Here is a 268,220-nt window from a genome sequence, read left to right as displayed (position 1 = left end):
GACTTTCTTTTTCCACATGAATGTAATGTATTCCTCAAAGCTTTCCATTGTTTTCTTGTATTTTCCGTCAGATTCAGCCCTTTTTTTCCAGTTCCTGAGAGGGTTTATATTCTTGCATGACACAAGTGCATTAATTACACTAAATAACAGCCTTTGCTGAGCAGATTTGCATGGCATAAAAACAGTGAAGTAAATAAAGAATTTATGAGAAATGGGTGAAAATAGAAAAATTTACATAGCTGATAAAATGATGTGCAAACACAGGTGATTGCCTAAGAATAATATTTTGTGACCAAATATGAATAAATGAATGATTTTAGGAACCTGTATCAGGAGCTCTGGGTCTGAGATCTGGATTTGTTTATTGGAATCCCCAGCGAGTTGTTATGTTGTCTGACAGGTACATGTACAAACTCTCTGAACCATGGGAGAATCCTAGATTGTGTTGAAGATTTTCCTATCTCACTGCTTTAACCAGTGGCACAAACACCCCTAATGAATGCAAATTGAGCTTTTTTGTGTGTTCATGCCTTTCAAATCCTCAGAGAGTTCTCCAGCTTCCTCTGAAACTGACACCTTTTTCTTTTTTTGTACATGTGAGCGGCTTCATGTCAGTTCTGGTCACTGAGTCAGTGAAGTGATCTCTCCTGAGAGGTATTTTTGTGCCAAGTAAAACTGGACACAGAACTCACCCTTTGGCAAAGTGGCCTTTTATTTAATTCTTTCCAGTAGTTTTAAGAGCTCATTCAAATTTATTCTCCTCTTTCCTCAGCTGTTAAATAAATTCAACTGATTAATTAAACAGGCAAAAACTGGAATTAATAAGCAAATTAAATCATTTAATTGCCTGTCTTCTCCACATTTTCTCCCTATCAAAGAAGCAAAAACAAGGGACAAAAACAGAGACAAAAGGAAATAGCCTGCCTTTGTTCCCCCCTTTGGTTATACATTGATTTTGAAAATCACACTTTATTATAAACATTGTCCCAGAGAGAGCTACAGAAACAGACCTATTTCCATTACTTATGGCTCTTTGAGAATCACAACCTGGAAAGAAATGCAATTAGAGACGCATATATGTGTAGCCGGTCCTGACTCCCTGACCTGCCACCAGCCCTCTGCGTTGTGTGAATTATCCACGGAAACCAGGGAATTTCAGCCCAAACACTTGGCGTATTTATTCTGTACAGAATAACAGGATGCAGCATATGAGAAACCGTGTAAATGCAGCCGACCTGAGACTCCTTCCTCCACAGCAGCCGGAAGCAGACTGAGGCAGAGCACACAATACATATAAAATAAAAAAAGAAAAACAATTGTACAAGGCATAAAAGAAAATACACAATGGAGACAACATACCTGTACAGAATAACAGGATGCAGCATATGAGAAACCGTGTAAATGCAGCCGACCTGAGACTCCTGCCCGTGACAAGAAACCCCGTATGAGTTTAACATGAAAACGAAACCGCAACCGAGGCTAACACACGTGACGTCGGCTAGCTAACACTCATACTGCTGCATATGACTTACGGCTCGTCAAAATCAATTCGTTCTTCACTAGTTACAAACAGACAAATAACACCTGAACATCATAACAAAGCAACCTCTTTGCATTCGGTCTCAAAAGAAACTTTAAATCGCTAAGTTTACAAGCACTAGTGCCGGCTTACCTTCCTCCACAGCAGCCGGAAGCAGACTGAGGGAGGAAGTGCTGCACCCACAATGACATCCCGAACGTAAATTAAAACAACGAAACCCCAAATTAGTTTTTTTTCTTTCCAAAAGAAAATAGAAAGGTAATGCTTCCAAACAGTAAACCAAATAAAAACAATAATAACAAAAATCTTAAAACGAATGAAGGATTTTCGGTGGAATGTTTTACATTTCTTTTTCCTTCACGTTACATTCACCCCTCCAAACTGACACCAAAATCCTGATTCTTAACCACACAGGGTAAACAACGCTGTAGGACGTCCATTTATGACAAGCATGGGTAATCACAAAGAAAATCATCTTTACATTCGGCTGAACAAGCCACCTGGACACCAGGTCTAGAAAAATGAGAGGGTGATCAAACCTCAATCTCTCATGGAACGGATGGTGCCTTTTACACCAAACCACCCAGCTTACTCACGCCCTCTGTCACACATGTAAATTCACATATACATCATATGGTGCCATATTCAACTAATCAAAATGAGCGATGTTTACTTCATTAAAACAGTGTGAGAAGAGACTGGGATTTCTTACTAAGTGAACCGGTAAACCCCCTGATGCTAAATGACTTCTGAGTCATGGCCTCTACTAAACGGTCCACCTTTTTGACAACCCTCCCAACGCGGGTCCGTACTACACCCGGCGCATCTGTTTGTGAGCAGTGCCGACTGACTTGCCCCTGATCTCCATCACCCAAAGGTACTGAAGCTGCGACAACTACTGAATCATGGTCTGCTTCAGCTGCAGGTGACACAACTAAACAGCTGGAGTCTGCCGAACCATCAGCCTCAGCACCTGGCGCATGTATGCTCATCAGTTCATTATTCATGTCGACTGATCCACTACTGTCGCTTTCAGTTTCATCCGCTGATGAACAGGTGAGATCTCCAATATGAGACTGATCCTCCAGACTGTCAGAGCCGCACAAAGTCTCATTTATGTCTTTGTTGCCAGATTCAACAGGTAGGAAACTGATATCCAAGATGAGGTTACGATGCACAACTTTTGTGTTTCCCCTGGCATCCTCCAACTTGTATATGTGTGTCTGAGGTTGTTTGTCAATCACTGTGTACATTGTCGACTCCCATCTGTCAGCAAGTTTCCTTTTGCCCCTTTCACCCTTGTTGGCAAGGAGAACCCTGTCTCCTTCGTTCAGCTCGAATCCTTTGACTTTCCTATTGTAGCACCTAGCGTGTTTGTTTTGCTCTTTCGTTGCATGTTCTTGAGCAATGCTTGCTGCCACTTTAAGGTGCGACACGAGTTCTTTGCTGTAGTTGCCATAATCAACCACCACTGGATCATGCAGCACCTGCTGAAACATGACATCAACAGGTAGTCTCGGGACACGGCCAAACATAAGGTGAAAAGGAGCATAGCCAGTTGTCTCATGCACTGTTGCATTATATGCAAATGTCAAAGTTTGTATTTGTTGAGGCCATTTGGCTTTTTCTCTGAGTGGCAGTGAACGGAGCATATTCCCCAGGGTCCTGTTAAATCTTTCAGTCCCCCCGTTCCCCATAGGATGGTACGCAGTGGTGTGCGATTTGGAGACTCCAGACAGTTTAAGCAGCTCAGATATCAGTTCACTCTCAAAGTTGGCTCCTTGATCCGTGTGAATGCGCTGTGGAAACCCATACACACAGAAGACATGATCCCACAACTTTCTGGCGACCTGCTTCGCGGTTTGGTTTGCACATGGGAAGGCGTGGGCCAGCTTTGTAAAGTGGTCCGTCAGGACAAGGACATCCACTGAACGCTGCCTGCGGTCTTCCGCACTCCAAAAATCCAGACACACCAGCTCCATGGGCGCAGATGTTTTAATGCTCTCAAGCGGGGCCCTGGCGGAAGGTTCTGGGGTCTTGGCCACTATACATCTTTGGCAACACTTAACATAACTTTTGATCTGTCGTTCCATTTTTGGCCAAAAGAACCGTTGCCTTGCTAAGTGTGTTGTTCTTTCCTGCCCTTGATGCCCTGCTAGGTCATGCACACCCTGCAGAGCCTTCTCCACCAAACCACATGGCACAACAAGCTGATGCCTCTTTTGTTTGTTTAAAGTGTCTTTACTCAACCTGTAAAGGACCCCATCAAGGACTTTGAACCTTTCCCAGTGCTTTATGAGGGCAAGAGCCCCCAAATCCATCCCGTCCCTTTCTCTCCTGGAAGGTTTTCTTTTCCGAGCCAGAAAGGTCAGCACTTGAGAAATGCTCAGATCTTGTTCTTGGTGTCGTCTAAGTTCATCTAAGGGGATGATGGGCCCTGAGTCCAGTTTGGTTATCCCGATTTGTTGGACTATCTGGACTAACTGAGTTGCCCTCGACTCCACAGCTGTACTCCACTGATTGTGCACATCACAGAGAGCTTTTGTTACTGCATGGTCTGGGAGATTGGTCGGGCGAGTTTGAGTCAGCTCTTCCACACCATGACACTGAACTTTCAAACGGAACAGATCCTGGACTCCATTCTCACCAACCCCTTCAGACTCAGCTAGCAAACGTTCGTAACACTCCGTGATGAGTCTGTGCCCCACTGTTTTAGCAAAGGGGTCTCTGCTCAGGGTGTCTGCCACAATGTTCTTGCTACCTGCGATGTGCTTTAGGTCGAAAGTGTAAGGAGCAAGCTTGGCAACCCAACGTTGTTCACAGGCGTCAAGCTTGGGCTTGGTCATGATGTACGTTAGTGGATTGTTATCCGTCCATACTGTGAAGGGGTTGCCCTTCAACCAATGGCTGAACTTCTCGCACACGCTCCATTTTAGCGCCAAAAACTCGAGCCTGTGAGCGGGATATCTCTTCTGAGAGCCACTCAGGGTCTTACTTGCGAAGGCTATGGGTCGTGCTTTGCTCTCACCAGCTGGTATCTGTGATAACACAGCGCCAAGACCATCCAAAGAAGCGTCGATCGATAAAATGAGTGGGCGTGTGAAATCAGGGTGAGCAAGGACCACACAGTTCAGCAAGCCCTCTTTTAGCTTGTCCAAAGCAACACCACATTCCTCAGTCCAATCATCAGGCCTTAACTTCCTGTAAGTTCCTGCTTTAGTTTTCATTTTCCCTTTTCTTTTCTGTCCAGCAGTAAGAGCGAAGAGCGGCTTAGCGACGGACGAGCAATTTGGGAGGAAGTGTTGGTAATAAAAGACCATTCCCAAAAAAGATTTAATACGTCGCACTGAGGGTGTGCACCCGTCGTCCTCCATGAGGTCAGACTTTGACATTTTGGAGATGACTTCCACCTTGGACTGGTCAACAGCTACTCCATCACCGTTAATGACATGACCCAAGAACTTTACAGACACCTGCATGAGGTGGCACTTTTTGGGACTCAGCTTGAGGTTATGTTCCCGCAGCCGCTGGAAAACAACCCTCAACCTCTCCAAAGCTTCCTCTTCAGTAGGCGCAAAGACAAGTAGGTCATCCAAATAGCACAGGAGACTGCTGAAGTTGAGGTCTCCAAATATGCTCAACATCATGCGCATGAAAGAGGCTGGGCTGTTGCAGAGTCCTTGTGGCATCCTGTTGTATTCATGCAGCCCCAATGGTGTGGTAAAGGCTGTGTACTTTTTGTCCTCTTCAGCCATGGGGATGTTGTAGAAACCGGATGTTAGGTCCATTGTGCTGAAGTAGGTGTTCCCTCCCAGAGCAGCTAGACAGTCAGACTGGTGTGGAAGTGGGTGGGCGTCCTTGAGTGTTCTGGCATTCAACCACCGAAAATCGGTGCAAATCCTCAGACTGCCATCTCTCTTCCACACCATTACCAGCGGAGACGCGTACTCACTCACAGACTTGCGTATTATCCCCTGCTCCTCCATCTCTGTCAACACCTGCCGTAACTTATGGTAATGAGCAGGGGCTACTCTTCGATAAGGAAGACGGAAGGGGCGGTCGTCGGTAAGTCGAATACGGTGGACAAAGCCCTTCACCTCTCCGCAGTCCAGCGCATGCTTGGAGAAAATGTCATTGTACTGCTCAAGAAGCTGGACCAGTTTTTCCTTCCCTTCAGGCCCAGCACGGCAAGAGTGAATATCAAGGTCACAAAGACCGACATCCTGCAGTCTCTGTTCAAGATCCGACAGGCTGGAACGCTCAGTGTTTTCCTCTGCAGCCATTCCATCCGTCTTTGCGGTGCCCTGGAAGATCTCCACATCTTCCATGGCCACGCAGGGTGAAACATCAGCTAATTTGCAGTTCTTTTTCAATGTGATGGGTTTGTCAGACAGATTGGTAATCTTCATGGGCACCCACCTGTCACCCCACAGAGGTGTGACTACACGACCAACCAGGATGTTTCGTGGCATGGACTTAGATGAGGTAGGTTCAACAATAACCGCACTCCCAGGTGACATGGGGGAGTTACTGGGCAGCCTTCCCCAAACGAGGTGTTCTTGTCTGGCGAGAAGAGTGACTGCTTGTCTAAGCTTTACTGTCCCGATCTTGTTTGGCATTTCCTCACCCCTCCAACGCGATGTGTTTGCCATGAGATCCAAAAACTGCTCACACTCGGGGGATGCCACAGAGCTGCAAGAGGAGATGAGACGCCAGTAATCCTCGCTACCTTTTAGCTGATGCATGAGGAACTTTATCACATTCGTACCAATTATGAGGTCATCCCTCTGTCCTGCCACAACAAGCACTGGAACAATGCAGCTCTGTCCGTAAACCTTAAGCTCCACCTCATACATGCATTTGGGCTTTGTGAGTTTTCCACCACATCCCACAAGAACAATGTCCTGCTCTAAAGGCTTGGGCTTAGGTAATGCGTGTTCCTTGAGCATCTTTTTCTCCGCTTCCTCACTGAAAGTACATGCCATAGAGCCTGAGTCTAACATTCCACGCATTTGAAACTTTTGATTTACACAAACAGGGGCATAAAACAGGTCATCATAAGGCTCTAACCTTTGTGTATTCTGCAGGACTACCCTAGCGCCAGGTGGTGCTGCCCCACATGCACTTGCATAACATTGTTCAGGCTCGCTATCCATATTGAGGGTTTGCACATCACCCACACATCCCCTCCCCAAATGTGGGTTACTTAGTTTAAATGTTGCTGCTCTGCGGGACGGGATGTGGCTTGTGGGGTGTGTCTCGGATCCTTGCTATTGCAGTTTCTTTTGATGTGGCCAGGTTCGAAACAGGACAAGCACAAACGTTCCTGTCTACAGTGTGCGAGGGTCGAATGCTCTACAGACTGACAAACCTTACAAAGCTTTCTCTGGGGTTGGTTGGGAAAAGGTTTCCTGAATGTTGCTTGATTGTTCTGGGTGAGTGTACGGTCAAGCAAATTAATGAGGGTTTTCATGCAGTTATCATCTGGCTGGGAGATGGAGTGAACACTGGCCTCAGCTTGGGCAGGAGGTTCGACCGGACAGTGGAGCGGGACAGATTCCTCTGAAGCGGGTATTTGGACATGAGATGTCATGCGCCTTACTAAATTGGGAGGATTTGGTTTGTTGGACTGGCGCTCCCTCATCTCGAGCTGGTAGCGATCAACATGCCTTTGTATTTCACCAGCCGTCCACTGATCCGGTGCCTTAAAGCGCAATACTGCGGCGAGGGCGGGATCCGGGCAGTGCTTAACAAACATCATCGTTACTTCCCTTCCAGGGTCGTCTATATGTCGCCCTTGTCTACTCAGACCCTCCTCAGCCGCATCGATTGCCTTGTTGAGACGAAACCAGTATTCCACAGGATTCTCCCCACCCAAAGGCACAGTGCCATAAAAGTCTGCGAGAGGCATAGTGGAGCAAGTTGTCTCACTGAAGTGTTGCTTTAGTATGTCTGTGATGACTTTTGGGTTCTCATGAGGCTTCAATGTTGGGTTGCTACGAAGCGTCACCTTCACAATATCTCTAGCTTTACCCATTAGTTTGGTTAACATTTCCTGGTGTTGCTCTCCAAGCAGTACACCTCTCTTCCTCAGATATGTGTCCATAAGCTCCTCCCACTCGTACACTGAGAGCTTGTCTGACCCATCTCCTCTAAAACTAGGAGGTTCTTTCACATCAGTTTGCATGACCAGTCGTATGCCAGTTAAGTTAGGTAAGCTATCAGTGAGTGGCTGGCCTGCACCCGAGTCCTGGATCTGTGCACCTTTACTCGCCTCTGATTTGCTCTCCTCTTTTAACTGAGCTGATATCACTTGGCCCACTTGTTGAGCTATGTGTGTGATAAGGTGATTTAAAGCTGGGTCACTAACATCTGGGATGGCTGATAATTTGTCAGCGGGGTTGTGAGAAAGGGATGTTTGGTTTGGTAACCGAGTTGAACTAAAGGCTGGTGAGCCCACATTCTCAGAACCCCTAACAGGTGTATCACAGAGCCTCTTCAAAAACCTACCCCTGCCTATACCAAGAACATAATCTGTAGGTGGGACACCATCATCATCATCAACTTTTGTTACATTATAAGTTGCCATTTTTCCTCTTTTATGCACAAATATCAGAAAATGAAAATCCACTTATAGAAAAAACAATAAATTATGACTGAATTATCTCTTCAACAGTCCATTAAAGTAAGCCACAGGAGAGAAAGAAAATAATTTTTTTTTTTTTTTTTTTTATAGGCCAAAGTAGTCTTTGTTCTTTCTCTCTCTCTTTTTTTTTTTTTGAAAAATCAAGTACAAAAAAAACAAATCACTGTCCTTTAAAACGTAACTTAAATACCACTTGTCAAAGTGAGCTTTGAGTTGTTGGGCAGCAATCCCCGGTGATCAAACAGGCGTTGATTCGCGATGGATCCGGGTCACGGCACCAATGTAGCCGGTCCTGACTCCCTGACCTGCCACCAGCCCTCTGCGTTGTGTGAATTATCCACGGAAACCAGGGAATTTCAGCCCAAACACTTGGCGTATTTATTCTGTACAGAATAACAGGATGCAGCATATGAGAAACCGTGTAAATGCAGCCGACCTGAGACTCCTTCCTCCACAGCAGCCGGAAGCAGACTGAGGCAGAGCACACAATACATATAAAATAAAAAAAGAAAAACAATTGTACAAGGCATAAAAGAAAATACACAATGGAGACAACATACCTGTACAGAATAACAGGATGCAGCATATGAGAAACCGTGTAAATGCAGCCGACCTGAGACTCCTGCCCGTGACAAGAAACCCCGTATGAGTTTAACATGAAAACGAAACCGCAACCGAGGCTAACACACGTGACGTCGGCTAGCTAACACTCATACTGCTGCATATGACTTACGGCTCGTCAAAATCAATTCGTTCTTCACTAGTTACAAACAGACAAATAACACCTGAACATCATAACAAAGCAACCTCTTTGCATTCGGTCTCAAAAGAAACTTTAAATCGCTAAGTTTACAAGCACTAGTGCCGGCTTACCTTCCTCCACAGCAGCCGGAAGCAGACTGAGGGAGGAAGTGCTGCACCCACAATGACATCCCGAACGTAAATTAAAACAACGAAACCCCAAATTAGTTTTTTTTCTTTCCAAAAGAAAATAGAAAGGTAATGCTTCCAAACAGTAAACCAAATAAAAACAATAATAACAAAAATCTTAAAACGAATGAAGGATTTTCGGTGGAATGTTTTACATTTCTTTTTCCTTCACGTTACATTTGTACAGTACTAGCCAAAAGTTTGGACACTCATACTCATTTAAAGTCACTGGGTAGGTGTGTCCAAACTTTTGGCTGTTACTGAACATTCAACTAAATTTAATCAAATCAAATCAAAACAAATTTTATTTATATAGCACCTTTTCATGCACATCGCAACACAAAGTGCTGTACATAATAAAAACAAATCATGCATATTAAATACAAGATTTAAAAGGCTTCACATCAAAATTATAATAAAAGAAGCACACCTCATAATTGTACACACACACAGTCAAACACAAGCTTACACACATACAAACCAAGCTTCATACACACTTGCCCCGCCCACCCATACCCTGTTTTGTACAAAGATGAACTCCTATCGCTAATAACTGTCTCTGAACTTGCTCTGTCACTGAAATGCAGTGATTTGGAAATTTCATAAACCCATGTTTTATTCTCATTCATTCATTTTCTAAACCGCTTATTCCAGTTTAGGGCTACAGGGAAGCTGGATCCTATCCCAGCAATTCCCACGCGAGAGGCAGCATACACCCTGGACAGGATGTCTGTCCATCAATGGGCTAACAGAGAATGACTACGGAGAATTTTGAGTGACCCATTGACCTAACATGCATGTCTTTGGATGGTCTTTCTCAGTAGAATGTAAACAATAAATCAGAAGATGAAACTGAGCCATTTTTTACTATTTCATGGAAAGTATCGACTCATTTTCAATTTGATGGCAGCAGCACCTCTTAAACATTTCGGAACAGAGGAAACAAAAAGCTGGAAAAGTAATTGACACAAATCAAAAACAATTAGGAAAACGTTTGACAACTAATTAGGTTAACTAACAACAGGTCACTTACATGACTGGGTATGAAAGAAGCAACTATTTCTATATATATAAAATTTCACAGTAGCAGAGCCTTAGATGGGTAGAGATTCACCAATCTGTGACATACTGTCACAACGGTGGAGAGGAAGTAGATCAGAGGTGGACTTACAAGGCAGGAGGCAGACGTATACAATTATCCAGGTTTAATCCAAAGAACTGGGTTAACAGACACAGAATAAAGCAAGAAGAAACAACAACAAGGGGTATATATACTGAGGATAACTAACAGGGAACAGGTGAAACAAACGAGATAATTAAACCAGATGAGCTAAATCAGGAAGCAACAAGTACAGAACAAAGGGTGGGGCTCTACAAAATTAGACAAAATTTATACCATCTCCATGTGCTTGTCTTAAACAGTTTAAAGGGTTTGATATAATTCACTTTTCTATACCTCAGCTGTCACAAACTTTACCTAATATTACTGACTGCTGTGATAAAATTAATGCCTCGTGTAGTCTTTACCATATGTCTTATTGTTGTTCACTAGTTTACATTTTATTGTAATACAATGCCAAAAATACTTACTATAGATCTACAACCCTCACCCTATAGCCACATTTGATCCTATACAAGAATACAAGCATCTTTCTATTAATCAGCTAAAAGTTTATTTGTTTTACCTTTTCTGACAGTTTTTTTTTACATTTTTAAAAAGGGTACAGCAAAGTACTAGCAAAGTGGACCTAATAAATAAATAAATATGCCATATAAGCAACAAAGACTTAAGATTATGTGGCTCCATGCTCCTAATAAACTATCAGATAACCTGACGTCTGCTACAAATCTTAGTTCTTTTATCTATCTATCTATCTATCTATCTATCTATCTATCTATCTATCTATCTATCTATCTATCTATCTATCTATCTATCTATCTATCTATCTATCTATCTATCTATCTATCTATCTATCTATCTATCTATCTATCTATCTATCTGCATTTCTGAAACTTCCCTCTCTTCTTCATGATCTTCTTCAGGCCTGTTACACCAGGTTACTGTGATAAGTTGTTTGAAACTGAAGCTGTGTTTGTGACATGTTCCTTATAAAGAAACAAAGAACTAAAAGCATTTAAACACTTGATTGTAGGCCAATTCCTTCCCAGGACCACATCTCTGATGAACAGCCTGGGATGGATCTTTTTGAGTTTCATTTGTTGCAGAAGCAAAACCATGAAATCATACTATAAAAGCAGTAAACAAATGCAGTACTCCACCAAAGTCGTGTAACTCTAAAAGCGATCTGGATTCTAAGCAAACATTTATTGGTTGAGCTCTACCTTTCCACTACGTTTCATGGAGTTCAGCTCTGGAGTTTGACACACAGTCAGCATTACTTACAAAGATGAAACTGAGGTCATGAATTGAGCTGAAATGATCTTTTGTAAAATAGCACCAAATGCATCATAAAACCAAAGCAGACGAGCGCACTGAAGGGTGAGAGTTGCAGGTATTTGGTCATAAATAAATCTACCAATTATCCAGATGCCACTGCAGAGGTCACCAGCCTATTATGACAAGCAAAAGGAAGCAACCATGCATGCTTAATAAAACATTGAGGAAATCTAGACTCATCATCTTATACTTTCACCTTGAATGTCACAATTTCACACTACTGTCACTTTCTATTTTTTTAATCCTTCTTTGATTACATATACATCCACTCGCTCAGACTGCAGGCCTGTATACAACATGGTGGAATTAGGTTTGCGGAATAACATTGCTTTTCTGTGTTATTAGATTATTTTCTTTTTTCAGAACAAACATGCAAAATTAATTTTATTGCAAATGATAAATAGATATCACAATTTCAACAGTTTAGTCTGAGTGACCTTGAGAAAAATAATATATTTGGTTGTATTTGGAAAAACACTAGACATTTATAAATGATGCTACACACCGTGAATTAAATCCCAGTTACAAGTCTAGAAAGCGCTCATGTCACTTGCTCTAAAAAATGGTTTTCTCATGGGCAATTGCTTTAAAAGCTTAAGCTTGCTTCTGTGCCCAGAAAACCATCAGAGTAATAAGATCAAAGTCAAGAGAAACTCGGTGCGACACACCATCAAATCTGTTGCAAAATCTTTATATTTCCCCTACTGAGCGCATCACTGCTGAACTTTATACAAGTTATGACTGTCATCTGAATAAAAAGAGGTTCAGTTTAATTTCAGCAAAGATGTTTTAACTGTGCTCGTGTTGTATTGGAAAGATTGAGTGAAGCCTTTTTTTTTATTTATTTTTCTTTTAGAAAGCTTTGAGAACAGCCGATGAGGCAACAGATGGATTATTATTGCAATGTCCAAGCAGGAAAAACCTCTTTTTTTAGTTGTTCCTCCAGGGAGAGTTTCTTCATTTAGATCCATAGAAGAACACTTCCTCCAGGAAGCCCAGCCTTCGGTTCACCTTGTGTATCCCAAGGGGACGGTGCTGTCGCTGGAAAGCTGAAATATCATGCCAGCTCTGCCATCCTTCCCACTTAGTCTCAAAAACAGACAGGTACTGCACCAGTGGGAAATAGGATCGATAGATGTGATGGATGGAGCTGGGTGTCTTTAGGAGCAGGGCAGGAGGATGGAAGGGTGGGGGAGAGAGGTAATGAGAGCTCCTGTGAGCGATAGGAAGGTTTCTGCCTTGTGAGGCTGGGTATGTGGCCCTCTTTTCTTTCAAACTGAGCTGTCAGTTTGGTCTAATGAGACTTAGGGAGGCTTAAGTCTCTGGGAGGGAGCTGGTGATGTGAGATGCTGCTTCTCAGCACCTGTCTGTCTGATGGTCCTGCAACCTCCAGTCATACAGAACAAAGAACACAACACTTAGTGAAGCACCTGAGTGGAGTTAACTTCTTCGAATGCTGTTCCATTGTTTTGTCATAATATCATCTCAAGGTTCAAAACACTACAGATATTTAAAGCTGCACTCAAACATATTTTCATACCAATAGTCCCTCATGTTAAGTGTAATGAGTTGGGAGTCACTCATTGTAACAAACCTAGAGTGAACACTAGACTCCTTTTGTGTCATGGACATCAACAGGACTGCAAATAAATGCAAATTATCAGAAATGTTGAATAAATAAACAAATGTTTACTTTAACTTATTTTGTTGGGACAGATCTACAGCACTGCCCATTTCTCATGCGACTTATTGCACATTATGATTGGAATCATAAGTTTTAGCAAAGTCCTCCCAGAGACAAAAGTACCACTCTTTGAAATAACCATCTATGTGAATCGTCAAAATGATATAAAACTGCATGTAAATCACCAGTAAAATCTAATTAAAAAAAAAAAAAAAACGGACCAAGAGAAGCATCAGACTCCTGCAATATGTGTCATACTGTGGTTATTACTAAATGCTCAATGTCCTGGGCTAATCCTCATTAGTCTCGTGGTACCCTCCTCTCCCATGTTTACTGACTGTAAAGGTTTAAAGGCAAAATTCATTTTAACTTTACCATCTATGTTCTGACCAAATATTTCATGTAAGAAGATGGCACCCAGTAATGTAATAGTATGTATGCCTGTATGCTGGCAAGTACCAGCAGAAGAGAATACTCTGCTTTATATTCAGATATCATCTAAATGGGTCATAGTTTACAAAATGAACCTTTAGTTTAATTTATCAACAATTACAAATTGTGATAAAATCATTCATAAGAAGGCAGATTCGAGGCCGTTTCAGTCAGTCTATGATTAGCACATTACATCTGATCATTAAAGTTAAATCTCTGAACTGCGACTGGAAATGCTCCTAATTTTGATTAGTGATTTTGTTCAGCTTTATTCAGCATGACAGGACTCCCCCCATGATTCACAATTCTGCAATTAGCAGGTCTCTCCCTTGCAAAGTTTATGGTGAATATTTGAGGAATCATATTTAAATCTTACTAGTATTTTATGTAAATGTAACTTATTAAAACAACTAAATATTTTTGGTGCCTGCTGTCAAGAATTCACCTCACATGAGAACTGTACGCAAATATCAGCAGCTGAGAAAGAGGATCTGGAAAATCATCACTTCACAGGAATTATTTTTCTCTACGCTTTTAAACACCGGCATATGTCATTAGTCCTCGCAAAAAAACACAACTATATCTCCTCCTGACCTTGGTGACCTGGTATTAATGTTATTAAAATGTTATCTTTTCTCAAGGATTAGTGTGATGATCCTGTTTTTGACATCTGACTCGGCTTATGGTGTCTGTATTCATTCCAGCTGAAAGGGGTCACAGCATGTGTCGTGCTGATCTGACTTTGGAGCTTTAGGTGTCTTAATATTTACAACATTCCTGTCATGTTTGAGTGAAAGCACTAGTTCACTCTGTTATTACCCTAGTCTTTGGTTTTAGTGATAGAAACTCACAGACGTGGGTCTGTTTTATTATTGTTATTCTGTTTGTTTACCTATTTTACAATGATCTATATCATTCATGCATTTTTTTGTATAACCCCTTTCCTGGCCCCTTACCCTAACCTTCACTAGTATAAATAGATGGCTAACTCAGAACATTTATTCCAAACAAAGCAGATTCCTAGATATAAACATAACCCTAAAATCAGCCCTTAAACAGGTTCTGGACTTGTGCAGTTTTCAGCTTGACCACAACAGTGAGTCTTTATGGATTTGTTGTCATTTTAAAGTCCTTACCAGGAACTGAAAACACATAATTCAGCATGCCTGACAAGAACTCAACATGTCATTTATCGTGATATGGCATTAAAACTAACAACATTTTAATAAATGTGTCAAGAGTAGCTATATGGGTCTCTTTTAATTTTCCCATTCTTTACTGCACTAACACAACAAGAGCTGCCCAAGGACATTAGTGTCATTTGGAATTTAAAATGGAAACAGGGTAAAAAAAAAGAAAAAAAAGAAGAAGAAGAAGAAATGGAGACTGACAGAGAATCCAGATCGCAGAGAGAGAGCATCCTTGTAAGAGAGGATGTAGCCTATAGCTATAAAAGATGCAGGATGTGACACACATTTGAGAATAGATGCCTCTTGGAATATGCAGCGCTCTTTTAACAACATGAAGTATTTATTAAATCTTTTGCTTTTTCACTGAAACTATTGCATCTGTGTTTTTTTTTTCACATTAAACAGCTAAACATTTGGAATTACAGCCTCCTACAACTCCTAAAAAAATAAGAAAATGTCAAAGATATGTTAGAAAATGGACTAAGAGTAAAACTTGTAAAAAACTATTGGAAGGGAAGCTGATTAATCAGATACAGATGACATCCCCTGGCTTCTCCTTTCCTTGTTTTTTGGCCAATTCATGCATTCACGTCCTCCTCTAGAATTAAATACTGCAATAGTTTATTTGATACACTGACAAACTTTAATAATCTCTATTGTTTATGATCAAATAACCATACATTAATCACATTTCAACTGACCTGAAAGGACAGCATAGTCAACACATTACAAGTAATACGGTGCCTGAGAACAACCTTAGAAATTCCCTTGCTGTACTATGGTCCTACAAAATAAGACAGGACACAAACTATGTTTAATCTGTCATTTTATAACTTTATTCTGTCAGGTAAGTGACATTCATAGATGAACTTTACTGTGTTTACACTGACTTTAGTATCATACAGTATGAGATATAAAAAAAAACTAATTATCCTATGATCCAATAACTTGTAGAGTTGCTTTTAGGAGCAATAACCTGAAATAACTGTATTCTAGATTTTGACTCTTCTTTTTTTAGATTTCTTTGTGTGTCACATGCTGTTGCTCATTTGTATCTATATTTACCTGATTTTAAGATGAATTAAGTTGATGAACAGACTACTTTCTGTTGCACATGCCTGTAAGTGATGAATGTTGAACAGAGTTGTGCAGGAGTGTGTATGTTTTATTTAATCTTTTAAGAATTTCTACATATAAATTGCTTCATTTAAATGTGGTAACAGCTCATTGATTCAATAACCAAAGCTTTTTAGGAGCTCATAACTACAGAAAACTGAAAATCTTTAAAACGACCTCAGTTCCCCTCTATCCAAATATCCGCAGTGGCATGAAAAACACATTTGTCTTCACACCTAGCTGCCCTTGTCCAGTCTGGAACGCAGAGTTACATTATGAATTAAGGCCACAGAGTTTCAAGGGCAAAACAAGAATAAAAAGCAGACTAACACTGAGAGTGGATATCTGTGTAGTTTATTAATACACAGCTGTCAGATTAATATGTGCAACTGGCAGAGAGACAGTGGAGGAAGCAGCCTGATCCTGCTCTGCAGCTGATCCACTGCACAGCCACGGGGTCACTTTGTGGCGTCTCCCCAGGAGGTTTCCAAATGCAGCCTTTCCTCCTGCAATGTAGGATATGAACTTCAAGAGCCCTTTGAAAACTCCCATTGGAATCTGTTTCTGTGACCCTGCGGTCACAAACATGGTGGGAGCAGCTACAGCTGAACTCCACCTCGGTGTGAATTATTAACATATATTTACTCTTCATTTCTGATCTCATAGTTTTTATTTTTTTTTATCTTTTTCTTTCTCTTGTTTATTTTGTTACATATACTTAACATTAAATCCATCAGAATCCATGTCTGACACGGTCATTTTCTATGAGAAAAAGGAAGATTGAAGCCCTGTTTTGTTTTGTGGCAAATTTAGTAATACTAAACAAATCAACCAAACCTATCAGGATGAATGAGCTGTCAGTTTAAGTGAACATCATGTTCCTGGTGATAAGCAAACTCTAGGAAAAGAGCATGAACAGCCTCCTCGGGAGTCTTAGCTGTAGTGGCCTCTCTTTGTTTTTGTTGCCATGGCACTGGCTCATCCATTCCCCACATCTCTCCCAGGCGTTTCACAGTCCGGTTAGTGTTACTATTACCACACCCTCCCTCTCCTCCATACATCCCTGTACAGCCTCCAGCACACCAGACTGCCACATCAGCACTGTGTGCCATCTGCAGGCACAGGAGTCAGAGCAAACCCACCGGGTTTATCTGTCGCTAAGCAGAAAGACAGGTGAGGTGGCGAGGTGAAAAATAACCTTCTGGCTGGGGGGAGGACCCCATGATTAAAAAGAAATAAATTGAAAAAGAATGGTGTATTGTTCTTCTTCTTTTGATGGGTGCTCTCATTTCAGTCGCCTGCTTGCAGCAATGTGTAACATTTGTGACAAAACAATCAGGATAGCTATAATAGCTGATTTTGAGACTGTGACCTCTGATACTGATACTCTGGAAATAATAGAAAAGGCACATACTTCAATTTTCAATCTTTCCTTTCTGTTCATGTTATGATAAGAGCATAACATCAGAGGTTTAGCAGCACCTGTAATCTATAGAGTAGCTGGCTATTGTAAGGCTACAGCTTTAGCTTTTCATAAAGAATCTTGTCCTCTGCTTCCATCCATCAGCGATGTGGCTGACTGCCTCTGTATAAGCAATTACCACTCCAATTGGGTTTAATGACACTGAGAGGGAGGTGCAGATCTACAGCTTGGGGAGCTGCAATGTGCTATTTATAACTCTTTTGAGCAGACACCTGACGCTGCTCCATCAAAGATGTAGGCCTCCAGTGAGAGCACCTCGATCCTGTTTGCCAGCCAGCTATTGGCTCACATGTTTCACTACCACACCATGACCTACTTCTGTAGCTGGTGGACCTGGATGTGCATAAAAGCAGCATATTCAATGATAATATTATTATTTTTTATCAACGCCATTAAAACAAGAAAGATTTATTTATTTCCTCCTATAATTTGGTCAAAATGAGAGTAAGGAAGGACGTTTGCCTGTACTGCATTCTGCTAATTATTTCCCTGTTAAGGAAATTCCCAAAATCCTAATGAGTCATCCATCTTTGTCTGTAACAGCTCGCCCCAGCATGGTGGCACCTGACAGCTTCAGTATGAGTATCCACAGACTGATTGATATCTCCATTGGCAATCCCACTCAGCGACAATGAAAATGAATGACGGCACATAGAGCGTCTCTCAGATTCTTCATGCTACATTAACCACTGCCAGCAGAGTTTTTGCCAGAAGCACAACTCCACTTCCTCTCCAAGCAGCTGTCCCACTGGATGCAGTTTGGCAGCTACAGTGTCTTTAACATGACCACTCGTGACATGACCGTTAAAGTGCAAGCCACTCTGGCACTTTTATTTTAGTGACTACACTTGGTGGAGTATGTTGCAATGAATCAGCCAGTCTAAACAGAGTTGTGTCATCACACACCTCTTTGTTTTCTGTGGGACTTGAAAGCCTCCAGAAATGCGTCAAATGAGGGACCTTAAGGTGGAGACCTCATTTTACATCAAAATTATATTCTTAATTACAATAGTAATAATTGGCTTATAAATACATTTGTATATATAAGCCATATATATACAATTTTTGTATTTATAATATCATAAATTAAATGTTATTTCTCATATTGAAAAAACTGTATTTAAATTTATAGTATATGAAATACCTTTGAGAATATGAATGGGGTCTTTTATACAAATGCATAAAAAATTACTTTTCAACATGTTATTTTTTCTCAAGGTAATCACTGCTGTGTACAAAATATGCTTGCTGGCCTGTTATTAATATGGTCTGGTGGCTGTTAAAGTAAATATTTCTAATCAGCTGGTCATGCAGCAGAAACTCCTTGCATTCATGTGTGAGGACATGGTCAACAGGATCAGTTGAAGTTCAGATTATTGAAGGCGATTTGAAAGATGTTGAATTTAAAGCACTTGTTGCCAAACAGGCTGGTTTAAGTATTTTAGACACTGTTAAACTTGTTAAATTCTTCTGATCCCCATTAATCTTTCCAGTTTTGGCACAGTAATGCAAGAATAAATATGAAAAGAGTTTGGAGGGTTAATAGTAGGCCCATCTGCACCAAATAGTTCTTGGAACTCTGAAGGTTATAGAGACTGACCAGATAGGAATGATGAGGTGAAACAGCAGCCAGCTGTCAGCTAAGTCAAAACCATGTTGTAATTCTTATGTCACGTGGCATCTTAGTGGGACCAGGGCATCACTGCCCATCCATTTCTCTGCATTTTGTTTCGTTTTCGTTTGTTTTTTTTTTGTTTTTTTTGCAGGCTCTGGTGCTTCATTGTTATTCTAAACAACCAATCACTATAAACCTGTGGACCAATCACTGCACATTTATGTCATCCTCTCATGCAGGGAAAGCTTCTTTTCCAAGGTATAAAAAAAAACACACACACACACACACACACACCTACAGTTCTCGTGGTGTGAACACAAAACAAGTTGGAGTACGTCCAGTTGTAAAATGTGAATGCTCCAGCACACTGAAAGTAGCTAATGGGTTGCTGATGGATGGTGGAAGTCAGAGAAGCGTGTCCAGACTGGTTTGAGTGGTTAGAAAAACAACAGTGAATCAACTAACTACTTGTTGAACCTAAGTATGTTGAGGATATTTTGAGCATAAAACACTTTGCACCTCAGAGCCATGGCAACAAAAGGCAATAGCACATGCCACATTTTCCTGCTTGGAACAGCAAAATCGAGGCTACAACGAGTTTAACAAAAGTGGACACTGGAGGTTCCATGGCTCCTGGTCTGATAAAATCAGTCTGATCAGACCTGGCAGGTGATTCTTTTGGATAATGTAAAGGTATAAATTAATCCTGCCTTGTTTTGGTTCAGGTGGTTTAATAACTTGAGGTGTCAGATAGTTTACGTCACAGAACATTTTGGGAAATTCTGTGAAGAGACCATTTAAAAGATGATGAGCACCTCCACAGATAATGTTTAGCGGCTTAATGGGATCTAAACACTGACACATCTCCCTGTCAAAATCAGAAGCAAACTTCAACCAATCAGATGAACCAAATGGAACCACTCAGAACCAATCAGTGAATAGGCCTTGCCATTTGCCATCGTAGTCAAACTTGAATCCAGCTGAAGCCAGACTGGACTGATCGCTCCAAAACGTTTGTGTTTAAGCCACAAACGGATCTCTCTTCTGGGGTCTATTGCCTCAGTAGGTATAGAAGGTTGTCCAATTGGAAGATAGGTGGTTCAAATCCTGCTACCCAAGTCAATCTGCCGTTGTTTCCTTAAGCATAACACTTTTCCTCCTTGCCTCCAGTGTTGGTATTACTGGTGTATGCATAAAGATTTTATTGTATTCTTTATTTACCTGCCTAAAGACTACGGATGCAAATACAGATACTTTTTTACTATAATTCAGCATGTTTACAACTGTTGCTAAAGATACTAATTGATATTGATTGTCTCTATCAAATAAACTAATAAAAAAATAAACATACAAAAATGTATAAAGGCTTTGTGGTCGAAGAGGCCATTGGTGCTGATTGGCTGCCACATTTGCAACGGTTTCACTCTTAAGCACTACGTAAATCAAATCCATATCTTAAAATATTGAATCTCATAAAGATTGCATTACCTCCTTTCTTGCACATACCAATACTTTAAACTCAAATGTCCTCACATTCATCCAATTTAAAGTGATCTTGAAGGTACTGCCCACACATCTTCAGCAACTGTGTCATGCCATCACTTTAACATGGACCAGAATCTCTGAGTTTTTTCAGCACCCCATAAAATCAATACCATGATACATTAATTCAGTTCTGCAGGACAATCTAACCTCTTATTAGTGAGGTATAACTGATTAAGTGGTCAGTAAGTGTTTTTAATATTGCAGTGTGAATTAAAACTCTCATAAAAATGTTTCATTTGCAGCCATTTCCCAGAGACGTGGAGTAATTTACCTCTATCCAGTTTTGGATAGGGTACTCCGTCAACAATGTGATCCTTTATATATAAATGTAATGTGCTTATGAAAAAAATAGAATAAGTATAAAAAGGGGATGATAATAGCAACATGCCCCATAGAAACGGATTTTTTCGTAAATGAACCACAGACTAAATATCACACGCAAATTAAAACGTGAGTCATGATATTAAAATCACAACAGATGGCAGATTTTTCAGTATGCTCAGAGGACTGTTATTTGTCTTTTACACCTCCACTTCACACACTCATATTTCTCATGCCAATTACACTTTTCACCCACCCACTTTAGCTGGAATCTAATACACGGAAGTCACACAGCTCTCTAAAATAAGTCCACAGTTTTCCACCTAAATCCATTCACCTTTAGCACAGTAGCATGAGACACGCGATTTGAAGGGGGGAGCTGTTCTGTGAAATACCAGAGCAGTGATGCAGTGGCATTCAGCCAGAAAGATGAGTGCAGCTCCGGGAGGGTTCTTACGGTAAATCTTGTTGGCCCAGCTAACAGGAAAAGGCGGGGGTGTGTGTATCTGATTGGTCTTTATGAAATTGCGTTGGGGGGAAAAAGAAGGGAAGTGACTGTTTACGAATGTCATGCTGGTCCTGCCACACTTGTGAGAGATAATATTGCAGAACTCCAAGAACACCCGACACTCACAAGTGGAAGATAATGTAAGGTGACTTTTACAAATGTGAAGAGGTGGCCTTTTCGGAATGCATTTCATCAAGTGGTGCCAGGGCTGTGCTGATCGCCCAGGCTACTAGTGCATGGCAAATGTAATTTTTTATTTCTATCTGGAGGCCAAATGGTTTTGCCAGTAATCAAACTAGATATTTATTACATAGATGATGAGTCTTCTCTGATGCCAAAAGGGATTGTCAGCGATATGCTGTGAGTTGCTGTGAACAAATTACAAATATGCTCAGACTAAATTTAAGAAGCATTAAATGATTATCTGTGGCTGTCGGTCCCACATGGTGGTCCTAGATTTAACCATTAAATCCCACAAATTGACTTGTTTTTAGATTAAAAACCAAGAACAACAATAATACATCCACTTTTAGAAATTAGATTTAAATGAACAACAGGCCAACATGTCAATTTACACAAGTATGGCCTTATGATTTCTTTATAAGTGGTTGAAGGTATTTAGCATGTTGTGTTCTGTATTGTTACTTACTAAAAAGAAAAAAAAAAGCCCTCTTAAAAAACTTGCCTCTAACGTGGCCACTCCTCCTTTCGGCTTCGTGCTCCTTCCTTGTTGTACACTCAAAGAATAGCAGCAACTAATGCACCTACCCTTTAACCTGTATTCCTGCAGAGCTCTGAGAGAGTGAGGCTGATGCCCCCGGACAAAGCTCCAGATGGAACAAACCTCCATACAGCCCAGGAGAAAAAAAAAAAAAAAGAAGCTTATTCTTCCACTGGAAGAACATGACTACACATAAGTGTGCTTACTTTTTTTTCCAGCTGAGTGAACCATTTTCCATCTCCTCTGGGAGTTGGTCATTCTGGTGAGTGTGCAGTCTGGAGTTTACTGAGTCGAGACTGAAATTAGTTTTAACATAAACAGGGAGGAAAATCTGCTAAAATTGGTGATAAAGGATTTGATTTGATTGACATTAATGCTTAGTATGTTCCTTCCAGCTCCTTTCTCAGGATATTAAGCCTCAGTAGATTAGTCCTGAAGCAGGAGCCGTACACTCGCTGACCTGTTAACGCTGCTGAAGGTCAGTGTACCTCTGGTGGCAACTGCTTTTGTTTCAGCACACTCTCCCTGGAGCAGGTATGATATATGGCTTATCCTATCTCCGTTGGCAACTCATGGACTATATTTTGTATCTGTTTTTGTCCATCAAGGCAGTTTGTCTTCTATTCTCCCCATAATATTGATAGGCATTCTGTTGACTTAAAGCTTTATAAATATATAAATACACAATTAATTTAAAAATAAACAAAAAAACATTTGATTCACCTCTTATTTTAATCCTAACTAAAGAACATAATAATCAATCTGATTCCTTACAACAGTAACTAACAGACATTTTGATAGTAAATGACTAAATTGAAGTGACTGGCAGCTGAAATGAACCATTTAAATGTCACGTCTGTTGTAGACAGGCAGAAAATTTCAGTAGATGTTCTTTTTATGTTCAGGAAGTGCACACTCACCATGAATTCTGTCAATCCACGCCAAGATTAGCCTAATTCTAATGCTTACACCAGGAAGAAAATCAGAAGTCTGTCAGAAAAAAAAATAAAAAATAAAATTCAGCGCTATTTTCATCCGATCAAGTGGCTAATTTCTCCTCACAATTCAAACACTGGATGGTTTTTCCCTTTTTTGCAGTTTTTTCACTTGAAAAATAAAAATGTATGACTTTTTGCTAAAAAAAAATCATGAAATAGTTTTAATCTATGTCACACTGTGATCACACATTAAAACTGGACAAATTAAGGACGTCCACAGTTGCCCAACATAAATTAAAACTAGAAAGCAGTAAGCTTATGTGGCAGTATGTAAAGAAGTCTTCAGCAGAACTACTTTGAGCAAATCATGCTTCAGGTGCTAAATACAGCAGTGAAATGTAACATGATAAATATAATTTATATGATGGATGAATCTTTCATGCAAACTCACAGCGCTCCACTTTACATGTAAACGTTCTTCATCTCTTCATCTGCGTGGACAATTGATCAACATGCCACGGTTCCATTCTGTCAGGATTTGCTGCTTTTTGTAAACATTTTAATTATGTTAATAATGAAGCTTTATGAAGGCCTGACTTTGGGCACGGGGTTATTATGATGGGCATTACTCACTGATTTCCCAAATTATCCAAACCAAACAATTTATCACTTAATTTAGGAGTAATCAGCAGATTAATCCATTAACTGCTGTTTTGCATAAACTGGATACAAATGAGCTCCACATCAGCTAGCATCAAAACTGTTGTTGCTTACACGTTCATTCATTAGTAACAATGATCTCATATAATAACAGCCATGAAGGTCACTTTCCTGTATTGAATACTTCCAATCCTTAATTAAATTATCCTGACTCTCTGTACACTTTATATTTTCACTGGAGAGGTATTGTTAACGTTAATTAGGAATACATATTTGTGGTACTGGAATTTACAATGAAGTAAAGGAAACTATTATATTAAATAAATAACTAACACAAGAGTTGAGTGGTTACCTCAACCAGGAATTAACAACAAACTAACTACCTATAAACAATTAGTTTAATAAACAAAAACAATTAAGTTTTTTTATTAGTTTACAATAAACAGATACTAATAAGTTTACAAATTTTAGTGAACCTATATTATATATCAGGTTTACTAAATATTAGTAAACCTGATTGTTTTTTAGAACCACAATAGATAACAAATGCATCACCAAATAACATGTCAAATATCATGAATATATACATTATGGTTATACATTGAAATGCATGGATAAACATTAAAAAAAAACAGAATTAGTATGGAGTCTAGGGGGGTTTCTTGGGAAATAAAGAAGTCATTTGGGTCAAACTGAAGGAGACAGAAAAACCAATTTTTGTGACAGACTAAATGTGTATGAGGAAATATGCTACTTTATATTTGAAACTACACTATATATGGAAATATTTTGTAGCCTGAAATAATTACAAGGGTTCAGACTACAAGGTAAGTCTCAGATCAAACTGAAAAGATCAGTCTGCATTGTTGAAATCATATTAGATTGCAATACCTGTAAACGCTGGTTAGAGGTTGCAGATATTAGACAGACGTGCTTCCTGCTGCGTCTGACCCTCTGTGACATCATCATCAATTTGTTAATGCAAATGCATAAATTTGTTTTTCGCTACGTGAGAAAATGAAGGTTATGTGACAAAAGACTGTGTGAAAAAAGGTCAATTATGCATTAGTCTGCATCCCTGTCTGTCACATTACACTTAACAGAGCTGTCTGATTTAGTCATCTGGCAAACACACCACCACCGCTGTTAAGTGCAGTCTGATCAGAGAGATAGTATTAGGATTAGTATTAGGTGACAATGTTCAGAAATTTAACTAATGCATATCAGCAACTTTAAGTTACACTTTCAGCTTGATATTTAGGCTGAAAACTTTCAGCTTTCATCCTAATTGATCCATCTCAAAGCATAATTCAAATTAGTGTCATTTATTTATTACTGTGATATTAGATGATAACTGAGACAGAAAGTGTAGATATATCCACCAGATAGCAGGGACCATAAGTCAAAGAACATAAAGCCTGCAAAACCATTTAATCCTCCTGACTGACAAATGGGGATACATTTGATGAACTTTGCTCTGCTTCTTGGCCTGTTGGATGTAGCCACTGTGATGGCATCCATTGGTTTGGGGGCACATGTAGTGTAGCCTCAGGTTCCGCACTTTGGCTCTTGTAAGCTTGGTATTGTCAAAGTAGAAGTTATATGTTGGTCATTGGATGGATTGCAGGGTGAGACCCTCTTTTTTATTTGTTTTACTTAAATCTTTTGGCTCTAAAGGAAGGTGATGCATAATAATAGTAGTAATTGAGGACTGAATTATAACTATTTCAGTACTAGGTCACACTTCATGCTGCATGCTTCATCAGAGAATACAACATGACTGAGGAAGCATTAGTAAACACTTAAGTAGCAGGTTATACCTTATTTATACCTCATTTGAATTCTTAAGAAATAAAATTTGGTTTAAGAATAACTCAAAATTCCAGTTTCTTGTTTGGTGTTTCCTCCACATGCTGGTGGGCAAAACCCTTGTTGATAAGGTAAAATTTGTTGCATATCATTCTACATCTGTGTGAATGTAGAAAGAAAGAAATGAACTTCTTAACTAATTTCTTTCATAGTATTCACACACCACACAGCTACTCAGTGTGAAGTAGGTGGGAAATCTGAAATTGTTGAATTTTAGAAGTTACAAACTATGTCAGAATCAGACACCGTATGACAACCCAGCTACCTTTTCATCTGCAACATCCTGATACCTTAAGACTGCAGTCATGAAAAGCAGGTAGGCTTCAGAGCATCATGGCAGGATAGGCTCGAATCTTCTGTTTAGACCCATCTGTGTGTTTCTGCTCTGTTAGCTATGAGACAACAGATCACAGCTGGTTCAGTCACATAACTTCATGTCTTCCTGCTGCTGATCTCACTGAAGTGAACGGCATCAAGACTACTAGGGAAATGAACTGGAAAGATGTAATGTGTGCAATATGTGCACACATTAAGCTTTGAGATGCCCGTGGCTCAGTGCCGCCTGAAAGTGAGAAGAGGAAAAGAAACGGAAAGAAAGAAAGAGTGAGAGAGAGAGAGAGAGAGAGAGAGAGAGAGAGAGAGAGAGAGAGAGAGAGAGAGAGAGAGAGAGAGAGAGAGAGAAACGGTGTTGGGGAAGAGACCTGAGAGGAAGCAGGTGCAAGGGAAGAAAACATAACAGAAAGTGGTTAAAAGCAATGAAAAGGAAAAATGGCTGACAGACTTTATTTAGTTCCATCATGCTCTGTCAAGGGTTTTCTTGCAACTGGTACACAGACTTGAGGGGTTGAGAGCAGACTTGCTTCTGGCTGATAGGACTGCAGTGAAAAGCAGATGGAGGATTAAAGCTGGCCTAATTGTCTCTACCTGGCAAACACACCCCCAGTTGGCTGAAAGGGAATCCTCAGGGCTTTCTTGTCCTTAGCACAGCCCATTGCCTGTATGACTGATGTGCCCATCTCTGACCTGTACCTCTTCCAGATGTCAGCCAATATCAGCTGATTTTTTACTTTCATTATTTAATTCAATCATGGAACCGGCAATAATACAAATATTCATTCTGATATCTCAAAGGAGCACTAAAACAAACAAATTCAATAAAAATCTTTTTATATTTGAAATGAATTTTTCTGTCATTTTTTGTTTGGAGGGGCTTTAGCAGCTGAATTATACATTTTTTGTTTTATTAGAATCCGTCTTTTTCTGTCCTATTGTACTGTATTTATTGGCTGCCTGGAAAGCAGGCTGAGACATTGAGAGTGACAGCAGGTCCCCTCAGGCACAACTGCCAGACCACATCAGCATATCAACTCACTGTTGCTTAAGCTGCATAGGGCTTTTCTTGACACGACTTCTTGGCTTGAATCCCATGCCTCGTTTATTGCAGGACTGCTGTTTGTCTCAGAGTTAGATAAGAATATTGATCGCACTCTCACTTCTCTACATCAGCTAAGAAGAAGTTAGCTCAGTTAAGCTTATTTGTTGGAGCAAGGGTGGGTATCAAACACCCTGAGGTTTGCCTGTCTGGTGTCCAAATGTAGGGCTTTCCTCCTCTTCAAGCCCGTCTGGGCTTCTGTTTCCTTTTATCCCTCTCTTGTTCTGTCTGTGCATAAAAGGGAAAACTATTATAAAAAAAGAAAAACAAAACCCCTTATGAAACATATGGTGCTCCAATTTTGCAACAGACACCTCCTGCTCTTTTTCCCGTATGGTGATTTGCCCCAGGGTTTAAAAATGGTAACAGTACTGCCCTGTAAAATTGCTGAAGGCATCGATTTAGAGGTGCTTAGGAAAAAGGGGGACTGCGTGGTGTTTTACCCTGTGGACATACAGGTTTCATGGAGAAAATAGCCTTGAGGAAGGATTTGAAGCCACTTTTCATTCAGTCTCAGATAAAGGCATCTGTGGCCTGACAAGACAGCCAATTTTTTTTTTTTTTTTTTTACATTATCCCAGAAAGCAATATCTAAACACAAAGCTGGTTTTAAAAGATTTATTTTATTGAATTAATAAGCGGCTGGCTGTTGCTCCAGTGTTGCTCCAGTGTGGACAGACCTGGAGATAACATTGCGCTTGTAAGCTCATAGACTGATGCACAATGGACCATTTCACTAAAGGCCAAACCATAAAGAAGCACTCCATGTGGATGATGACAGACAAGAAGAAGAGAGGCGGGGAGGAACGAAAAAGCTGCAAGCGTCACTCTGCGACCCACTTGTAGCCCTGGAGTCCACGTGCTGCTGCATTCTCCAGTGAGACAGCACTTTGACAAAACTGTACTAAAAAACAACTACAGAATGACCTACTTATAAGAACCATTAATAACCAAGTTAACGCTGTTATTCTCCATGAGGATGGATTTAATCAAGTCTTAGGAAGAGCTCCAGCTGTATAAAGTGCTGTGAATGACAGAAGTGAATGCACATGGGAAGATCAGTTGCATAAAATGGCCAATGTGTCTGTGTGATACTGACAAGTTGACTGGGATTACTGGGGCCCATAACTGCTCGTCCATCAGCTATACAGTGGATAACTAATGGCACAACTGTGGGCTACAACACAAGTGGGTCACCAGCTATTCATAAATCTTTTTCTTAAGTTTACAGTATGTGAGAAGTCCTTCATATGTCTTTAGTAGCAACTTGAATGGACCTCAGCTATTAAACTGTGTCTTATTAAGCTTTACCTTAGTCCATTATCCAGCTTTACATTATGGGTATGATGCCCATCTTCCTTAATTATCTCCCTCACTCTTTAGTCTACTAGGTCATAATTTCTGTGGTTTTGTTAATTAATCCACTGTGCTACACTATGGAAGCGTAGAACTGTCACCCAAATAAAATAAATTGGGACCTTGTCACATTACAACACGATAGTTTTATTTTAAAAACATGAAACTTATTACGTTATAACGCCCACCGTTGTAGCTGAAACATGCAATTGTTTTCCATGGAGGCACAAGTTAACTTATGAATTTAGCATAAACCACTTGTTATGTATATTGCTCACCATGTAGGCCAATAATTGAGCCATAAGGATAATAATAATAATAATAATGGATTAGATTTATATAGCGCTTTTTCAAGGCACCCAAAGCGCTTTACATTGTGTGAATCCATTATTCATCCACTCCTCACTCATACCTGGTGATGGTAAGCTACGTGCGTAGCCACAGCTGCCCTGGGGCAAGCTGACGGAAACGTGGCTGCCAGTCTGCGCCTACGGCCTCTCCGACCATCACCGAACATTCATCCACACATTCATACACCAGCGATGCCAACACTGGAGGCAAGGAGGGTTAAGTGTCTTGCCCAAGGACACAACGACAGATGACTGCGGGAGCGGGAATCGAACCGCCGACCTTCCGATCATTGGACGACCTGCTCTACCGCCTGAGCCACTGCCGCAGACAGCGCCTTGTGGACGACTGTGTCCCCCAAGAGAGAGTTATGTGTTGCTGACTACATAAGCTTAACATGATTTACCAAAGGCTGGTGAGTCATTTTCCCCTTAACCCAACCTTGTGACATTTGGGCAACAAATTAGGCCAAAATGCCAGTGGGTGTTTGGATATCCACTGTCAGCCCATCATTAACCTACAGGGCACAAGCAGACCTATTAGCAGGGACAAAGATGCTCACATCACAGTGCTGTTAATACGGCTAGAAGCTCATTTTAACCTTATGCTCATATATTCTATTCTTAGAACATGGTCTTTGCACAGCAGCACAATTCATTAAAGCGCTGAGCTGTAGCTCTTGTCCTGTTCTACCACTGACTGTTGGCATCATCAGTAAGAACATCAGTGGACTTAGATCAGCTTTGACAACCTGACAATAGGCTGCTAATCTCTATATGTGGGCTGCATGAAAGAAAGGTTTCTGAGGTTGTTCTCACTGAGCTGTGCTTGACGCGAGCTAAAGCCTCCGGTTTGTTCGAGGTCCTCTCTGTGATGACACGCTGTGTATGGAAAGGGAGATGAAATGGATTTGTCAATCATAAGTGTCCCCTGAGGATGAATGGCAAACAGTTAATAAAACATAACTCACATTCATCACAGACACAGCCCAAAAACATTTTTTAAAATAAATAAATAAAGATTCCTGATGCTTAACTCTTGTAAATTAAATGATGAGGATCACATGGTGAATATGAATATAGCATCATGTAACAGGAATCAATACAGCTCTGCCCTCTAAAATGAGATTTTTTGCTGTGCATTTGTGATCATCAACAAGGGAGACTAAACGTTGAGTTTAATCAATAAAGATTGACTTTAAAGAAAGACTTAGATCATTTAATTAATCTTGATACTCTCAGTGGAGAGGCCTAAGTGTCAGATATCAGATCACTTGATGTTAATCAATTTAGAAGTAGAAGAGAGCCATTTTAGACTGCACCATATGTATTTAAGGCTTTTTCTTGTGAAGTAAAAGCTTAAGGTTGCATCTGCAGTTCAATTAACTTCTAACATGTACACCAAATACATTTTTACACCAGAAAGAAAACCCACCTAAAATATGCATTACATATATCTAAAGTTAAAATGATTTAAACACACTTTTTAAATATAGTCATGTGAAAGGATGACATTTCCAGGTCTTCTTACAGAGGCAAGGAATGCTGTGAAGACATAATGTACCATTGACTGTGAGCGTTGGGTGCACAGCTCAGACTACATCAGACTGTGCTGGGCATCAGACCAGAAGGGGTCACTCTGTCACCATCACTGTTTTGTTGTTGCTACCCTCTTTGTGTCGCCTGAAATAACAACCACCATACAAACAGTGAGTGAGCTTGAATTCATGCTCATGATTCATACAAGAACAAATTGGATTTGGTGTATTGAGCATGTTTAACATTCATATTTAACATTTTTGGTTGCTGTCTTCTGTCAAGTCTGTTCAAAGTATGTGAATTAATTTAGATTGAAATGACAGCTGAGTCTTTTATTCAAACATCTGTCCAGGTATTTAGCTGACAAATTGTATGGTGCAGATCTTTATTAACAATGCTGTCAAAACTTGAACATTATGTTTTTCCAGGTCTTTTTAATAAGTGTTTTTCTTTTTTTTGTCTTCCTCTGATCTTTTTCCTCACATGCACACATACACATTGTCTCTCATGCACAAAAGCACTCACTCACTGATATTCCAATCATTTCTCTTCCGATTGCTCTGCACTTGGCTGCACCTGCTCCAGCGTCCTCTCTCCTTCATCCTACCTGGGGGGAAGGTGAGTGACGAGGCTTGGGCATAGAGGAGAGTTCTGATTTGTATTAATTTGCAGCCAATCTCTAGGGAGAGAGAGCAGTCGAAAGAGGGAGAGAGGAAAAAGAGAGAGAGAGAGAGAGAGACCCATACCCTCCTCCCTCTTCTGCCATCACAACTGCTACAGCTATACAGAAACAGGAACCATCCAATCAGTCCAACTCTCCCCAAAGGCTTGTCCAATCAGCCCAAGACCTAACACAGAAATTAATCACTTCACCATCTTTGACAATTGATGGCACCAAGCCGTGCATGGAGCTTTTAAAGGAAATGCATGTGGAGAGGCCACATGCAAGACCTTTTCACCTCTCAATCTCACCCACACACTCCCCCCGCCTTACACACAACATTTAACCATTTGGATGTTGTAAATGGTTCTGTTAGAAGAAAAAAAAAAATTCAGTCTATCACAAAGGAAAATTGAATAGTTTAGCTGTAGTCAGTGTTTTGATTGCTTGTGATAAAATAGCAGTTAATTTAATAATTACTAAAGACAGGGCAACAACAACATCATTGCATTGATCTGGAAGATCTACTATTTACTCAGCTGGCTAGATGTGAAACAAAATGAGAGTAAATATTGGTATTAGGAATCAGTAAGCCAGTGAACTCAGCATAGAAGCGAGCTAACATCAAACAGCATATCAGGGCTCTGAACTTTTCCTCTACTACAGCAGAGTCAATCTGAATTGGGACATAACCAGACATTTAAATAAATTTTGTGTTTGAAACACCCTGTAACCACGTCCTTTATATTTGGACAAATGATTCCAAAATAGTTCAGTTAATTTATGGATTTATTATGGGTTAATGGAAAAACATTTTATTTACAAACATTTTTAAAAACAAACATTTAAAACATTTACACACATTTACAACATTTTAAGCTCTAATTATCGGTGGACTCCAACGGCTAGTTTAAAAAGCAGAAATCTGAAGCTTAATTCATTATTTAGTCATAACTTGCGCTGCCAGGGTCAGTTTGAATGTGGCCACCGGATCCAGTGGGTTTTCCAGTGGGTGGCAATCTTTGCTATTAAACTGGCTTAGCATATTACTTGTTACTGGATTGTACACAAGTTGTGGCCTCCTTACATCCCACTCCTGACATCTCATTTTATCAGAAAAGGCTTATCATTTGCCAGAACTCAGGCAACATGTATGTAGGACCAATATAAGTTATAAATGCGTATACAAAAGACCTTAAATGGCACAGTTAACAGATTCCTGTTAGCCGTGCAGGTTATCTAACAGGTTTATTGTGAGCTCCAAAAAGATACTTATTTTGGACCTATGTCCATTCTGCATTAATACAGACAAGCGTAACCATTGTGGGCAATTCAGATTGAGCCAATATGAAACCAACGGACAATCCAGTATAGCCTTATTTTTCAACCTGTGTATTGTCAGTGAATACAGACTATTGGCTTCCCAATAGTTCCTAATCTGTTTGAGGTAGCTGATGTTGATATCAGCCAGAAAAAGTGCTAAATTAACTACAAACACAAACAGTGTAGATAGCATAGACAACAAGCTGTTGTCATGGCCAAAAACCTCATAATTAATTAAAAGTGTGAAAGTTTTTTTTTTTTTCTTTCTTTTTCAATCTTGGCAGGTGGTCAATAAGAGGTAAAACACGCTGAGATTTCTCTTTTTAAATCAATACTTTTGAATTGCCATTCAAGCCCCATAAGATCTTCAAAGAGACTTTGATCACAGTGTGGTCTTTCCAACAGGGACACAAGATAAAGGGTAGAGTTACTAACTCAACACCCCTCCACCTATATACACATTCACACAAGTCATCAATGACCATTCCATACATTATTGCAATACCACATGTTGCCCCGCTAAGGAGTGAACGCAACTGTGTTTGGGAACAGCTTAAAGGGTAATTGCACATGGTGTGCAGGGTGTCCACAGACAGCCCAACAGGCACCAAATGGGAGGGGGGTTAAGGGATGTGGTTAGTTGGATGACTGATCAGAGCTTTGAGGGTACTTCTGATCTCCTATTTATCTCCACTATACCCCTTTGGCATTTGAGTTCTTGAGTTAGGATGTTGACTTGCACCAAGTCTTTCTGATGCTCTTTGGTGCCCTGCCCTCAATCAGTCATTTATTTCATGTAACAACACCTTCAGCTCAGTGCAGAGTGCAGTTTGCTCTTAACATAACTCCCTTAATTAAGGGTGACATGGTCTATGAAATAGGTACTAGACTTAGATGAAAGCTTGATGAGTTGCAGAAGCTAAATCTGTCCTTGTCAGGGATTAGCCTTCTGACAGCAAAACTCAGTTACACCCTCTCAGGATCAACACGGGAATGGATCCACATGGAGATGTCTGCATCCATAATCCATTGGCATGCTGTTGATCAGCTTTTTCTGACCTACATGCATACAAAGTCTACAACCTGCATTAATTTTACTCAGACTGTGAAATGCATGTGCCCTTGTACCCACTGACTGACAGTGTGATTATACCCGTTGTCTTGGTGTGGGTGGACAGCAGGCATTTTAATTCCCAACTTAAGTATCTGTCTCTGCCTTCTATCTTCCTCCCAAAATTGGATTTAGGATAAATATATTCCCCTTAAAAGTTAAATAGAGAGGAGAGGCTTTTGAAGTAAGCCAATATTCAGTTTTATCAGTTGCTATTAAACTTGAGCATGCTCTGATAAAAATGCTGATCAAAACTATGGCTTCAAAATAACCATAATTTAGATAGATCTTGCTCTAATTTTACGTGGTTCTTTTACTTGTTTTGCATAAATCCATTGTAATTTGAATTGTATGCCATTATTACTTATAAATGCAAATACAATTGTCCAAATATGCAGATAAATACATACACATAGATAAGAAAACATGAAATAAAACAAAAGCACCTCATGATGCTGATCTGATATATTTGCAGCATAAAATATTAGTTTGATGTTTTTTCTGCATTAGATAAGGTGGTGCAGGAAAGTCAGCTTTGTGATGCAAAGCAGCTTTTGTAGTTCCTTATGTATCTGCACTTATTGTACTCTACATCACAGGCATCTTCAGACTGGAGGAGCTGTTTCACAGTTCTTAGGACTACTGCTGGCAGAAATATGCTGATTTTAGTTAATAGAAAAATTAATACAGTTCATTGTAGTTGTTAAAATTAGTTTTTTTAGAACCACGTACATTAAGTTTAGCCTTAAACATGCACATTTAATTTCCAACCATTAATGAGCAGCAGAAAAGTAACAAACAGTAAAGCTGTTTAGATTCTTTGGTCTAAAACCATTTACAGTTGACATGTCAGCTATGATGTAATAAAGTAATGTCTACTAAAATGCAGAAACACTATATAACACAAGCATATTCAAATATTTTTAATACCTCCCCACCAACATAACAGGGTCACTACATTGAGGTTAATAATTTTCACTGCTGTCAAAACAACAACAACATAAACATGTTGTGTTCAGCAGTATAACCTATTTGCAGCTTATTGATGGAGCCTTAACATTAAAGTCAGACCTCTTTATTAAGCCATTTAGTACTGACGATGTTCAGGAGAATTTATGAACAATTTGGTCTGGTCTTTTTCTGCAGTAACTGTCAACACAGGCACCCTCCCCCCACACACACCCAGCAAGAGATTTTACGCTAGAGAAATAACCTTACAACTGGAAATGGGAAGGGTGTCCAGGAGAGTGTCCACCAAATAGCGCAGGGGAGGTAAGAATGGGATGCAAAAGGTGCACTGGTGAAGAGAATGTTATGGGCATTTGCATCCTCAGACTAATTTTAGAATGAACCAACATGTCCAGAACAGAACTTTTGACTTTTGTTTTTTCTAACAAGTCTACATCAATTTAGCTTTTGTAAGCAGATCGACCAAGAGGGTTAGCAAAAAGCGACACAAAAATGTCGTAAGGCAGCCCTGGATTTTTGCCAAAAAATAGACATTAGCCCCAAGCCCCATTACGTAACCACTGACCCACTGACCATTCCTACAGTAAACAGACCCCGAAGTTAAATGTGTTTTTTATGTGTCATTGCCTACAACAAGCCTCTACACACTGTCAGTGTGCATCTCATTCTGCTGGTGGGTGGGAGGGGGGCAGCTCTGTCTCAAAAAATTATTTGGAGTGTTGATAGAGTTTATCACTCTCCAAAGTGACCCCCCCATGCACAAGTGACATGTCCTGCAACCTTTAGCTGTGGAGCAGATGCTACTGTTTGGGTCACAGCTAGATGTAACCACCTCTACACACCTGCTACATGCTTCATGTGCTGCTGCAACCTTGATGAAGATACAATCTTTAGAACACTTTATCTGTTTAATCTGAAAATACATTTTAGACATCTAAGTAATGGATTTTAGGTTTAAGTTTAATCACAATGAAAACTTTCAGATAAATCTGAACAGATTGTATTTGCGTGGACCAGTCAGGTCAAAGCTGTGCTTTCATGAATCTGCTTCTATGTTTAGTGGCCATGCTACTGAATGATTTTGGGGCTCATGTGTGAGAAAACATACCCCTCTAATTCATTTAAATGAAGCGTGTCTGTCCAGAGAGTGGGAGTACTAATTACAGAGCTCTGTCAGAAATGTTGAGCCACACCTTTTGTCTCCTCTATAACTCATTGTTGTCAGCAGACTCATTCACAACCACCTACCCACAGCTAGATGAATTGGGAGATGTCCATTTGTTCATGGTTAGTGACCTGTTATGTTGATACGCCAGAACCTTCCTGACCTAAATAAGAAGTGACATAAAGGTGAGTGCACCATGCAGGAATGTACCATCAAAGCTAAGGCCCTCTACTTTGAGTGCTTTTTGCAATTCTCCAAACAACTCAGTCATTTTCATTTTCTCCATTATTCTATCTTTGCTGTTTTGTCTTTCCTTACTTCTGAATAAGAAATGACATAAAGGTGAATGCACTGTACCTGTGGGCCTCCTTTGACATTTGTGCTATTATAACAGGCAGACCATGAAAAAAAGCACAAAAAAATTATGCAACAGTACATGTTTGGTGTAACCACTGATATAACTGTGGTAGATGACATTACCAGCTACAAGAGCAGAGACTAGCTGTGATGCTGGCATTCTAACTATGAGTCTTTTTATGTGTGTGTATAAGAGAGACAATGAGTAAGAGATTTTGGCATCTCATTAGCATTGCAGTCATAAAGGAAGTTACAGGTGTGTAGTGTGGTGGTGTGTGGTTTCCACTCAGTAGCAAGGAGTGGGAGGAGTGAAGCTGAGGTTTAGGGAGCTGCAGCAGGTGACACAGACTGAAAATAGCTGCAGGTTGTTGGTAATCACCCTGTCTGTCTTTCTCTGCAGTAGTGTGTTAAGGACCTAGTAGCCAGCTGGACTCTCATGGCACCATTAACACTTTATGTCTTAGTCCTATGGGTTGTTTAAAAGGTTATTCTAGTGTTGTTGGACTTGGGTATTTTGAGCAATCAGTATCTTTCCTGCAGTTGCTCAGAGCACTCAATTTGGAGAGTGCTACTAAGCTAACACTGCTCACTGCTAAGCTAACAGCTGCTCAATTAATTTTCTCCATTTAAAACATAGCAAGAGTAAGTCCTGGGAAAACCACTTCCTAACTTCCTGTACTTTTTTGAAAGGCAGACCAGTCATAACATCCAATTTGAGCACATAACCAACACTAGTGAGACTTTATATTAGTAATAAAGCTCAGTGGTGATGGCCAATGTATTGTAGTGTTCTGAGCTAACATACCTGTTAAGGCTCATGGGTATGTATGTTTAACAGGAATAGACCTTTGATTGTTGTTAGCAGTTAAGTTCAAGTGGTGTTATCAAATTATTTTTATCTACTGTTAAGTTCATGTTCAATTTTGCTCATAGTTCTGTTTACATGTTGGCAACTTGACTCTGGGAGACTCCACATAGAGAGACTCCTCCCTCTGTTCTGTGTGTTTTCAAAATAAATGACTGATAAACTATAATACCTGATTGCTGTTTGAGCTGCTTATTACACTGCTGTCAGAAATGTGATGCAGTCAGCTTTTGACCTGGGGAGCAAGGCCTTGTATTCACAGTGGCCCAGCATTGTCCTACAGGGAGGCTTCCTCTACTGCTGCTGGAAATTGCCAGGGGGCCAGCAGAGGTGGTTTACTGGGTGCAATTACCCTAGAGACATCAGGCAGTGGTCCTCCATCTGGACTGCCTAGCACCCTACCAACCACTGGCTCCATCTGTGGGGCAGACGGTGGTTGACACCTAGGCAGAGTCACCCGATCTCCTTCAGCTGCAGGTGAGAGCCTTTCACGTCCAGGTAGACAACAGCGGTGCCCCCTGAGTTCATGTATTGCTGGGGGCAGCTAGGTGGGGACTGTGTAGTGTTCTGAACTAACATAGCTGCAAAAGCTCATGGGTATGCATGCTTAACAGGAAAAGTGCTGTGATTGTTAAGTTCAAGTAATGTTATCAAATTACTTTTATCCATTTTTAAGTTCATGTCAAGTTTTGCTCGTAGTTCTGGATTCATGTTGGTACCTTAACTCTGGGAGATTGTACGGAGGTTCCCCCTCTGCTGTTCTGTGTGTGTGTGTTAAAAAAAAAACTGTTAAGCTATAATATCTGATTACTGTCTGAACTGCCCATTACAGTATGCATGCATTGCAATGATGCATAGATGGATGTAACATCGCCCTGATCCAACACCAACACAAGAGTGAGCACAGCAGCACTCATGTTGGCCTTAAAAGGAAGGCATGCAGTGATTCAGCCTTGTAGAATTCATTTTTTTTTCATACAAAATGTGTTTAATAGTAATGAATGCTTTTTGCATGTGACACAGAGACTAGACAACTGGGCTCTCAGTAGTTTATCATTATAACTTCTATATAAGCTTGCATATATAAAACATTCTGACTATCTGGAAAAACATAGACAGTCCAAAAAACCTTAAAGTGATTCGCTCTGTTAGCACAAACTGAGCTCTACCCCCTTTTTAAATTGACGGTTTGACTGTATATTTATGCACTGATTAGACTTTGCTTCATTATTACAAAACCCATAGTATATTAAACTCTGAATAGTTCTAAGTATTTAGCTAATCCTCATGCATTTTGCATTTGATTTATACATAGAATATTTCTTATAATTAGAGTAATCTAAGAGCTAAATGGCTGTGATGAGTGCTGTGGAAAGTGTTCATGTGGCTGTTTATATGTCGGATATTTGTATATCATCAGATCTATCTTATATCACTTTTGCATACAGAAGAAAAAAAAAACAAACAAAAAAACAAGATAGTGATGGCTAAATTAAACTTTGAGATCAGAGTTCACAAACCAGTGAATGATTCACAGTGGCTGCATATATCTTTTGTATGGATATACTTTAATCAGCAGTAGCGGTAAGATGCATATTCATCAGCATCTTCAGGGAGAAAAAAATCTGTCTAAGAACGTAACATCAAAGACAGACTATGTTGCTTGCATGCTTTTAGCAGTTCACCAAACACGATTCTTTCTCCACTGTCTCCATTATTAATTCTCTGCCGTTTTGTCTTTGTTGATTCAAGAACACACAAGACCTGAGGTCACTGGGTTTGTGCAGACATCAGCTGATTTTGTGCTTTGCTGTGCAGAGAGGAGGATCCACTGGAGAGAGAAAGACAATGTGTGTGAGAGAGAGAGAGAAAAAAACAGTAAGGCGTAGAGAAAGCAAAGTCATCCACCTAAAACTCTGATCTGGCTCAGAGCCCGAATTCTTCAATATATCTGTTGTCTTTGATTGGATGTCCTCTCCCTCGCCTCTCCTCTCTGCCGTCTCCATCAGGCGTTTTCTGGGATTTGGCTTGGGAGGAAAAGTGCCTGTGATGTCTGATCACAGCACAACATCGACTGCTCTCTACAACTGTCTTTATGAGTTACTCTCTTTCCTCTGGCCCGGTGCTGAGCCCGAGTCTGGAGACGTAATGGGAACTTCTGAAAGCGTTATAAATGGGCCTCCTGCCTGCTATTTCTAACCTCGTTATATCATATTACTGTAACTATGTTATTATGTCAACTCGTTGTTCTCCGTCATGAACAGAAATAGATGAGAAGATCAATGCTGCTCTTGTTTTAGTGTTAGATAGTATTTACTGTTTGACCAAACCATCCTTCAGAATCTGACAGATGTCCCTTCTCCCAAAGATCTTTAACATTGATTAACTAATTAAATTACTCAAATAAAGGTCAGGGTATTAGCAATAGCAAAATGGATTTTCAGTATTTTCCTATTCATCTTTATTCTACATAGTTTCTATTAGAAAATTTCCACACTTCACAAGTTTATCATCCCTACTGTGGCTCTGAATTGGGAAAAGAAGTCTATAAACACTGGAAAAGTACATTCAAGCATCTTGTTTATCTTCCAGCACATCTCACAGTTTATCTCACTGCTTCTACAGGTGACAGGAGGGAAGTGCATGTGCCACTCATATACTGTAAATGATTTCACAATTGAGCAAATGCCTTTCTCAAATCTTTCCTTTTGTAAGCTGAAAAATCCCCTTAAGGGGGAATAAGTGGGTGGGATGGCAAAACATGCAGCACTTTCAACCATAGGGCATAAGTTTGACACCCAGACACAGCAACTGTCACTTTTTCCACTGCTGGATTGTGTTCAGTCAACAATACAACACTTTACAGGAGGAATTTTTCACACTTTCTAGTTGGGATTAGAAATCAAGGTTCAGTTTTAGTCATAGTCAATGCAAACCCAGTTATGGGGGCCCTTATTGTATAGTTATATATATGCATACTGTTTTTTTATGTAAGTAGTTTTAACTCAGTCAGACTCAAGTAAGCTGTTTTCTAGCCATGAAACGCAAGATTAAGGTCTGCCAGATAGTTTGTAACTGCAATTAAAGTTGCCTCAAGAATAGGGGGTCCTTGATCCATTTCCTCATTTAATTTAAAAGTTTTTTAATTAAAATTTTATTTATATAGCACTTTTCATACACATAGTTACACAAAGTGCTGCGTCGTGTTAAATAACCTCCCTCTAAACTTCAGCAAAACTAAGGAGATGATAGTGGACTTCAGGAGACAGCGTGCAGACCAGCAGCCCCCCATATACATCAACAACGCTGAGGTGGAGCAGGTCAGCAGCTTCAAGTTCCTCGGCGTACACATCACAGAAGATTTGTTCTGGACAATACATATATACACTGTGGTAAAAAGGCCCGACAAAGACTCTACTTGCTCAGGAAGTTGAGGGAGTTTGGTATAAATACCAGCATTATCACAAACTTCTACAGGTGCACCATCGAGAGCCTGCTGACGGGTTGCATCACAGTGTGTTATGGGAACTGCACCGCTCAGAGCCGAAAAGCACTGCAGAGGGTGGTGCAAGCAACCAAGGACATCACCGGCAGCAGTCTCCCCTCCATCCAGGACATTTATCACAGTAGGTGTCTGCGTAAGGTATGCAGCATCACTAAGGACTACACTCATCCAGCACTAGGATGTTTCCGTTTGTTACCCTCTGGTAGACGATACAGGAGCCTGCCAGCATGCACAAAAAGACTCAAAGACAGTTACTACCCCCAAGCTGTTAGACTACTGAACTCACAATAATACTGCAAACTACTTGCTACCTATTACTGTGCAGCCATACTATGTGCAATACGAAATTCACTTGAAGCATTATTACAACCCTTGAAATATTCTACTTACATCTTCTTTTAAATCCTACCCGCACCTTTGTATTTTATATATTAATATATTTTATTATACTACTTGTTTATATTGTTTACTTATTTCTCTTGTATTTATTTATCTTTTAATAAGTACTATTATTGCATGCTATTAGTACTTGATTATCTTTGCGAGTCAAACGGTTCCCCTCACCTCAAGCATTTCATTGCATTGTTGACCCTGTGTCGAAACTGCACATGACAAATAAACAATCTTGAAATCTTGAAATCTTGAAATCTTGAAGTCTTGAAAATCTTGAAATCTTGAAAAGTGCTGTACATAATAAAAACAAATCATGCATATTAAAAACAAAATTTAAAAGCCTTCACACATCAAAAATGAATGCATGGAACAAAGAATAAAAAGGCACAATCGTACACAAACTCACACTCGTACAAACCGAGTGCATGCACACTCCCCTCCACCAGCCCATACCCCAATCTGTACAAACATGAACTCCCATCTATAATAACAGTTTCTAAAATAGTTAAAATAAAAACATCTAGACATATAGATGTATATCTTCTGTGACAGATTGTGTGGTATCCATGTTAGTGATGTATACAGTAAACTTTCTCAAGTGGGCTGAAAGTTAATGAACCCATCTCCACTAAGCTCATTTCTGTCTCCTTGGTTTTCTAAAGAGGTGGTTACAAATATGCATAACAGACTTTTTTTATTTATTTGTTTCTTGCTTTAGGTTAGCCTAAATCTGTTCATTTCTTTCTATTTTCCACATTTGTGTATAACACTTACTGTTTGTAAATATGCAACCCTCTTAATTTTTTTCTTTTTAAATTGTGTGACAGGTCCTTTTTGCAATAATTAAGCGCTGGACTGTTATCATGGATTGAGAATAAAGCAGCTCAAATATTATGTTTTGTTCAAAATATTTATTCTCTTGTAATTTTACATGCTTTTTGAGACTTACGGGTTTTTCTGGGAAAAAAAACTGACAATTCAATCCTTGCAGGTAATTTAACTGGGCATTTTACAGTGACCCTTTGTAGGTGGGGCCCAAGGTGATTGCTAACCACTTGCTGATAGTAAAATCAGCCTCTGTGGTTGGAGTTAGAAAATAATAAGGGTTAGGGCTAATGCACCCCTTCAAGAAATAAACCTAAAGATGCACTTTTCCACTTCTTGTCTGTTTAAGGTTTAGGTCAAAAAAACATAACTAGATAAGGATTAGAAATCAAAATTACTTAGAATGAAAATCTATTTGTTTCATCTTAAAAGATGCCATATTGACACTTCATATGCAGTTGCTCATGTGGCCTCTAAGGGTTAAATATTATTTTAATGCAAGTCAAAAGCTGTTACTTTCAGTTTGAACTGTTATTTTAATAACATACAATTCAGGAAAAACAGGGTATTAATTAGCTCTATGTCCTTGATTCTGATATGAAATGTATTTCAGAGACTAAACTAATATTTATTTACTCTGTTTATCATTTATTATTGCTCATAGAGAACTAAAATGTTAAGTTCCAAGCTGCCTTTAGTTCTGCCTTGATCTGAGTGGTTTGAGCACACTGAAAGTTTCTCTGCTGAAATCAGATCAGTTACACTGAAATGCAGTAGCCTAATTCTCTTAACTTCAAATGCAGCAAAGCTCCCATGAAAAACCTCCAGCTAACAGATAGCAAGATACAGACTGTTGTTAATCAGCCAACCAAAATTAAACCAGGATTATAGTTGTATAGGTTACACTGTGATTTTCTTAATTCAACAATTTGGATAAAGGCCCAAATATGAGAAGTCATGTCGACACCCACTACTCAGAAGTGATGTTAAGCCTGCAGAAGAATTTGCTAATAGGTCTACATGGAAGGGCTCAGACTCAGTGAAAAGCTGCCTGCAAAGACTGAGAAAGTCAAGACAACTTGTAACTAGGACTGTATTTAATCAGCAGCAGGCTTTTACACAAAGACAATAAGCAGTTCATTAGAGTCACTGCTGAGCTGATGGTTTGAGAAGGAAAACAGTCAAACACCCAGGCAACCGAACATGAACAAAAAGACTTCTGTTTGTTGGTACCATGTATGGATATAGACGGATAGATTGATAGATAGGCATGGGAGGCTTTAAATTTGAATTGTAAATAGTGGTTCATTTTTTTTGCTGATGACCCTTCACCAGCGAAATAACTCATAAAGGCCTGGAGAACGTTTTGCAGCTTTAGGAATTAACAACATGCATGTGTGCCAGGCTGTATTGATTTGTGTGGTGCTGCTGGCCACACATGCCTCTCTGAACAGAAAGAAGACAAAGGATTCAGACAGAATGGCCAATCAAACTGTACAGACTGGCTACCGGGTACATTTCACGCCTCCGTCGCCGTGGAAACTCAGCATCAGTTGAGCTTAGGGGGTGACGAACAGACCTCACTTTGGAGGAGAGAGTTCGTTTGTGCCCTGGCAGTAGGGTAGGAAGAAAAAAAGAGACATTTTCCTCTCTCCCTGACCAAAAAACAAAAAAAGAAACACTCCCACTGCGGTAATTCTGCAACTGACAGCTCTCTCTGGCTTGGTAGCAGTGTGAAAGGCTACTTAAAATAATCACGAATAGTCTGGATCTGAAGATTATTTGTGTGTCTCAGTGTGTTTGCTTTTAATGAGAGATGCCATTCACACCTTTCAATTGCTATTCATTTCTGCTATCGCTCACATCGCCCCTACACAATGTGCAGCCTTTGTGTGCTGAATTACAGCTATTGTGCGTGCAAACTTTCCGCCGCCTGTATCGTGATCTCTCATCACTTTGTGCACACAGAGAAATTCGTTTCAGCTATTTTATTAAAGCACAAGTACACATTGCCATTACCTGGCCTTTTTTTGTACAGCAGAGTGAAATACATGAGTATTTAGTGGTGCCATAAATATGTTAACACAATGCTGACACATGGCGACATTGTGAGCTCCTGATTAAAAACACACAGTTTTGCTGCCACTGAGCAACACTGATGTTTCAGTTGCTGGACAAACAACTTGATGCATATTCTCTCATTATGACAACACTGAACAAATTTTTCCCAACTTCCTCTGGATGCCAAAATTTAAAGCCAAACTCATACTGCCAGGGTGAATTAGGATTTTGGTGGTGAAGCCACTTGGGAACGAGTTCTAGTGAGATGCCCGTGCAGGGCAGGCTCCCAGGTCTACTGAAGCACCAGATGGTGGTTCATTAGATCCTATGTGTTGTGTGCTTGGTGTGAAGCGTAGGAGGAACAGGGCGGATGTTTGCTCCCGTCAACAGCCAGACGTAAAGTCTGGTCTCATCCCTATATAATGCTCCCAGTCCTCGGAGTGCCAGAGCGTCTGGCAAGCAGAGTGGTGCTGGAGTGAAGTGTGCTAGAAGGAGACGTTGTCTTTTGTTTTATGATTTCTTTAACAGTACTTTCTAACTTAATGATGAATTTAAGTGCTAATTTAAGCACTTTGTGTGTTTATGAGTGCAGAGAAATTACACTGCAATGCAACCACAACAAACTGCAGCTTCACAAGTAATTGAAAACGCAGTAGTATTTGGTCTTTTTTTCTTTAATCATTATATGTTTATGATTATGCTTTACATACACATTTGAAATGAATAAAAACTTTCGGTTTCTGGAGCTGGTTTCAGCATCCTCCAAGCTGCTTATTATTCCATCCGATGATCCTTAATAGCACGAGTAGTGAAGAAGAGTTTTCAGATCAAGAAGCAGCGATTCACGGTTTTTACTACAACCACAGCCAAGTGTGTGTGTTGACGCTGCAGACAGCAAATATTATTAGATTACTGAAGTGTTTTCCAGCTAAACCAAAACAAATATCATGCATTTAATTTATTGATTAGTTATTAAAAGAACATAATCTGCAGAGGAGGCAGAACATTTATTGTGTGTGAAATAAGATGCAGCTACATATCTGAGATCTGACCCCTTGCTGCCTTTGTTTATTTAATTTCTTTTTAAATAAACTGATTTGCTTATTTATTTGCTTTTACTCACTCCTATTCATGTATTTATTCTTTATATTAATCATTTATTATTTATAATTTTTTACAAATTTATTTTATATTTAATTATATTTTCTTTTATTCTAGTATTTTCCTTTTTTCCCCCAGATTTGTATTGACTTTGTTTTTCTATAGTTGTAAATAAATCCAGGTATTAAAGGGTTAAAATTTGATTTCAAATTCCAAAAGGAGCTTGAGGAAGCTGTGTTTCAATGCTGTGTTTAGATGATTAAATGTTCCTGGAAGTTGAATATCATCTACAGGAATCTTTACCATGGGACACATGCTATGTGCTGTAGTACTGACATGAATAAATCCAAAAATGCACACTTTAGCTAAATCTAGACTAAAAGAAGATAAGCTTCGGCAGTATTATGAATATCATTTTGGCTTTTAGCCTGCCAGGCCTTTTTATGTCTGTCTTTGGCCCACCATGACACAAACAACTTATCGTTGTGGGTGGTGTGACAAAAACCCTACTGCACTTCTTCCAGATGTTTCTGTGGTTTGGGCTCCTCCAGCTGCTCAGAGGCACATAAGCTGCCACAAAGCCTGCACTTGCATTAATACCACGCTTTCTCCTTCCCTTGGCCCATTGACTTTGTCACCTGGTGTGCTGATAGAGGTTGATGATTACAGGCTGAATGAGAAAGGGCACAATTACAGTAACCGCAAGCTGGAGAAAAACAGGTGCAACCAGAAGAAAAAGAAAAAAAAAAAAACAACTTTTTCTCTCAGTGAGGGAAGTATATTCAGGTTAGATGCCTTTTCTCAAAGAAACGCAGGGGAAGGGAGGCATAACAAGCTACCACATTGTCTGTACTCTCATATCAGCATGGCTACGCCACTCAGTATTCTTATATTAAGTGTGCGCTGTATGTTGTTCTCTTGTTTTTATGTTTTCTTTGTTTGTATTGTGCATGATGCACATTATGTTTCTTATATGTGGAAGAGCAGCTTGTGCATTAGCTCCAGCTAATGGGGATCTGAATAAAGGAATAAAGAAATAAAGAAGGCAGATTGGAACCTTTGCTTTGTTGATAAACTGAACCTGAATCCAAGCCCCACTTAACCCAGTGACTCATGGCAGGGCCGCTGCTCCATAGGAAGAAAGATGATTCCACCACATTAATGCAGAACAAAGAAATGTACAAATAATAACAGAACAAATGACCTTTCAGTACTGCTATGTCTGCATTCTATACCAACATTGTGAGTCAAAGAACACCGCAAATTAACAGAAATAATGTTAAATGTTTGTGCCTATAAATCAAAAGTATTGGATGTGAAACATTAATGAGGTGAGAGTAAGAGAAGGTTTTTCTTTTTATGTTTGTTTGTTTGTTTTACCAGTGTGGGTCTAAGCCATCACACCTTACTGACCTTTACCATGCCGTGTAATGAAACAAAACCACCATAAATATAGTTTAAATCAATCAAAAACACCTTTGCATAAGTACCTTCTAAAAAGCAAAGTGATGTGCATCAGAGGACTGAATTAATAACACAGAGGAAAACCACTCCAGCTGGATGAGGCCATGGTTTTGCACTTATGTTATTGCACACATAGTTTACTCAGGTGACATGCTGAGCTGTGGTCAAGTATTACATCACACCAGGGAACAGAGACACATATGTTGTGAGTAAGTAATTAAATAACATGCAGCAGTACATATGAGGGTTGGAGCTGTTGTAATCCTTAAATTAAAGGTCATTTATCTTGAAATGGCTTTGTCATGCAAATGCATTTATCTTCCTTATGCTTAAATTATTGACGAGGTCAGAGAGCAAGCTTAACAAGTCCACTGATGTCCGATTTAAGCAGAGCTTTTCATAAATGTCCTTGTTGTGCAGATTTGGGACCTTAAATAAGATATAAAATTGTATTCTTGCATCATTATTTCATTGCATTTACCAGATTAATTATGAGCTTAGAATTAAAGATAATTTAAAATGTGTTAAGCAGTTTGACATTTTTATTACAGCTTTGATTACAAACTTAAGTGAATGGGATTCCAATCAATAAGTCTATGACTACATGCTATTTTCAAGGCAAATTTCAGCTGAGTAATCCACGTCAAGCTGATCCCTCATTACCATTCAGTTTGCTACTGGAGCTTTGTTCCCACATCATAAACCGAGCTGTCACTGGCAGTGAAGGAAGTGAACATTAATTTGTACTTATTGAACCGGTTAATGAACTATTCAGGAGAATACCAACATTCAGTGTTTGCTTCATTGCTCCCTGTGAGCATAAAGTCCTGCTATTAAGCAGACTAATTAAAATCACAAATCAAAATCTTCTGGTTTGTGTGTCTTATTAGGGCTCAGAGATGAATGTTTATTCCTTTTGCTGACATGCAGAAGAACGAGGTATAAAAGTCACCGTCTGGCATGTGAAACAGGAGTCTAATTCTTGATCAGCCGCATGGACTGGGATAATAATGGTATAAGGTAAAAGACTTGATATAATCCTTATCATAAGATCATTTTTGACTTTATAGATAGCAGGGCCACTATTTAGTTGCAATGGCCCATTGCCTTGACCCAGACAGAAATATATCACCATAAAAATTATCACTGTTTCAACAAGGTTTCACATTCATTGTTCCCAGAGGACAAAAATAAAAATGAATTGGTTCCAATTGTAATAATGCCTTTACTCCATTGACACCAAAAGGCAAAATATTTTCTAGTTCTGTCCACATCGTCAGCTATTATGATGAGTGGTTAGGTAAGTGATTGGACCTAATTACAGGGAGACATATTTGTAAAAAAGTGTAATAAACTGAAACACTGCAGGTGCAGGAAATCCAACAGAAAACAAACATAAAATCCAGCCTAAACAGACATGGCAAACAGCTGTAAGTTGTGTCTGAACATAAACAAAGAATCTGACAAGGAACAATGAAAATCAAGAAGTTTAAACTGGGGAGGGTCATAACATAAGTGGATGCCGAAGACTAATGAGAAACAGAAAACAGTAACATACTAAACTAAAACAAGATCGGGATTACTAAGGAAAACTAAAGCAACAGCCTCCTTTAAATAAAAACACAGCATAAGAAGAATTAATCGATTTTCCTTAACCTGTTTATATTCAGTGTTGCAGGGCAGCTGGAGTCGTTTTCACTTGTCATAGGATTAAAGTTGGGATAACATACTGGACAGACCAATCCATCACAGGGATAACATAGAAAAAAATTTACTATGCATGCTCACATTTACTTCTACAGTCAAATAAAATCACTAATAACCCAAGATGTGTGTTTTTGAATGGCAGGGAGAAATAAGAGAACCCACAAGGAAGCCCTGCAGGCAGAGGGAGAGCATGCAAAATGCACACAGAACGACCTCCAACAAGAAGGATCTTCCATCCTGCGAGGAAACAGTCAGAACAGTGAGTGACTCAAAAGAATGAAAACTTAGTTAAAACTAATTTAGTAATTCTCTAAAAAAATTACCACAAGTTCAGAAAAGAAAAATGAGTTTTAACCAATTTTAAAAGAAGCTACCGCATTTGCCTGAGTGATGACTCCAGACAGGGATAACAGGCATTGATGGTCCTGAAAAGCCCTTTTAATGGATTTGGGGAGTTTTAAGAAGCATTGGTGGGGCCTCATCAGAGGATTATAAACTCACCGGTGGCCATAAGAGAAGTTGTGTTAGCACATCTCTTGAAGCCTTTTCTATTGTCTGAGATAAGAATCAGCTTTATTGGCATGACTTTATCACACTGAATACCTTAGATTAAATTCCAGTCTTCACCCAGTACATACGAACATGCAGTGTTAAAGAAAAAAGAAAAGAAGAAAAGAAAAGATGGATATGTGTTCTGAGTATATGTTGATTGTTTTGTCTAATCTTCATATATTTTTAAATGTATGAAAGGGGGAAATATCAGATCTCCCAGTGATATAGTGAATGATCTCTTCTTCTACAGTTTTTCTTTTCTTTTTTTTATTTCTTTTTTTTTTTTTTTGGTAACAATCCTTCAAGTGGAAAAAATAGGATTGAAAAAACTGGACATGCGTTATGGTGTGAGGCTGTCAGATGTTTAGTTTTATCTGAATAGTTTGGGCTGAGGCTGTTATTGATTCCCAAAGACTGGACTGATGTTGCCTACATCTACACTATATTGTTGCAAATTAGTCCCAGTCATGTGCAAATGATTTCAAATGTTCACCAGAATAGGTGAGAGACAGATTTTTATCTGTCCCCGCCTGCAGATGATGACAGGTCTGTTCTTATAAGCCACACTGTGACCCAGTGCGTGTTTTATTTCACAGTTTGTGTGACGGCAAACACATTTTAGTGGCATTTTCAAGGAGTTAAACAAGGCAGTCTCTAACACATCTTGTATTTGACCTTAAATGTCCCTGTAAGTCCTTCCTATAAACATAGGATCGATTACCTCTCCTATTAAGCTTTTACCTCTGATGACAGGTCACAGGGGTTGTTTGTTATCCAGAAGGATACACCCCCATCCTATTCACCCCCAAAGACATCAATATTCCCATGACCCTCAGAAACAACCCCTCCACTCAGCTACATGGACTTGGCTAGACTAATGAAACTTTGCATAATCAATGTCCTGAATTAATGGGTGAAAAAAAAGGGAAAGTTCAGACAGAGATGTAGATCTAACCTCCCTCTAACCACCACCCACTCACCCACCTGCCCAGCTCCTTGAATACCTCCTCACAGCAGCAGCTGTTTACATTGAAAGCAGCCGATAGAGAATCGATAGCAGAGCTCGCTGTTGCTCCAGGGGCTGAAAGGACAGCAGACAAGGACATCTTGGCAAATATAGATAATTCAGCAGCCCTGTGTTATCTATTTGTTCCTGTCTTTTTATCTAATTTGCCAGTGAAGCAGCACATGCAGGGAAGACATGGGCCTTCCTTCTGCTCTCACAACACATCAGTTTGATGTGAGATTTGAAGCTATTCTGCCAGCAATGACCTTTCTGTAAAATTCTTTATATATATATTTATATATATATATATATATATATATATATATATATATATATATATATATATATATATATATATATATATATATATATATATATATATATATTCATTTCTACCTTTTCTGATTTCTTTTGAGACCAGATGGACAAAAAATAAATAAAAAAAGGCTTATAAGACGTTGCTCTTCACTAGGTTCAGCTAAGAGGGTGGTTACCTGTGACTTGACTGGCAGATAACCACAACCCGAAGGGATTTGGGAGGAAGATGGGAGGGGGAGAGCTGGCTGTTTGGAGGTTTGCAAGATTTTTACTGTCTTTTCTCCCATCTCTTTTCCTTTCTTTTGTGCTGTGTGTGAGTTGTAGCTCCCCAGTGACAGAGAGGGAATTTCAAAGAGGAGGCAGAGGAGAGATGAGCTGCACAGATAAATAGTCCAGGTGAGACAGCTAATCCTGCCGTTACGCCTCGCAGGCACACAACACAATTGAGATTTGGGTAACTGTCTGGCAAGACCAAAGGTTAGCCTTTTCAGTTTTTCTTCTTTTTTATTTCATCATCCACAATATTTCATGCCTGAGTGGCGGTCAATACTCTGTTCATGAAACTTTCTGGCAAAAAAGGCCAAAAAAGAAAGAAAAAAAAAAAAAGTATCATAGCATTGAGCCAGGGATTGCACACCCACAGTCTTATGAATAATGCATAGAAAGAATCACATGAATGAAAAATTCCCAGCAGTCAAGAGTTTTTACATTTCTATGCCAAAATCAAATCAATTGTTTGTGAGGAAGCTGATAGCTGAGGCTGATGCTGATATCTGATATTGGACACCGCAGGCTGGGCTGTACATGGAGTCGATAAAAGCACCCACTCTGCCCCCCTTGTGCAGTGCCAGCTGTGCTTACGGCACACTGAACCCTATTCTGGGTAACACGATCACGATGAGGGTGGAACTCACAGCAGGGGAGCATCTGTTGTGGGACTGTGGAAGCTGGACAACTGCGCTCCAGTCACTTGCTATTATGAGTGATGAGCAGCAAATCTGTGGATGACCATCACTTTAGAAAGGAAGAGAAAATGCCAGCATTTATTCCTTTAACTGCTGACACCATCAAGTATTAGAGATCAATATGTTTTGGGAATGGGGGCTCTTATCATCTGGTTGGTGATTTCACCACCCTGTTGAGTTAAGTCTAACTTTACAGTTCGTCAGCATGTTTTGCAATGGCTAATGAAATTCCAGCTTGTCACTGTTATTAGATTGGGTCAATGGTGCAGCATGTTCTTCATCTTTCACTGTCCAGCAGAATTTCTCCAGATTTCCCTGATGCCAAAGTCACTTAGCATTGCTTGTCAAAGTCCACGCCGCACCCTGGACTTCTCCTTCATCTGAAACAGGAAACACTTTCGCTCTGAGCCGGTGTGAGCTCCCATCTGTTGTCCTGGCACCACATGCATACATGTAGATTAACTACCTCACATCACTGCATGCTGCTCCTTGCCAAACGAAGAGCACATGCAACCCACATACACAACCGTCCTTGCATCTTTGTTGGCAGTTCTGATATGGAGAATAAACGCTATTTTCCAGGAAGTGATTGGATTCAGTGGCCTTTTTCTTGAAACTTCATCAACAGTAGTGTTGCAAAAATTCAATTAATTCAAAAATGTAAACGGCAGCTGGTTCTAACTCCCTCACAGGTGAAGTCATTGGAGATAAACATCAAATTTATACAAGAAGGACATGACCAGAACAGCAGCTCTACCCACAATTCATTGCAGCTGCATAGCCACCAGCCCCGAGAGAGCAAGATAGATTGGGCCACACTTCAGCAGCTGGGCTGGAGGTTTACGCAGGATGTAGCAAACAAAATTTAATTGTTTTTCTCTCTGCACTCAAAAAGGCTTTACGATTAATTATTCAGCAAGTCCTTTACTGTTGTCCCTGCAGTGAAGCAACATCTGTCATTTATTTAAAGCCCATCAACTCAAAGGGAATCAAGTCCTAAACACATTATGGTTTCATGTTTCAATTGGAAAGTCTTTGCACACCTGGTGTTTACAAAACTGAGGATTAGAAAAGGTGTGATAGAAAAAGTTGTTTTCCTCATTCTCTCCTGCAGGAACTAAAATTTACCATCCAAAATTAGCTCTTAGGGTGGAGAGCAAGCACCAGGGTTGCAAACTTCCCTGTGTGAGTTTTCCTGGATGGTTCTGAGCTGTGGAGGAGGGAAAATCAGATTTCATACTTTCAAGACCTACTTAAGTTATTCAGTTAAATACCTGAATTAAGACTGAAGATAGCTGGTGTTACTAGTGTGTTAGAAAGTTATCTTTTAATTGTCAGTGAGCAGAGGGGAGAAAGATAAGGGTGTGCAGTAACACAATATATCCTCTACTCAGGCGCAAGCTGTCATTTTGCATTTTTACCTCTTATCTGCAGATAAAAACAAACCTGAAGAAAACATTAGCTTAGAATAGCATCAAAATGGTAGACATGGAAACGGGTAAAAGGGTAGTGTTTACTGCGGCATTCAAACAGAGCTCCTTGAACTCTCAGACTTGGAGTCATGAAGTTTGTGCAACTCAAGTTCTGAATACAAGAAGAGGACGCTTACATGACTTTCCTCTGTGATCATGGGAAACAACCGGTGCCATCTTTTAGTTCTAGTCTCATAAAATAAAGAAAAAATATATGGCTCATGTTTTTCAGTGTTTTGTGAAAATATATTTCTATATGGAGATTATTTTAAATCCTTTTTATAGGAAATTCTTAGTAATCATTTGCAGTACATATAAACAAAAGTTGTGAGGACACCTTTGTTTAATTTCTTTTCACTGAATGTATTTAGTAGATTTATCTCATATGCACTACAGGTACCATGTTTGCACAGTAAAGCTGGAGATATTCTGTGATGCAGTTAAGCAAAAAGATCTCCCAAATCCTTCAAATTCAACATCTAACACCATTGGCTGGTAAGAGTCCCAAACTGGGTCACATGATGCAGATATAAATTTGACATCACTACATTTGGTTGTGAGTAATGACAGAAGAGACATTTCAAAAAACACAAAAAAGCTGTTATTTTTACAACTACATTTATTTAAAAAAAAAAAAAAAAAGATAAAACAAACCAAGAAAAAAAGCTAACAACATCCCACCAGGGATGAGACAGTTAATGGGGAGAGAGACATTTTTAAAAGCATACAAACCAGCGAACTGTTAATCTAGCAGCATCCAAATGTTGGAATCTCCAAAATCATCATTTATATATTTAAATATATAGTTTTTATTATGTTTTTGTTTTCTTTTGCCCTGGCAAGCTACACACTTTACAACGTACACAGAGCTTTATCTCTCCTTTAGTGCAGAAAAACAAATACCCTTAATAAAATAAACAACTTTAGGTTAAATAAGCTTAAATAACAGTGTTAAATACAAGACACTTCTGTGGCAGTTATGTACAGAAATAAACACATTTGGCGTTGTAAGTGTGGTTCACTGGCGCTTGCTCTAATGCTCTAAAAACCACTGCATAAGAACTCATTTTGCTGTGTTAAACTTCACACACGCGCACATGCACACATTCACACATTCACACACACAATTTTTATATCAGTGAGCCACAAACAAGCCAAGTGTTTATCAAAAAAAAGAACCGAAAGCAAACAAACAATCCATTTACAACCAGTTTTAGGCACGGTCTCCTCCAGCTTTATAAATACATGTAAAATACAACTGCTTCTCGAAAGGAGCTCTTTACCTTTGTGCTAACTCTTGTTCTTTACTCTTTTTTTTTTCAAACACAGTTATGTAACTACCACTTGGTTATTGCTAGGACATTGTGACAGTGAATGGAAACTACTGACAAAACGTGTGAAGGGAAAAGCACCTTTAAACATTGAAATTACTGCCATGTGACCCTATGTTACAACACAGAGAAAAAGAAAACGTGAAGATTGTTAAGAACCAAATCTCAAAGCATCAAACCTTAAAACGTTTGTGACTTTGGGAACCAGACATCCAGAGAGAAGAACAGGTCTCAGCTGAGCTACATTCATTCCCCTCTCTTTACCGTATGTTTTCAAGACCGCCACATGTGGATTCCTCTTGGTGCAAGCAGACAGTAAGTACCACTTCATTATGTCCAGTACATTCCTCCCCTCCCCCTCTATTTCTCCTTTGTCCGTGAAAGCCGGCACAGAAACAGCTGTGTGACAGTGTGCGCAGTATGATACAGTACAGCTGAATATACAGTACAGTAGACTGACGTGACTTACGTAGGTAGATTAAATGTTGACTACAGTAAATGAGCTTTACATTCCACTACTGTAAGAAGATCCCAGGGACTTCAGAGGGGGCCCCCGGGGTTGCCTTTCTCAATTCCTCTCCAGCACTGGAGATGAGGTTTCCCAAGAGCCTTGTTCTCCAGGATGAAGAGGCCGTTAATGTCAAAAACAGCCCTGCACTTTAGACGGAGAATGATCCCAAAACGAAGGTCCAGATCAGGCTTCAAGTCTCTTGCTCAGGGCAGCACAGCAGTCTCCTAAACATGGGGCATTTTAAAGGAGTCTTTATTACTCTTGGGGCTGGTAATGGTTTGTTTTATAGTCTGTTTATTTATAGATCATCTTGGAGGTTTAAACAGGAGTTGAGTGGATGCCCTCGGAGGGATAAAGGCCTTCTTTGCTTGGTTTCCCTCCGTTTCTACAGGCCTCCCTCTCAGGGTTTCTTGTCAATGGTGTGAAAGAACCACTCTGTGAACTTCCTGAGCTGAGCTGCTGCCGTCTGGCTCTCCTCCTGCAGCCGCATGTTGTCCTGTCTCAGGTGTTGCACCTCCTCCTGTAACATCGCCTTATCCTCTTTCTCCTGAACACAAAAGAACACACGCAACCAAAACAGGGACATGAGGCAAAAAGATAAATGGATACAAAAGAAGTTGATAAAAGCCCTGTTTTCTAGAGAACATCCATCTTTCGTCAGCGTGGTGTAAATGGGAGGCATTAAAATGGCAAAGCAACGTTTCCTCTGATAAAAGTGCACTTCCTCTCTCGTTTTGAGCGCATTAGTGGAGGTGGGGAAGCGCAGGACTGGGATACAATAAGGAAAGGAAGCAGGATATCGAATTAAGTGAATGAGTTAGTATTACGCAGACCTCAGGGCACCCATTACTCATTGTCAGGCTGTGTGACACAGACATGCACGGTTTGCTTGTGTGGAAAAGGAAAGCACAAAGGTGCCAAAAATATAATTGAGAAATTAGCCATATACGTGAACTTGCCTTTCTGAGGTCATGCTGCAGCTGCCTGAGGATCACCTCCAGCTGGTTGACTTTGCCAGTTAGCGTGGATGGGGAGCTGCTGTTGGTTTACACACAGAAACAATGAAGGTAAAAACAAAAATCAAACAAAATGACAATCTTTCCCCTGTGCACACATGCTTTTAATTTACATTTACTGCTATTTTCCAAAACAAAGCTACAAATATCATTATAAATTATACACTTCATGTATTGTTCTGGATCTTAAAACTGTGCCGCACACAATGCGAAAACTGCAAAACATACTGTTCATCACAGGAACCCATAACAGATGTAGGCAGCAGGTGTTGCCTGTAATCCAGTGTAGCCTGATGGGTCACTGATATCCCTTTTGGAGCAAATCGGATCTGGTTCTTAAACTGGTTTTGTTGAGGATTGCTGCAACCCAACCCGCCAGTGTTTGTACGCAACTTTAATGTTGCATGCTGCTGCACTGCTGTTGCATAATATATAGTATAAACTGAAATCAACTTTTGCTTTAGAAAAGCAAACATGTCGTTTTCTTCCTGACCAATTTATTTGTCACATTGTTTTAGAGTTCAATGAAGCAGAGTAATAAAGTGCTTTCTGACTTTAAAATGTGTCTGAACTGTAGCTTATATAACAGCAAATACACACACAATTTGAGCAATTTCTTAAACCTTTCCTGAAAAATTTGCTTTGCCTAAAGGAAATATAAAAAAAAACAAAAAAAAAAAAACACTTTCTTTCATAATTTCTACTAATAATGTTCACTTCACCGTAACAACAGATCCAAAGCTCTTTGCACCAGCTGCGCCTGGTAAGAACCGCTAAGCTCAGACTGTTATAAGAGGAATGGCTTTTTAGCCAACAATAAATCTTCACTTTCTCCAGGAGTTTTGCTGCTTGTGTGTTTGTGTTGTAAGTGAAGCCTACTCTGCTTCCAGCGCTGCTCCCTCCGCCTCCACCACCCGTCTGGTCAGCTCTCTTGAGATCTGCAGAGCCTCGGCCCGCTGCATGTCCGTCATTGTGCAGAAAGAAGCCACGCGCTGGTCTTGAGACAGAACAGGTGACGCAGCAGGTTATAATCTGCTTTTGACATAATTTTGTCAACATGCTACTAAAATAGAGCAGAATAACACAATCGCATGCAAGCGTTCCTGACAGGAAGGGCGATTCATTCATGGGCTGTATGAATGAATGACTCTGGTTTGATGTCACCAAAGGCAGTCCTCCCATACTGAGAGATGTATAATCAGACAATAGGTAACAAGGCGGTAACAGAACGTTGCTAGAAATTACAGATATAGGCAGCCCCTTGGGTGTTGCTCCATCGCCCTCAACCCTTTGCGTTTCCTCTGACAGCTGTTTGGCTTATAATGGGCTGGATCCCAGTGAGCTGTAAGACACCAGTCATGCTTGTTTTACCATATCAGGCCCTTAAGCTTCATCAAAGCTGCATGGAAAACCCAAACTTGGCATGTCACGCTTTGGGACTGCTCAGTTTTAAGCCCTTATGCTCTTTTCTTTGGAAGCCACTCCTTCTCAAGCCCTTGGTCTGAGACTAAAGATAGGAGGATCTGCATATTCATTGAAAAGATTAAGCAAGCTCCTCCATTAATTTAGTCCCCAAGTGAAAGCTAATCCACTCTAAGACAAAAGCTGGTCGAGCCAGGAGCTGGTGGTTGTTCAGGGGAAGAAGGAAAGGGAAACCAGGCTTTTATTTACATATGAATGAACATCTTCCTCATATTCTATGACTGCACACAGACAGATTAAAGACTTTGTCGAAAGCAGCAACGGGGCAGAAAAGCAGCTTGTCATTTCTGCATGTCCAGATTTAGTGGACAACCTGATGAAAGTCAAAGAAAACAGATTACCATGAAGAGAAGGCAAAAAAAAGCATATTTGTAGGGGTATATTAAAATATATTAGATTGTTTCAAAGAGACCATTAAGTAATTACCAAAGCTTGTTTATAATCGTATCTGTTTTTACTTTTAAGAGCCAACACATGGTTTTGGACATTTTATTATTTTTATTTGAATGCTGCAAGCCGGTGCAATTGTTTGTTTTTTTTTACCATAAGTAGTGAAAATGAGCAACCTCTCAATATCCACACAGTCAAGGTTATGAATGCTTTACATTTCAGCCAAGCTCCTTCTCCCCCTGCCTCCAAACAGAGCTGGTTAAACATACATGGCACAATGGCTGCCTGGAGCCACTTTCTGCTCGGCAACAGGACTCCAGTTTACACAGGCTGCCGTGACAACTGCCTTGCTGCTGTCAGTCAGACTCTCTATCATCTCTGATGATTCTTCTCTTGTTAAATGATGGACTCCAGGCTTTGCAGCAGGAAATAAAAAGAAAAAAAACTCAGAGTTGACCAGTGAATAATCACAAGCCACGATCTCCGCTCACTGGTGGAGGTCGGATAGAGTTCAAGTGGAAGAACATTGCATGGCACGTTAGTGTTTCCATGGTAGATGGGAAATGCACTGACATGATGGTGGTTAAATAAGCACTCAAAGTAGGAAAAAATAAATGAAAAATGATGATGCCGCCCATGACATGGCTTAGATGTGCTTATTAACCGTGAAAAGACTTTCAGCTTTGACAGAGCTCTTGTTATCTAAGATGACAGCTTAATCTAAGTCCTAATAATTTCATGTAAATGCTTCATTCCTGAAAAACCCACAAAAAAAAAAAAAAAAAAAAAAAAAAAGAAACTTTGCATTTATTCGACAGACCAAAAGAGGAGCCCAAAGAAACAACCCAAAATTTAACAGTAAAAGCCGCAGCTGTGAAGAATTCTGCCTGAGTGCTGACTTGGGTTTTATGGTGTGAAAATTGGCTCCATCTCTGTACTGAGAAATGACAGCTCATTTTTCCAGATCACAGTGCTTGATGGGAACTACGAAGGGGCTGAGAGCAGAGGTGCAAAAAGCAGAGGGATTCCCAAAAGTCACCTCCAGCAGCACTTAAGAGACAGCGGTAGAAACAGAAACACAGCTCACACAAACCTACGCATGCAAGCGAGCGAGCACTTGCAGATTACAGACACACAAACATGTACGCGCTAAGCATCCGAAGGGTGGGGTTGGGGGGTGGGGGGTGGACGTGTACTGGTGGTGGTTACAAGGTGCCAGCAGCTTTAGCCAAGCTGGTTACCTTCGAAGGCTCGTGCTGCATCAACCAGGTGAGACCAATCCAAGCCCGATGCAGTGTCTGGGAGGGGCATGAGGCCTGGGTCGCTGAACTTGGACCTGTCCGCCAAGGAGCCGTCAGAGAACCAAAACTCACCTGCAGAGACAGGCAGGCAATCCGATCAGTGTCTGAGCCCGGCCTGAGTTTAATTTGGTTTAGGGCTAGTCTTTGAGACGCCCGCTGGTGTTGATCAGACAGGAGGAGTTGGGGAGGAATGGAGGGGCATAGAAGGGGAAAAGCAGGGAGTTCATTTAAACTATTTATTGCTGTTAAAAAGATTGGAATTCAACTAACTTCAGCCATGTACATCAAAACACCTCGCTTTATCAGTCTAGACTCAGTAAAACAATTCCAGCTCCCATCTGGATGACTCTCACAAATTCGCCTACGGGCTGCAAACAATCACACTTTTAAACGAAAAGTTTTGTATCTATGTGACAGCATGATAGGCTCAAGTCACATTAAACCAACTTCTCTGTGAATCACTTTGACTGTCGGGCGATAAATGACTTGTCTAAGTGAATGTCCTTATGTTTCAATCAATATCTCCTTTTCCTTCCCTCCCACCCTTACTCCCTCTCTGCCCTAAAGACGTAAAATGCAATAAATAAGCTCCATTTCTGCAGAGGCATTTAGAAAAACATAAGCGGGGAAGCAGAGAAGAGACTGAGAGAGCTTGAGGTGACGCTGACATTCTCCTTTCAATTTACCAAGCTTCTTGGAGTTTGAGTGATTCACTGTTTACCAAATTGGGCTGTTTCAGTAGGGGAAAAAAGAGAGAGCTCGTGTTCTCAACTATCCTTCAAAACAATCGGGAATCCATCAAGTTGACAGCAAGAAGAGGCTGGAGAGAAAAACCATCTTTCCAAAGCCCATTTTCTATTTAACGAGAGCAGCAGGAGACAGGTGAGGAACGGTATGGAAATGAGACAAGGAAGGACAGAGAGGGTAGGCGGGCAGGGAGTGATGAGTGAATGAAACATTATGCATGACAGACACAGTGACAACCCAGGTGAAAAACTGGCATGTTTACGTCAGTGATCTTAAAGACCTGCTGAAGCGCAGGCAGGGCATATCACACTTCTCATTTACTAGTGTATATTCCAGGGAAGCTGGTTGAACAGTGAAAAGGAAAAACTAGCCAGCAGTGACAGGTGTCTACTTAATGCAGACGGAGTGGCAGATAGCTTGCAAGTAGCATGCAGCCTCACCCGTTTCCAATTAGCTGGCTATATTGAGAAGTGTAGCTGAAGTGTGTTTAGCTGTACTAATGAAATCAGTAGGGCACAAGTGGCTCTTCAAGCAAGCAACTACATCCTGGCTCTTAACTGGTGCCAGAGAAGATGAATGATAATCCAGGAGGATCGTGCTGAGAAACTGTATATCAGCCGTCCATCACGTCAATGCATTCTGATCAGACATAGTTTTTGTTCTCAGTGTTTACTGTAATGTATCTGTGAGGGTTTCTTTTTTACTGCCTGTACTCACTCCTTAGATTAGACGCTCCTTGATTGTGGATCATGCGAGGAGGCAGCGTGCTGTGGTAAGGCGGGGTGGTGCTGAACAGGATGTCGTTGGGCATGGCTTGATCCAGCATGGAGCTGTGCGAACTGGTATACGATGAGGCTTTGCGGTTACTGCACACGCTCTCGTCCGAAAGTGTTCGGTACAGGGAGCGTCTTGGTGACAAAGTGCCCACTGCTGACACCTGAGAGAGAAGAAGAGCAATTCGTCACAGCAAAATCATCACAAAGAATATGATAATGATGAATGATCTTCACGTTCTCTGTCTGTAGTGTCCCATTGCTTTGCCTTTTCCTGGGCACTAAAGATTTACATGAACAGGCAGTTTGGTGGATAAGAAGGGAACATCAGCAAGCAATGTCAGGAATTAATTACAGTTTCTGCTCTCAGGAAAAATGCAAATGATTGAGAACAGCTGGAGAGTGTCTGACAGAGTGGGAAAAACAGGGGACAGGGCTGGTGGAGGTGGTGACAGGGGTTACTCCCCTGTGGCAAGTCATGGTCAAATCTCAATGTTAGAGGCCACAGACAGCAGAGAAGTGTTAGTGTCTCAAAAGTGGTTGGAGAAGAAAAATGTGAGACGACAGACAAGTGAGATATTTTTACATTTGATGTGAAGCAATCAGGCTCATTCAAGCACAGAAACAGAGGATACCAAACAATTTCTTAAAATGGCTTGATCCTTGGAGGTATGCCAACAATGCACGTCTCTATTTATAGAAATGCAGGACACAAAGGTGCATTAATATCATGGACCCATCCTCCCTGTGTGGTTTAGGACTTTAGCTAAATCAGATTTATGGATTGTTGAGGTTTTGCATTTTCCATTCTTTGAAAAAGCTAATTGACTGGTTGTGAAAAATGTCCGTAAGGTCAACTAACTGGTTCAGATTAGTGCTTTCAGACAATAACTGGCAGGGAGAGAACTTTTCTTCAACATCCTGAAAAACAGGCAGATGACTGATATGGAGGACCGGACTTTAACTGAGGTCACGTCTGTCCCAGCTGGTTCTCACTTTAGTAGGTCACTTTAAAGGGTTTCAAAACAGGACTTGCTTTGTGGCCCAGGAAGTACTGGCTTAGCAGGAAAACCCCACACACCTGTTTGGAAAATAATTTTTACCACTTTGAACTGCTCTTAGGTTAAATAAAAAGAGTAATGCTTACTGCTCTTTGAATTTCAGTCCCCCTGTCAGCCCCCTTTTTCAACCAAAGCAGTTCCAGTGACGGCTCAGGGCTGGTACTAGATCCAGTTCCAGGTTGGTTCTAGTTAAGAACTAATTTCAGTTTCTACAGTCAGAGAACCACCACAGAACAACCTCATTACGCTCTTTAAACAGCTTCTCTAACATGAATAATAATAATAATAATAATAATAATAATAATAATAATAATAATAATAATAATGATAATAATAATAAATTTTAGCACATATCAAGTCACTCAAGAACACTGTAAAAGGAAAGAAACAATAAAAAACTCAGATACAGGGATAAAAACATGGAACAATGTAACATACTGTAAACTGTCGTAGTATCAGGGAAGTTTTTAAATGCTGAACGCTCTCTGTAACGCCAACCAGGTGTTAGCAGGATATATATGGGCTGTTTTGTGCAGGACATTTCTGCAGACTTTATTAAAGAATCTGACAATTAGGACTTGAAACACTTAGCTTGTGTTCCTACTCTGCTGCTTCTACTTTATTGTTCTCTCTAAGCTGATTAAATGCTAGACTGGCTCTGGGTTTTTTAACACAGTGGTCTCAATGTTTAGCTGGTCTTTTGGCCCCCATAACCCAGCGCCCAGTCCTCGACGTGAGCAGCCCCTTGCTCCAGTCCAGCAAAAAGTTGCTTCCAGTGTAGCACCTGTTTTTTGGTGTCAGAGTTGGTGGTCAAAACAATAAAAAACTATTCTAATGATGCTACAAACCAGCACTGGATCAGGTCCCCACCTTTGAGTTTGCAAAGAAGAACCAAACAAATGTAACCAGGATGAGCCAGTTGATCTTGTCTCTTTCACCGAGTGATATGAAGAAAAAGCCCCTAGGCAAGCTGTGTATTCATGCCCGAGTTTGGCTGAGAGTAAACATAGTGTGTGGGCTTCAAAAACAACCATTTTGACAAACTGAATAGGGATTTGCATTATGCTCAATTAGATACTTGACCTGATTCTGCCATATTGATCTTCGCATGGTTGTTTATTTGCATGTTTTATGTGTGGGGGCTAACCTTTACTGCTGTTCAATGCATGGCATAAAAAAAGTGTTAAATGAATCAATAAATGTGGCCTGTGCTGTAGCCACATGGATAGATTTTGCATTCCTTCCAATACTGTTGTTAGGAGTGGTAAAATGATTACAGGTCAGCCATCAAGCTCATTTACAGACCAAGTCACTGCACACGTCACAATGAACAATCGCAAACACTTCAGAGCCCAGAAAATTAGCACTGTCACGAAAGGATAACCTCTGTTCACAAAGAAGAATTACACAGGATACCAGGGCAAAGATACTTGTGTTTCGTGACCGTTGCCAGAGTTTTGACAGGGGATCTCCTGTTTAAACACACAAAACCTCAAAGACCAATCCCATCCATCATCGTCCCATTTAGCTTACATAAATACAGCGGGGGTGACATCAAAAGTGGCCACAAATGATACTCGGAGCAGCTGCGCAGATGAGTAAATTTCTGCCTTTGGCTTCTCAGCTGTAACCAAAACTAGACTGGTATCCCCACAAGCCAACACCCAGCCATCTCAGTTTCAAAGACAAATCCTCCACAAATCCCACGGTGAGAATTTAACAAACATCAAGTCTGTCTTTAAAAAAAAAAGCATATACTGCTTTCTTTAACTTAACACGATTGTATCTCATTGCAAGTTTTCCAACCCAGCTTTACGAGATTAGACACCATAAGGTTCCCTCTCATCAAAACCGCTTTAAACAGAATTTTCTGCTCTCTTACATAAAGTAAAAATAGCACAGTACTGGAGCTACAATAAAAGGAGTTGCTGTAAATGAAACCATTTCCAAAGGGGCTTAATGTTTTGCAGAAAGCCATCTATTCATTACATCTACAGCAACGAACCAGGGACTCGGAGCACATCCCTGCACTGCTTAGCTGAACCTGCTGGGAAACACTGCTGAGAAAAATTTATTGATGAAACCTACAAGATTATCAGTTATTCTTGTGTGTCTAAATCCACCTCAGCTGGAGACTGACTCGACTTGATTTGTGCTGTTGGGTCTTTGAATTCATTGTACAACAGCACCATTCTTATCAGCCGTGCCATCACTGACGCTTCCACATAGATTTTTCCTGACGTGCCTGACTTTCCTCCTTACAGCGCACATGAAACAAAGACAGCAACAAGCTCTGGAGCCCTTTGACGTGCCACTTGGGAGGATGTGTTGGACAGCCACCTATTCAGATCCTTTTTTTCCCCTTTCCCACAGGAGGTTCAAACGAGGAATGTTGTGGGAGAATAAGCTGTGAACGGCCTTTCCTTTACGTCAGCCACACAATGGTCTGTCTTGTCTGTGAAAGGGGCGTCCAAGCGGACATTGTGGTTGGCAAGGAAAGTCTCGGTGCACCTGCTCACCCTCACAAAGACTGGCATCGGGTGACTGCCGGAAGGGGCATTAACCTTTACTGTATCCACTGTTAATCACTTAGAAGATTAAATAATGTGAATGGGAAATTAATCAACATTGTTTCCAACACTGTCATTATCGTAATTTGATTCTTTTATGTGCCAGCTGATGATTGAAAACATGCAGTCCTAGAGAAGCTGCTCCTGGAAAAAGAATAGCATGTGTTCTTTGGGATCATGTGTGTGTACGTTTAGAGTGCCAGGCATTGTGCCCTCTTTGATGCATCTCTCCCAAAGATTGTTTCCCCATGCAGTGTATTATCAGATCGCAGAGCGCGACTACAACAAAGACCCTGCTGCTCTCTGAATCACACAATCAGAAACGGGTACCTTTGTACAGGTTACTGAGCTTTCCTTCTCTGCGGGAAACAAAAAGCAATCAAATGAAGGTGTGTTCTGCTCTCATTTCTGACAATAGCAAACGCTGCTTAGTTCTCTTGTAAGTGCCGCCTTTTACTGTAGTGTAAGCCAAGGGAACAACAATAAGACAAACAAATCAGTGCACTGAGCTGATTCATGTGAGAGGCAGGGCTTGGTTGTGCCAGAGGACATTACTGGCTTCTCTTGGGGAGTGAAGTGCATTTGTACTAGAATTGAGCAGCATCCAAAAATAACCCATTTGTACATCTCCAGGGTCCTTCTCTGGTAGATAATGGATGGGGGATGGTGAAGAGAAGAAGAGATGCAATTAATAGACTCTACAGGACCCAGGAACATCAAACATCAATGTGCTCTATACAACTTCCTGTCTTTAATCCATGACATCCCAATTGAGTAAACTTTGGCCTCTTTATAAATCAAATCAAGCAAACACGGTGTCAGCCATAGAGGACACAAGCGGTCTTGTGTCAGCAGAGATGAGACCTATCAGCTGTGGAGTAAATAAGCAGTGCCAGCTGATAGGAAGCAGATGTTTTTCCTGTTTTTACTTGAGCACCAGTAAGAGCTTATCTGCACTTGTTTTGGCCTTGTATCTTCTACATCTATTAGTCAACATGAAGAAATGCCCTTAGGGTTTGACAGAGATTCATAAAATCTAATGTCACAACAGCATCATTTATGACATTACAGTTTTAGTAGGTTTCTCATACATTTCGAAACACATGAGTCATCAAACAGTCAGTCCTCAACCACAGTGACCTCACCTTCCGATTCCTGTCTTCTCCTGGAGGGCTGTTGGCCAGCATCATTTTACGGTACTCTTCTTTTGAAAGTCGCTGCAGTGATTTTCCGTCTCGCTCAGCAGCCTGAAGCCGGCAGGCTGCTTCCTGCGCATACAGCTGCCTGTAGATGACAGAGGGAACAGAAGAACACAGCTCATCACTAAGGTCACTGGAACCATGTCTTGCGAAGAAGGCCTTGGGGCCATCGCTGCTTGGGTTCAAAGGTGGCCCCAGCTACTTTAGGGATATTTGCAGAATAGCACATAAGGTCCATGTGGATGATCCGTCTTAGCATGCTGACATCAGGAGCCTTTCCGATCTGTGCTAGTCAGGTAAATGTGGGGCAGCAGGGATGGAAAGGAAAATAGGAGGGAGGTTTGCTTCCAATGCCACCTTGTCCCATATCACCATACTGAAGAGACTGCCACGAGTGCAGCCAAGTACAGAGAGAGATAAAAAAAACAAGGGCTTTGGAAAGAGATTACCATAGACCAAAAGGAGTGGTCACACAACAACAGAGGAAGACATGAGAGCTGTTCGACAGGGATTGGAGAAGGACCCACAAGAGGTGACACATTTTCTTGGCACTGGTTGTCAGAAGGGTTTGTTTGGAAACATTTAAACAAGTCTGAGGGTGTTGAGTGCTTGAGGAGGGAGGGCAGAGGGCATGGAGGATGTGACTGACCTGGCTGGTGGAGTTGTGTGGCTGTGAGACCTCTGCTATAAGTGAGCAGCGTGTGCGTGACACACTGAGTGCTATTGGCAGGGTGTTAGATGGCCGCAGGGAGACTGGTTAGACGGCTAGACGACGGGACAGCCTGGCTGTGATGGTTACCTAGAGACACTATTGCCAAGAGCTGCGCTGTTTTAAGCTTTTGGCGTCATGGCAACCAAACCCATATATCGCACATATATCGCAAAAACAATAACAACCTGTTAATTCTATAAGCAGAATCCAGTTGCAATATACTCTTTGTTTCATGCTAAAATCTGCACATTATCTTAATTTCACTCACATTAATGTGTGCATTTATGTGCACATTTTATTTTGCTAAAATGTCCTTGTTCTTTTACATTCATAGGGACAGAGTTGGGTTGGACACTATTCTGTTGGAGATACAAGACAAACATCACAGCTGCTGATACATAGCTGGTTGCCCTCCACTTTCAAGGATGTGTCACATGACAGAAACTGCACTTTGAGACTTGCTGTGAGAGAGGAGAGGAAGGTGTTGGTTTAGGACAAAAGGGGGTGGGGCAGTGCGTGGGGAAGCAAGCTGGGTCAGATCAGGGCCACAGGGGTTTACTTTTACTGTGTACCTGGAACGCTCAGACAGCATTTTGAGAAGGAAGGCTAACAAGCTCTCCGCTCCTCTGAAACAAAAAGGAAAGCAAGAGAGAAAGAGCCGGGGGTTAGAAGCATCGTTAAACATCCTGCATCAGATACAGTGTTACAGCAAACGAAAATATTCTTTAAAAAGAAGGAAGAGAAACTTCATTACGTTAGAACAATATCTGTGAGTAATATTAGGCCATTTATCATGAGGCGCTGTTATGTAAGATGAAATAAAACGGTAGGAATATAAAAACAAACAATGGGGAGGGTAACTGAATTACACAGCTTTTTCATAAGTTGGTAGAAGATGACTTCAGTGCATGCGATCAATCACACGGCAAAATTCACAGCCTAAATAAAATTACTTGGAAACTATAGCTGGGGGTTTCTTCCGGGGCAAATCTAACACTCACTCCTCTAATACATGTCTGTGTGTTTGCTCGCTAACACCCTCAAACAAGTACATATATACACACATACACTTCTCTACAACAAGCCATTTCATCATCAGACAGACACTGTCAGTCATCAATGCTCATATAACGTCTAAGGAGAGTACACTTTCCCAGCTTTGCTGAACAACTGAATACATTCCTCCTCCTGGGCGACATTTCTAGAAGCTACTTTGTGGAATGTGTGACAGCGGTCTGTTGCTACGTGGATCGTTCCCTGCTCCCAGCAGAGATGCTGATCTGTCAAAGGCTCAGCCTAGCAATCCACAGGGACCTGACTTCAGAGGGACGATCAATAACGACATGTGGCATGTGTCAAGTGTATTATGTCAGCAGCTTCATTGAGCTTATTTATTTTGTGGCTGTCTGCTTCAATCAAGACCAGTTTATGCACTCTGGGTGGGCTAGGCAGCAGGTCTAAGAGAAATCAAGTCTACAGCAAGAGCAATGTTCACACCTGGTAATACCTGTGTCTTGGCTGAAGTGGTTGCAGGTGGTCAAGTTTCAGGGCCGCTCATCTCTCTTTTTGTTATAAGGCATTTCCACAGGCTTTTTGAGTAACCACATGCTCTCACCTCTAAGCTCTTTATGCAAATAAACATAAGGTATGAAGTCCATTGGTAGTTGTATACAGACAAGAAGTGTAGATTTTCATCTTCCAGAGTAACAGCCTTCTATTACAGAGTTCCCAATTTTAATAGTCTTAGGAGCTATTGGGCTAACCAATGTGTAACACTTTGCAGATTATTTGAAATGCATGTTTTATTTAAAATGAATGAAGCCAATGCTGATCAGACCATTTTTTTTATTAAAGAGGGATAGGGATGATAGTTTGCAGTAAACATAAAATGAATAATGAGAGCTGGAACCAAACTGAGCTAAATCTGTTATGCTTTTGTGTAATTGTGCTCATTTGGTGATGATCTCATTCATGCTCTGTCTTGCTTTCTTCTGTCACACACACTCACCCACACTCTGAAATGTTGGGAGGTCCCTCATTGCTGTGGGCATCATCATCACCATCATCATCAGCCGCCTTCATGCCCTCTGGGAGTTTGCAACTGGACTGTGTGCGTGCCTGTCCACAGGCCTCCGAGGTGGGCCCTGGCCCTGGCTCTGGCCCTGAGCTGCTGGTCTGGGGGATGGTGTACACCTTGGAGGAGTCAGCAGACATACAGTACCTGGCACCGCGGGCTAGAGGACTGCCAGAGTGGTGTGACCCACTGATCAAACAGCAAAAAATAAAGCATAATGTAACTCAAAGGTGAGAAAATAATGAGTGAGAATTAAAAGAAGAGACACAAAAAGAGAAAATTATAATAAAAACATAAACAAGTGTTAGCAACGAAAAAACATGAGTGGCTATGAACAACCCAACCAGGTCAGATGCTTGGAATAAACCTAATCAGATGATTTTATTTCTTTCCTAGTTAAAATGGTTAATGAATGGCGAGAGCTGCAGTTGGCTGATGCAGGATGACATAATTTCCTCTTCATACATGCATTCAAGCTTGTTCCTCTAACCTACTTTGGAGGTGACTCAGTTCCAGCCTATCATGCTAGTATTGTTACTGAACTTTGTCCTTTCAATATTTAGTAAAATATCAAATGACAAACCACATTTATGGGTCAATACAACCACAAAGAGGCATTTCCCCCACTTAGTTAGTGGTCTTCAGGTTGGCAGACATCTGCTGCTGTGACCCTTGTTGATTTATGCTTCTCCAAGCATAACAAACAAACAAGCTACCATGTAAGTTGGCAGCTGCTTTTAATTTTGATACTAGAGTAAACTGACCCTTAAAATGATGATCAAATGATTGAAGGAATGCTTCATTTGTTGGGAAAAAACATAATTTCATCAAAGCTTTAATAATAGCAACACTGCTTCTATTTATTTTTTCACAGTCAGATAATTACGTCTACCTATAATGAACGTGAAACTAAGGAATTATCTTTCTGATGATTATGTACATGATGATGAGATCACTTTTAAAAATAATATAAAGGAGTTATGCATCAGACGATGAATGGTGCTTGCCTATAGATCCCTTCATTAATGTAATCATTAATAATAAAGATGGACAGTTTGGGTTTCATGCCTCCAGCCTACTTAGGATTCACCCGTTAGCTGCTTAAATCCAAAGCCCACAAAGATGTCGGGTTTTGGTGTTAAAATAATGTAGAACTTTTAGCTTTTTCCCTAAAATACATTAGACTGCTTTAGCTGGAAGCACTACACTCGTGTTCCATATTCATGACCATCTGGGCCACACCCTGCTGAATGTGCTCCTGCTGCTCCGCTGTTTGTTCAGATGACTCCCTGGTGTCAAAGACCATTACATAAAAGGTGGGAAACTTCACAGTAGTCAAGGTGATGCCATTGGCTCTCTCCTCACTTCTGAGTGACATCAGTGGGGTGGTCAGATCTGATGCCTTTCAAACAGGTCAATGCTTTGAACAGATTGTGTAACATAATCCGGTGTGGCATAAACAAATAGATACCCATTCTATTCTATAAAGACACGCTGTGAATGGCTGCAAGGCTCAACCCTGTCTGACATTCCTTCTCTTTTCCCATATGGGCTGCAGTCTGGTGAAGAGAACTTGTAGTACAGTCCCCCCTGTGATACAGCCGATCGCTTCAGTACAGCTGGATGAGCTGGGCGGTGGGTCAGACAGCGATCACGGCTCAGTAAACAGGCGCAGACCTTCCTTTTGTGCACTTGTTTGTCTCTGTGTGTTTGGCAGGACAGATAATGGATTGAATAGGTTGGCAGTGGTGGTGTGTGAATGTGCACCCATGTATTCCAGCACAGTGGATTTTGCTGCTAGTCATGTAGCACAAAAAGGGTGTGAATTTCCAAAGCAGGCAAATAAGTTCAGTGACCCAACAAGAATTAAGCCTCAACAGTTCAAACTATTTACCCACAGAGACTAAACAAAAACAGATCACCACATTGAAAGCAAGTGTTGAGCTTCTAAAAACACCTAATTAACATCATTCCTCTCAAGTACATGCATCCAAAATATCCCATAACTGTAAAAGTTATGGAAGCAACAGCTACTGGCTTAAATTCCACTCCCTACAGCTTCCATTTGTTAGATGTGATCCAAAGTCATAACCCCAAAATGCAGAAAATCATTACACGTTTGCTTGCTTAAATATCTGGAAATTATACATTTTTGCCATCATTCGGATAAAAATTCTTTTGCTTGTACTGCACCTTGAGTGAGATGAAATCTCGCTGAGGTCCCCGATGCTGCCCTCCGTCACGTGACTAGACATAATAGCCGAAGCAAAGCCCTGCTGTAAGTAGAGTTTTCCATGATCCTCCTCTGAAGCCCCGTCCTCATGGTGCTCAGACATCCAGGGGTGTCCAGGCTCCCCCACACGACCCTGCAGCAACACCCGGGCCCCAGGGGGCACACAGGGATTAGTGTCTATGCCGCTGTCTGTGGATGCCCCTTTGATGTAAGTGAGCCCCAGCATCTCCGGGTCCATCAAGTCTCCAGAGCCAAAGTGCTTATCGTCGCTGTTGCTGGAGGCGTTGCTCGAAAGAGTGTTGCTACTTGAGTGGCTTGAGTTTTTATCGCCAGCCTGGTACAAAGAGAGAGAGAGAGAGGGGGGTATTAAATCAAATTAGGTTAAATGGCAGCTGCACATAATTCTTACGGTTATTTTAACATGCCTGGGTAACGGGTTTACCCACTGGGCACCACCACATGTTCATATGTCCCTGGCTGAGGCAGCAGCTTGTCTTTGGGAGGCTTGTTATACATTTGGTTATCTTATGGTAATATGTAGGAAGGAATAAAAGCACAATATACTGCATTGAAGGATGCAGCATACTTTGTATGCAATCTCTTATATTGTGCAAGTTATTTGGAGAAATCTATATCATCTGGTCCCTAAATCAGTTTAAAAATCAACCATTTTCCCCAGGTCTGATAAGACAGATGGAATATTCACTATCAAGTGGTAAAATGTTCAGGCCAACTTGAGCTCAGTGTGTTAACATGTACATCAGCAGCCTTAAAGGCTGTTAACTGGAAAACAGATGCCTAGTGAGGGGGCTTTATAGAAAAGCTTAATCATAAAAAATAAACCATGAATTACATAGAATTGAGCTGACATGCTTTCTTTATTATGCTATACTTAACATTGCTAAATCATGGATGCAACTTAAATCACATCACATCAAAAACAGTTGGAAAAACAAGCCCTGTGCATTAGGGACACACAGTGCCAAGAGAAGGGTTTAATTTTTTATCCACAGGCCTGGGTTAATGCGACGATGGCTTAAAGCACTAACTGAAAGAAATTGTTGGGTATATTTACCAGCCTCCAGTATAAAAAGATGGAAAGCCATAAGAGCATGGAATATTAAGAAAGGCGACATGAAAAGGCTAAATGTGCTTAGTGAAATCTGCCTAAGAAGAGTGTGAGAAAACCAGAAAACATTCATGAGATGCCCATTAGTGTGCTGATGATGGGAATGTGACGACATGATCATTCCAGCTAAACATGCCAGTTGATTGCTGAAAAGCCCATAAACAAGGACAATCCAGCCTCACTTCAAGAGGCAACACCGATAAGGGGTAAAGCAGCTCTGACAGTGCAGAGCTGGGCAGAGAAAATGGGAGCCTGCATCAAACTCAGCATTTTCAAATATTGAGGCCTTGCAAAAAAGCTGAGCAATAAATTTTAAACGCTCATTTAATGTTGCAGACAACTTCTGGCAAGGGGAACCACAGTGGAGCAGACTTTTACCCTGGACAGCTTGTTTGGAGAATCTTTTCCTCCTTCTCTTTGCTTCAGAGGATTCAGGATCTTGGTGGAGGGAATGTGCCATTTGGCCTCTGTGGAGAACCAGAAGAACAAACAGCAGACAACATGAATCATGAAAGCCCTGGCTTACTCCCTCTTTAATACATTATATGCTCCAGACCTTACATACACTTGAGTCATGACTGTATGAATGAAAGTACATCAGACTCACCTGCAGATCTGGCTCTCTCCAGCGTGGGCTCTCTCTCCCTGCGGATCTCTCCATCTCCTCCCTGGATGTCCCCTGCCCGCTCATGCAGGATAGGGGATGGACAGCTGGAGGAAAAATGAGCAGGAGCAAAAAAAAAAGACTGTAAATTATTTTCTGTGTATAAAGTGAGCTCTGTATTCAAGTAAAAGAGAGGCTTGAATAGCTCTACCACAGATGTACAGCAATTAGCTCAAGACCCTTTAAGGTCAAATCACTTGAGCTTTTAATAGAATAAAGAAGCTGCCAGACAACGCTGGCAAGAGACCTCTTTTCATTCGGCTCGACATGCCAAGCACTCTGTTGCCACTGACAATAGAGTAAAAGGAGCAAATTTTTCAATGCAGATCTTAATTAAACCTTGAAGAGCTAATAGGGGTTACAAGGGATGAACAGAGTCCACAGTGTCTTGTTATCTTTAACAAAGACTCTAAGAGACGATCAATCAGCTAGACTGTTGTTCTGCATTCAAGCAGTTCTGACAGGGCTCGGTGGTCCTCAAGAGTTCAGTGCACTTTTGAGGCCTCTGACAGGAAAGCAGCAGCAGGGAGCTACGCCTCATGTCAAGCTCTGTAACCATCTATACACAGACATGAGCCTCTGATGGATTCAGCTCAGTCTGACACATTTTGCCTGTGTCTAAAGGCTGTGCTGTCCTGCCATCTGTTCTACATCTGGACATTTTTAGAAATGTTTTAGACAAAGTTAAATAGAAGAGGAAAATGTGATCCCCAAAAAAGAAAGTGCGATAATGACATTTGTGTGGACAGAAACTACAAAGCCTTGTCCTCTTGGCCTGCAAAAAATTTTAGTCTACCACAAAAAAACTCTTTCCAATGGGTTTCTCCAAAATGGTCTTGTAGTTTGTTAAAGTGGTGCTTTAACCACAACAAAAGAGGAAAAGATAGAACATAGTAATGATACTTAAATGTTCATCATTTTGAAATTTTGTTGGTTAAGATAAGTAAAATCTCAAAAAAAAGAGAAAAAAAAAAAGATGTACTTGGTTAAATTTTTTTCAACAGCAATAAAACAGCAATTTATATTTAAGATAGTCTTCATTTCCCCTAAGAAAATATTAAAATAAAGCTGTGAAATAACTGAATGGAAACTATACATTAGTGGAAAAATAAACTTTTTTTGTGGGTGTAATTTTATTGTTTTGTTAGTTTACTTCCTGTGAAAAAGAAAAAAACATGTGACGAGAAGAATTAAAGTGCTCTGATGATCTGGTCATTTCATGCAGAAAAATAGCATTTGGTAAAAACTGCCAAGTCTGAGAAGCTGTGCTGGGAGTGATTGTAGCTGCATTCATTACTTCAAAATCCATACAATACTGGAGGGACTGCTGAGAGAAAGAAAATTTTTCAAAAACAAACACATTTGTCGGTCCAGTACCCGTCATATCCAGGCTGCTGGGTCCAGTTGCTGCTGCCGCACGGCCCTGGATCACTGGAGGAGGACTGGTTACTGGGGGAGCTGCGGTAGTGTGGGTCTCCCTTGTTACATGAGGTGAGCTGAGGATTCTCCATGTCTTGCATCATCCTGCAGAAATAGAGGAGCAGAACATGCACAAATGCTCAAAGGTGCTAAAAAATTGCAGTGATTGCTAAGCTGATTTTGCATCTGTGATGATAGTTTTGTTAAACCACCAGTTAACCAAAATTTATTTAACAATGATAAACAGGTCAAAGTCCATTGTTGCTTAAGTGAATTCAATGTTTAGTTTAGTTTTCTGTAATAATTTCAATACTAATCTATTGTACTTGCAGAAATTAGTCACTGTCGCTAAATGAGATTTTCCCCTTAAGACAGTGACATTTCTGAAACTTGAAAAACTTATTACCCACACACTAAAATCATTATTATTTTGTCTCATGGCAGTAAATAGTCCCTTTGCCTGTGAGCACCGAGGATAATTTCTACAGAAAATGCAAGAGCTGCCAGTGAGGGAGTGGGTTTCATGTTCTTCGAAGACAAACACAAAAAGAGATTAGCTATGGTAATAAGCTGCAGTTGATAATCCAGATGGTGATACCCTGTGTGCATGCATCGAAAAGCAAGACTGAGATTCTGCTGCTTAAAAACTACTCACACATGGCTCGTTAATGAAGTTCAACCACTATCCTGACTTAACATAACATCCTCAAAAGGGGATGTTTTTTTTGTTTACTTGGAGAGGAAATATAGATGGACAATGGTCTGGGTTGACAAATAACCACTGGATGCACATTATGCCTGCTGTCCAGGGGCCTCCCTTTTAAGCAACACACCAAATTAGATTAAATTAGTGGACAAAAAAATGACTGCAATAACACAGGCAGGATGCCTCGTTTCTTGTTGGATATTCAATATCTCTCATATGTAGTTCTTTCTTGCTTCCATATTTGTTTATGTAATGGGTTTGGGTCTCTATTAACTTGATTTCCCAGGTGACATACACAATTTAAACACAAACTAGTCTTGCCACAAGGGCAAAGAAGCATCTCAAGGCTTAGAATGTTGAGATGGATCTTATGAAAATAATCGTGTTAAGGCAAATGTCTAAACATAAACGGATACATGGAAAGCCAGAAAAGAATTCTTCATTTAGCCCCAAAGAGAAATTATAGTTCTTTCAGAGGATGGCAAATTTGTTCTGCTTTGTCATCAGCCTTTTTTGTGTAGACCTCTAAGCTGTCAGAAACTAAATCGCAGCACACATCATCAAACACGTTGGCTAGATCGCTACATTTCCTCTGCTCAGCCGGACCCAGGCACTTTAATGTAAAACAGCCGCGGCTGCTTTTTGTTCTCCTTTCTCTTCCTCCCATGACATGAAAAGTTCTAAGAGGGGGGATCGAATGCAATAAGTCTCTCTGCACTGGAATAGCATTTGAAGGTGCACAGGGGTCGGCCTCATTTGGCTGCACAGATGCATGCTTTATGACGCAGATTCTAGATTCAGCCAAATGTCTGGCTGAGATGACTCTTTATCTGAGTTGTAAAGATTCAAATGTGCCGTACGGATCACTGGTCCTCCCTCCAAAAGCCTTCTTAGATAACCTCGACTATTTTAGTGAGACCACCTGTCAGTGATGCGTTTGGTTTGTTAAGCTTTCGTTCATAATGCATTCATAATTTAGAGTGGAAGGAGCTGCCTATTTCAAACATTTATCCACAATTTTAGACCCTGTGGTACATATTTTCCCCTTCATTTGCTCACAGTTTTTCTCTTCTAATCTAAACAGTCTTCTCACGATAATAATATTAAATTTTGAGTGTGTATTTAAAAGAAAAACAACACAATTTCTCCAATTAGTAAAACTATGCAAACATATGACCACATAATTGATGTTGATTTATGTTTGTATAATATCTGACTGTATTATAAACCCCTCTTGTCTTCCTTTCGACTCCTTCATCCCCCCTCCTTCAATAACACTCCCTCTGGGGTGCTACATATCATGGTCCAGGGAAGAGCCCTGTCTTTGTCTCTGCAGTAATTGGATGTGATGAGCTGAGCTGTGTCAGTATCCCCATCACCTCCTCCTCGGCAGGGTGCAGGAAGAGGGAGGGTGCGGGAAGTAGGAGGGACACAAAGAGAGTGAGAAAAAGATGCAAGGGTGAGTGGAGCGCTCCCACTGCCTGAGACTCTGATTAGGTAGAGGAGGCTGCCATTATTATCCCAGTATAGTCAGAACAGGCAACACCAGGGGGGGTCGGTGTGACACACTGGAAAGGTTATCATGACTGTAGGGGTTTCATTAGAATGAACAAATCACTGCTTTACATGGCTCAATGGAGATGTCCAGAGGAGACACAGCTTAGGACAGGAACAAAGTCTGAGTGCAGCCTTATCATCTAAAGGGAGATGAAAGTGAGGCTATGAATTCATTTGACTAAAACGCTCCGTTTATATGTATGCAAATAACCGAACACAATAACAGCGCCTCAAAGTGTTCCCGCGGCTCTTTTCTAAATGAGAAAAGCTGAGAGTTCAAAGATTTTATCGGAAAGGGTTGGCACTTTTGAGGGTCATGTTTGATCACAAGTTTTAGAAAAAAGTCTTTGCTCTCCAGAAATGTCTTAAAAGCATCATTTTGTTGGTTCAAGATGGTGGCGCATGCAAACGCAGCAGCTTGTCTCTCCCTTTTATACTTGTCTCACATTAAATCCATCGTTTCACCTGTTCTGGATAAACATGTGAATAGACATGTTTTCCTATCAGGCCAAGCTATCCACAGAGGAGGCGAAAGCAACTGCCCTTCATACTACCTTGACACACCTTACGAACACAAACAGTAATGTTAGAATGTTATTTGTGGACTTTAGCTCTCCTTTTAACACTACCACACCACCACATACCAACACAACTGGTCAACAAACTACATAACTTAGATTTGGGTTCCTCGCTGTGCTCATGGGTCTTGGACCTTCTCACCAGTCGCTCTCAGTAAGTCTGAATTGGGAGGCGCACCTCTTCGACCATCCTGAACACAGGAATCCCACAAGGCTGCATTCTGAGTCCAGTACTGTTCACCCTTTTTCCACCCACGACCAATAGGGTGATCAAATTAGCAGATGATACAACAATTGTTGGGCTTATCACTGATAACGAAACAACTTACAGGCTTGAGGTGGCACATCTAGTAGAGTGGAGAGTATAAATTCCTCTCCCACTTTGTCTACCCATCTAACATGGACCTTCGACACCTCAAGCCTGGTCAAGAAAGCCTGGCAAAGATGGTTTTTTCTAAGGAAACTAAAATGAGCACAGCTCCCCCAGAAACTGCTGCTCAGCGTCGTCATTAAGAGCATCTTCACAAACAACATCACAGTGTCATAAAGAGGCTGCACAGCAGCTGAGCAGATGGTCCTCCACTGTGTGGTGAAGACAGCACAGCATGTGGTTGGTTTGAAGCTCCCACACCTGGAGGATGTGTATAACTCAGGAGACATTGTTTACATGTCACCAAGGTTTTTAAATAGTTGAGGTTCATATACATTTTTAAAGCTTAATTTATCTGACTCTTACAGATGTAATTTTTATAATTCTTATGGTGAAGAGTTGCCAGTCTTAAATTTCATTGTACTTGTATAATGACAAAGTTGATTGATTTACAAGCTTTAACAATCACATTAATATCTCTGATTTATCTTTACATGAAAGTTTTTTTTTAACATTTACATTATGTTTACTATCACTTCCAGTGCAGTCTTACAATTAGGTCCATAAACATTCAAACAGTGACACAACATGTTTTATTTTAGCTGTTTACCAAAACATATCCAAGTTACACTTATCCTTTTAAAACCAGAGTCCCCCAATTGGGGTACTTTGAGAACAGATGGTGCCTAACTGTGCCAAAATGGCCATTTGGAGACCTCGCCTGAACTATCGCTACTAAAAGCTCTCTAATTTTGTTCTGCTTTACTTTATGAGAGCTGGTCTTTGCAGAAATAATGTTCACATATTGGATTGTGATTTGATTGAGTTTTAGAGCTACAGCTGCATCGTTCCAAAGGGATATTCATATTTATCCTGAAAAGATATTTTTTTTTTTTTAGGCCTGAAACTTTTCTCATTTGTGCTGTGTCATGTTTATTTTTTATTTACCAGAAACACATACACTCATATTTACACATATTACCAAATCTCATTGCTGTTCCCTTGACTATGACTCCAAAGGTAAACAGACCTTGTGGTTGTATATATATAATTATTTTATTGTGGGGATTCAATTTTTGAGAAGAGGCCTAAAAATAGGCACAGTGTTAAGGTTAAAACATAAATAAAGGCTTAATGTGCAGAGATCCAGATGTAATTTGAGTTTATTTACACGGAAAGGGGACTCAGGACATTCCACTCAAAAGCTATCTCTTGAACAGGTGTGAGCTATTCCTTATTTGGTCAAAAGGTCTGGAATTTTGGAATTTCATTTGGGAATCTGCTGCTGTGAACCCACAGCATGCAGTCAAAGGAGCGCTCTGTTGAAGTGAAACAGGCCATTCTTAGGCTGCAAAAACAGAACAAATCCATCAGAGTGTTTGCTGGAACATTAGAGGCGGCCAAATCAACAAATCGTAAAGAGGCCCGGATGTCCTACAGACACCAACAGTGGTGGATAAAAGAGCCTCTTCACAACATCCAGCCAAGTGAACGCTTAACAAAAGATATTCACAACAATGTGCACAACAATGTTCAAACCATTCATGAGCCCAAAGAATAAAAGGACCAAAAAAAAAAAAACACATCTTAAATAGCTGAACCAGTTCTGGAGCAGCACCACTTAGACTAAACCAGAATGGTATGAAGAAAATGGTTTGGAGAAGGCTCATTATCCAACGCATACCTCATCATTAAAACATACTGGGATAGTGTACTGGCATGGACATGCGTTGCTTATAAAGGCACTGAGTCACGAGTGTTATTGATAAGAGGACATGAGAAGCCAGGGAGCTCTGAAGTGTAGTCAGACAAGCAGCAAGGTTGAACTAAGGTTCAGATTACCGATGGATACAAAAGCAAAGGCAACCTAGAAGTTTTTGGAGATAAAGAAATGGACTTCTCTGAAATGGATGATTCAGTTGCCTGATCACAACCCAATTATTCTGTGTTTCACTTCCTGAAAACACAACTAAAACCAGAAAGAACCACAAAATAACAGCAACTGAACACAGCCGTAGTAATGACCAGACAAAAAAATGACCTCAAAAAGGAGGAAATTAAGACTTTGGTTAAAGTCAGTTAGATCCAGACCAGATTCAATACCTGCAAAAGATTTTCCACAAAGATGCAGATTTTATTCACGGGCACTCTTCAGCTGCAAAAAGTGTACTGCATTTTAAAGGCTGCGCTTTAAATTCATATTTATTATGTAACTGCATATGACTGCATTTCTGTACAATGGTGAAGCAATAAAAAGACTTACTGGAAAGTGCTGTCTGGCAAATGTAGAGATAGTTTGTACTGTGCTCAAAATCTTCTGTGGAATTAGTTCAGCTCTCTTGATTATTTATTTATGCAAATCAAACATGTGAGTCAAATAAACCATGTTTATAATGTAAATAGTTTTTGGTGGTCTAGCATCATTTTTCATACAGCAAATTTTTCCTGTTCCTAATCATGTAATCAGGAGTCAATATCTTTACCAGCACATTTCCAGAGTTTCGTTTAGCCAATAACATGTACCAGTCTATACAGAAGAAATTACCTGGAACCATCTGGGAGCTTCCTATCAAACGAGGTGCTTCGTGGAATAGCTGCCTGGTGCTGCTGGAGGATCTGCTGGCACTGCAGGCGATCGGGAACCTGAGTGGGCGAACTTCGGGACAGAGGGGCTCCAGCAGCTGTGGGCACTCTGTGCCAGGTGGTGTTTCTCCTGAAGGGCGTCTTGTACTCGCAGGGCGTACCCTCGCTGTCGACCTTGTACTCTACCATTGGTATTCGGTAAAGCTCAGAGCAGCCTCTGAGAAGGAGAAAGCAAAGGTTAAAGGTCAGTGAGTTTCTTGGGTAGTATACGTTAAGACAAGATTAAATATGTCATATTGGCCCCTAACCTGAGAAAAATCCTTAGTGTAAAGAAAGCCTGTAGCTTAATCATGGACCAAAGCATTTTGACATGATATAATCCATTATTAAACAACATCAGAGTATTTCGTGCTTATGACCAGAGCAGTGTGACTTTATAAATATTTAATGCAAAAATTACAATTTCTATCAATAATGCAAAGAACAGGTAAATCTTAAACGCTTTTTTTCCATTCACTATAATACGATTTTGTTAGATAATAATAAATCCATATTATAACATCATGTAATTTTTGTAACTGAATATAATATTTTTGCATTTTACTTTATAATTATTTTTATACAATCAAATGAAATTAATTGCTCGTATTTTGTGGTATTACCCCTCCAGGAAAACACTCATCTGATGTCAGAAGCATTTAGCCGGAAGCAGACATGGAGTGTGTGGTAACACACATGCCTGCATGCTAACAATAATAAATGTCAAAGATGGGTAAACGCTGTGCAAATAGAGGCCTTATGGGCATACCAAAGATACTAAGAAAAAGAGCAAAGCGTTTAGAATATTTCGATAACGGCTGAAAATCTCAAGCACTCCAGCAGATACAAGTCTCCCCTGAGTGGCTCCATACAGGAGGCTTTTCGTCCCTCAATCTCTGTCCTATTACTGCTACCAACACTGAAGATCTTTGCAAAGGACAAGGCCTGCGTTGCCATTTCATGCAACATTAATCTTTGGGGCTGGGCAGAGGCATGGTGTGTATGCTTGAGAGAGCAGGGGGAGTAACTGGGTGGTGGGTCCAGGTTAAACAGCCTGCGCACTCTGCTAGCTCTCCAAAACTATCTCAAGCATGACCCTAATGATTACACTGCCCTCCCCCTCCAAAGTCCATTTTCCAGGATCCACTGGAGGATGGAAAGCTCTGTATACTTTGCTGTGGTCATACATGTACACACAGTGGGGCTTGAGGAGGGTGGTCTGTTTGATTGTAAAGGCTGTGGCGAAGGGGGCGAGTAATCCCTCTCAGGGGGACTCTTTCATCAAACTAGGCCATAGGTGGCTGGTCTGTTTATACCCTCCCACCGAAGCTATGGATGTTGTAGGATTCAACTAGAAGATTATCCTTCACTTCCCCCTCCGGCATATCTCACATCTGGTCAGTCATAGCTGAGCTGGCCTTATCAATGACAAAAAGACCATATCCTCTGCTTCCTGCGGTTTACAATCGTTATTGCCTGTGTAATGAGTTTGTTGCATGAATCATCTGGTTTGATGGACAGAACAGTGAGCGTGATTACAGCACCTGGAGATCAGAGATGTCTACAATGGAAAAAGGAATATAATTTATAGGATTGAGCTGCTGTTTGTGTACAGAGAGTGATGATTCAACCGGTACACTGCTTATCCTATTACTTTCATTATGTCACCTGAGGTCATTCATTCACTTTTTGTTGAGGATGCTAACAAGGGTGTTTAATCCTCTAGACTGCTGGTCAATTGTTTCCAAACAAGGCTGCTAATCCACTCATTACTTTGATTAACTGTGTGTGTGTGGTCAAGCTTGGTTGCCACACGTCATTACTTTCTGCAAAGGCTAAGCCTAGGTAACAGCTTGTCAACAGCAAAGGTCTCAGTCGCTGTATCTTGCTGTGCTTTTTGCACCAGAAGGACCAGGAAGTGACAGGATGAATTTCTCTGATGCACTTCATATTCTCTATCAGCAGCACTACAAGCTCAGCTAGAAGCAGCAATATTATTTGTGCTGACCTGATGTCAGAGGAATGTGTGTGTTTGTAATGTATAGGGGGCTCTCCCTCTCAGTGTATAAATCATAGCGAAGCAGCAGGAAATGGCTGTTTGGTCAACAGTTAAAGTCAAGCTGGAGGCTAGTGGTGGACGAGATGGTGTTAGACATACCCAGCCAGCCATAAGGAGTGGAGGAAGCAAGAGACTGGTGAGAAATAATACAGTCTGTTTCCTCTTGAGTCCAGCAAGAACTGCTGCGACACAGTGGTCAACATAAGCTGGTAGAGCAAAGTCAACTACGACAAGGAATGGCATTTTAAAAAAAGAAAGACGGGCTGCTGAGGCTGACATAATAGGTCCCCCCACCAACTGGATCCTTTCCCAATTATATCTGAGCATGACAACAGGCACTTGGACCTTCGTCAGAGATCTGTCACTCCAGTGACAAGCAAGTGACTTAGACACAAGCTAATCCATCTCACAGTCAGAGTCCATGTCACAGAGGTCAGAACCTAGACCAGCCACTGTAAGACCACTTACAATGAATTCATTAAACAAGGCCTCACGAAAAGTGCAGTTCAAAAAAAAAAAAAAAAGAAACAAACAAAGGAAAAAAGAGAACAGTTGTCCATGATGTCTTTGCAAATTAATCTGTAGGGGAAAAAACTGTTTCTGTGAAGGATGTGGGGGGATTAACCAGAGCAATATGCGATGCAGGTTCTCTGGGTTTTGGTTTACCAGCATCATCTTTAGCAGGGTGTTGGCATGGGAAGTGAGAAATCCGGCTTTACTTCAGTCCAGAGGAAAATCCGCAATGACAAGTCTGATGACACTTCAAAAGAAAGGTCACAAACGACCACTTCAATGTCACTGGCAATTCTCATTATCAGTAGGGTTCTGGTGCAGGTTGAATGCAATTAAAATTCAGGTTACCCACCATGTCAAACATCAATCTATATGAATGAAATGTAAAATACACAACATGTTAATAAAAAACAGGCTGGGACACTGAGAACGCTTCCAAGGAGAGTCAAAATCCTGTCCATGCTGTGATTGCCTATGTTTGTTACTGTGTGTGTGTGTGTGCGTGTGTGTCTTGTAATAATAATCCATTTCAGTCCATATTGCAGTGATCATTTTGTTTATACTTACATCTCTAATGACCACATACCAAAACATACAATCTCTGCCATGTTCTGTACATCGCATCCCTGTTTCAAAGAGCTAAATTTTGTCATCTTTTTCTCATTAGCTTGATTCCGAGGCTAACATGCTGAACTTGTTTAAAGCTTTTCAGAGTGATGATGGGAAAGCCTCTGGTACTGCACCAAGCTAAAACCACATCCTGCTCCCAGTTTAAATAAATACGGTGCAAGGTAAGACTAATATTAGAGCCATATCTCTTCTGGCTGAAGACTGAGCGTGGCAAAACTGTTTAGGGCATTAACGGCTTTGGGAGGCTTGCCAGCATAGAGAGCTAAACAGGGAACTTGTTTTTCCATCTAAAAATTTCAACTAACATGATCTCAGCCACATCGGTCTCCAATGAAAGTGGAGGAATCACTAAATTAGGAGGCTTTAACAATATGCTGAGGGTCAAAAAGATTAAAAAAAAATAAAAAAAGGAAGCTCCTGCATGAGCTTATGAAAACACGTTCCCCTGTCATGGTAGCGGCGTGGAGCCAGGGTACTTTGTCTGGAGGTTATGAGAATCTTGTCCATTGTTGCCTGACTAACCCCCCGTCTCTCTGGCCTCAGGGGACTGACTGCGGCCTTCAGGGCCCAGATGAATTCCTTTCCTTTGAGATAACAGAGGAGAAACTGGAGCACTTATTGTTGACTGCACCACTATAGCAACTCAAAGACGCAGCAGCAGCAAAAAGACTGGAGGGCACTCGAGATTCTTCCCCTGACCTTTCACCTCTTGATTTATTTAGAGTCTATAGAGGAAATTCACAGATCCCATGATGGAGTACTGCGGTTCTCATGAGATGATTGTGAAAAAGTGAGATAAAGAAATCTCAAAGCAAGACCAGTTTGGTCTTGATAATACCTCCTAATCTGCCAGATGTCTCTGCCTAAGTAAAAGTAATATGTGGGTCAGTCTATTGCGCATCATACCACTCATTGCAGACATAAATCGTCATATACACTGTATACTTTTAGGTGTGAACTCATTCTCTAATGCGCATCCACACTATCTATCAGAGGTGTAGGTCAAACCAAGCCAGTTGTCTTCAACTGGCACAGAAAGCTTGTACTTTTACCTTTACCAAACCCTCTATCCTGTAACCACAGCTTCCAGGGAGCTGGACAGTCATTTGTGGACACTAAACTGGTTTTGGATGATATTTGTTTTGTCTGTTTTCTCCTTCCCCAAACTGCAATTACGATTGTATCATCGTGTATCATTGCTGGTTGTGGTAAGAGGATTAGATGCCGGTTCTGCCAGTGAGGCTGTTCTGTGAGATTCATAGACAAGGCATGTTAGCCTACCATCTGCAAGAGCAAAGATGTTACCTCTTTGTTGCCAGGGGAGCGCATGAAGTTGACAGATGAACACATGCTTACAATGAACTCTTTGACATGATAACAAAGACACACATAAAACTGGTTAAGCTTATGTCCATTCAGAATATTTAGCAATAAACTAAAAATGACTCCATCATTTAAAGTCAATTTTACGTTTAAAAGCTCCAGTTGACGATTTCAGAAAAGCACAAAAATATGCCAGTTTTTTTAAATGTAATTATTAGCTTAGTACATCTGCATTAACTGTGGGTTTACATCAAGCGTTTGTTTGTGCACGTTCTGAAGCTACTCTGCTGTGGATTTCTATGGCGAAGTGGAACCAGCATTTTCTGGCATGCAAATCTGTCAGGCTGAAGCAGAAGTAAAACAAAGATGTCGAAAAATGTGAATGTGAAAGAGTGGCGGATGCGATTTCACAGCATTGTCTCTCTCAGACAAAACAAGCAGATGTGCTTTCAGAACATGCATTTTACACAGGCCCTCATTTCCTCTAATCACAAAGATTCGTTTGAAATATCCTTCTTTCTTTTTGGTACAGGAGCAATGAACTATCCCCATGGGTCTGTGTCCCTAAAAAGGCAAAATACTCTTATTTAAATTGCTGAATAAACACTACACAAGGTTAGGGGGGAAAAAAAGCAATCCACAAATGTGAGCTGTGAAACAATGGCAACAAGAGATGAGCCATTAATCAAAAAGCTCATCTCATTATCATTAGTGAGAAACGCTGACTGTCCACGTCTGTGACTAACAGTTCTGCTGAAGCTTTCTCTCACGAAGACACTTCCCTCTCAAGAGAAATCAGATAGGAACAACGTCAACAAGCAGGATGTACTGTAAGCATTTCTTTACGCTAATCACCTTAAACATGAGAACAAATGTCAGGCTGGTTTTTCCAGCTAAAACTACGAGGAACTACTTTTTTATTTTTTAAAGGGGCTTCTGCTTCTTTTTCACTTCGCACAGTGTAATTCTAAAGCGAAAGAAAGACTCTGCATGTTTTGTTAGTCTCTTCTGTCTGAGATGTTTTAGAAATGATAAAACTAAGTGAGACTTTTACCTTCGAGGTGTTCCGTCTTCATGAGGCTGGATTATAACCACTTTGACTGTAACAGATGTGCGCAGCAGGTCAATCATCTGCTCGTGAGTAAGAGTGGCGACAGCCACCTTGCAGATCTCCACCAGCCGGCTGCCCTGTCTTAGCCCTGCCTTCCAGGCAAAGCCAAAGGGCTCGACATCGGCCACGATGCCTTCAAAGTTGACATGAAAGCCGAGCTGCCCAAGGCTGTTCCTGCGCAGGGTAATCTCTGTTGTTTCACAACCTCTCGTGGCGATCTGGAATCAGAATAAAAAAAGATGCATTTGCCACCTAAAACAAAAGGTACATCAAGTTTCTTGTGGCTGCACTGAACCAGGCATTGGACTGGGAGGGGTGCGTATGACATATTGAAAGTAGTCTAGAGTCCCATGATATTCTACATGTAAAAAATTCATGCATAACAAATAACTTATGGTGCATCAGAATTAAAGTAAAAACTCTGCCCTAAGTGCTAAAGTATGTTTGATTGACTAATTTAAAGAACCTTTTAAAGTCCAGTTAATAAGAGAAACCATTAGGGAGCTTACTGAGCAAAAGGGCTGCCGAGAGTCGGCTTAAAAAACATCATGCACTACACAAAAATACACACGTCTCTGTGGACAGAAACGACAGTATCTCTCTGGATGCTACAGTGGTACATGCTGCTAGAATGAAAACCTAATTAGCCTCTGAGACATCCATTACTCCAAGAAGCTGAGTCTATGAGTTCATGTCTAGTAAGAGCTCTGGAACATATTTCAAAACAAACACATTATGTAATTTAGTTTAATATTAAAATTTACTGTAATTTTGTAGATTGTAGTCAGAGACTTGACACTTTTTTTTTTGTTCATGGATAATCTAAGTCTTACTTCACGCCTGAATGACTTAAAGTTGGTTATTGTTCAATCATGCACTTGCGTGTGAGTTAAGTTGTTCACTTTTCTCAGAGGTGGCCTAGAATTAACCTTTGCTTTAATGCATTTAAGGTCAGACAAAGTTCAGGCAACCTGCTTTCTTGGGCTGGATTATTCTGAAAAATGAAATATGTATTTATAGCTAGAGCATCAAGAGAGAAGAGGAATTGTGTGCTGGTGGAATTTAAAGACCTAGCTTAGACATCTGCTGTGCAAACGCATGGCAGTCTCATACATTTTCCTGCAAATACCTTTGTAACAACTGACTTGAGGAAATAAAAACAAAAACAAACAAAAACCAAAAACAAACAAAGAACTTTCACAGAACCCAATGAGCTGTAATCAACCATCAGATTAGTTTTGGTTCAGTTAGGGGTGACTGCATCCATTTGCTTTAGAGTGGCAGTTGGCTGCAGTGACACATTAACACAGAATATAGATTGCAAACACTCCCTCAGACCTCACCGTATAGAAATCCCTGATGTGTCAGAAGAAACCCAAGACTACTATAACATCTTTGTAGTAAGACAAACCCCCAACTCATCCACAGTCAAAAACCTGTAGAGAAGCTCAATGATGCAAACTAAACAACTATTCTGCAGTAAACTTTGAGAGTAATGTGCTGAAGTTCTCGGCAGGATATGCGAGATCCTGAGGATATTAAAAGATATTTTGACAAGCAGTGTGAGCATATAAATGTGTGTCCATCTGATCAAAGTGTTTCTATGCCAAACTAAATTGTCACTAATGGCTGGTGACATACAACTATGACAGTGCCAAAGACAAACAAACATCATCAAAGTGAAACGTGTTGTCATGTAACATTGGCTCTGATCCCCACTGAGATGGTCTGACAGACCTAGCTCTGACAGTGATGACACCATCTGCAGGAGCATATTTCAGAAGTATGACAAAACCTTTACACTCCACTGGTCTTCAAAACCAGAAGAATCCATCTGGATGGGTCGATCAAATGCCACCCTCTTCCCCTGGGCTGCATATTTCTGTTTCTAATATTTATTAATGTCTAAATTTATGACAGCAGCTTCTAATGTGATAAAGGATGCTTTTGTCAAATGAGGCAAGATCTAGGAAGACATGCATGTGACACATGGCCTCAAAATAGTGTAAATACCAATTACTGCGCTCTTTGATAGAATCTTATTTTACTCGTAGTTGTTTCTTTTTTAACATAAAAAAACAAAAATTACCTTATTTAGTTTTGTTAAGAATTTAGCTTCTTCCACCTCCTCAGTCACTTAAACCTAGACTCTTAATTGCTTTCATTGGTAGCTGCACTGACGCGTAAAGCACATAAAGGGACACACACAACAGAAGCTGCCAACTTTGTTCAGGAAACAAAACAAAACAGCGTATATCGGCTACCACGCCAGGAGGACTTGTCTAATAAAAGGTGAACATGTGGCCACCAAGCTCTGCAGCACCCTGGAGGGCAGGACGTTTCCACAAAGCTTTTAGTTGTGCTCTCACACTGGGCTCCACTGTGTGTTATAGTGGGCAATCTGTTCGCTCTGGTTCGCATTACATCACAAGTCAGGCAGCCTGTAAATCCTCCCAGTGAAACATGATTCGAGTCGACCTCTGAGACATTTACAGACACCTTTGGGACGTAGTCTGCACCGTCAGCTCATACCCAAATGTGCCAACTGCTGCTGCTCCAGTGTCTGCTTTGTTTTTGTTTTTTTTTTCCTCGTCTTAAACTTACTCAGAGCTTCTATTGCAAAATCTTCCACACAGCTCCAGTGGGAAGTAAACGTGAGGGGAGATTAGCATAACAACTAAGGAAGTGATGTCTTTTGACTTATCACTAATGCCAATATATAATGCTTCATCCTTTTCTATGAAGAGTTGAGCTGACACTAAATGGCATCGCTGTGCTGTCAAGATTAATTAGGGAAAAAACTACTTTAGAGTCTTGTGAAGATTTCTTCCTCTATTTTGGACATGGTTGAGATATGCAGTACATTTAAGCATGTTTACTTGTTCTTGTTTTCATTTAAAAGCCTCTCTGAGCTTGCAAGTTCATTGCAAAAGGTGAAAATAAAATTATCTCCATCTTTTGAGATCCTTTGAAGATTATGACTGAAGTTAAGGTTTTAATTAAGGAATGGGCCGTTGCCCCCATGTTGTTGGCTGAATCACTGATTTTTCTTTTGGGAGTTTGGTGGAAATGTTGAGACTCTTGACAAGGATGCCAAAAAGGAACTTTAAGGGAGGAGATCATATGAGCTGGAAATAATAGTTTAGATTTTCAAATTTTACCACCACATTAGTGAAATAGACAATAGTTTGTCTGAATAGAGTGCCAGTAATCAAGTCATAGAGTCTAGAATAGAAAAAAAAACAAACACAATGAAGCAATTCAAGGAGCACAAATAATCACACACAAAGTTTGCATCCTTGCTAGAAAGGCAGAAGTCCCTTTTTTAGTAACATGAAGTTATTAAAAAGTTTAGAGTTTAACTTAAGAAAAATATATTATTAAAAATATAAATATGGAAATGAGAGGTCTGTGTGGGATGTGCAGTAAATTGAGGCCAAGTGTCCTCTATTCTTAGTCCATGAGACCCAAAAATCTTTTTGTTACCACATCTCCCCATAAAAACTGGGTTGGTGTCCTGTTTAAACTGCCTCCCCCTACACCTGCACCCAGATATGCTCCAATTCAACAATGGTAGGGGGAAAAAAAAAAGAAAATCACATCAACGCTAATCTTTCATTCCATTAAATGAGCCGTCTGCTGCAGAGGATGATTGCGGCTTTAGTTTCTTTTTGATGAAAATGGTGCAGTATCTCATAATGCTTTATCCTCATCGACTTCTGAACTGAACAGCAGACTGTACACCTCTGAGGATTCTGAGCAACCAACCAAAATAAGTTATAAACAGGAATTCTTTAACCCTCTCTGAAGTCTGATGAGCCTGATGTTAAAGGACCAGTTTTCTTACAACGTTGAACCAGCAGAAGCTCGGTTTAGAGTTGCAGCATGTGACACTTGATGGGACAGACCTGGGTTTAACAAGAAGCAATTCTACTCAACTAACAATGAAAATAAAGCAACAAGCTCTGTGGTGAGCTACAATGGCAAGAGCAATATTTGGAAAATGCACAGTTTCACCACAGAGAGACCACAATTATTACAAAGGAAAACCGCAGAAAGTAAAGGCAGTCATTTCTCATCATATGCCATGAAGCTGGAGAGTAAATCAGAGATTTACAGAACTATTCTGATGACAGACTACTTCTTCATGTTTAAATGAGAGAAAGTCTAGTGTACGCTGTCTAATAGGTATTTAAATGTGACTACCATGCCAACCACTGTGTCACCATAGCAATGCAGAGCAAAGAGACCAAAGCAAACGCTCTTGTCATTTTCAAAAGCAGCAGAATTGACACAGTACAGAAAAACAGTCAAATACAACAAACTGTGTGTTTAAATGTTTTCAAAGCGTCTCTGTGATTTGTCCTGGATCACTCGGTTTCCTGTGCTCATGTGCTACTCTTCACTTGGATTTGTTGCAGTCTCTCTCTCTCTCTCTCTCTCTCTCTCTCTCTCTCTCTCTCTCTCTCTCTCTCTCTCTCTCTCTCTCTCTCTCTCTCTCTCTCTCTCTCTCTCTCTCTCTATATATATATATATATATATATATATATATATATATATATATATATATATATATATATATATATATATATATATATATATATATATATATATATATATATAGAGAGAGAGAGAGAGAGAGAGAGAGAGAGAGAGAGAGAAAGAGAGAGAGAGAGAAAAAAACAAAGGATCAAATGCACATGCAAAATGATTTACTTGCAATGTTTTAAAATGGAGCTTTTTTTTTCTCAGAGATGTCTTTATGTTATGCTTTGAGACTTATCCTGAAGACAAGGGATTAGCCGCTGCAATATAAGGTCTGTTACAACTATTGTCTTATCCAGCAGTCATTAAGACCTCTAGGATGACTGGGATTATTATTGTTACAGATGAGTCTTTAAGGGTCTTACCTCTAGTCTTTGCACCATCTCCCGGATATCTTCTCCGCAGCTGTCGTGGGCAGACAGCATGATACACTCCCCGCGCTCATAGAAAATCTTAATGCTCATAATCCCTGAGGTCCATCCGATGACATCACGACACGAGCAGTTGAACACCACGTTTTTTGACTCCTCCTCAATGAGCACGATGAACTCATTGGAAATGCCAAGCAAGCAGTCCACGTCCATTGACTGGCCAAAGTCCCGGGCACAGACACTCCAGGTGATGGCTCCCACACTTAACAGATGTGCGTCCTTTCTGGGTTTAACTTTCTCTTTCTTCTTGGCCCCAAGGGTGATGAAGCTGAATTTCACAGCTGAGTCTATCGTCGCTGTGCTAACAAAGTTCTCAGCTAGGTCCTTTAGATACTCCTGCCGCGTGCGAGTCGCCATGGCTCGGAACTTCTCTGACTTGTGAGCGGCGTTCTCCCCGTTGATGACCTTGGCGAGCAGGAAGTCCCTGAAAACTGCTGACTTTGGGAAAGTTACAGACTTGGGAATAGGGGGGCCAAACGGAGGCACGTCTTTAGATCTGGATACAGCCACACTGAGGGGGAAAAGGGAGAGGATCAATATATCAATACATCAATACAGGATGACAGCTTAAAAAGCTAAAAGTAGTGAATAAGTATTGAACTGTATGATAATCAGCCATTTATGTGTTAAATTATACAGCTTTCACGAAAATGACTTCTGATGAGACAGGGAGGAGCTCAGACTAATCTTGCTCTGTTCAACAAATGCTATGTTATTAGCAAGAGCCGTTTTGATTTAAGCACTTGAGGACAGAGCTGTAAGTCATAATTTCAAGGTGTCTCTGAAGTTAATAACTGTATCATCACTGGAAAGATAAAGAGTCCCATGATTCTTGCATATTACTATGAAGCCATGACAGAAACCACACAAGGAACCCAGCAAGCTTTCATTATTACTTTTTTAAATGCAGAGTTAAAAGTTCATGTGGAGCCATTTGAAATGAAGACATTAACGCAAAGCACATCATATGATAAAACACACTCCCCCTTATTGTCAGGAGAACAATAGCTTGCTTCTTATTGCAGGGTTTGACTCAGTACAGTGCTCCTTTCCTTTTCTTCTTTACTTCTTTTCTTCACTAAACTAAGTACATAGGCTTGAGTGAGCCTTGCAGGCGAGGTGCAAGCTTGTTCCATTTACCTGTAGCAGACGTTATCAGTGCAGGGGTTGTGGACTTTGACGATGACAAACACATGTTGGAAATGAGAGCGGATGTGTTTTGGAGTGAAAGGAAGGGCCCCGGGCTCCTGGAATACTATGGTGACGATGTCGTTGCCAATATGTCTCTTCCTTAATAACTATAAAAAAAAAGAAGGAGATGTCGAATGAAATTCAAGACAAGGCGAAGAAAGTAAGAAAGTTCAGGATTGAGAAATGCATAAATTGTTCGAGATTAAGGCTGGAATGGGAGCATGTAATTTTTTTTAACAAATGTCCTTGCAGCCAAGTAGATAAGAGTGAGAGGGGTAGTTAAACTGACTCAGCAGTTCTACAACAATGTCTCAAACATAGCACACGAGCATCAGCTATAACATTTCTTATCATACTGTTCCATATTAAATCAAGTAAGGTGTAGAGTCAAAATCTATATATGCAGTGACTTGCACAAGGGCACTCTTATTTAAAAATTGCAGTTACCACTGTGGTTCATGTCCCTATAAACTGCCTGCTAACCTGAGGTTCATTAAAGCAGTCGACATCCAAAACTAAACTTAAAATCTCTGTTTTCATTAGCAGACAAATTAATAACTATTATCCAAGTTTATTTTTGTGTGGTTTGTATGTCATTTTAAACAGGTCTGGGTTTTTTTTGTAAGTTTGTTTATATATATATATATATATATGCTTCTGCTCATCTATATTTATATATACAGTATTACATGCTTGAAAGAATCGTTGCTCCATGTTTGGTCACTGAAAAGTGAAACAGATAAAAAAGTCTTTTGAGGTTACAAAGATATAAACATCTAAACTAGTTCAGTTTTTTTTTTTTTTTACGGTGTGGAGGAGACATATTCTTCTAAACCCTATTTATACAACTTGTGTTGTTTGATTGTGTTGATACTTAACCTTATTATTCTGTCTGGAACAGGATAGCCAGTGAGGGTCAAAAGAGTAAAAAAAAAAAAGCCGGATTAGAGGGTAGAGGTGAATTGAAAAGGATGAAGGGATGAGAGGAGCCAGCAGGAAGATTATCACCAAGGGATTAAATTAAACTACCCACTTCATGAAATACAATTGGAGGAAAATAGAAAGATTCTCTACCCGCACCTCCCTTACTCTAAAGCTGCCAATCACAGGTTTAAGATGCGCTTGATAAATTGGGTTCTGGTGTGTTTTGTTGCACATCATCCTTTGCTCCAACCCATCACTTTCACTTCCTTTACTACATTCAGAGTTAATGCCTCTGCCGCGTTGTATCCTCAGGTTTTATTTTATGGGCTCAAAAAACACTTTCAGTATTTACTTTAAGTATTGTAGAGACTGACAAGTCAAACCTCTGTAATTTCTATTTTATTGAGCCATTGCTTGCCCATCAGCTACTACATCCATTTAATTCCACTTGTTCACACAGACAGAAACAGAGGCCCATATAATACCACACCAGGTCTAGCCCCAGGGGATGCATTGATTAAAATCCTTCTATGGGGCACAATCACCATGGCAATGCTCTTGCCTCTAACTGATAGGTCATTATCGTGGCAAAATGAGTCTCTGGGGAAGACTAGCAGCAGTCAGGATTGGAGACATCGTAAAAGGAAGCTGCTCAGGGAATTGTCTACCCATTAGGTAGCAAGTCACCACGCAGAAAAGCAAACATGATGGTCTGTTGCTGAGACAAAGAGTGTGGTTTACCTGCTGTCGGTTGTTGGGCGTGTAGGGGAGCATCGTGGACACATGAAACATCAGTTCGTAGTCCTTGTAGGTAGTGTAAAGAGAATGTGTACCGGTGGAGTCAGCTGCAAGAGACAACGGGGCAGTTAAGGTCTTGGGCTTGATTACAAAAGGCCCGCATTTATATATAATCCGATGGATTAATCAAATAGAAATCCAGATTAGGGAAACACAGGTTTATAGAAAGAACGTTTTAGAGGGCCAAAAAGTAATATGAAACATGAGAGAGTGTCTGCACTCTGCAGGATTGGAGGTGTGTGAGCTTGCAGTTTTGTGAAAGTTTAGTTTGGTGTGTGCTTTGTCTTACTCTTGTTATCCAGCTGAGCTCTGTATTTGGTGAAGCCTTTGAGGCGCACCCTCTGACCAAGCAGATCCAAGAACTCATCAAGCGCTGGTCCAGCACTTTCATTGTTGTACATCTCCTCTTCTGTGCTTTGGCCTGCCTTGCAGTAGAGAACTCCCACCTTGTGCTGGAAGCTTAGCTGGAATGGGGAACATGCATAGATACTCAGTAAGTAAGTATCATTTCCTGTTGCAGAGCTGTACCACACACCACATTAATGCATACTGTACATTACACACTCAGAGTCTGCTAGCGCCTACTTTCCATCATGTCACAGCTAATGTGAGGGCCTTCATAACCGTTCAAGGAGAGAGCTGAAATCCCCTTTTGTGAAACAGGGCTGTGAACTCTCAGGATGCCTGAGCAGAGCATAAATCAAGCCAAGCTATTAGCTGCTACTTAAGAGCAGCTGCAGAGCAAAAAGAGGAGTGAATTAGAAACATACAGACTAATAATGTTGGTTTATTGGTAAAGAAGCTGAAGCAATAGAATTCTAATTTGAAGACTGAGTAGTGCAGTGTATCTTTTTCTGTACTCAGGCATCTTTGTTTGGCATTGAGGAATATTCAGAAACAGAACAGCCAGCTGAACCTCAGCGGTTCTCATTGCACAGAGATGACAGGTTTGACATGAACTGTTTCTCTGAACAGACAGGAAGAAATAAAACATCTGGAGTGATTCTTCATGCATACAGAGAGTGAGAGCCCTCTTCACAAACATGAATCTTTAATGGATTACAGATACCTGATGTAAGCTTAGGAAAAAAATAAATAAATAAAAAAATTAAACCAGGGGTGAAAAAATGCATGGAAAAAAAGCCCTTTAAGTTTGGCACCTGTTGCTTAATAACTACAGCTGGACCATACAGGGGTAATGTGTCAATTTGCAAGAAGAAAAAGGTTCCCCTAAATGTAAAAGCGAATGAATGAGCAATAAACTGAAACAAATTGGAGCTGTCCTTTTCCCCATTACAGGTTATCAGTTCTCTGTGTGCTTCTGACACTGTTGTCATGGTGACTTCTCCATCAGGCAGCCTACTCTGCTCTGAAGCTCCTGTGGTGATGGAAAGCTATTATACCATCAAGCCCAATGGAAATGGCATGATGTACAATGATGTGGTCATCTATTTTTTATCCAGAATAATATGAGCTCACTTAACCTCCTGCTTCTCTTAACAAGCTGGCCAGTGGCTAGGGCAATTACATTGTCCTTTGGTGTAAAATGTCACTGCTTGGAAAGTGCAAACACTTATATGTATATGTATATGTATTTATTTTTTTCTTTTCTTCTTCCTTTTATAAAAGGGAAAGTTTTTTTTTTTTTACCTTTATCAAGTTTTCACTGTCATCTCAGACAAAGTTACCCTCCGTTGTGGAGGCAAAAAGCACAAGCAGTAGACATAATGAGTGGAGAGAGAAATGAGGACAAGATTTTCTCTGGAGAGCCCCAAGAAGCACCTGAGGGATACAGTAGAGTCCTCACACAACATGCAACACCCACGTGATATCTTTTTGAACTGCAGTCTCATGATGCAGCAAAACTGTGTATAACTGGATCGTAAAACCTGAACACAGTCCTCAAAAACCCTTTCAGACAGATCTGTGTCAGAGTATCACACTTCATAGCTTTTCTCGTTTATTTCACTGTGATGGAAAATGGGTTTGAAATGGTTGTCAAACCACATATTCAGGAGGAACAATGCAGGTTCCAACCAGGCCATGGAGCAGTGGATTAGCTCTTTACACTTGACCCTGAATTGCTCAGGGGGGCTTGGGAGTCTGACTATTCAGTATGCATGTGTTTCGTTTGCGTCTTGGATCATGAGCTCCAGTATGCACTGAGGTGCACTACAGCAGTGTGTGAAGCGACAGAGATAAGATTTGGTGCCTCTTACACTGAGGTCATTGCTCTCTTTTGGAAAACAATGGATTCCCTGCTACAGGTTGTCAGTACCTGCCTCAAGCTAAAAAGTTTAAGTATCTCAATCCTGTCAGGAAGCGAGGGGAAAATGGGCCGTGACATGAACAGGCAGACTGGTGCTACATCAGCAACAACTCAGGCGTAGTATCAGACCACAGTGCTGTGGAGAAAGCTGAGATGGAAGGTGAGACTTTTGATTCCCCATGCAATCTACATTCCAATGCACACCTACAGTCAGAGATTTAGATCATGGCCATAAAAATGAAATTTTGAATGTAAATGGCTAAGCTGGATTCAACCAAGAAACCTCAGCTGGAAGGAGGTTTTAGGGGGTAGAACAAGTATACTAGAGGGATTACATGTCTCATTTGGCCTGGAAGAGTCATAGGATCCCCAAAGAGTAAATGGAAGTGTCACTAGGGAGGGATGTCTGGAATAACCTACTTAAAGTCTTACCACTTTGACCCATACACTGAAGGATGGATGAACTAGATGGAAGTTGGAATACAATGTTTAAGCTAAGTAGGAATTCAGGGAGAGTGGCCATTTATATGTGTAAAAAGTCTATTTTATCCACCTCAACAACAGTCTCAGTAGGTGGAAGATTACCTCACTGAACTCATGGAAATAATCATTTACAATGGAGTTATACTTTATTATACAAGAGTTGAACGGCGTCACTCAGGAGTGATTCGTGGACCTCTAAAGGGTTTCCCTTTTGACTTTTTAATCAAGTATATGTATCTACATTTTATGTTTCCATTAAAGAACAGTTTGCTATTCTTCTGATTTAAGCCCTTAAATGTAAGCAACAGATGCATATTCAATATCAATGACTTTCAAAGTGAAAAATTATGATTTGTGATGTTTTTTCCAGTTCATCTGCAAGCAGTCAATTCTGTCATTGTGATCTATTGCGATCTAAAATACAATAACACATGCTCCCTTCTCTTTTAACGTCCAGGGCCATTACAGCTGAGTCCACAACCTCGCTTTCAGGGTTTTTTCCTTCTGCACTTCAGATCATGAACATACTGTGAATGACGCCTCACTCCGGGATACTCTCACCAACTCTGCTTTCTGTCTGCAGCACTACAGGCCTTTTAACACCCAGCCACGCTCGAGCACAAAAGATGACCTAATGTCTATTAAACAGTTTGTGTATACATGAGAAAAAAGCTTTCTTCACATTTGAAAAAAATATAGACAAAATATCTAAATAAATAAATAAAACAGGTCAGGCACGATTATTATATTGCAGCTCCAGCTTGGCTGGTTTAGCTTTCTTGCATAAACACATCAGGCAGACAGTCCAAGTCCAGCTTGGTAAAAAAAAAGCAGATTAAGGGGAGCCTAATGTATCAAACATTTGCACAGCAAGCATAACATTAATGATGTAAACAGGAGTGTACAAAAATACTTATGTTCATATATAAAACCAGCCTCCACTGGACATTTGGTTTTGAGGTCTGTGAGGAGGAGAACCAGTTGGAAGCGCTTTAAGCCTCACTTAGCCTGGACTCTCCACCTCTGAAAGTAGTTTTTTTTCCAATTACATTTTATTGCTTTCTTTTCCCCTCCTACTGTAAGTTTAGATTTCAGTCCTGCCTTTTAAAACAACTGCAGACAGTGTTTTTATTGCAAAAGCCTGCAGAGTTGTATGGCAGGTGTTTGATCTCATGTATGAGCTCTTCAGCATCTCCTATTGGCACTTACAAAGTTTCTTTTTGCCACAACTGGACACTTAAGCATGCAAACTTGAATGCATTAAACTTTGTACAGAGAGGACACTCCATTGCTCTTCTCCAAGTGTGTAACCAAATCTTATTACACAAAGAAGAACATGGTTGACACTTTCTATTATAAGAGCCTTTCCCTTGTCAGCTGGAAGGATATGTGCATGCTAACGAATGTAATTAGACTAATAAGCAGCCAATTCTCTTATCGTAAAACAAGCAGTTCACCACTGGCTAATCCTTCCACTCCCCTCACCATCTTGCAATTTCATTAGATGAGAAATTAAAAACCTTGAGATCACACAGTGAATCTATCAGACACCTGTGAATGAGGAGAGCCTCTCTCGCTATTAGCAATTCTGTTCTAACAGAGATAATGCAAGATGACACCGGCCGACTTCAAGGGAGAATACCAAATCACCTGCTCTCTCCGATAAAGTAAGCCGTTATAAGCAAGTCACTTCAGTTAGAGTCCTAACAGCAAAACAAACAACTCAAATATTAGATTTTAATGGCTACACAGAGAGAATTTTTCATTAATTTCATTAAGTGAGATATTGTCAGCGTCACAGCCCAACACAAATATATGTTAAAGCTTTATTCTTTATTCAGATCTCCATTAGCTGCCACTAAGGTGGCAGCTACTCTTCCTGGGGTCTGCACACTACAAAGTGTTACAAAATAATAAACATACCACATATAGTATAGTAAACATCAGTTATATGCGATCCAACAAGTCAAATTAAAAATATATGCATGGTAAAAACCAGATGAAACTATCACCTAAAATAGATACTAAAGGTTTCTGCTAGCTGACCATCCTTCGTTCTTCTTATTCTACAGCTGCTGTAAATGGCAAATATTGTTGCAGAAACGCCTTAAATAACAAATGTGCACAGTATTGATTTGGCTAAAAATCAATGTGGAAGCAATAAGCAATGGCTGGACCTTCCTTGCAAGAATAATGAGACATTTTGAGTTAGATAAGAAGACACTATAATCATGCTTTCTAATTAATTAGGATGCAGAACCAGCATATCTTTGTTTAATTCCACCTAAATGGAACAACCTAGTTCAGTAGCAAAAATTAAATGCGTTATGGGCGGGTTTTGACTTGCTGTCCTGCTGCACCATCTTCCTGGATTTCACATTTCTGCATAGTGATGATAAAAACCTTCATCGAACAACTATTCCTTTAAAACTTCATCCTAGCATCAAGGCACTTGGCCACAAATCAGTCTGATCAGCAGAAGTCTATAGTAGCGCTCAAGATCTTGAGTACAACATGATACTGGTGTACTCACGCCTTGCTCATCCAGTTTCAGGAGTTGCTCTGGAACTTTGGGAGAGTTGAGGGCCAGCCTCAGACACTGGATATTCAGCTCAGGGATGACATATTCAAGCACTTCCTTAAGCGGCAGGCCGCGGGCTGTTCCATGTCTTGCTGTGGATGGAATGGCATCCTCCAGGATGGCTCCTCGGAGCGTTGTCAGCTAAGAGGAAAGACGGATAAATAAAGATTAATTCAGTCAAGCCTTCGTCCTGTAGTGAGTCATATACAGTCCTATTTGTGCAGTATGTACGTATGTTACTTTGCCTCTGGACCACTTTGGAAACTCAAATCCTAAATAATTAACAGGAGCTAACTGAGCATCATATGTTAAGTGTTTTTCACTTTTAAACCATTAATGCGCTTGTAAAACAAACTCTGTAAACCCGTGTTGTTGTTTGGAACTTTAAAGAGACACATTTGCACCCATAAATCCCATTTCCATCCATCCAGCCCGTGGACATAAGTGTCCACAGTCGATGGCTGTCCAACAGAGAGGCTTTCTGAAAAGCAGATTAGTTAACAGACTTAGTCAAAAAAGGAGAGCAAGAGCGGGAGTGGGACGGAGAGGCAAAGAGGACACTGAGACTAAATGATAAGAGTAAACGCATATAGAGGCTCCAGCTGTTGGGAAGCTAAAACTGTCTGCATGCAATGTTCAGGGCTACAATGACCCAGATACATTGTTCTATCATGGGAGTGGTGCTTTATACCAAGAATGGTGCTAGATATCAGTGACATTTCCCTGCCTGACGCATCTGTTGCACCTGAATTATTCAGTGAATGAGACCAACCAGCATCAATCAAGGAAAGCTTTGAGTACACCAGGGACACTCAGACTACGCATCTCAGTCAGTTTTTTTGGATTAATGATGTTGAGAGTGCATATGTGTGAGCATGTGTGAGGGAATAAGCAAGAGAAGACGATCACACCAACTCTGAAAGATGGGTCAGTGTTTGCATGACTGGCCAGAATCACTGAACACGTTATGGTGCTAGGCGCAGATTTCCTTCTACTGCTTGACTGAGCCCTAAGCTAAATGACCTTAACATGTCTTGTCAAATAAAATATGAGAAATCTGAAGTGTTCTTGCTGGTTAAAAAAAAAATGTGACAAGTCATAAAGAATTTAGCTACCATAACTATCATAAATCCAAAGTATAGGGAGTTAAGTGCTGCAAACATGCACCCGTAAAAATTAAACTCTTGTGATCATTTCTTGTGTAAAAATCTTGTGTAAAAAGGGCCATTGTTACCTGACTTGTCCTGAAAGTGATCCGATAGTTGTACTGCATGCCGTCTTTCTCCCTTCCATCGTCCAGCCTTTCCCTGCGGATGCTCACTGCCACAGGTCCCAGATTGTCATCTACCCCAAAATAGTTTTGATGCTCTGAAAGTGGGGCAAGAAAGATCTGAGTCACATACATTATAAGGCCCATGTTTAATGTTGGCAAAAATGAATAAAACAGGAAAATTATTACTATACAGAGATATTAAACAAATCTATAGCCTTGTTTACACATAAATCGAACGCATGCCTTCACATCAGGACAATATCAATTTATTTTTATTGAGCCCATATATTTACTTTATCACGGAAAATGCTTTGCAGATTGATGGTGGCCAAGCTGTGACGCTGATGACCGAGCAGTGAGTAGATGCAAAAAGCGATTCCCTCGGATTAGAACCTGAGAGCTTGGGCTTATGACTGCAGCACTGGGATTTAAAAAGTAAAGAAACTATTTAAAAAATAAAAAATAAAAACATTGTCTTGTTTCATAATAATTTTTCATTAAAGAAGAAGTTAATGATGCATTGATTAAAAGTGTGGCATGTTTCTGGAGTGATAGTTATTATCTCCACACATGGAGAAATGAATAATGCTGACAAAAGAACCTGGCAATTTTTATTATTCTTTTAGTAGAAAATGATTTAGTTTCCAAGCTAAATTCAAACCAAGGACAAAGTTATTTCATGGTAATTACCTTTAAATAGAAGTCCAGCAGGAGGTTGTTTTTGTGCCCTCATGCTGAGCATAACTTAATTTTTGGGGGTTTGTTTTGAGATGTTGATGATTGCACCCTACCTCTCAATTAAAATCAGCTGGAATAAGCTCCAGTTCCCCTGGGAGCTGATGGACGGGATAATTATATCAACTTACTAATTAGTGTGAGCTGTTAATAAAAAATAAAATTCGTATAAATTATAAATTGAGTAACAGGCAGGGTCAGAAGATCATGGATGGTACATCCATTAGTTAAGCAGCAGGTTATGTGAACATATCAGACAGATATCACATCTAGTTTACTGTCTAATGTGCACAATCCCTGAAAAATGACTTCTGAGTCATTTTAAAAAACTGGTGGTACTCCCAGGTGACATTCAAGGAGGTCAGACAAATTTTGACCCTTCAACTACACAGTGTGCATTACAATGAGAAGATGAGATGGGCTCTGTGCCCCTTGAAGGGCAAATACTTTTTAATTTGTCTATGCCTGATGATCTTTTCCTTTTGCAACACCCTCAGGTCCAGATGTCAATTTGCAAAGTAAATTTATAATAATTTAATGGGCAGATTGCCATGAAATCTACTAATTATATTTGAGTCTTCTGAGAAATTGAAAATTTTCTCAGCCTTTCTAGTAAGGCTACTTTTGTTCAGTCTTTCCAGGAGTTTGAATTTATATTATACAATGAAAAGCGTGTATTAACACCTGTGTGTGTGTGTGCTGGAGTGAGTGTTTAGAACACTGGCAAAAGCAAAGCTCTGCACACACTTTTCAGTGCCTTGAGCAAACACTCAGTAATCCAGACTAAAGCCAAGGAGAAAGACCTGGATTCAACAGACAACAAAACTCAAAGCTCAGCGGGGAGCTACAGCAAAGTCATCCACAAAGAGATTTCAGCTCAAGTTTAGATTTTTTATTCATATCATGAAGTACATACAGTGGAAATAAACTTCTCTTCTTCTTACCGTGGCATCAACATTTTTTTTTACCTGTTTTGTTTTACATGCATGTGTGTGCATGTGTGAGAGAAAAAAATAATGATCAGGTGTGTGTTTTTAAAATTATGTCATATAATTGGGTGTGTAAAAGTGTTTTTAATGTGCCAAAATTCTTTTTATGTAAAGCACATTGTGCTACTTTTTGCATGAAAGGTGCTTTATAAATAAAGTTTGATTTGTTTAGGTCAAGAACCAGCCAAAGCTGGGTTTATTAAAGGACACATAGCTTAGATGATTGAAGGGAAATCCTTTGTGAGCCATAAGGTCAAATAGTGGCAGAAGGGCGGTATAGTGTATGCATGAGCGAGGGGGGGGGGGGGGGGGGGGGGGGGGGGCACATGGGATCAAAAGAACAGCCCAGTGAAAGAGACAGTATTGACTGCTTAGGAAATCTTTTTGTCAACAAATTTCTTCATCATGTCACAGCAGCTCATCACATGTCGCTGATGATTTGCAAAAGGTTGCAAAATGCTAACTTCAACACTGATGTTGTATAAAGGCCATTTCTTGACCTCCTGACACTAAACAGTCCAGAGATGCTTCTAAAATCTTTCAAATCCCACACTGCATGCTCAAACTTTTGACATTTTAATGCTCTATATTTCTCTCAATTTGAGGTCATGTCTCCACAAGACACATGTTTTACTTCACCCTGCATATCTCCATGTCCACCCACATACAATATGTGACCCTGATCTGCATATAGCACGGCTCGGTCCTTTAGTTAAAAAAACAAAACAAACAAAAAAAAAACAAAAAAAACGCTGCTTCCATTAGGACAGCCTGGGGAGAAACACTCGCTGGAGGAAGAGGAGCTGTGGGCAGTCAATAAGATCAATGTTGGGCCCAGGTTGATAAAAGCTTGCCGTAAAGTGGTGACCCGTGGCCGTGTTTGTGTGAGTGCATGTTTGTGGTAAAGTGCAAGTGATGACAGGCTTGTCTATTCAATAAAACACCTCAAGAAAAAAGGGCAAGGGCTACATCCACATACTACAAATAAGGGATCTTCTAGAAAAGCAGTAACATCAGAGTCAAATCCAATAGCAAAGCAGGGGAATATTAGCTGTGTTACCTCAAACAATGCTTCTTTAAGAGCTGCATCTGTTTTAGGATGATGAATGATAATGATTATCTGAGTAAAATAACGAGTAAAGCTACATTCTGTCACACCAAACAGATCATCTTTCTGAAGAAACAGACATCTGAGTGTAAAAGGTGAAGCAGCTGTTTTCTGGGGGAGGCTTAAGGAGGAGTAATTCAATCTGCTGAGAGCAGCAAGCGCAGACAGTGGGAAGAAAGAGATACGTAAAATGCGGTGATAGGTCTGGGTCAGAATGGTATTTCCAGCGTCAGTTACATAGGTGTTTTAATGAGGAAAGCTGGGACCTTGGCGTAGCTCTGCTGACCCTTAAAGCTTCATACGAGGAGTCCTCACACCCCTTCAGCCCCCAAGGGGAACAGCTGCAGCACACCCTTTTGCTCACCTCTTTCTTCTCACATGACTAATCATAGTTTCTCTGCAGGGGTCAGGGTAATATCCCACGGAGGACATGGCCGCTTCTCTGCCAAGACAGCATAACACACACCCTCACACCCAATACAAGTGTGCTATTGTTCTAGACCTCATTTCATATGGGGTTAAAAAACATAACTGGTCCATCAAGATATCTGGCCCACTGGGCTCAGGCTGTTTCATTTGGGAAGTCTAAAACAGCCTTGTTTCGAGGAAATGGATTTGGTCTGGACAGTTTAATCATCCAACACACTCACTCAAATCCCTTTGTATCATCACTGTTGGAAATCTGTAAGCTTGAAAAATAATGATTTATCATAAGCACTGCTTACCTCTCCCATAGAAGTATTTGTGGTAGTAGTATGCTCCAAGATCAATGTGCTCAATGATGTAGCGTTTGACCTTCTCCCTGTGGATTGGCTGGTTTTCACGAGGCACCTCCAGTACAGAAACTCCTGCATTTGTACAGTGTGAACTCAGAGACGACTCAAAGGAGCAGCTCTCTGACATGCCGCTGTAGTTGGCACTGTTGGCTCTGGAGAGGGATATCTTCCTCTCGCCCTCTCCACCGATCTCGTTGCGAAAGTGCGAACAGTTCAGCACCAAGCTGTTGCTCTTTCCATCCCCCTCATCTACGTCCAGGTTCTCCTTGGGGTTCAAGTCTTCCCTGCTGCCGAGTGGAGACTCAAACATGGGGGGATTTCCACTACTACAACCTGCTGCTCCACCATCTGCCCCAGCTCCAGGTCCAGGTCCAGGTCCAGGTCCAGCCCCAGCTCCACCTCCTGGCACGCCACCTGCCCCAGTACCTACTCCTGCTGAGGCAGCCGAAGCCCCAGTGGTGGTATTCTTCCTCTGGCTCAGGTTAGCTCTGCTTGCAACTGCTTCACTGATGTTAAAAAGCACGCTCTGTACATCGTAGTGAGCAAAACATTTTTGGAAGCTCAGTGGTCGCCGGTCTTCCTCTATGGAGAGACGCAAAGCATCACTTTCGCTTTTTATGGTACGCAGTTTCCTGAACAGTGAAGTTTCTGTTGACTCGGATTTGAGACGCCTCATGAAGGATTTCTCTCGTTCCCGGCTGTAGAGGAAAGAAGTGTCTATGTAATCATAACCCGGAATGTGGACTATCTCACCCCTGGCGATTTGAGCTGCTGTTTGCAAACTCGGTGAGAGGGAGGCGTCGCAGCGCAACAACTCTGGGAAACCCAGAGGTGGTATGCTACGATGGTCCAGGTTGTCCACTCTGTAGCCCCTAAGCATGGTAAAGAAGCCATCCCCACCGAGGCCCTGCCGGTCGATGGAGGATGTGCTGCCGTACTCACGATGCAGCGATGCTCCGGTGTTTGGGTTGACAGCGCTCTGGTCCATGATGTCCTCTGAGTCAATGTCACTTATGGTGACATCGCTGTTGCTCCGCTGACGGATAGGGTGGAGACCCCTCAGTGGGGAGTGGCTGAGAAGGTCACTCAGTGTGTATTTGTCAGTGTAGTCTACCTCTACACAAACTCCCTCGCCTTGCTCTAATATTTCCACAGTATGTTCCTGCTGTCCATTCTGAAACACGGGTATCACACTCTGGTAGTTTGGTGAAGGCCGTCCATCCCATCCATCTTTCCTTGGTGGCCATTCTGTCACCCTGGCCCTGACTCCCATTTTAGGCATGGCCGGAGTACCATTTGTTTTTCCTGCACCATCAGGTTTCACCTGCATGCTGGAGGCTGGCGGTCCCATGCTTCCATTCAAGGCTTTGAGTTTCCTACTGAATAGCTCCTCTGACTGCATGACTCTGGAGTATTCTTCTGGGCCTCCCACAATTCCCCCAATGTTTGATTTGTTATCTGTCACAGGGCTCAAAATACTCATATCCTGCTGGCAGATTCCTTGAAGCATAGACTTTCAGGATGCATCTCCATCACATCATGTGATTTGCTCAATGGTGAGAGTAGGGGGAGCTTCTTTTCTGAGTCAAAGAAACAGCCGTCATCATAACTCATATAGGGTTGGTGGCATGACAATCAACACAAGGCATTTGGATGTCAAGGACAAGTGTCTGAAGAGCACTGAGACCTGGCAGAGCGGAGTCTCTTCTCCTCGGGTGCCACAGATGCAGAACAACAGCTGGAAAAGTTGGATCTGCACAGAAGCCAAAACAGAGAAAAAGAATTTTAGCTCACAGCAAGGTATCTTTATTTTTAATGTTAAAAGAGCATTTTAAACGACACAATCAGTTCAGCAGCAGAAATTATTATACTGTTAACCTAAATTGGCCCTGCTATCTTGTAGTAATGTGGTATGTAAAGAAACTATATCAAGTATATCACCAAATACTGCAAATTAATGTGTTTGCAGGGGAAAATAGCCCTATTATGGAATCATAACAAGACAGATATCATTGTTTGTGCTTCAAGCCAATGCCGAACAGATGGTAGTGAACCAAATTAGAGTAACAAGAGGCAGATGTTCACATTTACTGATATCTGATCCAACCACTTCCAGCAATGCAGTCTGCAAATTATACAACAAGTATGGTTTTTGCATGTTCCATGCCAATTCCACTTTGCCTGTTTATCTGATGACGTTGTTAAATTAACAAGGACTTGATGAGGTAAATTAGCTATGACAACTAATAAAGCAGACATGTAATAACAGCTGAAATGTACCGACAGGTGAAGTTGTCGTACGCTCCACTACTGTAACTTTAAAATACAATGTCTGTCCTATCTCACATGGTCAGTTATGGTGGAGAATTTAGTAAACAAACAGACAAAATCCTGATATCAGCAGTTTTACTCATTAACCTGAACATCTGAGGACAGGGAGAAGGGGTGTGTCCTCAGGCTTGCTTCTCCTTGAAAAGCAGTTATCATTCCCTCTTGGGTATTTCAGATGTCAGATACAACATGCTGCAAACTCACATGGTTTCCATTATAATCCATAAGTAATGCCCCTATACATCAGGCTTCTGAAGGCTCTTGTTAAGTAAGGCACAAGGTAGGTCAAGCAGCTTTTTTTTTATCTGTGGAAGACACAGAGAATGCTGTGAAGATGATAGCTATGGTATAAATACAGCCTTCACTAACAGAAAAACTCCAAAAGGGAAACAAGCAGGTTATGGAAAAACAAGTTAGCTTCTCTCATCAATCCCATCCCATATTAGGTGTGTTGTACTTTAGCTCCTGTGGGAATATGTGAGTGAGGTGTTACATTGGATTCATCTCCTCAAACACTGACTTCTGCATGGAAGATCACAGCACACTGCAGCAGAATAGGAGACTAGGGAGTCTTGAACACTGACCTAAATGCTTTTTTCTTGTTCTTTGGTGCTGGTGGTTTGCCTCATTTCTTCTAGTACCGCATTCATGTGAAAACCCCATGAGTTATCTAAGAATCCCTACACATAACTCAGAAGATGGCACCGAAGCACCGGCACTGGATTCAGTGAAGATAATAAGCTCTTTCGAAGATTTCTTTGTAAACACGGTACAAATGTGGGGCTGGTGTCTCGCCTTTTGCCTACTTCGTTTAATATGATATCTTCAGTTCCCATGCAACTGTTTACATTTCTCTGTCGTTTACTGTTAAGGAGGAGGATAAACTATTTGGGGAAAAAAATGTGGGCCACATCAAGATTAGCTGCAAGCCAGACTAGACCAAATACACTCAGGAGGAGTTGGAAACATTTGAATAATAAAGCATTCACTTATGCCTGCATGGATGAAATAGAGGTTAATGCATGCATGACCCAAATGTGTAGGAATAGAATGGTTGAAGCGACTTCTCAGTTACACGCAGTGCCACACCATCCACTGCGCTTCCTCTCCCATTATGGTGCAGGCTGTTTATGAACAAAGGTTCAATAACAAGCAAAAAATGAATGTAATCTTGTTGTATTTAACATGAGGATTAGAGATTACAGCACAATATTGTATGAATGCATAATAAAGAGAACTGCTGTGGGAAATAATGTCACAAATAATGAATAATGGAATATGTGTTTGGCAGGAATGAAACACAACACAAAAGGCACTTTGTATCATTACAGATAATGTCTGTGTCTGAGGAGCCTGAGTGACAGATATTGGTGAGAAGATTTGGATTTAGTCATTTCTATATAGAACAATGAATTGTGAGATACAGCAACTAAATCTCTGACTGGACTGTAACCATGTTTAAATGTGTTAATTCAAAATAAAGTTTTAATAAAAAGAATAGAGCAGGGCTCCAAAAGCCACAACCTTAAGACAATTAGTTAAAATAAAATCCTGCTGCTGGACATTGAGATTTATCTGGTCGGCCAAGATCCAGTTCACATTTGTTTCCATGGGATGACTGGGAGCAAAAGTGACTACAGCAGCCTGCTGACTGAATCCCAAAATGTCAACTGTTTACTGTCTTTTCACGCTCACAATTATAGCAAGAGACAGCAAACCGTGCTACCTGAACACACAGCTGTATCAGCGTTAGAAGTCCAACACAGGCTTTTCGGATGATTGAGAACAGGAAGAACAAATAAAGTGAGATTGTGTAATCTCACCACCTGACAACATAACAGCATGCATGACCTCTTATGGCTGCCAGAAAAAGACTACAAAAGATAGAGGTGTGTAATGCTATTAACATAGACAAACCCAAGAAGAATCAAAGTATTTATATTTAACACTACTATCACAAAAAAACTATATTCATCACTTTGTTGTCAGGAAAAGCAGTATAAGGACCCCATGAAAGCGTATATTCAAGTTTCTATCTACAGTCAGATCTTCCCCTCTGGTAATGAATTTTTGCTGAAGAAAGAAAAAGAAAAAAAAGAAACAGGAGACTAGATTGTTTATGTACAAGCAATCCAGCCTATCAGTGTTTCTGCTGCTTCATGGGGTCAAAACAGGGTTAGCTGGTCTTTATTTTATGTCAAAGACGGGACAGGATAAGGCAGTGAACATGGTGGTCTATGTTTCCCTTTCCTTTCCTCCATTAGCTGCTTTCCCTCTCGACAATGATTAATGAACACACTTGTACCATGTCTCACTTCACATGCAACCCCCAGTTCCCGCGACCAATGGGGAGCGCCACGAGCCACTTGGTCAGCAGAATCTCTGTTTCTGTCTGACCTGAAGGAGGAGGCTGTTTTCTGTCCTTTCTTTTGTGGCCGTCTGCACAAGGGAGGCAACAGATGGAGGGTGGGTGGTTTGCTTTGCTAACAGCTTTTTGCTAACTGGAGCAATGCACTGCCATTAAGGGTGTTTAAGACACAAGGGCTGGTGTACAGGGGGATGGGATGGAGAGGGTGAGATGGGAGAGACATGCAGGCCTAATTACAGTAATGAACTCATTTTCTGTCTCTGATGTTGGACAGTCTGTCTTTCATCTTGGTTCATCCAGAGAGGAGTGGCCCAGCGGTTCTGTCAGGTCTTAAAATAATCCTCTGACATTGTGGCCTGATTAAAGGCCCCACAGATATTAATATGCAGTCAGAAAAGTGAGCACATTATGTCCAGCACTTCGAGATTAATACTCTTCTTTTATTTAAAGCTGATCTTGCCACAGCAGGACACAAGGTACAATCTCAACGAGCTCTGGCAATAATATAACACTAAATAACAAAGTAACTTTGACAACTCATGCAAACTGTCACTGTAATTATGGAGAGGAAGCCACTTCTAACCCCAGCTGTGAATCATCTACTTGTTGGCTTTTTGCTCCAACTTTGCAACCACTCCATATGTTTAGTTTTGGATCCATCTGAACAGTTCGGTCTTAGCAATACCAAGCTAGGACTTACGGAAACAAAATAAAAACAACAGGATGTTTTACACTTTTTCTGCACAACATTCTTAAGGTCACTCAGAGTTGATGGCACTTCAGAGAAATTAGACACAGGCTGTATGCTCATCCTCAGCCCTTTAAAATGAGTATTGTGAGGAAATGTCATATCCTTTGCATGTCTAATTATTAGGAAACAAGGCTTGTTTCAGGTTGCAATGACTCCCCAAAGCCCCAAACATGTGACTAAATGACAAGTCTGATGTCTAAGGTTACATTTTAAAATATCTTGTGCTGCATAACCAGGTGAAGCCGAGCTAGTACACGTTTAGTAAATTGGATGCTACAAATGCAGGGAGTCACCAAGAAGTCCCATTTATTTTACACAAAATACCAAAATCTGCATATGTACATCTATCACAGGAACATTTTTGTCCTATGTTTCTGCTCAATGAGCATGATTACAGAATATTATAAAATGAGCATCTTGGTATCAAACTGAAGCAACAGCATGTTTCTGGAGGAAAAAAAGCATTTGGGCAGCCGTGAGACAATTACCTTTAAGCCTAGGTTTATGCATTCCTCACTTACTCTTAAATGTAAGATCCTTCAGTGTTCAGCTGATTGCCCACCATGTCAAAGTTAAACATGTTTGTTTAGCCCTGACAAAGCTGCTGGGCCACTCTGAGCCCTGGGGTGAACACAAGCTTGTGATTACAACCAATTATCTTCAATGAGACCTTGTGTAATTGAGTCATATTAATGCTCTTCTGTTCTCCGCAGCTAGGAAGTTGTTGCTGGCCTCGTCCCCAAGATGCCTCGACCTTGGGAACTGAGGCCAAGCCATGATGTCGTCATCCTGTCCTCTTGCAGCCAAATCAGGGTCCAATGTAGATTAGAGGCCAAGTTGATTACAGAAAATGTCCAGCTCATGGACATCGTCACACGGTGAGTCAGACAGCATTCTTGTGTGAAGCACATTTACAAGTCCTTCCCAGTTCATTCATTAGCCAGTATATTTTGGTTTCTTGATACCTGCCCACTGGTTTATGAAGAGAAGCTGCAGACAGTCATACATTTGGATGTGTCACACTGCATTCATCATTAACAGACAAGAAGGAAAAATTCAAGCAGAAAGCAAACTAACCTGAAGGCACACTTCTTACACTTCACTGCCCACCATTTGATTCCTCAATAGACTTAAAATCAAAACAATGAATCACACTCGTCACTCCACTCTCAAATAGGGTCCAATCCGCACAGTACACAGAGTCAGCCCTTCGAGGGCTTGATTTAAAACAATGACAGAGCTTAAGCAGTGGTTCTAACGTGGTGGTGGGAGCGGGAGGAGTGTGTTAGTGGTGGTTGTTTTGGGCAGGAAAGATATTAAATTCATCACACTTGCAGTAAGAGAAGGATGGAGTCATGTCTACAGACAGATGCAGGCATCTCCAGTTTGTTGAAAACACTTGTGTTTCTACTTCACTGGAGCGATTCTTCACATTAACTGGGTTACTGCAAAGGAGAATGTGAGGTTAAGAGGAGAGGAGAAAGTGGTGAAGCAGGAAGAAAAAATGGCGTGCGGGAGCTTTGCCAGACTTTACTAAAAGAGTTTTGTTCAGTTAAACCACAGAAGCAATTAATTGGGCAATGTTATCCATAAGAGTTCATTACCGGGGCCTGGGAAACCAGGCATGGCATCTGCTACAAGTGCTCCCACAACCAGAAAGAACATTTTTGAAAGGGTGTTAAGACTTTGTATGTGTGTGTCTGTCAACACCACTGCTTATATTGACAGAGGCTAGGAAAGTTTAGACGAAAGAACACTAAATGCACCATTCAACTTCTTCCTCTTTCATCTGCAGCTCCCACAATTCAGCCTCACAACAGGCAAGATTCTCCCACCAGCTGAAACTCAAATTAGCACTGATGCTAAAGCCCTGCTATTAATGACCTAACCCTCCCCTTCCTGTGCACAGTGATGTCTCGATGCATGTGAGCCGGTCAGAGCCCAATCATCTAACTCCACCCTTTCGTATTGTGCTTAGAACACCAAAGGAGCCCCCCTTTGCCAGTATTGCCTGTAGGGAGTAATGCTGAGATTTTAATGGCCAAAGCAGGGTTGAACCCTCTGTAGGTGGCAAATAAAATCAATGAAACTGCAAAATACATCCAGCCTCATCATCCTTAGAAAATATTTACAAGGATGGGAGTTTAACAAGCACAGATTCTAAATATCTATTTTGGTTAAGTAGGGTTAAATAAGCTAGAGAATTAAAGATAATTCTACACTAGTGAGCAATTTGGCAACAACATCCATTAGAGAGGATGTAGGGATGTAAATGTCCCTGACCAAATAGTGAAATTCACCCACGACTGCCCTCCTGTATTCCACACTTTCCCTTTGCTGACTATCCATCTGTCATTCCCAGCTCTTGTATACTCAATTTAAAATTACTTTTGGCATGTCCTCAAAAACTCAGGGTGCAACTGGAGGTCTGTCCATCCAAGCAAGAGAGCAAAATTTGCAAGTCAAAGAAACACGAGGCCAAAAATCCTAACGGTACTACTAAAAAATAAATGGATGCACTCACTCGAGCTGCACTGGAAGACATAGCTTCTATCACAGGAAGGAGAAGGTGATTTAGAGCTGCTCATGGTATTACTTAACAACAACAACAACAGCAAATGGTCAAGCAAGGTGACAATGGAGAGATTTTTTTTTTTTTTTTTTTTTTTAAACAGCACAGTAAAGGCTCTTAGCAGTAGCAGAACATGCGGGAGTTACTATCAGGATGTGCCAAAAAAAAAGGTGACCCAAGCTCATTAAAAACAGCTTTGATTTATAACTGATATAAATGCTGTTTGCATCACTTAAAAGGCAATACCCCAAACTGTCGTTATAAAGTAATCATGGTGCAAATAACCCCAAATACAGAACAAGAACTAAGTACACAAACAACAAAGCCCACAAAGATGCCCGAAAGCAAGATTTTTTCAAATTTGTAAGCATCTTTTCACTTGTACACTCTGGAAACAAATCTCAAAGCTTTGAATCTAGTTGCATTGCCTCAAAACATATCATCCACTTGGTCTCTCCATTTTTTAATCACTCATCTGTTTTCTTATCCTTTATTTGGTAGTCTGCATGTGCACTCTTCTTGCAACCTAAAATTTCCCAGAAAAAAAGGAGAAAAAATAGAGCATAATCTCATCACCACTGACTATTCTGCCACAATCCAGTTCTACATCTACCCACAATCACACAAACATACAACAAACATGTGCAATAAGTCCAATGCAACCATGGGATTAAGAGCAGTGGAGGATGCCGTAAATGAATGTTGCTGAATACAGACAAGAGGTCAAAGCGTACAGTATGTTTATGTGCTTGCACAGTAGCAAGCAACAATTTAAAGCCTTTCGTTTACATCTCAGCGCACACAGACCGGAGTTGACCCAACAACAGAAGAACAAGCAGAAAAAAAACAAAACAAAAAACACAGGAGGTCAGTCAGTGCAGAGAAAGCATATTTCCCCACATGGTCATCATTCCCCCGCCACCGGACTTTCACATGCACTGTGGAAAAAGCCTACAAACACAAATGCCCAGTCAATGCCCCAGGTATGAAGACTTGAAGTGTAAAGCTTCTATAAAAAAAAAAAAGAAAAAAAAAAGACAAATACTAGAGTGTCTGCAGATTTCTAACCTCTGGCAAAAAGTATGACTTTCAAAGAAGTCTCCAAATGCCTGTCTGGATTTTGATCTATATAAAAATCCAAGAAATATGCACCTCCTTTCCCTTCTTTCACATCTCAGGATGAGGCAGGTTTCTGAAAAAATAAAGTAATTTGAGCCAATAATAAGACTTCTATTCTTCAACAGTGGCTTAGAAACACCAAACAGCTTCACAGAGAACAGCTGGAGTACAAGAGGCCATGAAGACATTTTCTGATATCTTCCCCTGTAGTTGCATCACTAACCTGAAGCCTCTGCCCTCCCAACACTTATCTCGCCACACCTCATCTGTCAACAAGCGACACTCTCACGCGTAAAATTAAACAAAAGATGGCAGCTTGCTTTGCTGTGGACTTTGCAGTTTGTACTGCTGGTTATTTCCAGCTGTATTCTTATCATGGATGGAGCTTACACAAACATGAGCCTGTTTTCCTACATCAGTTCACCCCCTGAATCTGCTCTGCTTTGTGCTTGCTGTAGCTCCACCTGGAAAGTGCCGGCTACACAGCTCAGTCTGAAGCACAGGGGTCATCCATGATCTGACTCCATTTCGCTTGGTTTGGGGAACAGAGAGTAATTACCCAACAGAAAGTTCAATATGGTAAATTCTTTTCATTTTCTGCACACATTCAAATCTCATAATATCTACCACATGTTCATGCAGACAAAGGAAAAGACTCCACCAGATGAAAGCGGTTTCAAAGCATCATGATTGTGCAGAGAAGTGAAGGAACTCTGAAAAAAAAGGGGAAGCTGAGGGAAATCCAGCTACTGATCTTCGCAACCTACATATTCTTGTTTTTCTAGAAACATCACTATGTAAATTACTAAATCCTTTGCACGTTGAAGGTTCAAACACAACATTTATGCTTCCAAAACACTCACCAAGGGGTGTCCTGAAATGCTCTATGCTCATTAAATATCAACAGATCTTCTTAAGATGTGACACTTGAACGCTCATATGCTCACACTTCATTCATAAAGTGATTTGTGAGAATATTTATAGTACAAACATGCAATACACCTTGTGAATTACCTCCAGCGTGTCTAAATTCCACTTCCAGATAATGCATTAGGATGACATCCATCAATAGAATAAAATTAGTGCTGCACCTCTGAAAGGATGACCTTTACATGCCAAGATTAACATAATTACTACCAGCAATCCATCAAGTTGGAGCTTAACCGCAGTCATGGAACTGGCGGTGTCAAATAATCACATTGACAAGGTATGCATCTGACAAAAAACCCCTCTTTTCTTGGGTTAGAATAAAGCTTGTATAAAAACAGCAAAGCAGTGGTAGTCCTGGCTGTGTGCTGTGCTGGAGTGAGCATGAGCCGACCTCCTCTGGGTTCAACTGAAAATGGGAGTCTCCTTCCCCGTTGCCCTGCCAGCTGGCTATCTGCCCAGCGCCTGCCAGGCAGCACACTGCCATTGTCCTTTAGTTGTTTCAGGGTGATCTGAGAATTAAAATAGACAGGACAACTGATTCTCCCTGTTTATTCACACTAGAACAAAGAACAAGAATAGTGATGAAAGTAAGCGCTCAATGCACCAAATAAAAACACTAAGAAGGCTGAAAACTTGGCAAAGAATAGAATAATCTCTATTTTAGTAAAACCTTAATGAGCACTGACAAATAGGATTAAATACAACAAATACTACAATGTTAAAAGAAATATGAATAATTGTGTTTTCACAAAGCACTAAGATGAGTGTCTGATAACAAATAGCACCAATACTGTACCCAAAAGACACATTCATAGTTTTAGATGTCACTACCTCAGTCTATTCATGTCTCACAGACTAAAAATCCTCAATGTTCCCAACAGAAGGAGGATGTGTTTGTTCTTGGCTGCTCCAGTGGAGCCCCGTGAACAGGGAGCACTGTGCCGTGGCCCTTCTCCAAAAAGGACCATCTGTCCCCCCTCCGAACTGGGCCTAGCCACACCAGCCCTCCCTGTTATGGTGGGGACAGAAAGAGACATGCAGGGTTGATGTGGCCCAGCAGGCCTCCAGAATAAACCACCACCTATTTCTATCAGCACACATCCCTCCCTCTGCCACTTCCCAGCAGCCCGCTGCTTTCCCAGCCACCTCCATACCAATGACAGCCTGTCGGCAGAGCACTCTCTCTCCCAGAGAGGGGGAGAAAAATGAGAAGTAAGAAGAGCGCTCGCATCTCACAAAATGAAAGCTGTTAAGAGAGCTGTGAGGTGCTCAGATCGAAGGCTCTGAGAAGATCCGTGTCTCTGCCCCTCTGATGAGGTCAGTCAGAGTCTACATCGCCACTTTATCGCAGGGAAATAGTGCAGCACAAGCGGGAAGTAGGTAAGCTGTGCGACAATGTTAAGGTTAAGAATAAACACGCTAAGGCAAACGCATTCACAAACACGCATCATCTGGGGAGCAGCATTAATACATTGTGACCAGCAAAGCAACCTCAGCATGCGTCAGTGCCCTGGACCATCTCTCAGTACTCTTACTCACTTCAGCAGTTCTCATTTTCTTTTCAAAGTTTGTTTGTTACACTCCATGTGGTGTTGCTGACAGAAATCTGTGTCATTTGTGAGATCATTTGGACCTCTGGGCTGCAGCTGCGAGCCCCACAGCCACACAGAACAAGGTTTAGTCAACCAGAGGATGTAAAGGGATGATAACTGCAGGGAAGACAGGAGTAAACATAGATCCAGATGAATCACCAGTTTATTCACCTCGCAAGAACTGCCTCTGCCAGAGACACACAACCATAAATTCTTCCTCTGATACACACCCCAGCCAAGACCAGTAAAAACACACTTGTTAAAACAAGACTCTGTCTCTTTTTGTTATCCTCATTTTGCAGACGCATGCAAGTAAAACCAACTTAATATGCAAAAACCAACAATAGATATCAGCAGCTGCTTACCTGATTTAAACAGTCCTTTTTCATCAGAGCCATAAAAGCTGAAAGCGAAGGACACAGAGTCCTGTGAGCTACGGTGGTAATGAGCCCACTGCAGAGATACTATCTCAGTGCATTAAATCCATCAGCCACTTGTTGAGTACAAGCCTCCCAAAAACACACACAAGAAAGAGATATCCAACACATTTTGCATGAGAAAGCCTTTGAAATCAGCAGCAGCTCCACAACACTTCCTTCTACTCCGACATGCAAAAAAATACTTTGGTAAGAAATGCATTAAAAAATAAGGAGAGTAAAAGAAAAGTCTGGAAACCATTGGGAAGTCAATTTAGTGAAATGCATACAGCTGCCCCTTAATGCACACAACCCCTCCACCCCCCCACCCCCCCACCCCCCCCCCACCCCCCGTGACAAAGCTACCAACAGCTGAATGAGCCTGCAGCATTAGCATATGTAAGGGAAAGTAGGTGGCTGAGCTGGAGGGGTCAGGGGGAATGCTGAGTGTTGGTGGTGGGGGAGGGGGTATAGACCGTGACATTCAAAGCTTCTCTAGCTGACAGGAAGGATGAGGAAAAAAATGGAGGGGGTATCTATTGTTCCCAAGAAAAGATCCCCAGGTCAAGCCTGTGACCTTCCAAGTTTCTTGCAATAGCTGACATTTTGAGCAGCGGGAGATGGAGGAATCCACTTATCCAATCCTGGTCCTGTGAGCTAAGGGCTGGTACAAAGGTCTGTCTGACAAACAGCAGCCATGACCACCTTAAATATCCTGAGATATGCGGAGAGAAAGGTCCAACCACCAATAAGGATCACCCCATTTTCCAAACTGGTAACCCTTCCATCCAAATGCCACATGCTCGACACTGCCTGTTTACACCTTCAACAGATGACGGAACAAATATAAAGGAGCTATGGAAGGAAAATACATGGACAACTCTACGACGCACCTCTTTCCACATCAACTGCAAATAGATGCGTGTTTGAGGGTTTATATTTACCAGGATGAAGACTTAGAACTGAAGATGAATGACAAATGTGTTGTCTCACATTGTCTGATAAAAGATGCAAGTAAAGACTGAAGATGACAGCTTTTAACACAAAATGTCAGTCAACAGTTTGACCAGATGCTTTTTGTTAGTGGAAGTTGCCAGCTGTCAGCTTGTTACTATGAGTGTTTGTGGATAAAATCTGTCAAAGAGCAAATAAAATGTCACTGCTGAGATTGCTTCAGAGGCTCCTTGGAGCAAGTTACCTTTAACTACCACAGGGTAGCTGCTGGATGGACAATTTAGAAATAAACTGTGTTTGTATGGCACATGTATGTGAAGCCAGTTATATCAGAGGAAGTCAGTACTTCTTGGACAGATGATCGGCTAAATAAAAAGTAGCTCTGTGAATCAAAAGGATGATTTGATGATATAGTACCCCTCTTGTAAAAGCTGCATAATTGAGTTTCAGGCAGCCTAATTGGAAAAACATTTTTTTAAAAAAAACTGTCATTCTAGCCACTTCCTGATGGCTGCTTTGCTCTGTCTGTTTCAGGTTGGAGCCGGGAATGTGTTAATAGCAGGAAATGACAGACTTTAATCAAGCTGAATGAATGGCAGCAAGTACAGCTTTTTGTGCCACAGTCGGCTTTGATCCAGCCTCTGCAGGCAGGTTCTCAGCTTTGATTTGAGGTAAGGGGAAGGAAAGAGTTTTATTTGAAGAGTGGGAAACCCCAGGAGGTAACACTTAAGAATTCTTGTCACTGCATCCCTGCAAACAGACAAACTATTCATCAGCCTACACATATGTTTAACAGGGCCTGTGGAGAAGCACACACCACAAACAGTGCTCTTTTGCACATGGACGACCATCCCCGATGGATGGGCAATTTACATACCGAGGGCAGTCATTACACAAACGAATACACATGCAAAATGACCTACATTTACAAAAGCTAAAACAACGTTTTTCACAGCTCGTGTTTCAACCTCTGCAGAAAGAAACTCAACTGGCTGAAAGAAATATACAGATTTTGGCTTATTTGGCTAAAGGCTATTTAACATAAGATTAAATAAAATAAAGAGAGAGCACTTTTAGTGATAGCTCATTTTTGTTGTAGCAGCTTCTTTCATTTACATAAAAACTTACATGGAAGATGGGAATATGTAGCCATTACAGAGTTTCTGTAGCTTTGTGAGCTCCCTTTTGTGATACTGACTTACTGAAAAGTTTTATGCTGGATGGCTGAAATCAGAGTGTATGTTTTTCTTTGTCAAAAGAGAGAAACACCAAAGCACCTAACAGTCACATTAGCCTAGTTAAGCTAAGACAACTTTAGAATATCTTAGAAACACATTCATACATAGTTTCTACACCAAAAGTAGCTTCACAAAACAGTTTTCCCCCTAAAAATGCAGGTGTATTGTCTAAAACAAACCAGTTAAATTCTTTCCCATTGCCAGTAACAGTGTGTTAGACCAGCAGTGACTTTCTGAAACAAGCAGGTAGGTTTATTATTTTTACTGGACAGTGAAATACATCCCTTTGCTCTCCAAAGCCAAACGTGGGCAAAATTAGTTGTTTATTTTATTTTTTCTAAAGTCTAAAAATGGAAATATTTACAATTATATATTCTACATGCATCCAAACTGTCAAACAACATTTCTGGTGATCCTTGGGAGTGTCTGAGGGAATCATTAATCAAACTAGGAAATTGGGAATATGTGTTGAAACCTCAGTGGAATACTTGAGCTAACATTCTTCTGATTAAAATATATGTAAACACATTTTTCAAACCCAAATGGTCTCAGTAGTTTAGCCTCTTTGCTTTTCACAACAACCCTGAGGGGGACTTCTGTCACTCTGCGGGCACCCGAAAAGACAACTTAGCCACAGAGGCATGCAACATGATTCCACCAAACCAGTTAAAACAGCACAATGTGGAAAGAAACAAATGGTATTTGACCAATTGCTTCCACAAGGGGATGTTTAATATCCCACAGGGAACGCAGGGCAATAGTATCTGCTTAGATTGAGCTCTTTTTCATGGTGGGTGTGACAATGTTGCCAGGCATGCGATGCATTTGCTGTCCAGTATTTTTAGTCCTGCTGATAACAGCATGCTTTGGTAAGACAAGTTTCTCTTAGTTATGCAGAGTGGGATAAGGGGTGTTAAGGGAAATGGGTTTGTTCCTCCTGCAGAGAGGAAAGCAGGAAAAGCAGCTGGCAGGCAACAGACAAACACAATATCCTAGAATGTCACCTCCCCAACCCACCTCCTCTCCTCTCCATCTTGCCTCCTCTTAGTTTTTCTAAATCTGTTGTCTAATACATTGCCTCCACTATCCATCCATGCCACTCCATCTCTACAAGAGGAGGAGAGGGAAAGAGAAGGGGGTAGCAGACACATGAGGTGAGGGGGGGAGTGAAGAGTAAACAGTGGCTTCATGCGCATCACTTTCTGTTGTTGCTAGGCAACTTTCTCTGCATATGACAGCCTTGAATGACAGCAGACTTCTCTTCTACACAAAGATGGAAAGTTTAGGGAGGGAAAGGAGAGAGGAGCAGCGAAATGAGTCGTGATCTGGTGAATTCAGGAGAAGACACATTGTTGCTTCTGGCAGTTTGATGCAATACAAACATAACAAAACACAACACACACACATGAAAAGAAAAGAAAAAAGGAAAGAAAAGAAAATACAAAGTGGATGAGCATACCAGGCACATATGATGTCTACCAAACCAACAAGAGCTCATGAGAGACATCTAAGAAGTAGTATAATAGCTGAGGATAGAAACTTAAAATCAACTGACCCCCCCCTCACAAATCACTATAATTTTGCTAGTGGGGTCTTCACGTGAAACTAGGAGGAAACTACTGCTGGCTGATCTAATGACACAGCAAAGAGATTGTTACTAATACTGTCACCACAAGCTACTCTAATATATTTTGCAAAACGTTGTCAGAAATCAGTATCTCTATTTTGCAAGCAGTACAGATATATTTTATCAGTAGGGGAAGTAACATGGGTTTTAACAACTGCATGAGCTGAAAGCAGAATATGAATAATCGCTGGCTGAAGAGCTGCTTTTCATTGGAAGTTTTGCAGGATAGTGTGTGCTGGATGCTAGTTCAGAGGTGATGCACCACTGATCTGTGCAGAGGGAGCATGCTAAGGAAGGTTAACACTGGAAACCACAGAATTAACTGCAGAGTGGGCAGTGTCACCAGTATTGTTATACAGCTGCAGAGGATGCCAGATGTCTGAGGCACAGTTGGGTAGAGAAGTGGAAAGCAACATTTCCAAACAAGCAGTTTAACAAGAGCTAAATCCCTGGATGCATCCACCTGTTGGCGCTTTGTGGGTACTTAGAATGAAAGTCAACTATAACTACAAAACTGAAACAAGATAAGCTAAATACAAAAATAACATTATATATATATTTTATTTGATTTTTTTTTAAGTGGAGTCCGTGGCCATCTGGAGTGTATGTTCCAGTAGAGCAACTTTTCTGTGTAATTAATAAGGCTCTCCAAAGGGAACAGTCTGATTAAGTGAAAACTCATCTTATTCTCAACAGGCAGTGTTTCCAGAGCTCAGAGAGGAATGGCTCTGATAGAATTCCTGAGAACCAGGCAGCCCTGGTTTGCACTGCAGCTGGCATTTCTTTTATGGAGTCACTTTCAAAGCTTTTCCCCCTACAAGTGGCATCAAAAACATCTGTTCTCAGGGCTGCCACCCACATGAGAGATTGCCCAGTGCTGGCAGGATGGCCTGCAGATGTAGGTAATAACTGACATGCAAATGCACATGTAAAGCCCCAGACAGCCACAATGTGACAGCTAAGATAACAGCACAGTAAGAGTCACACAGGATAAAAGGAGAGGGATGGAGAAAAGACAAATAGAGAGAGAAGGCAGAAGGACTGGGGAATAATGACTGCACTGAAAGAAGAACCGTAAAGAAGACTGAAAAGAAAGAAACTAAATAACAAGATGTTGTAGTGGAGCAGGAGCATGATAAGTAGTAATTCAGAGGCTGTGTCTCCTGGCAAGATTAAAAGTTGTGCAATGATACTGAATTCCAGACCAATTTGACCTCCATCCAGTTCAAGGGAGTCCTGTTAGTGGAGGGGAATGGTAATGCCTGACAAAGTAGCAGTGGCACCACTATATTTAAGACTGCCGTGTCCAGTTTTGTGAGATGCACTCAGGTAGTACTGAAAGCAGAGTAAAAACACTGAGCGTTATTAAGGCGAGTGTGTTTCAGCCCTGTAAAAGGGGAATCTAGTTGAGAGAGAGTGGATAGAGGGAGGGAAATGGTCTGAGTTATTTCCATTCCCTCAGCCCGTTTATGGAAACATTATGGGAGTAAGGTTCAGTTCTCACGGAGCAGGAAAAGATTTGGTAAGTGAGCGGGTAAGATTGAGAGACAGGATTATGTGAAGGGGTGAGTGAAAGAGAGAAAGGAGAAGTAGAATGCTGCTTTTAGCCATTTTCTCTGGAAAAGGTTGTGCTCTGTGTGTGTCCTTCATTGTGTGGTTCTCCCCCTGGCAAAGGCCACAAAAGCCTCCATTTATCTATCCTGAGCATCTAGCCTTATTGAGAAAAGACTCTGAAAGGCGGGCAGCCATCACATGTGCCAGGGTGACATGGCTTTTCCCTTGTTAACACTTCAGTTTTGCACCCAGAGCACCCAACACAATCTCCACCAGAGTGAGGGATTACTCCTGCCGACAAACGGGGGGGAAGGAAAAGTAGTACATCTGTTCTATATATTTGCATTTCTTTGGCTGAGATCACAATGCACCACTTGACTCGATGGAAGGCGAACATTCCCAGTCAAGCATGAGAAACCCACCCCATCAATGAGACTTTTTTCCACCCTTTGGTTTCTTTAGCTGGGGTAACGACACATCACAAGGAGCAGCTTGCACAAAACACAATATCTCAACTCAGAGGCGGACAGGCACACTTTATTCACTATTCTTGCTCATCAGTTTCCTTTTACTTGATGTTCTCAGGATTAGAAATGGGACCAAGTTCAATTTTGGGACATTGCAATGTGTGCTATTCAGCAATCAGCGGCTCTAATTGCAGAGTGAAGAATTTTCTACATCTCTAGCATTGAGGCCCAACAGCTGCATCTGGCATGGCATGTGGTGGGTGTGTTATGGGAGGCGTGGCAGCTAAAAGGGTGTCAAAGGCTAACCTCCTACTGAGGTACCACCCACACACGCATGCACACCTTTGCAAAAGCACACACAAATGCACTCAGTGTTGCAACCAAATGTGGGCGCTTTTGTCTCCCTGAATACCTTAATATAGTTAATAATACACCAAAGCATTAGGGGGAGTGCTGTTTTTAAAAATTTGCCACCCTCTGTGCTGTCACTCACCATCCTTGATCTCTCTGATTCAGATTTAGAGAAGAGCTGCTACTAATGAAAAGGGGGTAAAAAGAACATAACCATTAAAAACAATAAAAAATAGTGACAGAAGAAGAGAATGTGAATGTTTCTGCATGTCCCTATTCTAGTCCCTTCCTCGTTCTTACCATCCCCCTTCACTTAATGGAGAAAGTGTCTAGGAAAATGGCCGGAGATGAATTCGCTTTTTCCTCCAGGAGCCAAGTGCACTGATCCGACGCAACGTGATGGTCCTTTGACCTTTAGAACGATCAAGGCCAACAATCTGATGAGGCATTCTTAGGAGGGGGCAGGGTGAAATGCAAACATCCCAACACTCAGAAGGAGAATGGTTCCAATTCAAGACACTGCAGTTTTTTCATTCACTGGTGAATGCACTTGGACTTCTTTTGACATTAATATTTATGCATTTCAGAATGCCTTACAAAGCGCTGGAGTTAAGACCCCTTAATGTACTTCAAACTCAGTCAAGCAGAGATCAGGCACAAGATGGGAAATGGGCACAGGAAGGTGTCTGTCCTTTAACACAGTGCTGGCCAGGATTTACAACAGCATCCCAAATAAGCACAGATTTCCTTATCTCTCTGCTGCAGCATGCTCCACGTAATGTCACAAAGATGGAAGCGTTTGGAAAAAACACCAGGCACTGGCAACGGTATAACCTGTATCAGCTCGATGGAGAAGAGGAACAATTTTAGTCGATTGCAAACATAATTTCCAGCATGGTTTAGGAAGATAAATGACTCCCACAGACTGTTGCTATAAACAAAAACTTTGTTGGTAGGTCTGCTTAATAACAGTTACAAATAGTCCATTAACACTTTGTTTAAATCGACTGGGTAATGTTTGTGTCTGGCCATGAAATACATGGATTCCTATCATTACGGTAAGCCTTCGGAAACCACCCATACTAATACTTTTCAATGTTAAATCAATAACAAACACAGTCCACTATGAGACCCCTGGGGTAAGAAGTTAGATGTCTTATACAGCAAAACTTATGGAAAAGCCAACTTGACAAAAGATCACATTTGTATCGCAAAGGTCATGAGCATTTTTATTTATTTATTTATTTATCTGGCGAAGAAATAAAGCAAGAATTTAAGAAAAAAGCAGCAGGAACTGGCCTGGTAGGAGGCTTGACCTAGAAAAGAATATAAAGTTCTCTCTTTAGAAAACCCAAGACTCAGGCTGCCTTTCTGTGAAAATTAAACTAAATGACAGGAAACAATTAAGCAACCTTAGAAGCAGTTCATCTTTTTTTTTTCTTCATGAGCATATTCTCTGTTTATGTAAACAGCATGTAGAGCAAACAATAGGGCTGCACAATGTGCATTGATAGACTGGCTAGTAATGCAAATGGAACATGGAACGTGCTAATCTGGCGAAAGCTGTGATGTTCAAAGATGGTTTAGATAAAAAGAGTGAAGTAGCAGCATGACAGAATGGGCTTGGAGAAGAACTACATTACAATGTAATATATCCATCACCATGTTGACAGCCTAATTCAACCTTTGACCTTTGGTGTTTGTGTGTTTCTCCTAAACACTGAATTATCTCGACTCAGATGAGAGCAGTGTAATTACACAGCGGCTCCTTTGGTCAGATACACAGCACCTGGCTGTGCATCCTGCACTTGTGTGTTCACTGTGTTTTGGCTGAGGCCCATTTAGCTCAACATTGAACTGTATGTGGCCCCACAGTCCTGTTTACATTTCAAAGAGCTTCCAAAGGCTTCCAGTAAACATGGCCTCGGGAAGGTAAGCACTGAATGAACACACAGTGTAGCTGCTGGCCATTGTAAGAATTACATACACAAAGATCTCTTGCTGGGATCCTAACATAGTGTCTGGGACTCCATTTGCCTGATTGCGTTATGTAATCTTCTTTTTCTTGTGCTCTTTCATCTTTTAAGGCAGTAAACTCACATACAGGCTGGCATTCAGCACTGCCCCTCTGGCCCCGAATCCCACATTATCCCACCCCCCATGGATAACCTCCAAACATCCACAGCAGCTTTCAATACACTTTGCCAAAGAGGAGGAGGGGAACAGTTGATCTCCACACTGACAGACAGTGAGATTACAGAAGCAAGAGAAAAGGAGGGGGAAAAAAAAAAAATCAGGCCACTGTCACTCTAGATCATTATCCTCCGTCAACAGTCTTTACAATCACATAAAAGGAAGGCTAGTCAAAATGATGTGGTAAAAGAGAGTGGTAGAAAAAAGTGAAAGTGAAATGGAATATACTACTATACCTTTGAATTAGTTCTGCTTGGCTGGGCTGGTGCTCCTTAAACACATCATAACGCTGCAGCAGCCTCAAGTATAGGGAAAGGCCCGGCCGACTGCCAGCCATGCACATTTCAGCTCCTTTCTGCTTTAGCGTTCCCCATCTACTTTTTGTAAAAGGGTTTCCCATACACACCAACTGCAGCATCTCAGGCTTGTCTAAAATATTCACAGAGAACTATATCTCTGAACACACAAAGGACAGGCCACAGGCAAGAGTGTGGGCATTTCTGTGCCTTAGTAAGTGCCTAAAAAACAACTTGGTAATGTTTCTGGTTAATCATGTGTATGATTCAAAAGTACAGCCCAAACCAAATAAGTGAACAAGCAATAAGTCAGCTCTGCACAGTGGGACTGATAGTGGGCAGTAAAGGGATCTTAATGTAAGAAAAGTGCCCCCCCCCCACTCAGTGAAAACTATCTTGTACACTCATGTAATATGTTTAGATTACTGCTGATAAATATTGCGTTGAGTCATTTGATGCAGGACTGTTACTAAGCCTAACTGTATCAATGCAGACAAAGCCAGATGTTACTGGATTTTTATTTTCTTGTCCCATGTGAAGGATGGAAAAAAAGCAACAAATGGATCATATATTATAGTGGCATCTAATAAAATTAAACCACTTCATGTCAATGCATTAACCAAAATGAACAGGTATTTGATATTATTGTATCAAAGAACCAAATATATATATATATATATATATATATATATATATATATATATATATATATATATATATATATATATATATATATATATATATATATATTTTTTTTTTTTTTTTTTTTTTAAAAAGTCCATTTCTACTGACTAGTTGGAAGAAGGGTAGTGGTATGGGCTACACTGCTAGTGGTCATAATTTAGCAGAAGAAGTAGTTGTCCAGTTATGTTAAAAAAAAGGTTAGCTAATTGGTCTATAGGTACTTTTAGCTAACACTTAAATTATTTTTAAAGCTTTTCTCTTTACCAAAATGCAATTATACAATCAGAGTAATACATTACATCACACCACTTCAGAATTCACACCAAAATGAAAAAAAAGTAACAGCACAAATTTGTTATAACTAGCAGATTCCAAGGACAACTAAACTCATTATTTTCTGATTTATGGACCAGCGGGAACACAAACAAGAATAACATCCCCCTCCCAATATGTCTCAGCAGCGCTTTTAAAAAACACAATAACAGACTACAGACCATGACTAGACTTTCTCATTTGTCTCATGTCAGTGAGCTGGCGACATGAAAGGAACCAACAAAAACAGACACTTTCTCACAGCTGATAAAGGATTGTTCAGGAGAAAGTTCCTTCCTGGGAAAGAGGCTGATACACAGAAATCCCGCAAATTTCTGCGAACAAAGTACAACAACTCCCAAACACAAAACAGCCAATGGAAATGTTCAAATTCTCCAAGTTAACATTCAGCTCATGATATTTTTATTGTCTTATTTCTTGCTGCTTAACTCTATTGCATGAAGTAATCCTGCCTCTGTACCATCCCATTAAATTAAATTTTATTTATAAAGTACAAACTCGCATGCAGTCTATCGTCTGAGGGCACTTTACAGAAAAGGTCAAGTCCAATTTTACAAAGAGACCCCAAAAATTTCATCTACTAATGTAGATTAAAATAAATTATAGTACTTTCTGCTCAGTAACAGTGCAGAAGGACCGCAGTGTAATGGTGAGGTTAAGTGAAGGATACTGGCCCCAGCAGCAATGCCCCAGTGGTTCACACACAAACATGCAAACACATTAAAGATGAGCATCTGTCACGGCTTTGCTCCATTTGAGTTGTTAATTATGACTATCCTCTATCTGAAGCAAGTCGGTGTAGTTTTAAGCTTTGAAGCAAATCATCTGCTGGATATTTGATCTTTGGTTTACCCGAAGTAAGTTCTGACAGCCAAGTGTGCAGATGCTTAAGTTTCATGCCTTCTTATACCTCCATTTTATTTGAGGTAACTATTATGCAAATATTTTTTCTGACATTTAAAGAAACATATATCCAAAGCTATTAACCTCATATTTAAAACAAAATCATAAACAAACCATTAAATGGTGAAATAATTCCATCTAGCTGCACAACCATGAAATAAGTGACTGTTTTCATAATTATATTCCTCTTATATGTGGTTAACGTCCCATGTTTGACACATAATGTCCAAGCAGCCTGGACTCTGGCTGCTTTATCCACACCCAGTTATGCCCATCTTTTTAAGCAGACCCTTTTCTTTTCGCTACAGTAGGAAGGAGGTATGCACAGCGGCACTAAACCAAATCCCTTCTTATCTCCCATTGGAGGCTGGCCACAACCACAGAACTCAGTTCTCCCAGTTGTATGGATCTGCTGGGGGGGACACAGGCTGAGTTAACCCCATGGGTCACTGCTGGTCCTTGGATTCTGTGGCCACGGGGTTAATGACTGACCAGCACCCATTCTCTTCATTGTAGACCAGTGACAGACAAGCAGACAAAACATGTGGGAGGGTGACCAACCTTCGGTGGCCTTTTCTCCAACATTCCTGATATGGACTCTAATGAGTTCCTAAGGGAACAGTGGGTGCAGACATAATTCATCTTGGCAAGACATGTTTTCCCTATATGCTTAACGACTGCAAGGCAACAGTGCATGAACATTATGGGTTCTTTTTTTGTTTTGTTTTTTTTTTTGTTTGCTGGTGGTAGTGTGGAGTGGGTGATGTTCCTTTTTTTATCCCAGAAGACAGATATTTGACAATTATCTTTAGCATATGGAGTACTTAAGATCTTCTTCCAAATGAAACGCAGTCTTACATCTGTGTTGGCTGTTTAGACCACTTGAGCAAACCACTAACAAGCAGTAAAGATCAAATGTAGTTCTGTCTGTCATGTGTGCAACATGGAGCTTAATCCAGAAAATGCTGACGAGTCAACAGGTCAATGGGAAGGTTAAAGCTGGTTTAAGCTGGCTGTCATGATGTCTTGATGACAAACAACACAGCTATGATCCCTGATGTGTGGTATGATTTATTGTAATACTGGTTACTCACAAAGTCAAAGGGGCTTCAAAACAGCTTCAGTCAGGATAAAGAGAAGGATTGTTGTGACCAAAGTCATCAGATGCTCAACCTGTTCAATTAAGATCTTGTTTTTGGTTGCCTTTAAGTATTAATCTAATCAATCTCATTTCTCAAAGAATTTTAGATGTTTTTACAAATCCATTCAACCAAAACTGAACATCATAGAGATGATGCCACATGCACAGTAGGTCAAATGCTAGCTTGAATCAGGAGGTGTTTCTCTCGGTTACTTCATCATAATGTGAATGAAGACGTAGAGCATTTGCAGAAGTATATTAAAGCCTTTAACAGTGTGAACATGTCTGAGCAGGCAATGATGGCAAGGTCAGCTATCAGGAGGCTAAAATTTTTAGCCCTTATTTTGCCCCCAATTCCAACCTATTTGACAGGGTTCAGAAGTTTGACTCTGCGCTGCCAGAGATTGACAGTGTAGCAGGGGTGCAATCAGTATTTGACATGTCATCATATCATCCTCTCCACACAGCAGCTTTCCCTCAAGCTAAAAACCTGATTTTTTTTTCCACCCTCAAATGTGCCTGACGTGACAGTGAGACTCTCTGCGAGAGGCAAAAAGGTGGCAAGCAACAGGGAACCGATTCAAGATGTTTTCCTGAGATGGTGAAACAGCTATTTTGCTTAATTTGTCTAAGCTAGTAAGAACACCATGAAGATGGTGAATTTTCTTTTTCCTTAAAATCCATGGTAAATATAATTACCAAATTTCTTAGGAAATGTTTTTAAATAAATTCTTCATCTGTGTTTAAACCACTGTGCCTACTTAAACACAAAAGAGTAAATTAACCAAGTATAGATCTACTAAACAAAAATCAATAAAGCAGTGAAGTGGTACATGAGGACTCCAATCCACATATATAGCCATGGCAGACATCTCATTTAAAGTTTTGACGTAAAAAGTGGAAATATGGCACCAGGAGGAGGCCATTTGGTCTTGTTGTTGTTCACAGAGATGAATGGTAGCATATGCCAGCGCCTGAGCAAGCTGAGCAATACCATTACACACTGATTTTATGTGCGGCACAGACAAAAATGATAAATAACACTAGGAGAACCAACACTCTGATATGGACGCAGTAAGAGCAGCAAGGTTGTTATAACATCCAATTCTGAAGGCTAATATGGTTGCTTTTCATTAAAACATCAAAAATAGGTACCGTCAGCACTGAATTAATTCTCGTGTTCCTCAGAGAGAAGTTTTGACTGCTCGAATGATAAAGGTTGCTTATTGTGTTTTACATGCTGCATGTTATGTTAACTTTCCACAGTAAGCCACACACGTCCATCTCAAACATTCATCATGTGTCACAAGTAGGGCTGCAACTAACGACTATTCTGATGGTCGATTAGTCACCGAATATTGAAACGACTAGTCGACCAATCGGATTATGTATCTCATGATTATTATATATGGATCTTATTTCACTTTCAGCTTTGAAATCTTGCATGAGGTTGTTAAGTAAGTCCGACGTGCCTCCTCTTTAAATGTTCGAGCTTTGCAGACGTACTTCCGTGGTACACAAGGTCCGCTTTACAAATCTCACATGTATTTAATTTATTTTGTAAGTTTAACGTGAAGTTATCACAGACTTTTAACGTACTCCGCCGCGGTTTTCCTCCCTGGTCCGCCACCATATTTTTCCCCTGGCGGACTTTATTGCATGTGCAACTCTCAGCAGAGATTAAAAAAAAAAAAAGAGGACGATGTCTCACTCTGTATTTTTTCCCCTCTTTGCGCATGTGCATTGTGCAACTCTTAGCAGAGATAGGATTAGAAGACGATGTCTCACTCTGTAGTTTTTTTTTTTTTTTTTGCCGACAATAGTCAACGGCTAAATTCGTTGTCGACTATTTTTATTGTCGACTATTGTCGACAACGCCGGCTAATCGTTGCAGCCCTAGTCACAAGGGATGAATTCATGAAAAAAACAGCATCCTAATGACTTCATCTATGCTTCCCCTAACAGGCATGAGTGGGTTTAAATCCTTTCACAAATCCAGACTGCAATCAAAACAAAGGCTGGCAAAATGATGAGGAGAAAAACTGGCTTTCAAAACAGGAGCAAGTAGCATGTGATCCCCTGTCTGCGGGTTAGTTGGTTTTGAAGCAACAGGATTTGGTTGGGGAGGCCTATTGTGACTCTTGGCTAGCCAGACAGTCAGCCGGTCAGCTGGCACACCCCAGACCAGGTTTTCCTGATCCACGTCACATGCATGGGATGTGGGATCTGTTAGAAATGAACACTTCACATGGTTTGGCATGCTTCTGTGACACAATTTCTTTACATTCTAAAGAAAAAAAGTCCAAACCCAAGAGCTTGAGCAGCTTTTCTCCTTTTAGTTTCCTCAAAATCATGACAAGTCAGCACAGTGGTAGAAAAGCACCGTGAGAACAGAAACACACAAGGGGAAGGATCACATGACCAGTGTTGTGCGCCTCAGTGTGAGTTTTGCAACATGAAGACTGAAATCATACTATGACTAAGTCATTTGTGTAGTAGCAGTAGTAGATTCACAGCCAATTTCTTTGTCACCAGCCAAACATAGGGGCTGTAACCCTAGCAGGGCGTCTCCAAGCCCACAGACCAGAAGACATCCTAAACAGCTCTGCAATGATAACAACTGGATATGGCCTGTGGGCATGTCACAGGAAGCTGTCTCCCCTCCAAACCTGACAGGTGCCTTATTGTTCCGCTGAGTACACTTTGTGCACAAAACTTTGTTTTGAAAGACATATCTATCCGGCTCAATTACCCATTGTCTGATTATTCATGCAGAAGATGCTGACAGAAATAGACGAGAACATATTTCTTCTTTAGGGCCCTCTCTGCACCCTCCTAATGACACAATACAACACATCTCTATTGAAGCCAAGATTGAAAGCCTTGGCCTGGTGCTGCAATTACCATGGCTGCTGAGTAAGAGTCCCCCTAAGAGTGTGCTGCTGCCAGTGGGTGAGATGAGATACCTAGGAAGCCTCATTTTCATTAACATTGTGGAAAATCTTGTCTTTAATCCATCTTTTATCTGTCTTTATCCAAATCTAGGCTCTTTTGCATTAACATGCCAGGAATACAAAACACAATGAGGAAAAGCTTAGATTCCAATGAGATTGAAAAAATGGGTTAACTAACAGATACATGCACAAGGTGGTGGTGGGGGGGCAGATTAATGGGTTTGTTTTCCACTTTTGGGCATTGCAATACCAAATTTTTCATACAGATGTCTTTATGGTCATTCAGGTTAGTGGTCAGCTAAAACCTCCCTGCAGTGCAAAGCAATAGAAGCTGGAGTTTAGCCAAGGATTTCAAGTGTCAAAGGAAAAACAACGTTAAATGTTACTGCAGTCCATTGAGCGGCTTAGTCATATTAAAAACACTCCTGTGCCTACTTAGTTCAGCACATTTCCACAGAAAACTTAATCTTTCCCAGACATAAAACCATGAGAAAAATAATGGTGTGTTATTGATCTTTATGCTCCAGGAGCTGAGAACTCTCCATGCTTGATCTGTTCAGATGGGAGCTGTAAAATCAAAAGGAAATAAATCCAAAAGGAGTGAAAATGAAGCAATGGAAACTTTCATTAACAGTCAGTAGCACCTAGTTGTGTCTGCAGCCTATTTTTTTCCCTTTATTGGGAATTTTGTTTGTGTGGAGGCTAAACTTCCTGCAGGAAGACGACAAAGGATATGGTGCTGGAAGACAAACAATATTTGACTTAAATCTCCCAAAGGAGTACACAGTACAGTCAGTTTGAGTTCAATGAACCACAGAAGCAGTCAGCAAAAAGGCAAGATTGTATATACTTTGTATAAGCATGCGACAGATATTATTTATAAATAATCCAAACAAGTATGACGTTAGGGGGAAAGTAGTCTTTGTCTGAGCATACAAGGAAGGTCTGATAAATACAGGGGAAAAACATCCAGTAAACACCTAACACAACAGCAAGTTGCTTGCATAATTAAAAAACGTGTCCCAGGTGGGGCCTCACAGCAAAATTAAACACGGCCTGTGAGAATAGAGCTGTGGGCTTTACTTTCAGTAGACATGTGAGGCTTTATTACCTACGACCAGGTGGACAATGATGACTTTATCGCCCCCCAACGTTTACAATGAAGCACGCCGCCGAATAAATTCATTCAAAAAAACGTTCAGGTCCGTCTACTTCTCCAACACGCGCACACGCGCCAGCACTTCTACCTCTATCATTAAAATATAATGAAACCATGTCGTCTGTATTCAGGACTATTACTATAACAGTAAACCTATTTTGTCATGGTCTTTGATAAACAGGAATCAAGTTTAAATGACCCACACATAACTCACGTACACTTTACGAAAAGACACAAATACGCTAAGAATAGACTACAGATGAAACACAATATCTTCATGTTCCTTTACGTCCCTCGCTTACATTACATCAGCTTCGTAGCCAGAGAGAAACTTTATCCTTTGTGCTTTCTCTTACCAGCGACATGCCTGCTTTCCTGTACTCACTGAGCGTATCGCTCCCCACTTTCAACTAGAACCTCTACTTTTTACTTTGTTGGTCGGTTTCACATTTAGGGGAAAAACATTCAGGGTTTACCTCAAATTGTGTGCGGCGTCCTGTCCAGGTTGTTTACGATGTTATTTATCCTTAAGGGTAAAAACCAGCACAGACTGTGGCAGTCGCTCCGACATCTCCCTCTCTCAGTCTCAGCCTCCAGACTGAAGTAATACGGACCATAGCGATATCCATCCAGCACCTATCTCCGTGATGACAACGCGCAGGGAGAAAGACTCCGCCCACCCCACGCTTGGGAAAAACTCACTTCAGTGTCCACGACTCTATTGTTTTACACGTGTTTGCCGCTTGATAGGAATAAAACTATAATCGATCAACTAGGAGAATAATTAGGCTGTCATGTAAACAAAGCAAGGCAGCCTTAGTGCCATTTACCACCACAGGACTACTTTGTCCAAGCCCTACAGTGGCACCATCTGGTGAAATGCAGAAAAGTTGCTCCCCTAAACTATGTAAATAAACTGCCATCCTCATAAGTGTTTTCTTCTTTGCTTATGATGTCACTATTTTGTTCTCTCTTTCTCTCTCTGTCCTTACGCTGAAAAAAGTCTTAAACATTTACCTCAACTGCTAAATGTGTATAATATTAGGGGAAAAAATAAGAATTTGCTAAATTAGCAACGAGCTAATGAATTATAAATCGATGCTAATTGATAAAGAACTACATTTCCCAGATATCCCGGAGCCTTGTATGACGTAAAATCCTCGCGACAGCCGTTTGTTTCCATGGAGCGATCAGATCAAGCTTACGGATTAGTGATCAACTTGTTTGTTAGCCGCTTAGTATTTTTCCCCCTTTTTGTAGACAGATAGCTTTGGTGATGTCTGGATATAATCCCGAGACTCTGTTTTCATTTGAGTTTTTGGTTAAAAATATACGACTGGAGAGACACTGTAAAGTGTACCACGAGCTAGCTCTTGGGGTCCGATTACTGGATTTTCCAACGCTGCTAATTTATCAGTCTCAGCGGGGCGGTTGCAGCATTAACCAGCCGCAACAGAAAGAAGAGGATAAACTGGGAGAATACGTTTTCAACAGAGGGAAGTCTTGTTTCTTCAAAATGAACCTGAGCTCACTGCATGTCCATCTCTCTAACACACCTCTCTATGCTATGGTGTTGGATATGACAGAGGAAACCCCCAGATTAGTTGGCTCTTCTCTGATATCTCTGGCTAAAGCAATGGACAGAATCAGGCAGGATGTAACTGAACATGGATTCCCCAGTCCCTCTTGTCACAGAGAATGGGGACTCACTGGTATATGCAACCTTGCAGGGGAGAGAATTGGAAAAATATCCCTGAGTTATAAACTGGTTTGTCTTGGAGCAAGTTTACTGCCACATATCACAGAGATCAGGGCATCTGAAAGTACAGATATGCCAGGAGGACAAGAACAAGAGCACGACAAGGAGAAAAACAAATCTGCAGCGTCACAACCTCTTGGCTGTTCACCCACACTGGACAAGTCAGAGTTAAACTACCAAACCAATGACTTTTCAGAATGCAAAATCTTGTTAAATGAAGACAAGCAAAGTGATGCTGTTCATGTTACAGCTGAAAGTCAAACTGAAAGCAGTTTTAAGGAGGATTTCACTGTATTCTGCCCCCCTCATCTTTACTATAGTAATACTGCACAGGAGAGGAGCATCAATAAAAAAATAGATTACAAAATGCTGAATCTAGACTTAAAAGCTTTCTCATGTGAAGATTCATGCTCTGAGGATGAAGAAGATAAAAAGGAAGTTAAAGGTTCAAGCCCTGAAGCGGTACACCAGACAATGACACAGAGTACACAATTGTCAGACAAACAAGAGGCTAAGGCCGTAGCCCCAAATGTCCTCAGGGAAGCCTTAAGACAGTTGCCTCTGCTAAATGCTCTTGTTACTGAACTGTCACAGCTGAATGGTGAGAGCCCTCATCAGTCTTTCACTGCTGATCCCAGTCAGGCTTGGGTTTACAGGCCTGCTTCACCTGGACTTAAAAAGACACGACAGGCACAAACTCACTCCCTGCACAAAACTAGACAGCGGACTGGTACCGATTTTAAAATACATTTACAACCCCCCATAAACCGTTCTACACCCATAGCCAACTCTGCATCTTTAAAAATGAAAGACCACCAAGCAGATGCTACAAATGCCAGTAAATTTCACAGGAAGAAGCTCATGTTTGGAACAACTAAAACATTTAATCTAAGACTGAAGCAAATTTCTCCACTCAAAGTAAAACATAGAGAATGCATGGAGTTAATACAGAACGAAACACCGCCACGGACAGCCAAAGGAAAGGCAAAGTCAAGCAGGAAGTGCAGCAAGAGAAAATCAGTATTAAATCGGAGCCCCAACCTCAATGAAAATATTGAGACAGTGATAGAACGTGTCAGGCTGGACTCTGTGCCACAAGAAACAATCACAGTGAAACAAAAAACTCAGTATAAACAGGGAGTCTCAGAAAAACCTGTTTCTCAGAGAAACCTGGAATGTATTCACATCCCCAGTGTGGATAGTGACACTGTTTACCTGAATAATGACCAGAATGATCAATCCGAGTCTGAATCTGAGCAGCACAGTCACAAAATTGAATTAACACAAAGCAGCAAACACAGCAGCCCAAAGTCTTTGTTTTCAGATTCCAGCGTGGAGGGAAATGCAGAGGCAGACTATGCTGATGACTTTGACAGTCTTGAATCCAGTGATGCTTACTCTCCTGACCCTCTGAGCAGCCCTGAGCCCTCTAGAGCCAAGACTCCCCTGCCTCCTGTTTGCCTCGACTTCTGCAACTCCAGCCCAAAATCTGCAGCCATAAAGAAGAAACCAGTCCTCCTCCCTGTTCCGGTAAAAGCCTCCAGCTCTCCACATCGAACTCTGATGGATACGCACATTATCCGACCTCGCGCCTATACCTCAGCCATCAGCTTTTTCTCCGATGAGGATGACGAGGATGGGTTGACTTCAGTACAGACTGTCTGCTCTGGAAAACAGATTGCAAGTAACAAAGTGCAACAAGGCTCTTGTACTGAGACCTTTAAATCATCAAGTGGTCAAAGGAGTGAGTCAGTGGAGGACAGCAATGTCATTCAAGGATTATCTACAGAATCTGTAGCCTCCCTTGAAGCTCAGGAGGCAGAGGAACTGGAGGACGAGCTTGGATTTCTAGATTTCAGAAAGGAGTATCAACATATTTCTGAGCTTGTGGCCAGTAAACTCCCTGGGTACACAATGTAACAAAAAGGTCTAATTCCACTATATATGGGAGTTCAAGGTTACACTATTTATTCAAATCGCATAGATGAGTTTTACTGTACTGCAATGTCTTGGCAATGTTTTCTGAATAAAAACAAGTTATCTTCGGTAAATATTGTGTTTTGTGTTCTGATTACATAGTTTTTACTATGTTCCATCATAAATACATGAATTGTTTTATTGTGAGTCTTTGTGAGCATGTAAGGAAAAACATTGTTGATTATAATTTAAAATAACTGATAAAAGTCATATCCTGTTTTAATGTAGCATAGTTACACTGCTATTAAACTTATGTAAAACACCTGCAGTCGGTTAGTTCAACATAATAAGGTTAACATTTTAAACTACCTGTAAATTTGTAAAGTTATTTCTTTACAGCTGTTAGACAATGTGGACTTTTAAAAGTTTTTTTTATATCAGAATATGTTCATGAAATTTATTTATTTACTGTTTCTTATTTCCTTGACAATATTCGCCACGTAATCACGGATAAAAATGAATTAAAACAGTCTGTTTCAAACCAGGGGTGCCCAAGTCCGGTCCACGAGGTCTACTTTCCTGTACTTTTTAGGTAAAAACCCTTCTCAACACACCTGAATCAATGAGTTCCCTCATCTGCATGTCATTCAGCTCCGCAGAGGCCTGGAAACGAGCCATCCATTTGATTGGGGTGTGTTGGAGAAGAGATGCATCTAAAAGTTGCAAGATAGTAGATCTCAAGGCCTGGACTGATCACCCCTGTTTTTAAACGAACGCAAGTTTTAGGTGTTATTCGCACTGCGCATGCGTCATGTCTGTGTACGGAAGCGTTGTTGCAGCTCGTTGGATGGTGTGAACTGCGATGTTCAAGCACGTTTTTCTAACAGGACCTCCAGGTAACTGTGGATTTTAAGTGTGGCAAATGTTGTTGAAGTAAAAGTTGTTATCAATCCGTAGCAGACAGTCAGCTATATAAAGTAAAGTACCAACAAAGAGGCACTGAATCTTCAAGCTGTTTTTGTAATGAATTAGCTTGTTTTAGCAGTGTCCAGATAATGCTGAATTAATGTAGTAATAAGATACTGACTCCCTTTTAAGCACCAAAAAATCACCTGTCAATACGTTATTTTTCCAAGTTATTAAATTTATTTTAGTTATTACTATTACTTGTAACTGTCTGCAGATTATTTGTTTTTATAATGAAAATGATAATGCTGTGAACAACGACAGCCACATTATTTCACTGAGTAAAGGTGAACTATATATATACACACATATACATACACACACACACACATATATATATATATATATATATATATATATATATATATATATATATATATATACATACCGCAATGTAATTTAATTCCATGTAGAATAATATTATTGCAATTTTAGATTTTTATTTTATTTATTTATTTTTGTGCTTACAGGTGTGGGGAAAACCACGCTGGTACAGAAAGCCTGTGAAGCTTTAGTGTCATCAGGAGTAGGAGTTGAGGGGTTTTACACAGAGGAGGTCAGACAGGGAGGCAGGAGGGTCGGCTTTGATATCGTCACACTGACGGGCGAGAGGGGCCACCTGTCCAGGATCAGGTAAAGGGCTTGCCATTCCATCTAAATCAAACTACCTGCTCTCTTTTATCTCTTTGTTTCAACTCTCCCACAGTTCATTTTAACTTGCAGGGAAGGTGCTGGTGTGTCTCACAGCAGACGGGAGTACACTGTGGGGCAGTATGTTGTCGACTTGCCTTCATTTGAAAATATAGCCCTCCCTCTCTTCAGAAACGTAAGACTGCATCACATACCTCCTACACTCATCCTCATCAATAGATCACAGCAAGCAAAAAACTCCTTTTCCTCCCCACTTACAAATCATCAAACCTTTGATTTTCCCAGAATTGATGGAATAATTGTAAGCTTGCAAAACACGTAAATTCCACAGTGACGTTTTTAGTGTTCATGGTGCCGTCTGGCTGTCACTGACTGTGATTAATCCTGCATGTAAAGTGAGCCTGGAGTGATGCCTACACATGTGCTATAAAGGGAGGTGTCTGTGCTTTGGCGGCATGTGCTTTACTTTCATCTCACTTCTCAATTTGTGTGCAGCCACTGTAGATCCCCCGTTGACTGCAACACCCGAACAGTCATACTCATGTTAGCTGTTGCTGTTATTTGAATGCACGAGAGTTTGCAGGTCTATCTGTAAAAGGCATATCCCTCTAATCCCCTGTCAAGACAAAATCAGTATCCTAAGTAGTTTTTAATTCTGAAATTGTATGTCATTCATTCATTTCTTATACTGGCTTTATCCTGTTCAGGGTCATGGGGGAGGCTGATAGACAGATACCACTGGTGAAAATTAAATGTCAAATGATCAATTAATTAATCAGTTGAATCAAGTTATTGAACAATTTTATGATTAATTATTTGATAAAAGATAAAATGGCAAAGATTTAGTGACAGTTGTTTCTGAAATCTGCTGCTTTCTGAGTATTTTTCATGAAAATGTTTTGCTTTATTGCCCCGGGTTACTATATTTGGGATGCCATTACTGAACTTCATGTTTGGTTATGACAACTAAATATAACAGAATATTTTCCATGTCTGGTAAGTGAATATTTTGGGGTTTTCAGTTGGCTGGTTAGAACAAAATGAAACAGTTTGTAAACGTATTCTTCAGCTCTGCATAAAGTCATGAGCATTTTTCTTTTTTTTTTTTTTGTAATGAATCTGTAAAATACACAGAGGATTAATGAATGAATTGATTATTGAATAACCACCAAGTAACAATCAATCCGAGCCCTGCAAGGTGCTTTTAATTAGTAAATTCTGACCCATGTTTTATGCATGTAGTGATTTTCACTTGCATGTCTGGTGTCTCCAGGTGGGGTCAACGGACGGGGGCAGCAGGAAGGTGTTTGTTATCGATGAGATCGGGAAAATGGAGCTATTCAGCCAGTCATTTATCAGAGCAGTGAGACAGACTTTAGATAGCTCTTCTTGTACGATACTGGGCACCATCCCCATCCCCAAAGGTAAACCACTGGGTGTGGTGGAGGAGGTGCGGAGCAGGAGAGATGTCAAGGTTTTCACTGTAAGTAAAAATACTAGTACACTCTAAATGGGGAAAAAAGTGAGATATTTAGGTCAGTGTGGGAACTATTAAGCCCTACAATAGCTATAGGACACTCTTTACACTGTATCCTGTTAAGGGGGGCAGAAGGCCCATACCCCACATTATCCCTTAACTATGGCTGGATTAGATGTATATCATGCATGACTGATTCAACAACAAAGGAGCGTCTCAAATGTCAAAAGAATTTATAACGGAAGACTCGGTTGTGGAGATTGTCATGCAAAATACTCACTATGCTGTGGTAAATATTAGGTACAGAGAAGGTTTTGAGGCATGATAAGCCGTTTTTCCAAATATACCTTTTTATAATTTCACTTATAGACAGTAGAGCAGAGATTAAGTTAATAGCATGCGGTATTATTATAATCTTGAGGTGAACATTGTGTTTTCAGTGGTTCGGCTCCTGCTGGACAATAGTTGTTTATTTCTGTAAATGCACATTTTGCTCAGACAAGCTATGTGCCACACTGATTTATTTTTTGCTCTTTTCTTTTCCCATGTAGGTGTCTAAGGAGAACAGAAACACTATCCTACAAGATGTTTTAACAGCACTACAAGAATGTTTAAAGCCTAATGAGGAGATTCAGGGCCATTAAAGGGGAAACCCCAGCAGTTTGTGTGTGTTTTTTGCTGACAGCATATTTCATATATGTCAGCACATATAAACTTCATACAACTAGACTATTAAATGGATCTGTACATGTTTAACAACGGGGTTGCAACCCAGAGTACAGTAAGCTGAGGGGCATCCAGAGCGGTTGGAAGGGTAAGTGTGTCACGTGTGTGTACTTATGTAAACAATTCCTGTTGTGGTTTTTTTTTTGTCTGTTTTATTTTTGTCTCAAAATAGATTAAATACTAAATAATTGATTGTGAGATGGAACACAGCGGGGAAATTGTTCAGTTAGTGTGTAAATAACCCACAATATCCAAGTCAAAGGTGGCATGGTCATGAGAACATGTTTTATAAGGAGATCAGCTTCATTCTTCATTCTTTAGTGTATAATAAGCATTTTGTTGATGAGGACAAGTTGTGATATTGTTTGGTTGTTTTTCAAATAAAGAACCACATCGAGCTGTGACTCTGTTGCTTCTTTTCATTCTTGAAATGGGAGCATCATTTGTGTTTGTCTTGTCAACCTGAGGCTTGTCTCATTGAAGATCAATCAATATTTAATCGTGCAACAATGTGCAATACTGTAATGGTTTATTCATTCACTGGCATGAACAACAACAACAACAGGAAAATAAACTATTCTTTCTCTCAAGAATGAGCATTTCTTATTGACTTTGATTTCTAATAATTACAGCTGGTGATGGTTCCTATCCTTTCAGTTGTTTTCATTAGGATCATAAAACTCTTTTTTTTTTTTGTTTTCATGTGCTGTGGTTAAAAAAAAAAAAAGCTCAACTTTTGTCTCAGCTGTGTTATTTTCCTTACCAGGAGGTAATGGCATTTCAATCCATGTTCAGTCAGATTACCGCATAGGATAAATAGTATCAGTACATAAAGGATTTAGATGTCTGAATGCTTTTATGAAGGATTTGTTCTCATAGCAGAGGTCAGTGACTGGTTTTAAAGCTACAGCATGTTATCAAACTTTAGTTCAACTCTCCTTTGTTGTTGTAAACAGCTTAAAAATATGTAGTACATCATGGCTTCTCTGCAATTTTATACATATTGGTGTATAAGATGTAGATTATTATAAACTGGAGCAACTAGTTAGATTCAAGGCTCATGAGTCTGTTGATAAAGTTCAGATCAGATGTGTTATAGATTTGGTGCAAGTGGAATCTCACAGACTGTGTGAGCTCTAAAGGCTGGCAGTTGTGTTGAGGTTTTTAATTACCACCCTCTGGCTAAGATGTTTTTTCCCCCTTTTTTTCAGCACCAAAACATCTTCAGGTCATTTCAAAGTGAAAAAAAAAACATTGAAGGCTTTTTTTTTGGCTTGTTTTCCAGTGCTGCTTGTGTACTGATGTGACATGTCAGGCTGGCTGCAGAAAGAGCTGCCAGCTGCGATCTGCGTCAGACATGCTGCTGTGCCAGCATCTGTTCTGTGGCTGATGGACCGCTGGATCGACTGGCATCAGCATCCACTGTAAAAATGGCTTCAAAGTCAACATTGCATTGGGAGTATTTCTGAACTAACTTGGAAATATGGTATTGCAGGGTTGTTGTAGGCACAGCCTTAAAACGGGAAATTGGAATTGATGGTTTGGTTCATGACAGAGCATGCCAAACGGTGGACTGAGGAACCTGGCTCTGTGGATTGGAAGGTGACCATCAGCACCCTGCAGCAGGGTAGCAGATGGGTTATGTAACAGGGACAAAGACCTTGCCAATTCTAGCAAGCAAAGGGTGTGTGTATGGATGCATCTGATGTGTTATGATGTGATTAGCTTCCATACTGTCCATATTGTCATCTTATGTACATTTTATCCACAGCAGATATTCCCATCCAATGACACCTTCCAGGGATGACAGAGTCACTCAGATAAGCTCTGCTGGAGCACCATGTGGCAAGAGAATACGAAAACCAGTAAAGAGGAAGAGAAGCTCATAACAATTTTATCACCTAAAGATAAAAATTATATGGTCTGATAGATGTCCAATAGCTACAGCATAATCATTATGTAGTGCTTTGATTGAATAGATAACTAACTGGTAAATAATCAAATATGTTGAAAAGAAGATGCATTAGGGGTACTGATGGGACTGTATGTATATGTGGACAAAAACGACTGGAAACCACTGATTTATAATGGCGTAATGAGTATGAAAACACACAAATGGCACAGTAGCAATGAACTCAACAGCATGCTTTAGCCTTCCACGCTGAACAAAACATCTACTACCATACCATATTAATGCTAATGCTTTCCAGGCTTGTGGTTATAAAAAGCTTGATAGTTGGCATTGTAGAAACCATAAGTTTGTTCATGCACAGCCACCATGCAGCTGAAACAACTAGCATATTGTCAAGGGACTTGACTGTATTGATATGTCCTAAGCAAGAGTAGTGTTGCATGAAAGGTCATGTAGAATAGTTTGAGTGAATATGAAGTTAATCAATGACCATATCGGAGAGGCATTCGCACTAAATCTGCTGGCCAGATGTCTGTGTGGCACCCCTACCCTTTATCCCCTCCTCATATGGAGAACACACAAATGCAAGGAGCTTACAAACAATCCAGGACAAAAGGGATTTTGCTGGCTGGAGGGGGGGGTGTGGTGAGGTGTGGGGCTGGCACTTAGATGAGGAAATTTCTCTCCCGTTATTGCACTTTGTGGTACCAGTCCAGGAGGCACAGTGACAGCAGTAGAGGGGAGGGGTGGTATGATGTATTGTCTGGAAAGCTTCTGGCCAAAAGGCCAAACACAGCTGATTAAAAGCTGACATATTGTTACACAACATCCTGCTTCAGCCTTCCCAAAGCCAAATGTACATTTCCCTTTCCTTAAGATGAGAATATGACTTATTGTAAAATGTGGAGTTAAATAACCTTCATAGTGTCTGTGACGTCGGAATTCACAGGGCCAAAGTCGGCACATGGTATTTAGCAAAATGTACTGTCTAAAAATCAAGGTTGTGTCTCAGTGTTGATCAGGTTTGTGAGTTCTCACATTCTTTTCCACTTGATTTTGTGTGCCCCTTTTCCTTAATGTCACAGCCAGACACTGCAGGCTCAAATGTATTCCCCACAAAGCCAAAATAGAACTCTTAATTTCCCTTAATTTGCCTCTAGCTCGTTAAACCAAACAATCACACAACAAATGCCAAACAAGCTCTCCTAAATTTCACTTATGTGAAATTCCCAGCACCTCCACAGTCATGCATTGTGTTAAGCAGAAGGATAAAACTTAAAACAGTTGCGGTAAAACCACACCTTGACTGAAGTTTTTATAAACCTAAGCCCAGCAACTGTGTCCAAACACACCACAGTGGGGAAAGGAAATCATAGCCAGTCCACCTCTCAGTGAGCTAATAAGCATAACTGTAGTTGTGTTGATGTTGACAAGTGGGCAGTTAATGTTAGATGGGATCCGTAGGCTGCGGAAACGAAGCCATTTGATCTGTGTTCCTAACCGCTGTTCCACCCTGCTGCCCACCACTGATAGTTCCTCAACTACTCTTCCCATTGCATCACCTTCATGGGCTCCCAGGGGCTGCTTGAGGCAGATGGAGTTGGGTTTCAAAGCCTGGTAAATGACTGCAATTTTACTGCTGGAGCCACCAGATTGAACACTCATTGAGAAATTTGAAATCAAATTAGAAGTAAGGAAACCTCTTCATGTTCTCAACATAATACAAACCTCTAAAAGTATTTTACAAATCTACAATAATTTCATATTTGTGTGTGATAGTGCAACCGTGATGTCTGAGAGAAACCACTGACTTACCATCCCTGTGGAAATCTGTCATGTGTAAAGAGTCATGCTTCTCTCCAGAGGCACAAGCACCATTTTCAGTCAACAGCAGGGGAGGGGTCAGGGCCCCAGGACATCTTTCTCCTGTTACACTGGGCTGATGGCTCCTTGTGATCTCTGGATCTCTCTGAATGACTGGTAACCCCTGCAAGTCACTTAGCTCTGAAACTCAGCGTGGACTTTGCCTTACCTTTGGGAGGAAATGTCATGGTCAGCTTTTAGTGGTTAGACAGGAGAACTGTAACAGACTGTGGAGATGTGTGTATCCATTGCAAGTATCAATTGCCTGCATTGTGCTACATGACCCCACACACTCAGGGAGAAAGCTTCCAGAGTATGGTGACACGTAAGCACAGTGAGTGCATCGCTGTCTTTGCAAGGGACAGCCAAAGCCACCCCCCACCCCCTACAGCGGTGAAGGGAGTTGGAGGAGCTGTCAGCAGATTGTTTAGAGGTCAGAGGCTAGAACGGACACAAAGATCTGGGGCATTGTGATCAATGGATTGGCTGGTGTCGCATCCCCCAGGCTGTCCCTGTGGCTATAATTCCAAACATGATGGAGAGGGAAAAACACAACATAAACAATTATGGAGAAAAAAAAACTGTGTGGTCGACGCCTATTAAAGAAAATAGGTGCCATATAGTGACAAAGTAAATGTGCCGGTCACACCCTGGATGTCCTTGTGAACCATTAGTTTGTCTTACAGAGTACACTAATAACATATAGATTATTTCAACGACCTAAATCTAGTTTGTCTATATAAACTGAGCTAATGTGTGTTGTGTTGTGCTGTATAGTGAGAGGATGAGTCATGCAGCATTTAGCAATGTGCGGTTTGTTTACTTTAGATCAGTGCATGGTGCATGTTGTTCCACCTTCTATTATTTCAGCTGCTATCAGGCCCAAACAATGCACAAATGTTTCTGCCACTTAAGCTTCACTGCACTTTAACTGACAGCTCATCTGTGGTAATCTCTCTCAGTTGAGCCAACTCTTTCACCTGTTTTGCATGCACAGAGGCAGTTCTGGCTGCAGGCTTTGAAGCCAAAACTAAAATTTGATATGCTTTCAGACACAAACCAATTTCAACACATTTCAAAGCCTGCCAGTGCTTACAAGTTCTTAACAGTTTGTGTTCACCTGCAGTTTTAAGACTAAACATCTATATTTTTAAATGAGCATGTCCTTTTTTTAATCTTCTACTGAAAATTCAACTTTTCTGTTCTATCCATAAACAGATGTGCTTTTCCCCATCTCCTGTGTAACTTATCTGCCTCAGACATCTTGTAGGGATTCACTGAATATTTTGTAATGCTTAACAGCAGCATTTTGCAAATGCTTTATGCATAGAACTCATTATGCAACCATGTCTGCAGAAAGTCCCTGGTTCCTCAGTCTAAAAGCAATGCTGATTATGCGTGTTTGAATCATGTCTCTTGATGGTTTCAGGTTTTAATATGCAAAAAGAAATCTAATGATGTAAAGATGTTCTTCACCTAGCTTGGTCTTTAATTTCTTTGTTCTTCTTGCCTCTTTTTTTCCCCCTCAAAGCCCCCAAAGACAACAACAAAGCTTGAATAAGAAACATTTTCACCACAACAGTCCAGCAAAATAAATCTTTAATCCCACCCAAAGCAAATTCTTGTTTTGTATCTTTTATTATGCATTTAGCCTTTGCTATAACGGATGTTTTAGCAGTATCAAACTGCTGATATGTAGCTGATAAGGTGAAACTTTGCACTCAGGATATTATTAACACCTGGTCATAACAGAGGATATAAGAGGGTATTGGCTGAGTATGAATGGTAAATGGACTGAAGGCAAACTGCAGACCCAATAACAGTTGAAAGAATAAGAAAAAAAAAAAAAGACTGGTGATAAAATCAATCAAACCTGCAACAACACAGTGCACACTGGTAGTTTGGCTTGAAAATAAAAATAAAACTAAGCAAAACAACTTCCCTTGAATTGATTTATATAAAACACATAAAAAATAAAGCTGTGGTTGGTCTTTTGATCATAAATATGGTCAGTAGTAGTAGTAGTAGTAGCAGTAATTTTGTTTATTTTTGCCTAATATGTGCACTGCACAATAAAAACTATTTGTAAAAATCCTTAATTATTAAAATCAACACTTATTAAACTTATTTCCCAAAGAACTTTTTGAAGACGGATTTGTTGCGAGGCTGCGGCAGGCTTGCATAGCTTCGCAGAGAGTCCTCATGTGAGTCCTGCTGCCATCCAGCGAAGGCCAGCAGTGGAGGCTCGGAGCTTCTGCTTATTGATGAGCTGTCTTTTGGCTTTTCTCCGACTACCAGCGTCACAGAGTAATTGGAACCTTTTTCCAGGCCTTTTCCTCCAGTGGATTGCAACGTGGGTTTGATCTTTTGGTAAGTTGCTACGAGGAAATATAGAACATTATTAAACAAATGAGAAAATCTTTATTTTAAATGCATTACAGATTACACATATCACATAAGACAGAACAGACTAACCTGATGTAAAGGAGTGGGAGCGGTGCTTGGAGCTGAGCCAGTCTTGACTGCTGAATACAGGCGGGTGAGGGGAGGAAGGAGTGTTGTCTTTGAATCTTTCAGGGAGTGTGTGAGTCACTGTCTGCTTTAAACTAGCTTCATCATCATCTGGGGGTGTCAAACGAAGAGAAGAAAAACTGAACAACAAAATGTGAAACCTTGCAACACGTTTCTGTTCAGTCATGTGACACTATTTTCTCAGTATGCACTAAGATGATGCCTTAGCTCCCCCTAGCGGTACCCACTGTACCTGCAGCAACAGCTCACCGACTTCTTTGTTGGTTGGAGCATTTGTAAAGCAATAAGAAGCCCTTCAGCACTAAATAAAATCATTTAAACAGAATTGGCTAATAATAGCAGATAGTAGATGACAGAATAGCTTCCTGTATGTGTGAATGTAGAATAGATGACTTTGGCCTTACCACAGCATCCTGCATCTGAGGATGAGAAGACCGACTGTTCATCCAGCCTTTTCAGGAGACTCTGTTGCATGTGGCTTTGCTCCCTGGTGAGGACAACAATTTCTTTGGTTTGGGCGATGCCTGGTGGTTTGTGCCTGGGAAACGTGTGAGCGACGTCATATCGAGAGGAGCAGCAACAGCTGGCTTGATTGTAACATCCAAAGCACATTGAAGGTTTTCTGTGGGGACAAAAGAAAGATAAAAAATTTAATTATATAGAACTGTTGTAAAGATTTTTATGTATTTTGTAAAAATTAATTTGTTTGACCATCTTACAAGGACATGGAGAGGTCTTGATCAGAAGTGATGCTTGATGTTGAAGACAGTGACTCACAATGACCTTTTTTAAAAAAAACAAATTAATCACATCAGTGACACCTTAACTTGGTAGTGGCACAAGCAAGCTTTGGTATAATTGTATTTACCTGTGCTTGCTTGAATTTTCATGATCCATTTCTTCATCAGAAAGCGTGAGGATGTATTAAACAGATATTCAGAGCCATCACGGAGCCTTAAGAGCAGGAAACAACTTTTAATTTCAAAAAGGTAAAAAACAACTGACTGTGCATCATCATTGCCCTTTAATCGGTATAATCTATGAAATCTGTTACCGTAAACGAAAGCAGTTGGGTTTTTTGGTGTAGTCTAGTGCAGGTGAACACTCAGCTCCCATGAGGTTCAGTGGAAGGCCACATGCAGAACTCTAAAAGGCAGAATGATCATTATTTACTATATTACTATCTGACTGTAAATATTATTTCTCACTACTCTCTGCTTACCCGCAGTGTATCCTTTCTGTCCTGGAAGAAGCACAAGGTATGTCTATATAGGATAGCATGGTAGGAGTTCCAGCCTCTGGAGGCTGCCTGTGAAAATAAGATAAGCGTGTGTGCTGCTGACTGAGAGCTTTACATTTGCTGACTGTGGTGGCTTAATCGTTCCTTACTTTTTTTCCTCCCAGCTGCAGCTTGTGCTTCCTCTCAAGGGTCCCCTCCATGGACTGCAGCTCAGGTTTTCCACTCTGAATGGGTATGAATAAATAATATTCAAGTACAAAAAAAAACAAAAAACAAACAAACTGTGAACATACAAGCAGTGTTACTAATCAGACAAGAGCCTGAAATATTGTTTAGTCTCACCAGGATGAAACAGCGCCCTCCTGTGGCCCCCAGCTCCCTTGACTTCTCAGTTTCCTCCAGGCGTTGGGAGGCCACTCTTTGTTGACTTTCCCTATCCAAACCCATATGAACTGACAGGAGACTCATGGACTGGTCCTATTAAGGAAGAATGTAACAGTCTTTATGTACAATAAATTTAATTGCCTTTCCTATTGACACTGCAATCCAGTGAGAGGCTTACAGCTCCATTTCTGAAATAAGTATACATTAACTACATAAAAAACCCCTTTTGGCACATTTTTATTATTTATTTCTATTACATATTCATGCAAATTGTTTAATCTTTGCTGTATTTACTCTGGCTTTGAGACCTGTCTTTGCTACTAGAACTCTACTAACAAGGGGAGGATTTCTTAAATAGTAATTTGCTTCTTTCTTAATGGTGTCTTGTATGTGTGTGAGTTAGAAGACCTGCAAGTACAATATTTAAGCTTTGAGAACAAAGAAGCTGTTTTGTTTTGTTGTGCTTTCTTAAATTACCATCCAGTCTCATGGATGGTATGACATCATAATAATTCAAACCTCACCTTTAAGAAACCTGTGTGCTCTTCCACCTCCTCCCCCACCTTTGCCTCCTCCTCTTCCTCCTCCTCTTTGTATTGATAATAGTATCTCTGACTGTCCCCAACATCTGGCAGCTTCACAGGATCAGATGCAGTCTCGTTCACTGTCACTGAAGTCTTGCTGGCTGGTTCCCTGTTAGGAAAAGCTGCCCAGGACCTCCTGTCTCCTATAGCCAGTGGAGGAAGGTGATCTTTGGGCCTCTGTTCCTTATCATAACCCAACAAGCTCTGAATGTGGGATGGCAGTTTGAATTCAGCTACCAGGAGGTTTGGTGCTGACGCTGTGACCAAGTTTCTGTAAAGTACAGCTGGGTTCTTAGTTGTAGGTGAGCAGGACAGTGACTCTCCAGCTTGGTTTGAGGCTAGCAAGTCTTCCTGGTTGGGCTGGTACATAATGTCTGAGCAGATGCTCTGCCTGTAGTTTGTTTTCTGGTTCCAGATGTCCTCCAGTTCTTCTTCTTCCTCCTCAAACTGCTGGTGATCTAGGTGAACGGACTCTGTGGAGTCTGGAGATGGACTTGATGTAACAGTGCTCTCTCTTGTTTTGGTACAGTCTATGCCCCCCACCTCCAGAGATATGAGCCTCCCCACTACTCCTTTAGGCTGAATATTCTCTGGAAATGGGGCGTCAGTGCAAAGCTTAAAGCTGCTTGAGGTGGAGATGCCAGAATCTACAGAGTCCTGACGGACACTGACACTCATAGTTGACTTCAGATTTACTCTCATATGAGAAGCTTGGCTTGACTGAAGTCCAGAACACTCTCCAAGCACACACTGGGATTTTGCACATTTATGATACTGGTGTCCATTCAGGTCTCTAATGAGTGTATGGACACTGAGACACTCATGTTTATGAGCGACTGTGCAGTTTGGGGTTTGGTTAACATAAATAGGCAGCTGTGCATGTTGGGTGTTTGCATCTTTTTCAGCTGTACTAGATTTAAAATCTGACAACAGTTTGTCCTGCTCTGCATCCTCACAGTGAGTGAACTGGGTTTGAGATGCATCATCACATGATGCAGTCAGATTTTCAGAAGAAGCAGGTGGAAGTTGGAAACTTTTTTCCACATCAGGCTGGTCCTTCGCTACAGCTGTCGATTGCTGTAATTCAAAGGGGCTGATTTCAGCTGAACTCTGAATGATGGCAGGTGTGGGTCGTGTCTGTCTAAAGGAGCTCAGTACTGTGTGTCTCTGGGAGTGAGGGTCTGGATCAGTCCCTCCTCCTTTTTTGGACTCAGGTGGAGCGATAGTAATGATATCCTGAATACTTGGGATGAGGGTCATGTCCTTAGGTAGATCAAAGCTAAGCACAGAGCCCAAAGAGAGGAATCTGCAGTGACCTTTCACCTGACCTGCTGAGGGTAAAGCGGTCGGCCCTGCTGATTCTGCATATGGAGATATGCTATACTCTCCTGAACACTCTCTGTCAATATCTCTCAGCAGAGGATTCTTCATGTAGGCCATAGCTTCTATCTCATCTCTGTTCTTTGATGTGTTCTTCTTTCTTCGAACTTCCTTCAGCGGCCATGTACGTGTGTCATATGTGAATGTCTCACTGTCATGATGTTTCACCCCATCAGTTTGCTCATCCACTCCCATGATTTTCTGGATAGTGTGTCTGCGAGCATCCCTCTTTCTCTTTCTCTTCTTGCCCATCCTCTTGAGGCTGCTGAAGATGGAACTGCTGCCCGCTGAAGAGTGGAAGGTTACGGTGTTGGTCTGAGGTCCAGGCATTGGTGAAGATTGCGAGGAGGAGTATGGCAATAAGGTAGGGGAACCTGAGGCCGCAGAGCGACTCTTTTGGCGAGGAAGGGTGATACTCTCATACACAGGGGCCCCTGCCAGGTTGTTATCCTTGACATGCAAGTAGGTACTTACCTAAAAGAATAGAGAGAAAATAATATCAGGTATGTGTATGAGCGCTAATTTCACCGTGGCTGCATTGCAAATGGTTAACCCCAGAGAGACACATGCATGCTGCAGGCTGAAGCCTTGCAGCTTTCTGTGAGAACAGGAGCTGTTTTATGTTACAGATGTGTTACAGATGGATGATGACATGATTGCAAAAATGACTATGACAACTGTCTCACACATGTCACAAAACAGTGGACTGAGGAATTTTTGAGCCATACACAAACAAGGAAATGTATATAAAATCTCATGAAAGTAAAAAAAAAAACTCCAAAGAAAGGACAAAAGAACATGAACATTATTGTAACTGCAGATTTGCAGACTTAATCAAAATCATATGTGGCTGCACATGCCGTCATACACAGCTGTAATGTCTTGACCTTTCAACTCTGTGACTAATCTCTCGTTTCTGTATAAGCCCCAGACTATAAATCATGTTGTGCAGTCTGGGGGCCTTTCTTAAAGGTTCAGAGCTAGTTCTCTGTCTCATGACTGCAGCTCTACTGGCATTCAGGACACACTCCTGCTGGGAGCCATTTTTGAGCACAACTTCATAGGAAGTGAGGATGAGGTCACTTATTTCACACAATTGTGGCAGAGTCAAACACGACCAGGTTTACATCAGACTTACGATGAAATGGCAGGAGAAGAGAGCGCTTCTGTCAACAATCAGAGCAGGCGAAGGACTGCAGTGTTTTTCTTACTCATTACCCTCATTCTGTTTCTGTCATCAGTGCCTTTTAAGTTTAAATCTTGCTCCATTTAACAAGTTGTGCCCCAAAGAAAAAGTTTTAAATGTCAGATAAAAGCTTAGTTAGAAACACACTGAGTCACCGTCTCATTTTTCTGGTGGGAATTTTAACTCTCATCTGAGTTTACAAAAGACAAACTTAAAGGACAAAATGATGACAGACAGGTTTATATTCACTTGAGCAAATCCAAAAAGCACACATTTGTTTTCAATGTCTTAAGCCTGCTTAAAAAAATTCTTCATGCTTTTAAAGCTGGAATCTATGGAAGCGTGGAGCTATCATCCAAATAATAAAAAAAAATGAGACCTTATTATGTTATAATGTGATAAGTTTATTGTAAAAATGTGAAACGTATCACGTTATAACGTGATACATTTTGTGGAAAAGAAGTCAACTATAAACCATTTGTTGTTGTATGGGGAAACTGTGCGTGCTGCGTCCAGCGATATGCCACGTAATAACGTGATACGTTTCAAGTTTTTACAATAAAATGATCACGTTTTAACGTGATAAGGTCCCAATTTTTTTTTATTTGTGTGACAGCTCCACGCTTCTGTAGGAATCTAAGACAGGCTGAAAATATAACTAACATTCACTTCCACTGTACAAATCACTTAAACACAGTTTCTAAAATAACATTAATTTCATTCTAAATATGTAAAATAATAATTCATGTTTTATATTTGGTTTAAAGCTATTTTATACATTAAAATAACTTTAAAAAAACACATTTTAATATGTTTCCTGATAGTGTTTACGTTGTATTTGAGATCAAATGTATTACTTATCTTTAAATTTGAGCAAATATATAATAAAAGTAGCCCCTTTTGTTTCACATCCCATTAAATATCCTGACATAATGGTCATAATGTGAGAAATAATGTGTTTTAACAGTAAAATTGTTTGTTGCCCTTTTTCTCTTCTCACATTAACCAGTAATTTTCCAGCCACAGCAACTCTGAAGACAGTGTAAGTATGAATATGGTTACATTTTTGCATGACTTACTGTACCGTACCTTGCTGCATGTTAGTAAATCATGCCCCACCCAGAAAACAGCTACAGACAGCATGCAGTCCCAGCACACTTTGAGACACTGCATGCAAATCCAGTTCACACTGCGCAATTTACCTCATTTGCACTTTGCCGATAAATCTTTTTCTTTCGCTTTAAACTACCCAAAGTATTTTCCAAAAGCCCCTGGCAGCGCCTCCAAAAGTTTTTACAGGCAGAAGATTGAGGCACAGTGGACTAAGGGAGAGAATGAGGAAAAAGGAAGATATGAAGGCCAAACGAGGGCAGAATGACCAGTAAGACAGTCGTGGAGGGAGGTTCCATGCAGTGTGGTTACAGGGAAGGACTGGTACAGCCCTGACCTTCAGGAACAGTGGCAAATATTATTTGCTTGAGTGTTTTGTGGAGGAAATGTATCAATAATTCTGATCTCTCATAATGGTGTTTGGAGACTTTTGGTGTTTATGGTGAAGTGCGGTTCTCACCCTGTGGACAGGCTCAGAGGTCTCCTCCACTATCTCATCCGTCTTAACAGGCGGGTCAAACACCTGCACCTGGCTGTCACCAGGGTTACCAAAGCTAAAGATGAGGTTGACTGCTCCCCCCAAAGGGGGGCTGCTGTTCTCCTTGAGCACCATGATGTTTGCCTTTGGATGATCACCCAGGGGTCCAATACTGTTCATGATCTCATACCCATCCTCTGACTGCTTCTCCTCCTGCTGCTCAGTGTGTTTGGACTGCTGGGGAGAGGGACAGCTATCTGTTGCTGCCTTTCTTGTGTCTTCACAAGTGTTGATGACTTGGGCCAGTTGGGACTGCAGGGCCTCAAGCTCAGGAGCTGAACTCTACGTGGAATGAGAGAGAAAAATAAGAAGAAATGGTCAGTAAGTGCTCATCATGGATCATTAGTGTTTGTGAAGAGTGTCAGTCAGACAGGTCATGATTTATTCTACGCCACATGGTTACATACTAAGTGTGTACTTGCAGGAGTTAGTCCAGCTCCAGCTGGATTATCTGGTTGTGTTACTCCAGTTTTAAGAGCTTCTATTATGGCCAGTCGATCACCTTTATATGCATTTTAAAAGTCTGGTTTTGGACAGACTAACACAATAATTTGGTTTCTTCTAGTGTGCTGAGTATTAAAACTACATAACTGGACTTGAGTTTCTTTAACAAACATTTTCATCAGAAAGGCTTCTTCATCTCTGACTGACTGGTGAGGAGTCCCAGACTTTTAAACCCTCGTGAGGTCATTAGCACCCTGAGAGTTGCTGGATTCACATGTCAATTGTTAATTTCCCCTTTCAACCTGTGATTGTGTGTTTATGTGACTGGGGAGTAGTCCTGTGATTATGACTTCTCTTTAAGAAGTTAAAGAAGGGACATAACATCATTCTGGGTGGCATGTATTCGCAGTGGAATGACATTTAATCTGGTGTCTAGAATTTCAGAATTGGCTTTGTTGACTGTTGCACAAGATTTTGCTTCCATATCTTAGAAACAGAACAGTGAGGCACAACAAAGGCACAACAGATACTATTTAAATTGGCAGTGTGAAAAGAGCTCTTGCTTTCTAGGAAGAAAAACTTCCCGGATGCTGGGGTGTGTCTATGATTAACATGTGACACCAGCAACTCTCAAGGTGCTAATTATAGCACAAAATCACACCAAGTAATCATTTCAGATAAGAGCTCTACATCTAGAAATTAAACAAATCCAGTTGACTTTGTTTTAGCACATCAGTTTGCCACACATGCCTTATTTTATACTATTAGCAGTCGTGCTTGTGCTAAGTACTGTACTGTCATTGCAATTTTTTTAAATAGATCTTTTGATTGTTTTTATTGTTTTTTTTTGGCAGAGAACCCGATTAGCATGGGCTTGGTTATTTTCTTTTTAATTAGTAACATCAATATCTTGAATATTATTCAAGGCTTAACTGTAGTTTGTCCTGTTTGATGACAAAGAAATCAAATGCAAGTTTTATACATTTAAAAAAACTTCAGAAGGTACAGTAACCTTTGTAGCTATTTAGAAATTTAGAATAAATGTTCACATTTTAGGGCACTGTTTTTTCCCTCATGTACCACTTAATTTATTCCAACAGCAATCCACCATTTTTGATTCACCTCTGTCACTGAAGGGCACATTGCTGCCTCAGAGTAAATGTTATCTTGCACAAGCTCATGTCTGTTCTTTTTGTGTAGCCACTGTTGTTTCTGAGCCCTCCAGTGTACTGAGATCCATCCGAGCATGCTTCTTAGTTCCTCCATGCGTTCTCTTACCTGCAAGATATTATCAGTTATAGAAAAGTGGATAATATTAACAATGCAAGGGTCACAGCAAGGTAGAAGTGTGGATCCTTGCTCACCATCTGCGTGAGGTGGTGTTCTTTGTTGAAAAGAGTCTTTCCTGTTATGGACAGTCTGTCAAATTCCTCAAACTTTTGCTCAATTTGCAAGTCCAGCTCTGCCGCCAGTGGCCTCTGCCCATCTCTGCCAAGATGCAAGGCAGTTTCAGAGAAAATGCATGACCTGGTGTCTTCTGTCCATGAGCTGTTCAGAGAGGCAAGTGGGGAAAGGAGGTGGTGTGAGAAGACGCGAAACAAGGCTGTGAGAAAAACCATACCTTCACAAAACATGAGAAAAACCAGACTCTGCTTGATAGGAAAGACATTCATCGCCCTGTCACACCCAGGAAACTTGCTCCAACCCTCTCAGCACATCCTAAATTCCACATATCTCCTGGGACCTGTGCTTGACAATGAGAACATCCTGTTCTTTCCTTGAAAGATATTGTAATGGGCAGATGTTCTCAAAAAGTGTCTTACAAAAGAAATTGGCCCGGAAATGGGTCCCAGAAGTCTCACATCATGCTTACATCATAGCAAGGTAGCTCCTGAAGAAGTCCTGGAGCTGCACAAACTCATGCAGACGTGATTTGTTCTCTGACACACAATTTCCCAGGTCGCTCCAGGCCTGCAGCGTAACCTGAATCTTTGCCCCGAGAAGGTGCATTCTCTCAGGGCACACCTCCTTTAACCGATGAGCCTGGTTCTCCATCTCCTTTACTTCCTCCCTGATGACTTCATAGTCAATCTGTGGGGAATCATAGTAAAAACCTTATCAAAAATATCTGTCTTCATCAATTTCTAGTATCATTTAAACAGCTTGTACCAATTGTGTCTTTAGCTATGACCTCATTTCCATAGATTTATGCATATTATTCAGTTGGAGGCCCATATGGTCTACATATGGGCTGCCACGCTATAGCAAACTTGCAATCTTGACCACTTTTCTCTCCTTTTGACGAGGCAATAATTAATAGCGTTCAGGGCTCTGTGGGAGCAATACTTCATAACGTTTCTCAGCTACAGTAAGCCTCAAGAACACTGTGTTGTGGATGCCTGTCTGCTGACGGCACAGTTATTTCAGTTTGGGAGATTAGGTCATTTCTGCTCTTCAATCGTATCAAGTCCAGACAGCTGTGTGCATGTGTGTATGTGCGTGATAAACATAACACTGCCCAAAAATGACTCACGTAAAGCTTTACCATCCCCAACTTCACATCTCCAACCCTCTGACCTTTGGACACTCATACACACCCTACTAGATTTACCCATAAACATACACGCACTGAGAGTTAACAGAACAGTGACTCACACAAGCACAAATAAATATCCTGTGTGGATAATAAACTTTTTTGCACGGTCTATGTGTGCAATTGTACAGTGCGGTTTGTATAATAAATTAAACGCAGCTCAAAACGGGGTGGGCTGGCCCTTTTTTTCTTTTTTGAGTTGTTGTGAAAAAAAATCAGCACAACAGGAAACAGACTGTGGAACAGTGTGTTGGTGAGTGCAAGGCAGACAAAGGAGCTTCCCCTTTTCATTTCAAAGGACAAAAAAGGTTAATGACCTGAAGCCAAAAGAATGGAATACTGGATCATATAAGCAGCGATGAATCATTTCAGATATTTACACCATGTTCTCAACATGAGCTAGCATCTTCCTCTCACCTCCAGGTGGTCCTGTTTCTCCTGCAGAGCCTCTACACCACATCGGTCTGGTTCACACTGCATGGCCATGTCTGTCTCCTTCTCCAGGATGTCCAGACTTAGTTCCTTGCTGTAGCATAAGCACTCCTCCACATGCACTGCCACGCTGGCATGCTTGCAGGGCACAAAGTCATTATAAGTTGAGATTGTCATTAAGTCAAACTTTACCATGTATGATTTGTTTTCCAATGACAGCCAGGTTACAAAGTTGTGTTTAAAATAGCTTTATAAACTCCCTTCCAACCATCTGAGTCTGGGATATTTTGATATGTACCAAAAATAAATCAAATCAAAACAAAAACCCTCACGTAAGGGGGGATAGGGGATTGCTTGTGGTCCATTTTAGAACACAGCTACAGAAAAACCAGATGTGGCTCTTTAGAGGTCTAGGATTTTAAAAACCATTCAGCATCATCTAAGATCATTATTCCTTATACTGCAGCAACCACTGGATCTTAGAAACAGGAACTAAAGCTCCCTTATATAGACACTTTCAACAGAGAGGTCAATATAAACTCACTCCCATCTTCTTACCTTGCTCAGCAGCTCCTGGATGGGCTTGTCTTGGCTTTGAGATCGACCTCTTTCTCTCACAGTATCATTAAGCATCTCTACAGCCTCTCGGAGTTCCTCCACAGGGTCCCCCATTGTTTCTATTAACGGCTCACCACTACCACTACTTTGGAGTTCAAGCAGAGTAGGAGCTGAGGAAATTTCACTGTGGAGAGGCTGTTGGATAGAAAGAAAGAGAGAGAAAAAAAAACTGTAAAGGTGACTGAGGAAAGGAGATGGTCCAGCATTATAAAAGGGGAACAAAATGGGTGACCCAAAAGACAAAAGGTGGACTACATTCATATAAATGATTTATGATGATTTTTGTGAGGACTTTATATTCTGTTAAAAGTCATTTCACTGAAAATGATCTGTGGAATATCTGAAAATCTATGTTCTGTAGATACTTTGTGTTTGATGGTAAAAAAAAAAAAAAGAAAATAAACATTTTTTTTACAAGGGTCAACTTTGATAAACTGAAGCAGAGAAAAAATAGAGCAGTTTTAGTACAGATAGTGCAGGCAAGATCTCCAAAATAGCCATGTTGACACAGTTTGGCACCATCTGTTTTCATAGTTTGAGCTCAGGTTTTAAAGGTTGAATGATTTTTAATTTTCCATATTCTGAGCATCATCATTTAAATTAAATTTCATGAGGTTATATTGAATGGAAGCTGAATCAAAGCTTCGGCTGATACTAAAACTGGCTACGTTTCAATAAAAACATATCTTACAAGCTTAAAAGACAAGCTGATCCTTCATATTGTACCTCTGTTAAGTTGATTCTCACCTGGCTGAGGCTGTATGGACCACTGAGCTCTTGACTCTCCTCCAACTCCACACGCTCCAGGAACTCAGTCAACATGCGTGTGTCCTGCAGTTCTGAGCTCTGCTGGGTCAGGGCACTTAGGACTCGATGGTATCTGTAAAACAAAAACACCAGCAAGACTGTTTTAACTAGAAGCTACACCTTAACTGTTATCTACATACAGCTCAGTATATCCCTCAGCAGAGCCACATTACAGCGACCGCTTACAGCTCACTGGATGACTGTTACCATGCAAGAGCACTGTTTATGTAACCATATATCATGTGTGACATAAACATATGCCATACTTCAGGGCACAAAGATACCTCGTCTGTGGAGAGTTTACATATTAAAATGATAAAGGGATTGGTCTGAAAGGGTATGTTTTCCAGAATAAATGAGCCTTAAGTTACTTCTTTGTAGTGTTAAATAATGACATCATACCAAGTGTTTTACAGCTGCTTCGTGCTCGCCACTACCTGAACTGATGGTCTCTCAGACTGCACCAGTGGCCATCTCTGCCCTGTAAAACAACCCACCCTGGAAACACTTAAACTGAGACATTTTCCTGTCTTTATTTTCTTTGGTCAGCTTAGTGTTCTTTACAGAGTCTGAACTTGTGTTTATACACATAGCTACATCCAGTAAACCAGCCAATATCGTAAGGCTTTACTAAGAGTACTAAGTGTCCATGGCAACAACATGTCATTCAAGGGCCAACCAAAGAGAGGGGTGTCATCTTGCAAACATGGAACGGGTGACTTTGACACATTCTGACAAGCTGTGGGTAAAGTGCATGTCAGAACAGTGGGGTAGACCTCGCTAAGTGCTGCATGACACACAAATGATTAAACTTGAGCTGTGCAATTAATGAGCACATGGAGAGTATTTTTTTGCCAACTTGGATAAAATGGCAACTTATGAGATCTATGGATATTTATATATTTGTGGTTTATGGGGTGAAATTGTTTGTCTTAAATGTGAACTGGCAATTTAATGAATAAACTCTTCCATGTTGGATTTCAAACAGGGCAAGCCCAAACCTGTTACCTCTTGGAAACAGTGACATACTTTATTTCCTGACCACAGTTCTTGGCAAAAACCAGCAGCATCTGATTGTTCACATCCATAACATGAATCTTCCATGATGACAAACATCAGGGGGCTAACCCTGACCTTTCCATCTCCTTTTCTGTAAAACGTACTTTCTTTCCACCTCCTCCATGCGCGCTGGCAGTCCTTGAGTATGTGGGTGACTGTGGCCATGAAGGCGGTCCACCTCCCGCCTTAGAGCGCTAAGCTCCAGGCTGCGTGCTGTCACCTCTTTCTCCAGCAGACAGCTCTCCCTTTCAGCCATGCTCATTGTTTCAGGGTCTCCAGCTAATGCAGACTCCTTCATGGAAAGCTCCACAGACTCCAGCCAGGCCTCCAGGCTGCCAAGGGCTTGGAGCACTTTCACAATCTATGAAGAACATAAGAGGAGAAACTGGGTGTGTGTTTGTCATGAATAGAGGTTTTACTGCTTTCATTTTCTAGTAATTTAGTGCACAGTGACATCATCAAATGGCACTTTATCAAGAAGACAACAACAGGTATACTTAATAGACTTGGGCTGTGCTTTGACCTAAATCTAAAATGTACTCACGGTTTCCCACTAATTCATAAAGCTGGATTTGCAGCCTCTTTCCAACTAATAATCAAATTATGTGAAAGCCCACTTTTTATTGCCTGGATTATGTACTCTTGTGAGTATACCTCGAAGCACTGCCAATTAAGGCAGCAAAGGTAAAACAAAAAAAAAACTACATATCTATGATCGTTAACTACACAACACAAACTTTGGCCCAGTTCTGATAGAACTGAACCAGAATAATCCATCATGGCTATAAACGTCTGCCAGAACAGTATGACTAAAGAGAGGAATATTTTCAGATATTTTCTGAATCTTACTCTAAAGCCCAGCTCCTCCGAAGCCTGCAGAAACACGGCATTCCTCTGGTGCCTCCTTCTCAGTTCTTCCCACAGAACTTCCAGCTGGCTGAGAAACTCCTCAATCTTAGTGCTGCCTGGGTGCTGCGCACGGACCAGCCCGTGGCCCTCCTGAGGAAGAGGTTTGAAAAGGATGAGTTCAAGTCATGATCAAGAAAATATAAATATAAACCATATCTGATGTTTTGGGGAGGTATAGATTTCTCACATGCTATGTCAGCTCATTATGTGGTTGATATGTTCAGGGGGAAACTTTCACTCAAGTCATCCATGTGTTTTACAAGAAACTGTGAATGTGATGATGTGCCTTGGTTTACCCTTTTGACCACCTCTATCCTAGCTTTGTTGTTCAGGATTTCTTGTTCAAGAGTGTGTTGACATCTCTTGGCTGCTTCCAGACCCTCATAGCTGGCTATTGAACACACCTGTGTTGCCATGGACACATTGTCTTTGAGCCAGGACAATGTCTGAGATGGAAAGGAGAGTAAAGAGAGAAACTAAAAATGTTAAAACCATGAAGCCCTCCACAGATGTAATTTAGCTGCCAAAGCCACAGGAAACACAGTGATCAGGGTCAGAGTGATTTTTTTTTATTTTGATCTATAAACCTACTAAGAAGCAATTACTGGAAAAAAGGGATATGCAATATACTGATGGCTCATACACTACTGGTTATTTTGTAAGAATATCAAGTTGTTATTGTTGATTATTTTTGATGTAAAGCATTGCTGCATAGTTCAAAATTAACATAATGCATAATTAACATAATTAACATACTGCAGCAGTGGTCTAAACCTAAACTTTTTACATTAAGATAGCATCTAAGAGAAGACGAACATCAATGTATGCTGTTTTAAAACGAATTTCTAATTGTGCCTGGCAGGAGTTTGGTCACCTTGTCAGCAGACACAGTGAACTTCTGGAGCTGAATGTGAAGCTGTGGGTGGCCTCGTGTGGCAGTCGCAAGCTTGGGCTCAGCTCTGGGCTTCCTGCTGCAAAGAAAATACTGGCATGTGATTCCAGTTATGATTTGCATTAAGATCTTTCCTTAAGTGAGTCACAGTCAGAGAGAGGAGCCAGGCTGATCTGTCACCTTTCCCACTTCAGTTGATGTCTTACGACAGCATCATCTATGCAGGATGAGCCGTCTCTCTTTGGGGAGGAGGCGTTCTTCTCTGATTGCTGCTCCTGATTTTGGCTGCTCTGAGCTCGCCTACCATTCTCACTGTCAACAATACTCTGTGGAAAAGAAAGAATAATGGTTTATGTGGAAAAGAAGTAAAGATCAATAACAAGACAAATGAACATCTTTTGTTTCTGTCTATGATTTACTGAATAAACAACCAAAACATTTCAGAAGAAGAATTTCATCCTCTCTCTCAGGAACGGGGTTCTGTAGCTTACTGCTAACTAGAGAGTTGCCGTGTTACTGGCAATATGGTTCCTCCTGTAAATGTCAATCTAACAAAGGTAAGCTATTTTTAATTAAATAATCCAAACTAAATCAAAGATACAGGGTTTTTCTGTTTACAGCTTCAAAGTAAATAACAAAAACACACTAAAGTCACTAACATGGGTTTTACTACTCAGATGATGAAAAAGAGCCATTGAAGATGAAATATAACCCTTTTAAAATTCCCTCTGCCCAGATCTCATTAAAGCAGCTGTTTTTTCAGCATTAGACAGTGATTTCCATGACCATCTAATCTGCCTCTGTTAGAACTATGTAGAGGAGTTTTTAGCAAGGCCAATGCCACGGCTATAGACCTTGTCTATGTGCAGAAATAAATTTAAGAAGTTAACAGCGACTAAGCCAGTTTTACAACCATCCGAGTGCTTAAAAGGTTGGCCAGAGGACTCTCAGAAGGGTTTTCCAAAGAGAGCTACATGTTTCTGGTTTACGGTTGCTGGCTGGTGGTTGAAACAAAGTAAGAAACATAAAACTATGAACCTGAGAAAGCAAAGGGGATCCTGGGAGTAGGGAGGGGCATGTGAGGTGTGAGGTGTGTGTTGAGGGGGGGGTCTCTGTACTTAAGCATTTCAAATTTCTAATTTACAGCAACACTAAATAAGCTTCCAACCTTAAAACTCTGGGCTTCTGACTCGTTTTGATGGCACACTGACATGTATTATGTACATTCCTGGAGCTATTGTTGCTGTGTAGCATCTTGGGATCTTGAGAAACTACACTTCAAAACTTTTTTTCCAGATTTAAGCATCACTTTTCAGCTGCATTTTGCTTTGCAGCACCACATCACATCCCATATCAAGACATTGACCATTTTAAATGTAAATCCTGGCTGGTTCAGCAAAAAAAATGCAAGAAGATATTATCAGAGGATGAGAGGAAAAGAAACAAGAAAAAGTGACAGAGCCAGAGAAAAGGTAAGAGTCAACATTGGACTCACTTTTACTGTCTGGAGAGAGCTCAGAGAAGAGACAGGATGCAAAACAGATGATGAATTAGCTTTTGTTATGGGATGCCAAAGGGCAAAAAAGTTCAGTAGTGCTGCTTTAACCACTTAAGTTTACTTTCTTGTCTGCTTTATTTTAAAGTAAAATATTTTACATTTCACTCTAAAAATGTATCTATAATTTACAATTTACATATAAAATTAAAATTTGCATATAAAGTTTAGGAAATATTGTTCAGTGTGTTGCTGCAGATAATACTGTCTAAACAAGTAGAGATTAATTCTTTAGGATGACTAATACAATAACCTGTAAGGGTAAATGTATCATTGTAGAATGAATCATTTTCAATAAATAAATCATGAGTAAATAAAAATCTGTTCAACTTTAGGAATGTTTAAAGCAGTCCTGCAGGTTTTTAATGTTTCCCTGCTTTACCACACCTGACTCAAATGACTCATTGTGTGAAACGTCTTAGGTTGTTTTATCTATCTATCTATCTATCTATCTATCTATCTATCTATCTATCTATCTATCTATCTATCTATCTATCTATCTATCTATCTATCTATCTATCTATCTATCTATCTATCTATCTATCTATCTATCTATCTATCTATCTTTCAATTTACTTTTCCAAGTATATCTTTTTTCTTCTGACCGCTCTCCATGTGCAACTTTCTGCAGTGTGCTCTGAAGTGATGTCAGTCAAGAACTATCGTTTAGCAAGCCCACCAAGCCCATCTGGTCTCCAGCCCCGACATCTGGCTGCAATTAGCCAGAGAAACAGACGATAGCCATGTTTATCTCCAGAAACAAGAGGCCGTACTACTGCTAACACGATGACACTGATGTATAGATTACTGTGTGATGCACATAGTCACGCACACAGACACTAAAACCTTTACAGTTTACCTTTCAGTTGAGTCACACTGAGCATTAGGAGGATATTTCCACAGTGAAAGTGTGAATGTGTGCAGAAGTACACCTGCAGGTACAGTACAGTGAAAATTATATCTACATGTACAGATACAAAAGGTTCATAATCACACAGATAGAGATGTGTAGCTGGATCTAAATTTAATTAAATCAGCTCAGCACACTTTGGTTCTAGTCCAAGTAGTGAACAATATGTGACAAATTACTTTTACTGTTTAACTGGTGCCTGTGCTTGGCACTGTCTTTGGCCTTTGGGCTCCATGGTTTTGTTTGGAGTGTCTTATTAACCCTTCCATAAATAGTAACAAGTGAGGCTCCCACAGACAGTGCATCCAGGCTACTCCCAGCTTCCAGTGCTAAAAAGACTACTGCAGTGAAAGGGCTAAGGACAGTGGGGGAAAAGAGCTTAGTGTCTGGAGAGAGAAGCTTTCAGGTTTACTGGTCTGATGGGCTCCTGTTAGAGGTGGTAAGGCCACCAGTAAAAGCTGAAAAACACAAGCAGGGTAATAAACTGAAACTCTAAAACAAGGAAACTGAAAAGTGAAGTTTTCTGTCCTCCAACAAACAGACCATTTCTCATTAGGCAAAATGAGGCCAGAGACCCAGCGGGAACTCCAGGAGTGAAAGATGTTGACAAGAAAAAAAGGACATTAAGGAACTACTCTGACCTAAACACAAACAGCCACTGAGTGTTCACTTAAATTATGAAGAGATTTAATGTGCAAACTTGAAAAACTAAATATACACATAATTATTGGTTTCTAAGATACCACATACTTTCTGGATGCTCAGCTTTCAAAAAAGATGCCAAGAATATTTCCGTTTAGGTTAACAAGCACCTACGGTGTTACTCTGGGAGCATCCACGTGTTTCAGTTTGGCTTCAAAGATGAGGAATGTCATTCCCAAGGCATCCACATGTTTTTTTGATTAATAAGTAACCCAAGAGTGAACCACAGATCCGCTATTAATACAGTATTAATTAGATGATTGTATTTTAGGTTGCAGTTTAAGGCCAAGATATTTTTCTACCATAAAGTGAATTTTTGGGTCTAAGGGAAAGACATATTTACTCTGGCCTGTGCTCCACCAGGCTGAACAGTCACGATTTGACATTTTAATGGAAACTTATGTAATTCTTGTGCCAGGACAAATAACACCTCCAAAATCTCTTCCTGTGACTCTTGCGGGGCAATATTCATAACATTTGGAGACTGGGAGATCTTATGAGTTATAGAGAAGACCAGCAGAAAACAGAGTCAATATTATATATTGAGCTATAATATATAGTATTTTTTCTTTTTGAGTTTTAGAGCCAGGCTGGTACTTATCCTAACCACACTATCGAGGGATTTCTCAAAATAGGGACAGAGGATATTACTTTTAAGTGCAGCTAACTAGCTGGTAGGCTGGAAAACAAGCTAAATAGTTGTTAGAAAAACTAGAAATCACAGCTTTACAGCTCATTTCTCAGGCTCTTTGGAGAAACCTGCTTAAGTTGTTAATCAGGCTTTTTCCAAACCAAAAGGACAAAATGCGTCACTTTCTGTAGCCACAGATTTTGTAGAGCCGGAACGGGCTTATCTCATCTTTTGCCAGCTGTGATGGAGTTGTTCTCCTCTCCAGAGCCCCAGCAAAATACCAGTGTCACTCACCACACAGCCTTTCAGACGATTCTGCTCCTCCTTCACCTCCTTTCCCATGATCACATGTGTCTCAGTTCCCATGTTGCACTGGGCTTCTCGGGTGGGTGTCAGGAGGTCAGCATCTTCCCTGGTGAAAGTGGAGCCAGAGAGAGAGAGTGTCGTCCTGTCACTCCTGTAGGGTAAGCGGAGCAGGAGATTTCCTCAGTTCTGACAGCAGGGCCTCAAAAACCAAAGATTAACACAAATTATGGAACTGGGTTTTTATAACAGTGTTTGTGTTATTTGTTTTAAAAAGTGACGATTTGTAGCTGATAGTACAAAATTATGTAACTTTGGATCTAAAATAGGACACCGCCTTGAGAGCATCTCTGCCTGGGAAATGTTTGGAAGGCATAATTTAGAGATGAATGTCAGAACTTTCGTTACTCCCCAACTTTATTTATAACTATGAGCAATTTAATCCCTTTTTTTTCTTTTTAGCCAGGCTGAGTAAATATTATTATTATTATTATTTTGCCAGTTCATCTATGACTAAATGGCTGGACTGATGTCAAATTGGCAATGAATATTCACAAGCCTTATTACTTCAAGGAAAGGCACCTTTTACTGTGCATGCTGTAGGTTTGTAACAAATTCTAGTTCATATAGATCAGAATTCTTTCTTTTTTTCTTTTTTTTGGTACTTTGGTTCCAAATTGAACACTGTGACTAAATGTGGTCGTACTCATTAAGTTGATATTGGTTCTGATGGTCTAAAAAGTCTAATGATTAAAAAGTCTGGATGCTTACTGTATGCTATTAAACTAACAATAAATTGTTTTACAAATTCCATAAAAGCTACAAAATATTCTTGTAAACATGCTCTTTCTCCGATTCAGCAGCTTGTTTTAGATGATGTCAGGATTTTAATAGTGAGAAGAGAGCGAACCATGTTGCCAACTTGACTCCTTGCCAACACATTATTCACCTATTATGATGATCCAAATTCCAGAGCAGCACAGAAACCCTAAAAGTGGGTGGTTAACGATGCTCTGCATGAAGTCCTTCTCTTTGGTTATTATCTTTCACTGATCCTTAACATTTTAAGTCAAACCAAGCTAAGTTAATTGAGAAGGGGAAAAACCTTTTCTTATTTGGAGAACTTTTTTCAGACTTGACACTGCATACTCTTAATGAAGGGTACCAGAAGAGTAATAACAAAAAGAATGCAGCTCCATCTTAGTGGAAAGTGTGAAAGTCCATTTACTAAGTCAAATGGGGCATATATTCTGGGCCACCAAAGCTGTCTGTAGTATCCCTGTATACATACCTAAAATCCCTCTGCAGAAGTGCCCAGCAGTCCTTTACTTCACTGTGCTTCTGTGTGACGCTGGCAGCAAGGGCAGGATGCAGATTAGACAGCTGAGACACAGTCACGTCCAACATCTAGAACACACACAGGCATGTAGGTTAGCTGGAGAAGCCTTCAACAGCATGTTTCAGGATAAGCCAAAGACTATTCTCACCATGATTTGACCACCGATGTCTCGTATTTCTCTGTCACCAAAGCTTTCCAGCTCTTTGGATGCAGATATGCTTTTCCTCTGACAGAAAGGGTAAAAACAATGAGCTCAAGGTAGATCTCAGGACTAATTAAAGAATGAGTAATAATTGAGCTTTCAGGCAATTTACCATATTGTTAATAGCTAACAAGGTATTATCAGCCTGCTGGTAAAATGAAGCTACTTCAAGAGCTAGATGGAGATTTTCATGGTAGTTTTTCAGATGAGACTGGACCTTCAACCACCTGCACACAGAGCGTTATTGTTTAATCTTTAGAATGGATACGTTTCATGCTGCGTATCAGTGAAAGTTAAGGAACAAAGCGTACATTTTATTGATGTGTTTCCTCCTGCTGGAGATATTTTTGCCATCTGTCTTCCCTTGCTTTTCCAGTTTTAGGGCTAAGTTGTTGATCTCTTCGTGGAGGTTTCTATGTAGCTGCTCATCCTGCAGGGAAACAGAACACAATCCAGCTATGACCTCAGCTTTCTTTACAGTACATCCTGGGGGACAGTTTACACTCAGTCACGGACAGACTACAAAGAAACTTCTTCAAATTTTTAAATTGAACCATTAACATGAAAAGTTATGTTTATATTTTATTATTATTATTATTTTTATAACAGGTTAGCTTAAATAATGCTTTTCTCAATGTTGTGTTATTTTTAATTCTTTTGTTTTAAAAGACTCACCTGTTTTAAATCTAAAATTCTCCTGGTCAACTGCATTTTGTCAACATTTTCCCCTAGAGCATCCACCAGAGACTGCTCCTCTTCCTGCTGGCACACATAAAAGTCAGTGTTTATAGCCCTTATTTGTAAGGAACCCAGCCATTATTATTTTTTTTTCTTTAGAGGCACAAGGATAAAACCACATCACCGCGGCTACCAAGGAAGATGCCTTACACAAACAGTTTTCAACATGAAGGGAGAAACTTTGAAGTAAAGGATGAAGAGAGCAAAGGATGAGTGGAAATAAATGGAGAATACATATACTCCAAGGATAGATGTTTTATAGTTTTTATAAGCAATGTCTTCCATTACATTCCTGCAGGTACATTATCAATCATTAGTTCCCTTGTGCCAGACACAGACAAGAACAGAGAACTAAACACAGGCCTAAAATGCGCTTGATGATTGCTTTTTGATAATGACAGGCAGATGTTTTACACCAGTGAGCATACACAAACAAAAAATGTCTTCAGGACACTGAGCTAATTTCCTGTATTAGCAAGTGCTGTTTTTGTGCCAATTATCTTGACAACTGTTGATGAGACTGTCTGTAGACTACGATTTACCTCTGGGCTAACTGTTTGCTGTTTTAATTGTTACGCTTGGAGTGCTTCATTAACTCTAATTTTCTTTCTTCTTTTATTTTTAACTCTTGCTGTTCTGTTTAGATAAATGGCAAAAGAGGAAAATTTCCAAATGCTTTCAGAAAAAATAAATTTATTTCCATTTTTATTCTATTTCATATACGTTTTTGTAAATGAGAAAATTAGTAAACCAGCACTGAATGCAATCTATAAAGTCAGCAATGAGATAAATTTCTGAATAGCTGAAAAGCAAACAAAGCTATAAGATTTTCCAAGTTTGATCAATTACAGTAGACGTGCTTGTCTCTTTCCGGTTATATGAATTTTTTTATAGTTACTGTAGAAACCTCAAATGGCAGGGACATTTTTTTACCTTTTCTTTGATCCATGCCTCCAGCTTGTCCACTTTTTTGTTGAATTCCTGCAGGCTCTTGGCTCCACCTAGGGCACGTGTCTGATTTGCGGCCATCTGTTTCAGGGTCTGCCACTGCTCCCTGAGTTGGCTGAGCTGCTTCTTCACCAGATCAGATGTAGGGTTCAGCTTGCAGATCAACTGCTCACCCATCTTTTGAAATAATAAGATTTTGTTTATTTAAGTTGTAGCACAGATGGAGCCGCAGGTCTGACACAGTACATGAGCGGACACATGTAACACATCAAAATGCAATGAATGTCTTGGGTACACCCTTAGAAAAACTCTCAGTTCTTCCTCTAAGTGTCAAGGGAGATTAATTATGACCAATGTAAAATTTCCAAACATTTCTCTGGGCCTGACAGAGCCATCTGGAATACTGAGGGTCTGCTTTTCTTTCACCTGAAAGTGCCTACATGACCATTATATTACCTGCTATGTGATATGACACACTTGTACAGTGTTAGAGATAATGATTAATGGTTGCATTTAGATCACTTTTATGTGTTAAATTGTTAAAATAAACATTTACTTTTGGAAGGGCGGTGCTCTGATGTGCTTGCTCAGTTAATTCAGTAATATTTATGTTTTTCCAGGGCGCAACTCTGTGAGTTGAACAATTTTGTTACCTGGTTAAGTTGAATCAGGGTGTTCTCAAAGTCTTTGAGGTCTCTCTGAAGTGTCTGTGATGCTTCCTCCCAGTCCTGCAGGGGGCAGTACTGAATATTGCATCCATCCTTTAAGTCCTGCAGCTTGCCTTTAATCCATGCCTCTGCCTACACAACAAATATAGACACACAGACAAAACTATATAATATTGTTTTCTAGGTATTATTCTGTAAAAAATAATGGACTTTCATATTTGAATCATCACATGTGGATGTCATATTCTTCTTTTACTAATTCAACAAGCAGGCAACATCTTTTTCCCTGTTTGAGAACACTACGGAACGTTAGGCACATCAAGAACAGCTTTTTGTTCTCCAATGTCAAGTTATGCGGAGCAGAAGTTTCTCTTGGCCAGGCCCTGAACTCACTGCATAAGGCTTTGTCTTGCAGAGCTGCCTTTTCTGGTAACATTTTCTATGGAGTGAGAAGACCAAACCAGGTGGGCAAAATCAGGAAGTGTTTGAAAGTGTATGTTTGTTTTCTGGAGGTAACATAGTGTGGAAATCAATGAGCCACCTAAGCTGCAAAAATTGAGTGGACTAATAAATCAACTTCATTCTTCTACTTGTCAAACTGATCCACCATGAGTCATGTGACTGAAAGAATCAGCAGGAACTTGCTTTAATTTTCAGGCTGCTGTTTGTGTCACATACCAGTTTAAGGCACAGTCAAGTCATTAAAGCAATACTTCTCAAAGAATTTAGAAGGACTGACAATGAATAACAGACTCAACAGTAATCCTATTTCTTCTGAATCAACAAAACATCAAGACCGCATGTGACACTTCCACCAGACAACCTTTTGCTCTCCATTAACATGTGATGTCACTTTTCCCCAGAGAAGGAGGTCATTAACTTAACAAGACCCCCAGGCTGCAGAGGTATTTCTGGGTTGAACAGAAGGAAAAGAGCTTGACAAAACAGGCCTGCCCATATCTGGTCACACTGGCTCCCATGGCATTATAATGATCTCATGCAGGAAGTCTATGATTCCCTTGTTTCTTCCTGTCAACTCTCTACAACAATGGTCTGTTTATGAAAACTTACAGTAAGGCCTTCTTCTGGCCAAAAGAATAAAAAACAGCTAATACATGCAGTTAAAATTATAATTACCACAGATTTTTAAAAATCTTTGGTTGCAATATTGCAACATAACTGCAGTCTAAAAAAAATAAAGACACGAATAAAGAAAAAAAAACATTAACAGGAATCTGTAAGCACAATATGTTTATTTTGCAGATCCTTTTCATTTTCTGTGAGTTTGCATTTTTAGTTAAAACAAGAGCAACGTTTTACTAATCTTTACTCTTGAAAAATATCTATCAACATGCAAATTTTTTTGCTTTTCAAGTCCTGCAACTTGGCCCTGACAGTACAGTGGGAGTTGAAGTTTCTATCATGGAAATGAAATGGTGAAAGGCGAGATATTTTGCAGAGCAGCCGTGGAGACAGATGGGTGTACATAAAGCCATGTTTCTCCATGTGGTGACCTGCTCTGCTCTCTCAGCCTGAACCATTAGGGGCCTTTAAAAGTGTCTCCCTGGAAATCTCACTTCCACTTTCATAGCAATGTAAAACTGTAATAATACATTTTCATCAATAATAGCAGTCAACCAAATCGTTGTAAAACAAGCTGTTCCCTAGGCACGAAAACTTCTGGCTATTTAAAGCCTATTCTCAAAAAAGTTAAATACAAAAAAAGCACGGCTTAGGAGCAAAAGGGTTGCTGTTAACAGCGTGTTACAGTGTTGCTTTCAACACATTCATGTTTCCTTCAGCTGACACATCTAAAATTAAACTTTTGTGTTTGGAAACAACCTATCACTTCGATAGATTGCTTAGAAGAGTTCTGATGACAAACCCAACGGCTGGACAAAAAGTCCCTCATACAAACTTGCTGAAAAATGTCTGTGTGTGCTGGGGTGGACACAGCGATGAGATAACACAACCAGTTGTGCTGCTTGGCTTAGTCTCTCTGAGCCATAGGCGTGAAGAGATGGAGCCAAACAATGATCTCATCCCTAAATAATTGCTTGTGGCGGCTTCCCCTCCCTCTCCTCCCCCAACTGAACACAGCTCACACAGTTCTTGAGACAAAATAAGAACCAGTACATATTTTGTTCTCATTCGAGGGTCATGCGACAGGCAGCTTCCTTTCTGATTTCATCCTAACAGCATAACTTGATGTTTTTGAGATGAACTCAGTCCACCCTCTTTCTTTTTCCCCTCCAACATCAGGGGAGATGGGAGATTCTGATAAGTTGCTCACTTACAGAGGCTGAATTTTAAAGTAATTGAGAATATCCTTGTGGACATTCTGGATACAGTGTCAGTGTTTGCATGGCATATTTTACCTGTAATACTTCCTTGTTGAAGAGTGAGTTGCGCTGAGTGAAACAGTCACTCTGGGATGTAGCAGCTGCCAACACTTCATTCTGTGTGCGTAGGTAACTTTCTTTCCTTGGAGGCTCTTTCTTCTTCAGTTCTGGCACTGAAATCTGTGGGAGTGCATCACACAAAGAAAGTGCTAAAAACTTGACCCCACTTTGACTCCATCATTGTCCTTTAGATAATGCTTGCTTCTGATAAAACCTACGACAAAAGAAAGATATTCAGCTCTCCAGCTATAATCACTCCACAAAGAGGGAAATTTCTGTTTACCATCTAAAGACATTACAAATATGTGTCAGTCTAGTTCATAGGCCACATTAAAACAAAATAACTACTGTCAGCACTATTGCATGCTGAAATGAGCAGGACTGGCACAACTTCACTAATGGACAAGCATTCCCGCTGGTCTCACTTCAGGAAACATCTGGGCACGAACAAGGAAGCAGAAATGGATGGATCCTGGTCTGTCTGATGTTTTTCGGTTCTGCATGTAAACACAATACTTCTAAAGGGGTTTGGCAGACCATATTCCCTCTCCCCACCTCCGAAGATGAGGGCACTGCCATCTTTTCACATATATGATCATAAACATTTTTTAAATCTTTTTTTGTTAACAGTACAAAAGCAGAGGAAAACCAAAATAATACTGATGTCACATAATAAAAGATGATGTGACAGATTACATTCTCTTGCTGTGCCAGTGTGTTATTATAACCAACCTGCAAGAGGACCTATGCAAGCCTTAGTTTTGTTAACATCTTCCCTGACTTCATGTTTTCCAGTGAGCCCTGCCTCTCCCAGGTCTGCTATCACTGAGCACTTCATCCACAACACACACACATTATACCTCAGCAAGGAACAGGCCAAATCCAAATCCCAATTTGCAATAAAGAAACACACACTACAGTATACGGTTTCCCTTTTCACCGCATGCTATTTATTTAGTAAAGCACGACCATAGGCAGGTTGTTTTGAATGTGAAAGATTCAGTCATTCAAAAACAGTCAGGTCCGTCTCATTACATAAATTTCACCTTTAACCTGTAACAGATTAAAACACATAATATAGTAACTGTCCAAACTTGGCGAATACAGTGAATGACTTCACTTCCTCATCTCTGTAAGATCAATCAACATACAGTTAGCTATAGAGACCACTCACAGCAAAAATGCCGTTTCTGAGAAAAGTAGGAATAAAATAGCACACTAAGAGCACAGAGTAACAGAAAATATTTCGGACTGTTTATGATTTAAACCAAACTACCGCTTTTTATGTATATATACACGCTATACATAGATATATTTAAAAGCTACCCACCGGCAACATCACATTACGATGTCAACTATCTTACATCTTACCTGGACAAATTTCTCTCCATTCAGTTTCGCCCTGGTAGCCGACTGACATTCATCACTGCTGTCTTTACTGAGCAAAACCTAAAAAGTAAATATAAAACAAACACTAAAATAAAATAATGTTGAGCGGCCGGGATAAAAAAGGAAAAAAAAGAAGCTGAACAGGACCCAAAAAACAACGGTAGAAATGTTCCACATTATAATTAGCTACCATTTTCATGCTGTCTGGCTGGTGCACGTGCGAATTTTGCCCAAACATGTCGACCGTTAACCGTTATTTTTGTATATAACTTACACTGTTTTTAGTTCGTTTGGATTTTGATACAGTACTATGTTTTATGTTAGACGTTTTAAGATTAAAAACGAACACTGTTCCGTATAATATTGTTATATTTCTTTACAACTGTTACATTACATATGTAGCATCTATAAAAACTATCAGTTAAAAAATTTGCATTGTTAGTAATAAAAGTGTCTTACCATATGACAGAATTAAATCACAACCTAGTGGGATATTTATTTCTAAATTGTTAAATTTGCACGTTTGCAGTTATAATGTGTGTTTTGTACCTTTAATTGAGAGCTTGGCATATTCTCACAGCTCACTCCCACAATCCTGGGTAGATGTGGATCTGATTTGCTGCTAATGTTGTTGTTGTTATTGTTGTTTTCTGATGAAGAGCCTGTGATTGAGAGCATTGCTGGTCCTGCTGCCTTCTTGCTCTCTGATATGTCTGTACTCCCAGATATTGTGATCTTCTTAATAGACCTGGAGACGGCAGAAGGAGAGGCAACGTTCTGGTTCAGGTGGTCCTCTGCTGCCATGTGCTCTTGGCTGTGTTTCACGGGGGCTGCCTGTTTAACAATCGGTGAGACAAGACAGGGGCCATGTGCACAGACCTGGGATCTACTGAGGTAGAGCGAGTTCAGGTTGTGCTGTAACACGCAGTTATCCAAAGTCTCGCTGGGTAAATAATTCTGTGTAAACTCCTGGCATTTTGGCACAGGGGGAACTGACAGTCTTGTCCCAATGGTAAAGGGCTGCACCTTCCTCACAATGCTTTCAGACATGACCAAAGTCCCAGTAAAAGAACAAAAAAACACTACTTAAGTCCAAATAAGCACAGAAAAAAAGTCTGTTACATCCCTTTGAATAGTCTGCTCACTAAACAGTTGTCCAGTCTGTTCAACAGGCAAGTGGAGGGTTGAACAGAAAGTGAAGAGAGAGCTCAGTTCTCCACCTTCTTGTGCATGTTGAGAATGCACAGCACACAGCCCAGGATGGCTTCCTTTGACTCCTGGGATCGAATGCGGTCCCAGATGTGGCGCAACGCTGTGCCAAGGTGGGCAGCACCCGTCGAGAGGCTTCTCCTGATGAACTGTGCCAGTGAGCCTGCCAGTCTGCTACTGAGGAGCCTGATAACCAGGGACCGCAGCAAGATGAAAACTGCTGGCATGCTGCCTGACTGTGCTGCGCAAAAGACTTGGAAAAAAAAAGAAAGCTCAGAAAAGGAGGGGGAAAGAGGAGGGTTTGTTAGGAGAAGGGATGAAGTCACCACCTCTTCTCTCTTTCTTTCTTTCTTTCTTTCTTTCTTTCTTTCTTTCTTTCTTTCTTTCTTTCTTTCTTTCTTTCTGTCAGGAACGACAGAGCAGGGAGCGGAGAGGGGGGCTGTAAAGCCTGGCTGTCAAAGCTTCCTCTCTGAACCTGAACAGAAAAGCTGCTCTGATAAGAGGCCGAGAGTAATGGAGTGAAAGGCAGAGACCTCTGTCAGACCTCTTCAATCACAGCTTATCCTCTATGAGGTAATATCCTCAGTTGAATTACACACACACCCACACCCAAACTGCCTCTCTCTTACCTCAACTTTGAAGTGTACATGAACAGGTTCAGCCTGAAGGTGTTGGGCCCTATCCCAGCACAATAATCAAGAGACAAAAACCTCTAAAAAAATATCTATGAGGAGAGGATCAGATTTAGAGGTTGCTGGTAGCGGTGTCTGTCCAGGAGTGAGTGTTTCCTCTGGTCTGAACCTCCTCTTTCCCCATCAGAGAGGCACAGTTGTCACACAGGTTACAGCTGAATGGAACAGATGAGCTTTGGTGCGCTGCTCCTTAAACCTCAGAACTGCTGGCATGACAAGTGTGCAGTGACTGTGGTGGTGTAGGGGTGGGGGAATAGCAGCCGAGCAGATGATGGCTGCTGCCACTCCTTCATGGTGACTAGGTTCAGTAGAGCAAATGTTTGGCTGACTGATTGGAATGGCAGGGATGGCGTCCTCATGTCAGGCTAGGGGGGGGGGATTGTTGAGGACGACAGAAAGCAAAGAAAATATTTGTTGGGGGGGAGGGACTGCTTTTTACTGGTGAAAGCCTTTCCCAAAAAAGGAACTCTCACTCTTCACTCGGCTGCCCTCTGACTTGACCTCAGCACCTGGTCTATAAGCTCTCGAGAGTCGCTTACACAAACTCAGGCAACATAATGAAACACAGTTTATTGCCAGCGGCCCTGCCTTATTTTCAACACTTTACTTTTAAATTAGTGTCCACAAAAGACTGACCTAAGCAGTGAAATTACATAACATTTAGAAAGTGAAACTTTCATTCACAAGCGTTAATGTCGCCAGTGTTACTGTTACTGTATGATTTTAGGAAAGCAAAAACAGCCAACATTGGGACAACAGTCTCTCAGCTCCATATGACAGACGTAGCCCGGAGTCGTCATAGTTAATGATGCTTTTAAAAGAGCTCTGGTTTCATGATGAAGTCATCTGAGGAAGAGTTTTAATGTGTTGCAGCTTGAAATCAGAGATAAATTCTGCACAGGCTGGGTGGTGTTCACGGAAGGCAGCATGGGTGGAGTTCAAGAGGTTTGGCTAACTTTAAAATGACATTTCCTCATATTGCTGGGTGAGTGGCTCTTATAGCGTGCAATTTATGTGTTCAGTGGGTACACACTGTGACTGCTACTACAGTTTGCTCACATGTTGAATGGATTCAGTTGGATTTTAAGCTCATCTGGAGCTCATCAGTTTGATAATTTGGACTTTGCACCTTTAGCTGATGTTACACCTTGAAGCAAGTCATCATAAAAAGAAAGAAAAAATGTGTACACATTAATTAAGTCATACTTCCCTTAGCAATAACACAAGACAGTAGTATCATTGTGATGCAGAAAAATTATCCCACTAGCTTAGTATTTTGCAAATCCCCCATGTTAAAAGAAAATGTACTTACCACCTATATAACAAAAAATCACCACCTGATGTGACCCACAACGAAGTAGCCATAATCCATGTACACGCTAATGAGGGACATTTGGACCATGTGTGACCCACAGGAAACTTGCCATAATCCAAGCAGGTCGGCAACTGACACCTGGTCCATTTCTGGCCCATAGAACACTTGCCAGTGCCGTAACTGAGCCATAAGATTTGGCCCAAACATGTCTGCTAATTGGGCAGCACCCTTAAGGGTCACTGACTGGCACATTGTTTACGCTCCAGAAGTGAAGAAACATCATAATAGTAATTTGAATTTTTTTTTTAATGAGATAAATATAATGAGAAGAAAGAAAAAGGAAGAAAAACAATCACACTGATAATTGGACAAACACTGCCAGGACTTAAGTAAAACCACGTTTAAAAGAGAGTGTTTGTATGTAAAATTTGAGGACAAATATGTAGGTTGTCTGATCTTGTGCAACTCCCTCTATGCATAAGAGCGACCCATGCAATCTAAAGGATCTCTGTCTGTATGGGGGTATATCTGAAACCTTAAAATAACTGAAATTGGGATTTGTCTAAGCTTTTCTAAGAAATATAGAAGAATTTGGCAGGAGCACTTTGAAGTAAGTAAAAAAAACAAAAAAAACCCACAAAAAGCAGTGTTTGCTTAAACACAAGGAGAGTGAGAAAAACCTGGTGGTCAAAAAACCTGCTGACACCCACTTCCAGCTGACTCCTGATTGCAGTGGGAAAACACTTAATTGGCATTCAGTCTTGTTTTAAACACTGTAAACCTGCTTTAACCGTCTTGGCTTAGCATCAGTTGAATATAATACCTGGGTGTACACACTGCCTTAAACACGCTGTAGATGTTGTGGTGACACAACTCACACCTTCTTTACACATATATATTTACACATTTATGGACTTTAATATTTCGTATGGAGGCTTAGAAACTGACAAAAACAACTCATGAACAAAAATATATGAGATTGATTACATTTTTATCTGCTTGTTTGGTTGAAGTGTTCATTGCTCTAAAGACTACTTAAAGATCTAGTGAACATCTACCTCCCAAAATACAGGCGTGTCACTACAACAACATGAAGAGATGTGTTTACACTGTACCCTGCAGCCTGTGCTTATGATAATCAAAACACTGAGATATTTAAGCTAGTTTACTATTTTTGAATGAATTTCCAACATTAACCAACACAGCAGGACAGAGTATAAGCTTAATGCCGCATTTATGCCTCCTTTATGTATGTAAATAGGTATGTCCATTTCAAATTTGTCAAACATCATTGTCCACATAGTCCCATGTGTCCTTTACATCAGTATGGTTGTTAGGCAATACGTACACCAGAGATGCAGAGCTCTGAGTCCTGAGGCCAGTTTCAGACAATAGCAAACATGGTGTTGGTGTAGGAGATTAATGTACAGCCTCACAAAGACACATAAAAAGAGGCTGTACAGTAGATGGCAGTGGTCTGTATGGTCATTAAATATGCAGGCTTCTTCTTTTTTGCTCCTTTTATTGGTTATATGTAAACTATAGTGCACAACACTGCCTCCGTGGTTTCTGGTATTACTCCGTAACGCATCCTCAAGCTCTCTGACAACTTACTGAAATACTCATTAGATGAACACAGAGGACGAACAGAAGGCTCAGCTTGTATGCATATGCATTTTTAACGTTGAGCATATATAAGTCCTCAAACTGTCTTGACAACATAAATCTCACTTCTTTCTGTCTGCAGGTTTTTGCTGTTAGTTTGAGAGCCTCCAACGTTAGAAAACATGTTTCCTTAGAGCAGATATGGCCTGAGCCCAAACTGCATCATTGTAAGTGAAAATTAACACATAAACCCAGATGTATTCTTACTGATGCTGAGCCAAGCTGAAGCCAGTTATAACCTAGATATACAGTCATTTGATATGGGACTGAATGCAGATTAGAGACTTGAATTTACACTTTCACGCTGCGCTCGAAAGCCAGATGTTGGCTGATGTTAGATTTTTTTTTTACCCTGTGTAAAAAAAGCATTAACTGCTTCTGCATTAGTGGGAAATTCTGTTGCTCTGCTTTTATGATCTTCTGTATATAAAAAAGGATAAATTTTTAGAAAGCAAATATATCCAAAGTCATTTCCTCTTGACTTTTCGTTCGAAATCAAGACTTGTGGATGGATTTATGGAGAGATGTAACTTAAAACCAATGTTAATTTCTTTTCTTCATAGCCGAGGGAACTTTACATCCTCATTCATCTAAACAGATTGATCCAGTCCACCTTAGGTCAGCTGATGGCGCATAAACAAATCTTTCTTCAGTTTGATTGGGGTAATTTTATTTTGAGATTTTAACTTCACTGTGTCTGATTGGGATGGATTAGATTTGTCAGTTTTGTTTGAGGTGGTTTTTATCCTAATTGGCCTATTATTCTGATTAGAAGTGGAATGTAAAGGTCCATGTAAATCCTGCTACTGCCATCCAGACAGGCATTATTTAACCATTTCTAAAAAAAAAAAAAAAAGCTTGTGATAATTTAGAAATATTCTTGAATAAGTCAGAGAGCAATCATTTTACCAAAAATTGAAATACTTTATTGTTAAGAGTTTAATGCAATGTTTCCACCTAGAATATAAACATTTATAAAGGGCGGAAATGTGCTTGCTCAGGGTAACTGTCTGGTTAGATTTGAACCAGGTGTCCCACCTCTGCCTACCCAGTCAGATTACGCTACTGTAACACCTTCCTTATGTTGTTTACCCTGGAAGTCCTCCCTTCCTCCCCACAGCTTTGTTCACATCTTGTGTGTGACATTTAAAACTGTGCTGCCCACATCCTTTACAGATAATTTCAACCTCGTTCATGATGGGAATGCGTCGTATGTATGCTTGATTTTTTTTCTTTTTTTGTACACCTTTGAGGATGGATGCTAAAGACAAGGTGGTTCTGGCCTGACAGCTAATATTGTTGCTTCCCGAGCTGATAATAAAAACCTGATGCTTTCTCACCACAAACCCCAGCTAGTGATTGCCCTTGGTAGATACCCTCCACTTTCTTAGAGGCAGTAAATACGACTTAGAAGACTTATTCAAGGGGTGATGTCACTGAGGCTGCCCGCATGAAAGGATAGTGATAGCTGTGGCAGAGGAGAGAATATGCATGGGAGAAAAAGGGGGGTCTGTACTTTTCCACTTGGTGTATGTCATCACAAAGGCATTATCAGCCTCTTGGTCAAGTTTCAGTACAGATAAGATTGAGTTTTTGCTCTGGATCACAATCAGAAAAGGAAGAAAAATGTAGTTTCTGGGAATGGCTGATATGACAGGAATAAAAAATGAAAATAAACTTTCACGTGTCATACCAGGCCTGCTCAGCCAACACTGGAGTTAAAATTCTGCAGAAAACTTTTATTTTAACACTTAACTACCTCATAAAATCTCACAAGATGTAACATAACGTTTGTCAAAGCTGTAAAATAACGCAAGCATGTTTAAACTTGTCCTCTCTTTCATTTCAGTACATGAGAAGAAATTTACACAACATTGCTGTCACTGTTTTATTTGAGCGATAATGAAGCAGACGTTCTAATCAGAGAGAACAAAGAAAATTAACTCATACGTACTAATGTGCATCTGCTGATCTAAATAACTTGAAATCCATTTACTCTTAGCTCACAATGTTAAAACCACATCTTGACAATGGCCTAGCTTGTCTCATCTGGGTTGCCTTTGGGCTTTTGTACATCAGCCATTAAATAAAAGTAAAATGATTTGTGCTTGAAAAGAACATACAACATCTGTGGTTTATGGTCAAAGGGTAATATAAACACATTACGAAAGACGCATTTTTAGCCTTGACTACATCGTGTCCACATGGGTTTTGCCCACCCCTGATCTATTGGAACTGGTAATTTATGACATAGTTTTATTCAAATCCTCTTAAAATCCTAAATGCTGCAGCAGTGAGAGCTGTCAGCTAAAGTTCCAACAGCTTTAGTCATCTATTTAATACAGAGATGATTGTGACATCCAGTTGCGAAGCTTACCTGAGGCTATATTTGACCTAATGAGACTGCATGCTTGTCATCTGATGCTTACTCACACCTGTGCTACATCATCCTGGGAGTCCTGTTTCCCACATTTCTTTATGAGCATGTCCATTCTTATCACAAAGATAAAGAGCCCATGCAAGTTTGAGAGTTAGATGACATCACATGCAATAAAATGCCATTTTCTTTCAGAAGTAGTCATTGTTTGGTGTCAGGGCCAAGTTTGTTTCACAAAGTAAGGACCGTGAAACTTGATCATTTGCCATGACTTGTATTTTATTTTCTGTTTTGTTTCTATCAAACTGTAACAGCATTGATACAAAAAAAGACTGCTACTGTGTTAGACATATTCCCTCCAAAGGTTATATTTATTTATAGTTGCTTTGCAAGTCTGCTAATTCAGAGGCAACTTCTTTACTTACATCAATAATACGGTGATCTGTGGCCTCCATTTGTAGCCATAAACTTTGTTCGATTAATTCACAGCCTTTGGCAGCAGTGCTGTATAATGAGTGTGTATAAACAGTGTCTAGAACATGCGTTTGTAAGTATGTTAAACTATAAAGGTAGGAGTCGTAGCATTGAAACAAGAGGGTCTTTGTCTCTACTCAGACCTCTTAAATGGACTTCTTGTCCTACTGTAACAATTGGCTTTGACATTAGAAAAACACATCAGGCAGTGGAGTTGGCAAACAGTGATTCTATAGACATTATGAAAGTGTAAGATGTATGCTTTTTGTACGAAACCAAAAAGCAGATAAATCTAAGTCAGCACTACAATTTGTCAAGTCAGTGAACATATTGGAAAAGAAATTTGCAGGTGAACAAATGCATCCACTTCACAGTTAGTTTGTGTTTCTACTTCTGGACTAGAAGACTACTGATGACAGATTGGCTTCCATGAGATCATTTGTTGTCGGAACATGTATAGGTCACTGAGAATGAATACATTTTTCATGGTTTCTTGGCTGAACTCCAAAAAATTTTCAATTCTACAAACATATAGACATTTTAGTCATGCTCCAGGAAGGCTGCGTCAGAATGCCTGTCCACTAGCCAGACATCTTTTTAGACATTATTTTCCTTCAGCACGCCACTGTAGTGTGAGACGTAAAACAAGCAGGGGCGCACTGCATTATTATCTCCACCAAGGCGGAGGTTATGTTTTTGGCAGTGTTGATTTGTCTGTTTGTTTCAAAAATCTAAAGACAGATTTTGATTAAATTTTCAGAAACTCTCAGAAATGGAATAAAGGAACAATTGATCAGATTTTAGGGGTGATTCAGATTACTTGGATGAAGGAATTTTTTAAAGGATTCTTTACTATGGGGAGATAATTTTGGCATTAGAGATTCTAACTTAAAGATAATGGCCACAATCATTGGCAAAAAAACCCCCAAATAAATAAAAATTACAATGGCTTGGTGGAGGTCTGCACTCTGTGAGTTACTCTACTTTTCTCTCAGCCACCAGTTCACTGACTGGTAGGATGAGGTCACTTCATTATGTGACATCATAAGTTCACTTGGCAACTGTGCTCCAGCAGCAGGAAGTCATTTTCACATATCAAAGGCCAAATAATAGAAAAAAATCTACACCTTATTTTTATCGTCTCAAACAGTATCAATCACCTTGAGAGGGAAGCTTAACATTTGACCTCTGATGTCATTGTGGCAGCAAGTTGAAGGCCTTCGTGTCTTTAATTGGAAATTCTCTCTACCTGGCAGTGTGATTTATTAATCACATACAAGAACTCTAATCATGCGCTGCAGTCACCTGTGCTTGACATCTGAAAAGGCAAGGCTTATTAAGTATGCAGGCTTTTAAACACTTTCAGTGCAGAGACAATATATATATATATATATATATATATATATATATATATATGTGTGTGTGTGTGTGTGTGTGTGTGTGTATGGAGGAAAAAGGAAAAATGATTAATCTGAATGTTTTGGGCAAATGGAAAAATAAATGCAACCCAAAGTACATCATGAGTCATTTTGAATGCTGCTATTGTGTTGCAGGTTAGTTTATTGTTTTGGTTGAGGTAAAATTTCTCTGTCATTTTCTAATTGGAGGTAAATACAAAAATACCAATAAATACACAAACAACTTTGAAAAGTTTTTACAGATGTTCTCTGACCTTCTGAAAACTAGCTAATCCAGTGTTTATTCTGTCTTCCAAAGGAGAGATCATTATCCTTCAACTCAAAGAGTCTGGATTTGATATAGAAGAGGCAAATGTGATCTCCCGCCTGGTTTGACAAACTAGGTGGCCTTGAGGTCTGTACATAACAAGCTGGACCTACCTGAAAGTTCTTCATTATTGTTTGCCTCGCTCATGTCACCTCCTGTTAGTGGAATGAATGAGCTCATTGCTGACACAAGTCTGAGCCATGCATGGCATATTGATGCTAAAAATCAGCTGGCACACTAACAAAGACACAATGTGGTAGGATTCTACAAATAAAGCAGAGTGACAGCTTTATTTGTAGAATTCTTTATTTTATTCTTTACTCGAGTTAATTCACTTTGTAGTTGCCATTACAATTGGTTTGAACCATCAAAAGACAGGAGAAGTATTTTGTGGTTTCATACTTGTGAAGATTTTAACTTAATAATGTTTGATCTCACTGCAGAGCTGCAGGAAGTGATGCCATTGCTGGTAATTGGTCTTCACAAGGTTTAAAGCACATTAATTATTCACTGTTATAGGCTAGCTGTTTCTTATTGTCCATGGTCTATGAATCTATGGGTTTCAGTTTGGGTTTTTGTTGGATTTCTGTTGTCTGTTTCTTAGTTATTGTCTTGTTTCCTGTTTTATTTCATAAGTGTATTCATTTGTCTATTCTGTTTGTTCATTTCCTGTTAATTACACCTGGTTTCTTTTACTGATTGCCTCACTTGTTGCTCATTTTTGTGACATTATTTTCATGTCACTCCATGTTGTTAGTGTTTCTTTTCCTGCCATGGACAATCAGTTGTTTCTGAAGTCAGTTTAATTATTAAAAACCCCAGATACCATTGTTTGGCTTAATTTTCTCCTTCATTGTTTTGTATTTGGGTCTAATTCCTTATTTTGTCATCTTGAACTTTAACAGAGGCAGCAGGTAAACGAATAATATTTTACACAATCATGTTTAAAAAGCACAAGATAGAGAGCATCACAATAAGGTGGGGGATGATGGGGGGGGGGGGTTGAGTAGGTTATAGGAGTCATCAGATAGTGTGTAGGATAACAGCTGGGTCTTGTGAATGAATGCCTGAGAAATACCACATCCAAAGAAGGCAGCTGGTGCTGCCTTATCCGTGGATGATAACAATTGGGTTTATAACAGGTGACATGTTGTCGTTGAAACAACTGTCCCACATGTATGAGGGAGGGTTGGAATGGGACTCTCTTAGTGACAAAAATAGAAAGTCAGCCACTTAATTAAAATGGTTCAGATGATAATACTTATTGCTGCCAGTTGTTGCAGTCAGTCTGAAAGAATTATTATATTACATTTTACATGATCATGAATGTAGGTGGATGGATGGATGTAACATAAATCAACAACAAAGAAAAAACAGGACATTTAACATTTTAGAGGCTTAACACTTTAAGACCGACAGAAGTGCATTGTTCCTGATGTTATTCCTGCCGCTCCACATCTGACACTTTCCTGGAATAAAATGTTGCACCACACAGGTCGGAACAAACACAACGTGACGCAAATGCGCCCGGTATAATTCTGGCATCAATCTCACTATGCCAATCCTGATTGCCTGGTAAACGTGTCCGTCCGCATCAGGTAGTGCCACCTACCTTAAATAGTTCATGGAGATGGCACTATCACATTCAAAGACCTCTTCTCACTTGGAGCATATCTTGCATCCACGGCTGGCTAGCTAAACTGTCCATAGACGGTCACACCTATCTACCTAGTCTTGAACTCTTTTGTTTCGTCGGTTGCAAATGACCATAGTGCTTCTTTACCCCTCCACAAATTGATTAGCACTACCCTCAACGGCACACAATGGCTGCACGGTTCAGGCCACGGGAAGAACACTGGGAACAGAAATGGGCATAGTGGCTCAACCAGCCTGTCAAACAGAGAGAAGGACGATGTGCTCGACATGTCAATTGTCCCCAAGGGGAATTTTGGTTTTGCATTGGCCTAAATGCAGCTGCAATGTAAAGGGTTTCATAATAAGTACGGAAAAGAACGTGCTGTCCCCTGCGCAGGGCAAAAACTTTCTAGGGTTTGTCCCTGCGTTTTGGTGAATTTTACAGTGGAGATGTGACATCGATTCGATTCCCCTGGGCGTAGATGCACTAGTACATGCCTAGCTGCCCGGGCTTCTTTAAGCGTTCCCTCCCCTGGCTTTGAAACCCCCCGCTCGTGCCAGAGGGGAGCACCGGCACACACTGACATTAGTAGCTCCGCATTGGCCTGCCATGCATTGGCTGGCGGAGATATATTGGTTGCTGTGCGCTCTGCTTTGGCAGTTCCCACTGCGCAGAGACCTGCTACTGCAGGGAAGAGGCATGGTCTTCCACCCACACCCAGAACACCTGCCGCTCTGGGCTTGGCCCCTAAGTGGCTCATTCTGTCAGCTGTGGGACTCTCACAGCGGGGTGATTTCCACTATACAGAGTGCTCGAGCCCCCTTCACTAGATTGCTGTATGACCATATGGTGGGTGTTCAAGGAGTGGTGTCATAGACATGGCCACATTAATTTTCAGTGCCTGGTAGAGGAGATTTTGTCATTCTTGCAGGATCTGAAAAGAAAGCCTTCTCCACGGTTAAAGTGTACCTGGCGGCTATCTCTGCCTGTCACCTGGGGTTTGGGAAATGAACAACGAGCCAGCACCCGCTGTTCTACTGTTTTATTAAGGGAGTGTACAGGCTTCTCCCTGTGTCCAGACCGCTGGTACCACCGTGGGATCTGGCTGTGGTATTACGTTGTATTACAACTATAAAATTCTTTATTGATCCCCAATCCTGTTTAATGTTGTTTTGTCTTTGTCTCCATTTAATAAGACATGTATGGGTGAAGAACAAAGCTGTCATAAGTCTTTAAACCAACTCTTTCCAATCTTTAAAAGCCAAAGGCATGTATGCATGTTTTATGACCAAAGTGGAAATGATAATTCTCTGTTAAATCCTTCATCTGTTCAGGACACAAAGCTTTATCCAATAACCTGCATCTTTGCATTGCCTCATGACTTTTCTTATAAAGTACAGCTTGTTGGTTAATGGGTAATTGGAAACATAGCCTATCCAATAAAAACGCTTACAAAGTACTAATTTTACTCCTATTCAAAGCAATTCAAATTAACCATAAGTGAGAAAATGACCCAAGGCGCATACCAATCGTCTTCTTTCGAAACGCACAGAGAAAAGCTCTGTTCATTTAATAACCCTCAAATTAAATGAAAACGTATGATTCATTCATCTGGCCGCAGAGTTAGATCATGCTCTATGACATCATTCTGGATGGCTTGATGCTGCTGACCTAATCCAGACATGGCGGAAGTTAAATCTGTCAAACATCCGGGGAATATCTCTGCACACTGTACAAAAGCTCAGGTGTTGGTGTGTAATTGCATGTGTTTGGAGTGGAATGTGATATTTTGACAGTAAGGTAAATTTGGGGAAACAATACCATGACTATCCTCTAAAGGCAGAATCTTTGTGAAAGTCCATATAGCTAAAGCACATGGTGGAAGCTGTGAAAGGCTGTTCAAGGCTGTGATGGAAGATTAGAGTAGCAGGCCATAATATGCCACAAAACCAAGCAATTACTGAACAATTGCTGTATTTGCTTCTCTTGTTGACATCAATAAAGACATGTTCGTTCTTCTTATCAATGAGTTTATTTTGTATGGAGTTGTTTTTACTGTTCAAAATAACAGCACACTGAGGAGTTTTATGTAACATAGTAAAGAAAAAGGTTAACCAAATGAGCCTTTTTAAGTGGAGGCTGTGTTTTTCTCTGCCACAAAGCATTGCAAAGCTTTTCCATCACTGGGCCTGCCCAGGAATACCGAACAACAGTTGGTGTAAGCAGTTGTTGTTGACTTGCAGAAGTATGCTGCAGTTGGGCAACTCCTGTTCTCATTGTCAAATCAGACACCACATTTGTCGGCTATAAAGTTAGCAAAACTCATCACTAAGCAAATATGTCAAATAGTGGTTGAGCAGGGCAGATGGTGGCGCAATCTGTGCAAATGCTGACAGGTGGGGTGAGAGGCTTGACTTTTACGGCAAAAGTCACGGGCTGTCAGTACAAGGGGCAACAAAGACTTTCACTGGGATGGGTTGCTGTCTGAAACCCACTTTCTGCAGCTCTGATTTCACACGCACACGTCTATATATATATATATATATATATATATATATATACCTTTGTAAAGTGAGGCAACACAAAAGTATCAAAATAATTATCAGATTATCAGAGATTGGTATTACTGAATAAACTCTCTGATGCATGAATTATTCCAGTGCTACAGTGCTAATTTTTTCACACACAATAATTTACTTCTACAGACATGTACAAAGATAATTTTCTTTATTTTAAGATTATTTGACTTTTTATTCAGTTTATATATTTTTATTCTATAAAAAACGTTTATAAGATCGTATTTCTCCAAAGATCACTGAGGCAAACTTTGTCATTACAATGTTTGTATATATATATATATATATATATAATTTATTTATAAAATTTATAATTGTATAAATAATATATAATTTATAAAATTAAAGTGTATAGGATGAATCTCTAATGTCTAGTGAAATGGCAAATTAGCAAATATACCATCCTCAACAATGCATATACTAGAAAAACGGTTTTAAATATGTGTCCACTGTAGTGGACTCTGTGCATCAAAGAGTTTAAAAAAAATCTGAGTGTAATTATGATAATTGATCAAAGAGTCCTACTCACCTCTTTTCTGTGAGTTGGCAGATCATCTATTCTACACAATTATAGATTGATGACAGGCAAAAAACAAACCCAAAAACTAATAGGGGTATGCGTGCCCAAATGATGCAATCTGATGGTTTTAAGGCATGAGCTCAAAAACAAAACAGTTACCATAAATATCATCATGTGCTGCAGACATGTGATCATCCAGAAATTCTTGGGTTGGCTTTCAGACAATAACATAATCTAACTACAACTGTATGATATCAAGAGAGCCCAAGCATAAACTTCAGTTTTTGCAGTTTACAGACCAGACTTGTAGAGCTTAATTTCACATTGTTTTATGTCATACCAGAACGCATCAGAATACTTTAACTTAAACTGAAACATCATATTGCATCTATTGAAGCAATAAACCACAAAGTTAAAAATAATTCAGCTTTTTACGCAATCGTGGTTCAGATAAGCTTCTAAATCCTACAATATATTCCACTCTGTCATTCAATGCGTGTCTTTCTAATTACTTATCAGAGCCCCAAGCAGCAGCAGCTACCGTCAGCTGTCGTTTGGGCAGCTACAGGCACAATCTCAGCATTGTGCATGACGTGCAGCTGGCATGGCATCGGAATTCTGACACACAATGAATCAATCACAGCCCCTCCTTAGCATACCAGACTTGGTCAGCGATACTGGCAGATTCAGAACAGCTGTAATATGGATCCTCAATTCCATAATCCTTTTACAAGGCTCTACTTTCACCTCACCCTGACCATTTGGAACCCAACAGATCACACTAAACCCACCTCTGTAATTCTATGCTTTTAGGTAGCTTAATAAAGTTGCATGGTGCGTCATATTTACAGTCTAGACGTGTGAAACCGACTGTTTAAGGGGTTCTAGTGAAATTTACTAGCTCAGGTTTAAGCTTCACATGTAAAAAAATGGCAAGCTCCTCTAGAGTTGTTCACATTTAGCCATTGGCTCCATTATTTGGTCTTTGGTTACGGAGGGATTAGGTCAGCCATAACCACATGAACCTCAAATGAAGGCTGCTTTATTTTTCAACCTAGGCAGCCTTCACAAAAGCACATTCTTGTTTATTGACTGCATTGACTAGGGTTTACAGTGTTTTGCAACATAAAGGACTTTACTTAATATTAAAGCCAAACACATATTTATGCACATCAATTCAGTCACAATATCACACTGGAGTAAACTGCAGTTGTTTGTCTAATCTAATGATTAAATATTACACACAAGCCTTGCAACGGCCTGCTTTTACTGGGCAGAAGTGAATTTTTAAACTTGACAGCAAACCTAGGATTTCCAAGGATGCTGCTTACTAACATTCTCTGTTCCCCCAGGCATTATAAATATCTGTCATGCAAGCAGCAGTGTATTAGATTATTACAGTCAATGCTCAATTGCTCTTAATTTGGTTATGTTATCTAGGCAGTGACACTAGGGTATAGATTATATTCTTAGAAAGAATTCGGGCAAGAATCTGTGCTTTAGCGCTCTGAAAGCCTCCTGACCCTGGCACCCCCACAGTGCCACCTGCTGCTGCAGTTATGTTATTGTGCATGAAACGTAAATAAATTTGGTAAGGTTGGGGTTTTGATCTTATTCCATCCTCTTCCAAAATGAAAAGTGCAACTCAGTCATAGTGATTATAAACTTTTAACACCCTATTACTGATATCGACTTTGATAAATTTGCGAGTTACAAACTCACAATTGTTCTTCCTTTGAAATTTGTTTCATTAAAGGAATCAGCTTAAAGCTTAGTATTGTCTTATATCAGCCTTTTAACATATTGTTTTACTTCTGTCTGTTTTTGCTGAATACAGGATTTCAGCTGCTCAACAGTCCATGCTTGTTGCTGTCTGATTCTCCTTTTCATAATGCTTCACACATCACATTCAATGGGAAACATCTGGAATACAGGCAGGCTAGTTGGTTGTACACTGTGGTTGACATTGTACTGTAATGGCTCTCCTAAAGATGTTGCCTTGATAGTAGCACAGGTCTCTCCAGAATTTCAATACATATACTACTACAATGGTCTTCATGTCAAGAGCACCAGTGTACCCCCTTCTATCCCAGATGCTGGTCTTTGCACCTATCACTGATAATAGATAATTGGATGGTCTTTCTCTTCTTTGGCACGTAGAACTTGAGGTATATTTCCAAAAATAGCTGAAATGTGAACTTATCTAACCACAGAACATTTCAATCTGACTATATCCATCTGAGATTAGATTTTGCCCAGAAAACTGCTGGCTTCCTCTATATTACAGTTACAAGTTACATTTCTAGATGCAGCAGGGGATTGTGTTGAATGACAATAGTTTTCCAAGTTACTCCTGAGTCTAACTGACCATACTGATCACGATGACATGAAAGTTTCTCATGCAGTGCCACCTAAAGGCCTAGAAGGTACATGCATCCAACTGTGGTTTCTGTCCTCCTCCTGGAATCCTGTAATCTTTTTATGACATTTGGTATAATAGATGCTCAAAGATCAAACAGTTTTGCCTCTTTCCCAATTTGACTGTACTGATGACATCAAATTTTATGACACCAGACATATATGTCTGTTAAATAACGGTTAAAATATATTGCAAGTTACCTACTTATGTTCTAATTTCTTAAAATTTTTCTTATAGATATCTTATAGATTATCCCAAAGGAACTGAAAATGTAATAGTAGTCTCATATGAAATTAACTGCAAAATGAAGTGATTTTTATTTACTTATTGATTTGGTAGTAGTAACAAATAGTAACAAAACTGATTTTGAATAAGATTTTTTACTTCAGAGGGAGAAACCAGACATTCTGGTTTGAATGGTTTCCCCTCTTTATGCAAATGCATCTCTTTCATAACTGGGTCTTCCAGTTCTCTCAGTACTTTTTTTTGTTGGACTTGTTAAACTAAACAAACATTAGCTATCTAGGTCATAAAACACCATACTAGCTAACAATAAAATTATTGTTTAGGTACTATAGAGTAGTGTAGTTACTATAAAATCTTACATTTCATGCAGGGATCTGCGATGCCAGGCCTTGAGGGCCATTGTTCAGAAGATTTTATATGTTTTTACTGATTCAACATACCTAACTCAAATTAATGGGTCATTGTGGAAAACCTGACAAGCTGATTGATCTACTTAATTTGAATAAAGCTTGTTGGTCAAGGGAAGAAAACCCAAAACCTGCAGGAAATTGTCCCTCGATCCATCTTGATCATATGACTGTTTCACAACTATTGCTTACATCTAAATCCTATATTTACCCAGTTCTCTGATTAACTTCTTTAAATTCCTTTTTAAAATATATTAGTGTTTCTTGTTTTTAACTTAATTGTTCTGCAGGATTTGGTTCAGTATATTGGTCTACAGTTGTCTGATACTTTGGTCAACATTTGCTGTGGGTTTTATAAACGTACTTTCTATTTACTCCTCCTTACGATATAATTCATTTGATTTAATTAATATGTTGTTCTGTAGATCTGAAATTCTACTTAAAATATAGTCTTTTTAAATCTGATTATGCTGCTCTAACATAAGCAGTATTTGGGCTATTTACAAGGTTAAATCTGACCATGCTACTTAAAATTTTCCCTTGAACCTTCGTAGTATCAAGAATGGATAGAAAATCTGGGAAGTAAAATAAAATAAATAAATCCACAGTTGTCTCATGATGAAACGTCCGATAGGGGGTGCTTAGCAGCGGCTTCTTCTCAACATTTCTATATGAGCTCTCCTCACTGGATAGTTCTGCTTGTCTAAATATCAGTTAACCACAAGCGACTCGACCCAAAGGTAGTCAATTATGTATTGATATCACTTTACGGCAGTTAACCCACTTTTAATCTTATCAAGCAAGAAATAAACGATGCTGTACTTAATGTTGACAGTCGTTTAAATGCAGTTCATGTTAGCTAGCTAACAGCAAAATGAAGGTAGTTAGCTTCTATACATTAGCTTTAGCCTAGTTAGCAACAGCTTCTCCTTATCAGTTGTGTATCAGAAAGCTGGATAAAGGAGCGCTAAATTCGCTGCAACGTGACTGTCGTTGTTATTGTGAGAGATGATTTTGGCAGACAAGTGACCCTGGCAGTTTGTCTCCGTTGCAGGCGTGTGTTATCCCTGACTGATAACGTTAGCTAACAGTTGCTAGCTGGACGGCGAGGCGTTATTTGGTCTTTAGTTACTGTTACAGCTCAGTGTCATCGGGTCTAGATTAATCGAGGATGTGCGAATCCTTAGCACATATTCCCACACGGGATCTGTGCAGCACTGTTCGTCTCTTCTCAAAGCATTGTTGTCTTTTGTAGTTGTCGTTGTCATGGCTAGTCATCTGATATCAATAATGTTATGTTGAGTGGGTCAGGAAGAATCTTCTCTCATGAAAATGTCCTTGTTTGGCCACTGAATCAGTGTGAGGAAAACAATTATGTTCAAGGACTGTTTATTATATACAGGGCACTTTTTTTTTTATTTTTTTAAAAGAATGTTACTATAACAAGCATAGGCTATAATTGCTTAAATTTATGACTTTTAATATTTGAAGTGCCAGTTTAGCCAAAGCGCTGTTTACGTGGCAGCACCTTGTACACACTGTCAAAACAACGATAATGCAGTTAACAATGAAGAATCAGAATTCTCGTGCACACGATCTGGCTTGTTACTCCTCAGAGATATGTGGGATTGAAATAGAAATGTCAATGCTAGATGGTCTTCCGGGTGCTTTATTTTTAAGAGCAAACAAAGTTTGGAGGTCAGTGAGAAACTGAGTCATTGAGACAGAATAAGCAAACAGGGGCACACACGGTGTACTAAGAGGTAGGTTCACTACTTGTAATACTTGTTTTTGATTTCAGACCTGAAATCTGAGTCTGGATACAGATGTCAGTGCTGAAAAGTCATGTTTTTTGGTATTGTATGTTTTCTTTAAATATCTATTTTAGTTGTTTGCTTTACATGACTGGAAAACTATACAAAGTTAACTGCCAAGAACGCAAAATGACAGTTTATAGTTGCTTCCGCCGTACTACATAATAAACACTTACCACCTTAACACCTCAATAAACTATTAAGAGTTCACTCTTTCTTTGATCAATTTATTTGTGTGTTGACAGCATTCTTAATGATATGGCATTCCCCTTAAGGGAAACAGTGGGAGGGTGCATAGAGAGGAATGAACAGAAAGAATGAGGACTGGTAGGTGTAGTTTTAATCACCTCTTAAAATACTCTCCCAGCTTAAATACGGAGACTTGCAAGCCCTACAGTTAGAGCAAAGCTGAGTTAGCCAAGAGAACAGTTACGCTTTGTGACCTCCTCGATTGCCCTACTCAGTTTGCCATTTTGTTCTCAAAAGTTGAGTACTGCATAACCTCCAGCTGTTGTAATCCTTTGGTTTCAGTTGCATTAACTTGATGGGATCAATGTGGGCGACAAAGTGATGGTCTAAGGACTCAGAGTCACAGAGGTGCTTGCGCGTGGAATGTTGCGCTGGTCGGTGCACCTTGAAGGAGGGCCGCGGAGAGTCAACCATGCTGCTGTGGCGGTGGGGCACAAGGTGTACTCCTTTGGAGGCTACTGTTCTGGAGAGGACTATGAGACACTACGTCAAATTGATGTGCATGTCTTCAACACTGGTAGGTGGTGTATACATTTCTGTTAACTTTAATTTATTTTCTGGAAAATCATTTTTATTCTCTTAAATAATGAATTCTTGAAATGTTTAATTTTCATCTCATCAGTGAGTATAAAAAAGCACTTTGTCTTGTCAGTCATGTGTGTGTATGTACGAATGGATATAATTCATGCTATCTGCTCGGTAATATTTGTTTTTCAGTATAATAAGTGAAGTTAAGAATGTGTCTTAGTTTGTTCAGACTGCACCACTTAAACAGCTAACAAACTACTGAAAGTGTTACCGGGAGATGTTTTTCAGATGCTCACTCACAAACAGGTGTTTTTCCTTAAACGGTTGAATGTCCCGATTCTTATAAAACTGCTCCCTTCTTTCTTATAGTTTCTTATTCTCTGTGGTCAGCCACCTGCTTTGGGGTTTTACAGCTGCAGTAGCAGCTTGAACCTTCCTGCTACTGAGGTATCACAAAAAGATCTGTGGAACCAGCTATTCAGCTGACTGTAATGGAAACAGGACCACCATAAATATTGTTTCGTGTCATTTTGCTTTGTGCTCATTCTCTTTGATGTCAATTTTACTGCAAAGATTGCAGCTGTTTACAGTCCTTTAATTTTCTATTATGTTTTTTGTTTTTACTCTTTATTTTCTTCCAGAAATTCAACTTTTACTTCTGTTTTAAACCTGGTAAACTAAGTAATAAATGTAATTTAGATTAATCTTATGCTTTTCCCACCATACTGTGATAAAGGAACACAAGATATGTCAACGGCTGTTGAAGCTCAGTTAAAGCTATTTTAATATATCTTAAATTTAATTATCTTAATTTCTTTTTGTTCATTAAAAGAAATTAAATAAAAAATTCAATGGTGTTCTGTTAATGTTTGGGTTTTCCATTTATTAAGCATGTAAATACTACTAATAATATAACAAATGTGAATTGAGTTAGTATAATTATCTGGTTTATTTTTTTTATTTCAGTGTCGTTGCGCTGGATGAAGTTGCCTCCAGTTAGGACGGGAGGACACGAACACGCCCGTGAAGTGCCGTATATGCGTTATGGACACACAGCCGTGCTGTTGGATGATACTATCTACCTCTGGGGTGGGCGCAACGATACAGAGGGGGCCTGCAATGTGCTGTATGCCTTTGATGTCAGTAAGTAGACCCTCGTCTAACTCGTGCTGTCAAGCAATGGGTTCAGACTGTATTTCCTCTCAGGTGCATCATTTGATGTGAAGTTTCTGATAGTAAAAGGAAGAGAGAAAAAAAAAAAAACGTTTCTTTTATGGTGGGGAGCTGTAACACCTGCACACGTGTGATGGTTTTCCATTGTTGCGTCTCATACAAAAATGTAACTGCTCTTGCTTCACAGATAACCACAGATGGTACACGCCTAAGGTTTCGGGGACAGTCCCTGGGGCAAGGGATGGCCACTCCGCCTGTGTCTTGGGGAAGGCAATGTATATATTTGGAGGATATGAGCAGCTGGTGAGTCTTCATCACTCTTCACTGTGTGATGTACTTTCAATGGAACGTTGTAATTTGATATAATTCTTCTCTTCTGGTTCTTTAGGCTGACTGCTTCTCCAACGACATCCACAGGCTGGATACCATCACCATGGTTTGGTCATTAATTAATGCCAGAGTGAGTTTGAATAAATAAAAAATATGGGAATAGGTTTGGTTATGTTCAGACCACAAATGAACAGAACACAAATTATTACTGGGGTTGGGAGCGTGGCTACATCTGTACTCAGTGGTCAGATTGGCTGGTTACAAAACCTCTACACTGTAATGCCACTAACTGGCAGGTAGCCAAATACAAAAAGCCCCACAGAGGATTATTTAGTCTACACATTTGAAATGTGCTGCATAATTTGCTCTATGTCTTGTAAGGTATATTTTCAACAAAGGTTAAAGCGGAAAAAAAGTATAATTTGGCACATAGAAATCTTGATATACAAATTAATGGGGTTTTTTTTTGTGCGTATTGTCAGACTTGCATATGGTTTGGAAATATATCTCAAATGTTTAGGGTTATTTTACACAGACTGTTTTCTGTGGAGCCTCAAATATACTTTGTTACAAGTGTTTACAAATCCAGTTTAAAAAAAATTCTACTTATTTAAAATATTCAAAATTAATGGTTTGCTCGCATGCTTAAAATTCCCAGAAAACAATCAAAGCACATTCTGGATAGAGAAGGCATGTGAAAGGCTTTAACGTGGCTATAAGCCAGGTAAATGTGAAGGGACTAGAGGCTTTTCTTTCTCTGCCACAGCTTCATTTGGTGAAGGCAGATCATATTTTGTTGTTGTGTATTTTTGCTTGTATTGTTCTTTATAACCACAAGTTACTGGATTTTAGCTTTGGAGCTGATTACTGTTTAGTTCTGTAACAACTGTTCTGGTAAATGCTTTGAAAAGGATGATTGTGTCTTGAAAAATCAGATTTTTCTGGCTTTTGTTAGCTCCACTAGATGGAGCTGTTTGCCTGATGCTGCTCTCTTTGCACAGTGGAAATAATGTTAGATATACCCAGGCTTATGATGATAGAAAGTCTTTTTGAGTTAGGATGTTTTATCTTCTTTCTCCTATTAAAGTGTGACCATCACAGCATCACCTGTTTCCTTTTCTGCAAAGGGTGCTCCGGCACGATGGAGAGACTTTCACTCAGCCACCATCATAGGGACAAAAATGTTTGTGTTTGGAGGCAGGGCAGACCGCTTTGGTCCCTTCCACTCCAACAACGAGATCTACTGCAACAAGATCAAAGTGTTTGACACAGAGACCAACTGCTGGCTGAGCACCCCTTCAACACAGCCATTGCCAGAGGGACGCAGGAGTCACTCAGCCTGTAAGACACAAACACACAATTACAATTAGCTTTGTGGGTAAAACAGTGATCAATGCTTTGAAATAAACCCTTTTTTTTTCTTTCAGTAGACAGTTATTGAAACCATTTTTTTAAGTATTGTCAAATTTATGAACAAAGAGTAATTCATGTATAGTGTGAATTTTTTATTTTTTTCTATGATAAGATTCAACCTGTTTTATTACATTGTGTTATTAAATAAATCCAATAAGTTTTACTGGTTCTCTTTCTAGTGTAGTGAGTGTCTGATGTTTATGATTGAACTTAGAATGGTTGATTTGTGTTTAGTTTCCTACAACGGGGAGCTCTACATATTTGGAGGATACAATGCCCGTCTGGACCGGCACTTCAATGATCTCTGGAAATTCAATCCAGGTAATATGTTTTTTTGCTTAAGCATGTTGCCGTAAGGCAGTGCTGTGTACTTGCAGTACTGGTTTCTTGTTGACCCACTTTTCTCCTCATTCATTTGCAGACAATGCCCTCCTCCCTCATTGCATCATTCTCAGTTTTGTAATATTGTCTGGGTGCTCCCTGTTTATTATGCAGAGTGTGGATCATAGATGCCCTGTCTGTTGGCCAGAAGCACTCAAATGAAAAACTGACAATAATTCAGTCTCTGGAACGCTGACAAATGTTAACAGATCAGTTCTTAGTTTAAGTACTTTCCTGGGGAAAACTGCACTCTCGTTACAACCAAAACACTGCTGTCATTGGTGAGGCAACACACCTGGAGTATACTCACTGACCATACTTATCCTACATAGTGGTGTAATTCTACAGTATCTTGATTTTCTTCATGTTAGCATTGTTTAGGCTTTTCTTTTCACATCTCCTACCTGTGTTTATGATGGTCAAACAAAAAAAAAACTGTGACAGCTGTTTTCTATGGCCTTGAGTCATCTTTGAGGTTAAGTGTGAATAAAATGAGGTGTTAACAAAAGTTGTCCTGACATTTACAGATTAACAGATTTACAGTTAATCCACTAGGTGGCAGCACTTTAATTATAATGATAATTACAAAGGTCTGAATGGCCTGTTGCTATAGAGATGCAGTGATGCTGTTTGAATCTGAGTGTGTGAGGTTACACTTCAGCCTTATATGGAACAAAAGAGAGAGCTTCAACATCACCACTCATACTGTGCTTCAGAGCGATACAGATGATTTGTGCTTATCTGAAATGTAAAGTTTATTATTTACGTGAATGTTAAGTTTTGGTTTGCTTTCTTAAATTTTTTCCTTTCATTCCTTTACCCTCAGCCCTTGTCTTTTATTGAAGCTGGAATATGAATGAACTGCAGGAAAAATAAGAAATGATTAGGCTCATGCAGCTTGAAAAGATTCAGTTAGAATAGCTGCTGTAATGTAGCCCCCACTAATGCTTCCGTACTGAAGATCCTTCTGTTCAGCTATTTAAAGAAAAGGAGTGTAATCAGATGTTTGACTGAAATGTTCTATTTTCAATGGCTTGAGTCGAGTGCATCTGCCACTATTTATTTATTTTTTTCTTTTTCAATCATTATGTGTCATTGGAACTTTATTCTTGTCCTGCTTGTTCACATTACAGAAGCCTTCTGCTGGAAAAAAATAGAGCCAAAGGGGAAAGGCCCATGTTCGCGGAGGCGACAATGCTGTTGTATGGTTGGTGATCGAATCATCCTCTTCGGAGGAACTAGGTAAGGTGTAAAAACTGTAATGAATGAATGAAGCACATTACAATTAAGGATGCTTTTTAAATTAGATTTACCTTTTGCACGTTGTAGTATTGAAATAGTTTTTAGATAATCAGTTTAATAATAAATCAGTTATTGGGTTCATTATGGTTACATCAGCAGTTATAACAATAATCTGTAATATAGTTTAGCTGCAGTTGATTTGATGTGGGCGTTTCTGAGTGTACTTTGAAAATGTAGCTGGTTTTCTAATTACTAGACAGATGAGAAAATTGGAGGAAAAAATTGTTATACATGAGCAGGTTTTCACTTCTCACAAGTATGTGCTTAGATATGCAAATGTTGATAGCAAATATCAGGTCTGATCATTTTATGTGGGAAAAACTCATTTGCATAACAACTGTTGACCCATCTTGTTAAATTGTTTACCAGTCTAATCTACACCACCTACACCAAATAAAGATTTGGCTGCAATTTTACCCACTTTTTTTCTATACAGTAAATGTTTAATTAATTCTCAAATGACCTCTTCTACTGTCAATTGCAAACATTTAGTCTTTTTTTATTTATATTGATTACATTGCTATAAAACCAGGTTTGGATCAACAGTGCTGCTATATGGCTGATCTGTTATGTTGTGGAAAATATGCTTCAGGTTTTGCAGTGATAAATATGTTTGTCCTGTGGTTACCAGTAATTTCAGGGAATAAAAACAGTTTGCAAACATTTTAAGTTTACTTATGGTATTAAATTAATAATGAATCATTTTTGATGCCATAGCTATTTCTGTCAGAGACTTGTAAACAAGCTATGGGGGAAAAAAAGTTTTGCTTGTAGATGCACTCAGCGGCAGGAGCACTTTTATCATTATTAAGATCAGTTTTGTGCTTTAGGAAGACATTCACACAGAAGTAGGAGGAATAAAACATTTCAATTCACAAGCAAACAAACACCAAGAGAAAAGCAAGGAGGCTTTCATTGCTTTCCCAAACAATAAGTTCAAAGACTTTACACAGCTTCCCTCTCGAAAATCAAGAACCCCCAATTAAAACCGCAACTTTAAGGCCTGCTGCTACCTCCATTAACTCCCCTCAGGCCATCACAGTATTTTTGAAGAATACATTTTTCTAAAAGTGTGTTGTTTGGAAAATCAATATGGAGACAAGATGTTTAATGAAGACCTTGTATTGCTTACTTAAGAAAGAATACATTTTATACAGACTTAGATGTAGCCACTGCCATATATTTAAATATTCTCAAAAATAACGCAGCAACACTTTTAATTTCTTCCCATCACATGTTCTTGAGCTGTTAAGAGAGAAAAGCTGTCCTCTGTAAAACTGACCAGTTGTGGGGGGTCTGACTCCCTTAAACAGTCTGTGATGATTCCCCTTCTTGGCTGTGAGACGGTAGTGATAGCCAGAGGTTTGTAGCTGGTTAGGTGCCGCTGGGCTGGTGATGGAATCGTGATAGGCCAGTAGAGTAATGAGGTAGCTTACGGGTAGGCATGCTCAGAAGAAGTGTCTGAGTCCTGGTCTACTGTTATCAACAAGGCTACTCTTATCAGGTAAACCCCACAGGGATTACCTGTTAGTGGATCAGAAAATTGTGGATAAGATCCTCTGAGCCACACTATGTCTGCAGGCACTGAAGTCCTCGAGGTGGCTGCCTGCTGCTGGATTTTTTTTCTTTTTTTCTGAAGCTTCACTGACCACCACAAAATGCTGTGCAATGCACACAGAGAGACTACAGTGTGATGTAGTACCACTACTTTTTGCATCTTAATATAGAAAGTGATGGTCAAGGGGTATCTAAAATACAAACTTTTACACAATCATTGAAGTGATGCAAAGAAGAAAATGTTTTTATTTGAACTTGTTTAATTCATAATGTGTTATCCATTGTTTAGATTAGCTCTGGGATTAGTCCAGGATAAGTTTTAAGGAGTCATGATTTCCTGTTTTGAGCAGATAGGGCTGAGACTGGAGAAGGGAGTGTCATTGGGTTGATGAAGGGCACAGAGGAAGAAATCAAACACCACTTAATATCTACAACATCCTGTTGAAAAGTCAAAGGGTAGATGTCTTTAATGTATTTTTAAAAGATTGAGCTTATGTACATATGGCAGTACACCAAGTCTGCAGTATTCCTGAAATGCAGCATTTTGTTCTTAAGTCGTTGCTTTGTTGTTTTAAGTCTGCCATGATGTTGTTTTCTGTTACTGTACAAATTAGAGCAAAGTCCTCAAGGCTCTAAGCGAGTTGGTCACAGGGTTTTTTGACCACCATTGCACATTTGTTGTTTACATGAGCAGACGTAAGCCTCTTACACACAGGAACTCCCATAAGCACATGCACAGACTAGACACACAAACACACTCCAAACAGCTTCTTATCAAACTTTTTTGTTTGCTTTCACCTCTTTTCTAAGAAAGTTAAGGTTTATTTAGAATTTTATTATCTAGCATGTTTTGCACCAGCAGAGATTGAGCAAACTTTTCATTATAGATCTACTAATTTAGTGTAAGCGTAACCATTAAAACCACCTATTAGTTTGTCTGTCTTGTTTACTTTTGGGCTGACCTAACAACACAAAGGCAGTTAACAGGGCCAGAAAGTTATTGGTGTCTGTGTCACTGCACTTGACGAATGCTTGCACAGGTCATCATGAATTATTTGCTGGACACCTTGCTTGTGTTCTTTTTGGGGCTCCTCATTTTCGTAGGTCTTCCAAGGGGAATTGTGTTAAAATTTATAGTCCACATCTTGTTTTCCTTGTTGGTTGTCCTATCAGACTGATCCAAAACAGAACCCCTTCTACTGATATTTATTCCCAGTTTATGATATTTGTTTTACTTACAGGAATTTGTTCAGGAGTGATTTATTACTTTTCTTAAGAAAGCTATTAAGTCCAAGAAGATTTGTCCTTTGGGGTTATCCTTTTACTTTAGATTGGAATTTATACTGCAACATTTAAATGTTAAATACTATTTTTTTTGTGTTAATTATCTAGAGTTAAATTGATAATACAAGTTTATTTGTATAACACATTTCATGTACAAGACAATTCAAAGTGCTTTACATAAAATATTAAAAGCATTGAAAGCATTAAAGACACCAAGAAATAGCAAAAATCTCAATGAAGTCATTTTAAAATCCTAAATTAAATTAAAAACAATTAAAAGCAAGATAGGTTCAAAGTTGCTGAGCAGATTTCAATAATAGACTGGCTCTTGCAAAGATACTATAAATACACAACTAATGATTTAAGACGCTGCTCAGTGTTTTTATTAGAATGGATGTTTGTATTTTGGTGACTTTTTGGTTCCAGTTTAACAGGATTTAGTGCTAAATTTCTCTTTTTTTTAATACAGTCGTTCACCTCTTTGGTGGAAAATGAGCAGACTGTGTGTGTTTGTTAATGACAGGCTGGGCATTAGTGGTAGTCCTTTGAGTGCAACTTGTGTCAGTGTAAACAGGCTTGCTGAGCTGCAGAAAGGCGCGAAATTCTGCCCCATCTTTGATTTATGACCTCGGGGAGCATTCTTTCTCACGGAGTGCAATTTGATATACCCTCAGTACCTCTGTTAGACTCATTTACTGAGACCTGCTCACTGCCCCACGAAAGGACGACCCATGCATGACCAACTCCACCTGCACTGACCTTCACCTACGCACACAAGCAGCGTGCAGCTAAAGCCTTTAGATTTGTGATGTTTTTTTTTTTTATATACATTATGAGAAACTGAACAGTGCTAAAACTATATGAATCCAGTACCACACATCACTCTCCTGTCGCACTTGTGCTGTCATGGTTGGCATTTAAAACTCACGATAAACTGGGTTTGGGCTAATTTAGGAAACAGTTTAAGCTTGGGAACAGGGCATCCTATGAGGGGCAGGATGTGAACAAGGACATGACAGATTGGCATGCTGGGAGCAGACAGTTCGGAATCTGTGAAGGGAAATCTGGCACTAGTCCTGAACTACTTGGACATAGCAACATTTTCTTTCTCTGACTCGATTCATGGAATATGTTAACACCATGATATGTATTCATGCCACTCTGAGGACGGTAACAGTGTCTGATTTTAATCAAGACTTTTTGCTCAAATGCTAAGGCTTGGTCTTTGTCTTTGCAATATGTAAAGATCTAAATATTCTTAGTTGTCAGTACAGTCCATTTCTCACCTTTATGTGCACCACTGATAATGAGTGTCTTCAGATTGATTCTAAATGCATTTTACTGTGGGGTCAGGAACCTGTAGCTGTCATTTGAGGTCTATCAATGACAGAGTGGCCTTCAGAGATAAATGCATCTCTTTGATCTCATAGCTTTGTTTAAGTAGGCCAGGGAAGGTCTCAGGTCTTATAATCCAGTGAAGTGAGAAACATAGTTATTGTCTTTATCAATGTGACCTCAGCAAATGATGTTGGGGTTAAAGCTACGTGATGAATATCTGAGGATTACAAACCTAAAAAAAAAACAAGGGACCTGCTCAGTCAGATATTTTAAACATGCAGATGAGTAAAGCTTTAGGTGTGGCAGCAGGAACTCAGACCTGTGAATATGGTCATGTTGATCTCACAATTTATTTAAAGAAATTAAATCATTTTGTCTTTTTTATTTTTTCCTTAATGTTCATAAGAAAAGGTTGACCTGAAAAATAGTCTCAAAGCAGTTCACATAAGGTCTCACCTCATATATTTCAACAGATAAGGCATCTTTTATGAAATCAGATCTGACTAATAAACATGCTACTCACACAACTGATTACATTCATTATAATCTCTTACTGCCATTGGAGAATTAATGTAGTCAGTACTTGTTAATATGAAAGAATTACCACAATGTACCAAGTTGAAACAAAATCCTAAAGACCTTGGTCCATGTTTTTGTCATGCCTGACCAAAGCAATACATGGAAACACACAAGCTGTTTAGATAATCAAGGACAAAAAAAAAACAGCAACTCTATTTCCAAGTTTGGATTATAGTGATTGTTTTTAGGTGCTGATCAGACTCTTGAGGTTCTGGCTTATTTTTTGTAATTTTCTGTCATCACAGCTTTTAGTCACATTCAGAATTAATGTGCCAGCCCTTAAAATAACACTTTAACCTGCTGCCATGTTTCACTTTTGTTAATTTATTCTGATTTCATAGTTATTTTTTTTCCATCCTTTCTTTTGTACAGAGGCCAGCATGGCAGGACAGTTCTCTCTCCTCTGGTGAAGTGTAGCATTTTAGTTGTTTTGCATTCGTCTGGATGTACTCACATGACTGAATGAGTCACAGCTCCTCTCGCCGAGTTGACGTCAGCAGGGTGCACATACACGCACATGCTTCCTTTGCTGTGCCAGTCTTAGCACATTTCATCCATTTGGCAATATCCAGTGATTTAGTAAAGACGAAAAGCATGCTGACGCCATTTCTAACATTAGATGTAAAAAAATTTCTGCTTCAGTAGTTTCTTTTTTTAAATATTGATTTCTTTAGTCTTCACCCTTGGTTGAAGATCATGAACATTTGAGTAGGTGTAGTTTGTGTACCAACTTCTCTTTTTGTTATAATGTAGAGTTTCCACTATGCTGCCACAATTGAGAGTGTGTGGCTACTCTACACTGTGAATAAGGGGGAGACCATGTAGCAGGTAATCTCACTGGTAGCCAAAACATCTCAACCCATTTAATCCACCAAAATCTCACCATGATATTTAATCTGTGTGGAATTTAACCGGTCATTTCAAAACAAAAGGTTGATGAGCCAGGAAAGGCCTGCAGAATTCACTGATTATGTTTAGTAGTTCATGGTGGGTCAGAAAGCTGGTGCCTCGATATCTCCTGCAAGGCAGTATTGAACCTTATCAATGGCCGAAATGGCAGCTGTTAGGATAGTGCAGCTGGGTGAGGTGGGGCTTGTTATCACTGTAAAACCTGACAACCTAAATGTTAGACTAAACATAAAATAGGACTGAGACAAAGCTCTCTACTTGGCCACCGTAGTGCTGAAGGAAAAAAAAATGTTATTGTTTAGATTTTTTACTTTAGTATCTTGAAATCTGCAAACTTGGCTCCATGGAAAGATGCCTGTCAACACACCATAGATTTTGATACCACACATGTTGTCATCTGGCCTTCAGTGTCAAAGGGTAGGCTGCAGAAGTTTCCTTTATTATTGTCTGCGTGCATGTGTGTTTGCGTGTGTGTTGGCATGTCCAAGATAAAACCTGTCAAACAGTGAAGGCGACCCCAACAGGATATGGGGCATCCCGCACGTGGCAGGACAAGACCTTGGGGCAGGACAGCATCACTGTGATTTACTCTTCAAAGACAAGCTGATGATAGTATTTCATCTGCATCTTAACCCTCCTTAACCCACTAACAGGCTGTATACATTATGGTGTCATGGGGTTGAGTGTTACACAGCAGCTCAAATAAACAGCCTGCACAGGCGACTCTTTGTGATGCTGTTGTCAATGTAAATTTTTGATTAACTGCTGTCAGTGCAACCACAACACATCTTAGTGATTTCTGCCCCCCCTGGCAAACAATGCTGGACCATGTAGACTAGTACAAATTACAAGCAAACCACACAAGTCATTTGATTTAATTTAAAGGTAGCTGTTCATTCACAATGAGCAACACATGTTTAAACAATATAGATGTTTTGGAAGCCTTGCAGGCTTAGATGGAAGGAAGTATTGTATCTTAACAAAACAAAACAAAACAAAACAAAAAAAAGCCCAAAAAACTTTATCAGCAAGAATTAATTGACAGCAGTCAGCTTGTCATGGTTTGTTTAAATTCAACGTCATCAGTAACTGACAAACTATATTATTGTGATTTTAATTCCATTGATGTTGTTGATGTTGCTTAATTATGCAAATACCTCACGTTAAAAAGAACAATTAAATTTTAATTAAGATATTGAGGCACTGGAATGGCAAAAACAGCAATTTGAACATAATGAATGAAAAAAAAGAAAATACCAGTTAATAAAGTCATCATCTGAATTACTGTCGCCAGCTCTGTCTGTGTTTGTGGAGGAGCCGCTGGAGCACAACCCTCTCTGAAAGCAGATGACACAGACAGCGTGACCAGAAGAGACAGTACAAAAGAACGTCTCAGCATTACCTAATTATTTGTTAATTTAGTGCTGTGAAGACGTCTCATTGATGGTAGTGAAAAGTAGTGAGTACTTTTTTTTTTCTTTCAAGCATCATATTCCCTAAAATATTGGTGACATAATGCAATAAACTACTGCTGTAAATATGTTTATCTTTTTAGCAATGTATTGCATAAAACCCCCTCTTTTTTAAAGAAAAAGCTAGAAGGTTTTTCTAAAATGCAACTAATACTCGAATCTCTACTTTAATTCATTTGAACCTTTTAATAATAGAGGCAAGTGCAAACAATAGATTTCTGGTTTGTTCACTAATCAGCGTCCATGTTTTTAGAACGTTTAATTAAGAAAAAGAAATATTTGGTTTTTGCAGCACATTCAAAGAAGCTGGAATGGAGGCATGTTTGCCATTGTGTTAATTACAGTTAACTTTAGTTCCAATTTTCAGTCTTTTGGAAACTGAGGTTAGTAATTTTTGCCGTTTTGTAAGAGCTCAATAATAAAAGATTTTATTTAGTCAGCACTCCATTGTTGTTGATTCACCTCTTCATGATGCTCCTTACATTTTAAATAAGAATCAGATTTTGGACATGCACACCCACTTATCATCAGGAGATTTTGCACTCTTTTCTGATGACAGCCTGGCTTTGACATTTTTCTTACTTTTACACGTAAAACCTGATGTCAGTTGCTTCCTTAAAGCAGCTAAAACATGGATTCTTCTGACCCCCAGAACACATGTTCACTGTCTACATGAGATGAGCACATGTCCAGAAAACTCAGTGCAGAGTTAATGCATAGCTTCTTTGTAGTGTGATACAGTTTCAGGTGATGCTTCTAGAAGCAACGGTGGCTAAATTGATCATGGTTGCATGATGTTTTCTCATGCAGTGATGCCTGTGAGCTTGAAGGTCAGAAACACTTAAAAGTGGCTTTTGTTCCTATCATTTACATACTTACCTTTCCTCAGACTTGTTGAATTTTTTCTTGACAGACAATATAAATGTTTGAAAATCAAAACTCTTTTTTTTTTAAAAAAAAAAAAAAGAATTTTCTAACTTGCTGGTGAATCTGACTGAGTTTGGCACAAATTGGGGAGTCACTACCCATCCTTTGTAGATCTTCCTTTAATATCCAATCCTGGCACCCGCACCTGTCACCTGTTAATCACTGATCTTCCAGAACTCTGTTATTTCTGTATTCTCTGAACTATTTTATCTCTCATTCCTTCTTTAATTAAGAGTGTGTTGCTGTTACTGAATTTTGGATTTGTTTAAATTGTCTAAATAGGATGAAGTGAAGATACTGACAATCATTTCCTTCTTTCTTTTGTCTTTTCAATAAAGTTTTGGGACATGATTTTGGTATCAGTTAATATTATTATGTTGAAAGTCTAAATGATCATCAGTTGTAATGCAAAACTTCCGTCTTCATTAATATACAAAGAGCAGAACATGCATTAAATCTACGGTCTAATGGAGTTACTGTGAGTTTTCTTCTGCGTTCCTCTTGCTTGCTTGACCTTGATGTTAGTCCTCAGCTGCAGGTAGCGAGGGTTATAGAGGAAGTAACTTATTTTCCAAAATGCATCTGCCAGCTATAAAGCAACATTTGACAGCACCTGCACAGTATATAAACCGGCTGTGTTCAAGGCTGTGAAATGTTATTTAATCTCCTCCGCTTCATTTAATAGGTAGGCAGATTGATAACAGCCTACCCTGTTGAAAAGCCTTTTCCTGATAAGAGGGTCTAAATATCCTTTTGCTTGATTTGTTGTGCTCGATTTCTATTTCAGTATCATCACCAAGTCCACTGTTTTGTCCACAGAGGCTGAAATTTGAGATGCATGTTCATTAAGATTTGGCATCTCCTCTGTCTAATCTGAAGTCAGGCGTCTCTCTGGGAGGCAGCTGTAGTTTGTGTCTCACCCTCTGCATGGGGTTGAGGTCTGGGCAGCTACAGGTCTTAATCCACTGTCCAGCCACTGCCCAGGAGGGGGCACAGATAGCTTGGTAAGACAAGGTGAGACCACAGAGATTAAAGCAAAAGAAATGGATGGGAATCTATGGATCTGTGATAACTTGCTCTATTGGATTTGCTCAAGAAAGTTTAACTCTGAAACCACTGCCAACTGTGGCTGGAATCTTAAAAGCTTTGTTAACCCAACCTATCAGATAAAGCCTACGTAAACATTGTCATTGAATGCAAATGTTTTTACTTTATAGTGACTTTGAGAATAGAAATTGTGTTATAACCAAATAATCAAAACTATACTTGATATACATTGTTTGATTTTTAATAACTGCAAAACTATTAGTCTAGCTGTACCCATTTTCGCAATTGGAAAACAGAGGGATTTTTTTAAATAAATGCCAGTTTGTAACAGTATAAAAAAAAAAACTTTCCCACCACTTTTACATGCTTAGGGCACTAATACAAATACGCTACTGAAATCATCCTATGCACGTCTGGCAATCCAGATAAGGTGCTCTGCAGGAAGTTGTAGTATGTGATGAGTTCCTGTGGGTCAGATGGTTCTGAAGAAGCAGAGTTCAGTAAGAAATGGAGAAAGGAAAAGGATGTAGATCATATCACTCAAAGAATGAGGATATGGCCAATGAAGACACTGAAAACAAGCTTAAAACCAGACAGGTTCCACCTCTTGAGAGTACAGAGGCTTGATTGATAGAAAAGCTGTCACCTCCCAATCTTTTCTTTGTGTCTTTTTGTGTCTGTTTGTTGTAAGTGTTCCCAAGCTCGTTGTTTCTTCATCAGTTTTAGGATTGTGATTTACTTCTTTCTTTAACAGTTTGAGACCTTGGTTGGGAAGATCATTAGAGGGAGCAGGCAGTGCATTGCTTGAAAGGACTGGCAATTAGGTGATTAGACACCCTCATATAGTGTTGTTTGAAATAGCAACCAGTGTTATTTTAGTGGGGGGTGCGCCATCACTCAGGACTCATTCAGACTGGGAACCACTACCGCTGCAGGGGGGAGGAGCACTTTCACACACAGTGAAACTTTGCTGATCAAGTAACAAAGTGGCCCATCAAACACCAGGATGCCAAATAAAGTCACACACTGTGACTTTCCTGCTTCCAAATACTGCCAGTCTGTTAGACACCTCTTACTGCCCCCCCCTACCCCTTCCTCTCTCTGCGCCCTCTCTCACCTTTACAGTCTGCTACAGCCTTGTCCTTTTTGTGGTGACCAATAAAGCATTAACATTTCCTAATGCGCTGCTGAATTTCACACTCAGGCTGACATTATCCACGAGCATGCAAGAAAGCTTTATCCCAGCGGACGCAATCTTCATCTCACTTGTTGCTCCTATTAAAGCGTCTTCTTATCTGCACCCTTTCACACGTCAACATCCAAAGCCCGAACCCTCCCTGAGCCTATACAGTAGCCCACAGCTACTGCAGTGTGCTTTCTAGATAGGGATGCTACTTTTCATTAATTCTGTTTGGTTCAATAGTGTTTGAGTATTTCTCAAAAATGTCTCAGTACCTAAAAAGTTTATATGTATTTTGTTTTCCATTAGGAGTCTATAGACACAATGAAACAGGAAACTACAGGTGAAACAGAAAAAAAGAAAATGCACCTTCTTCCAGTTTATGAGTTCTGCAGATTGAAATTCATAAAAAGCCCCCAAATCTTCTGGTCCTTTAAAATCAGGTAAATACAATCTCAGTTGAGAAACAAATCATAACATATAACAGCACATCAATATCTTTATTTTATTTTATTTATTTTTTTTACTGTATGTCACCATTATCGTGGAGAACAAGTGTGGAAAAAGTGAAAACACCCCTTTTAACAGCTTGTAGAGCCTCCTCTAGTAGCAATAAATTGAAGTAATCGTTTTCTATATGATGTTATCAGTCTCACACATCGTTGTGGTGGAATTTCACACTCTTCTTTACAACATAGCTTCAGTTCATTGATGTTTTCAGGCAGTCACTTGTGCACCACTCTCTTAATGTAGTGCCAGGGCATTTTTAATCAGGTGTAGGTGTGGACCTTGACTGGGTCACTGCAACACTTTGATTCTATGTTTTTGTTTTTTTAGTGATCCTGTTGTAGATTTTCTGGTGTCCTTTAGATCATTGTCCTATTGGATGACACAATTTCAGTCAAGTGTCAGTTGTCAGACAGATGACCCCATATTTGAATAGAATACTTTGTTGTCTAGAGAAGTTCATGGTTGACTCTATGACTACAAGGTGTCCAGTTCCTGAGGCTGTACAGCAAGGCCAGATCACCACCCCTCCACCACCATGCTTTGAATGTTGGTAAAAAAGTGTTTTACTGGTATACTGTTTGGTTTCCACCAGTCTGCTGAGCATTGCGGGCAAACATCTCCCTGTTAGTCTCATCTATCAAAACGACATTGTTCCAGAAGGTCAACTTTGCAAACCTAACCTTTGCCGCCATTTTAGTTTTTAAAGAGAAGGTTTTGTCTGTCATTTTGGTTGAGGGCTTTTTAATTGTCATGAATCATCGTGAATTTTAACATTTTTACTTGCTGACTGAGGCCTGTAGAGTTTGAGATGGTGTTAATTGCATTGCAGGGTCTGATGTTGTGGTGAACTTGCTGGGTTTTTTCTCTACTTGGGTAATCGGTGAGATCATTGCTGATGTCTTTCCTTCTTGGCATTGTGTTTACAAACACCTGAATGCTCCAGACCAGCAAACTGCCAAAACTTGATTTTAAAGAGGTCCTCAAACTTGTTTACATACTCGCTTTATTCCTATGCAAACAGTAAGGCTGTATTTAGTTTTTCATGCACTCATCCTGCATTTTGGCATAGTTTTTGTTTAATTAATAATGACACATTTTTATATAACTTGGGTTGTTGTATTTATGTTATTTTAAAACCTGATGAGGACAAGATGTTATTTTTAAAATGATGTATTGATACACAAAACACTAGATTCATTCATAGAATGAATGAACACTTTCTTAATCACATGGTGGATTATTGTTGTTTACACAACGGCCCTGTTACAGACAGCAAAGAAGTCCTGACTTGGTTTGTTTGAAGTCCTGATAAATGTTCTCTCTGCAAATGCACTGGTTCAGTGCCAGAATTGATGTCAATGACCACCATTTAAGTTATGTAAATAGTTTTCATTATTATTTTAATAATGAAGTTTATGTTTACTGTAACCCTTATAAAAGACTGCATATGAATGGTACTTAGTGGAGCTCAACAGTTATAAATACAATAAAGCAACAATAATTATTCTTTCTCTTCATTTGAGATTAACCAGAATTGCAAAAAACCTTCCGACTCAGTAATGCTGCAGCTAGCTTTAGAGGTGGAGGGTATTCTGATAAAGTCTCCTCCAATAAGCTTGGGTCACCTTCTGGGGGCAGGGGACGTAATGACTTCCCCAGCTGGCCCCCTGGGACGACTGTGCTCGTGCTCAGCACCTCTCCTGGCCGCTTTAAGCCACTACCATGTTTGTTTAGGGAAGATTAGCAACGTAAAACCCTTACAACATCCTGAACACACAGCGAAAGGGAGATGCGATGGAGAGGACAGCAGGAAAAGGCAGTATAGATTGATGGGTAGGGCGACAGCGGAGGAGATGGTGTATTGAGTTCAGTAAGAGGATCATCAAGGAGGAAAAATTAAAGTAACTCAGATCAGTTTAAATTTTTTTTTCTTTTTTTGACTGGACAAGCGCTTTTTACTGGCTTGTTCATGAATACCAGAATTTATGATGTGAATCCGCTCTTAGAGACCAAACTTGGCTTCCACATACCTCACTAACTCTCCATGATAGATATTCATAGTCACTCAGTGGCTTGGTGATGGTTCTCTGCTGGTGAAGCTGTCCACTGGGTAGTGTAAAACTGTAAAGAGCATTTTTATCTTCATATTTAGTCAGGTTTCTGGGTGTGCTGTTGTTACGACTATAAAGCAGCTATGTGTATCCCGTGCGCATACTAAAGCTTTCTGAAAGTAAATCAAGCCTAAAATATTAGACTCCCTCAGGCTCTGGCCTATTTCTTTTAGGTACATTTTTATACAGTACCTTTCCAAATAGCCAGGTTTTGCATCATTATCATGAGATATGAATAGAATTATAATACAAGAAGTCCTGGTGCTCCAGGTGTGTCACAGGTGTGTGCGCTTGGCTGTGGCAGGAAACAGATGTGCAGTGATAACAACGGCTGCCCAGGTCTGGGAGACTATCAGCAGAGGCCAGCCTGCCGTCTCACTGCAGTGCTCCACTTCCTGTGGGTTTAAATCATGTCGTTCCATGATAAGGAGAGCAGAGCGCTGCGTGGGCAGCTCTTCTCTTATTGGGAATAATCTGTGACTGATTATATAAATTGATGATTATAGAACAATAGGCAGAATGGTAAATGACTGATTGCCCGTTGGAAGTTAAACAGTTTGATTGTTAATACACTCTTGGAAGCTGTGAGGATCATGCTGAAAGTGTAAGACGTTATACTAACCATCTGAAAATTGTTTGTTTTCTTGACAGCCCCTGTCCAGAGCAAGGAATGGGGGATGAATTTAACCTCATGGATCATTCAGACCTATATATCTTAGACTTCAGTAAGTATTCTTGTCTCAGTGTTGAGCTCTCTAGTCCATCAGCTTATGCAGGGTTCTTTAACTCCAGTTCTTAAGGGCCTTCCCTGCTTCCACACACCTGGTTAAAATGAAGCAGATCTCCTCAACACCTTTTTCTCAGGTCCTGCACAAGCCTGTTAATGAATTATTCATTTTGGTCAGGTGAATGCAAAAAAGGAAATGACTAAAGCCTGCAGGACAGCGGCCCTTGGGGACTGGAGCTGAAGATGCATGGCTTATGGCGTTGGTTCACACTCACTGCCATCATTCACCACCTACTATTAACTGTGTCTCGTATTTATTTGGCACACCAAGACAGTTGGTAAACACAACAAACCACTTAGAAGCTCAATAGCTTGGTATTTCCTACTGAAGTAAGACTAGCCAAAGAGTTCGAGGAGAAAGTTATGATATTACATGGCTTGAAAGAGACAAATGAAAGCCAGTGTTGCTTAGTAACTGGTGAACATGTAAGAAAGGTTTTTCTAGTTATTTACATGCACTTAAACAGTTAACACTCAAAAAAATATCAGTCCTTGCAGGTGTAAGAACACAGTCTGCCATATTTGTACACTTCATTGAACGCACAAAATGCCTCTGCATGCTAATCTATGAACTCATAGAACCACACTGAGTTTTCCACACCAAACATCAAAGACCAGGCTACTTCCCAGCTACTTCACCGAGGTCAGTCTTTAGTAAAAAGATTTGAAAAAGCTGTTAACACTGACCCCTTACTAATGTATAACTTTTGTTATTTTAGAAAAAAAAGATCCAAGTGTTAAAATCTCCAATATTATAATAACACTCTTTTCTATGGTTAAAAATGAAAAAAAGTAAAAATAAAGTATTTCAACGAGTGTCTGATAAAGGTTGATGTATTTTACAACAGCAGTACCCCTCTTAGATTACTGCTTCATTTCTCACCATACTGTCTGTCTGGCCTTGGCCTGCTTTGTGCTATCACATTAGACACTTCCGTCCTTTGGACAACCAAATATAGCCATATCCTGCCTGCATGGGACCTGCTTGTAATGCTTTCAAGTCACAGTTTGGGTTTGTGTAGGTGGGCTTACACCGGGACTGGCAGTACCCAGTGGCATCCCCTGTGGCATACGCCTCCTTGTGCCAGTCACGTGTGCTTTCACATTGTTTATCACTGAACATATGGTGAAACAGCCATGACGAGGATAGTAAGAGAAAGTTCTTAGGTATTATTAGAAAGCAGGTTTTTTAATGAAATGACGCTCTGCATATCCTCATGTGTGAATTGTTTTTTTTTTTTTCTTAATTTTTTGCTGTTTTCCTAAGGGTGATGACAGATCATGATGATTTTTACACACACATAGGATATCTAACCCTTTAATTAAAAAATTTTGCCCAGTTCGGATTTGAATTCCCACAGCTGAAATGGATATTTGCTGCATGAGTATAATTAATTCCTGTGACTCATTATACTTTTTCTTCTTTTCAGGCCCTAATTTGAAGACGTTATGCAAAATAGCTGTTATTCAGTACAGTCTGGAGCAGGCTGGACTCCCACATGATATCAGGTCAGACATACATCCTCCTCTCATTAGCGCTTATTTGTCATAGAAGTAACATATTGTTGTTCATGCTATTTGTGTTCTGCTTGTCATTCTTGGCATCACTCTCAGTGATGACGTTATTTATCAAAAAGACAAATTATGACCCATTATCCTTCATTTAACTTGTAGTTTCTGTAAAGTCAGATTTCCACATAATTATACCATAGCTCAGCTAATAGCATAAAGGTTTGTATATAAAAGAACATTAGCATAGTCTTTGTGACATTATCATTCTGTGTATTGTCTGTGTAGCATTATACAAATTACAGACAACGTTAATGACAAAAAAAACACCAAGATAGGAAGATGTACTTACAGCATGGACATGTTACAGTAAAACATGTCAGCAGCACATGACATGGATCAAGGTGGTATCTTGGAAGGTGTTATCTAGAATTGAAAATACTGTAAAAACAGGAGAACTGATTTACAGCTTTCACCATTATCAAATTTAGAAAATGTTACAAAAATCACCACAACTTCAAATTTTTATGGTAAAACTGAGTCAAACATAATTGACAAAACATTTTGTCTGGCAATGCGCATGTGGCATCTGCTGCAGTTTTTATGTCAGGGCTTCATGGTGCATGGATTGCAGGAATTTATTACATCATGCTTGAGTCTTTAATGCTGTTTTTATAGATCAAGAACAATGTAGGAACATCTTTCTTACACCACACGAACTGCACAGGGAAATGAGGATTTGATTAAGTTTTAGTTTATTGTTGCTTAAAATTGCCAATAAATGAGTTCAAATTTATTTGTGTTGTTTATTCTATTAAATATTTGTTTGCTTTCTTAAAAAGAAAAAAGAGTGCTTTGACGATCTGTGGAGATTGAGGCAGAGCAGAAAGCAATCTGTAATTATTGTTGAGGATACTGCAAAGGCGCTCAGAAATGTGAAACAGACACATAAAATTAACTGAACAAATAACGTAAACAGATGTCATGAGTTTATAATGTGCCCCGGGATATCAAATGTAGGATTTTGTTTTGCAAATAAAAATTTTAGCTATCAAACTAATATGGCTCAGGTAGCTGCAGAGTAGCTCACACTCTTTGGAGCAAGTGTGTCTAAAACTGAGGGCTTCCACTAAAGGGATTTTTTTACACTCTGGTCCAGTGGAACCTGATACTAATTACTCCTCTTAACCTCTTATTTCTCTTGCACCGTCATTGCCACCTTACATGCTCCCTGCTTTGGTGTTTGCAGTTGTGTTTCTAACCCTTAGAGGGGTTTTCCGTGGGGTCGCAAGACTTTGGTTAACTCCCATTGCCCCTCAGTGGCATCTCCAGCTCCAGTGCCAATCTCCCCTCTTAAACACATACGCACACAACAAAAAAACGAACAAAGCAGTTGAGAAGGAGTGAGTGTGAAACCAGAGCCAGTGATAACAATCTGGAGCTCAACCTCTGACCTGTCATCAGGTCAGCACTAGACCCTGTTGTCAGCTCCTGCTCCTGATGCTCACATTACAGCAGGGTCTTGTCCACATATAGCTGATGGCAGGAGGGGGGGGTAAAAACACAAAGTTGACCAGATATCATCAAGGGAACCCTGTAACATGAGAAAATCAAAATCTACGTCCACATTATACCTTCCCACATTCAACGGCACTCAGAGAGATGCTAATTTCTCCTCTTTATCGCAGGTGGGAACTGGCAGCCATGACGACCAACAGCAACATCAGCAGACCCATCTTCTCCTCACATGGCTGACGCAGCTGAATGTAAACAGAACCAGAATTCTGTTTAAGAAAGCAGGACTTTTATTCATTCTGGTCAACTGTGCTTCAGAGGACCGTTTATGAGTAGTCTGGATGTATTTCCGAATCATTTTCCACATTCTACAGGTGAAAACTTTGTACTGACCAAAATATCCCGTTTAAGAATTCCTTGGACATCGTGGATCTTGCTATGCCTAAGGATATTTTAACCTACAAGACTCTGGGTGTGTGAGACAGATATCGTTGATGCCAGTTCACATTTTTCCTCTTCTTTCTAGCCTCTAGAAATCCAATCAGCCTATGATAATCATAGACTTGCAATTTTAAGCACAGGAAGAGGCAAAAAAACTTCAGCCAAAGGTCTTGAGAACTAACGTCTGTTGAGGATGTGAAGATGTCACACCCTGAAGAGACTACCTTGAGCTGCAGAAATAAAGAGACTGTTATAGTCGTGAGTCATGTCTTGCAGCTTTAACGTGGACATAAAACCATGTAAAATTATCATGTCCATAAGCAGAAACAGCTAACTTATTATTATCGGGTTCTGTGCAAGGAGAAAGAATATTCAGGACTACAATAGTTGAGCGTTAAGCTTGTTAGAAGTCTGTTGGACTGATTTTCAATGCTAAGCTATTTCCCTGCTTCATTATAACTGAAAGGCACTCACTGCTCTCAAGTGTTTCTAAGGTGATTTACAAGGCAGCTAAAAAAAAAAGCTGTCTGCCCAGTAAAATAATGAAGACCTTCTACCTCCCTCAATGGCTTCTATCATTGGGTCTTTAAGGCTTCCCATTCATTTAACACCTGCCATTCCCCAGAAAAAAAGCCTTTTCACAGTATAGTTGGTTTTTCTGAAGTGCTGCACTGAGGAGTGTGACTCACCTGCTGGATCTCTCCTCAGCCCATTGAGTTTGTGGGTTTATTTTTTATTTTTTTGGTGCCAAATGTAGAAGGGAATTTTGATGCAAATATAAACTGTGTGGAAGATTTGTAAGGCTACACACAATCTTTGCCCGCCTGCTCCAGTTTGCCTGTTGTTGGGAAGCTCATCACTAATATGCATATAATTCCTTTTTATAGACAATCCTGCTACTTTCAGAGAGCCCCTTGGTGACGGACTTATTCATAGTAGATATTAACAAAGGAGAGGTGTTTGTGTACAATAACAAGCAGATGTTATAAATGCGTAAGGGCTGTTATTGGGTCACACACACCGTGCAGTTTGAAGACAACTTGGAAAAGCTGAAAATGAGGTGGTTTGTTTTTTTTTTTGTTTTTTTTTTTTAGGTAAAGGAGATTTTGCTCGATGTTTTTGCAGTTATCAACAAAACCCATAAAAAGACCAAAACAAACTGCGTGCAAGGCCTTTTCACAACACTTTCCTGCCCTGTCTGTGGTTTTTGTTCTTACTAAACGCTGGACAGTGTGGTCTTTAACATCGGGGGACTAAGTATGAAATTGGTTTTGACTCTTGGTAGAGGATTTGATGTATGTATGTTCAGATGGAAACAGGACAGTATATCCAGGGCAGTTTGTGTTCAAGTTTTTGAGTAACTGCTATACCAGACAGTGTTTTTAAATGAATTCATTTTTGCTTTTGATCTTTGTGATCTGTAAAAATACAATAACATCTGATTTGTCACACGAGTAATGCAGCATGAGATAAATGACTCTGAGGATGCAAAGGCATGAGCTCCTGATCCTGAGCAGTATAAAGTACGACACTCAGCAAAAATAAAATGGTAATAGAAACCATCATTACTTAATGGTAAGCTACACCCCAGCTTTTCAGCTCACCAAGTTTTCTTTTTCTCTCTGTTCTGCCAAATGGTTAAATGTTCTCCGTATCAGTTTGTAATAGGGCTGTGGGTCCCAAACATCAGGATTTAACAACACTGACCTTTATCATAAATGTTTACAAAAGGAAAGCAGTGTAAAACAATCTAAATGCAGATTGGACCCACCAGATAACTGCACTATAGCCAATTGTGGCATGTCTGGCCTTACAGAGATGAGACATGTTGATGCTGCTTTTTGCCTAAGTAGACTCCGGAGTTTGAGACGTTTGCCTGCCCAAACCAAGTTTGAATTTTATTTCCAAGCCAGCCGTGCCAATGTGAGTCAGAGAGGCTTAACTCTCTCTGCACTGCACATGGACACTTGATACTTTGAGATTCCTCAGATGACAATACAAAGAAAAGCTAATGTAGTAAAAGGACAAGGTAAGCTAAATGTGTTCACAGGCGAAAAAAAAAAGAACAACCCACTGGTGATTAAAATGACACCAAATGCCGCTGGCAAAACTAGATGTGTTTTAAATGTGTGGAGGAATTTTTTATTTTAGGATTTTGTTCCTTGTGTTGTTGAGTGTGAAGGTTTATGAATGATGGTAATTGTGGTGTATCACATTAATAAAATATTAAAATGAAAATGTAGAAACAGAAAAATAAAACCTGCCCAAGACGTTTCCTCAGTGATGGTTATTTGCAATCCTGGTTAAGGGTAAACATACTGGAAATACACTTATTAATGCCACTGATGTGGTACTCCCCAATAAACCTTGTGGAGCTTTTAGTGAACAGTTGAGCAACTTAATAGGATGCTCCTGCTGTATGTGGGGAAACCTTAAAAATCTGCTTCTGTCAAGAAAATTCACCTTTAGTCCGCCATTCAGGTTGGACAAAACTATTTGGATTGATTTCATGCAAACAAGTGTGCTCTCTCTTTCTCTCTCTAAATAGGCCCTGAAAGAACAAAGTATGGATCTGTTCCTTTTTTAACTGTATAGGCTCACAGTCCTTGTTGCTTTTATTTCATTTGACAGATTTTTAAAGAGGACTTTCTGGTTGGTCAGGACTTCCTGTGCAATATGCTTTATATCTGTATCAATAATAAATCTGAGTTAATTAAAATGGCATCCTTTGTTTATTTATAAAGCTGCATCTAAAGACTCATGTTATGGCTGGAAAACTGGAAACGTACAGTGCAAATAGACCAGGCTGATCAGGCTCAACAAACAGTTCAACCGGGTTTATTCTCATTCTCTTTCTTAGTTATGTCCTCCCATCCACTCCAGCTCTCTTCACTCCCAAGTCAGTGCAAGTTGGGCACTCACTTCCAGAGATGTTGATAATTTTCTAAGCTTTTCATTTTTAGTATGATCTTTAGGATCATCACACAATTGATTAAAGCAAAGAAGAGCAGCCTGAAAATATTTACTCTTTGAAGAAAATAGTTTGATGTTACATATCCGTTTTTAACACATATGTAAACCTTTAGGATCAGTCAGGTGTTTTGGCTCAATGGGATGATGATCAATTGTGAGTGGCTGCCTCATTTTATTAAAAGAAGGATGTGAAAGTGTATTGTTGGCAACAGCAAAAATATTTCTGAGGCCTGCAAGAAGAGAAGCTAATGTTTTTTCTTAGGTTGGGGAAGCTAGTAAAGCATCTCTAAAGATGTGCTCCACCAAACCACATAATATAGGTTGTATGTAAATGAAGGATCCTTGTTAATCTTTTCAGGAGTATTTGGATAAATTAACCCTCCAAAAGTAACGTGTATTACCCTGTGAGTTCAAAAGTTTTCTCTTAAAAAAACAAAAGAAAAACATCTCTGTTCATCTTGAATTTGTTGAGCCAAAAAATAGATTTTTGATTTAAAGGAGATATTATGTCCAACCTGTGAAACACGGTGGTAGGATGTCTGTCCATGATCCCCATTCATTTAATGTTCATCGCTATAAAAATCTCTCTTTTTAGGTCGTATTTAGGCAGAAACTAGATTTGCTTTTCACTCTGATATTTTTTTGTAAACCTGAGATGCAGAGAGGTGGACAGTTTCTAGGTTTGGGGTTTAATGTGACTTTTTCATCTCACCAAATGAAATGACACCTAACATGAACACCAGTCTAAATCTGTCATAGATTAACAACTCGGGGTGTCAGAAATGTTGAAAACCAATCATTTCAGGTGACAGACCTGCTCTACACCATGCTTTCTGAGTCAGCTGCAACATCTTGCTACAGGAAAATGCAAGTGAATTATGAATCTTCAAAGGAAATTAAAATGATTAACTGGCTCTCTAATCATGAAGCCAGAGCTTGGAGTCATTTGCTCATGTATCAGCTGGTTATTCTCTTGGACCTACTGTATATGGTCCTTAACAGTCACTCGCTCTTTGAACCCTGCACTTACACAGTTTCTGCTCCCTGCTGTGAAACAGCATCATCTACCCCAGCCGGCCTGTCTGATAGCCGTCTGTCTGCTTCAGTAGGTACTTTGGGGAGTTGTGGTGCCACCCCACCCCTTTGCTGGCTCTTAGACTACCTAATGAGTTGCGTGTGGCTGCTTTGGTGGGGGTCTCATCATTTCAAAATGTCTAACCCTGAACCCCAGCTTCAGTCTTAGCTCCTGCTACCTGGCCTGGCAGTTTGTTCCTGTCTGTCACCAGCCGTGTGCTATAAAGCCAGCGTTATCTGCAGTGTTAAGTGCAGGCCACAGACGGAGGGTCAGCTTAAAATGGGGCAGCAGAGACACCCTGTCCCGCCTGGTCCCACCGCACACAGGAAGCAAGGCTGCATTGGGTCCCCTCTGTCTGGCCCCGGAGCCTTCCTTGACCAGCAACGCAGGCGTTAATGCAGGGACACACTCGGCCAAATTACACACTAATTTCCCCTCAGGACTCAGGTGATCCCACTGGCACTTGAAAATCAGACTAAGGATTTGTTCGGAGTGATTTGTTTTGTCTTGTCCACCCATATCGCTGTCCACTTCCCTCACTCAAGTTCTAGTTCTCTGCTCCAAGTGCTGTGGAGGTCACTAATTTGGGGATTTGGCAAAAGAGGCATTGCAGGAGCACGAGCCCTTAGAGGATAGAAGCTGTAGCTGTTCACCTTAAATTATATAAAAGAAAGCAACAGTTTACTACGATAAAAAAAAAAACTTTCATCTGTGCTTTTACATGCAGATATCATGACTATTAATATAGCTCCCCAAAGATGACTGACAGCCATTTTGAAAAATGCTAAGTTTTGTATAATCTGTAGTGATGCTGTTTTGTGATATTCATAATCTATTCATCTGCGGAGAGAACTAATTTAGGGAGACTGTGTTGCTCAGCCTCAGTGCGTCATGATTGCAGACCTGTAGCTTAATTTCCTTCCAGCAGGGGTTTAATTGGGTGACTAATACATGCGTAGTTAAAGCCTTTTGAAGACAAACTCCCATAGCTCACTGCCTCAAAGGTCTGTTCAGAAATTAAACAATGATGCAGCAGGCTGCTTTTCTGCATGGTATTTGAATGATAATGACACTGCAGTGTAAACTTGAAGCTGAGCTCTGGCTGGTCTTCCTCATTTTCATTCCCTTGTAAAACACAACAAGAAGACTTCTCTTTATTTTTGCTATGGAAATTTGGAAGACCATTGTTTTCTTTTTATTTTTTTTTTCTTATTGTGTTTTAGAGGTTTAGCATAAACAAACCCTGTTAGTTAGACTAGTTAAAGAATTAACAAGTGGTTCCAAACCAAGTTCAAACATGGCTGATATTCAGACAGGTGTATTTAAATGTAGATGTAGATCTAATTTCCAACTCATTTATTCTTCTCAACTAAAACTACAATAGGAAAACGGGGTTGTTAAAGCACAATTGTATTAGATTTAAACAGCATGAAATTGATGGTTAAGTTTAAAATATAGATGATCTAATTTCAACTGCAGTTCAGAGCAGAAAGAATAGCCCATTAAATACATTGTTCTATAGCCTTTTCACTAAAAAAATACCTTCAAATATAACATGAACTAATCTTAATCTTGTCTTCTGCAGAAATTTAAGTAAATAACATGCTTCAAACTTTTATCAAAGTGACAAAATACATCTTGTAATGGTTTCAGAATCCCATTTGGACCACACATTTTCAGCTCAATTCAGAAAGCACTTTATTTATCTGAAATGCACAATTTATTCGACATCCTTCCAAATTTGTACAACAGACAAAACAAAGACCTTTTATTATAATGCAGCATTTATGTTTTCATTTCTAATGTTGCAGTCTTGTAACTGGTTCTTTCCTTCTTTTTTTTGCCTGTAACTTTGCATAAAAACAAAAGATAAGTCTGTAAAAATACAACAAGGAGTTCAAGATTGTTCATAAGCTGTTAGCAACATTTTATATTCTAGGAGGAGGGTTGTTGCCATCACCCTCTAGAGTTTCTAAAATGATTAGTTTCATAACAGTGCAGTTTATCCAATGTTTTACAAGAATATTAGGACAGATTTGTATATCTGCACTTAATTTTTTTTCTGCCATAAACCGAGCGTTATCCCATCAGATTTATCTTGTGACCCTTATCCCCTCACCCCCAGTATGAGAAACTGAGCAAGCATGTTCTACTAAAAACTGTCCAAAATCCGACATGCACATGGAGCGGCTACAAAGCCCTGATTACACACTGATGTATCGTTATTAAGTATGACCTAAAATGTCAAATCTTGAAAGGAACTTTACATAACAACAAGCCTATTAGTAATTTTACATAGTATAAAGTAAATTATCTGAAGTCACTATCAATAAAACACAAATGTTCATGACTTCTATATTTGCATTTCTGACATCAGAAGTTTAAAAAACCTTTCATAAATCATTTAAATGTTGCTTGTGAATATTAAAAAAAATCATATATCACTTCAGCCAAGGATATCTCAGTCTGAAAACGTAGCATTTGCTGCCAACAAAGCAGTTCAGAGGAGAATTAACAGACTCGAAGCTTCTTCAGAGCCAGCTGTTGTGTGAGGAGCATTAAAGAGTACTTAAATAACATTTCCCCTCAATCTTTAGGGTACCACAAAAGAAGTGTTTTCTTAGTAGTAGGGAAAACCATGGATTTTGTGAGAGGTTGCAGTTGTAACATGCTCATTTCCTCCAATTAGAAGCAAGCTAGAGTAAAGACACTCTGCACATGCTCAGTAGGTCCAAGGCCTACTGAGACTACTACTACTACTACTACTAATAATAAAAAATTTTGTGGAAAATTTGTATCATTCTTCTGCTAAAGGAAGTTTAGATGACTTTAATTAAAAAGTAAAACACATTAAATTTATGCTTATTGGCTAAAACTGAACATGTGTACGTGTGTTATGAATGCATTCGTACACACATACATACACATTTGTAAATTTAATATGTGTATGAAAAGATGACCGCTGTACTTAAAAACGGTGAGTTGTCAAGGAAACTGTCAAAAAATAAAAATAAAAATAAAAATAAAATAAAAAAAGACAGAAACGCCTACGGTTTGTCTTATTTCATCAATGGTCCACTCTGGTTGTTTTTAAATAAAGTTGGATTGGATATCTGGCCTCATCGTCATGGGTCCCTACTTTAATTAGACATCGCGTTAATTTGTAGAAACGGACCCTTAAAAACTTTCTGTGCTAAATTGAGACTCGTTTAACTAAATATAACCCGTCTCGCTCGTGCTGTTATCACGTCACAACAAGTAAAGTTATCCCAGGGAGCTTTCTCTGTTGGATGAGAGGTGTCGGGTTTTAGGCTATAAAAGGAGGGGCGCGCGCAAGTGCTCGACACTCATCATCCAGTCTGGAGACTGTAAAGGTAAGAGATGGTTTGGGGTACAGGTTTTACCCACGGTATGAACTCAGGAGGAGGTGACTCTCGGTATTCTTTCATAATTTATTAGTTTTCGTTCAGAATATTTTTTTTCACGTATAAGGTAAACACTATGAGACATTTTCAGACTCTATCTATACTCAGCTATGTATGAGGACTTTAAATCAGTGAATGCTTTCCGTTAGGTGGCTGCATCGGTGTGAAAATGACTATTTGGTGCAACTCCTGCAAACGTCACGTCAGCGCACCGTGCCCTTCTCACCATCTGCCTGAGGATCAGCGCAGCTCAGTTTGCAGGAGGTTCAGGTCAGTGACACCCTTCATCTTCTCTGCTCCACGTCCTCTAGTGGCTCAATCAACACATGGCTGCTCAAAATATATACACCAAACTGTGCTGCGTGTGATAAATAATCTACAAATCCTGTCACAATCATGCTGTTATCACATAAAAAAACAAAACAAAATAAAAAAAACGTTAAGTTGGTTTAGAAAATCAAGTGATTTGATGCACCATTGATAAATATTGAATATCAGCCTGTTACTGAGAGTTTAAACTGTGTTTGAGATTAAAATCCTCATGATTAATATACTGGAATAAAAACTGAAACCACTTTCCTTTTGTGGCACTTTTTGCATCCCTGTGACGTGGGGTGCCCCGCTTGGAGGACACCCACTTTATAAGGCAATGAATGGAGCATCAGAAGCCCAGCCTCCTCTTTTTGTGTGACGCCCACGCTGAAGCCTTGGCAGCTATAAAAACCCCAGGCTCTCTGTGGATGGGCCCAGACAGATACTATCACGTAGACAAAGTATATCGAGAGACCTCATCTTAGCGGCAGACAAGACAGCCTCTCATATCAGCAGTTTCCATAGGAACCCCTGATATTCAAGTCAGGGTTTTAGCTCATGGGGAAGAGACACCAAACTGAGTGGTGAAAAAAAGCCAATTATACTTTTTCTCATCCTCTTTTGATTTTTCTTTTCTTTTTTGTTGGTTTTTTTTTACACCTGACTCATGGAAGAGAATGACTTAAGATCAGGCTTTTGAAAAGCCGGAGCAGCAGATTTACTTTTGCCAGTGTTTACCCCACCTCTGACCTCAGTGACCATGGGCTCTCGCAGATCTACCAAAGGAGCCTCCAAAGCCAGACGAGACCACATCAATCATGAAATCAGGAATATGCGGGCTCTGCTTCCCATCATCCAGGAGGACCAGGAACGTTTGTCCTACCTTCACTCCATGGCAGCCATCTGTACCTACATCAGGAAGTCTGTTCTCTTCCAGGGTAAGTTTCTTCGAACATCCCATCTACATCTACACTGTTACTGTCAAACAGTATGAGGCTAAGTTTGAAGCACTTGCAGAACAATATAAAAAACAACAGATGTGACAGCCTGCAGAGATGCAAAGAGAGCAACAGAGGCTGAGCTGACTCTTTTATTCTTAAGGGCTCCAAGCTGAGGAAAGATCACACTGCTCCCTGCCATATGAGGCCTTTCTTGAAGCCCTGCCTGGCTTCATCCTGGTTACTACCGCTCAAGGCAGGCTGGTCTATGTGTCTGAAAATGTGGCTGAATATATAGGTCTTTCCATGGTGAGTCTTTTGGTTCTGTCATGCCCATTTTAACTGCAGCTCTCCTAATCTGAGCTAGTTTTGGTGCTACATGGCTTTCATCTGTTAATGGGAAACCCTGTAACTTTTCCAGATAGATGTTCTACAAGGTGATTCGTTATATGACATGGTGGAATGCTCTGATGTGGAGGTTGTACAGTCAAGTCTGGAAACAGAAAATAACTCGTCATCAGGTAACACTGAAGGCTTGGATTTCATTTAAAAAAGTTTCTGTTGCATTTAAAACTGGTATTTTTGTGTATGGAGATCTGAAATATAACCATCTTGTTACTACAAGAGTTAACTCTTTTTATAGCTTTATTTCTTTAGAGCCATAAGAGCCATTTTCCTCTCATCTGACCTAGTATTACATGATTAAATATAATAAAAAAGTTGCAAATCATTAGAAAGTTACTGTTCATTCTTAAAATGAAACACAAAACTTAAAGCATAAAGAACATTCTCCCGTTTTCTTTCCACAGAGAGAAGCTTTGTGTGTTGTATGCTGTCCTCTAAGGTGTTTAAGTTGCAGCACGGTGGCTGCTGCTCCATGCTGGTCCGAGGGAGCTTCCAGTTCTTCCCTCAGTCCTCTCCTGCAGCTTCTCTCTCCAGCGAGCCTCTGTTTGTCGCACTCTGCACCCCGACAGTGAACCGTTTGATGAGCGCCGACTCTCACTTCCACAGCAGCTTCAACAGCACTCACAGGCTGGACATGAGATTTACCCAACTCTCAGACAGGTGAGTTCTCACATTCTCCTCCAAGCAGGTGCAACCTAAATGATCTCATATCATTTACTGACATTTTATGTTTTTTTTATTTTTGTTCAGTGTTCTTTACTTCTTGGGATATTCAGCGGATGAAATGACCGGCCGATCGTGGTACAGCCTGGTGCATCCTGAGGATCTTTCATCAGCTGCAAATTCTCACAGAAGTTTAAGTAAGTGTAAAAAGCATGGGAGGGGAACTTTTACTGGTCTAAAAGCAAAACTTTCGACTTTTAATATGCTTAAACCTGCCATCATTTATTCATACCATACCAAGGACATGAACTTTCAGATATTGAGTCATTGATTCCTGCATAAATCATCATCAATAATATAACTATAGCTGTGGTTTAGGAGCCTTTCTATAAGAATAAGAACAAGTCCAGAATAATAACTGAGAACACAATTTATGATTGAGTTAATTTTAAATTATAATTTTTTTAGCTTGCAGTCATTACTTTTTTTTTTTTTAAAACCTGTGAGTGTGAGTTGTTAAAAGCTTAAATGATTTTTCCAGTGCAGGCAGATGAGGGCTTCCAGGTGGAGATGGTGCTGAGACTCCAGTGTGTGGATCTGTCATGGGCTTGGATCTATATTCGAGCTAACAAGAACTCAGAGCTCCAGAGCATCAGCTGCACCAACTTCATCATCAGGTAGGATTACAAACCTCACCAGTAAACTTAAACTGATGATGTTTTAGTGAAAAAACCCTGACTAGTTACACACTGTTCTGATCTTACAGTGAAACAGAGGTCAGATTTCTGCAGAAGAAAATCAGCAGTGATGCCTTTGAGCCATTCACGCCAAATTCCCAGCATCATCCTCAACAAGCACCTCAAAGTCAGAGTTACAGCTCCAAATGTTTTAAAAGGCAGAGGACGTCTAACAGTCGAAGTGAGGAGCCAGGCGCCAGAGCGAGAAGGGAGTCTGAGCAAGACATATACTCTGTGTTGTGCTCTTCCTCCCAAGGCAGCAGTTCTCCTGTCCCATTGGGTGAAAGCCCTGCTCTCTTCACACCACCCTACAGCCCTGCCTCCTCTAGCTCCCCTCTGCAGCAGGAAGAGCTCAACCATGACCTCCTGATGGATAGTCATGAATCCACAGATCAGCTGCTGTCCTCCCCCGAGGGCTCTCCCGCTTATTGCTCCTACCCAGAATCACAGCTCACCCACCACCAATCACCTGGCAACCTCCTCCCTGCAGCCTCTGAGCAAACCTTCATGCACAGAGACTTTGGCACGTACAGTGCCCTCTCCCCGCTTTCCTCCTCATCTCCAGCCTATGATTTTCAAGCTTGTACATCCGATGCTCGATTAGTTCCAGACTGTCTGTCTGTGTCAGACACGTGTGACAGCCCAGTGGACTGTGCATCACTGCATCCAGATGATTTCGCCCTTCTGGAGGCACCACATGAGGGCAGCCTCGTCCAATTTCATCATGTTCCTCAGCAAGACTTTCCAGTACATCCAGGTCTTCTTACACCCCACCAATCTTCCATATTAACAGAGCCAAACCAGTACAATGAGCGGGAGCAGGAAGAGATCAGCATTCTGGCTCAGCAGATCTCCTCCCTGGCCAGCAGCTTTGACATGCATCACACCTTGAATCCTCTTCAAAATGGGACCCAGCATGCAGCTGTCAACACCCCGCTCTCAGCCTGTAACTGGAACCATAACCCTCTTCCTCTTTCAGTCATGACTTCAAAATGTGACTTAGTCCATGATGACAGTGTTTTTGACAGTATCTTTAAAGAACTGAACATGGTCGCAAGGAAAAGCAGCACATCCAGCGCCGGCGTTATTGTTGACAGCTACCAACAGAGCTTAGTGAGCAGAAGGACTGGGTCACGTCAGTTGGAGCATGAGGCTCTTGGCCTTAGTGCAGACGACTTTCTGCCAGCAGAGCAGTTCACCGCAGACGATGTCACGAGGGATCCCTTCAGATTGCAGCTGGGACACCATGACCACAACCTTGGGTTGCATCAACTCAACCACTATATGCAAAGTAGCCCCCGGCAAGGTAAAGACGGTCTTAGGTATCTTTCATATATAAAGTTTACAACTTGTGCATTCACACACTAAGTATTGCTGTTAATGCTTTCTGTCTCTTTTCAGATGGGCTTGCTGAAGAAAACTTGTACTGAAATAAGTCTGTGACTTACCGTGGTACCACTTGTATGACATATTGTCATGGCTGGATTCAAACAGGACTGTGGGAGAAAAAAATACATCTTTAGTAGATACTGTGTCCTGTTTCCCAAATGGCTCATTCCTGTAGTGTAGAAAACAAACCAGGACAGATTCAGTGCCGTCCCTGCACTGCAACTCTGTCTTCATTAGTCAGCACTGCTGTCAGCTGTTTTATTTTTCGCTGATGTATATTTTAAGGAAAAGGTACTTTGTAAAAATATGTCTTGACAAGACTTAGCTATTGGAATGGTGGTACAATATGTTTTTTCCTCTAATACTGAGTGACCACAGTTTACCATTGAGCACTTTATCAAAGTCACTGCCACAAGAACTGTATAAAGAGAAGACACTTGGCAGGAATGTTACCTTGATTTTTACCTGGATAAGCTTTAACACATAAATCATTCCTTACAACAGAGAAACATTTGTAAACAATAGTGTTTTTATGTGCCTTAAACATGATGAAGATGCCACAAAAGATATTAAGTCCATTTCTGATCTGCTCTTTGGTTTCTACTGCTGTTCACTTGTCAGGCATTAAGGTACCAGCTTCAGGCATTGCAGAGATAACGATACAACACCTACCTCAGTGTTACAGCGAAATACATTCCAGGACTGAGTGTTATTCTTGGATTATATTTATTTTGTTTTAAACAAACTCAGTCAACTTTACACCAACTTAATTATGAATGTTTTATTTAACTGCATTATGACTTTAAAACTTTTCTTTTCCCCCCATGGTACTACAACTCTGTATGATTGAATGTTCAGTGTTATTGTGTCTCCTGAAGTTTGCTTTAAATGTTAATAAAAACTAATGGCAAAAACAAAGCTTGTGATATATTGAAGCTTTTTCCATCCTTTTTAGATTGTCCCCTATGTAAATTCTTTGTGCAGAGCTTGTATGGATTTGAGCCTGAGTTTAAGAGCTGTATTGTTAAAAAGAAACACATTTCATTCAGAAACATTTCAGCTGGAATCTGTGTCACAGCAGCAAGATGTTAACACGACACTGAATCGTTAGCTCATGAAGCTGCTAAAATGTAAGTCATTGAGTCATTTAAAATTTCATGCTCCTTTAATCTTCGCTTTGGCGTCTTTGCCAATTTCCTTATAAAACATATTAGTCTTTCTACCTGCTCAAAGCTCCAGCATGTTAACCAGCTAGTTTCTAGTTCTGTTTGCTGCTTTGAGGCTGGTAGCTTTTTTATTAGAGGTGCCTGCTGTGGCTGTAAACTGTCGAGGGCAATGAAAATGAGCCACAACAACAAAGCTGCAGACCGTAAAACCAAAACAATGACCTGAACGAGGGGGTTCATCCTCATGACACCTTTCATGTAACATTTATGGCTTGAGCTATTTACTAATATAAGATATTGACATGCAGCTATAAAATGCCAATTAAAGTAATAAAAGGTTCATTATAGCAAATATCTCCAAAGTGCAATTTTTATCCTAAATTTAGATGATCAGACTGACCTCAGTGCTGCATAGATTTTTACATATTGTGGCTGGTGAGACAGATGGCAGTGCATAAACTGTTCGCAAAGGAATCAATTATGAGTTTGGACAGATATGCAGAATCAATGCATGAATGAATGAATATTTAGATAAGTGACCTGAGTAACCACTGAGGTGACTGATGGATCATTGTGGCTGAAACGAGATGCATCAAGGCACCAAAGTAGCACTCGGTCCATATGTATGAATCTCACAGACAGCACTACAGTGCTCCTGGTGCAGTGTGTGCAGTGCAGAGCCTCATATTTCTCCCCATGCAAATCAAAACAGCCACTAGATGGAGTGATAGCTCCGACAGCTTCCAAGTAACACAGACCTGCTGCATGCCAACAGTGTAATTTAAACAAGCTTGAGATGAAGAGAATTGCGTGCATGTAAGTGTGTGTGGCAATGAGCGCATCAAAGGAGATCATCCAGTCCATTCACAGGCAAGAGTCCAGATGCCTATAGTTATCCATGGAGACCTAATTAAGAATGACGTTTGTTGAAGGGTACAATGGCATATAAAGTTCCTAACAAGTCCCCACATCTGCTGTGTCCCAGTCGTCCTACAATGCTCAGAGTTACCTGGAAATATAATGATTTCCCAGAGGCACAGTGACACCAAGTTCATGGCATTTGTCCACTCCAAGCAGGCTAAATATATATATATATATATATATATATATATATATATATATATATATATATATATATATATATATATATATATATATATATATATACATATCATATATAAAACCTTAGTATTTTAGCAACACACCATGAAACGCCTGTGTCCCCTCAGATTACAGAACACAGCAGCAAAGGAAGGCAGCACTTTTCTGTGGCCGGTATGACTATAATTAGAATGCACATCAGAGTCTACTTGTGTGTGAAAATGATAGTACATGCTACAAGTGTAATGAAATACACAAAAGATTTTTTTAAGTAAAACTGAGTTGGACATCCACAAGGAGAAAAGTATAAAAATGTTTAAAGCTATATGCAGGAACGCTTTTCCTTTTATCTCTAACGTTGGTTAATGTATCACTTAATTACACAGGCAGCCCTCCCCTTTGATATTAAATTAAGATGATGGGAGATTAAATTAACGAAACCTATGACTCACAAGGGAGTTAAAAGTAAGAGTCTAGCAGTGGAAGTAAAAGATAAAACATATTTTGATGTTTCATATCCAGGCTTTGAGAGTGCTATTGGGGCTGAAGATTCAACACAGTAGAACTGACAAAAGAGAAGCTCAGGCAAAACTGTCATCTGCCCTACTTCAATAGCTCCTAAAATGCTTTCTCAGGTGGATGGCTGGAGGGTGGATGCTGAGGGAAAAGCGCATTGGTGCGGTTAAACAGAGCAGTTCATGGATGAGATTCTTTTCAAAGCCGTGCCTCCCACAAGCTGCTTGTTTTTCATATCTTGTCTCACCAGTGGCCCCTCACAAATGATTACCTCATTTGCTTGCAAAGAAAAACTCCAAATTGAAACTGTGACTGATTTCATACAACAGGGTCTCAGGTGGCCCTGCCGTGTCTTCGTTTATTTACCGGCTTTATGCTTTTACTGTTGCTGCAGCGAGGCTTGAAGCCTGTACTGAAAGCTTTGGGTATACATTCATTTTAAAACAGATGAAGATGTAGAAAGCTATCCAGCAAAGGATGTGATTTGTCTCTTTGGGATTGTTTGGCAGATGGAAGCTGCAACATAAGTGATAGCTGCCAAGGCCACTGGAAGGTGTCGCACATAATCATAACGGAGACCTGAGCTGTTATTATATGTTAACCCAAACCTGCCTTTTCATTCTTTACTCATCACAAGGTAATCCTGCACAGTGTGTAATTTATTTTCTCCCTGCTTCATAGTACAAAACAGCCTCACATTGTTTTGCTTGGATCACATTTCCATGTCTATAATGCTGCTGCTCCATTTTTCAAAGGAGACACATCACCTGACTTGGTGTTGGTTCAGTCGGCACGCACTGACACTGTAATTGGGTTAAACAAAAAGACCCAAAATAGACTGCAGCCTGTTCCTTCAGGACCCCTCCTGTTCCTCCAGTTGCCATGCCTGAAAGCACAGCTCTGATTCAACACTGGATCCCAGTCATCAAGAGTCAACATATCCTGCTGATATTCACAAGAGAAAAGCCAGCCAACCAGGGGGGACTATCCATATGGCACCCTAAAGGTGGAGCATTCTTGCATGTGAATATTTTTTCTACTATTTTATTTGAGGGAGGACTTGCGGCAATACACCTGTCCTCACAGGAAGTGTATGTAAACCAGTGTGGCCAGACCTGATAACGTTATCCTTTTTTAACAGAACTTTGTGCATTTGTAGTCTCTCTGTAGTCTACAATTGTTCCTGGATGTAGTATTGTGCTTTACAGCAATCCCAACCAGATCTTCATAGGTTTATCTTTTGTGCACAACCAACAAAACTGGTTTTAGGGAAAGAAAATCACTCATTGTAGTGCATATTTACTTCCATATGCTTACCTTCCTGCATTCAGTGCACCAGGGCTCTGTGCTGGAATGCACACAGGCTGCTCTCTGTAAAACACAGTTTGATTTTTCACACACAGTTGTTCTCACACTGATATGGGTATTTAGACAAAAATGTGAAATTGAAAGTGATTTTTTGCAAATATGCACCATGCATACTGTACATGTATATAGGGCATGCATCATTAACATGTTTATCACTCCACTTCTGCACAACCCACAGGGGTCAACACAAATAAACAAGAAGGAGTGTTTCTTATGCAGAGCTGGGAGGCTGGGGAAAAAAAATCAATTAATTATGCGAAACGCAATTAGGACTATAAAATAGGTGAACTAATTCATCAATAATAGGAATTAAATGAAAAAGGATTTTAAATGGCAAAACATTGATGCATGGGTAGGCTACATTTTAAATGAGTGTCAATAACTAAATTAAATGGTGCATATCCTATTTTGCTCTTGAAATAAACAGCAGATGGTATACCAAATACACTACATACTCCTACTTCAAAATGTAAAAGTTGGTGTGTACAAACTGTTGAGTTGTACTATGTAAATATGTCAACTTTAACCTGACAAAAAGTAATGATGTCTGGATTTCATTTTGAAAGAGCAAATCCTTGCTAACAATTTCATGCATGATTGATATGGTTGCTGGAGAATGAGACAAGATGTCTGCAATGAAAAATGCTTGTTGCTAGCATATTGCTGTTGTTTATTGTTAGCATTTTGTTACCATGTTATTAGCATTTAGTTGTTAGCATATTGTTGTTTTTAGCATGCCATTAGCATGTTGTTAACATTTTGCTGTTAGAATGTTGTTACATATTTTTAAAATGTTATTAACATGTTGTTAGCATATTGTTGTTGTTAGCATGTTATTGTTAGCACATTTGTAAAAAAGAAAAAAAAAGAAAACTCGACAGGACTTTTGAAAGTGCTTTCTTAACTTTACTTTTTGACATGTTTTCAGCCTTTTTTTTAAGAGAAAGAAGAGAAACTGTCATGGCCCATGCTCATTCCCGCTTCCTGCTGACCATATATGGATCACCTATCATCACCGCTATTAGGACTACGCAGCTGGAGGATATCAAGTCATCATTCTCATCCCCATATAAACCTCACCCGGACCTCCAGTCATCGCTGGATTATACTACCCACTGTGGTAACCAGTCAAGCTCGAAGTCTAGTTCATATCTTGGTGAAACTGAAAGCTGACCTGTATTTGTTCTCTTTCCCTCAAGCCTCCGACCTGGACCTCGCCATACCGAAAATCCTGTCTGCCCGCTCCAGCCCGTCCTCCAAGCGAACTCATCTTATCCATCTGTAGATCCTCGAATAAAGTGTTCTTTGTTCTTCCCTTACGTTCCCTTCTCCTTGGATCCACACACACCAGCCCTGACAGAATAATCCAGCCTGTACATGGATCCAATGGAGCAAGCCAAATCAGCCGCCAGGAAACCTGACTCAGGAAGCGATCTACATCACGCCGTGTCGTCACAGGGAAACCTGCTAGGTCAACACTCTCAGGTACTCCGATCTCTTGGAGAGGGCCAACTCGCCCTGCAGAAACAATTAGATGATATCACAAGGTCATTGTCAGCCCTGTTTAACCAACCTTCTCAGCTCTCCGCTCCTACAGCCGCACAGCCGGTCTCCGCGCCACCTCCGCCAACTCCAGTACGTGAGGTACACATTCCGGATCCCAGACCCTTCACCGGAGAATTAGGAAAATGCCGGGGATTTCTCCTCCAGTGTGCTCTGATTTTCGAGCAGAAACCACTCACCTATTCCTCCGACCGATCTAAGGTATCTTATATCATAGGATTGCTCACTTCCCGAGCACTTACATGGGCGGAAGCTTTTCTGGAAACCACGCCCCTCCACACTCTGTCTCACCAAACCTTCACGTCAGAGCTAGTAAAAGTTTTTGATGGACCAGTTCGGGGCCGAGAGGCGGCCAAACGTCTCATGTCCCTACGACAGGGGGCCCACAGCGTGGCAGAATTTTCTGTGGAGTTTCGGACTCTGGCCGCCGATTCTGGGTGGAATACAGCTGCTTTAAAGGATCATTTCTTGCATTGTCTAACAGGAACCCTGAAGGACGAGTTAGCAACTCGGGACCTCCCGGAGACGTTGGACGACCTGATAGACCTGGCCGTCCGTCTGGATAATCGCCTCCGGGAGAGGTACAGAGAACGCCGCAGTCTTGTTTCAGCTCCGCCACCTGTGGAGATCCAGGTTGCTCCACCCATACCATCTCAGGATTTCTCCTCCGCTTCAGCCGTCGAACCGATGCAAGTGGGTCGAACACACCTAACCCCGACAGAGCGGCAGAGACGGCTACAAGCAGGTGAATGCCTGTATTGTGGCGTTGTGGGACATTTCCGAGCCACCTGTCCTGTTCGGCCAAAAGACCAGGCCCGTCAGTTCAGGTCGGGATTCTGACGGGCCAGACCCAGACCAAGACCCAGATCCCGGCAACTATATCCTTTTCTGATCAGACCCTCACAGTCCAGGCATTAATCGACTCAGGTGCAGAGGACAGTTTTTTGGACGTCCGTCTGGCAGAGGACGCCCAGATACCCCTGATACCCTTGACCCTACCCATGACTGCCAAAGCCCTGGATGGCCGAACCCTCGCTCAGGTAACACACACCACCGCACCTGTGAAATTGAAACTCTCCGGCAATCACTCTGAACTAATTGAATTTAAGCTGATTTCAGCACCTGACTCCCCGCTGGTTCTCGGTCATCCCTGGCTGTCACTCCACAACCCACACATTAACTGGACCTCCAGGACCATTACAGGCTGGAGCGAGGAGTGCCACCGATCCTGCCTACGGTCAGCCAGACCCCCCACAGACGCAGACAACAGTGGAACAGAAGCTCCGGACCTTTTCAGCAGTTCCTAGTGAATATCATGACCTGACCGAGGTATTCAGTAAGCTTAAGGCCTCCTCTCTGCCTCCCCACAGACCATACGACTGTGCCATAGACCTCCTGCCAGGGTTCCTCACTTCCTAACAGCAGACTGTATAATATCTCCAGACCTGAAAGAGAAACTATGGAAAAGTACATTCAGGAATCCCTTGATGCAGGTATAATCAGACATTCTTCCTCTCCTTTAGCCGCAGGCTTTTTTCTTCGTCACAAAGAAGGATAAATCTCTGCGGCCCTGCATTGATTACCGGGGTCTGAACAAAATCACCATTCGTAACAAATACCCACTTCCCCTGATCGACTCTGCGTTCGATGCCTTTATTAGACTCCACGGTTTTCACCAAACTTGACCTCCGCAATGCTTATTATCTGGTCCGCATTAGGGAGGGAGACGAGTGGAAAACCGCATTCAAGACCCCGCTAGGCCACTTCGAGTACCTGGTCATGCCCTTCGGCCTCACAAACGCCCCTGCAGTATTCCAAGCCCTCGTCAACGACGTACTCCGAGATTTTCTTAACCGGTTTGTGTTTGTCTACCTCGACGACATTTTGATATACTCAAAAACCCTGTCGGAACACAAGAACCACGTCCGCTTGGTGCTTCAGAGGCTCCTCCAGAATAAGTTGTACGTTAAGGCAGAAAAATGTCATTTTCACTCGGACACTGTCAGCTTTCTGGGCTATGTTTTTCGCGAGCGGCAGATGAAGACTGATCCGGCTAAAGTTCAGGCGGTTCTGGACTGGCCCACACCAGACTCAGTGAAACAACTGCAGCGCTTTCTGGGCTTCGCGAACTTTTACCGCCGGTTCATTAAAAACTACAGTTTGGTGGCAGCCCCGCTTACACGGTTGACGTCCCCCAAGACGCCCTTTCTCTGGTCAGAGAGCGAGGACTCGCCGCTTTTCGGGAGTTGAAGGCGCGTTTCGCCTCGGCTTCCGGTGCTCACTCAGCCTGACCCAACCCGGCAGGTTCGTGGTTGAGGTGGATGCCTCCGATACTGGGGTGGGGGCAGTCCTGTCCCAGCGGTCAGAACAGTCGGGCGAATTACACCCCCTGCGCCCTTCTTCTTCCCGGCGCCTTTCCCCAGCAGAACGAAATTTACGACTGTGGGCGAACGCGAGCTGCTGGCCGTAAAATTGGCGTTGGAGGAATGGCGTCATTGGCTGGAGGGAGCAGCTCATCCATTCATCGTGTGGAAAGATCACCGCAACTTGGAGTACATCCAGTCGGCCCAAACGGCTGAACTCCCGGCAGGCCAGGTGGGCATTATATCTTTGGACGCTTTAACCTTTCTCTAACCTACAGACCAGGCACCAAGAACATAAAACCAGATGCACTGTCACGGCAGTTCAGCTCCGAGGGCCCGTCCACAGATTCTGACACCATCCTGCCTGCGTCCTGTGTGGTGGCCGCCGTCACCTGGGAAGTCGAGCAAAACGTCCGGGAGGCCCAACGAACTCATCCAGATCCAGGTACTGGCCCACCAAACAGACTGTTTGTCCTGACAATGTCCGCTCTCAGGTGCTTCAGTGGGGACATTCTTCCCGGGTGGCCTGTCACGCCGGCCCGACGCGCGCACTGCTACTCTCATCAGGCGGCCGCTTCTGGTGGTCCACCTTGGAAAGAGACGTCCGGGAATTCGTGGCCGCCTGTCCAGTTTGTGCTCGAGGAAGACCTCCACATCAGGCTCCCGCGGGGCTCCTGCGTCCACTCCCCATCCCTGGGAGGCCCTGGTCACACATAGCACTGGACTTCGTTACCGGTCTCCCGCCATCACGAGGTAACACTACCATCCTGACAATAATCGACAGGTTCTCCAAAGCCGCTCATTTTGTGGCATTGCCCAAACTGCCCTCGGCTTTGGAGACCGCTGAGATCATGTCCAACCAAGGTCTTCCGTCTTCATGGCATTCCTGCGGACATCGTCTCGGACCGGGGACCTCAGTTTGTGTCTAGGGTCTGGAAGGCGTTCTGTACGGAGCTGGGGGCCTCCGTCAGTCTGAGTTCAGGTTTCCATCCTCAGACCAACGGCCAAGCAGAACGCCTGAATCAAGAATTGGAATCCGCCCTACGCTGCGGTGGCTTGCTGACAACCCCTCAAGCCTGGAGCAGCCACCTGTGTTGGGTGGAATACGCTCATAATTCTCACGTCTCCTCGGCCACGGGTCTCTCCCCCTTCGAGGCGTCCCTGGGCTACCAGCCTCCGCTCTTCCCGGAACAGGAAGCGGAGCCTCGCTGTCCCCTCTGTCCAGCGGCATCTGGGCCGGTGTCGCCGGCTGTGGAGGACGACTAAGGCGGCCCTGGTTCGGGCTGCTGACAAGAACCTGCCGGGGTGCTGACAGGCGACGGGTTCCCCGCGCCTCCGTACCGTCCGGGGCAGAAGGTCTGGCTGTCCTCAAGGAAATCCCCCTGCGGACGGAGTCCCGCAAGCTGACCCCCCCGATACCCTTGGTCCCTTTGAGGTCCTGTAAGTGCGGAATTCCTGCTGTGGTCAGGCTGCGGCTGGCCCCGGTCCATGCGCATTCACCCCGTCTTCCACGTCTCTCAGCTGAAGCCTGTCTCCTCCAGTCCTTTGGTCCCTCCTTCCAGGCCCCCTCGCCCGCCCGGGTCGTGGACGTGATCCGGCCTTTTATGTTCGCCGGCTCCTGGATGTCCGCCGCCGGGGTCGTGGCCTGCAGTACCTGGTGGACTGGGAAGGGGTATGGCCCGGAGGAACGGTCCTGGGTCCCTCGCTCCTTCATTCTGGACGATGACCTCATCCGGGCTTTTCGTCGCCGTCAGGCTGCTGGGTCGCCCGGGGGCTCCCCTTGAGGGAGGGGGGCACTGTCATGGCCCATGCTCATTCCCGCTTCCTGCTGACCATATATGGATCACCTATCATCACCGCTATTAGGACTACGCAGCTGGAGGATATCAGTCATCATTCTCATCCCCCATATAAACCTCACCCGGACCTCCAGTCATCGCTGGATTATACTACTCACTGTGGGTAACCAGTCAAGCTCGAAGTCTAGTTCATATCTAATATTTATTAATAATGGTTACAATAGAATTTCAATTTTTAAAATTCAGCCTAATTTTGTCAGTTTAAGCTACAGATCAGTGCTGTAACTAATTGCTGGTAGATATAGGGTTAGTACAGATTTTACTTAAATTCCTTGGATGTTATAATGCAGTCTTCTAAGCAGACCGAAGGCATTGCATGACAGATTGCTCATTACAACTAAATGACTTGCGACTTGGCACGGGCTTGAGCCATAAGACTTGAAACTTGACTGGACTTGCAAAAAAGGACTTATGAACATCTCTGGTGAAAGGTTCAAGAAAGGTTGAGTGGTTGTTTTTGAGGAACAACTGGCCAAGGCAACAAGGAAGTACAAAAATCTAATTACCAAATCATGTAAGGCACATAAAAACAAGGACAAAATCAAACATTCCAACAATATTTTTATTTACTTGTTCAGCAGATGATTTTATCCAAAGAAACTAACAAGTGAGAAAACAACACTGAAGTTTCAGTGCTTTAAGAAACCACAGAGTGTTAAATAATATATATATATATGTATATATATGAGTAGAACAAGAACAGAAATGCAAGTAAGAGCAGGCATGGGGTGTTAAGAGTGTTAGAGAGGGAGGTGTTCTTTGTAAAGGTGAGTCTTCAAGAGATTTTTGAAAGACGCCTCTTTTCTTATTGCATTTGCATTTTATCAATTTGAACAATCTGGGAGGAGACTGTGTGTAGGGATGGTAGTTCCAGGCAACATTCCTGAGGAACAAGACTGAGAAGGAGCACAAACTACCTTGACTGAGTGTAGATAGCTGTGGGCAGACCCACCTGTCACTCTGTAGGCAGCATTATTAATTTGGATTGGACAGGGGCAACCACGTATTCCCATGGGGACCCTCCACGCTGGGACCATTACCTGCTTGGTCTGCAGGATTGTTGCCATGGAGATGGCTGTGGTTTGGGTGGCTAAGGGTCCTGCACTGCAGCCCAAATGCAGTGTGGGACTGGGCCTGCCCAGACCTGGGCTGTCACATTGTTTTTGTGTGCATTTTATTATGTAAAGCACTTTGTGCTACTTCTTTATGAAAAGTCCTTTATAAATAAAATTTGATTTGATTTGAGTGGAGTTCAGTGAGTAATGCAGTAACATGTCCTTTTAGGCTGATCAAACACCAGACATGCTCTATGTTCTAGACCAAGGGTGGCCAACGTCGGTCCTTGAGAGCCACAATCCTGCAGGTTTTCCATGCATCCATGCACTGACACACCTGACTTAAACTAATGAGTCATTGTGCAGATCCTTATAGGCTGTTGGATCCATTTAATTTGAGTCAGGTGTGGCTCTTTGAGGACCGACGTTGGCCACCCCTGGTCTAGACCATTTGTAGGGGCTTCACTGTGCAAACAGGGATCCTTGTAAGAGAGAGAGTTGCAGTAGTCAATGTAAAAGATCACCATTGCCTGTACCGAGGGCTGGGTGGCTAACTCAATCAGATACAGCCCACTTTTTACAATGTTGTGGAGTGCAAAGCAGTATGATAGAAAAACAGATGCAGCATAGTTACAGAAGAATAGCTGGAAAACCATCATAACATGAATTAGCTTTACCAACTTTTGATGTCTGAAGAGACTCCATTAGATACCAATTTCCAACGACAATCAAAACACTTAACTTATAATCTGAAAACAAGCTAATAATTAAAAAAGCTCATTTCACATTCAGATCAAACACTTCAGAGGACATTGTTAGGGGTTATGCGGGCTGTGGAATTCCTAAAGGGCTTTTTCTTTTGTTCCAGTTGCGCTACGAACACTGCTGTTAGTTCTTGACAAGCTGCCTCAAGTAAACAAAAAGAGAATTCTACTTTTTCAGTCTAAAATTCAATACTAAAGACAGAGTTTCCAAGGAGTTTTTAAATGGTTCCTTTTGATGATCTAAAAGTACATTTGAGTATGGCCAAAACACATAAAAGCAGCTACACTTTTAATTAACATTACTGTACATGTGGATAAACACTGTGACATGTTTAGTATTTTTATGAGTCATTGTAGGTAGATTTAATTTTTCTCGACCGGCAGACGTATAAAATGATATTGCTGTGTCCCTTTGTAACTGTTTGGGTATTGCATGTTTTTTTATACATTCATCACAAACCATGAGAACCTCTCAAACTCTTGGGTTTAGCCTTCATCAATAATTATGATGGAGCATCACACTCAAAAGGCACGAGGCCTCAGCTCATGCATATGTATTATTCTAGTCAAATGTTTTATTCCATGCTACCGATTTTAGAAACAGTTTTTAAAACATAAATGTAATTACCAAAGTTTTCTCCCAATCTTTTCTTTTAACTCCCCGGAAAACATTTAATCTGTGCATTCAGATACTCCTTATAAACGTTTTATAACTTTTATGGTCATGAACAGCTGAGATTTATTATTGCTGAGTGCATTCCTGGATCACACACTCTCTGCTGGATTCTTGGAAGTTCTTGTGATTAGCCCACGTGTTGTGTTGACATTAATATTTCTGAATAATGTCGCACTGAGCTGACAAAGTGCATTGACAGTTAACACAGCGTTAGTCTTTTTACTACAGAGCTTCTCCCTTTTGAGGCACTTTAGATCCACAATGAACAAAAACTTTGGGCTGTGCTGGTAATAAGATGAAGGTGTTGTGGTTTCAGTACTCTGCAAAATATACAGCCTGGTGGGGGTCACAGTGTGGATGATACTGAGAGGAAAAGGAGTGTTTTTATCACTCAGTTTTTGAGGGGGACATGTAAAATTACTACTAAGCAGAACTTTTCTTCCTCTTCTTTTTTAAGCTTACAGATTCTTCTCAGTTTTTAAAATGTGTGCGACAAATGCATGCTCAGTTGTGTTGGATCACAGGCTCAAAATTATTTTGTTGACACAAAGTGTTCTAGATAAATAAAATTTGTTCAGAAAGATTTATTTATGAGTTTTTCATCCTCATGTTGAAGTCACACATTTTCCTGCTTTCAAGCATGGAGAACTTTGAAGAATATCACCATGGAAACAGTAGAGTGCACAGGCTGCATTGAGGTAAAGGTGAGCAGATCAAACCCAGCATCTCTGATAATATGATCATAGATCACCCATGGTGTTATGAACAAAAAATAATTTCATTAAACTACCAAATGCTGAACAGAGATTTGCTGGTGTGCATGCTTATTATGTTCCTCATTATATGATGGAGAAACTGGCAGAAAACCAGTGAACATCTGATGAGAAAAAGCTTGATTGTTGTTGCTTCTGAGCAATCAAGATCATCTCTTGAATTGATATAAATGATGGTGAATAACTTCAATAAAAATGCACAGCATGGGGTAGTTTCTCCTAGAATAATAATAATGATAAAAAAAGTGGCTATTACCTTTGGTTTGTGAACCCTGTCTTTCGTTCCAGTTATTGGCACATTTCACACACATTTTATCCTATAAAAGGACCTATTCATTTAGCTGCCCACTATTTAGCTTGTTCAAGCCCTCACAAGTGATTGTAATGGAAGGCCTTGCTGCCCAGGTGACTATTTGGCATTGCCCGCTCATTGATCTCATCATCCCAGACTCAGATTAATGTGCTGACTGTGATCCCGTTGACCTGGTCTGCAGGGAGTCCGGTCACATGCTCAGGTTATGCACACATCTTCCTGCAGACTGTACCTATTGGAAAAACTTGGCTGGGAGGGGGGGTATGATTGATACTGTTAGGGCTGACAACCAAATGGAAAATAAAAATGTCATTAGAAAGTAAAATGAACATAGATTTGCTACAGTGCACATATTTTACTGTGCAATCCCAGAACACACAAAACCCAATACAATACTTCCTCTCTCATACACACACAAAATGGCTTTGCGGGTCTCACAAACAAAGATCAATAACGATTTCCCGCAGCTAATCAAACATGATCTCTTTGGATTTTAGACACGAAAGCAGTTGATTCAAATTGAATAAACCCTTTTCAGCATTAAAGCAGTCACTTTGTCTTCTCACAGCAAGCTCAGTTTCATTGGAAGGATCTGAGCTCCTTCAGGATACCATGAAGGGCTCTTACAGACACAGACTTCAAAATATTTTCCTCACCCTGTCCTCACTTTCTGAAATCCATCTGAGCCACTGGGTCTGATTTCCTGCTGTCCTGAGTTCTTTTATCAGATCTAAGGTTTATGACTTAGGATGCACAGTTCAGGAGTCTAATGGGAGTACTGATGGTGAGTACTGAAGCATTGACACGAGCATGATTTATGGTGCAGTGGTAACCTGAGGTGTGCTCTGCATGTGTCACCTGGGGAGATGCCTTCCATCATGCCTAATTTGCATTCATTCAATATTTGCTCTGACTCACACCACTAATGAGGCACCCACAGGACAGCAGAGCGCTCCTTCTACACTTTCACTATTGTTTGATCCTTTACTGCAATCATGTACGCAGCTCTTCAGTAGAATCTGAATTCTAGAAATAGAGTCCTCATCATTCAGTCCATCAGCCCCACAAACGCTGCGTCTGTCTCTGATTGGGATATTACAAATAAAATTAAACTACTCTGTGGCTCAGAATTTCAAGGAATATGCCTTGTCATGTTTTGTTCTCTTATTTCATCACAATGTAAAGCTAATGTCATCATATCCCTTACCTTCATGTTTCCCCACATTACAGTTCAGTACAAATGAGATGTGTTATATGCAAAACACAGACACATTGTTTTCTTGTGCAACTGTGAAGTAATTTTCTGCTTCTTAGAGAGACCCCAATTGTTTGTACTGTGCTGATACCACAGTTATTAGTCATGACAGGCCAAAAGTGCTATTTAAATGTCCCTTTGTGTCTCTATTTTGCTTCGCCTGCTTCAAGCATTGAAAATATCCAAAGGAACTTGAAAAATCCTTTATATAATTTGGCTACTTAAAAACTTACACTTGCCATGAATACTTGTAAAATAACATTTTATAACTAAACAACAAAAAAATCAATCATCAGAAATACAGTTAGCCCAACAATATTTTGTAATATTGTAATAAAATAATAACTTAACAGAAGAATACCATAGTGTAGTATGCATGAAAGTGTGTGTGTCTTTTTTTGTATACTCAAACTGAATCCAAAGACTTGAGGGGATTTGGCTGATTGTTGTTTCTTAATACAGCTGCAATTCCAAAAACGTTGGTTTGTTGAGTAAAATCTAAATAAAAATAAAATACAATCATTTGCAAATCTCATAAATCATATTGAATCCCTCATAGACCATAAACAACATGTCAGATGTTTAGACATTTTACCATTTCATGGAAAATATTAGCTAATTTGATGTCAGCAACACTAACCAAAAAAGTTGTAACAGGGTGATGTTTACCAATATGTAGCATCTCCTCATCTTTTTACAACTCTCTGTAAACATCTGGGCAGTTGTTAGGAGAAGTACTGATGCAACCTCATGCCATAAGACATGCAGGCTTTTCAGCTATGGTAAAGGGTCTGTATTTTACTTTGTGCTTCCACCCAAAGTGCTTTACATTTACGTCACATTCACACACACATTCACACACTGATGGCGGAAGCTGGCATGCAAGGCGCTCAACCACAACCCATCAGGAGCAATTAGGGGTTTGATGTCTTGCTCAGGGACACCTTGACATGAGCTCTCCGGCCGGGGATCAAACCAGTGTTCTGTCAGTTTAGCATACATTGTCAGATCAGCATACGCATAGTGCAAACTGATGACTGCACCTAACACTAACACTAACCCTAATCGTAACCCGCATGCGCATTAACATAATGTATGCTACTCTGATGCATAAGTTAAACTGACAGAACAACCCTTGGGCTACAGGACGACCACTCTACCCACTGAGCCATGCTCATGCTAATGGTGACAACAAACTGGATGGTCCCTCTCCACTTTAGACCGCAGGACCAGCACCAGGTCCAGGTCCAGATCTGACCACAGAATAGTTTTCAAATTCCCACAGACCATTATAAATTAGGTTTATCCCAGAGAAGACAGCAGTGTGTCTGGATCATGTTCACATGTGGCCTCCTCTTTTCATGACAGAGCTTCAACCTGCCTTTGTGGTGCATTGTGCACGGTGAACTGTGAATTCTGGAAGCGTTTCTGAGCTCATGCAGTGAGAATCATGTCTGGCTTTAATACAGTTCCTCCTGAGGGCACGACGATGGTGAGCATCCAGCTTTTCAAATGTTACATTAAAAATATTTCTTCTAAATTGTTCCACACTTTTTTTTATATATATATAGTTAGTCACCAGTAGGTTAAATTCTACCCATCTGAGCCTCTGTCTCTCTGAAATGCTCCTTTTATACTCAATGCTCCTCTAGTTCAGTGGTTCTCAAACTGTTCTGTGGTTCCCTCCCATAGAGGATCATTTCAGGGGGTTGCCAGATAATTGTAAAAGACATATAGCCTACATTTATCAAATAAATTTGGGATTTTTGGGAAATCTAATTTCCCCCCAAATATGGGAAATTAGCGTGGCTCAGTGGGTAGAGTGGTTGTCTTGTAGCCCAAGGGTTGCTGGTTTGATCCTGGCCTTCAAAGCTCATTTCAAGGAAGCCAAATTTGCTCCTTAGCACCTTGAATAGTAGCTTTCACCATCAGTGTGTGAATGTGTATGTGAATGGGTGAATGTGATGCATAATGTAAAAGAGCTTTGGGTACCATTTCAGGTATAGCAAAGTGCTATATAAATACATTTTTAACACATTAACCTATAAACAACAAAGTTAGTACACGTGCCATATTAAAAATCAGAATTTGACATTATCGCCCCAAAATAAGCTGATTTGGGGCATGCATCCCAAATTTCCCTGTGGACTCTCCAAAGGGATTAATAAAGTATTTCTATTCTATTCTATTCTATTCTATTCTATTCTATGTACCACCAAAAACCACTTTACCCTTCTTATTTATGAAGATTTTGACAGTTTTCCAGACTTATATTTAGAGGATGATGCTAGCTAACCCAATTGATACACATTAAACACCAAGTCATTGCGTGGGGGTGGAGGTCGCGGACACCAACATGTTATCTCGGGGGTTGTGGCTCACAAAGTTTAAGGACCACTGCTCTAGTTGAATTTGATTTGTGCCAGTTACTTTTCCAGTCTCTTGTTGTCCCTGTTCTAAATATTTTGATTTTGCCATCAGTTCATAATGAGCCATAATTTTCCATCAAATGTCTCAGTTTCATCATCTGATATGTTGTTTGTGTTTTAACTGAGAAAATAAGGGTATATGAGATTTGCATTGCTTAATGTTTTTTATACACTTATTTTAGAATTGGGGTTGTATTTGATTTTCTCTGCAGCAGTATGTTCAGTACAAACGGATGATAATGAAAATAGTTGTCTAGGATGCATTGAGTGGAGTCAGTGAGCTCTAAAACAAGACAGATTGAGGAGTAAAGACATTCAAGGCAATATTTCTCCCATAGCAATGGTGGAGATGATTGCAGTGGCTGCTAGTTAGATTTTTTTTAATCCTTTTCTTTTTAAGCATACATGGTGCACTGCAAAGTAGCCATGGCTAAAAAAATCAGTAAAATACAAGTGAATAATACAGATGTAACTCTAAACATCTATTTAACTAATCAATCACAAAAGGAATTAAAAATCTTAATTTTACATCTAGTTTTGTATCATATGTACACATAACAGATGACAGTAATAAAGAATATATTAATGTTGATGCTATGGGAGTATGAAATGTATGAGAATAAGGCTGATCCTCCTTCCCTTCCTCAATTTTTCTGTCCAGTTTTCCCAATAAAACTTGCCATAAAAATACACCAGCTCATGGCTATAAAAAAAGTAAAGTCAATATGGTTGTGTAAATTGAAATTTATGATTCTTGTGACAGTGCACAACATCATTTGAGCAACATCCTTCTCATATTGTCTTTAGCGGTGACCTTTACTGGAGGTTGTTCTTTACAGCGGAAATATCTCTCCTTTAGATTTTCTCTTTGAACGTCAGTGACGAGGTCACACTTTCCAACTTCTCTGTGAACATCAAAGATTGGCATCCTTCAATTAGAAGATAATAAAGAAATTAACCCATGTCTTCTATGGTATCTGGTTTTGACCATATGGAAGCATTTCCAGTTTAAAATGGGTTAAACCATCTCAGTGTTTTATGCTTGCAGTCTGTAATTTTAGTTTTGCTGTGACCTTGATTTAGACATTACATACTGTATCTAAACTGGCCTGTGCTCCCCTGCGGTGTGTGGCCTTTCAGTCCCAGTGCCACAACTGGAGGAGAGCTGATGTGACTGACAGGTTTAGTGGGTGGTAAAGATGTGTGTGTTCCCCCACCCTGAGCAAGTAGTGCAGCACTCAACAGCGCTCTGTGTTTCTCCTCTCCTATCGATCAGAGGCAGTTAGACCATGTCCATCCACACGAAAGGTCACAGTCTCTTTCAATGTCTCCAGTGTCATCATGGGCAGACAGTAGCAGATAGTTACATACATAAAAGCCTGGTCACAATGCTGTCGATGTTCAACTGCAGCACTTAAATGCCACTTTGTGGCCTGACAGGAAGGACTTTGAATAACCTCCTGCTTCCCCACCAACACTGACTTTATAAGTTGCCAAAAGTGACTTATAAAAAGTGAATAGCTCCATTGAGGGTGGAATAGATTTCATTTTGCCCATGCCCTGTGTTAAACGTGATGAAATTACTCTGTACCCTTCACTTGGCAGCAAGAATCAAGTATTAATTACAGCTAATCAAACTTTGCAGATTATGGAGGAATGTAGAAAGGGTGAAAAATTGGACGAGTGCACACTGGCTTCATTCATGGCATGTTGGTGCGTTTAAAGTGCTGAGCAGCCTTTTTTTGCTGAGGTTGAAATTTTCAGAGTATTAGCAAGTTATTAACTTTCCCTAATAGGAAAATCCTGCTCTTGGAATGCAAACGAGGTGAGAGAGGTGACAATGAGAGCATTGCTCAGCCACTTATGGGATAGTAATGATGTGTTCATTCATGCACGGGGTACAACGGCCTCCACGTCCTTAAACGCCAGTCCAACATGAACTTGTCAAAAGTCCATTCAGAGTTTGTTGAAGTGTCTACCCATGAAATTAAATGTCATGGGTCATAAACAGTTATTTATCGGAAAACAACTAAAGCATTCCCGTTTGTGCTTTTAGCTATGACGTTCCCCCTGATGGGGATGGGCATTTGATGATAAGCGTTAGATCATCAGGGTTGACTCATTTTTATTCATGTTTTATTGATCTACATGGACGATTCTGCAGATGTGAAAACATGCAGTGTTAGGCACATATATCACCTTTTTGCCTTTACAAAAAATGACCTCTCAAACAAAATGGGACTGTGAAATAACCCAAACAAATGCTGCTATCTTCATGTTGCTAATTAATTCAGTTCAGTTCAATTAATTACAGTACTTCATACAAAATTCATACCAAGAGGAACTGTGGAAGATTATTTTCCTACAGTCTGTAAAAGTGGAGCCTCCGGGTATTAAATAGGGGGTTGCTCCTGGCTGAGCATGAGGACTTTGCCGTTGCTCGGCAGCAGGTCTATTTCATTCTATCTAGATAGATAAAAGGTAGTTAACTTGCTCTCTGCTGTTACACTAGAAACCGGCTATGTCTATGATTCTGAACTCATAGCTGTTGTAATGGCTGTAAACATGGCAGTATGCTTGTGTCAAGAATTTCAGTCATGGCAGATGAGCCTGAGTGTAACAGTAACCACAGGAAGGAATTACATGTGCAGTTAGTTGAGCTTGTTTTTATATTAGCTGTTCTAATCTTTTGTGATTTAGCAACACGTTTGTCACATGTGAAGTGATGCTGGTTCAAATCTTACACAGTTTTACTAAATCACCTCATCTACCAAACTATAGATTCAAAAATTAAATGCAGCTCAAATGTTAACGTGGTCTATATGAACATCCACAGATTCAACCAGCACGTCCAGCAGCCTGCAGCCGTGCTCACAACCAGTGGATGCTGCAGATCAGATTTCTGAAATGAACTAGTGCTGTGCTCATTGGAAAAAAAAAAAAAAAATGTTAATTTTTCAGCAATGAAAGATGAATTGATAAGCTGAGGGTTTTGCTGGGCTATGGCTGGTGTGGAATGGACAGGGATCCATCTTTCATGTGGAAAACAACATTGAGGTTGAATCTTTATAAAAGGAAATGTAGCAAAGATATTTATACAGCTTTTGCTTTGCTTATAAAAAAAAAAAATCTAAATGGTAAAAATGAGTAAGCAGTGAAGTCAATCACAGCAGAAGGAACAGTGTTGGCAAACATACACCTATTTGGATTTGCCAACATTTAACCGGAATGATTCAACTACACTGATCTTGGACTGCAATCTGAAAATGACATTATCTAGATACATGCGTAGGTGAATATTTGATGTAATATTGCACAGCCTTTCATGTTTTTGTTGATGTAATAGACAAGAAATGAGCTGGAGGACATCTATAGGGTTACCAAACAGACTAAACAGAGCATGTGCAACAAACATTTTCAGCATCCCCCGATAATGATGCTAAACATTTTATGAAAACATAACAGAAACATCCTGTAGCCAAAATATGACTCATTTTTCCATATTTGTTGCTACTTTGTCTCCCCAGTGATATATCCCCTCAGGTGAGATGTAAAATCAGATTAATCACTGTTGGGAAAAGAAACTAGATGTACACATTTGTTACGTAAAGACCAAGAGATGCATTATTCAAGATGTCACAGCGTCTATCTCTGTAGCTCCCTTTTCCCAAACTGGAAGTATAACTGGAGTGGGACTGACATTTTGGCGGCATCATTATTAGGGCTGGACAGATCGATCCAAATATCAATAGTATTGATACCAAGGTTAGTATCGGTATCGGTCGATAGTGTGATGAGATCAATCATTTTCCTAGTGCTTTGAGGGGAAGCCAAAGAATGTAAATAAGAACCAAGCAAAAGTAGGTTTCGCACTGTTGACTTTATTTTCTGAAACAATTTTTATTGCTTATTATTATTTTATTTTCTAGGATACATTTAGTGGAGTAATTTTATTATGTAGTTACATTGTTGATATTGTCTCTTATTGTTTATAAACAAAAAAGGCTCAAGTTTTTAATTTGTCTTTATTGGTTCTGCCATTCAGTGTGTTAACAAAAACTGACAATCATCTTTATACGGTGTTTGATTATGATAATAATAACAATAGATAATTAAATAAAAAATTATTTAATGATTGTGAAATTTCAAGCCAGAAGTATCAGTATCAATATCAGTTATACTTTGATACTTGCCCTGGATTTACTTGGTATCAGATCGATACAAATTTTGCAGTATTGCCCAGCCCTAATCATTATAGGTTTAAAGGAGAGCTGTCTGATGGTGAGTTCCAATTATCTTGGAATTGTAAGAGAGTAGGTGACGTCATTATAACAAAACTAGAAAATCACAAACCCACTGTAAAAATGTGCACCATGATAACAGCAGTCAATTTTGGTAATGATTAATAAACCACACATAATCATGCATTTTTTCACAAACTAGCCTGCTGTAACAACGTAACTGTTGATAACAACTCACAGTTGTTTACACTAGAAACTTAACAGACACAAAATATACTGTAAAGAATTTTAATAAAGACAATGATCAACTACAAATGGTACTGGGTGCAGCCATCTTTAAATCTGGAATCTCGGGGTCCTCTGAATCTTATGAGTTTGTCATTTGGAAAAACAAGATCACTTTGTCATTTTGAGCAAAAATTTCTCAGAATTCCGAGTTCCAACTGAAATGCACGACAACATCTATTTTTCAAGTTACTGTTAAAGGTTTCCTGTAGAAAAAAAAAATGAACGTCAGTGTTAGTTCAAAGATTTTTACTTTAAGTTGGCAGTTTTATTGTGGAAAATGCTACACTAGTGTTTTGTTCATTTTTTCTGAAATCAGTTCACTTCTACATGTTTTGCATCTCTAACAAGATTGATTCACACTCTGTTGCCTGATCTTGCATTGGTGATAATATAAGCCTTCACTTTTCAAATGACTCACTCTAATTTCCTCGGTAAAGACAGACTTACTTCATATTTCAACTGACAGCTTTCTGACCGAGCATGCGCAAGTGACATATGCATAATTACTATATTAATTAATTTACAAAGAGGGTATATGGCTTACTCTTGTTTTCACTTCAGGATTTCCAAGTTTTACTTTTTATTACTGTTTTACATCAAATAAACTGAATTTGGAAAGCATGAATACAAATAAAACCCGATCCTGCTAATGCAACAAATAAATGTTTAAGAGATTAAAGTATAATAAACTATGACCTTATTAGCAAACTAACCAGAAAATCTTTGTCACTTAACTGAATCAGTTACTTAATAAAAGCTTCAACCTATGAAATTTGGCTCCACTGCCAAGTAAAGACTGCAATTAAACCAGAGCACAACATTGTTCTGACCTGATGATGTGTCTCTTTTACAATCAGTGTCAAATGTATGGTAAATGAGGTGTGCAACAAGAGCAGAATCAGTGAGGTAACAAACAAATATACAGACATAAATGCACAAACAATACATGATACAGGGGTGTCATCAATTAGCAGACATGCTCCACTCTGTGTGTTGCTGTGTTTTTGTTGCAGGCTGGTGCGTTCGCCATGCATCAGCTGGCCCCATTACAAAACCTGTCAGAAATGTAATTAGAATCAGTGACCTTTTAAACAACAAGCAGCATGCTCAAACACAATACTATAACGGCTCAGGAACTAATTTACAATAAATTCTGTATAGCCAACTGTAGTGAACATGTTAATATTTTCTGTCCTTTGGCTGAATACAAACCATTTTCTGTAAACCCTAGAGATGGTTGTGTGTGAAAATCCCAGTAGAACAAGAGTTTCTGAAATACTCAGGCCAACTCATATGGCACCAACACTCAAGGTTCAAAGTTACTTAAATCCTCTCTCCTTACCATTCTGATGCTCAGTTCGAACTACAGTACGTTGTCTTGACCATGTACATGACTAAGTGCATTGAGTGGCTGTCAATTCAATCTACATATTAGGACAAAAGATAAAATAAGGACCAGATGGAAGTGTTGCAGAGATAATCCTTTCTTTAGCAAGATGATTTCTGAAATTTCTGAGTTCTTATGGTCATCAACTCTTGACTCAAGTCTTTTCAAGACACTTGTCTTCTAAGACATGCATGCAGAGAAATGTAAGCACACAATTCCCCCTGTGGTCACAGATTCAAACAGGTAACATATTTTGGTGTAACACCGGAACAGATGACAAAGATGTAAACCCAAACTCATAAGAAAAGACAGCACAGCGGCACACAGCCAAGTCATGTGTCTAAAAAGCAGACATAAGTCCGATACTAATACCGGATTTGGTTACATTGCATTCATTCTGGAAAACAACCAAGTTGAATGATAATCTAACCACTGGGATGGAAAGAGCAGTGGGCCAGAAAAAACAAAAAACTTTGCAAGCCTCTGAAACAGAGGCTGAAGGATTGGTGAGTTACACCGGCATCACAGCCACCGGGAAAGTCAGACAAACTGCCCACCTGCAGAAGTGAAGCCGTTTGACACAGGTGATAGCCGCAATGGCCAGCAGACAGCTACACTGCAGAGAAATAAAGCAGGTGTAACACCCAGAGACCTGCAAAGCCCCAGCAGGCAAGAAAGCTGATGGCACTTAAGATCGCAGATGAGCAGTATCCGTGCGAAACAAACCATGCCAAACGGCCAACATGCAGCAGAACAAACAAAGAAGCACAAAACATGTAGCGCTGCCCAGATATAGGGTAGTGCTACACAAACCACATCTGGGGCATGCAAAGTGGGAAGGAGGAAATCCTCTCCCACCGGACTAAGGATAGAGAAACAAGTTTCACAATGTAATTTCTGCAAGAGTCATTTTGTCAGCATAGGCTTTTGGCTGAGGTGGTAAATAACAGTACAACAGAATAGGAAGTACAAAAAGTGACAATTTTTTATGCCAGAATATCTTCCCTGCATGTTATTTTTTCGGCAGACCAGACAAATCTCTTAACTGATTCTGATCTCAGTAACATTTCCAGCAGAGTTAGCACAGTCTCCGTGATTACTTTCCACTGAATGAGCCGACAATCTCTGTGTCCTCACCCTCAACTGAACTTCATCCTGAATGATATTAAATAGTCTGTTCCCTCTCTTCCTCACTGGTGTGACTTGGACTCTTTCTTTTACAAAATTAGAGCAAAACTAAGAGCCACTGAAATTACTCAAGAATGGAACAAACATAGCTAATCAGGTTACATCTCCGATCCTATATGGGGACAAAGTGTTAAAAGATGGCAGTCTTTTTGAGCTTTTATAATTTGTTCATTTGTAATTGTTTGAAAACATTTTAAAAACATATCTATACTGTAATTTCTGTCATTTCTGATATATTCTAGTGTCTTATTGGAATTGTATCGGGCCCTCAGTGGCTTAAACATCAGTGCTAAAAAAAGACCACCTAATTTGGAAAAAGGCATTAAGTTAAGGTTTTTTTTTCTTATAGTTTCAAAACTTCAGAAAAGGATTAATACCATGGTGTTGCTATAGAAACTAAGACAGACTCCAGGTCACCTCTAGGCTCCTCTACGAGGAGACTTTTAAGGCTCTGATAAGTTTGCTAAACACTTTTGTCTGCATGCAGTGGGTATATCTCACTTTCCTGCTGATTGTTCTGCTTATAACCTACATGCATTATCCGGCTCCTCTTTTTGAACAGCAATGCCATTAATTATTAGTAATGATTTTGTCACTGTGGCAAGTTAATGTGCTAATAACTAAAGACACACAGCTCATAAAAGAAAAATTTCTAGCAGTTTAGTAGAAAGGATAGACTTTAATTTATATCACTGACACATTGGCTTAAATAAACAGACAACAATGAACTACAAGTAAATAAACAGATATTTTCCTAAAGCAATAATAATAGTATTTCTCTGACATAATCTTTATCCTAACTTCTCCAAAATTGTCTGTATCTAAGCATGTTATGTTTGTAAAACGCATTGAGGTTACTGCCACCCAATTCTTAGTTTATACATTTTAAAATAAAGACCTGAATTATAAAAGAGACATAAACTCAGAGTTAAAATATTAGATCATTTCTTGGGTGTGTTCTACACTTTTATACGTTGACTATAAAACAGAGAACTGTTGGAGATTTTTGTTAAGTTAAGATGTATTGGTTCACTTGCCACAATGTATACAGAGTTTTATGTGTAGAAGTTGAAATAAAAAGAGACATCTGGTCATTCAATTCAACAAAGCATAAAGTAATAAAACTGTCCCTGAGGATATCAAAGGCAGTTTTATAAAGTCTTGGTAAGATAGGAGCGAAATTCTGGTGAAAATGTTATATAAAGGTGCCCTTAGGAGACAGCGGCAGCTGAAATCAGAGCTGGGCCAAGAGAGACAGTCAGAAAGAGACAGGAGGTCTAAAGTAAGCTGGTTGATCTTTTATCACTGTGTTATAGAACATGGACGTCTTTCGTATTTCAACTGTAATTAAAGCCTTAAGTGGCGATAAAGGCCCTTGTGCTTTCGGCACCAATCCGGACTATGCAGCAACCGTGTCCCCTGTCGACCTCTCCAGCATAGCGCTCTCACCCTCACTTGCAGGCATGCCTGTACCCATGCAGGGCCGTGCAGCATTATGTGACTGAGTGCTGGCAGTTAATAAATACCCTGCTTGAAAGTGAAATGTCAAATTCTGAGGGGCCACCACTGTGGAACGATACCCCCTTTGATAAAGTTTTAATTCCACATGACTTTATTGTTCGTTCCATTTTTTTTAGCTCAGTACCATAAAATCTGTAGGAGTTTGCGAACATGCAAGGCAAAGAAAACAACAAAAATTACCTTTTTGCAAAATGGCCAACTTCCTTTTGAATTGGTTCAGGAGACTTTTTTTGCAGGTCCTGACATGTTCTAACTATGTGCCGAGTTTTATCCATGTGGGTCAATGTGGTGGGTGGGGCTAATTGACTGAAACATTCTAGGAGGTGTGTTAGAGACATATTGTAATTTATTACATTTAAATCAAAGGAAATGTTCATTTAAATCTTTAAAATCTGGGTTTCTATTGGTATCTAATTACTTTACTAGATTAACTTGTGTTTTCATTCTCTTACCCCCAATCCCAAACCGAAAACTTGAGCACTCGCCCTGAGCCCCTGATGACTAAATGACATCACCTGCGTGAGGAGTCGAGGGTGACAGGCCACAAGGGCTCGAAATGCTTTAAATAGGATTGGGACAGCACTTTGAGACCTGCACTGCAAGGAGAGAGACGCCAAAACGAGAGGATTACAATTCTTTAAAAAAAAAAAAAAAATGACAGAAGAGAAGTTGCTGCAGCGACGATTTGTCTGTAAGTATAAAACACTGCAGCCATGATTTATTGTCATGAATGTCTGAAAGAATGTGGCTAATATCAACGTAATATCTCCATCAACAGGGTCTGAAGACCAAACCAAAAAATTAATTTGTCTCAGGATAAAACATGAAGCGCTATTTACGGGCTTCCGCAACGCATCCTTACAAGGATTTGAGTAAGTGTTGAGTTCTTGTAATCCATATAAAAGTAAATGGGCTGAAAACAAAAGAAAACCAGTGTTGATGAGCAGCATTTGTGTCTGTGTGCTTATGTGTATAGTGTTATCATTGCAGAAATGGGTCTGCAGAAGGTTGTGACCCCCAGCCAGGCTGCAAAGAAATGGGAAAACTTAAAGAAGAAATATAGGGTTAACCTGTTTAATGTTTATGCACATGGGTTGCTGGGTGACATGTTGGATGTTGTTCTGTGGGTTCAATTGACACCAATGGTGACTCTTCCTGAGCTTTCTCCAGTCTTATTAGATATCAGCAATTATGTATCACTACATTGAATGTGTGAATCTGATGTCATGTGCTCTTCTTGTAGGATCTCATCTTGCCACGAACTGGTGCAGGCACAGAGGGTGGGCAGGTCACTGCTGCAACATGGCCCTTTTTTGAGGCCATGCATGATGCCATGGGGGCGAGGGACTCCATCAGGCCCCTCAGCCTCATAGCCACTGCAGTGGATACAGAGGCTGAGGAGGATACTGATGAGAGTCCCAGACACCCCAACAATGGCGCGTCCACCAGCGCAATGCCGTCCACCAGCACTGCCTGGGGGTCCGGTGGAGAGCCACCAGAACCCTCTACCCACTCTCCACTCTCCAACAATCCAGAGGGTGGAGGGAAAGGGAGGAAGAGGAGGAGGAAGAGCAGCAGCAGCGACATCCTGGAGTTCCTCAAAGAAGATGCTGCCAAACGAGAGGCCAGGAACCTCCAAATGGATGCCCGGGAGGAGGCCAGGGAGGCCAGAAACTAGGCCCAAATGGACCGGCTCTTGGGAGTATTTGAGAAACTTGTCGACAGTCAGACGGCCAAAAAATAGACCGCCTATTTGTTTTTTCTGAGGTCTTTATTTTATACACTTTTTTTTTAACTTTATTTTATTTTTATTCAGTCATTACAGTGCAGGTTTAAGCACTACCCCCTGGGTCTCTGATATTAAAACATTTTGAATTTCAACTTATGCATTGCCATATTCATTAAGGTAAACAGTCCACTTACTAGCAAGTTGGTGTTTGTGCTGCACATATGCATGTTGACAAATTGCACTCTATTGTCTTACACAAGTTACTGGCAGTGTTTTCATTTAATCAGCAGACCAATGTGTGGTAACAAAAATGCATGCAAACAGGTCACAGGCAGTACATGTAGTATTTTTATTACCACAGAATGAATTGTCAACCAGCTGAGAAAATCTTCCAAGGATGATTGTGATGGGATCACTCTTCGTCTGGTCTCTACCCTTCAACCAATACGGCATGGGTGTCCCTACCAGGAGTATAAACTCTAGCCGACATAGCTCTCAAGGTCATGGAGACACACAAACTGCCCCACCACGATGAGGTGGTGATCCATTAGGGGCAGAGAAAGTAGTATGCCTGTAAAAACAAAAAGAATGTAAACTGAAATGAGCCATCCTGGCAACCATCAATGTGTCAGTCAAAACTAAAAAGGCACTCATGCATTCTTAAAAACTACAAAATAGGATGCAAAAATGAAACATTCTTGTGCCTTCCTCAGGCATTGATGCAAATGAACAGGTCCAAAAAAATATCATAAAGATGAATAATTATGGTCCTGTAATGGTGCCTCAAGATGTGAGGGTGCTGAGAGACAGGCGGAGATCCTATCCCTGATGTGGGACCCACTGCTCCACTGGAGGTCTTCGGGAGGGGGTGGTGGGGGTGGGAGGTCAGGGCCATGTGGCTGCTGCTCTGGCTCTTCGACAACATCACCTTGGGCCAGACACAAATTGTGCAGGACTGCACATGCCAGGGCAACTTCAGAGCAGAAGCGGGGCCTCACCTCCAGGGCCTTGAAGAGGGTGGCCCGCCACCGTGCCTTCATCATGCCAAAGGCCCGCTCAATAATGGAGCGGGCCCGGCTGTGCGCCTGGTTGAAGCGCTCCTGCATCCTTCCATGCAAGGGGTGTCGGTAGGGGGTAATAATAGCAATGGGCCCCTCAAGGCATGGGTTACCTCCGTCTCCCAAAAGAAAATAACCAGGTGGGGGGTACAAGGCCTGAACATAAATGGGGCTGTTTCTGAGAATGCGGGTGTCGTGCACAGAGCCGCCGTAGCCAACAAAAATGTCCAGAAATCGTCCGGCTGAATCACAGACAGCTTGGAGTTGAATGGAATAAAACTGCTTGTAATTAAAGTAATCCGGTTTATTGTGTTTGGGTGGTTTGATCCTGATGTGGCAGCCATCTATGGCCCCCACTGCTTTATTGAAAGCACAATGCTGAGCCAGCACACCAAACCCACGGCCAACCTCATCCAAGGTGTCATGGCTGGGAAAGAAAATGACCTTGGATCTGGCCTTTCTGATCTCCCTTCCAATGCGGTGAACAACCCTGTGGATGGTGGATTTTGGGATGTCAAATGCCTCAGCTGTCACCCGATAAGAGGTACCATGGGCCAGCCAGTAGATAAAAATGAGGACCTCCAGCCTATGGCCCCAACCATGGTCCCTCTCCTGATTAAGGATGGCCAGCAGGGCATTAAACGACCGCCTGGTCAGCCTGAAGCTTGGCCTCATGTCCTGCTCCGGATCCATGTAGACCCGGAGGACAGGCACCCTGACATTAAGCCGAGCGTAGCGGATGACCTGGAACAAAAAAGCAACAAAGTAATTGCAATGGACAAAGGAGGATTTTACAGGATATTTATTGTACCAATTCTAACAAACACTCAACCTGAAAATGTAAATGTGCCGAATAATTCTCATAACATCATAATAATGATAAAGGTTGAGATGGACACATTTGCAGTGTATAGGTGGCAGAAACCGGTTGTCTGGTGTGGGGAAGCTGTGCTCCAAGATCATTGGCCTTCCTCTGACATCCCTCTCCACCATCTCTGACTAATTTGAGGCTTGAGAAAGGCCACCAGGATTCTCCTCATTTGAGCAGCTTCCCCCAGGGGGTTGGTTGTTGTATATATATAACTATTTACACACATATATATATATATATATATATATATATATATACACACACACATATATATATATATATATATATATATATATATATATATTGTTTGTGTGTGCCTGTGAACAACTTAGTTCGCCTTTCTGTTGTGTCTTTGAGGATAAATGACGTTCTTCTGAATTATATTAAATTTGTGTGTATGACCATTGCATCTCTTCCCTCCACCTAAATGTCTGTGCACATGACTGTTTAGATGGGCCTGAGCATTATTTAAGCACCTTTCATGAACAGCACACATGGTAATCATGAGGGCAATATTATCTTAAATGTTGGATCTTGATAAATATCTTTGTGTAGCAGCTTTATTCACCTCAAGTCACATTTCTGAAATTTCAAGGTGATATGACCAATGAGTTAATCAGCAGCACATAAACAGGATAAAAGAAATACACAATCTGACAGTAATTACCTGTCGTCCACCCCATTCCGCTAGGATGTTGAGGTCAGGAAGCTCCTGTAAACGCCGCCGTGGGGAAATTAAACGGCGAAAAATATAACGACCCAGCGCCACAATACTGAAGAACATGTTTCACACGTCGGCTTCTCTCGGTAAACTCCGTGTTTCACGTGACATCGCAGTGATTTATGGGTAATTCCTTAGCGAAAGTTGGCATCGATGCTGACTTATGGAAAGGGGGCAGAAAGGGCTCAAAAATGTCCGCCATCATCCCTTGATCACACACACAATTCCAATTGGAATACCACTGAACCCTCGAGCCCCTCGCGGGAGCGCGCCCGTGAGTGCAGGAGTGCTCAAGTGTTCCATTTGGGATTCGACTTTAGAATGAGCCATTTATATCTACTTTCTGTGGGTCCACATACATGGCAGCTGCCATATTTGTGCCCTAATTTTTACTACAGAGTCTCTGAATAGACAAACAAATCTGTGTGTGAAGTTAGAACTCTCAAAGCCTTTTAACTGTAGTGCCAGCTTTGTTTTGGTACACCTTAATAGGTGTTGTTCACAAGTGAGGATGATACCCAACCCTAATTACATAGTTTGACCCAGGCAGAAAACCAAAGCAATGTGTTGCATGGCTTGTTGTCTCAATGCTGCAAAAGCCAGACTGTGGAAAAATTGTCATAGTCATGCCAGGCAGTTTGGTATCTTTTCGGCTGTTGATGCACCTCGCAGTCTTTGTAATCAGTCATCACCTTGCACAAGTGGCAAGTTTGGAAAACAGGAAGAACCACAGGTAAGATTATTCAGGGAATAAAGCTGGTCAGTCTCTCCAGACATTTGTAAAATCAATTAAAACTGAAAAAAATGTAATTATTGCAAATGTTACAAAAACCTCAAATGGTGCTTAAAAGTAAACCAGATAAGTTCAAAGTGTGAAGTTATGTTGTGTGGACATAAAATACTTCCTGTATAACTGGGCTTAGTTATTTTTCCTGTGGTGGAACAGCATCGACCCCTCAGGCTCTGTTATGAACAGTAATGGCTCTGTATTGATGACCTGATTTGCTTGCACAATGACCAGTGCATAGAGAATGTCAGCAGCTTACATGAATCCATTCTGAATGTTTTATTAACTTGATGCCTTTTGGAAATCATTTTAACTTCTGCTAGCTTAACGATTAAACTATTATAAAAACATCTGTAGTATATTAAATTATATATTATCTAAAACCTGTGATGGACTGACAACCCAATCAGGGTGTACCCTGCCTCTTGCTGGCTAATTGCTGGGATAGTCTCCAGCTCCCCAGCACCCCTTAACTGGACTAAGTGGTATAAAAAATAGATGAATGGATGGATTATTTAAAAAATTAAGCATTTACTTCTATTTAGAATTTGATGCTTGAAACATGACATTTCATCCAAAACAATAAGAACATTCACTATAAAATATTTTTTAGATACTTTCAATAGTTCGCCTGTTTACATGACCATCAAAATACATAATTGTACTAATTGGATCCGATGCATTTACAGTCTTAATCGTATTTCTTTCGGAGTACATACGTATGTAGTCTTTGTAGCATCTTATTAACTATTACATTAGCAGCTACCACTAAAGGCCCATTTATGCTCCCTTACGTACGTATTTAGGGACGTCTGTTTAAAGCATTGACATACGTTGCCGTCCTCATACTTGCATGCCTCTTTTACGCATGGAAGTACAGTATGGTTGTTAAGTCAGTTCCTCCACTAGTGGGTAGTGCTAAGTTCAGAGTTCACTCCTGTGATCCTGCGAGCGATGTCAGTTTCAGACATCGGTTAGTGGTAGTAATGCTCCGCTTGCAAAGTCTTTCTTCAAAAGCTTGCACAATTTCTACAGTTGTCCTTGTTTTCATTCTTCTTCTGCTCTTCTTTATTTTCTTGTTCCTCTTCTTCTTCTCTGGTTTGTTTCTTTCGCTGCTTGCATGTCAGCTATTCTGCTCATCACTACCCCTCGATTTCCAGTGGTACTGCTCCATCTTCTGCGTCAAGCGATGGATAGCTAAAGCCTGGTACACACATAATGATTTATTTTATGTTATGAGATTTTTTATCTGGTCGAGACCTCACATGTAAGGATAAAAAAATCAGTTTTGATCTTACTGTGTGCGGTGTGCTCCGATAATCTAATCACAGAACAACACACAAATAACGATGCTGTCCCGCAACTCATCTACAATCTAGTCATTCAAGTCAGACGAATGTCGAAATGTAGAAGAAGAACCATAGCAACTACCGACAAAAAACGAAGAAGAAGAAACATAGCAACAACTGGAAAACACAACACATAACATGTAAGAAGATACATAGGATGAGTGAATGATGGTGGTCTTGGAACTATTGTTAACAGACAAATACAGAAATGAAAAAATAACAGACTGGAGACAACGTCAACACAGACTTTATTTACAACTTCATATGTAGTATACAGACTAGAATGTCCATGTGGTTGCTTCTACATCGGAAGAACAAAGTGCAAATGAAAAGCAAGGTTGGCTGAACATAAACCCGATACTGATAACCGAAAACCCACAATATCCTATGGCTATTCACTATCTTGATGCTAACTATGGTAATTGTAATTCATTGAAGGTATCTGGAATAGAGCATATAGAAAACCCAATTAGAGGTGGAGACAGACTTAAAAACCTCTTACAAAGAGAGTAATTTTGGATCTATACACTAAAAGCAACACAGTACCCAGGTTTGAATGGGGAACTGGATTTTTTGTAATGGTCTGGCAATGTAACTGATTAATCTGAGGTTTCTTAAAGAAGTAATGAACAATATCTATTTATTTTTTAGTAGATATACGTATGATTATTGATGTATATTTACATATCGGTTAAATCTTGTCATATTATGCTATGTTTACCCATTTTTTAAAGAATCTCTGACTGTGATTGTCATTGGCAGGTCATGGGTACCATGTGACCATCTACCTGCCCACACAGAGCAGCTGCTGGTGATTGTCTATTTATACATGAATTAAGCTGCCAGACAAACATTTTGCCACTTGCCAAGATGAAGGCCCTTTAGGCTGAAACGCATAATAATTAAGAGATTAGTCATGAGATAATAAAGGTTTTCTGTTTTCTACCTTCTTGAGTGCCTCAGTAATCTTTTCATGAGATGGACGTGAACATGTTCAATATTTCTGATTGTCGGCTGCAACCCGTTTTGGAGTGAATTGTTGGGACAAATCTCCTCGTAACACACCTCAGACCAAATGATAATTGTACAGTGAAATCTTACGATGATCAGGCTTTTGCCGTCTGAGTTTGGGAAGAGGCAAAATCGGTACAAAAACAGCCCAAAAATCGTTATATGTGTACCAGGTTTAAGCTCTGTGAAAACGAACCACCGCTGCAGGAGATGGATGAAACGGTCCGTCCGTCTGCATATCTTCTGCGTTGAACATAAAGGGGCATTAAGACCACCGAGGCCGCCATGTTAAACAAAGACCAAATGTTATAAAAAATAAAACAAAGTTACTTCCAGTAATGAAATAAATCCAAAAATGAACTGGAAATGTAAAAAAGGACTTTTTGAAAACTATATTGAAGAAGTGCATGTAGATCCAGTTATTACAATTTTCGGATGAATCCCACTTATCAGCTTTTGGTGGTCATATAAACAAACTCATGATCTGGTAAAGAATATTAGATTATGTTGTCCACATGATCACTCAAACTGTCTAATTCCAGAAATCAGGAAATAATTCGAGTGAGTAAAATGGGCCCAGTCTATGGTTTGTGTTCTTTAAATGGTTACCTTTCTATTTTGACTGTATCACATATTCTTTGCCACTTGCTCATGTGATCAAAATGAAGGACCTCAGTCACAAGAAAGAGGAATCTATGGAAGCCTATTCCCGTCACTCTGATGAAAAAAAAAAACAGTATCTCATAATTATGACTTAAGTATCTCATAATAATGAGATACTATCTCATTATTATGAGATAGTATTTCATTATTATGAGATACTATCTCATAATTATGACTTAGTATCTCATAATTATGAGATACTATCTCATTATTATGAGATAGTATCTCAAAATAATGAGATACTTAAGTCATAATTATGAGATACTATCTCATTATTATGAGATACTATCTCATAATAATGAGATACTTAAGTCATAATTATGAGATACTATCTCATTATTATGAGATACTATCTCATAATAATGAGATAGTTAAGTCATAATTATGAGATACTATCTCATTATTATGAGATAGTATCTCATAATAATGAGATACTTAAGTCATAATTATGAGATAGTATCTCATTATTATGAGATACTATCTCATAATAATGAGATAGTTAAGTCATAATTATGAGATAGTATCTCATTATTATGAGATACTATCTCATAATAATGAGATAGTTAAGTCATAATTGTTACAACCAGCCTTACGGTTATAACAAAACAACGCCGAACAACCAAGAAAACCAATTATAATTATTTATTAAACCAAAACTTAAGACAAAATAATATAATCATGAAGTGTGATTGTCTGCAATATCAGTAATGTCAGGGCGTGCTTGGTTGTGTGTACAAATATAATGAGTGCAGTGTTGTATGATGTAGAACTAAACCAAACACAATAACGAGGTGCAACGGCGCAGGTCCGGCCTGGGAGCGGAGCAAAGAAAGAAGCTACCAGGCCGATTGTAGGCGGGTCTTATATAGCTACGCCCCGCCGAATACTCCAGCTGCACCTGCACACAAACATAATTAACAAAGCCACAAAAGAAGAAGGGGTCGTAACATAATCATGAGATAGCATCTCTGTAGCAAACCACTTTTGCTTTGCTAATTTTTTGGCCACAAGGTGGCAGCCTGCATGGTTAAAAAGGTTGAAGTTTAAGAAAGTTAATTAAGCTATTTTTTTATCGCATCTTTTGGACTGAGGTATAAAATACAGTTCATGATTTGGGTTTATCATAAGAAAATGTAATTCATGTGTTCTATATACAGATCGCTTAGTTGAAGCTTATGATTATAATCAGCTTTATTTTGAAGATCGCTTACTACTTCCGGTCGGCACTGTGCCTTCCGGTAACAACTTCCGGTAATAACGGCGGGTAGAAAACTCGAAGGAGACACGGAACAAGCTAACAGTACACGGAGAAAAGGAAAACGGTTAAAGTGTAACGGTGAATTACTTATTATGAGATAGTATCTCATAATAATGAGATACTATCTCGTAATTATGACTTAAGTATCTCATTATTATGAGATAGTATCTCATAATAATGAGATAGTATCTCATAATTATGACTTAACTATCTCATTATTATGAGATAGTATCTCATAATTATGACTTAAGTATCTCATTATTATGAGATAGTATCTCATAATAATGAGATAGTATCTCATAATAATCAGATAGTATCTCATAATTATGACTTAACTATCTCATTATTATGAGATAGTATCTCATAATAATGAGATAGTATCTCATAATTATGAGATACTAAGTCATAATTATGAGATAGTATCTCATAATAATGAAATACTATCTCATAATAATGAGATAGTATCTCATTATTATGAGATACTTAAGTCATAATTATGAGATACTATGTTTTTTTTTTTCATCAGAGTGACGGAAATGGGCTTCCATAGGAATCAGATGATTTTTCACTTTGCAACAGCATCAGATCAAAAGTTCAGTTGGCCCAGTGGTTTCATTTCTGGCTAAATAGAATAGAATAGAACTTTATTGACATTGCAACAAAAAGTGCAAAGAAATTTCTAATAAGAAATAAATGCAGCAGGAGTCTTCCTGATAGATAAAACCATTAATGTAAGTGACAGCTTTAACGCTAATAGGAACTATTAGCATTCTTACAGGCTCAATAAACATTACACCTGCTAAACATGGGTACGTTGTCATTGTGAGCATGTTTTTTTAGGTTTTGACTCTTTCAATGCTAACATTAAGTTGTACATTATTGTCTGTTCTTTTACCATCCTTTGCTTTGCTTTCTGTTCTTTTATTATACATCCTAAAGGTATCTTGAATAATGTTTTTGTTAACATTTCATTTTCATTTTGTTCTTGTTCTGCCTCTTGATTATGATTTCAATCACTTTTTTCAATTCTGTTTGTGTTTCTATGGTGGCCTGTCCAAGGATTGCTACCTCTGGGGCATTTACGTCAATGTTTATTAAGGTGCACCATCCCTGTTAAATAGACAAACAAGTAAATGTATGAAAAGGTAAATAAATCTTTCTTCAGATAATCCCATATCATGTTTATGGGAATTTAAAACTGGGGGGGTGAACATAAGAATGCTCTCTGACTTCTTGTTTCCATATCATTCATTTCTCTTCCTCATGTGGCAGCAATCTCCTTGGGGACTTCGTCCCACAGCAAACATGATTCCCTACTCAGCATCACTAGATGTCCAGAGCTACTTTCACCTGAGAAGCCTTCATCTTCATGAGTAGGAAGGAAACTGGCACTGTGTAGCTGTCATACTCTTTCCTCAGTGTGGCACATTTCCTTCATTGCATTTGGCAATAGTAGATAAAGAGATAATGATGGTTAGTCTTTGTGTTAACAGCACATTTCACCCATGGATCAATTGATAGATTGGCTTGTAATTTCCCCCTTTTAGCATGAGAAAGAGTGAGAAACAGAGAGGAGAGTGTTCTAATTTGCTCTGACTGGCTCCCTCCGGTGGTTAAGACAATGCTGATGTACCTCTAATTGATATCCATGGGATCTTCTGATGAGCTGCAAGATGTTTTGTGTTAAACATATGCAATGCTGTTTTTTCTATAAAAAAAAAAAAAAAACTAGATTCCTTCTAAAAAAAAGAAGAGAGAAAGGGAATACTTATTTGGAAGTTTGCTTAATTTGCCCTATATTCTTCTTCACACAAATCCCACATATGACAAAGAGGAATAATGTTAACTAATAATAAGTGTCTTTACATCAGCCTTGTGCATAAGTGTGAAAATATAAAACTGAATATATGTATATGTTTATATATGTATATGTTTTAGGTAGTATATATTTTTAAGACAGGGTAAGGCTGACTGATTGCACTTCATAACTCAGTCATTCACTTACCACCTCCACCAAGCAGAGAGTTGGGAGTGATTGACTGAGGAGTTAGTTTTTTCATTTCCTGTACCAAAGCATAAAACTCTACTATTATTCAGCCTTAATTGACAAAGTGCTAAACCAACTCTTTTTGTCAGGCAGATAAGTAATAACCAAACCTCTGGGTCGACCTGACTTTTCCTTTTAACTCTTAACAGTGTCACAGCTGCAGAATTCATCTTCATGTAGTGAGCTGGATGGAAAAGGATCTAGGAGCAGGGCGACGCTCAATTCAGCAAGTGCCGGAGGCTTATTTTGAATTTTAAAAAGGCTATCTCCTTGATCAAATAGCTTGGAAGCCCTGCCAACGTAAGGGCATAAGATGGATGTGATGCACATCATAGGTCAGGTTTACAAAAACCTTCGGAAATACAACTAAGCAAATCCATGTTGTTAGCAGGTTTGTAAAAACACGAGGATGCACCAGTGATGATTTTCTTACTTGGTTCTATCTAATCTTTATATAAACCCTGAGTCACAATCAACCCATTAGTATGTTGTTGCAAATTGAGAAATGTGAACTGACAAAGCTTTTTGGCTGTGACAGCCGTATCAACACAAGCCCAGGGGTTCAATAGAGTCACAAATTAAACCTCTGAACTCTCCACCGTGCATTCAACACAGGCCCAGCATTTATAAACATTTATAGATGCAAAGCTATTTGCATCAGCACAAGACCTACAATCAATTCCAAGCTGCAAGAGAGGTTTACCAACTGGGGAGGACATCAATAACTTTAAGATTCACTGTAGATTTCACATTGTATGAGTCCACCTCCTGCATCCCATGGCTGCTGGAGGATATGCCAGCGCCGGTAGCTGATGATGTATTCCTCAGGGGTAACTGTTGTCTAGAAGTCTGTGGTCACAAAGCTGATTCAGTGTTACCCACAGCCACAGGTTATATAGACTGTATACATAGTATGCTTTCCCTTAAAAAAAAGCAACACAAGACACAAAAGTCTTTTAATTTTTTTTTTCCTAATTCATTGTTGAGAATTTTAAAATGTATTGCTAATATTTTTAAATTTTAATCCAACATAACTGTGTTATCATTTGAGGGAAAAAATAGTGAATTATATTCCTATTTTGTTCCTATTCCTATTCCTTTTTGCTGTATTTGTTATGATCAACTATAAATACTTCAGCATGTCATATTTTAGCAAGTATAATAAACTGTACAACACGCTGAGATGCTGATTGTTTTATCACCTTCAAATGGCTATTACAGATTATTGCAGCAATTGCATATTGGTCACAAACCACTTCAGCACAAATAGCATTTGTATTGGTCCATCAGGCTTTTATTACAGCCAAAATCAACATTGTACATCTGAGTCGGTCTCAATACCTCCTGTATCCTGTGACTGCTGCACAGAGCTACACTGAGGAGTAGCTCTATCTCTCAGATGGACATTTTCAGACAAAGGTGATGATCCTGATCATGCACATTGCACATATGAGTGGTGCATTTGATGAACAAAAAAAGTTGGAAATATTTATAAGCTGCAGAATCAATGCTGAATAACTGAACTTTCATTTGCTTTCGCTAGGAAAATTCAAAGGAAGAATGAAAAGACTGAAACTGTACAAGTCAATTCAGCTAAGTTTATTAAGTTTGATTTTTTGAAGTACATGTACACAGACCTCTGGGTCCTGCACAGGATTCATGCTTGGGTGCCCAGAGAGGCTAGTGGACCTTCATCCCTGGCCCATTGGGGACCTGTATCCATGGCACTGGGGGCTCTGGCTCCTTCCTCTGTTGTCTTCTGCACTGGTTACAATCATCCCTTCGGTGGGTTGCCTGAGTTTCGTGCTCCATAACGGCTGCCAGTTGCACAGATCTTGGGGTTCTCTTTGTCTGCTTCTGATCCTTGGAGGGGGCATGGTTGCATTTGCACAATTACACAAATCTTTAAACGCAACTTTTTCTTTACACTTTGCACTTTCACACACTTATTCACTAACATATAAGCCAATACAGTCGCAGTGTTGTCCAACAGCTTTCATCACCTGTAGCTACAGACATGTTTTCATATACCTTCTGGTGTTATGGTTCATGTTTTTCTCAGTTTGTCTTCTTCTGGGTGCTCCTGATGATTCCCAGCTTTGTTTTCTTACTGAGGCCATGAGATGTTTTCTACTGAGTTCCTTTACAGGTGTAGCAGACGGTTGCTTTTGTTTTCATTGTACAGTTGTTGCTGTTGCTTTCTCTTTTGTATATTTGTCTCCTTTTTCTTCCCATTTCCCCCCAATTCCTTTGTTCCCACTGTCAGGTCCAGCATTTTTTTTTTTTACATTTATTTAACCAGATAAGAACCCATAATCTTTTTCACAAGGATGACCTGGCCAAGAGGCTGGCAGCACACATCAGTATAAAAACCAAACCAAAAGTAAAGTACAATACTCAAGTGTCATGGGAAGCCTTATATCCACAACACTGTATTCCCTTTAAGCGCCCCCTTAGTAAAACAAATTTGCTTGTCATAACTCAGCAGTCAGACCATTATTCTGCTTGCTATGATGCTGGACAGGGTAGAGTAACACAAAAAAGTACATGTATAATCTCTGTCCTAAATGCATGTCAAGACATTTCTCTTTGGATCAGTGTGGTTGGATGGAGAGATCAGTACACATATATATAAATTTAGAGTCTTAACAGTTATATAAATAATTTCTGGGGTCAGCCAGGATGTATAAGAAGCTAAGAAGGCCTTCTGATAATCCCTACACTTAAGTTAAAGCACTGTAATTCTGCAGCCTAGCTTGAGAGCTGAGACTTGAAGCAAAACCAATTATATGCAAATTAGCATATATCTGCTTCCAGTGAGCTCTTGTAACATTTTAAGAGGAGACACTACAACTAAATAGGGAGCAATTATAAACCGATATCATCAGGAAACTTCTCCAACTGATTAATTTCATTAACATAACACATTTTTTTGTTAGCAAGTATTAAGTTGGATTACACAAAATTAGTCTGTTTTGCATAAAATGCCCATAGTAAGAAGCAGTTGTAAAATAATCACATAAATGTGTGTTTTGGTCTGAGAAAAATCATGTTATGGAAGGAAAATAATTTCAAGTTATAAAAATGACCTGGGAAAACAGAAGCTTTTTCTTTTAACTGAAGGAGCTCACCTTGGTGAAATCCAAATTCAATAAAGCAATCAGTGGCAGACTGATTTGTTTGTCTTGCAGCTGGCATTTTTGGGGATGTTAAATTCTGTCAGTTTAAACTCCAAGATGTTACTATCCAGCTTAAATGGAGGAATATTAATAGAAGACCCGATTAGAAACAGATGACTTAAGAAAATTAAAATAGGTTGCGCTCTAATTGTGTTGCAATGCCAAACACTCCTTATTTCTGCTGACTGACCGGCTAACAACCTAAGTTATTGTGACCGTAGGGAATGATTTGTTACCAGTTTAATGCACGGCAAACCACTGCAGGTCACAAGGTTTTGTGCAGTAGTGTTCCTTCTTCCCCCAGGAGGACAAGATAAATCAAATTTAACGAGACCAATTCTTTTGAGTCTAACTTTTAATTAGTGGACAGGGTCAGGCTGGTTGTTTTAAGTAACTCCCTGGGTAAGCCTTCAACCAAGGCTGCGCCATCATCCCCTTCCCTCCACTACTGGAGTGCTGCCAGCAGAAATAGAGCCACTGTAATTTTTATTTTTTTATTTTTTGGATGCATACACCACAGAGTCATACTGCTTAGAGCCAGTGCACGTCTCAGGAGACATGTCATGTGTGCCAACAATGCAGATTGAATTTGTTATGGTACATATCATATGGTTTGTTTGTGTAACTCCTTTAAAATGGACACACTGCATAAATGTGTGAAAGAAATGGGGGCTGAGATGGGAGTAGAGAGGGATTTAGGTGAAAAACAGACAGCAGAGCTTTAGTCATCACCTTTGCAGCACGGTGCACATTTCCAGTCTATGCTAGTCTATTCATTTCATGCCACCTGTGTTTCAGAAGCATTATAAATATGCAGAACAGTCAGATGATAAAACTTCTATCTGAGGAAATGCAAGGTAAGAGGAACTACCGACTTGTCCTGTGATGAAGACAAATCTTGATGGCTTTTCTAATTGACCATCGGAGAACGGCTGGGAATGACTTTTAGCAATTTAGCTGTAGCCTGAGGGAAGGAGCTGAAGCTCCTAGATTAACAGTGTTAGCTGATATGAAATGACATTGGAGTTCCTTAAAAATCAGCACAAGACTCTCATCCATCCCATTATATGTCTACAGTGTTTAAGACAAGGGGGGTGGGGCATTTCTCATACATATGCACCTTCTTTTCTATCTTGCACCTGATGTAATCTTCCTGTGCTGTTTGAGAGCTGTACACAACAGCTCTTAAGAAAAACATGCTGCAATCAGTTCAAGAAGTTTCCCATTTCATAGCAAGGAATATAACCTTTGCATGACATTTTGCCTTAAAAACAAGAAGAACATTCCTTATGTTGCTGCTTTGTGGAGACTCTGCACCAAGCCCCAAAAATGCTGCTTTATGAGCTTTTTAAAACAAATGAAAAAAAAAAAGAAAAAGGAAAAAAAAAGCATTCCACCTTTTCATATGCCTTAGAAAATTGCTCTTAAGGCTGTGTATTAGGTTTTCTTTGGTCGCTCATACATAAATTAATTAACACTCACGCTAATTTCAGCAGCATTGCAGCAAATCTTCCTTAGGCAGGCACCTCTCTTTCCATCTAGTCAGCAGAAAGCTCATCAGAGTTTCTTCCCAGACTTAACTTCACAGCACAGAAGCCACAAATATGGTACAATAACTTCAGGAAATAAAACCTACATCTTTAAATTGAGTGGGACTTGTATGAAAATGAATCTTGCACCGTCTCTGGGTTTCAGACCTGCAGTGGTTACCTACTTCACATTCTTCTTGTCTTGACAACCTTTGTGAACGGCCTCTATGTGCCGTTCAGGTTAATATGGAATCAAATACAGGGATTTCAGCAGGAAATTAACATGAAGGCTTCTCCATAAGCCTCCTAATTCAAAGTGCAGGTGTACTAATCTCCTGGTTTACAGTATGCTGTGGCAAGAAGCTCTGCTTTGAACTGGTCTTTGTGAGTCATCATGGTGCTTATGAAATTGTGGATTACACTCATGAAGGTTTGGTAACATCCCTGCATTCAGAGTGTGAAGACATGTCGAAGTGTTACAGTTCATGCACCATGTGTCTAAGTAAGTAAATTTTCTTGCATGACATTTGTTTTGTATTGAAATGAGTTCTACAGCAGGCTTCTCTTACAAGCACAAACTGCATGTAGGCATTTGAATCCTTATTATCTTCTGAATGCTCCCTTTAATTCCTCAGTCCCAACATTTTTAATGAAAGAACAAAATGCAGAAATTTCAAGTCAATAAAGCAGAAAAGAAGGTTAAAAGACTCTGCTTCTGTTTGCTGAAAACACAAAGAGCATGATGTAACCCAGAAAACTCTCTAGTCTTTTCTGCCCATTAGGAAAATGCACCTCTTTTTGCTTTTTTAAAAAAACTGTAACAACTCTCCTGCAGATGATCTGCATAACACCAGCTAAGAAAGTATCTATTAAAATTTTACATCATGCTCATTTAATTTGCAGTTTCCCTCATTTGCAAATAAAGTGTTTCTTAAAACTCTGACATAAGGTGTGAATCTGTGAATAAAAGAAATGAAACACTTGCAGCAACTAGGAATTATTTGCGTAAAGAAAAGTATTACACTTAAACATGCACTCATGGCACTCACTGTAGAATAAAGCGAGGAAATCTTTTCTCTGCTGTTTTTTTGACCGAGTGTCAAAATGCCAGGAGAGAAAACACTGATGTGCAAATGGAGGTCTCTTGATTTTGCCCCATTCAGCTCAACATGTCTGGTTCTGCTCTAATTGCTCATCACTACATGCTCTGCTAAAGGTCTTCAGCTTGAAAGAGATGCACTTCAGGGAATTCAGCAACAGAAAAGTCTATTCCAGAGCAGAGCCTGCAGTGACAGCTCATGGATTTTAATAGTTAACATAAACAATGACAGCTCTGGCTGATAAGCCAAAGCAGAGAACATTGAGATTACACCCCAGATGAATTATTGCTTGCAATTTTTTGCTGTCATTTTACATTCCCACAGTTACAGAGCTGATAATAAAGGCAGGAGAGGAAACCATGTGGACAAGGCACCTCCTCATTGTCATCTCATTTTTTAGCATTAGATGTGTGCATTTGCTCATATGACAGGCCATTCATTATGAGACACGATTCTGCTAACTGACAACATTTGCTTCTGAATCCTAAAGAAAATTTCTTTTAAAAAGTATTCAGAAGTCATTACCATTAGGTCTTCTTTTTACTTCAAAGGGCAGCTTTGGCTCTTGCTTCAATGTGAATCACGTTTTACTAAAATGAGACAATGGCTTTGAAAAAGGGAGGAAAGGACAGAATGTGATCAGTTTTTATCTAAAAATATAGATTACAAAACATCATTGTATATTAAATGTTATTTAAATGAATACAGACCCATGTGCAGCATTGAAATGTCTTTTTCTGAACACAGGACATAAAGTTAATCAAATATCTGGACTGATATGTGAACTGAACTTGTTATGTCACAAACACTAATAGGGTGTAATTAATTAGATGATGTCTCAAATTAAAACAGTTGTTAGTTCTGGATGACTAAACTTCATTCATTACATTCATGACACTCATAGAGATGATATATCTCCTCTTCCACTTTCCTTCCTTCATTTTCTAAGCTGATTACCTAACTGATTGTTGAACCTTTTAATGTTTATTTGTAAAAACATTACCAGCCTCGAACACCATCAACACCAAGACGAAACTACGTAAAATGAATTAACTTGGATGGATAAATTTGTGTTTATTTGTGTATTGCACTGCAAAAATAATGCACAAATGTGATTCGACAGGTATATAACCAAACCTTTATGTATGAAATTCCCTTTATTTAGAGGCAGTCTGTGGTGTGATTGACTTTAAATATGTCAGTGAATCTAACTCACCCTGCTCCCTTTTCTTCCAGCACATCCTGTGTATGTGAGACTTTCTCAGTATCATGCTGCTGTGGGGGCACCCCCTCCACTAAAATGGCATGGGAATCAGATGTAGCTTGGAAAACAGAAAACTGAGCATATTTTTTTGTTCTCATTTTGCTTGTGGGTCCTTACACAGATTGTGCCCTGGGTGCCTGCCCACTTCGCCCAAAGCAAGAACTCCCTCTTTCAGGATGGATGGAGAATATTCACTAGGACTTGCCAATGACTTACTTCCAATACTTACATATACTGTCCTGCAGCGATCTGTGCCCTGAG

General features: G+C 40.3%; 7 protein-coding genes across 22 annotated transcripts; 4 read left to right on the top strand and 3 right to left on the bottom strand.

The window, feature by feature from the left end:
- Positions 1–52,561: 52,561 nt before the first annotated feature.
- On the bottom strand, positions 52,562–130,909 carry LOC121655484 (signal-induced proliferation-associated 1-like protein 2). 5 transcript variants are annotated; one of them, XM_042010166.1, is made up of 22 exons: positions 130,744–130,909; positions 102,284–104,087; positions 98,688–98,821; positions 97,406–97,594; positions 92,410–92,584; positions 92,064–92,167; positions 90,348–90,505; positions 89,142–89,718; positions 84,175–84,449; positions 78,519–78,773; positions 72,721–72,867; positions 71,287–71,390; positions 71,058–71,146; positions 69,511–69,884; positions 67,252–67,506; positions 65,816–65,869; positions 64,478–64,616; positions 59,646–59,865; positions 58,122–58,253; positions 55,888–56,005; positions 54,952–55,030; positions 52,562–54,539 (listed from the first exon to the last, which is right to left on the bottom strand). In XM_042010166.1, exons 2-22 carry the CDS (start codon positions 103,842–103,844, stop codon positions 54,393–54,395), a joined length of 5,286 nt encoding a protein of 1,761 aa, XP_041866100.1. In that variant the 5' UTR covers positions 103,845–104,087; positions 130,744–130,909; the 3' UTR covers positions 52,562–54,392. The 5 variants fall into 5 exon arrangements, with proteins under 5 accessions (XP_041866100.1, XP_041866101.1, XP_041866103.1 ...); XM_042010167.1 differs by lacking the exon at positions 130,744–130,909 and adding an exon at positions 112,490–112,706; XM_042010169.1 differs by lacking the exon at positions 58,122–58,253 and having other exon boundaries at positions 130,744–130,905.
- Positions 130,910–131,425: 516 nt separating this feature from the next.
- map10 (microtubule associated protein 10) lies at positions 131,426–134,074 on the top strand. The gene has a single exon (XM_042009505.1). It carries the CDS (start codon positions 131,544–131,546, stop codon positions 133,944–133,946), a length of 2,403 nt encoding a protein of 800 aa, XP_041865439.1. The 5' UTR covers positions 131,426–131,543; the 3' UTR covers positions 133,947–134,074.
- A 665-nt stretch (positions 134,075–134,739) lies between these two features.
- ntpcr (nucleoside-triphosphatase, cancer-related) lies at positions 134,740–138,160 on the top strand. Its single transcript, XM_042009455.1, has 5 exons — positions 134,740–134,839; positions 135,380–135,542; positions 135,633–135,735; positions 136,834–137,043; positions 137,589–138,160. The coding sequence occupies exons 1-5, from the start codon at positions 134,806–134,808 to the stop codon at positions 137,679–137,681; spliced, it is 603 nt and encodes a 200-aa protein (XP_041865389.1). The 5' UTR covers positions 134,740–134,805; the 3' UTR covers positions 137,682–138,160.
- A 4,927-nt stretch (positions 138,161–143,087) lies between these two features.
- On the bottom strand, positions 143,088–171,206 carry LOC121655431 (spectrin beta chain, non-erythrocytic 1). Of its 3 annotated transcripts, XM_042010052.1 has the most exons (34): positions 170,583–171,206; positions 170,016–170,093; positions 168,621–168,764; positions 166,228–166,374; positions 165,560–165,751; positions 164,564–164,647; positions 164,200–164,318; positions 164,001–164,115; positions 163,835–163,912; positions 163,639–163,754; positions 162,339–162,501; positions 158,427–158,572; positions 158,229–158,325; positions 157,651–157,800; positions 157,295–157,444; positions 156,550–156,806; positions 155,327–155,459; positions 154,520–154,714; positions 153,947–154,099; positions 152,810–153,027; positions 152,301–152,484; positions 152,059–152,214; positions 150,415–150,774; positions 150,047–150,166; positions 146,219–148,132; positions 145,653–145,787; positions 145,460–145,534; positions 145,293–145,379; positions 145,125–145,216; positions 144,939–145,024; positions 144,790–144,853; positions 144,475–144,692; positions 144,014–144,160; positions 143,088–143,916 (listed from the first exon to the last, which is right to left on the bottom strand). In XM_042010052.1, the coding sequence occupies exons 1-34, from the start codon at positions 171,081–171,083 to the stop codon at positions 143,663–143,665; spliced, it is 7,128 nt and encodes a 2,375-aa protein (XP_041865986.1). In that variant the 5' UTR covers positions 171,084–171,206; the 3' UTR covers positions 143,088–143,662. The 3 variants fall into 3 exon arrangements, with proteins under 3 accessions (XP_041865986.1, XP_041865987.1, XP_041865988.1); XM_042010053.1 differs by lacking the exon at positions 150,047–150,166 and having other exon boundaries at positions 164,564–164,650; XM_042010054.1 differs by lacking the exons at positions 146,219–148,132; positions 150,047–150,166 and having other exon boundaries at positions 164,564–164,650.
- A 488-nt stretch (positions 171,207–171,694) lies between these two features.
- klhdc3 (kelch domain containing 3) lies at positions 171,695–213,920 on the top strand. Of its 7 annotated transcripts, none has more exons than XM_042010057.1 (12): positions 187,960–188,034; positions 189,096–189,149; positions 189,640–189,874; positions 190,852–191,028; positions 191,246–191,361; positions 191,447–191,518; positions 192,516–192,729; positions 193,036–193,122; positions 194,316–194,424; positions 208,050–208,123; positions 209,616–209,694; positions 211,383–213,920. In XM_042010057.1, the coding sequence occupies exons 3-12, from the start codon at positions 189,721–189,723 to the stop codon at positions 211,447–211,449; spliced, it is 1,149 nt and encodes a 382-aa protein (XP_041865991.1). In that variant the 5' UTR covers positions 187,960–188,034; positions 189,096–189,149; positions 189,640–189,720; the 3' UTR covers positions 211,450–213,920. The 7 variants fall into 7 exon arrangements, with proteins under 7 accessions (XP_041865994.1, XP_041865992.1, XP_041865990.1 ...); XM_042010059.1 differs by lacking the exons at positions 187,960–188,034; positions 189,096–189,149 and adding exons at positions 188,058–189,057; positions 189,354–189,435; XM_042010060.1 differs by lacking the exons at positions 187,960–188,034; positions 189,096–189,149 and adding an exon at positions 171,695–171,815.
- Positions 213,921–218,890: 4,970 nt separating this feature from the next.
- Positions 218,891–224,066, top strand: npas4l (neuronal PAS domain protein 4 like). 4 transcript variants are annotated; one of them, XM_042009486.1, is made up of 10 exons: positions 218,891–219,072; positions 219,273–219,393; positions 220,210–220,373; positions 220,537–220,682; positions 220,795–220,894; positions 221,183–221,438; positions 221,529–221,638; positions 221,983–222,118; positions 222,208–223,484; positions 223,580–224,066. In XM_042009486.1, exons 2-10 carry the CDS (start codon positions 219,293–219,295, stop codon positions 223,606–223,608), a joined length of 2,319 nt encoding a protein of 772 aa, XP_041865420.1. In that variant the 5' UTR covers positions 218,891–219,072; positions 219,273–219,292; the 3' UTR covers positions 223,609–224,066. The 4 variants fall into 4 exon arrangements, with proteins under 4 accessions (XP_041865420.1, XP_041865421.1, XP_041865422.1 ...); XM_042009487.1 differs by lacking the exon at positions 218,891–219,072 and adding an exon at positions 219,097–219,190; XM_042009488.1 differs by lacking the exon at positions 218,891–219,072 and having other exon boundaries at positions 219,316–219,393; positions 220,191–220,373.
- A 27,535-nt stretch (positions 224,067–251,601) lies between these two features.
- LOC121656111 (putative nuclease HARBI1) lies at positions 251,602–253,173 on the bottom strand. Its single transcript, XM_042011156.1, has 3 exons — positions 253,159–253,173; positions 251,964–252,924; positions 251,602–251,693 (listed from the first exon to the last, which is right to left on the bottom strand). The coding sequence occupies exons 1-3, from the start codon at positions 253,171–253,173 to the stop codon at positions 251,602–251,604; spliced, it is 1,068 nt and encodes a 355-aa protein (XP_041867090.1).
- Between the last annotated feature and the right edge of the window lie 15,047 nt (positions 253,174–268,220).

This window comes from Melanotaenia boesemani, chromosome 16 (assembly GCF_017639745.1).
Source record: "Melanotaenia boesemani isolate fMelBoe1 chromosome 16, fMelBoe1.pri, whole genome shotgun sequence".
In the NCBI taxonomy this organism is placed as follows: Eukaryota; Metazoa; Chordata; class Actinopteri; order Atheriniformes; family Melanotaeniidae; genus Melanotaenia; species Melanotaenia boesemani.
This window is presented reverse-complemented; position numbering and strand designations above follow the sequence as displayed.

Coding starts and splice junctions, on each gene's coding strand:
- LOC121655484 (XM_042010166.1), bottom strand. CDS start 103,844: ATGCTTCAAGGAATCTGCCAGCAGGATATGAGTATTTTGAGCCCTGTG. Junction 98,822..102,283: donor CAAATACTTCTATGGGAGAG/GTAAGCAGTGCT, acceptor CCCCACTTTCAG/AGCATCAAAACTATTTTGGG. Junction 84,450..89,141: donor AGATGGTGCAAAGACTAGAG/GTAAGACCCTTA, acceptor TTCTGATTCCAG/ATCGCCACGAGAGGTTGTGA.
- map10 (XM_042009505.1), top strand. CDS start 131,544: ATGTCTGGATATAATCCCGAGACTCTGTTTTCATTTGAGTTTTTGGTT.
- ntpcr (XM_042009455.1), top strand. CDS start 134,806: ATGTTCAAGCACGTTTTTCTAACAGGACCTCCAG. Junction 134,840..135,379: donor TTTTCTAACAGGACCTCCAG/GTAACTGTGGAT, acceptor TTGTGCTTACAG/GTGTGGGGAAAACCACGCTG. Junction 135,543..135,632: donor GGCCACCTGTCCAGGATCAG/GTAAAGGGCTTG, acceptor TTTAACTTGCAG/GGAAGGTGCTGGTGTGTCTC.
- LOC121655431 (XM_042010052.1), bottom strand. CDS start 171,083: ATGTCTGAAAGCATTGTGAGGAAGGTGCAGCCCTTTACCATTGGGACA. Junction 158,326..158,426: donor CATCAACTGAAGTGGGAAAG/GTGACAGATCAG, acceptor TTTTCTTTGCAG/CAGGAAGCCCAGAGCTGAGC. Junction 144,693..144,789: donor CAAGACCTCTCCATGTCCTT/GTAAGATGGTCA, acceptor TTGTCCCCACAG/AAAACCTTCAATGTGCTTTG.
- klhdc3 (XM_042010060.1), top strand. CDS start 189,721: ATGTTGCGCTGGTCGGTGCACCTTGAAGGAGGGCCGCGGAGAGTCAAC. Junction 189,875..190,851: donor TGTGCATGTCTTCAACACTG/GTAGGTGGTGTA, acceptor TTTTTATTTCAG/TGTCGTTGCGCTGGATGAAG. Junction 192,730..193,035: donor ACGCAGGAGTCACTCAGCCT/GTAAGACACAAA, acceptor ATTTGTGTTTAG/TTTCCTACAACGGGGAGCTC.
- npas4l (XM_042009486.1), top strand. CDS start 219,293: ATGACTATTTGGTGCAACTCCTGCAAACGTCACGTCAGCGCACCGTGC. Junction 220,374..220,536: donor GAAGTCTGTTCTCTTCCAGG/GTAAGTTTCTTC, acceptor TTTATTCTTAAG/GGCTCCAAGCTGAGGAAAGA. Junction 221,639..221,982: donor AAATTCTCACAGAAGTTTAA/GTAAGTGTAAAA, acceptor TGATTTTTCCAG/TGCAGGCAGATGAGGGCTTC.
- LOC121656111 (XM_042011156.1), bottom strand. Junction 251,694..251,963: donor CGAAGACCTCCAGTGGAGCA/GTGGGTCCCACA, acceptor TTGTTTTTACAG/GCATACTACTTTCTCTGCCC.